The 217,679-nt window shown below is 50.0% G+C and overlaps 9 protein-coding genes across 16 annotated transcripts; 7 read left to right on the top strand and 2 right to left on the bottom strand.

The window, feature by feature from the left end:
- The first annotated feature begins 606 nt into the window (after window positions 1-606).
- On the top strand, window positions 607-35,979 carry FUBP3 (far upstream element binding protein 3). 7 transcript variants are annotated; one of them, XM_065737474.1, is made up of 20 exons: window positions 607-702; window positions 6,995-7,100; window positions 12,537-12,587; window positions 13,068-13,098; window positions 14,637-14,686; window positions 16,233-16,304; window positions 17,112-17,169; window positions 19,707-19,869; window positions 20,742-20,840; window positions 22,716-22,820; window positions 23,191-23,293; window positions 23,948-24,048; window positions 25,306-25,447; window positions 29,425-29,585; window positions 30,414-30,487; window positions 30,968-31,044; window positions 33,062-33,130; window positions 34,562-34,633; window positions 35,101-35,228; window positions 35,562-35,979. In XM_065737474.1, exons 1-20 carry the CDS (start codon window positions 616-618, stop codon window positions 35,568-35,570), a joined length of 1,758 nt encoding a protein of 585 aa, XP_065593546.1. In that variant the 5' UTR covers window positions 607-615; the 3' UTR covers window positions 35,571-35,979. The 7 variants fall into 7 exon arrangements, with proteins under 7 accessions (XP_065593546.1, XP_065593545.1, XP_065593547.1 ...); XM_065737473.1 differs by having other exon boundaries at window positions 13,065-13,098; XM_065737475.1 differs by lacking the exon at window positions 12,537-12,587 and having other exon boundaries at window positions 13,065-13,098.
- Window positions 35,980-44,282: 8,303 nt separating this feature from the next.
- On the top strand, window positions 44,283-49,738 carry PRDM12 (PR/SET domain 12). Its single transcript, XM_065737157.1, has 5 exons — window positions 44,283-44,496; window positions 45,184-45,374; window positions 45,995-46,150; window positions 48,503-48,614; window positions 49,356-49,738. Exons 1-5 carry the CDS (start codon window positions 44,283-44,285, stop codon window positions 49,736-49,738), a joined length of 1,056 nt encoding a protein of 351 aa, XP_065593229.1.
- A 1,963-nt stretch (window positions 49,739-51,701) lies between these two features.
- EXOSC2 (exosome component 2) lies at window positions 51,702-56,026 on the top strand. Its single transcript, XM_065737403.1, has 9 exons — window positions 51,702-51,841; window positions 51,911-52,012; window positions 52,093-52,138; window positions 52,670-52,759; window positions 52,966-53,031; window positions 53,171-53,239; window positions 54,331-54,507; window positions 54,699-54,827; window positions 55,241-56,026. The coding sequence occupies exons 1-9, from the start codon at window positions 51,717-51,719 to the stop codon at window positions 55,319-55,321; spliced, it is 885 nt and encodes a 294-aa protein (XP_065593475.1). The 5' UTR covers window positions 51,702-51,716; the 3' UTR covers window positions 55,322-56,026.
- A 3,380-nt stretch (window positions 56,027-59,406) lies between these two features.
- ABL1 (ABL proto-oncogene 1, non-receptor tyrosine kinase) lies at window positions 59,407-123,272 on the top strand. Of its 2 annotated transcripts, none has more exons than XM_065737442.1 (11): window positions 59,407-60,461; window positions 100,786-100,959; window positions 101,683-101,978; window positions 106,876-107,148; window positions 110,815-110,899; window positions 111,259-111,436; window positions 113,721-113,905; window positions 115,898-116,050; window positions 116,627-116,716; window positions 116,939-117,103; window positions 119,663-123,272. In XM_065737442.1, exons 1-11 carry the CDS (start codon window positions 60,326-60,328, stop codon window positions 121,360-121,362), a joined length of 3,435 nt encoding a protein of 1,144 aa, XP_065593514.1. In that variant the 5' UTR covers window positions 59,407-60,325; the 3' UTR covers window positions 121,363-123,272. The 2 variants fall into 2 exon arrangements, with proteins under 2 accessions (XP_065593514.1, XP_065593515.1); XM_065737443.1 differs by lacking the exon at window positions 59,407-60,461 and adding an exon at window positions 94,632-94,947.
- A 2,777-nt stretch (window positions 123,273-126,049) lies between these two features.
- On the bottom strand, window positions 126,050-126,500 carry QRFP (pyroglutamylated RFamide peptide). Its single transcript, XM_065737156.1, is given in 2 exon segments — window positions 126,050-126,418; window positions 126,420-126,500. Coding segments are annotated over 2 exon segments (447 nt in total). The 5' UTR covers window positions 126,498-126,500.
- Window positions 126,501-129,816: 3,316 nt separating this feature from the next.
- On the bottom strand, window positions 129,817-139,970 carry FIBCD1 (fibrinogen C domain containing 1). Its single transcript, XM_065737489.1, has 7 exons — window positions 139,899-139,970; window positions 135,517-135,993; window positions 134,596-134,755; window positions 133,806-133,942; window positions 130,752-130,848; window positions 130,308-130,487; window positions 129,817-130,115 (listed from the first exon to the last, which is right to left on the bottom strand). The coding sequence occupies exons 1-7, from the start codon at window positions 139,968-139,970 to the stop codon at window positions 129,856-129,858; spliced, it is 1,383 nt and encodes a 460-aa protein (XP_065593561.1). The 3' UTR covers window positions 129,817-129,855.
- Window positions 139,971-148,170: 8,200 nt separating this feature from the next.
- On the top strand, window positions 148,171-162,374 carry LAMC3 (laminin subunit gamma 3). The gene is made up of 29 exons (XM_065737402.1): window positions 148,171-148,549; window positions 151,093-151,226; window positions 151,432-151,602; window positions 151,728-151,858; window positions 152,355-152,521; window positions 153,031-153,219; window positions 153,473-153,590; window positions 153,668-153,766; window positions 153,897-154,033; window positions 155,223-155,336; window positions 155,462-155,660; window positions 155,813-155,925; window positions 156,068-156,286; window positions 157,265-157,453; window positions 157,524-157,769; window positions 157,951-158,104; window positions 158,185-158,327; window positions 158,410-158,588; window positions 158,668-158,806; window positions 159,170-159,375; window positions 159,467-159,543; window positions 159,701-159,835; window positions 160,058-160,202; window positions 160,317-160,478; window positions 160,646-160,748; window positions 160,829-161,028; window positions 161,115-161,261; window positions 161,428-161,527; window positions 162,024-162,374. The coding sequence occupies exons 1-29, from the start codon at window positions 148,186-148,188 to the stop codon at window positions 162,272-162,274; spliced, it is 4,731 nt and encodes a 1,576-aa protein (XP_065593474.1). The 5' UTR covers window positions 148,171-148,185; the 3' UTR covers window positions 162,275-162,374.
- A 1,285-nt stretch (window positions 162,375-163,659) lies between these two features.
- Window positions 163,660-174,192, top strand: AIF1L (allograft inflammatory factor 1 like). The gene is made up of 5 exons (XM_065737401.1): window positions 163,660-163,794; window positions 167,823-167,889; window positions 170,986-171,027; window positions 172,100-172,262; window positions 173,670-174,192. Exons 1-5 carry the CDS (start codon window positions 163,717-163,719, stop codon window positions 173,755-173,757), a joined length of 438 nt encoding a protein of 145 aa, XP_065593473.1. The 5' UTR covers window positions 163,660-163,716; the 3' UTR covers window positions 173,758-174,192.
- Window positions 174,193-176,752: 2,560 nt separating this feature from the next.
- Window positions 176,753-217,222, top strand: NUP214 (nucleoporin 214). Its single transcript, XM_065737400.1, has 36 exons — window positions 176,753-176,843; window positions 178,312-178,507; window positions 179,063-179,214; window positions 179,722-179,926; window positions 180,752-180,822; window positions 181,128-181,191; window positions 181,916-182,019; window positions 182,215-182,321; window positions 182,721-182,787; window positions 183,391-183,514; window positions 184,909-185,070; window positions 186,167-186,608; window positions 187,731-187,906; window positions 188,505-188,596; window positions 189,162-189,251; window positions 189,605-189,754; window positions 189,984-190,142; window positions 192,215-192,318; window positions 192,842-193,024; window positions 193,500-193,585; window positions 193,673-193,756; window positions 194,087-194,332; window positions 195,032-195,193; window positions 195,639-195,747; window positions 198,739-198,814; window positions 199,470-199,578; window positions 200,127-200,229; window positions 201,820-201,893; window positions 203,511-205,253; window positions 206,666-206,736; window positions 207,229-207,385; window positions 209,599-209,748; window positions 211,334-211,505; window positions 214,526-214,668; window positions 215,477-215,501; window positions 216,193-217,222. The coding sequence occupies exons 1-36, from the start codon at window positions 176,802-176,804 to the stop codon at window positions 216,224-216,226; spliced, it is 6,234 nt and encodes a 2,077-aa protein (XP_065593472.1). The 5' UTR covers window positions 176,753-176,801; the 3' UTR covers window positions 216,227-217,222.
- The last annotated feature ends 457 nt before the right edge of the window (window positions 217,223-217,679 follow it).

The raw sequence follows: 217,679 nt of genomic DNA, 5'->3' as shown, positions 1-217,679 counted from the left end.
GTGCTGGTGTGAGATGGGCAGTTAGTGCAGTGCTCACCTCTGGAGGCCACAGGCATGGAGCTCCCGGAGTGGGTGCAGGGGAGGGCAAGAGAATGCACAGAGGCCACGGTACCTCAGTGTGGGGACAGCGGAGAACTGGGGGCGCGCAGCCTGGAGACGGCTCTGGGGAGACCCCATCGCATCCTTCCAGTGCCCACAGGAAAGCAGGAGGGGACTCCTTAGCAGGGAATGCGACGAGGAACAACGATTTGAGGTTAGAAATTGTCCACTCAGAGGGCAACGAGGCCCTGCACTGCTGCCCAGAGCTGCGTGCGCCCCATCCCTGGAGATGCCCAAAACCGCACACGGGGCCGTGCGCAGCCTGAGCCGGAGGGGGTGAGGGGTGGGCTGCACCCACAGCGCCGGGCCCGACCCCACTCCTCACGTACACGCGTGGAAGCGTGTCACCCCCACGCCCCCTCCCACCGCCCCCCCCCAACCGGCCCGTCCTGCGCCCCGCCCCCCCGTCCCACTTCCGGCGGAAGTGGGGGGCTCTTTCCCTTTCCGGGTGCGGGTCCCCGGGCGGAGCGGCGGGACGGCGCGGCGGCGGCAGCGGGCGGGCGCGGGGCGCGTGTCATGGCGGAGCTGGCGCAGGGGCAGAGCGCGGCGCCCGTGGGGATCAAGCCCGAGGGCTTCGTCGATGCCCTGCACCGGGTCCGGCAGGTGAGCGCCGGGCAAGGCCGGGCCGGGGGGCGGGAGGAGGCCGCGGGGCGCCGCTAGGCCGCGGGGCCGCCCTGAGGGGCCGGGCCGCCGTCCCGCTGAGCGCTCTTCACAGCGCTGCTCAGGAGCCGCGGCCGGCGGCCCCGCTCGGGGCTCTGCAGCAGGGGTCGAGGCTCTAGGAGCTGCCTGGAGCCTGCAGTCTGACTTCAGTGAGGCCTTGGTTAGGTTGTAGCCGCAGCAGCAGCCCCGGTGTGTGGGAAATGTGCTTTCTCTCTTGGAATGGAGAGGGCGGGGTGTGAGCTGCTTCCCCAGAGATCGCTGGGTTCGTGCAGCGTGGGGATGGCAACTGTGGGCCTGCAGCTATCGCCACCTCCGTGCCCAAGGTGGGATGCCTGCTGCCTGTCTGTGTCTTGCTTTGTGGAAAGGGGCTTTAGGGATGAGTAGCTGTGGCTCTGCTGCATGGATGTCCTGAGGGTTCGCTGTGGTTTGTGCTCTGTTCTCCTCACACGTGCTGTCCCAGCTCTGACTGCGCTCCACCTGTGCTCAGTAACCGCACTGTAGCAAAGTGTAGCACAGCTAGATGCCAGGCCTGGTGCTGGAAGACTGACTTGACTCTTTCCGATGTTGCAGGCCAGGTGGCAAATATCTGCTGTTTCCCAGACTTGTGTTTCTCACTTAACTGAGAAACTTTGAAGAAACTAAGGCGGACTCTCTGACCTTTCAAGCAGTTGCTCTGGTGGGACTCGAGTGGCTTCCCATCGCTCGCGGCTCTCTTGTGAATCAGCGCGGCAGCAAATCCTGTTCTGCGCAGTCTGCAGCGAAGCGTACTGAGGCACTCGCTGTTCCAGAGGAACAACACCCTGCTCCTTCCCAGAAGAACTCCCAAGCCAGTTTGCCCTTCATCTGTTCATTTGCTTCTTAACAGTAGGCGAGTTGTGGTAGCTGCCTCCCAGGTGAGGCCAAGCGCGTCCCTCCTTTCAGTGGCTGACACAGCACTGTGGCTTTGACAGTGTGTGATATCTGAAAGCTTTCCTATTACCCTGACTTGGTGCAGTGAAGTTGAGGTGTATTTGTCTTGACCTGGTCGTCTATATCTAAAGGCCTCTTGCTGCATAAGTGTCACTGAATTTGGTAACACAATTGCCTGCTAGCAGTTGAATAATCTTTCAATAACTTGTTTGTGCTCAAGAAAATGATCAGTTACTTGCTGATCTATGATGGAAGTACCACAGCATGCACCACCAGGTTAAGTGTGACAGTGGGCTGTCTTGGGCTGTGTTAGACTAAAGCAGTGCTAGCCAAAAACTGAGTTGCACCTGTGTTGTGTGGCTGCTGTTGTCATGTTTGTAGGTTTGTATGCCTTGTGTTGACACGTGGAGAAGATAAGGAATTCTTTGATATTGTTTACTATAATTTTGCTGTTCTTAAGTTTATTATACTTGAAAGAATATTTTGGATTTTCATGAGCATGCAACCAAAGTTAGTCTGATCAGATCTGAAATTCTTAAAAATTCCCAAAGCTGTCAACTTCAGGTCAGGCACTGCAGTGCAGGAACATCTGTGCTGTCCTTCACTCTGGAAACAAGTGTGTCGAGAAAAGTGCTCTCTGCATGTGTTCTTGTACAGTGTGTTGTATGCTACCTGTTGAATGTTGTTGTTTTGTTTTGTTAGTATATATGGGATATAAAATGTTATTGGCAAGTGCTTAGCAGGTAGCTGTTTCCCCTACTGCCCTGGTAGTCTGCAGTGACACTTCCTGGCTGGGAATCAGATGTGATGTAGGAACAGTTGCAACTGACATTTCTCTGGAGGTGATGGCAGAGCTTTCACTGAATATATTCAGTGCAGCAGGTTGCCTGATGGTCCAGTGTGCAGATGTCAGCTTTTGTACTGCTTCTGGCCAGTGTCATAGCTTTTCAGAGTATTTCTTTTGCTCTAAGAAGGGATGGAACAGAGGAAAAAAATTCAGCTGTAGCTCTTGCTTCCTGGGTTGGACTGGCATTTCTGAAATAACACTTAAATTATTTCAAAGTTCAGGCTTGTGCTTAAGACTAGTAATGAATTCTACTAAATTCACTTCTCAAGAGAGCCATTACACTAAACCTGAGCTGTGGTACACTATGCTTAGTTATTAGTAACTAAATAATTCAGGACAGAGAAAGACTTTCATGATCAATCACAGTAACTGCTATCTCCACTGATGCTGGGATGTGAGCTGATGTGGCAGTAAGACATCTTCAGTATCTCTGAAAGAAATGACTGCTGTGTTGCTTTCCATGCTTGTGCTGGACTTGATTGGATTTTTTTTTGTATACTCTGAAGTACTTGAGATGTACTAAAGAAGACCTTCTCTAGTGAACACTAGAGCTTTAAGATGGGCTGTTCTGCGTCTTGCACGCCACGTCTCAAGTGAGTGGGTTAGTTTATGGGTCTTAGGTGGTGACTGGTGTGGATGTTGGAGAGTGAGAAAGGATGTTTGTTCCCCTCTTCAGTAATGGGATCACAAAAAAAAAAAAAAAAGAGCTGCCAGTACTTTGGATAAAAGTTGATTTCTTTTGGGCTGTCCTTGGGTCTAGTTCTCACTGACAGAACAGCCTCATGCTTAATACTTACCTTCTCTCTTTCTTGGCAATCTCATTTTCTGTACAAGGTGTGCATTAGTGATTCCCTCACTATACATATGTGTAGAGTTCTTGTTACCAGCCATATGTGCCCTGAATCTGAATTTCCAGGAAAGATGAAGAAGAAAGACTAGCAGCCTGCAGAGGCTGATTTTGGGCACCTTCTACATGAGTGAAGTGGCCTAAAGCTTACTGTGAGCCAACAGGCTGTACGTGTACATCCCTTTCTAGTCTCTGATTTCCTTGGAGGGAGATCATAAGACTTACTCTTCTTTGTCCTCTTTTGGAGTGCTTTTTCAGATCACCCTCAGTTGGATTTACATCTTTACAAGATGGTTTTCCTGAATATTCTTGCCACCTATGACCTGAAACTTAACTGAGTGTGGATGGCTTTGCTGCTTCCTGTGGAGCTTTGGGGGAATGGCTGTCACACAAGTGTTCTGTTTGAGTGGGAAGAGAGGCAGAAGCACTGGAACTGTGTGCAGGGCCAGATGACAGTGCCTCTTGTTCTATATCTTGCTCCTGTCTCGAACTGCTGATGTGATTGGTTGTTGCTGTTCTGCAGGGCAGCTGGGAGAGGTATTTCCTAGAAGCCAGGCCCTTTTTGAAAGCCAAATTCTGCAGGACCTGGTGGCTGAGTCTTGTACCTAGCAAAAAAGTTTCATATCGAAAGTGGACAGTAAACTTCTTTTTAAAGGGTTTTAAATGTACAGAAGGATGGAAATGCAAGATATTAGGAAAACGCACGCCTTGAGCAAGTCCTACTTATTTTTATTCTCTTGGCTTTACCATTGCAATCTTACAGCTCAGATTTATGCCCTGTCCTTTAAATTGTTTGTTGGGGAGCTTTATTTCGGGGGGGGGTTGTCCGTGTAGAAGCAGTCGTGTGCTAGTGATGCTTTTTCCAGTGTATTTCAGAGCTTATCAAAATGGATGTGCTGGGTTAAAAAAAAAAAAAAAGCCAGTGACATGTAGAGGGGCAAAAACAGTGAAGCAGCAGCTCGCAGTACATTACTCAAGGTCATTTATGCAGATAAGGGCTAGGTCTGCTTGCTTTTGCTGTGTTCTAACTTTGGTGCTTATCTTGTTGCTGAACCTGTCGTAAAAACTGAGGTTCCCATTGTAAGTTGAACACGAGAAGTTAAAATGTATTTTAACTGTTATATCTACTTGAAAAGCTTAACTCTTAATTTTGCGGGGTGTTTTTCCTACCGTAGTGAGATGGCATGTTGTCTACGTGTAATCCCAGGCAGCTGGGAGGCTTTGGAGATAAGGGTGTGAGTTTCAGTAAAGGAGGGAAGGGGAAAAAACAGAAGAAAATATCTCAAAAGCTGATAGTAGGAAAATTGCTTTGACTCTCCTGTTTGGCCCTACGTTTGAGGCTCATGTGCTGGGGTGATAGCTGTGTGCAGAGCACAGGTAGGGATTTTCAGTGCTTTCCTGCTCTAGGAGTTGGCAGCTGGGGTGCTGGGGATCTGCTTCTTCACACCTATGTGCTTCATGCTAGCTTTTGCAGGCCAATCTTTTTTCCCCTGTGCAAGTGTACTGTGTGATTTCAGTTCCTAACTATCAGCTAGCAGTTTCCATTACTTACAGATTTTTTTTTCTCCTCTGTATCTTCTAACAGAAAGAGATTTCACAAAGGGCACTTTAAATCCAGTGTTCTGCCAGGGTGTGTTATTCCTGACTACAGTTCAGTGGTGTAAGTTTTGATTGTAAGTTACGATGTTAAAGCTGTCAACGGATTATTATCAGACATATTTTTAAATGTGTTTTTCAGCATTGAAGTAGTCAGGAGGTATCTATGCTCTTTATACCTTCATTAAAGTCCTCTGCATCCCAGACAAGGGGGAAGCAGGTGAGTCAGGGGCTGGAAGCATGGATGTAGTACAGCATCCAGGAAGAGCAGGGCATCTCCTCGTGCTTCTTAGTGCAGAATGAATGAGGGCTTGTGTTCATTCCTTCAGAAGTATATTTCTCTGAGCTTACTGGTTCTCGGAGATGTTGATGCTCAGTGTGCCCTGTGTGGTCCCTGTGCTGGTCCCTGTGCTAGGTTATGGCTGAGCAGTGCTTCCTCTTTGGGGTCTAGATCAACCACACTGTGGGTTCAGTGGTGCACTGTTGCATTTCCAGTTGCTCGTCCTAAACTAGTTAAAATCCTGTTAAAGTAGGAAGGATTTATTCTCTAGCCCCTGGCACTTGATAAAACCAAGTTGTTGCCTTTCTAAAGGAGAACTGGTAGGAGTGGTCAGAATGTGAGAAAATGGTCAAAACATGAAGCCCTTTCCATGCAAGGCATCGAGAATATTTTCTGTTCTCTCAAAAAGCAGTGCCCTCAATCTGCCAAGGTTATTTCATATAGCATTTTTCACTACCTTATGGTTCTACGTCTCGTGTGGTTGTTTATTCTGCTGCAGCAGTTGATGGTGTCAACAGCCAGAATTACTGGAGATGTCTTTTTGTTGCAGTAAAACTTAATTTTAGAGACACCTTTAGTTATGTTTGTCATTTGCCCTTGCCTTCGTTTAAAGCCTATCTTTGTAAAATGCTCTTTTTTTCATCTATACCTTTTGCTGCTTCTCTGGTGATATGCCAGGTGTAATACAGCAGGATCATGCTGCTAGCAGAGATCCATTCAGTGATTTTCTTTTGGCTGGAAAAGAAAGTGATTGCTGTACAACACACAACGTGTTTGTTCTGCAGCTGTGCTCTGCACTATAGCAGGCTGCTTCATGTGGACAAGGAGTGCTGTGGGGCTGTGGTTTGCCTGTCCCTGAAGGGTGCATTAGTTGAGCTGCTAAAGCTGGTTGGCTCTCAGACTTGGCTTATGTTGGTTAGCCTGGAGAACAGGTCAGAGAGCTGGCCCCTGTAGCATCAGTCCATATAATTGTCTCCTGAATGTCAGAGATGAGTTTAATGTTTCACTTGTGTTAAGCAATGCCTCAGAGTGTCTCTCACTTATTTCATTTGCCTGAATGTCTCCTTCTCCCTCTAAGTATCCTCCTTGCCTCTCAGCTCACCCCAGAATGGCTGTTACTCCTCTGAGGGCTGGAAGCAGAGGCACAGGCAGCCTTAGCTATGCTCATGCAGCAGGAAATTGAAACTTATTCTGTGCTGATAGTTTGCCCACTGGCTTATTCTTCATACAGTAAACACAGACTGATCCAGTCCCTTTGACAAGGAGTCCCCAAACCTGTCCTTGTGCTCTGTATTTGCACATTCTTCTCCCTCCGCCGCCCCTCACCCCTTGCTGACGTACAGCTATGCATTTCTGTGCATCTGGATATGCATGAATGCAGCAGAAATATATGTCTTCCTACACAGCTATGATGGTGGCATCCTCTCCAGGACAAAGCTGGGGGACTAGATTTAGCTTGTCTGCTGAATGAATAAACAAATCTGAATGTAATGCTACAGGGAGTAAATGCGCACTCATGACCAGGAAGAGGAGCTGGGCGAATGCAGACTTAATTACACAAATGTCAAAAGCAAGTGGAAGCATGTTTACTTTACAAATAAAGCACTGCTTTCCTAGGACTTTTATAAAGCCATCTATGTAGAACATAGCAGCCAAGAGAATGTTGGATGGGGGTAAATGCTTTGTTGGAGGAAGGAACGTTTGGCTGTGGAGGCTGCAAATATGTTAATCAAGTTTTTATCATCTGTTTTTATAGATTGCTGCTAAAATTGGAGATATTCCTCACTTGAATAATTCTACAACACTTGTGGACCCGTCAGTTTACGGTTATGGAGTGCAGAAACGGCCCCTTGATGATGGAGGTAAGCTGGGTGTGATTAATCAGTCTTGTGAATTCACTCCTGAAATCCATCTGTGGTTCCAGTTGTCTTTTTTAAGGGCAGAAATCAATGCAACTTGTTGTGTATAGAATTTGTTTGCAGGATTCCCTGTGCTGTTGTATCTCGTGTAGCACTGGGCTCCTAGGCATCAGCAGTAGTAATGTGAAGCAATTCTTTTCTTAGTTCTTGAACTCTGAGGATTAGCAATCTAATTCTGTGGTTAGTCTTGTTCCATGATAGTCTGGGGAGGGCACTTCATGGAATCATGCTGGAGCCTGTGTGCACCGTACCAGGAATACGTGGACAAGATGTCCCTTGCTTTCTGAGCCTGCACAGGGTGTAGGGGCAACATTCCCTATTTCCACGAGTCACATCACAGCAGTTGAGTGGCTGTCACAGTCCATTTGCTTTGCCTTGCACGTGGATTTTAAGGAAAAGGGCTGTCGGTGCAAGTTGATCCAGTCTTGAAGGAAACTTCCTGTATTAAGTGTGATTTTCATGATTTTTCTTAAATCTCTGAAGCATTTAATGCTGCCTACAACCAATGAATAATTTACCAGGTAATTCTGGTAAACCTAATGAGTTGTTTGGTACATTGTAAAATAAGTAATTTGTTTCTTATCTTTGGGAAGAGGAAATGTTAGATGTTTTCTGTTATTACAAATCTGATGTGCACTGTTACGAGGATGATGTCTGCATTGTGCTACCTGCTGCTGCTTAGATGCAAAGAGCTCACTTTTTCCTGTGGCTGGTTATTGAAAAAGTGGCCATCTCTTTCTCTCCTAGTATTTCTACTGAGACAGCCCTGCAGGTTGGTTCTTTCCTCTGTATATACACTTAAGAGTACTGAATAGATATGTAGAGCTTCAGCTCAGCACTTCATTTTGAAAAGATTATTTTTTTCTGTTTGATATGAAGCTATGTAAAACAAGGGCTAAAAATACTGCCTGTCTGCCTCTCATGCTGAAAAGCGTGCTGGAGCACAGGAGGAGCTGCTTTCATGTGGAGCCTCTGGCTTGTGAACATATGCCACAACCCACTCTGCTCTCTGGCATTGGCTCTATTTGAGCAAGAGGTTGCTGCTTGTTCAGTTTGGTGCTTTGGGAAAGAGTGGGTTGGTAGGTGCGAGCTGGAGCATCACTGTGTTGTTGTTATGTGCTGGTTTCTGCATGGGAATGTGCTGGGCTGTCCAGCAGTGAGCTGTGAAGCCTGCTGGGTTTTTGGTTGATGCTGGCAATAAACTGCTGGCAGTTTTCAGCTTCAGCTCTGCTGAGGGCTGTTCTTGAGCAAATGTCTGATCATGGAGATTATTTCAAAGGATATCATCTGAAGGTGTTCCTTCTATTCCTGAAACGTTGGAGCTGGAGATGTGAATAGATTCTGTTTTGCCGTTGACTTCAGTAGTATTTAGTGTAAATTTGAAGATTGCTGAACTATGCTGAGCTGTCTGAATGGCTTGGATAAGTGGCTGTATGAGAGAAATCACACATAGTCCTTGAGGAACCAGCTACTCGGAGCATTGGTCCTACTATTTGTTTTCATTGATTCAGCAGAGTGAACGTGAGAAATCCAACCTCCTAAGGTGTCTTTAAATGCATTTTTTAATATCAGGAATAGCTGTAGTGCCTGATAACAGCCCAGGTTAGACTTTGTACTTAAACTTTTACCGGTGAGCACTATTACTTGCTGACCCATGTTTGTGTTGACACAAACCATGTCAGTGCTGCTGCAGGCTGTGCTGTAAGTGCACGTTACCTCTGGTTCCTCGTGCTGTGATAGGCAGCCCCACATAGCAGGGGTTGGCTCTGGGAAAGCTCTGCAGAGCAGCTGGACTCCTGAGCGTCCGCTTGGCTTCCTCACGTACATCTGTAGGTTCCACAGCTTCTAGACTGGGGAAGCACTTCTGTTATGGATGATCTTTTACTCCTCCAGCAGCTGCCAAGAGGGGGAATTGGGACTGCATGACCACACTTTGCTGCATCTCCTGCTCTGAGCTACAATTTGGGGATATTGTCATCAAGAGGCGAGGATTTCTGTCTTTAAGCATGCTTTGGATATGTTACGGTGTGGGGGATTGGATATGTTCTGCTACTGTGGATAGCTTGAAAGAAATGTGGTGGTAAATCTTGTTTGTTTACCTCTGTGTGCTTGTGGCTGCGTGCAGCTCTCACTGCTCCCTTAGCCCTATGTAGCTGTTAAAAAATTACTTCTGTTCCTAAGACTGCTGGAAAAATGGATTGAGAGAATATGAGAGTATTTAAGGTGACAAGAGAACTGTCTGGCTTTCAGGGATATCTAATTCTGCCTGTCCATTTTTGTAAACAGCTGCCGGCACGGCTGATTGATGTCAGCTTAGGAAGTGGTCTTAAGACAGGATGACAGTGTGCTGGTCAAAACAAATTCAGCTGCTTTTAGAGCATTTCCAGGAAAAATAGACTTGTCATAGTATTGGAGGCCAGACAGCGTGAGTTCCTTTTGCATTTCCCTTAAAGTAACATTCATCAAAAGCAAATAGCTGCCGGGGCTGACCCTGGTGACCGGGCCCATTGGTATTAGATAAAGTTGGAGAACTGTTATTTTTTTTTTCCTTGCTTCTTGAAAGATGTTTCCAGAGGAGGAAAAGAGGACCACTGAGGCCGGATCCCTCCAAGATCCGGTGGCATCTTGCCTGTGGCTTGCTGCTGAGGATACTTGCAGGTGCTTGCTGCACTCCTCTTCATGGCCAGCAGCAGCTCCTGGCCTCTGTCCAAATTAATGTGTCCATCTAGTTAGCGGCACAGTTTAATAGGTTTATTTAATGCTAAACCAGCCTTGCAGAAATGGAGCTCTTTGCCTCAAAAGGAAGCATGGGTCTTGTCTAGAAAGCCAGTGATTGCCAGAACCTCAGCCTTTATGTGCTCTGTTCTGGACTGCTCTGAAGACACTTCCAGTGATGTAGCTAGGGTTCAGTAGCAGTGCTGTAGCTGAATGCTGGAGCACCCTTTGAGTCTGAGGAAACAAAGACAAGACCTTGGAGGAGCCCCACACCACCTCCCCCCTGCCTTCCCCAAGCCTCTGTGCTACACCCAGATACAGTTTGTTCTAATAGAACCTGGCTGTGTTAAAGCCTAGGGGCTCAAACACACACGATCCTGTTGTATGTAAAACTTGCTGCTTAGATGCAGCATAGCTTGCATAGCTCCAGCATGTTTTCATGGGCACTGGGAAATCTTACTCCTGTCTTGCTAACAGAAGGTAGCAGGGATGCTCCTTGACACATCTGCATGAGCAGCAGGACCAGGAGAGAAATCCTCTTGGCAAAAGGCTTAGTGTGCTGCATGAAATGGCAGCTTCAAAACTGCACACATCTTTAATAAGGTAATGTAAAGGTGCATGTGTTCTCTGTGAAGATTCACAACAAAAGCAGGCAGGAAAATTGGTTTGGACAGTTAAATTAAATAGCCACCAGTATTTAAGGCTGAACAACTACAGTCATTGTTACCTTTCGTGCAGCTTCCTGAAATATATGGTGATCCAATTTTGGTCCTAAAGCACGAAATGCAGCCCTGTTCTACTGCTTTCCAGGAGCACTCTGGTTTTGTTCTAGCCACGAGGATATCCCTGATGACATTGTATATTCCTATCATGCTCGTTAATTTAGTGGGAGGCACTGCTCTGTTCTGTGGGGTGGAAAAAAAAATCTGCATTTGTTTTGAGTGTCTGTTGGGTAGAATTCAGTTAAAGGTGAAGCCTAAAGAAGAGTGCAGAGTTGTCAACCAGCAGGTGCCTTTAACAGGAAATTGTGCTTATTTTATTCAGTATTTTTCCTTATTTGCAATCAAATGACTGCAGTTACAGTTAAATTGTACTCAATAGATGTAAAAAGGGGGAACGTGTACGTGGCTTGTCAGAGTTCAGCCCTCCCCAGCAAGACAAGGGAGGTGGGGGAGCAGGACGTGTGCTGCCCCAGCCTTGCCTCTCTATTAGCTTCATCTTTCACAGCAAAGTGGGCATTTTAGGGAAGGAATTAAACTTTCAGATTGTTGGGACTAGGAGCCACGCAATCTCTTTTCCCTGCAAACAGAGAGAAATTGTATCTGACTTAAAGTAAGTTGCCTGCAGCTTTCTCTGCCTGCTCTGCTGCTCAGCTCCTGGGGGCTGTCTGTGTGCAGAGAGAATGGTCTCCTGCTTTAATTAATGGGGCTTCGTATGCTTTTATCTAATTGGTTCAATAAGTGGATGTAAAGTAGGCACGATATCTGTCTGCCGATTCAGCTTCCTGTGCTTGTACAGTTTTCCTCCAGGAAGTTGTCTTTTCCAAGTCTGGCGTGGTGTTACAAAATGATGGCTCTTCTGTTCCTTGCATGAACTTCAGGATTTGATTATAGGATGTGTATCCATCTCATAATTTGTGGGCAGCAACTGCAGTGTAAGAGATTGCAAAAGAGATCTGCTGAGGTGAATCCAAATGCAAAATGGCTATTTAAATACTGCTGTGCGTTAGGAGCACTCCTTCCCACATATGGGATGCCTGGTCCTGTCCTGCAGAGCTGCTGTTTGGGGCAGGATGGCAAGATTCTGGATTTGTTTGATCGTATTTGCTCAACTCTGCAGTGGCAGCTTATCAACAAGAGCAAATATCCCCCATTACATCACTCGCCTTTTTCAGCTGCAGCATTGGCACTTATCAAATTAGAGCTTTTTACATTCGGGGTGAGAATATGCAGAGACAAATCTAACAGGGTCAATAACGCAACAGTTGTCTTTTCGCTGAGCTGGAGAGAGTAATAAAATACATATGCTGTCAATATTTTGGTCCTGAACCATTATCGAGGTATCGACACACCACAGAAATACAGTATTGACTCTCTTTGTCCGTTTTATTGGAGCATTTGGCCACGAACTTTATGGCTTTCTTTCCTCCTGGATTCTGTGTGCATGGGATGCATCCGCTTCCGAACCCTGACAGCTGATTGCCAATTTATTTCAGGTCAAAGAACGTGCAGGTTGCTGCAAGGTAGTTTGAAACAGCATCTGTATTATTACAGCTCACGTGTTGTTGGCCAGTTCCATTTGTTTCGCTTCTCGTGCCCTCCAGGCATGCAATATAATCTTCAACTGGTTGTTAGGACCAAATGCTCTGGTTTTTAGCCAGTTTGCTGCAGGCAGAGTCCTGTAGGAAGCCCAGCAGGGCATGTGTTCCCACTTTGCATGAGTTGGTCTAATGATATTTTCCCCATTAACGTTTGGAAGAAAGATCGAATCTGCAGGGGCTGGGGGAGAAGTCTGTGAGGGCTGTCAGCTGGGAGATAGCTGCTAATGGTAACGGCCAGCTGACATCGCAGATATGCCTGGAATGTGTGCATTCAGTCGGATGCGTTGGGAAGAAGCATGGTTTGGGTGCCACGAGGGTTCTTAACAGACTTCTTCCTTTAACAGGTCTCCGTGTAAGTGGGCTCCATGGAGCACAGATAAGAGATACAGAGAGAAGTATGTGCGAGCAATCTTTCGTCTAGACTAAGTCTCCGAATCTGCTCAGCTGTTGTTTGTTTTTAATACGTACTGATCACTTGACGTGTCTTTTCTCCCCCCACAGTCTCACCTCTCCCCCTTTCTCTTTTTTTTTTTTCCTACTTTGGGTTTAAATCGGGAGGGAGGGAGGTTAGTTGTGGGGATTTGGATTTGGGCAGGCAGGATTTTCTCCCATGACTCTCAGCATGGGGAGACGCAGATCAATTCCCTATCCTGTGTTCAGCTGGACACTGGGTTATAGTGTGTGCTGATCAAGAAATCCCCTCCTGTTTTGTACCCCATAACGCATTCATTTCAGCCGCTGAACCTAAATTACTGTTTTGCTTTTCTTTCTTTTTTGATGAAATGGTAAGAACTCTTTTTCTATAGGGATGAAGTTAGTTTATCCGTGCTAATGCTTTGATTTTTTTTTCCTTTTTTCTCTCTCTGCCACAGTAGGTAACCAGTTAGGGGCCCTGGTACATCAAAGGTAAGCAGTGGGTTATGTTTTATTATTTATTGATCAATTCTAATTGTTTATTGATCCACCATCTGTAGTAGTGTTAGAAAGTCAGAGGTTGGGAATGTGGAGAAACTGTCAGCTTGGGTTTTCTCCAGGCTGAGGCTTCTGCTAACCCTTTAAAAGCTATTTGTTGTTAGGAGGAAAGAAGAGTTGAAGTGAAACTTGTATTTAATTCCTGTAGCTCTGCAGGACCGAGCAGAGTAAATTCTTTCCTCTTTCTCTTCTCCTGCCTGGTAGGGAAGAAAAGCATGAGAGGAAAAAAAGGCAAACTGGTGCTTTGATGGAGGTTGAAAATGTTAAACAAGCAGGTGGATTTATATATATAATTTTTTATTTGTTTTGTTAGTGTAATATGGATGACTCCTTTGATTGTCAGAGGTAGTCTGGGGAGACCAGAGCAACTGCAAATTGCACAGCATCTCTTAGCATCTAATACAAAAGTAAATTTCTCATTTTTTTTTTCTGATCCTGCTCTTAAGGAGTTGCCTGTCTGTGCAGGAGGAGAGCCTTTCTAAAGCTGGGTTCCCCTTCAGGCTGGTTGCAGTGCATTTCCATCCTGCTGTTTGCTGGCAGCCTCAGCAGACAGGGCAAGGAGCGTACTGTAGGACACTGAGCTTGTCATGGTGAGGTTAAAGCTGACATCCAGCTAGGGCTGCATGGAAATGGTGGGCAGCGTTGTCTGCTCTGCTGCTGCCTGCCCACCTCTGTTCTGCCAGGAGTGATGTTTGTGCAGGGAATTATGCACTGCTTTTGAAACTGCTGAATAAATTGTGTATAATGCATACGGCAACATACAGAGTTTGCAAGCTCTGTATCTGTTGTTGTGTTTTATATTAGATAGAAATAGCACACAGAAGTCCTGCAGGGAATTTCCTCTCTGCTTCACTGTCGTCAGGTCTTAGGAAATTGCTTTGGGTGCTATGTGTTGAGGCATAGACACACTGAAAAAGTCCAAAGAGCAATGGATGGGGATGTCTTAAGATGGTAAGGCTTCAAAGAGTGATCAGAGACAGCTGTTAAAAATTCCAAAGAAAAGAACCATAAGGACAGGCAGGCAAAAAAGAAAATCTGAATATCAGAAGGGTCATTCATATCAGTGTTGGCATTGGTTAGTGTCTTTTGGCAAGAGCATATCAAAAAGTAGCAGGCAAAGGTTACAGCTTGGAGGGGGCAAGTCTAAACATTGAAGCAGCTTTGCTGTTTTTCTCTTAAATCTGTCTGGAGCTGGAATGACAAAAAGAGGTTCTTCCATTGACGATAACAGATGGTAGAGTAGAAATATATCCAGTGTAGGAGAAATGAGGTGCCTTGTCTCTGCAGCCAGGGCAAGGAGCAGGGCTGAAAGGTCACTTCTGGAACAAACAGTTTTAATTGTGATGTAGTATTTAATTCTGTGTGTGCAAAAGCTTTATGCTGTGCCTGGTTTCCACAGCAGAACATCTTCTGTCGTCTTCTGAATTGTTTCTTGTAACTTCTTCAGTCTTTTTTCCCTCCTTTTCTTTCAGGGCTGTAATAACAGAAGATTTCAAAGTGCCTGATAAAATGGTTGGATTTAGTAAGTACCTTGCATGCTTTTGGTATGTTTTTTATGTGCAGGACTGCTGCATATTCTGATAGAGTAAGGCACGATCACAAGTTTTTGTGCTTGCTAGCCTTGAGTGAGCCTTGTGTGGTGATCTCTTTGTGGGGATCACATTGTCTGCATTTAAAATCCATGTGCAAACTGCATGGAAAAGCTTGGTGTCCCAGTAATAGGAACAAGTCTGTGTGGTACAGGTTACTGAGAACTTCAGAGGTTCTGTTCCTTAAATGTCAAACAACGTGCTATATAAATATGTCAAAAGTGAATTTATTTCCCCTCACTGAAGCATTTTACTTTTCAGTATGCAAAAGTGTGGGAGGTGAGGGAGGATAACATTATTTAAATGTTAAAACAAGACTTGACTCAAGGCAAGATGAGCAGAATTTTAAATCTTTCATACCTTTGCTGCAGGGAAACACAGCCAGTGTGCATTGCTCAGCTGAGGTTTTTTCCCTAGACTTGCATTCTTGGTGCTGTTCTCTTCTAAGCTTGATCTTAATTTCTCTCTTCCTTTTGATGATCATTATTCTTTCTTACAATGGCACCCTCCTGCTGTTGTGACTGCGGAGATTGCATTTACTCTTCCACTGTTAGGATATCTGTGCATCTCTTCCAATTTGATATATAGAGAGTAAAAAAGAAAATAACAGCCCAAGATAATTACCCTGTAGGGCAGCGTGAAGCTTTTTCCCTTCAAAACTGTAACTCTGGAATTCCCGAGAAGGAAGTCTGTCCTCCCATCAGTCCTTTATATTTATCTGTCCTGGTACCACACGTGTGGAGGAAGGGAGGTCAGTGGGGTTCTGAAGCTGGATGAGATGGGACCTGGCGTGTTGGTGCATCATCCGTGTGTTAAATTCAACCCTGGTTCAGCAGCAGCCAGAAGCAGGAGGGCTGGGAGGCTCTGCAGGAGCACCTTGAGCCAGGCTTACCTGTTTGACTTGACAGTTCTGCTCTTCTTCAGTCTGCAAAGGATACAAATGGCATTAGGCACACACTGTCCCTCATCAGTGTGTCTGTTTGTGGAACAGCTGTTTGCTGACCCTCAGTGTTAAGGGACATGTTTTCACTTACAGTTTGATAGAGCACTTTGGTGTGTAGCAGTTTTGAGTGCAAACCGGAGAAATAGCATGTCTTTTGAAAAGAGGTAGTAAAACATGAATTTTAAAGAAATAAAAGCCAAAGTCTTTAGCTCTTTTAGGTTCTCAAATAACTGGTTTATTTGTTCAGGCTGAAATACACCTAAATGACTCTTCCAGCAGCATTCAGACGTTCACCTTCTTTCTGACATACTATGTATTTCCATTCCAGTGCTGGACAGAGTTGGTTTTTCTTTGTGTATTTTTTTCCATGCTTGTTTTGGTTTGTTTTTGAAATTTTATCATACTGTTGATGCCTCTTCTGCAGTCCTGTAGTCAGACTGTGCCTTTATAGGGAGCTGCAGTGGAGTGCAAGGGGGGAAGTTGTGCAGTTTTTGGGGGAAAGCAGTGTGTTCTGATGGTTGTTGAACTCATTTCAGTAATCGGCAGGGGAGGTGAGCAGATCTCACGGATTCAGATCGAGTCTGGCTGCAAAATTCAAATTGCTCCAGGTAAGAGCCTCTTTTGTGGTGGGTGAACAGGTTTTAGCATTAAAGAATGCCATGTCCGTTGCATCAGGTGCCTTGCCTTGGTCATCATTTGTGAATGGTGGTAATGCATTATGTATTAGTTACGTATTAATGTGTTGGGAGGGCTGTTGTAGGACCAGGCTCCCTGAGGAAACAGGTTTATCAGGTGCTTTAGGGAACTGAATAGTTAAGGAACTGTCCTTAACCAGCAGATGGGTACAGTACAAATGGACAGTCCATGTTTTTTAATCAGAAATTACTTCTGCTTAGTTTACTCCTGGCAGTACTATTTAGCTCAGCTCATGCAAATTATTGCTGATTGGTCTGCTCTGCTTCAGCTCCTGGCAGAAAACATTTCAGGAGGGTGGCAGCACTTGTTCATACAGCTTGCCTTGCTTTGGAAAAATGGGAGTGTGCCATTTGCTGTGCTAGCACTGCAGCCTGATTGCTTTGAGCAAGGCTGTACTACAGGTGCTGTGCAGGAAACTGTTGATGAATGTAATCTAGGTATTAAGCCTCCCTTTAATTGGTGGGGAAGGTTTTAAAAGAATGCAGATACCCATTGAAGCTGGATGTCTCCTGCTCTGTGTGCAGAGAGGGAGCATTTTCATTAGTACTTGATAGCTACTGAAACTGCTGCCATTTCTTAGTTCTATATATGAACGTAGGATATTTTTTTAGCTTCTAGCCCATGCAAGGAGTCAGCACTTCTCTGCCTGCCTGAAAGTAGTTTGGGTGCTAAGAGTCGGGAAGTATCCTATCCCTGTTGTCTTCTTGTTTCCTTTGTAGACAGCGGTGGGATGCCTGAGAGGCCCTGTGTGCTCACCGGGACGCCAGAGAGCATTGAGTGAGTTCTGATTTTATTCTTCTCTTTTCTCCTTCTCTCTTCTCCCTAATGCTGTGCTCTGTCAGTGGTGCTACTTGATTAGCCACACCAGCATATGTTGGCCTAGAGAAACTTGAGGGTCCTGGAACACAGAGCCTCTTGGTCTGATACTTTGAACTGTGCACCTCAAAGGCTTTTTTCCAGTTTCTGTTTGAACCCTGTGTAGAAATGTCCATGGAATTCCCCTCTGCAGGGCAAGGTTGCTCCTAGGGCACCTAGAATGCAGTTTTTGAACTGCAGCTTTCCAGGATATTTAGCTAAGCTGTTGAAGGGCACTTCTCCCCTTCACTTCCCTCCTATTGAGCTGACATCCTTCCAGCTGAAGAAGGTCTGCATGAGGCCTCCAAAGCCTGTTGGTGCCACTCCAGAGTAACCTGGAGGTGTTGGTGTTGCTGCAGAGCAGCATGAGGCCCGTGGGTGTGCTTGCCTCTGCATTGCTGCCAACAAAGAAGCAAAGGACTGAACCAAAAATTCTTGAATTCTGATCCCTGCATGGTAGAGGCATATGGCTAGCCAGCAGGGGTTTCTACTCTTTAGGCCTATAGAAACTTTAGGGACAGTGTTTCCTCCCTCCCCCTTCCCAGGAGCTGAGTTTGAGACTCTCACAAACCAGTTGAGGACCTTCTGCTGGAACTGGATCCAGGATCCTCAGGCTTACAGGAACACACTTAACATATGGAGCTGCTCTTTCTCTCCCCAGCCTTTGGGTAGGTGGGTTTTTTAAAATCCATCTGGAAATCTTTGAGTTGCATTTGATAGTGAAAGTACATGGGCACAAAGGCTGTCTCTCTAAAGAGAAGACAACCATCATTCTTCTGTTCCTAAGAGATCTAAGGGTACTTAAATCTTCTTGCTCTACCATAATGATGCAAGCAGTGAGCCAGAATAAATATAGTTGGTAATCTCGTATTACAGGGCAGGTGATGTATTCTTGCCAATACTGAAGTATTTTTCTCCCTTTGCTGAAGGATGTTTCAGAACAAGAGCAAAATATTTAAAAAACTGGGATGCCCAATGAAATGCAGTTGGGGCAGAATGGGGGAGAGGTACAGTTAAGACCTCATTATTCAGAAATATGCAGTTAAATGTCTTTAAATCAAAATGAAAAAAAAAAGAAAAGGAAACGTGAGAACATGCAATATTTGAAGCAGAGCAAAGTGTTAAGAATGTGGAACTAGGTGAAATTTTATTTGCTTCTGTGCTGAAATTGTTGTCAAGTTAGTTGTTTGAACTATGTTTTCAGGTTATTCATGAAATGAGGAAACACTTCAGAAACATTAGATTTTTCTAGATTGGTTTTGTGTGAGGAGTATTTCTTTTAGTTACATCTGAAAGCAAACTAATAGAACTTATTTCCCAGTGATCCCTTCTCATCTGATATGCGTGCTGTATTGAATGTCGTAATCTCAGTTGTCACACTTCGTGCAAAATGTCAAAGTAGAGGAATAAAACCTTCTGGATCTTTCAGAATATTTGAATCGGGCTGCCAGACATTCCACCTTTTGCTTTGTTTTGTGAGGAAGTTGAGAGAGGGCAGCACTCTGATCTTTGTGCAGCCTCAGATCGCCATCCCTTGAGCTGTCTTGAGTGAATGCCTGCTTGCAACGAATGGTTTCATACCATTTCTTCAAGTTTTTAGAGAGGACTGTCCATGTATGGTGCCTGATGTGGCTGGGTGTGAAGTGGGGAGTGGGAAAGACTCTGCTTTAAGACTGAGCAGGGAACTGGTGGCTTTCTTCTACTTATTTGATAAGTGTTGTTGGAAAAGGGCAGGAAAGTTATATGTTGATGATAGCAGTCCTTGTGATGAAAGGAAGATGTCAGCTACTTCTGACGTGCTAAGAGAATGTCTTTGCTTTTTTCGTGTCTGTCATCTCTTTTCATGAGGAGTAGAAGAGCCCAGTCTTTCACTGGTTGCTGCTGCAGTGTCCTTGACTTGCTTCCTGGTGTAGCTTTAGCACCTGCTGCTTGGGGAAGTGTCTGTGTTAGAGCAGTGATCTGGTGCTGCTGGTAAGGGCAGGCAGAGCAAGGCATTGCCTGTGAGGGATCAGAGTGGTTCACCGGTGTGCTGTGTTAGTATTGAAACACCGTCTGTTTTTATCTTGATCAAGAAGGAGAACAGAGCCTGAGGTTGTTTTGTTTTGTTTTTTTACCAAATATCACATATACACGAGGGAAATAAGTTTAGAGGAATTCAGCATGTAGAGCATCTTTATTCAAATTGTGCACCCCAGATGTAACAGCTCCTTAACTTCCAAAGATGTCGGAGCATGCTGCTGCTCTTCCTTCTCTCTTCCCCTTACAAAAAAATCAAGCTGCTTGTGAGTAATCACGATAGGAGAAATTGGATACCACCCCCCAAAAAAAAGTTGTGCTAACTGGTTTCCTCCATCTTTTTCACTTCTCTCCCCGATTGCTTCACATTCCAATGGTTCCAAGTCTCTTGGTCACACGGAACAATGTTGTCTAATGGTTGTTTCCCTCGATTCTTTTCCAAGACAAGCAAAGCGGCTACTGGGGCAGATTGTAGATCGCTGTCGGAACGGACCTGGTTTTCACAACGATGTTGATGGCAACAGTACGATTCAGGAGATTTTGATCCCGGCATCCAAAGTGGGTCTAGTCATCGGCAAAGGAGGTGAAACAATAAAACAGTTGCAGGTGCGCAAGATGCATTTACTTTAGGGCTCTCTTCCCTACTGCAGCTTCTCTAGATCGACAAGAGCGTGCTGAAATGGAGAGCCTTTAAATGCTCTAACCTTCTACAGCAGGGACTACTCTTCTGCCTTCGGAAAGCTGGACTCAAATCCAACCTTGTGTTGCAAACAAAATCGGTTTAGCTACACATGCAGTGGAGTTTTCACAGAACTGTGAAAAAAACTCATGTGCTTTAGATAACATTTGGTGCGTGCTGCTCAGGATGGGATCCCCGTAGACAAGAAAAGTCTATCTCTAGTCTGCTGCTGCAATAGTGTTTAATGCCAGCCATGCTGTTGTAGAGTGCTCTGCTTCTCTTTTGTTGTTGATCTGTGATAAAGCTGGCATTTGTCTTCCTTTTTTTTCCTCATCGCACCCTTTCTAATTAAGTGTTTTGTTATATATAAATCCATGTTCATAGAGGTTCTTTATGCTGACATCCTGTACTAGCTTTTAAAGGATACAGGGTTCCAGAAAGGAACCTAGGTCAAAAATGCAGGTTTTTGGGTTGCCCTCTGTCATCCAGTAGTTTTAAGGCTGATCACGTAACTTCTGTGTGGACAGCTACAGATTTTGGAAAGGAAATCAGTTGCCAAGGTAGAGGAGTTGTATTTTTGCAAGAGATTCGGCTATTTAAGATCTTCAGGAGTAGCACACTTTCTGGCAGTCCTTTACACTCTAGGACTGTTACTGAATTTGTGCTCTAAGTACTTGTGAAGAGCTACGGTAGTGTTCTGCAAAGCTGCTAACATGACCTACCTAATGTCTAGTAACCAAAAGTAGTCCCTTGGTTTTAGGGACTCTGCTTAGCAAAGTGCTCTGTGCTTTTTCTTCAGGAGCGAACAGGTGTGAAAATGATTATGATCCAAGATGGTCCGATGCCCACTGGAGCAGATAAACCTCTCCGTATTACTGGAGATGCATTTAAAGTACAGGTATGTAATAAAAGGAAGCAGTTTCCCCAGAGTGTTGGGGGGAAGTTTAAGCATATTTGTGAACATCTAATGGAGTCAAATCCATTATGAATCCATCATAAATGCTGTGATCCCCGCTGGTTTTGTTTGTTCTGTAAAGTTAAGGTTTGACTAGAGCGAGTCAGACTAGCAAGTATTGGCCTGTTTAGTTTGACCTGGGGGCTCTCATTCTGTGTAGATATTAGGTGTGGGTAGAAGAGCTAAGCAGGAAGGTTTGGAGAAAGTAGAGTTGAAACACTTTCCAGTCCTGAAGCAAAAGTTACAGCTACGTGTTACTTAAGCAGTTGGGTTCACAGTGACTAAAGTTAGCAGGCATTTGAGAAAGTTTTATGGAAGGCTCAGTATCTCAGACAGCCAACTGACACAGGTAATTAAAAGTAGAAGAAAAAAAAACATGTAAAAACTACAACTCCTGAAACCAAGGGGTTTGCTTAATGTTGATATGTCATTCTGCTTGTGTCAGGGTTCCTCAGGCACAGTCCTGCTCTGCTTTCAAAGCAAAAACTCACGATCATCCGGAGCCTTGGAAGACTGCAGCATGATAGGGGCTCTTGATTTAAAGTTTAGGTGTGGCATGTTCCACTTCTTAGCAAGTGCCTTTCATGCCTTGCTAAATACTTAAATCTAGCTTAGCATTCCTGTCTCTAATAAAAATAGTTCTGTTTCATTGGATCTTCCTAATCACAAACTGCTATAGTATAATTGATGTTGGTCAGGTATGTCTGGGTAGCATTTTTCAAGCCACTTATGGTTAAATCTAAAAGCCCAATTGTATTAATTTCCACAATTCTTACACTTATTGCAAAGGTATAAATATGTAGAAAGTTTAATGAGATTCTTGCTGCTTTTAACCAAGTCATACTGTGAGTGCTGATGCTTTCCAGATGGTTTCTTCTCCCTTGCAACATTTGCTGTTGTCGCATCTTCTGTGCCATAAATCATGGCAAGCAATTATGAAGGCTTCATAAACTGGAAGATCTTTGGGGCACTTAAAGTTCAGCACACTGACAATGCACTGAAGAAGCTCATTGAGTCCTTGGTTTTGGTGGGAATCTCTGCATGCTGTAAAGTGCAGAGTTCTTAACTGTCTCATATCTCTGGGAGATATCTCCACTGCCCTTATTTCTGTCTTAGCATCTCTGAAACGTCTTGAGTTGTCCCCTTCTGTAATAAATGCCACAGGGAAATGGAAAATGCATAAGAGTAGGAGAGGAGGTTTGCCATTGTCCCTCAAACTTGCAGATAGAGCCCAAACGTCTACAGTGTGACAGGAAATGTATAGAAACAGAGATATAGCTTTTGATAGGCAGTCCTTTTCTTTTTTAATGGTGACTTACTGCAGGCTTATTTCCAAGGTATGCTTTTACTAGCTGGGCGTATATGCAAGTTTGTGAAAGGCCTGGGAGAGCTGCAAGTAGGTAGGAAGAATATTCATTTGTCTCCAAAAAATATAAATAAAACAGCTTTGCTGGATTGCTGCGGACTTGAGTGTAACTGAGTGTCAGTAAGCTCACTGCTGCTCACCTGCCTCTTACATATGCTGACTGCTGTGCTGCCAGAGCATCTGCTGTACTGCTGATTTCAGCTCTGTCTGGTAGGAGAGGATAAGTGGGGAAAAAAGTGATTGTTTTAAAAGCAAAAGCTCCCTCTTGAAAGACTGAAGTACGCAGTTGCACACAGGAAACTGCAGCCTCGCACACCTGGCAGCCTTTGACATCTTCCACATCTGATGAAAGCAGATCTCTGACGGTGGTGAATTAGCCACTATCGAGGCCCTAGCGCCGAGATGGCGAGCAGAATATTTTTAAGCTAACTGTAACTTCTTTCCCCATGTAGCAAGCAAGGGAAATGGTACTGGAGATCATCCGAGAGAAAGATCAGGCAGACTTCCGAGGCGTACGCAATGATTTCAGTTCTAGAATGGGAGGAGGCAGCATAGAGGTATGTTTTCTTCACAAGTACTCTGCTAACCTCCCTGTGGGACGGGCAGTGGGTGGAGCTCCTCAAGTTTCATGTGTAACCTGTAAGCTTATTTTTAAATGCATTGTTTTCTGTTGCCAGAAAAGTGAGTCTGGCTGCAAAGGGGAGTTCTCATGGACTCCCAGATGGCACTTCTCTAATTGTCTTTTGAAGTTGCATTCTTGTAGCGCAGAGTTCATTTAGTGGGGAAGGAATTTGTGGCCACGTGTTTGTTTTTCTTACAGAATATCATTGTGTAGCCTGGAGCTGCTCAACGTGGCCCACCTCCTTGTTAAATCGGACTAACTCAGTCTAGTTCTGAGCTTTCATACTGCTTTGCCTTTCCCATCAGGTCTCTGTGCCCAGGTTTGCTGTTGGAATTGTGATAGGAAGAAATGGAGAAATGATCAAAAAGATTCAGAATGATGCTGGAGTTAGGATTCAATTTAAACCAGGTTTGTGTGAGGATGGAGAGCCGTTACTTTCTGACCAGTGTTCCAGTTTGGGATCGCTGCAGTGATTCTGCTCTGAGGTTACAGCAGCTAGGCTTTCCTCATTTAAAGATGCATTGTCTCTTTCTGAAACCTGTTTAATGACATACTTCTTCCTCGTGCACTTTCTATTTTTCAGCAGTAAGATTATATACGTCTTACTTACAAACATTAGATGTCACAACAGTAATGGCTTGACTGGTAACTGTATGGACAAACAATATAACACTTCTGTTTCCTGTTAAGGAATTCTCCTTCAGGACATTAAAGCCTTTGGGGATCAGGAGTTGATTAATTCTAAGTAACTTTCTCTGGGTCCTTGGCTGTCTGATCACCTATCGAAGCTGCCTTTGTCCTCTTAAAATTATATCAATCTCTCTCATGACTTTTTGACGTTTGAAAGTGTTGTCTTTTAAATGCTGTCCCCTCTGCAATGGGATTTTGTCTCATTTTGTTTTCCAGTATGTGGAAGTGTGGCTGAAGGTGGAGGGGAGAGAGAGTTTGGGCTAGCTGTTCTATGTGAAAGTGCTGCTAGCAGTGGTGGTACTAGAAGGAAGCTTTTGTTTGTGGGTTGATGATTTCTTCTTTTAATTTAGTCTTTGCCACTTCTTTTCACAGATGATGGGATTAGTCCTGAAAGAGTCGCACAGGTCATGGGGCTTCCCGATAGGTGTCAGCATGCAGCACACATCATCAGCGAGCTTATTCTCACAGCACAGGTGGGTTCTGGAAGCTCCTGGGAGGAAAGTGCTTATAAGAGAATGTACTCTCTGCACACAGAGCTGTGTGGTTGAAGAACTTCAGTGTTAAATTTTTCCTCTCGTAGGCCACACATGCTGCTGCCATGGAGAGAGCTGCTGGGCTCGAGTTTTGCTTTGTTTTTAAAATGTGACCTGGGCTGATTCAGCTATGGGAGGGTTTCCTGTTTTGGGGCAGTATCACGAGGCCTTGTTGTAGTTCTGTGTTGAGTTGGTTTTCGAAGTTTCTTGAAAGCAGTGACCTCGTGGAACATAGCTCAGCATTCCGATGGGACAGAGGCTGGAGGCTGTGCTCAGAAGGGCTGGGTAGCACTCTGGGCAGCAGAGCATTCACAGTGCTCTACCCCCTCTGCCGCCTCTGCAGGCTCCAGTCCTCAGGTCTGATGGCCGTGGGAGGCAAAGGGAGGGCAACAGACTTTCACATATGCAGTTACTGTGTTTTCTTAGACACAAATGTACTGCATTGCCCTGGAGCAAGAAGAATGGAGATGAGCGAGGTAGTAAGGCAAGATCACGTGGAGAAAGTTGCACATTCCCTTTTTATTGGGACATAAATAGATGATGACTAATTATCAGGTCTGGAATGGTCTAATTTGTCCATTAAGGTTAGGTCTTGATTTCTCTTCTTGCCTTGAGCTTTGGTTTGAATACTTGTTTATGTCAGATTTTTAATATCTGTCCTGGTAGCCTTTAGCTGCCTATGACCTTTACTTCTGGAGAAGTTAGTTATCCAGAGTAGGCATGTCTTTAAAGTGTCTTTGCACTTAAAAGCTTCCTTTGGTATTTCTGGACATGGTGCATTTCAGCTGAGTAATTCCAGAAGTTCTTTAAAGTATGACACATGAAAGAGTTTGGATGCTAACTTGTGCGTATGTTGGTGCCAAGATCTATTATTGGTTGTTCTAAGCAGAGCCCCCATCACTGAATAAAAGTAGCTGACGCTTGTTTATAGGTTTATTTCAGCAGATACAAAGGCATGCATTTTAAAAAGTATTTTTATCTTCCTGAGTCAGGAATGCAGCCGTAACATACGTCACCAGCACTTCTTTAAATTGCTCAAAGTCTTGAACGTGGAAGTCCAAGAATATCTTAATTCGGTGCCATTGATTACAGTGCAGCTTAACTTACCTTGCTTTTTTTTCGTTTCTAATGTGCATCGAGGCAAGCAGGAAAAAAAACAAACAAAAAACCACTGATAGAAATTTTTTGCCTTCCAAGGAACGAGATGGCTTTGGAAGTTTGGCTGTCGCCCGGGGAAGAGGTCGTGGCCGCGGGGACTGGAATGTTGGAACACCTGGGGGCATGCAGGAAATAACCTACACCGTGCCAGCTGACAAGTGTGGTCTCGTTATAGGCAAAGGTAGGTCTGGTGACTCTCAAACATTCAAGCTTCTGATTTTTCTGTCTTAGGATGTTCACGTTCTTGCTGCCTGACAGTTCTTTGTAAGTGCAGGTATTTAGTGGCCAGTGAATACAGAGCAGGAGTAAGCTAGAAGCACTCTTTGTTGTTTACCTGGTGGTGTTCTCACTCATAAATGTACTCTGCAGGCCCTCCTTCACAATGTGTAAGAGAGGCTCTTCATGTGGAGCTGTCAGGCAAGCCCCTTACAACAAGCAGCTGCCTGAGAAAAGTCAGTTTCATTTGCAGATCCTTTTTTAGAGAACTCATTTAGGAGTCAGTTTATCAGAGACAAGCAGAACAGTCGTTCTGTCGTGCTGGATTTCTGTGAGTGCTGTGTGATAAAGTGAAAGATCTCCAAATGTGGTAGTGACTGTAGCTGCTTCCAGCCACGTCCCTGAGGTGTGTGATGAATAAAGCAGAGGAGCAGGTTTGTCTGCGTCACAGCTGACATCTGGGACTGGCACAGAGCAGCCTGGTGCCCTGCCTGATGTGCACCTCATCTTGTTCAGATGAGTGTATTTCACTGCCTCAGCCATTGAATCAATCCGTGCAAAGCACACAGACAAGGCACCTGGCCTTCCTGGCCTTCATCTTAAGAGCCAGCATGCTGCCAAGTCACTCATAAAACCAAAGCATCTGCAGCAGTTGTTGTAGAGCATCAGGTAATGCCAGTAATGAAATCAGAGCCAGGAATAGCTCTATTGCTCTGAATTGTTGCAATGCTTTTGAATTAGGACACTGACATATCAACAAAATTGTACTTAATTTTTTGTCTGCTTATTTCAGGAAGAATGACATATACCTAAACCAGCATTTAAGTAATCACAGTTGGCTTTTAGTGTCAGCAGAGGTGAGGTGCATAGAATAGGAACAGATTAGCTGCCACAGTAAAGGAGGGAAAGGCGTGAGGGCATTGTGCCATGTTTCAGTGGCACTTAGTTCCCTGCTGCCCTGTTGGGCAGGAGTGAGCTTGCAGTGAAACATGTCGTGGCCTTTCCCCTGATGCAGCCCTGCTGCACCTCACTTGCTCCCTTCCTGGCTCCCATGGCACCCTGACTGCTGCCTAAGTGGGTGGGTAGGGGCACAAGTATGTAATGCAGGCATGTCAGGTGTATTTCAGGTGTGTTTCTTTGCTGTAAACCTGTTCACAAGCCTGAAAACTTTTTCAGTATGACTCTCCTCATTATGCAGATATTGCAGAGTGATTGTACTTTATCTTAGTGAACAGTCCAGCTGGGCAAAGATCAAGCAAAGCAAATTTTAAGCCCACAAATGAGAGCTATATATATGGAAAAATGAAATTATAATGAAACTTTATTGCTGTATCCATTAGTCATCCTTAATAAAGGAACAGAAAAGGTCACTTGTTGTTCAGCAGTGCACTGAAGTGGAGTATTTGTGACTACAGAGAGCACTGTGCTGAAAAGATAAATGCAGGTAGTGGAGTTAGATGTCCCAGCATTCAAGTGCAAGGCCTGGCACGGGCTCGCTGTGAGGGTGATGGGTGGCTTTTTACCTTTGTTTCCACAACAGCAAAACAAGGATTCTTACCCAGCCAGATCAGAAGCTTTCTGGAGTGACTAATTACTAGTTGTATGGTGATTTGAATGCTTGTAGCTTTGTAATACCACCTTGCAATCAGTGCTCTTACAGTGCCTGTGCTCTTAAATACTGTTGCAGCATTCATTTTTTTGTCAAGTGAGTGATGGCTTTAGCATTGCCATTTGGGGTCTGGATGGAGATGGATGCACTGCAGTCTCCATTTGCTGAGGCAAGATGTTGTTGTCTGATTCTTCTTGAGTCTTCTCCCACTGCCTGTGGGGCCTCATAGGGGAATAGGGGACATGAATTTGGGGGTTTAAACGGTACCAATTACAAAACCTTTGCTCGCCCCTGTTTTACTTTCTGAGCAGCTTCTAGCTGTAGTGTGTTTGTTTTCCCTGTGGTACAGAGCTTGGCTGTTCATCCTCTGTGTGATCTGGCTGGGTTCTGTGGGCTTTGCCTCTGAGGTCAGCACCTGAGCAGTGGTTACCTTGTGCTCCTGGATGTAGGATATCAGGTGTGGCCAGGTAACTGCTGCTACGTTTCCAGCTCTGTGTCACCACTCCAGTAGCAGGGAGAAGAGGGAGATAGGGAAGTTTGCTGTAGCTTGGTCCCTACAGTGTGTGTGACAGAAGACCCAGGGCCCTTTTCCCATGGTTATTGCTTCTTTGCTTTGGAGTTTGAGCCTTTATGAGCTGATAAGAAGTTCCTGTCTCCCTGGAAATCCTGTATGTAGCTCTTTCCTCTAGAGGGTGGGTAGGTGCAGCTTTTCTTCTGTGAAAGACTCGAGGAAGGGTGGAGACGAGCAGCATACACATGTCAAGTGCTTTCTCTGTTTGGTGGTGCATGGAAACAAACCACAGCCTCTCTGGGCCCCCGCTGGATTTCCATGATAAATACAGCAATATTGACAGATAACGTGGCTGGCCTGGCACTTGTCAGCTCTGCCTTTTAGCAGGTTTGATTAATTGCTTTACAATTTCACGTCCAGCTGGGGGGCCACTCTTGCATCACTTCTGCCCCCCATCAGGTAGAAGAATGGAGTGGGGCTGTTGAATGCGGCTGCAGACAGCCACCATGTGCCGAGCGGCCGCTGCTCGAGGGGGCACATGAACTCCTTGCAGCATCGTGTTGGCTGCATCACTTTGTTTGCACGCTCTGCTGGAAATCAGGAAAGCTTGGGTGGGAGGGGGCACTTTGGCATGTAGCAGAATGGAGGGTGAGGAGGGGAAAGGCTCCGAATCCTGCACAGGAGCAGGATCCTGCAGCCTCCCACCAGACCTGGAGGACAAACTCATGGGATCCTTCCACATGGCCTAGGGGGGGACTGATGGAACAGCCCCAGCAGTGACCAGCTTGGTGCTGGATGCTGAGCAGGGAAATAACTTGAAATCTGCATCTTCTGGTCTTTCAATCTGGCTTTGGATTTCAGTCCACTTTTGGAAGGAAAAACTTAGTGTGCTGTGTGAACAGCAATCTATGTTTGTGCCTCTGTCCCAAGTATGAAAGTTGTCCCACTCCTTCAAAATCTAAAGTGTGTTTGGGTGCCACACTCCTGTGTGTTTATAAAGATGAAGTAATTGCCGAGGTGGATTTTGCCCTAATGTATGAGAACAAGGGCACGAGGACTCAATATGAGTCTGCATCTGACAGAAGCATAAAATAAAACGTCTTGCATTTGAAGCTCTATCTTGTGGCTTTCCCATTCTTGTCTGAGAGCAAGTGGCTTTGCTTTGGCTACACAGTACAATCCCTGTTGTCTGCCCAGGGATGTGACATGACTACCTTTTGTTAAATGCATCTTCTTAAATTCATTTAGAAAGAGTTAATTGCCCTTTGGCAACTTTTCCTCCTCCCTTCCCCAGAAAGGCTTTAAAATGTTAAAAAGGTCACGAGTCCATTACAATGAAATGAACAAGTGTCTGCAACATCCACAGTTTGTTTTTGAAGTTGTGGTGGATGTATAGAGATGGAAATGTGAGCAAAACCGAGGAGATTTTTACAGACTCTTTTTAATGAAAACGGACCAGAAATCTGTGTTACTTTGCTTTACCCCCTGCTTGCTGTGTGGCAGTTTTGATTTGTGATTTAAAAATTGTTAAGCTCTTTCCTTCCTGTCACCCTTTAATTTCTCCAGTTGAGTGGAGCTGGTCTGTAAGTTGTGTGAGCTTCCAAAGGAAGAATCGAGCCATTGTAGTATCACTGAAGCTTTTGTGAAGCAAATTTCATTAAGAGACTGGGACCTAGCAGGTCTTCAGGACATCAGCTCTGTGCTGGCTGACCCTGCACAGCCTGCACTGTTGTCTCTATGGTACACTGCGTGCCATAAACTTCGTTATGCTTTTATGGAAAGAGGTGCTGAGTATCCTCTGTCTTGATTTTCTTTTCTTTAGGTGGTGAGAACATCAAGAGCATAAATCAGCAGTCAGGAGCCCACGTGGAGCTCCAGAGAAACCCACCTCCAAACACAGACCCTGGTGTACGAATATTCACAATCAGAGGAGTTCCACAGCAAATTGAGCTCGCTAGGCATCTCATAGATGAGAAAGTTGGTGTAAGTTCCATCTCTGCTGATCTTGATCTGTCTCTTTCAGAAGTGGTGTTTTCACCTGTACGTTTGTGTAGACCTGGACTTATGGGATGGCACGGGATGTACACTCCTAACCTTCTTTAGCTTCAATACTGTTTGCCTGTTAGCAGCCGTCTTTAACTCTGGCGTTCGAGCATCCACTGGACTAACTTTTGCTGTGGTCCCAGGAGGATCTGGCTCCTGACATGATCAAGTGTAGTGTGCAACTATAATAAGGCATGAGAAGGCTGCCAAGTGGGATTTTGAAGGGAAGACCGTAGCATTACTGTGTGAAAATGACACAATCTTGGCATCGTCACCCTAAAAGTAACACTGAACTCCTTGCTCCAGTAAATCCAGGATGATGTTTATCTTCCACTTTATTCAGTGCTGTGGTATTGAAGCTTAACACTGTCAGACTGGAATACTGCTGAAGGGGGATACTTGGGTAAAAGAAAGTAAGGAATACTGAACTGGAGAACAGTAGGACTGAAAAGCAACCTTTGTGTTGAATTACCTGAGAGGAGAAGGTATGATACCAGCCTCAGGATCCAAGCTATTTGAAGGAGAACTTCCAGCTGTGCTGTAGTCCTTTTGCCCTCTCTGTGGCTGGCCAGAGTTGCTTTTGAAGCTGAGCTCCTGAAGTTTTGCTGACAGTCCTGAGAACTTTGTCCTTGGGAAATCAGTCTTTTCAGGTGCTGGGGGTTAATGGAACATATCCCAGGCTGTCTTCTCCCCTTTCTTACTGCCCCTATTAGCTATCTGCAACCTCTGCATCGAGCTGACATTAAATATTTCTGGATTCCATGACAGGGTACCAGCATGGGTGGACCTGGAGGATTTGGTCAGAGTCCATTCAACCAAGCACCCACTACACCTCATCAAAAGTAAGCTTTGCATGTCATCACAGATGGGTTGTGGGGAATGGCTGGGAGCTGTAAAAACGTTGAGAGAGGAGTGGTGGGCCTTGAAGGGGCAGTGTGCAAGTGCAGCCTTTTAAGGAGAAAGTGTTCAGAAGCAATAGGCAAGTGAGGTGAAACCTTTAAGATTGACTACAGGAGGGATTTCAGCTATGAAATTACAAACAAGGTAGGTATTCCTGTCTCTCATTCAGTGAGAGCATGGAAAGTAGCTGGAGCCTCATTTGCTAGGGTGCTCTTCAGTACCGTGTGTCCTTGACTTCAGTGACAGACAATAATCCATGCTGTTAGCAGTTGCACCTACACGTTTCCTTTTGTTCTGTGTTCACCTGTTTGCTCAGCAGTTGCTGACTAGAGGTAATAATGTTGTTTCTTTGGCTGACTTCATGTGTGTCACCTGTTTGCTATCTTATTGCCTGCTTCAGCATGCCTTTTTATCCTCTGCAGTGGTCCTCAGGCGTTCATGACGCAGGGTTGGGGCAGTACCTACCAGACGTGGCAGCAGCCTGGACAGCAAGTCCCAAGTAAGTGTTTAGGGCTTGGGTTTGGGAAGGGCTGGTGTACTCTTTGCCTCTAGACACAGGTTGATCTGTAAGACTGCTTGTGTGAGGTGGTGTTAGAGCTTGGAAGAAGCTGAAGTCCACCAAAACCAGTAATGCTTTTTGTGCAGTTAACTGCTTGTTTCTGCTTCCTTTGTGCAGAAAACTAGTTCTCAACATTTCTGCCATAAGCTTCCTCGTGTGAGGATTCTCCAGGCAAGCACTTGCTATTCCCACTTCTCCTTAACAGGCACTCTGTGTCTGTTAGTGAGCCCTCCCATCTCTCTACTCTTAAACTCATCAGTTCTTGATAATTCCTTTCTGTACGTATTCTTTATGAGCTCTTCTCAAATTCCCTCACTGATGGAAAGACTGGGAAGTAGATGCAGAAAACAGAGAAGATAAGTGTGGCTCCTCTCCTGCTCCATTCACAGTGACTGTAGTAGTGCTGTCTTATTTCCTTTTGAGAGCTGATAAGAACTGCTCAGCCTCCGCAGCACTGAAAGCATGGAATGTGACCAGCCAGATACTGGCATTAAGATAAAAATGGCAGTGCACAAATATCCTCAGTAATGAGTTCAGAAGCTGCACCCAGATCACCTCTGCTCCTGGTCTTTCTGCTTTGGGCCACTGATGCTGAATCAAGCTGGCTGTTATTCTTCTGGACTCAGAGCGTTCACTTTCTCACAGAACTGTTCAAAGTTCACCAGGTTGGAATGAGAGGTGCCCTGTTTCAGAGTAGCTGCAGTGGTGCTGTGGTGGTGATGTTGGTAATGGTGTTATCCTGTCTTCAGCAACCTGAGTGGTGGTTTGAGCAGGTTCCTGGTCTACCTGTTAATCTCAGAGCTCATGGGACAGGCTGGGATGCCTTTCATTGCTTTGGCTGGTTCAGCAATGAAGTAGATGAAGTTCAGTTTAAATTCCCTCCCTTTGTGGTACCTGAGATGGAGGAATAATTGACTTAACAATGCCAGCAACTGCATTTGTGATTCCCTGTGACACTAATCACATTCAATGTAAATGAAATGGTTCATATCTGAAATCTGGGAATCCCCTACAGTGTGGTGTTGACTTTGTGTACTTCTAGAAGTGGGTGTGGGGACTTTGTGTTAAACTTTGAGAAAGCATATTTGGAAGAGGGCTTCTGCTCTTGAAAAACTGCAGTTTAGAAATCATAACTCTTCTGTAGAGCTCTAGAGACAGGCAGAGCATAAGCAGCAGTTGTGCTTTCAGGATAGGTGGGCTTGGAAAGGATTTGTTTGTACAAAAGAGGAATAGCATGATGCTGAAGAGGAGAATTTTCCCACTAGGTTGTTTCAGAGGAAGAATTACTATTCACATCTTTTCTTGTGCTCTCCCAAGAGCACTGAATCTTCCTGAGAAGCAGAGCAGTCAGAGCAGCAGGGAAAGCTTTATAGGGGAAAAAAAAATCTAACTTTCAGCTTTAGATAAAGCCTTTGCTGAGTAAATGCTTATGAAGCATGCTTTGCTAATTGCTGTGAGAGATGCCTTTAGAAACTCAGCTTACAAATTTCCTTGCCTCCCTCAAGTGTCCTCCTGCCCATCCTACCAGACACTGCGGGGAAAAAATCTCCCCTTCTGTAACATCTGCGAGCTGTGTCTCATGCTCACAGCCCTTGGCCTTGGAGCCTGGTGGTGTCAGACATCCAGACCTCTTGAATTCCCGAGTTGCCAATAGTGTGGCTTGTCCTGCTGGGCTTTGCAATTTGTGAGGTTTCTGGTGGCTCCTGAAGCATACCACCTTGCAGTGATCAATCCCCTGTGTGGGATTAATGCCACAAAGGTGAGTTCTGGGGGCAAATATTTAATTTCTGCTGTTGTGTGATGGGAAATGTCAGTTCCCTGGTTTCATATCTGCTTAGGGTTCTCCGTATTCCTGTTTGTAGCCAGGCACACTGAAGGCAGCCTTGGTAAGAAGAGAGGACAGACAAGATCATGCTGTGCTTTCAGCAGGCCTCATTGCTTTCTTTTCCTGCTGCAGATCACAATGGTACCCAGTCAGGCCAGGTGGGGTTCACCAAGGCATGGGAGGAATATTATAAGAAACTAGGTAAATACCTGCTTTCACACTTCACTTAGAGAGCAGTCTGGTGGAGGGGCCCTGCCCTGCAGCCTCTGTCGGTGGCTCTGCTCATCCCCTGACTCCCAGGGACAGATCCCAGAGCGCCCTCGTTGTGGGAGGAGGGGCAGCCCCCACCCCTACACATGTATTCAGATTTTAATTACTTCCCCCATCTTCAATAAATTAACTGGCCAGAAAAAAACATTTTGCCGTGAAACGCATTTAGCTGCGTGTCCTTTCAGCCTGCTGCAGACTGTAGTTCTCCGAGAAGAAAAGGCATTGAAGGAGGTCCTTTGTTGGCATTAGCAGGTGGACAGTCGAGGCAGCCTTGACCTCTGCCAGGAAAGGTCCTGACTTGCAGCGTCGGTCAAGTCTTTTAACCTGCTTTTATGCCCCTGGACAGGACACTGCTGCCCTGTTCCCTCCACCCACTTCACACTCACAGTGCATTACGTTCCCCCTCTCCCCCCGCTTTCAGATCCCTCCTCCAGGCTGTGGTGCAGGGCTGGGATGGAGCCGAGGTGCTCAGCTGAGTGCTGCTCTGTAGTGTGCTGCCCTTGCCTGCAGGCCGTGCGTGCAGCAGCTTGTGCTTTTGCCGTGCCTGCCTTGCTCTGCAGTTTTCTGAGTGCTGTATTTTCTGTTCAGGGTTGGTTGGTTTTGCTGCGTGTCTGGCTGAGGGCTCTTTGCTCTCACTGTGGCTTCGGCAGCCGCAGGTTGGACTCTCCCCTGCAGCAACACTTAGACATGCTGGCTTCAATGCATGTTAGTGTTTGAAGGAGGGAGGTCAGTGCTAGGTGCACGCAGGCTTTGGGCTCCATGGTCTGTCCGTGCAGTGCCGTGCCAGTGTAAAGGGCCTCGTGGGTGCTGCTGCGTGGGGTGGTGCTGGGGCCTGCAGCTCACTGAGTGCTGACCACATTGTATGGGTGGGCATTGCCACCAGGACTCGTTGGGATGTGTCCCACTGCAGGAGCAGGGCATGCAGGCTGCAGGTAACTGCAGATGTGGCTGTTTCCACAGCAGCTCTGTGATGGGGCTGAGGTGACAGGGCTCTGCTGTCAGGGTTTGAGCCCTGGCTCCCTGCACTCGTTGTGAGCGGGGTGGAAGCCTCAGGTGCAGATGTGCAGACCTAGCAGCTCCCAGGCAGCGTGCCTGGCCCCGAGCAAGTCCTGACAGGGTGGAGGGGAGGGATGGAATTTGGCTTCGTGCCTTTCAGCAACACTCAGGTGAGACTGAATCAGGACCTTGAGCCTTTCCTTGGCGTTCCCCAGGTGGAGGATGCCCGACACTGTAGAAACGTGGAAGCTGAAGTGTGGCAACTGTGGTAGAGCCAGGGCCTGTCTAGTGGAGAGGTAGATGTCACTAGCTGGAAACTGTCACCTGTTCCATATTGACGTGCCCCTTATTGTCATCTTTGCACAGGCCAACAGAGCCAGCAGCAGAACAGCCATCCCGATTACAGCAAAGCATGGGAGGAGTATTACAAAAAACAGAGTGAGTGAAACAGGGTTGCTGGAGATTAAGGAAACTCTTGGCACAGAGTTCACTCTAACCCGATGCCTTGCGTCTCCGTCCCCTGCCACCGTTAGCTTCCAGCCCTCCGCAGTTCCCTCTGTCCCTCCAGTTGGTGGTGGTGCATGTAGTTCTTCCACTGGAAGCTGCCATGCTGCTGGGCCTCAGGAGGGCTGCTCCTGCTGAGCTTCAGCTCTCAGCACACCCCGTGCCCGTGCTGGGGAAGCATTACACACAGCGAGAACGGATGCTGACAAAACGAAACCCAGAGGGTTGAAGCTGGGTTGTCCCAAAGGTGGGCACGCTCTGCACACAGCTGTGTGGACAGTCGTGGCCCTGCCTTCCTCTGCTCCGTTTCGAGGCGTGTGGTGCCAGCTCCTGGATTTGCATTTGGCAGCCTGGGCTTCGTCTCACCCAGCTCTGCTCATCTCTCCCTTTCTCCCCTCCAGGTCACGCTGCCAGCGCTGCTTCTCAGGCGAGCTCCCAGCCGGACTACACGATGGCCTGGGCAGAGTATTACAGACAGCAGGCTGCCTACTATGGGCAGACACTAGGGCAGGCCCAGCCCCACAGCCAGGTCTGTACTCACGTCCCCTGAACCCCTGTGCTGCTGTGGGGTGAGCAGGGAGGGTTGTGGGGTTGCTTTCCTTCGGGATTGCTTTGCTCGTGATCCCCGAGCTGTTCTGTTGTGGCTGCTGAGGGGCTTTACATAAAGCAGTGAGGTAGAGCAGCACTGCTGTGTTGTGCAGAGTTTACATCTGTGAGCTCTGTGCTCGGGGAGGAGCACTTACCTGCCCTGAAAGGGGGGGAATCATGGAAGAAGCAGAACCTGTCCCCCCCACGCCCTGCGGGGACGGAGCGCGGTGGCAGTGCTGCACACGGTGACGTCCTCCTCTCCCTCTCTCCACAGGAGCAGTAGAACAAAGGTCCTCGTGGCAATTATTATTCCCCCCCCCCTCCTCGGAATCATTGTGGAAGAAAACCTTTTTGTAACAGAGGTTTCTAGATTTGCAACGTTTTGATGAAGACTTTTCTGTTTGTTTGTGGAACACTAGCTGTAGGATAATCCATACTGAACTTTTCTAAGAACCAGGAGCAGTGAGTAACGTACTAAACCCGCAGACACAGCATCCTTGGGTGTCTGAGTTTGTACAACAAAACCACACACACACACACACACACACAGACCCCCCCGGGGTCCCCTTCGGACGGAGCTGGGGACGCTGACATTTCAACGCGTGCGTTTGCGTTCGCTTCTCTCCGTGTGGGGTTTTGTTGGCTTTGGTTTTCCCTTTTCGTTTTTATTTTTGTTGTTGGATTTTTGTTTTTTTTTTTGTTGTTGTTGTTTTATTATTATTATTTTCTCTCCCCCCCTCCCCCTCCTTTCTCATTTCCAAACCTTTTCTGTTGCAGCACAAACTGTGGCTTGGATGTCTTAGGCGGTGCGGGACAGATCCTCACCGGAAAAAAAAATAATAATAATAATTAAAAAAAAAAGAAAAAGGAAAAAAAAAAAAGGAAAAAAAAAGGAAAAAAAAAAAGGATTTTAAACAGTATTTAAATATTCTTAAATATGTAAATGCATTAAATGTTTTACTGCTCGTTCCTCTCATCTTTCGGTCCTCGTCGCGTTTCTCTCGGCGCTGTGGGCTCTGAGGAGGGCTCACACAGGAACAGGAACGCACTCATTTGGTTTTTGAAGCAATGCCTTCCCCCCTCCCCCGCCCCCCATTGCCACCGTTGCGTTGATGGATCTAAGACCTCCAAGCTTGTTTAAAAAAAGAGAAAAAAAAATAATAATAATTAAAAAAAAAGAAAAAAAAGACCTTCCTCTATGCTCTGAGAAATATAAATGCTGTTATTTTTAATACGGAGATGGATCTGCTCTATGGGTACCTTGGGCGGACGCCGTGGGAGCGCGGCGCTGCTTTTTAATTCCAGGGTGGTTTCGTTTCGGCCCCGTTCCGTTTCCCGGCTTTTATTATTTTTGTTGTTGTTGTCGTTGTTCCTTTTAAATATTTTCTTACCTAATATTTGTCAGATTGCCTAGAGAGAGAAATGGATCTAGTATTAACCACAGTACGCGCTGAATAATGTTGATTTAATAAAAGAGATGATATGATTTCGGAGCTGCCGGCGCTGTTCCTTGCACGGATAGCGGTGCGTTGTCCGGGGAGAGCCCCCCCGGGACGTCCCCTCTTCACTGTGCTGCACTCACTGCTCCCAGCCTCCCTCCTCATCCTCCCCTCCACCCGAGGCACCCAGCTCCAAACCCAGCGCTGGGGAGCGTTGTGTCCCCGTTGGGAGCGGGCAGGAAACAAAACCAACCCGACCGATGTTCTTTTTCTTTGGCTGACAGCTGCCTTTTTCACTCTGTGCAATAAAACGTTGCCACGAGGCCGAGCTGGGGGAGAAGGAGTCCGAGCTCTGTGCTCCGGGGGAGCGCCGATCCCATCTGCAGAGCGGAGCGGCGCTGAGAGCCGGAAGAGGAGAGATGCAGAGTCTGTAAATATACCTCCAGAGAATCGAGGGAGACAGTGAACGATGGGATGGTAAAAGGCACTCGGAAAGAGGGGAGAGGGGGGAAAAAGGGCTGGAGGAGGGCGAGGGGCTGCTGATGGGAATTGGGAGCGGGCATTACCGAGAAGACTTCCTTCTAATTCATCTTCCAAGCTCCGTGCCAAAACAGCATTTGGCATGGTTCACAGGGAGCAATTGTGTGATAATGAACCCTAAGGTGTCCCTTAATTGAAGACTGAGTATTACAGATTGTGCCAATAGTCGTAAATGGGGCAGGATGGTGGGAGGATGCATTTTCTTAAATGTATCTGTAAGTACAGATTAGAGAGTCTCCCCAGTGAAATACCCATACTATAAATTATGGAAATATCTCTTTCTGATGCAACCTTTTATGGAGGGGGTGGGGCAGCGAAAGAAATAGTTTGCAGGCCTTTGAAATTTGGCCTGTCATTAAGATGGTGCCTGCGAAGCTGGGATTTCAGCTGCAGTCTGCTGTCCTGGCAGGCTAAAGAGCCTGAAACGTTCCCAACTTCAGCAATTTGTTTTCCATTACTGCTGCCCACGTGGGGCACAGGGACCACTGAGCCTCTGCTGGGCGAGGAACTGGAGCTGCTGCGTGCCCCATGGCCTCCATGGGGCCCAGGGCTGTGAGCACCGATCCTGGGCGTGATGGGAGAGCATCAGTGGGAGGACCTCACTGTGATGGGAGATCATCCGCGCCGTGCGAGAGCTGTGATGTGATGGGGGGATCCCAGTGTGGCAGGAGAGCCTCGTGGGAGAGAGGGTCAATGCAATGGGAGAGCCCCCGTTGATGTGAGAATCCAGATGGGATGGGAGAGCCTCTGTGGGGTCGTAGCTCCCCTGGTGTAATGGGGGCCCCTTGAAGCAGTGGGGGGGTCCCTCCTGTCACTGCCTGCTGCTCTGAGGGCCGTGGCGGAGCTGTGCCGTGCAGCCCAGGAGCTGCCCCGGTGCCTTCAGAGTTCCTCCAGGAGAGGGGCGGTCTCCTGCTCGGCTCTGTGCAGCTGTAATCCTGCGGGTGAAGTGGATTCGAGCCCTGGTGGGGTTCTCGGGGAGGAGGGTGTTCTGCCCCGTGCTGTGGGCAGAAGGTTTGGGAGCGGGAGGCACTGGGCAGAGCTCAGAGCTGTGGCTGCTGCTGAAGCACCCCCGTGTTGGGCACCCCATCGGGCGCGGGGCTGTTTGCAGAGCAGAGGGCACGTGCTTTCATGTGGCATGATGCTTTGCCTGAGCACTGCACAGAGCATCGATCGGAGGAGCTCGGGAAGGTGGGGGTGCTCCCGGCCGCACAGAGCCGCGTTTTGGGGCTCTGCACCCCAGAGGCGCGCGGTGCGGTGCAGGGGGGCAGGTACCGCGACCCCGGCGCATCTTCCCACCCTTATCACTTGAGGAAATCCTATTTCAAGGCCGCTCTAAAGCAGCCTCTGATCTCCGCGCTCCCCCTAATCCCGGCCGGGCCGGGTGCAGGTGCCACGGGACGGGGGATTAGCGGTGCCGTCCCTTTGTGCGAGCCGTCACTCAGCGCTCCGTGCCCGGGGCCGCTCCCGGTGCTGAGGCCGCTGGATGGGGGACGTGGAGCGGGTCCTGCAGCGAGCGGCAGCGGCCGTCGCTCTGTTTGTTTTGCAGAGAATGGGGACGACAAAGGCCGGGGGAGCTGATGTGGTCTTGTTGCCGTTGTCACCCATCCCTGCCTGCACTGCGTGGCCCCGCAGCCCGACCCCGCTCACAGCCAACCGTGGGCATGTGGTGGTGGGACGTGGTGAGGGGGGGTGAGGTGCAGAACACGGTGATGGGATGAAGAAGAGGTGGGGGGGGGATATGGGTGGGATGCAGGGGATGTTGATGGGGTGAAGGATGTGGTGGTGAGATGGAGGGGTGGGGGGTGGAGATGACACGCTGTGCAGTGCTGGTGAGACGATCGTGGTATGTGGGAGAGGCAGCGGTGGGACACGACTGCACTGTCCCCAGCTCGCGGATGGAGGGGAGGATGCAGGCAGAGATTTTGCCACATCTCCAGTCCCGAACTCTCGTTGCTCTCTCCTGTAACCTCTACCCATGAGGAGCACCCTCGGCACTCAGCCCTGGGATGGCGTTGGCTGCAGGGTCCCGATCTCAGCGCCGCGGGGCTGTGTTGTGCCACAATCATCCCTTGTTTGCAGCCACCTGAGCGCTGCTGAGTGCTGGGACAGAGCGGGGAGGGCATGGATGGGCTTTTCCCTTCCCTCTTTGCTTTTGTGTGCCGTGAGCTCCTCGACAAAATAATCCAGGAGTTACTAATTTAAGGAAAGAAGGAAAAAGAAGAAAGGCAAGAAATGAAGCGAGAGCAGAAGGGAGAGCTTTCATCACCTCCCTCCGCAGCTCCACTGCCTCCCGCAGAGTGAAATGGAGGCAAATAATGCCCTGAAGCTCCTTCAAACACTGTGATCAGCCCGGCTCCGGGGGCTGCGCTGGAGGATCTCCACACCCCAAGCCCCCCCAGACCCAACCGGTACTGCTCAGGGATGCCCCAAACCCACCCAGAGGGATGGTGGAGTGTGGGCACGGGGAGGGCTGCTCAGCTGCATCCCATGGCTGCAGCACTTTGGAGAGGGCCACTTCAGAGGTCCCCATGGGGGAAGAGAGCTGGGGGACGCAAGGGGCTGCCCAGCACAAGGTGTGCACCCCCAGGAGCAGCCCCCCCTGGACGGTCACACGGGCACAGGGACAGCACTGAGGGCTGTGTGTCCCCGTCCCCCTCCTGTCCCCATCCCCAGGCAATGCGGGCACGGGGAACATTTGGGTGCATTCCCATAACCGAGTGCTGCCAACTGCTGCCTCGCAGGGCCGGAGCCCCTCTCCAGCGCCGCTGTTTGCTTTGCAGCCCCCTTAGCCCCATTGAGGCTTTTCAGCCCCGGCCCCTTCAGGGGGTTGAAGTAGGTAAAACCTGAGGAAGAAGCTGTTTTCCTCCCTCCCTTTTGAGCCCTGCCTTGTGCCCAAAAGGCCCCCTTGTTTCACGCGTGCCAGTCACCTGGCTGGGCCCCCGGCCCCTTTCTCTCCCAGCCTCCCTTTTCTTTCTCCTTTCTCTCTTTTGACTTTTCCAGGAGCCCTCGATCTCCAAACGAGCTTCAGATTGGATCCAGATTGAGGTCCCTTTGTCTTTCAAGGGTTGTACTAAGCTAATTAAATGTGATCCCAACAAATAAACGCCGATCTCCCCATTACATTCAGGCCTGCCTTTCAGGCAGCACCGGGCGGCCCCTCGCCCCCGCCCGCTGCGCGCAGGGTCCCCCTCATTGAGTCCCGGCCATTGAAAGCACTGCCAGGATTTCTTTTGTGCCGGGGGTCTCCGAGCCCTTTTTCCATCAGAAAAGACCCCCAAACAGCAGCTCGGCCTTTGTGAGTTTGCAAGCAAACGCCAAAGAAAAGCCCCCTGAATGCTTTAATAAATGACACATTTAGCAACTTCGGAGGCGCCTGGCTCCTGCGGCAGCCGCAGGGGTGCGGTGATCCCTCCTGCCCCGGCTCCCGCAGGGTGCAATGATCCCCTGCTCCCCCTCCCCCCCCCCCCCGTCCCCTCCCTTTTCCCCCGGCTCCGGGGCACTTGCAGCGCGGGGAGGTGCAGGGAATGCGGCCGCTGCACCTGAGAAGTTCGTAGCCCCGCTCCCTCTGCCCGCGGCTCGGAGCGGACGATGGGGTCGGACGCACCGCGCCACGCCGGGCGCGGGCACCAGGGCGGCGGGCAGCGGGGAGGGCACTGCCTGGCTCTCGTCGTTGCGGAGCTTTTCAGCTCGGACCCCGCGTGTCCCTTCTACCGGTATTAGCGGTGGTAAATCCAAAATCGTCTTTAATGATTTTTCACCCTCCTTGCACCGGGTGGGGGGCCGCGCTGGACTTTTCTCAGCTCAACTAATATCTTTTTAATGACTTTGGGAGGGGGCAGAGCTCTGCCCTAGAGCCTGGATTGCTCCAAACAGATGTTGGGGCAGAGGGAGGGGGATGCTCTTCGCTGCCAGGGACTTTCTTCTTAGAGTTCAAACGAGAGGGGAGCTTTCAATCACCGCTAAAAATGTATTTCTCCCCATTGAACAATGGGCTCCTTTCTGCGCCCGGGGGGACTGCGCTGCGCTCGCGTTTCTGGTGCCGGAGAGGAGAAACCGGAGGTTTTAGGGCAGGCAGAAAAACTCCGCTCCGAGAAGGGCTTTTCGCTGCGCCGGTCATTTCGTAGCTCCTCATCCCGGTTGCGTTCACTCTAACCTTTAAAAAGAAAAAGACAAATAAATAAATCAATCAACATATATCTAATAACAGCGCTAATGAAGAAGCAGCGGCGATCCGGCCGCGCTCAGCCGCGGAGCGACGCGCGGATCCATCACCGCCGCAGCGCCGGGAGCGGCCGCGATCCCCCGACCCGCAGCCCCAGAGCGGCCGGCAGCCGCGGCCCCACAAGAGTTAAATTTTAAAGCAAATCAAATTCCCATTGGCCACTGTATATTATCTCAGCAGTCTTCATTTGATACCTCTTTAATACAGAAAGGAGCTTTTCAAACCCCTTTTCTCTCTTTTCTCCCCGCCACTCTTTAAGAGCAATAAATGTTCAACTGCAATAACTATAAATCAATCTCAGCTCTGTTCAAATCCTATTCATGCGGAGGGCTGGAAGAGGGGAGAGAGCTCCCCCCCTCCCCCCCACCCCCCAAAAAGCAGCTGCTGGGCTCTAATCTCCTTTCTTGCACTGTCATTCACCCTCATTTTTCCTCCATCACCCCATCCCTGCAATCTTTTCTTGTTTTGCTTTTCTTTTCTCCCTTTGCTGCATTATGATCCCATGTCTCCCCTCATCAGACCCCAACCTTGTCCAGATCCTGACCATCCCCTTGTAGGCTGTGAAAGAAAAGAAGAGTCCATGGATGTCAAATTGGTCTCAAAAAGACCATGAAAGATTGATTTGCTCCACTTTTCTTCTGCCTGACATTATTTCTGAGGGTCCTGAATGGGAAACCAGAAAGTCTGGGACTGGAATAAAGATGTTCTCTCTGTAAGGGGGAGACGGGGGGGAAAAATGCCCATTTACTCCTGGCCCATCAACCCTGCAAAACAGAGCAAAAGAAAAGAGGACTGTGGCTATTCAAAGTCAGACCAATATGTACACCTCCCAACAATATGCCAATATACTGAGGGCTTCTCTATTAACACCCATGAATATTAAAGTGCTCACTAAACGCTCAGAAGGAACTTTGGGAATATACACATGAAAATACAAGCGGCATTGTGCGGGGCTCGGAACAATGGGGCGGCGATAATGGCCCTTCTCTATTAACAGCCATGAATATTAAACTTGTTTCCTCTTAAATGTTAAAAAGGAGGGATAGCTGCGATATTAAAAAAGAGAAACGAGAAGGGGAGGGCGGCGGGGGGGGGGGGGGTGTTAAAGCACCTAAGGTGGGGAAAGAGGTTTGGGAAACAGCTGGGGATATTTAAAACCCAGCACAAAACGGGAGGATTTTTTTTTCTCTCTCTCTCCCACCTTTTTCCTTCCCCCCGCGCCCCCAACTCGAGGAGTGGGGCCGCGGGTTTGGGGGACGTGTTTTTGTCGCGGGACACGGGCGAGGGGCGATGCGGTGCGGGGACGGAGTGCGGGGACTGCGCGTCCGCGGCGGCGGAGCGGCTCCACCTGATGCGCTGTGCGCGGAGCTGCCGCTCTCTTCGGAGCCCAGAAACCCGAAACAACTCGTTGTTACGTGCATTAAGATCAGTCCCGAGCCCTGGCAGGATGCGAACTTTCCCGCCCCACGGGAGAGTTTTTCCTTTTTCCCGAGGAAACACATTCGGTAATCAACATTTGGGGAAGGTTCCTGACATTCGCACGCCTTCTTGGTGAGGTTGATGGGAAGAAGCGGTCGCACCTGGGCTGTAGGTAGCAGCGCTCCGAGTGCTGCCCCGCACCGAGAGAGCGAACCGCGGGCTCACCCCGCCCAAGCCGCCCGGGGCTGTAGGGTCCCGGTGAGTCTGGGGGCGGCCCCGGCTCTCTGCGGGGCTCGGAGTACCGGAGCCGGCTCTGCTGGGTGAATTTGGGGGCCCATCCTCTTCTCCCCCCGCCTCCCGGCCCTTTGCAGCCCCTCGCCCCCATGAAAATCAAAAGAACGGGGATGCGGAGAGGGCTCTAAGCTCCGACACAGCGGGATCGGGTTTAAATCCAAGGAAGGTTAACCCTTTGCTGAGCCGGCTCGGAGCCCCGGGGCAGGGATGTAGGGACCGCTCTGTCACTCCATGGGGACGGCGGTGGCTGCGGGGCGCCCGGGGCTCGGAGGGAGCGGGGATCGCTGTAGAAGACGGGAATAATTTGGGGTTCAGGTGTAGGGATATTGGGCACAGAGTTCCGGAGACGGGGACGCGGTTGCGTTCCGCACTGCCCCGCAAAACGCACCGGGGACGCGGGGCTGGGGACCCGCTTGTCGCAGCCGCGGGAGCCCGAGGCCGGTGCGGGGCTGCCGTCCGTCCGCGTTTAGGGAACGGCTCCCGGTGCTCGGGGTACCGGGCTGGCACCGGGCTCCGTGCGTCCCCCAGGGGCCGCTCCCCGGTACCGAGAGCGAAACCCGTTGGGGACGGCCGGAACCGGGTGGGTCCGGTCCGCCGGAGCTCTGCCCGTTACCGCGCGGCGTCGGGGACAGAAAGGCTCCGAGAAGCGGTGTGTGGCCGTTTCGGGGGACCGGATTTCGTTGTGGAGCTCCGCGGCCCCAAAGAGCAGCGTTTTATCCCCTGAACGAGCTCCGGGGCCGGGTGGGAGCTGCCGGGGGCGAAGCGGAGCGGTCGGAGCGAGCGATGCCCGACGGGGCGGGCGGGGGTGCGGAGCCGGTGCGTGTGTATATGTGTGCGTGTGTGTGGATGCGTGTGTGTGTGGCTGTGTGCGCCGTGTCCCTCCCTCCAGCCACCCCACCCCCGGGGAGGGGAGGGATGGAGGGGAGGGGGGCTCCGACGGCTCGCCTCGCTCCGGCAGCCCCAGTCGCTCCTCCAACGTCAGGGAGGTCATTAATAACCAATTAGGAGGGTCAATGAAGCTCATATATAGGCGGGCGGGAGCCGCCGAGCCGCACGGAGCCCGGCCGCCCGCCTCGCCCCCATGATGGGCTCGGTGCTGCCCGCAGAAGCCCTGGTGCTGAAGCCCGGGCTGAAGCCGCAGGGGCTCTCCCTGGCCGAGGTGATCACGTCCGACATCCTGCACAGCTTCCTCTACGGCCGCTGGAGGAACGTGCTGGGCGAGCAGCTCTTCGAGGAGAAGAGCAGCCCCAAGACCGCCTTCACGGCCGAAGTGCTGGCGCAGTCCTTCTCCGGAGGTGAGTTGCGGCCCCGCTCCCCCCCGGGCGCGTCACGGCGGCTGACGGCGAAAGAAGGGCTTTAAATTCATGTGGTTAACTTGGGCTTGACCTGAGAAAGTTCCCACTTAAACCGCGGGGGTGGGGGCCGGGGCTCCGTCCCCGCCGCATTCAGCCCCGCACAATGTCCCTTCTCGCGGCCCCGCTCCCTTTCCCCCCTCTCGGATTTCTGTTCCTCTCTTAATTTACCATGAAGGCTAATTCCATTTCCATTCACGATATGTCAACCATCTCATCTCCCCATTTTGTAAGAGGAATTCCTGGGCCCTTTTAAACAAGCCCTCGCGCCATTCAGCCGCAATGTACCGCTACAGCATTCCTAAAGGACTAATGAATTTAGAATTAGCAATTTCTTTCGAGTTGAGTTTAATGAATGCAGATCACTTTAACAGCGTGACAAATTGCTGGATGGGCCGAAATAGACACCATTTAACCCCCTTTCCCAGCCCCGCTCCCTCTCCCGGCCGGGGCTGCTGTTCCCAGGTACCGCTCCGCGCCCGAAGGGATCCGGGTACGGCTCCGATGGGGCCCGGACGGGCTCTGTAGGGCTCAGCCCGGGGCTGCGGGCACGGAGCAGCGCAATGTGGGTGCTCCGGGGGCTGGGGAGGGCTGGGGCGCCCCGTTCTGACCCCGCTCCCCGTGATGCAGAGGTGCAGAAGCTCTCCAGCCTGGTGCTGCCGTCGGAAGTGATCATCGCGCAGAGCTCCATCCCCGGGGAAGGGCTCGGCATCTTCTCCAAGACCTGGATCAAGGCCGGCACCGAGATGGGGCCGTTCACGGGCAGGGTGATCTCGCCGGAGCACGTGGACCTGTGCAAGAACAACAACCTGATGTGGGAGGTAATGGTCCCGCAGGTGACAGCACTTCGACCCGCGCTCCGTGAGCCCTTCCCCGTGCCTCAGTTTCCCCCGGCTCCCCGCAGGGCAGGAGCTCCCAGACCCCACTGCTCGTGTCGCCTCCTGCCCCGCCCTTCCCACGGAGCCGATTCTCGCGGGTGGGCGCTCCCGGCGGCACAAAGGCTCTGCCCCGTCCCCTGCTTTGTCCCGGCCCCGCGGTGGTGCTGTGGGTGTCGGGCACCGCTTCGCTCAGATTTCAGGCTCGCGCTTATCATCACCGCTTTATGCGCGATCAACCTGCCTCACTTTTTCCCCGGCCCCACAAAGCATCGTCCACTCCGGTGGGTGCCCTCCTCCTCCACGCGGGGACAGAACTCCCCTGGGCGATGCCGAGCTGCCCCTCCGGTTTGGGATGCAGGGAGCCGGGCTGTGCCCCCCCGGCCCCGCTGTGACCGTGAGGCTCCGGCACCTCCAGCCCGGCTCCCCCGGCTGCACGCAGCTCTCAGCCCCGAGGCCGTGCTGGCTTTGGGGACGTTATCTCCGAGCATCCCCTGGCACCGGGGCCGTGGGAAGGGTCGGCCAACTGCGGGCAGAGTCACTCCAGTGCTGTGCTCCCCTGGCAGGTGTTCAACGAGGACGGCACGGTGCGGTACTTCATCGATGCCAGCCAGGAGGACCACCGCAGCTGGATGACGTACATCAAGTGCGCCCGCAACGAGCAGGAGCAGAACCTGGAGGTGGTGCAGATCGGGAACAGCATCTTCTACAAAGCCATTGAGGTACGGGGGGTGCCGAGACCCCACCCTGCTGAGCCTCCCTTGTATGTGGGGCTGCTGCTGGACCAGCTGTGGGAGCGCCGGGCACGGGCTGTGGGGTGGAAACAAAGCTCCGCTGTCCTCTCTGTCGCCTCTCGGTGGGTGCACCGGTGTGTGCTGAGCAGAGGGAGAGCAGATGCTGCCCGGGCTCTCTTTGGAGCATAACATCTGAACAAGCCCTACAATCCTGGCTCAGCTGAGGCTCAAGAAATGGGATTCAGTGCAGAACCCCACCCCAAAACCAGCGGCCTCTGTGAAATCCGGGTGACAGCCGCGCTCTGCTCCTCAGCTTCCAGCTGGAGGTCACCAGCGGCTCCGGCCATAAATGTATCCTCACGAACCACTGCTACTGCAGTGGAGATGTCACCAAGAAGCCAAGTGGGCTTAGAGAGATGGGAAAGGGGACAGCTCCCTCATACCCCGATGCCATTGGGAGGGGGTCTTGGCCGGGCAGGAGCATGGGTGCCCACCTGTCCCATGGGCACAATGGACTCCCGAGAAGCAGCTGCTCTGTGGGGAGGACGCAGCACCCAGCAGGGACAGGGGTAGGAGCAGTGGGGTGAGGAGAAGTTGCTCCGAGCTGCTCTCCCCATCTGCACATCCCTCTGCAGGCTTTCGCCGCGCCCATCTTTGGGACCTGATGCTCCTGTGGGTGGCTGTGCCTGGCGTGGTGTTACAGCCATGAGCTTCATTGGTTTTGATTCTTACATCGTGCAAAGAAGCAAAATATTTCCAGGCAACACCGTGTGTGTCACCCCGCGCAGGGCTTTCCTGGCATGGGGTGGGACGGTCATCTGTGTGGTGCGAGCAGAGGCTTTGCATGGAGATAAGAGATCTGAGTGCCAGAGCACGTGCCTTTAATTCCCTGCACACAGACAGCGAAGCTGAGAGCTCTGAGCTCTGTGTGGGGGGGACGTGGGGACTGGAGGTGCTGCTGTGCTGCGGCTGCTGGCTCCAACTGCGTGGGGTTGGTGCACTGATGAGAGAAGGAAGAACAGGAGGGGTTTTCCTTCCGTAGCTCACTCTGCTCACTGAGCCCTTGGCCTCGGGTTGGAAAGCTGTGACAGCTGTGACATGCCCGGGGGTGATGGACACAGCTCTGTGTGTGCGGGTGGATGCCGTGCTGCACACGCGCTCCAGCCCCAGCAGAGCACACACACAGCCGTGCACACACCCCATGCACACGTGTGCACGCCTCTTAAAGTCTGTCTGGAGAGATTTAGTTCTGTTTGTGTTAAAAAGAATTCATTTTCCGTTATATGAAAATGACGGAGAGGAGCAGCGCTGGTTTGGGATGGGAAGCAATCGCTCAGGTCCTGTAACCACAAACTGATATCCACATGCTGAAATGCACAGAGCTGAACTGCCACTGCTTTTGGGTGCTTAACAGAACAGTGCTTTGGTGCCCTGACTTACAGCTGTGCTTCGTGGGGAAAATGCTTTTCCTGAACTCTGTGCGTGGAAAGGCAATGTCTGAAACTCGGTGTTCTCTTGCTTCTAAATTAGATTCGTATTGCTGAGGTCCTGCAAGGGGAAAAAAGGTGTATTTCTGTAGGGTGGTGCCTTACACGGTTGCTGTGGTGTGAGCACATCCGTCCTCCGGCCATGGCTGCGCTGCGGGGGCTGCTCACTGCAGTGTGGGACCAGAACCCCAACATGGGGGTGGGAGGAGCTGTCACCCCATAGGAACAGGAGCAGTGCTGATGGAAAAGCCCCTCCTGCCCTCTGCTTGGGCAGGCGTAGACCGCAGGGCTTTGGTGTAGGCAGCACCTCATGCCTGGGCCGCACTGTGCCGCAGCAGCCGCCGGGAGCTCAGCTGGTTCCCTGAGCTGGCCGAGCCCTTGGCTGCATCCACATTTCCACTGCAGAGGAATAACCCAGCTGGGGTGGGAGCTGCAGCAGGGAGCTCTGCGGGCTCTGTGCAGAGCACTGTGCATTGGCACCGAGTCCGATCTCTGCGTCGCCACTCCCTGCTTTGGTCTCTTGCAGCTTGCTGCAGTTCCTGGGTACACGATAGCTTAGTTCTCCATGTCTGTGCGGGTTTCCGTGCCTCCATCTCCTTGAGCTACAGGGATCCGCAGGGTCTGTGCCCCACTGCTGCTCCTTTTCCTGCTCCTGGACCTGGGGAAGGTCAGGGTGCAGCTCAGTGTGGCAGTGCATGGTGCTGAGCTGTCCCTGCCCCGTGTCCTGGGAACAGCCACAGTCCTGATGGCAGTGGGAGCTTGCAGGAGTCAGAAGCTACTGGCTGAGGATGCGGGTAGAGCTGCTCGGTGTACCATCCCAACACCCAACACTCATCTGTGTGTCCTTCTCCAGATGATTCCTCCGGATCAAGAGCTGCTGGTTTGGTACGGGAACTCACACAACACCTTCCTGGGCATCCCGGGCGTCCCTGGGCTGGAGGAGGAGCAGAAGAAGAACAAACATGGTAGGTGGCCGAGAAACAGCCGTGTCGTTCCCTGCTCAGCCCATCCCCAGCTCTGAGGCCGGGGTGGGCACAGGGCAGGGATGCCACAGCTTTCTGAGTGCAACCATACGGACCTCTGAGCAGTGCAGCACGTCCCATGCTGGGCACACAGCTCTCGGTATCCCCACGATCCCGCAGAGAGGAGCAGATCGACCTCACCTGTAAGACAGAGCCCAGCTCCCCCAAGGCAGCTCGGGCAGTGATTTGGGACCCCTCAGTGTCTGTGTGCCAGCAGCCACTGCCTGAGCCAGCGTGGAAGGAAGGAGCCCCAGCACACTGTGACGTGCTGGGATGCACTCACTTATTTCCCTGCTCTGCATTTTGCAGCACAAACCCTTCCTTCTCCAAATGGCCAGTGCAGGAGGCTTTTGCTCTCTGCCTGTCTCAGGCACGGGCAGGCAGCAGAGCTCCTGGGCCCTTTTGGGAGTGCTGTGCTCAGAGCCGAGTGTCCCCCCCCCTCTTCCCGGTGCTCCCTGCTCCGAGTGAGGCAGAGCCCAGCAGGGCACAGGGAGAAGCTGGAGCTGAAGCAGCTCTGTCACAGCCACCAGTCCCCGCTGACAGCTCCTTGCCACTCTCCTGTGCCACACTCCTCCATCACCGCTCCGAGCGGCCGTGGCGTGCAGCCGGGGCGCGGGGCGGCTATTTATGGGAAAGGGATGAGCCCAGAGGGCACTACCTGACCGCCCCCTCTGTTGCTCCCAGAGGACTTCCACGCGGTGGAGACGGGGGCCAGCACCACGGGGCGCATGCGCTGCGTCATCTGCCACCGGGGCTTCAACTCCCGCAGCAACCTGCGCTCCCACATGCGCATCCACACCCTGGACAAACCCTTCGTGTGCCGCTTCTGCAACCGCCGCTTCAGCCAGTCCTCCACCCTCCGCAACCACGTCCGCTTGCACACCGGCGAGCGGCCCTACAAGTGCCAGGTCTGCCAAAGTGCCTACTCCCAGCTCGCCGGGCTGCGGGCGCACCAGAAAAGCGCCCGTCATCGGCCCCCCAATGCTTCCCTGCAGGCTCACTCGCCCGCCCTGCCCGTGCCCCATCCCGCCTCCCTGGCCCATCACATCCCCACCATGGTGCTGTGAGCCCCGCTGCGGTGGCAGCACGCTTGGGGACGGCTGCTGCCTGCAAAGACTGAGGCACGCGAGGAACTGGGAGCCCATGGAAGAGCAGGGGGCAGAGGCAGGGCTGCTCTGCGTGCTCAGATTGCTTTGGGAATGTCAGCGTTTCTGTAGGGTTTGGTGGGAAGGGAGCATGGGAGGGCATGGAGGGACGTCCTGTGTGGGTCTGCCGGTGTGCTGGGGCTGCACACGGATGAGTCGTGGTTGGGTTTTTCAGATAATTTGATAGGAGGAAGAATTGCTCTCATTCCTTCCCCTATGTCTCAGTGAATGCCCAGCAGGGAGATGTGGCACAGTCATCAGCTTTGCCTATGGCTCTTCCCAAGAGGCAGCCTTCCCTCCCTGGTGGTCTCACTTCAGCCAACTTGGGTTTTCCTCCCCATCTGCATTCAGCCCCCGTCGCCCCGTCCCTCTAGCCCAAGCTGTGTCCTGGGGTCAGCCCAGTGTCTGCAGGTGGAGAGGGTGAGCAGAGCACAGCCGAAGGATGGAGCACCTGCCCTGCGAGGGAGGCTGAGAGCTGGGGCTGTGAGATGCCCGAGCTCAGGCTGGACGGGGCTCTGAGCTCTGACGGAGCTGTGGGTGTCCGTGTGCATTGCAGGGAGTGGAACCACACAGCCTTTAATTCCCCCTTCCAACTCAAACGGTACAAAGTCAGCACAGCGCAGTGCCCGGCCCCGGGCAGCTTTCAGGGCACCCTGATCAGCTCCGCTCCCCGCAGCCCTAAGGGAACTTGTGCTGCCCTCTGGGGACTGAACACCCGTCCCCAGGACAGCACGAGGCGCCCTCTGGAGTCCTGCACACATCGGAGCTGCTCTGTACCATAACGCTCGAAAGATGTTGTACTATTATTAATCATAAGGTGTATAAAGTTCTCGCAAACCGCGTTTTACTTCCAGGAGGAAAAAAAAAAGAAAGAAAGAAGGAAAAAAAAAGTCACTTTAACTTTGTAAATATTTATGTAAAACATTATTTACAAAACTTTGATATTATATATTATTTGATTGTACATGTACACAGTGTAAATACGTTTGTACCTCTCTCTTGTACTCTAAATAAAGGCGACGTGGGACATTTATCGTTCAGAAGATGGGCGGCTGTCGGGGCTTTGTTTCGCTGTGTGATGAGGGGAGGATGCAGAGGTTGGGATGAGCACGGACAGCGGGCACAGCATGGCGTGTCGGAGCAACCCATGCCAAGGGCCGGGCGGGCTGGGCTCAGGACGGGCAGGGTGCTGTTGGTGTGTGCCTGCACAGAGCGATGCTGGCTCATGGAGGTGCTGTTACGGCCTTGTGCCAGCTCTTGCTGGAAGGATCTCATCCAGCTTTGGTGCCGAGGCGGTGAAGTGCTCGCTGGAGGCCATCGCTGGGCTCTGCGTTGCACAGCAGCTCCAACTGCTGCTCGAATGGGATGAAGCGATGAAAGCTTCCTCGCAAAGGCGTTATTTACTGATGGGAAAGGATTTCTGAGGAAAGGGCGTAATTCGAAGCCCGTGGAGGATGGGAACCTTGCGATGTGATCACTCGGGTGCACTATAGGATCACTTGGGTGCACGTCCCCAGCCTGTGCAGACCGGGTTCCCCTCATCACTGAGGGGGCTGAGGGAGCTTCTCCAGACAACCCCTGGGATGCTGTGCTCTGCTTCCGGTTGCCCAAATCGTTGTCCCTTTCCATCTGGGGCCGTGCCTCCTGTCAGTCCGAAGCGCCTTCGTTTTCCCTGAGGAAGGGATGAAGATGCTCTGCCTGCATTACACGAGCCCCGCTCCTCCCTGCCAGGAACCAAAATGGCCGCCCCGCACACAGCCGATATTGCCTTTCACCGCGCGGCCCTCACTCAAGATGGCGGCGCCCACATTTCAGGCGCGCTTTTGCCCGCAGTCAACATGACGGCCGGAAGTCACGTGAAAGGGGGCGCCGGCGCCGCGCCGCGCCGCCCGCACTCAAGATGGCGGCAGTGGTCATGCGGCTGCCCGTGGCCCGCAAAGCGGTGGGGCCGAGCGGGTCGCGGGGCGGCGAGAAGCACCTGGTGGTGCCCGGGGACACTATCACCACGGACACGGGATACATGAGGTGGGGACAGCGGCAGCGGGGAGGCGGGGCCGGTCTTGGGCTCTCCTCATATGTCCGCTCTGTCTGCAGGGGCCACGGTACCTACGTGGTGGAGGAGAAGCTCGTCGCCTCGGTGGCCGGCGCCGTGGAGAGGGTGAACAAGTTGGTGTGCGTCACGCCGCTGAAGACCAGGTGAGCCCGGGGCTCGGCTGCCCGTGGGGGTCAGGGAAGGGATGTGTGTGTGTGTGTAACGCTGCACTCTGTCCCACCAGGTACAACGGCGAGGTCGGAGATATCGTGGTCGGGAGGATCACGGAGGTAAGGGCCTGGGGAGGAGGTCCAGCAAAGCCAAGAGCGAGGTCTTGCAGCCCAGAGAGCTGAGAGCAGCCTGCCAGCATCTAAAGGGGCTGTGGGAAAGAAGGGGACAGACTCTGTTGAGACAGGACAAGGGGAAACGGTTTCAAACTAAACAGGAGAGGTTTGCACTGGATATAAGGAAGATTAAGATCTATTACAGTAAGGATGGTGATGCACGAGATACTCAGGGTGGTGGTGTGTGCCCCATCCCTGCATACACCCAAATCAGAGCTGGACAGGACTCTGTGAACCTCGTGGAGCTGCAGGTGTCCCTGTTCATTGCAGGGAGTTGTGCCACGTGGCCTTTATGAGTCCCTTCCAGCTGAAATGGTTCTGTGAGTCTCTGACAGCCCTCGCTGCCCAGTCACGTCCTGTGTCTGTCATGGTGGAGCTGGCAGGTGCTTTGCTGTAGTCAGCTGCATGACTTCCCACTCTGCTGAAGAGATGTTATTCATTTTCTGAGTGTACATTAACATTGTTTTTCATCTCCAGGTTCAGCAGAAACGATGGAAAGTGGAAACCAATTCCAGGCTGGATTCAGTCCTGTTGTTGTCATCTGTGAATTTACCTGGTGGGGAACTGGTGAGTGCAGCTTGTGCAGAGAAGTGCTAGAGTGCTGCCTTCTGCTGCAAGGTTCTCACAGCACACAGGTGGTATTGATTTCCCATGGGTAACTAGGTTGTGTTTTGTACAGTATCCTAAGGAGATGATTTTCCCTTTGTGAAGCTGTTAATTAATGTTTTCTCATTTTACGTGATGCATAACTTTTCTTCTGTTGTCTTTTTCAGAGAAGGAGATCAGCAGAAGATGAGCTTGCAATGAGGGACTATCTGCAGGAAGGAGACCTCATCAGTGTATCCTTCCACTGCTTATACTTGGACAGAAGAGTTGAGAGCATGGGGGGGAACAGCCAGACCTCAGCCAGGCAGGGAGAGCTGTGCTGTTGGCACAGGACAGCAGGAGGAAGTCTGTTTCCTTAAGAAGCACTGACAGGCAGAGGTCCAGTCCGTATTTTCTGATGGAGCTGTATCTTTGCATACCAGGAGTCTGAAATACGGGAAGGTAAGTTGCTCAGAAAGCTAATTTTGTTCCAGTTGGATTGCATGAATGCCTAGCCCTGGTGCTCAGTAGTCTGTTAGAAGGTCAGGCCTTTGTTAAATACAGTGCAATTCTGTCCATGTCAGTAGACTTTCTTTGAATTCATACCAAGATAGCAGCAGGATTGGGTTTTTTTGGGGGGAGATCTTTAAGGAAAAAAGCTCTGGAGTAGAACATGATGTTATAACCCTTGTCAGCAGGTTAGGAAGAATCTTAGGTCCTATGTGGGAGCTCAGCAGAATTCCTCAGTGCAGACAGAATGCCCTTTGAACTGCTGCTATCCTTCTCCACAGTTCATAGGTTCATAAGGTTGGAAAGGACCTACAAGATCATCTAGTCCAACCATCCTCCTATCACTATCCCTACCCAACTACTAAATCAAATCCCTTAGCACCTCATCTAAACACTTCTTGAACAGTTACTGCATGAGTCTCTTTCTCCCATCAGTTGCTTGGAACTTGAGCACTGGGGAGAAAAATCACCTAGCTCAAACTTTATCACTCTTCTTCCACAGGTCATTGTCCCCATGGCTTGCTTCTCACTCCATTTTAGGATTTTAGGCTCCATTTTAGGCTTTATGCAGTTGGCATTTATCTCTGTTTTTGTGCATTGAAATAAGCCAGGGGGCCACTGGAGTGTAGGCTGCAGTTGGGAATTACTAGACCAAGGGTATTAGCACTTAAAAGATGAAAGCAAAATGTGCTTTTTGCACAAAGGGTGAAGGACAGCAACTGGATTAAGAGGAAGAGTGTTCTGCTAAATTGGGCCTCTCACTCCTCATTTTTTTGCAGGATGGTTGATGTCTAGTTACAATCGAGATATTATTAACATTTGTGCTAAGCACTGAGGGTATTTCTCATCTTCAAAGGACTGTGCAGGCATTAGCTAATCCTCCCAGCACTCCCAGAGGCAAGCAGGTTTTTATATTCACTGTTTCACAGGAAAAGATGTTAAATTGACTGGTTCCTAGACCAGGAGTGGAGTGCATGTCAGTGACTGGGTACTAGCTGTGGTAGCACACTGTCTCATGCTGAGTTTCATGGTCTCCTCTTCAGCTTGGCCAGGGTGTGCTTGTTCAGGTCTCGCCCTCCCTTGTGAAACGCCAGAAGACACACTTTCATGACTTGCCCTGTGGTGCATCTGTGATCCTTGGCAACAACGGTTTCATCTGGATCTACCCGACTCCAGAGCAGAAAGATGAAGAAGCAGGAGGCTTTACAACCAACTTAGAGGTGAGAAGACTGGGAAAATGATGAGCTTTGTTCTGCCAGTGACGTTTTGCTAGTTTTATGTGATCCAAGAGGCGTTTGAATCACTGAAGACATTTCATAAGTGGTATTGGATTTGTGGGAAAACATTTATTTTCCAGTAGGCTTGCATTATTTCCCTGTGTATTCATCTCTGTTCCTCTGTCCTTCTTCAGCCAGTTCCCCTGTCTGACCGGGAGGTGATCTCACGGCTCCGAAACTGCATTGTAGCTCTGGTTACTCAGAAGTTGATGCTGTTTGACACCAGCATCCTGTATTGCTATGAGGCATCCCTCTCTCATCAGGTACAGAAACCAGTGCTGTTTACTTTATTCCACAGTGTGGAAGGGATTGGGAAGGCTGAATCAGTTGCTGCTGAAGTCAGTGAGCTACACTGTAGGGCTTCCTCTAAGCTTTCCAAAAGATTCGTAGTGACAGTATGAACTTCTGCTCTCCTGCATGACCTAAATTGCCTTGGACACGTATGATGGGAGAATTGCCAACAACTGTCCTGGCAGAACTTAATCACAGAGAAAAGGTGTGCAGCATGAGCTCCAACTGAGGGAGCCCTCCTGTAAGTGCAGAATGGCCTGCAGTGAAGGTTAGGATTTGATTTCTCCTGGTCTTTATAAGAGTTCTTAGCCCTAACAAAGTCATCTTCAAGTGCAGTGCTAGTGGCTGCTCTTTGGTGCCAGTGTTACTTTTCTTTCTGATGCAGATCAAGGACATTCTCAAACCGGAGGTGATGGAGGAGATTGTTCTGGAAACCCGACAGAAGTTGCTGGATCTCGAGGGATAGTGCCAGAAGAGGTCATTTTCAAATCCCCACCATGGCAGCTTTCGATTCTCAGTACTGTTTTTTTAATGAGTGTTCCAGTCACCAACATTCATTCCACGCTTCAAAAACTACCACAGTTGTCATTTAAACTCCTCGAATATCTCCTGAGCCCTTTTAGGACAATAGTACTAAATAGTACAATAGCCTTTTAGTGCAGCAGCCTGGGAAATAGATACCTGACCTTTATGAAGACACAGATGCAGTTGGGACATATCTCATGACACTTGTTGCTGCACATAGTGCTCCTTAACTTCTAGAAAGTTAGGGAGGAGGGGATGTGTTTTGTGATTGGTTTCTTTCTCCCCAGAGACTTTTAAAATGGTTTTGATTTTCCTTTGCCATGATACAGATCTGCCAGTCTGTCCTTTGACTTTTTTTTTTTTGAGACTGCATGTCACAGGTGCAAGTCCTTAGACTATTTCTAACCACACTGTGTGTTTGCTGTTCATGGCTTCTGTGTCCCAAGGGCTTGAGATTGGACGTTGGTGTCCATGCGCATCAGGTAGCCATGGATGAGCAGTGCCTTCTCAGTCTGTGTGTATCCTGCTGGTCCCTTTTACATTTGTGATGTGGTGAGCTCTTCCTCTGAGGAGGCTCTGGTGTTTTCTATTAAATATTTTACATTTCAATAAATTTCTCATATTTGAGGTATTAATTCATTGGTGTGTGCATTGGCCCAAATTCCTCCCAAATTAATTTGGTCTAGCTCAGAGACTATAGCTGGCTTGTTTTCTTGTACCCAGAGATTAAAATGGTCGAAGTGTCCTCTTGCCTCCTCTTCAATAGTTGTTCAGCCTTTTCAACCAGTTCACCTCCTTCACTATGTTTTCCACGTGGGGTAAATAAGTAGATTGCCTGCTATTGTTCACAGCAGCTTTCTCTCAAGATTTCTTCTCTCCAAGATGCCATGGAAAGGTGTGTCATGCAGTTTTGTTGGAAAAGGGGAGCCCAGCAGACAAAGTGACCATGTCCTGAGGGCAGTGGCTAGATGGTTGCAGTCAATCACTTGCCTTCCCTGCCTAAAAGTGGATGTGATGCTTTTGTTCAGTATCCTTTCAGATCTCTGGTGATGTATTAGAGCTGTTTGTGTATGTATGTGGTGTGTGTGTGTATGTTTTTTAGAGCTACATGCAGCACGGTGTTGTAGTTGTTAAAAAGACTGAGAAAGCAAGAAGTCTGCCCTAATTATCTTTGAATCTAGTTAAAGTGTTGTGGAGTAAATAACTCTCAAGGATGGTACTCCACAAAGAAATAGTATAGGGGATGGTATATTTTAAGTAGTTCTATATAAACAGCATACAAATAATACAAAAGAGAAGATGGCTCACCTTCAGGATGTCAAGGCTTGCAGGGGACTCCACGTGGGAGGGATCTCCAAGAAGAGATCCTTCCCTGGTGGTGGTCAGCCCTTAAATGGGGTTTGGGAGAGGTGGAGCCAGGCTCCACCCCTTCCACTCACACAGGCATATCACCTTCACCTGTGGCCCCATGGCTGACTCGGTGCTCACCTCAGGTGATCAATCAGTGGTTCAGGCCGTGATTCAGCAGTTCCCATACAAGTGTTATAAATTTTCATGCTTGCCTCAGGCTAAAGAAATCTCACAATCTTTTCCTGGAAACTAGAAATACTCTTCCTTCTCATCTGCTTCAGACTGCTTTGCCTGTGGTTGAGAGTAAGCACTAGGTGGCACCTTCGGATCGTGTTTGTAGTAATCGTCAGCAGCTCTGCTTCATTTCCATCCAAAAAAACCAAGGGCTGGATGCCTGCCACCAGTGCTGCTGCCTAAATACTAGATCATTACGGAGCATAGTGGCTAAGGACAAGCAAGGACATGGTAGTCCGTTCTACTGCTGAAAAACTCAAACTTCACTCTGTGCTGCCTCTTAAAACAGCACTTAAATTCCTGAGGATTTTTTTTTTTGGTTGTTTATGCTCAGTAAATTAATATTCAACTTGAGAAACAATGAACTCAAGGCTTAGACTGCTTCAGCTGCTCGTTGCCTTGGGGATGTGGGTATGTGACTCATCCAGCTCTGGGCATTTTTGTTCTTTGACCTAAGAATTGGAGCAGCAGCAGGAAAGGTTTGCTTATCGATCATTTCTGATCTATTTCTGACGGCCCTGGTACTTCGGTACTTTTCTCTGTGGCCACGAGGGGTCGTGGCTGTTCTCTGCATATTCAGCCGGGGCTGTGCCAAGCCCAGAGCTAAATTCTCCGATAAGGCATTGGTGGCAGTTTCTGCAGCTCCATCTAGCGCAGCTTTGCAAACCAGCGGGTAACGGGAGATGGTAAGGACAAACTCGCTGGGGAGGGAGAAACTTCTTGAGCAGTTTGAAAGGTATCTAAGAAAAGCACCTGCCCACCATAAGTTTACTGTTAATTTGATTGAATCCCGGTGTTTTTTCTCTCAAACAGTGAGAGCTTCCAGTGCTTAAAGCAACTGGATGTGCTGCTGAAGCTCACAGTTTCTGTAGAGAGAGGCTTTATGAATTGGTTATGACCCATGATATAGCTAGTGGCTTTTCCACACTGCCCACCAGAGACGAATGAGGAGGTCTGCCAAGTGCAATTGGGGGAGCCAGGACCCCTCTCTCCATTGCAGGTTCACATAAGAGGGCAAGCACTGGTGAGTGCTGTCTGCAGAAACAAGAGCACAAAATCTGCAGAAATAAATGTCCTGTTTCGTGGTGCCAGTGTTTTATTCATGTGCTAATATGGAGAATAGCAACCCCTCCCTTTACTCCCAGTTAATAACCACTGGGATTTCAGATTTGTGCTAATGGATTGTTAATCCAGTTACTGCTGCTATTATGTTACTTCTGTATCATCTGCGTGCAGTTTTGCTGTTCCCATGAATGGTATAAATGCAAAGCCCTGGAAGATACTGAAATTCCACTGAGACAAAAGGCAGCCTTCAAATGGTTGTCTCAGGTTCCTGAGGACCAGCAATTAATGTGCTAAAGTTTGGCGTTCAGTAAGGAAGTTTAATATACTGTTATGGAGGGAATGGAGAGAACATCATAGCAGCTGTAAGGTATAACAACCCATGCACAATGGAAGTCAAACAGAGAACGTACTGGAATACCTTATGGAGTTCAGTCTGCTTCAGTCCTACTGCAGTACCTAATAGAGATTATCCAGGATGCTCCAGACACATCCAGAAAGAAATAACTTTTCCACTAAAGGATGGTGTTTTGGCTAAAACTGTGTTGCTACCTCTGTTTCATCAGTTTCACTCAGCCTGTGGGATCATATAGGGTCTGTGCTGGAGCGAGAAGCTGACCACCATTACTGAGATAAACCTGCAGAAAGGTGAAGAGACGTGGCCTTGGATTTGTCTCAGCACAGCGTGCTGGAACTTCTTTTTGCTGTGTGTAAACCACCCCAGTTACCTGCAGTCTGAGTCACTGGTGGGGAAATGCAATACGAATGGTTTGGGATCCATGCTGAGAATTAGCAGGCTGCCACAGCAGAGGGGCAGGATCCAGTAGGCCGGAATGAAGTCCTTCATTTCAAATGCTGTTGCTGAAAGGTAGAAAACATGTCTGCCACGGACCTTGAGCACAGTGTGGGAGCCGTGGAGGATGTCTGGATTTGTCACAAGGGAGGAGCTGCTATAAACAAGCCAGTCCGCGTCCAGGCGGCCAAACCTTGGGCAGCAGGCACAAACTCGTGCGTTCTCCTATTGTGGCCGGGAGCGGCAGCAGACCTCTGACCGGGACGCCCTGCCTCCAAACCGCCTCAGTCCGCCGCTGTTCTCAAGGTGAACGAGAGGACAGACGAGAAACACCTCCCGTGTCAGCCCGCGCTCCGCGCCACGGGGAGCACGCACCGAATGGGCCCGGCCCGGCGGGCTGAGCAATGCGGGGGTTTAATTTCACCTCGGTACGGCGGGCCGCCCTCCATCCCGTTCAGGTAACGCGGGACCCCTCGGCCCCGTATCGCCACGCCCCCGCTTTCCCGCCCCGCCGGTTCCCCTCGCGGCCGGGGCCGGGCGGAGGAGGGGCCGGAAGTGGTTTTCCCGCCCGCCCCGCCGGTCGGGGACGGGGCCGCGCCGCGGGTTCCGGGATCTCCCTCAGCGCTCCGCCGCCCCCCGCGGCCCTTTGTCCCCCTCCTCCCGCCCGGCCCCGCCCCGCCCCGCCCGCGGGGATGCCGCCGGCCCGGCCCCACCTCCAGCGGACGCGGAGCGGGATCGCTCCCCGCGGACGGCCTCGCGCCTCGCGCCCGGCGGCCCAAGGGCCCCTGTGAGGCGGCCGCCACCTGCTCGGGCCCAGCGCTGCTCGACGCCGTCATGGCTCCCCGCGGCACACCCGCCTGCTCGGGCCCGGCCCGGCCCCGGGAGAGGTAGCGGCGGGCGGGGCCTCGGGGACGGCGAGCTGCGGGCGGGCCTCGGGTCACCGCCGGGAGCTGCCCCTGCTCCGCCGCGGGTGCCGGGATGGTGCTGGCGGGCCCCGTCCGTACGTGAAGCCAGACCTGCGGCGCTTTGGCCTTTGCGAACCCAATGCTATGCAAAAGAAAAGGAGAAAGAAGAGAGAGAAAAAAAAGAAAAAAAGAAGGAAACCTCGACGCTGGTCGCGGTGGGAATGAGTGTTTCCTGCCCGGGGTGAGCCTGCGCCTGGCTTCGTGTCCGTGAGACGGACTGATCCTCCTTCGTGGAAGACACACCGCCTGTACGGGAAGGCGAAACTTCGGCGTCGCTCCTTAACCGCGTGGTTGGAACTTTTAACTTGTTTGTGTGTTTGTTTTTTCGTAAAGCCGCCTCGGGAGCTGTGCTGCTGCGTGTGCCCATCTCCAGTGACATCACTGCGCACAGGAGCACGGGACTGTAGGAGCTGGAAGGGCCCACTGGAGGTCATCGACTCTGAACGTTCTCCTTCAAAGCTCCTGCCCAACCTGGAGGATCGGGGATCACGGACTTCTGCAGAAGCTTCGTGTCCTGGGAGAGGCTGCCCAGAGTTGCTTTATGGGGCAGCAGCCTGGAAAAGTTCTTGGGGACCAAAGGAGGCCGAGTCTACCTGCCCTGCACTTCATCAAAGGAGCAGGGAAGAAGGACTCATCGAGGCATGGGGGCCCGCACTGCAATGTCTTTGTGGAACACGGTAAGAGATTTCAGTTGGTTTCACTTTTGGTTTGATTTTGGTTTGCTGAGTTGGATGTGATGAGGATTTCCTAAAGTGCATACTGCAGATGCAAACATACTATGCTTCTTGGAAGTTGTTTTCTCTCCCTTGCTTCCTAAGGTACAACTTCTGTTCTTGTTTGTTAATGCTTCACTTACATCAGGTCGCTTGGAACGTGGTAAGAGATGACGGCACAGCTAAATACAAAATACAAGGAGATAACTCTTTAACATCATATAATCTTCTCATTTCTGCCATGGATATGTTCTGCGTCAAGATCTGGAGAAGTGTTTCATCCTCTTGGAGTTGTTTGTTTCATAGGTACCACGCAGAGCCAGCTGAGGGTGATGCTATTGTGAGTGATGAGTGTTCTTAATTATCTTTACGAAAGGGGCTCAGCTACTTGGAAACAAAACTAGATTACTTTGGGGAAGTTTGTGGATGCTGCTGCTGTGACAACTGGTTGGAATAAAGTAGGTTCTTGTTAACTTGCTTAGTGTGCTTACAGCACTGTTGGTTTGTGGTTTCTCATAGCTAGTTAAACGAGTGCTGGAGTGGGTTTAAGTGTGAGAGCCTACAGGTGGCCAGGTCAGGTACCCTCTCACCTCTCTGCCCCAAATTAAGAGGAGGCAGAGAACCTCAGGAAGTAACAAAAAATCAAAAGCTCAGTAAACTGCATAATTCTTTTTTTTTTTCTTGATGAGATTTCAAACTGAAGGCATCTCTTTCTAAAGGCACAGGCAGAAATGCATTGTTTCAGTGACGCTTTTTGGAGCAGTGCTTGGTTTTGTTTTCTGGTGTTCCTTGGGAGGACGTGCACCAGGGCTGTGACCTCAGGCTGAAGAACAGGGTTTTTGTAAGGTTTCCTCAACAGTTCTGACCTCCCAAGAAAGTTTATTTGTGAACAGAAACAAAACTGGAGCTGTAGTCTTCATATAATTAAAAATGGAAGTATTTGCTGTGTGTGAGAACGTACTCCATTTGTAAGTGGACAAGCTTTGATTTTGTTTCCTTTGAGCTGGGCTTTCCTTTTGAACTTACTCTCTGTTTCTAGAGGGAACCAAGCAGTCCTGTGCAGTGTTCAGCAAAGACATTGTCAGAGGTGCTGTGTATGTATGCACTGCTGTTCTGAAATATTGTTTTGAGTTACTCTTACGTTATTTCTTCTGGCTTGTGCATGGTGTTTGTGCACTGGGAAATTGAAATTAATTATGGTGAGGTTAGGATATACAAGGGTTTATTGAACCCTTTGGTGAGAAGTTGCTGCTGGGTTTTTCCAAGCCGTGCTGCCAGCACTGTGAAACACCTCTGGCCTCAGTTTGGTCGCTGCTTTTACTGCTTTGGGTGGAGTTTCAAGGTCAGGGGAAATACAGAGAGTGCACAGTGCAAGCAGTGTGATACTGTCACAGCCTTTGCTGTTTTGGTGTAGCAGAAGAGCCAGGATTTCTCCTGTTTGATCATCTGACAGGAATAGGCAGATGGTAACTTTTTGCTGGTGTGACCTGAGGTCAGAAGATCCCAGCATATTTGCAAGGAAAAATAGCATCTACACTGTCCACGTACCATATGTCTGCGAGAGACCTCGGTGTCTTGATTTAGAAAAAAGTAAACTTGAAAGGGGACATCGAGGTCAGTACATCTGTTAGGAGAACTGCAAAAGATCACTCTCACTTATCCACACAAGGAGAAGTTTCTTCCTTTGAGTATGTGAAGTGGTTCTGCATGGTACAGGCAGCAGAAGGCTGCACCACGGCTTCTGTGTTGTCCATCTCTGTCTGGGCCTCCTCATAGCCTGGGAAATTGTACTCTTAATTACCTATAAAAAATGAAGAGGAAGGAAAGTCTGTTTTAGCAAGTTACTCTTCTTCCTTGATTTTTTTCTTTAATGGGTAACTTCATTTTGAAATGCACATGCAGCCTGACACATTGACCTTCTGACTACTTATAGTTAATGGACAGAACAGTATTTCATAGGGTGGCTTTCCTGTAATGGAAATGTCTTAAGGTAAAGCAGCTCAGAACCTGGGCTTGGTGGTTTCAATGTGAATCCTCCTTGCTGTGTCCTTCTGAGGCTGTTTTGATGCAGATTATTTCAGCTCTTGGCTTATGTGCAAGCTTGAAGTTGTGAGAAGGTATAAAGACAGTGTTTCCCTATGCTTTTCTCAGCTGAGCACTGAACTTGTAGTCACTGCTTTTTGGGGAATATCTAGCTGAGAACAGAAATTTGGCCAGTGTCAGATTGGTGGGAAAGACTTCGTAAATGCAGCTTGAATTTTGCCCAGTAGCATCTTGTGCCTTTCTGGGACGTCAGGTTCAACATAGCTCTGTGTCAGTGGCTGAGAAGGAGGGCCATCAGCCCATGTGGGGTTTGAGTGAGAGGTTTGGATTTAATAATGGGAACCTATGGTGGTTTGAAGCATAGGTCGTTCAGGTGGTGTGAAAGCTCCGATATACGTCTTTGTCTTTGCTATCATTAGCGTCAGTTCTGTGGTGGTAGTCAGAAATCGCTGATTTGGAAGGAGAGAAGAAACCTTCTGAAGAAATTTTGGGGATGAGGCTTTATTACAAGCTGCTTCCCATTGCATGTAATGGGTTGTTGATAGGTACAAAGCCAGTCAGATAACCTTCTCCTTGTTCTGTGTTAAGAATCGTAGCCATGTTCTTACTGCATTGCAGAAGGGTCAAAGTTTGTATGAACTTCACAGCCACACATACAAAGAGGAGGAACTTCCTTTTGAGTCTGTATTGTGCCTTTGTGCTGCCAGGCAGTGCTAGCTGCTCAGCTTTGAGCTGCATTTTCCCTTCTAGAAGAGAAAGTTCGAGAAAGTGATAAGGAAGCTTAAACAAAGATGTTTGTCTTGCTGAAAGGAGAAGGAGCCACGGGAGCCGGTACGTTCTCCCTGTACTTTGGGTGCTGAGTGCTTCAGTCAGCCTGCTGTAGAGACTTCTATGCCAGCTCTTCTTGTGAGTGCTGCAACCACAAAATTAATGATAGAAAATAAACTGACAGCATAAGCTTGCCCAGGTTGTCAGCTGGAGATCAGCCCTATGATACAAGGGAGGAGAGGGGAATAAATGATAAGTATCTTTGCCCATGTTGGTGATTTAAAAAATGTCTCTCTGAAGAGACTTTAGTTTTTAGTGAATTTTTTCATGTTGTTAAGTTGTACGTTTCGACTGTTTTGATTGTGAAAGCAAATGAAGTGCTTTGGTTTCTTCCTAAGGGCTCAGTGACTGACCCATGTATGCTCTATTATGGGCTGTTATAATTATTTGATACTGATTATTTGTGTGAAATGTTGAGATTTTTTCATACCGTGTGGGAAAATACATCATTCCAAGAGGAACTGGTGGTTCTGTTGTGAACAAAACACTGTCGGTAGCTTGAGGACTTTGGAGCACACTTTTGCCAGCCAGCTGCTCCAGGAGGACCTGTAGTGGTCAAGCTGTAATAAGTCTTTGTACACATTATCCTTTACCTTATGAGCGAGTGCAATACATCCGCTTCATACACAATATAAATTAATTAGGTAGCCAACTTCCTGTATGTGGAAGTCATTTAAATGGGATTCCTTCTGTAGTAGATCTCTTTTCTTTAGCACCTGGGTGGTTCCAGGCTTTGCCTTTGTGCCTTTGCATGGTTCCTGTGGGTGAATTACCTCTGCTGCAAACCCTGGGACGGGAAGGGGACTGTTGTACTCCTCCTGCTCTGGGCTCTTCCCCTGAAGCTGCATCATTAACATCAACCTAATGGAAGCCCCTTAGGAAATCCTCTCTTCAGTATCTGTGTTGGTGTTCCAAACTGACAAAACTTTTTTCATTGTTAGCTTAGAGATTTAGTGGCTCCCAAACTTTAATTTCCATCTCTATTAGGAGGGAATTATCCTCAGCTTTTGAGATCATTGCTATGTATCCATACTTTGATGTGCTTCAGTATTAATCTGGTTAATGCTGACATCTGCTCCACGCAGAATGCAGATTTGTGTACTGCCTCTGCCTGCATCCCTTTCCATCACACAAAGCTCTCACTGTAATTCCTGTTCAATTACCAACACCAGCAAGTCCCACTAAGAATCCCCTGTGCAGAATTTGATCTGGGGTTGGGATGTGTTAGGAAAGAGGCCTAAGACTTGCTAAACTGCTTTCCACACACTGAGGTGGAAGATGGGGCCAGGGAAAGGCTAATCCTTTGCCTGGGCAGGGGCAGCCCTGCTCTGTGTGCTGATCCCTGAGACCTTGCCGTGTGTAAGCAGCTCATCTCCTTTGTGATGAATAAGTGTTGTTGCTTGTATGCCAGAGCTCCATTAAGAGATTGTGCTGGTTCTGCATTTTTGTTATTTGCAAATTTCAGTAGGAATGGGACATGAGGAGATGAGGGCATGGAGGCAGGAGGAAGCTGGAGAGTATTAGGACAGAGATGGGGGCTCATCTCAGGATCATCATCTCAATCCATGCACTTCAACATCTGCCAACAAACCTGTGACCTGATCAGCTGCCCGCGGTCTCAGTTCCCAACGTGACTGCAGTGGGCTCCTGTGCAGTGACCCCAGGTCTTTCCACCTGGATTTTTGGGGAAGCCGAGCTGCCGTTGGGCATGCTGGCCACTAGGTGTCTGTTCTGAATCTTTCTCTTAGCTTGCTCTGGTTAGAGCATCCCCTGCAGTAAGGAGTGTCTGCGAAGTGAGAGCTGTGAATTTGGGAAATAGCACCTGTCAGATCTCTTTAGTTACTTGTAGAGCTGTGAACTCCCCGAGCTCGCTTTGTGATGGAAAGGGGCCGGCAGGTGATGTTTACTTTTGCACTTAATACGGAAATCATGTTCCCTCATCACCTCGAGCACCATTTCAGCTCATTCTTCATTTTCTACAACAGAGAATAGTTTTCAGTGCTGTCTTCCTTTTCCCTTGCCGCATGGATCTGATTTCCCCCACCCCTTTAGCTATGCCATGCAGACTCCTTATAATTGTGCACATCTTTTTATTCTTTTCCATGAAATGGTGTGGTCCTCTCGGTGTAAGAATTAATGTCATAAATCCTCTTGCTGCATTGTGTCCAGCATTTCTGAGCGGGAGCTTCTCTTGGCAGTGGTGTGCAGGGAATGGCAGAGAGCAGTGGTGTCCCAGTGCCAGAATTGCTATCACAAACCTAATTGTGGAGTTAAACTTTCATGAAGTCATAACAGCGCTAACAAAAGAGGAGCTGTAATCTAGTAATGCTCTGTTTTGCTCAAATCACTTTTGGTTGGAAGAATTTTATTGTAATTCAGAAGATTTAGTGTGTCAAGCAGAGTAGTTTCAGCTATAAATACCTGTGCTCGAATAGTTTATTATTTTTATTAGCTCTGCGCTCTTCGTATTCTCTGTGAATCTGACAACAGATAATGTTGGTTTAAAAGGTGCATCCTCATTTAGGCAGAATTATTGCAGCTGTTCTTAGAGCTGCTGTTGTCTGGTTACACATCCTGTTTGCAAATAGCTTCGCATAGCTTGAGTGAGAGGCACTCAATTAATGCCGAGCTATTATTCCTTTTTAAACATGTTCAATTTGATGGATTAGAAATGCATTTAAAATTACTCGCCGTCTAATCTTTACTTCTTGTAAGGCTGATGGATTCCACTAAATACGTTTGCTATCTCCATTTTCTCCAGACGTGTAGTTATTGAATGAACAATAGATGTCCCATAGTGGAAGCTAACTGTTTGGAGCCGAGCACACGGATGAATTAACATCAGTGTGGCTGGAGCTCTGGAGGCAGATGCTAGTTTAACTGCTGTGGTTGCTCTGGAGTTGCCCCTGCAGAGTGTGGCAGTGCCTGTGTTTGGTGCAGGTCCCTGCTAGTGCAGCTGCACATAAGATTGTGGGATTTCAGGAAAGTTAAATGAGAATAGCTGTCAGTGCTGCGCTGCTGATGAGGTCAGGATTCGCAGAGGTGAGATTCTGGAGGTGTTCTAGGACCGTGGGGATGTGGTACTGAGGGATGTGGGCGTGGGTTGGGGACCTCAGAGGTCTTTTCCAGCCTTAATGATACTGTGAACTGTAAATGCTATCATGAGAGATTTACATTCTGCTTATTAAAATAAGCAGCGTGAATCCAGTGAGGCACATGGGGTGTCTTTGGTCCAATTCCATAACTTATGTTACCCCTCCTCCGCAAAGTCGGTGCTACAGGGCCATGAGTAACACCCAGGTCAAGGTGAAAGATGCAGACACCAGCAGAGCAGATTCTTCCCCGCTTAGACATCGCTGCCACCCACGATTTTCCCAAATTAGGAAGCAGTGGGCTTCAGCACCCACACATCGGCAGCCCTGCTATGATGCGCTTTGATGCGCTGTCCCTGGGCTGAGCTCTGGGCCGGGGCTGCTGTCCCCCCACGGTGCTGAGTCAGCTGATAAGGGAGGTATAACTGGGAGGACATACTGCTTGATTTCACAGAGATCTCCTGATCATTTTGCTGTTAGCTTAAGGAGCTCCATGGATGTCCCTGGTTTCTAAATTCCAGATTTGGTAGGACAGCAGCTCGGCTGTGGCTGAGGCTCCATCTGCTGAAGCTGTGCTTCTGGAAGCTGACTTGCTGCTTGCAAAATGCTCCCCTAAGGCAATTCAGGCCCTTTGGGGAAGGAGGCTGAGGGCTGGAGCGAATCAGACAGGCATTTTATGTTTCCATTATTAATACAGTATGTTTTACGGTTCTCAAATTGGAATTGCTAGCAGCTGAATTTTAAAAATGCACTACTACTAAAAAATTTAGGAGTAAAAGTGACCCGGCACAAGTAACAGTGCTCTCTCCTGCATGGAAACTGTTGGGCATGGCCTCATACAGTCACTCTCGGGCTGAGCCTCTCCTCCCTGCCCTGCTGTGTGCTGTGCCTGGCTCCCAGCAGCAGTACTGCATCCCTGTAGTCCTTTGGAGGGGTCTGTGCCCACAGCAAGGTGTGTTATGAAGAGGTGTTGGGTGATTCCTGGCTTGTAAGGAGATTCTGATTTATTTAAAGTGAATGCAAGTATGCAGCAGTGCTGCAAGAATTACTGATTGTGGATACAAAGCTGGAAGTACTGAAAGATTACAGAGAGTAGATTGGATGCTTTCCCTTTTTCTTTTCCTCAAACATTTTACTGGTGAGGCAGAAAAAATACAATGAAATCTTCAAGCAAAGTGCAACTGGGAATAAGAAGGCCTCGGGAAGGCTGCGGGTGAGCATAGGGTGCACCTGAACCTGGACACTTCCTTGCTGTATGGCTGCCAGCAAAGCAGTGCCTGCACCAGTCCCTGCACACTGCAGCACCTCACCCAGGTCCCGTCCTGACTGCTGACTGCAGAGGTGAGCAAGCAGGCTGACATGCAGGCCTGCTGCTTTGATGTGAGGGTGACTTCTAGCCTGGGGTCAGACTTGAAGTGCTTGGGAGCAGGCTCCATTAAGGGCTGACCTTGCCAGGGGCTTGCTGGGGTTGCAAGGCAATAAAAGCAGATAAAGCAGGAGAGGAGGCGAGGGCTGAAACGTGCTTGGCTCCTGCAGGGCTCTTTGTGCCTCTTCCTGCTGCGTGGGCAGCTCGCACCAGCCTGCACCATGGCCCCTGGGATGCTGAAACACCGCCTGTGTGCCACAGGCAGTCTGCCCCACGGACCTTTGCTCCTGCTCTCCCGTCTGCCACCTACGCTTCTCCTCCCACCACTGGCACTTGCACGCAGGAGAACTGAAAACCACTGCTACCAAAAGCACACCAAACAGACCCCCAAAATAGAGCCCATCACGTGCAACCTTTTCTTTATGCCTGGCACCGGCTCATGTTATGTCTGAAAGGTTGGCTGAGCTTTTTTTTAAATCCCTTCCCCTCGGTACAGGGGTTGTCCTTGGGTGAAATGCCTGCTTTCATGTTTGGCCGTTGGGATCTGTGTATGTGTGACCAGTGCTGGGGCAAATGAACTGCCGTGTTCCTCCTTGCACCAGGGAGCAGTGGTGCACAGTACCTGCTTATGTGTGACTGGAAACAAAGCAGTGCTCTTGCTGTTCTGACTCAAATGATTCTATGAAGTTGCAACTTCTTGCTCCATTAGCCCACGTGAAGGAGGAAGACCGAGAGGTGATGGAGTGGCACAGCTGCCCTGGGGGTGCTGGGGTCACCATCCCAGTGGTGTCCCTAAGATGTGGCTCTGAGGGATGGGGGTGTGGTGGGCTGGGCTGGGCCTGGGCATCTCAGAGGCCTTCTCCAACCTTCATGATTCTGTGGTCTTGTGGGAGAGAGATCAAAAAAGGGAGTTGCCTGAAGGTGCTCAGGGATGGGATCGTTTGCTTTTGCTGTTTAAATCAGAAGCGCTGCAGATACACAGAACGATACAAGCATTCATTTTCCTTTCTCATTCAGGGGTGGGAAATAAAGCACACTCTTCTCTGTCAGCACCTTGTGGCAGATGCGTATCCTTCTGTCCTTTGTAAACCGGTGTGGAGTGCACAGTGACGTTCTGCACGCATCTTGTAGCTCCTCACCTTTTGTCATCCAGTGTGCTAAAGCTGTTGCTGTTTCTCTCGGAGGAGCAGCTCTCTGTCTTCACATTGGATTCTCTCTGCAGCTTGGCTGGTCGCTTTGTGTTCTGTCAGACTATGGAAATCCTGCTGTCGAGCTGAAGGAGCTGAAATCCTTGTTTAGGAAAGCAAATTGCAAATTGGTGCTGCCTGCTAGAAAAGCTGTTGGCCTGTGCGTGGAGGCGACCTGCCAAAGATTTAAAAAAGAAAAATTGGATTTGATCCTCTTTTTTTTCCTGTTTTTAAGATGGTCAAAGCTGGCATGAAGAATGGTAGTTTTCTAAGAGGGGTTTTGTCTGTCCTAAGTAGAAAAAAGAGCAAGCCTAATCCTGTTTTTCTTCTTGGGTCACCTTTTAAGCTCTGGGCTATATATGCTTGCTATTGAAAATAGTATTTCTTTCTTTCTGCCCTTCATGTACAAGGAAGTAGATGTCTTGCCCCCTCGATCTGCTGTTCTGACAGCTTCTTCCCGTAGTTCCATTGCTCCCTCCTCCTGTGCTTTGGGCAGGTGCTGCCTGGGTGCAGCTGTGCTGGGACTGCTGCTCAGCCAGGGGCACGGGGCTGTTCCTGCTGCACTACCACTGGGGCTGCTGGGCTGTGCCAGGAACCAGTGGCCTACAGGAACCAGTGGCCGTGGCCGTGCTGCTGCTGCAGTTAGCACACGAGTTTCCTCCGCGCTGGGAGGAAGTGGCAGCAGGATGGCGGCACGCTGGGAGCCGTGCGGAGGCCATCTTGCTCCTGCCATCCTTCGGGCTTTGAGATCTTGCTCTTCTTTTTTTTTACCTCATGTCTGGGGACATTTTATCATCCTACTCTTTCCCGTTCCGAGCAATTACCATTTATTTTATCTTCAAGCAGCAGCCTGTGGCAATAAATTTTAGGAAACTCCTTCCCGCCCTTTATTAAGCCCTACATAATGGCTTCCGCTACTCACTCACACGTTCATTAAGAAGAATTAAATGAGTGCTGGCGGCCGTTAGCAGAGCATTTAATAACCCCTCCAAGGGAAGGTGCAGCAGATCGGAATAAATGAATGGGAGTGAAAACAAATGAAATAACTATACAGAAAACGCTCAACTAATTTGCTCTTAAAAATAATAAAAAAGAGACTTATTTACATGAACGTAGCATTTTTACAAGTGCCACTTTGAGATGGTCCCCAGTGCTGAGCTCCGCAGGCAGTGACAGTGTGCCTTGGCTGTGGGGTCTCTGGGAGGGGCTCTTTTAGGGTGAGAAAGGGCATTTTGGTGTGTCCTGCTCTCTTCCTGAGCTCCTGGTCACAGTGAGGACACATGCCCAGCAGGAGTGGGGTGCACACCACGTCTCCTGTGCACCCTACCCTGTAAGGGCAGCACTGGGGCTGGTCGCCAGTCCTCACGTCAGCCCCTGCCAGCTTCCAGGTCCTGTTAGAAGGAGCCTGCCCTGCCAGCTGAAGCTTGGCTTAGTGGGGAGCAGAGGCCAAATACCCCAGATACAGATTTTCCACAGTGCAGGTAATTCAGCAGGTATCTCTGCAGGCAGTTGGCATGGAATAGCTCACCTTGTTGCGAAGCCAGCGCTGCAGATGGATGTGGGGCTGTGCCTTGCTGCAGGTGGGGGGGGCTGAGGTGTTCCCAGCTCCTCTGGGCCCTTCCACTGCCAGCGATGCTTTGATATCCCCGTGTGCAGCCTGATCCCGTGCAGGTGAAGGGAGGCAGCTGTGGATTCAAGTGCTCTCCAAATGATTCCTGAGGCTGCTTGGCAGGCCATGCCCTTCTTTGTGTCTCGATGGCAAACAACCAGAGGCTTAAGGTGGTGCCAGCTGCCGTTTCACCATTCCACTCGTGAAGGTGAACTATGGCAGCTGGGCACGTGAGCTTGGAAGAACACACAGTGTGCACAGGTGGGATTTCCCACGTGAGGATAAGTGCGCTCAGCCTTACTCAATACCCTTTAGGACTTGAGGACCTGGCCGTGCCACAGTGTCTGAGCACACTGCTCAGTTCTCAACCTCAGACTGATTGGTAGTTGAGAAACAGATTATATTAAACAGCAAGTATGAAAACTTTCCGTAGTAGTGCTTATGGCTGGTGTTTAGTAAAGGGAATGCTGCCAGCCTTATTGTCATTCCACAGTCCCCCATTTCGGAGGTGAAAATGTCTGTGTTCAGAAGTCACTCAGGTACTGAGGGTGATAAGTTTTTGTTGAGATCTTGTGGTTGTTTGTATGTTATTTTTGCTGCAGTCATTCCTGATGGCGTTTGAGGAGCTCAGCAGCTTGAGGACAATGACACAGTAATTACTGTTATTGAACTGAAGATGCAGTTTAAGAATTTTACCTGGATCACTACATTTGATTGATATTTTAATTTGCTTCTGGCAGGTGAAAGATAATGAGAATCAGCTTGTGATGGAGAATTCCTAATTTTTTTTGCTACCTATATAGGCTTCCTATTTTAAATTATTCATTATATTTAAAGAATCAACAGTATATGAGAAGAGCTAATCTGCCCAAATCCGATGCGCTGCTAACGCGCCCGGAATGTCTTACTCTAGCCTCTGTGCCAAGTAAGAATTCAGTTAATAGCTTTCAGGTGCATTGCAAATAACAGGAGGGAGGTGGTACGGATGTTTGTTTTGAATGAACAAGCGTGTATGTGAACGTGGATGTTTGCATTGCTTTTTAAATGGCCCGAATCCTCTTTCACGAAGGGAAGGAGGACTGGGAGAGGGTGGGTGTTGCTTGAGTGGATGGGTTTGGGATCTGTCTGCTGCTGTAGTACGTGGGCCACGAAGTGTTATTAGAGCAGCAGCCTGCAGCATAGCAGAGCGAGGCTGAAATGCTGGTGGTGAGCTAACATATTATTTGGGGTCGCTCCCCTGCTAGTAAGTAGCAGTGCTGGCAGTTCTCACTGTTTTCTTGTGTGCCTGCAGTATTTTGCGGGTGGGCCCTGGCTTCCGAATGCAGGCAATAAAAACTGCATTTTTAATAAAAAGGGATATTAAAACCAAATAAAGAACAGCCTTACTTCAGTATTTCCCTTTTTATTTTCCCCATAATTTTCACTGTGGCTTGAGCTGGAAGTACTAGAGCTGGTTTTGCTCCACTTCAGTTACGCTGGATGCTTTTGTCCCACGTTTGAGAAGCTTGGTTAAAGGGGACACTGTAAATTGCAAATGCTTGCCCTCATGCTAATAAAAGCTAAAAATTGTAATAATATCTTTATTGGTTTGAAACAATTCCCTGTCCCTTTCCTCCTCCTTGGTAATGTAAGCCATTCAGCATGCTGACATTTGATCTGGAGCCGAGGCAGCGTGGAGGCGAGCAGCAGCTTGCTAATGGATTTCTGATTGTTCTCCTGGTCCATTCCCATCTTGATGAATGGTGCAGTCGGCTCTTGCAGTCTGGGGAACTGATAAAAACACTTCACCCTCATGTTATTACGTTTCTCCAGGAGAGTAGAAAAGCAGATTTCCTTTGCTGTCCCGATGGCTTGCTATCCTGCTCAATTAGAGAGAGGTATAAAGAAGCAGCCTCCCTATTTGAAGCTGAAATTGGTTTTACGCCTTATATTAGGTCTGTCTTAAGTGGCTGGTGTGGGATCCCTGCTTGCTTAGCTTGCTAACACTGCTTCCCTCTGAACGCTGCTGATGTTTTATGGCTGCTGGTGTAGGGCTTCTTGTGGGTCACGGAGCATGTGTTTGGGAGCAGGGTGGCTGCCTCCCATCCAAAACCCCTTTTTGTGCCAGACTTCTACTTGTCAGGGTAACGTGGAGCTGTTATGCAAGGATCTGTTATTGCTCTGCAACTGTTAGTTTAGGAAATCATTTTTTACAGGTTTGGGATACCTGTGCCAGGACTTGTGGGGGCTGTTGGGAAGATCCAGGACCATCTTTTTGTTGCAGTTGTCAAAATGTTTGTTATCCCATAACATTAAAATAACAGTGTTGGAAAAAGCTTAATATAAGAACGGTTCATTAGAATGTTTTTAGTCAACTTAATAACAGCATTTGCACCCTGATCACTATCCATAACAACTTTATTCAGCCCTTCCATTCTCTTGATGAATTAACCTCATCCCCACGACGCTGTGAGCTGTGAAAGTGAATTTCAGGCTTTGCAATTAAGGTATCTTGAGTTCTTTCTGATTTGTCAACATGACTAATGAGAGGGGCTGCGTTGCAGCTCCCTCCATAGCAGCACTCCTGAAGGTGGAGGCATTTCAGGGGGAAGACCTCAAGCACCCTGATAGCTGTTGGAGGGATGACGTAGCAGGGCATAAGGGATCCAGGAGGTTCCTGGGTTGTGTTGGTGTGATTACTTCCTTCTCCATGTGATAAAGGAGCCAACAAAGAGAGGTGTTTTGCTGGACCTTGTACCAATGCTAAGGGGCTTGCTGGGAATGGGAAAGTTGGAGGCAGCCCCAGCTGCAGTAACCATGGGATGGTGAAGTTCAGGATCCTTAGGGCAGGGATACAGGTGACAGGCAAGCTCACAGACCTAGTGTCTCCAAGGATGTGCATGGAAGAGTCCTGTGGCATTATACCCCAGAGGGACTGGGAGCTCCTGAGAGATGGTCAGTGCTCAGGGATCACCTCCACCAAGCTCAGGAGTGGGCTATTCCTGCAAAGAAGTCAGGCAAAATGTGGTGAGAGGACGGGAAAGGAGCTGCTGATGGCAAAAAGGAGGTATACAAGGAAGGCAGGGAACCCGAGTGGAGCAGAGAGACATTGTCCAAGCACACAGCCGTAAGTTTTGTGGCTGAAAAGTTGAGGCTGTGCTTTTCTTTCCATCACAGTCTCATTATATTCTGCAGCTACCTCTGTTGGCCTTGTTCAGATAAACAGTATTAACTTGCATTAAACCCAAAGCCTGTATGCATAAACTGTGTTGTCTTTCTGTTGCACAGATAAATGGTATTGAGGTTGAGTCATCTCCATGCAGGCAGTTGCCTCCAGGGAGTGCCAACGTGCAGTGGAGGATCCCGCTGTGCTCGGTAGCAGTATTTATGGTGCTCATCTTCTCATGAGAAGAGCAGTGTTTACTCAGCAGACACTGCCTTTTGGTGGGGTTGGAAGGCATGCCCCTTTCACTGTAAGAACCTTTTAAGCAAGCTCTTCATCTCGCCCTAGAAAGGAGAAGGCCACTTTGTCTTCCCTTGCTGCTCGTCACTAGCTCTGATCAGGATTCTTGCTGTTCTCAGTTTTCCTGTTCTCACCATCTTTCTGACTCTGGTCACTTCGGAAAATGAGAGCCAGCATGAATTCCCCAAATCCAGGATGGCCAGTGGATCACTTCCAGAGGCCTCCAGTGTGGACTGCTATGTGCTCATCACACGATTGCTGGGTTGGGAGGCAGCATGTGACAGTGTGACAGTGCCCAGCTCGTCCCAGCTGGGGTCCTCTGTGCTCTTTTGTTTGACTCCTGACAACAGCCAGTTGAATTTTTTCAGCTGTTACTGTTATACCCCTGGCCTGAGGACAGGGTAATTCTAGATATCTCTATGGGCTTCCATTATATCTTCATTTATAGCACAAAAAATGTAAAGAAATGTCATTCTTTTTCCTGGACGTTCATAGCATGTGGCTTAGTAACTGCTTGTGAGCTTCGTCTGCTGTCTGAATTACAGCCACTTAGTTTTTGCCTTTATTTGAATGGGTGCCAGCAATACGGCATATTCAAATGCTTCCAAAGTTTCCCCATGACATCTTCTAGAGAAAATAAGCACTGTGCCTGAGCCACCAGGAATCCCTCTTCCCATCCGTGTTCTTTCCATTGCTTACAGCCTTGCAGAAAGGCAGTGTTCTTTCTGCAGGCACACGCAGAGGAGGCACACATCCCTCTGTGCTCCGTGGGACGGGCTGTCAGCGCTAGGCCTCCCGCAGTCCCGTTTATCCACACGTGCCTTTGCAGGGAGTGGGACACAGCAGGTCAGTTTCTGCCTTTGTTCACTGCTAAGCAATTAGAAAATGATTTATGTCTTTGTTTCTGCTTTCAAATCCCTTCAGAAAATGATGGTATGTTCTTAACCCAAGAGTTATGATATTGAGATGTTGGTGTAAGGCAGAAGCTGTTCCTCATCTGCGTCAGCGCTGTCTTTGGTACTGGGGCACTCTGCTGCTCGCTGGGCCCTGTGGCTGTTACTTAATTTTAAGTGAATAATGAATTTTCCCATTCAGCCAGAGCTAGGTAAGTGGTACAAGTGATGTACGTGCTAGATCCCTGCCTGGGAGCAGCGATGTGACTGAAAATCAAATGCGGTGCTCAGGCCATGGCCTCATTAATGCTGGAGGGCCCATCTGCCCCCTGCTAGCAGGTAGCTGGGATTCTATATAACCTCATCAACGTTGGTGTTGTGGGCATGGAATTAGTGCCTAGCTTTATTGATTAGTTAATAGCTTGGTCCTCTGCTGTTGTACCTGGTGGAGATTAATTAAAAAAAGGAATGGGTGACGCCGTGACCTTGTTGTTAATCTGAGTGTGACTGGGCAGAAGTAAGAAGTGCGTTGTGTGCTGACGTTGGTTTACTGCCTCTTCTAGATTCCCTTCCCTCTGCCCACTGGTCTATGCCTGGCATTTTTTCCCAGCTTGCCATAAATATTTGGCTAAGGCTAAAAGGATGAACAGAATTACATGCTATCAGCAGAATTAGAGGAAAAGAAGTTCTTCTGCCAATCACATTGTGCGCTGGGCACAGCAGAGACTTCGCCTTAATGCATCTCATTGTGCTTGGCGTATGCTAAGCAGGATGGAGATGAAGTGGGTGTGGGTCATCGCCCACTGCATGGTTCCCAGGCCCGGGGAGAGCCCTGGTGGGGCTGGAACCAGCTGCACGTGGTGGTGCTGGAGCTGCACCGTGACCCCAGCGCGTTCCTGGGCTCATTCCTGGCATAGCTCGGCTGTCCGCTGCCCCTGGCCTGCTGCTGCACGAAGGTGTTTGTCCTTGCAAGGGTACAGCAACCTCTTCCAAAGTAATTTAAGCTAAAGAGGAAAAGAAATCAATAATGCTGGAGTGAGTGTCAGATAATGGGTCCTGCGTCTCCGTGTGATGTTGGGGTTGCAGTGAAATGTTGAACGGGTGAGACCTTCTGCCATGGGTTTTCTTCCATGGCAGTGATCAGTCTGAGAACAGCTGTTTGCACGAGGTGTAATTAAAGTTTAATTGGGGATGTCCATTAGGAGGTTAGGACACCAGGAGAAAGTAAAAATGAAAACAAACATGAAGGTTTGAATAGGAGAATTTAAAGAAGAAGAAATGGAAGAAGTGAGAGCTGAGATAATGTGGGTGCGAGGCAGCAGCAGCAGGATGGCTGAGGATGTGCTCTGGAGGAGCCGAAGGGCATTGGGAGAGGTGGGCTTAGGGGGCTGGACCTTGGGAGTACAACAGCCTGAATTCCTCTAGGACAGGAGAGGAGCTGAGGAATATCAGGGCATCAATTTGAGGATCCAGGAAGGAAAAGGGAGAGGTTTTGGGGTGGGGGAGGTGTGCTGGGGTGAGGGGACCAGCAGTGTGCCGGAGAGCAGTGCTTGCAGGAAGCGTTAGCCCTCGTGGCCCCAGCAAGTGTCAGTGAGTGTTGGATTACAAAAATGCCTTTTCTCCAGAGTACCGTTGTTCATCTCTAAGTGTCAGCGCTGTGTTCACAGCGTTGGCTTTTGTCATGTCGGAGTTTCATAGGGCTTTATGTTGAGCACTCTCTTTGAACATGGTCTGTTGGTGAGAGCAAAACCCACCGACCCAGGCCTGCTCCAGTCAGTCCAAAGGTGCTCCTGAGCTCTGTTTTTCTGCTGGAACTGAAGGTTGGGGAATGCTCAGTGCTCCATCCCTTATCTTCCCTCTGTCTTCGCTGGAGAAATGCAGTGCCCTGTCCTTGGCTGCATAGGAAGTCCATGCTGGGGCTAATTGAAGGCTGGTGGTCATAGAGTCATTAAGGATGGAGAGTCGTTGCGGATTGCCTGCAATGTTTTACCCTACAGATTCTAGCCAAAAGGAAAATACTTCCTTAAACAAAATACATAGGCAGGATCTATTTAAACAATCCCTTTTTGAATGAAGCTTTTTGAATTGCATGCTGAAATATGTTTGAAATTTGCATGTTTCCACTGAGTTCTCTAATGGGTGAGCATGTGTGTTTTGTGCATTTGGGCTCGTCAGACTCTGAATGGAGGGAAGTGCCTTTTCCCACGAGCAGGTTTGGTATCCATGGATGGTGCCTGGAGCAGAGTCCTGGGAGCCGTGGACACACAGGGCTGTGTACTGGCAGAGCTGATGACTTTCCTCTCTGGGTGACCCTGGTGAGTCCTCAGACCTCTGCACATCACAGCCCAACTGGAGAGCCCAAGGCAGCAGCAGGAGCCTTGCTGGGAACCAGGAGCCTGCAGCCACTGAGTTATTCTAGGGAATGGGGAAACGAAGTAAGACATGAATTAGCATCAGGGAGAGAGCACGCGGATTGTTTTGATGGAATTATTTTCTCCTCAGATATCCCAGACTGCCTTAATTGGGCTTAGTTTGAATGGGTGAAGTGATTTGTGCCATCCTACCTTACAGCAAAGAAAAAAAAAATATATGTACTTGCAGTTTTCCTTTTTGTCAGACTGCTTACAGAGCCTATGGAAATTGAGTTAATCAATATTTCTATTAGACACGCACTTGGGCCCCGTGCCACAAGCACTCATTTTTAAACCCTTCAATCTTGTATCATTTATGGAGATTGTATTGTCAGAAATAGTGCCGTAAATAATTTATTTTGCTGCCAGAGCTTTTCTAAAGGTCTCTAGGCACGGCAAGAGATTTCCTCCAGGAGCTGTAAAGCTTCCAGCTCAGTTTGCTATGGCAAAGGGATTTTTTTTGAGAGCGACGAGGAGGCTGGTGGAAATGATTGGTTATTTCAGGAGTGGCTGGCAGCTGTTTCCTTCGCATTGCTATTGTAATCTAGAGCACAGCAATTAGTAAGTGAAATGATTCCCATGCTCCATGGTCTGTGCGGTACAAGCGGAGGTTCCCGGCGCACGCAGCTGCCTGCAGCCTGGGATGTGGTGGTGGGGGATGTGCCCTGTGCACTTGCTTGGGGCCAAAAGGCACCTGATCCAAAGGGATCCTGCTTCTCTGCAGGCACTGCCATAAGGGATGCCCTCTGGGGGCACCGTGGCTCCCCCATAGGTGACGTCCTTTGTGTTCACTTCCATAGGTGATGTCCTTCAGGGGCACTGACGGAGCTCCTCCCGTCGTGGCGTGCAGCTTCTCAGAGGCTGGCAACTTTGCTGATTGAGGAGAGAACCCTGTAGAGCTAAATAATCGCTGGCTCTGGACTGGGAGGCTGGCAAGAAAGCCACTATTTCCAACTGACTCCTGAAAGTTTCAGCTGGTCAGCAGCAGCCCTGACCCGCATGGATTGGCGGTGGCTGGCGTCGATCTTATTGATTCCTTGAAACATCCCTCCCCTTCAGTTACACATGGAGAAATCAACAGTGTCAAATGCTTTAAGACTATAAGCAATTGAAGAGAGAAACTCTGCAACAGCTCTGCTGCGGCACTGGGGATGGCTATTTCCAGGTGTGGGATGTAACCCACGGATCTGTGCTCCCTAAGGGGATGGGACTGCCCAGGGCAGCTGGGGTTGAAGTTTCCTCCTCGAAGGATGTTTTCCTTTGCTCGGTTTTGTTGCGCTGTGGATGCAGCGGCGGTTCATAGCGCTGCCACGTGGTGACAGCCTTACCAAGTAAACCGGTGCTGGCAGGAGGGCTGGGGCTCGCTGCCTGCACTGTGCTACCCTCTGCAAACCTCCGTGTGGGCTGGGAGTCGTTTCTAAGTGCTGTGCGTTTACCTTACAGCCGTAAATAGGTTCTTTTGCTTGTTTGCTCCGAGTGTCACATCGTCAGCTCCTCTTAAATCACATCGGGTGCTGGTGGAAGAACTGCTCTACGGAGCAATAAAAGGAGCTCGCTGACAGGTTCCTACTGCTGGAGCGTTGCTCAGAGGGGCTGTCACCTCGGGGGACACCTCCCCACAGGTTCTCAGCCTCCCACAGGCTGCTGCTGTTCCCTACTCCCTGCAGGGATGCACACAAAGGTGCTCCAGGTGTCAGGGAGGCTTCTGCTGATCTGGTTTTGGCAGCCAGCTCAAGAGCTGACTGTTTTCCAAATGAAGAAAATTCATTTTAAGCATGTTTCCTGTGTGCCACCTTTCTGTCCGTCAGACAGCTGCTCTGTACATAATGACTTGTGAGGGGCAGCAGCAGTAGCATCCCAGTTTCTCGTGTTGGCACAGCAGCTGGGCTTGGGCCGTCCCTGCCTGCTGTGCTGGGCTCTGTGCCTCTCCCATTCCCACTCCATATCTCCTTCCCTGCCATCCCCAGCCACTCATAAATCTCTTGCTGGGACATCAGAGCCTTCTGTTCACAGCCTGATTTCCGTTTCCTGGCATAGTGCTGAGCTGATATTCTCTGCATTCTCTATCTAAAGTTAAAGAACAAAAAGGATGAGAACTCTGTGCCTTTGTGAAATGCCGTGTTGGCCATTATCTGGGTTTCAAACTTGTTCCTAGTGAAGTACAGCAAATACAATTACTCTGTCAAAGACAGATTTCTGTCCGAGTTGTGGAGGTGCTGCAGTCCCACTCTGTAGTTCCATTTTTCCCTTTACCCCCTGTGATCAAGGGAAGCTGATGCTCATGTTTGAATAATGGCTCCAAGCTCTCAAAAGCTGCATCTCACAGTGCATCCATCACCTTGGAGAGCTTGCATTTTGAGAAGAGGATGACCACTGCCACGTTTGTGGTGGGATTTATTTTGGCCGTCAAAATTGTATACATTTATCTTCAACATGGCTTCTGTTTATTGCATGTTTAATCCTTTAATTCCACTGTATTTTATCTTCCATTTTCACTCAACTCCAGTAAAATTCTCCCAGAATGTCAGAGCAGAAGAAACAAAAATGAGCAGCTTGCTCTTTTCCGTGCTTCTGCACAGCAACACACTGGCTTTTGAAACATTTATGAATCCATCTAGTATTGAGTTGTTTTAGTGGATTTCGTGCTGCTGGTGCCAGGAGACCCTTTCTGGTAGATACAGTCCTGGAGCAAATTGTCAATCTCAGGAATTCAGGATCAATTTGCTGGTGTTCTGAAGTCTTGTGAGCTACAAACAGCGTGGTAATTTGTGTTATGTCCAATTCATTGCAGCGCTGCACAGCACACGATGAAGTCAAAACACTGCTGCTTTTTGTTTTTATAATATGCAGCAGTATCCCAGGGTTGTAGGGAGGACAAGAGCAATACCAAGTAAAGACAAGAGTTTCCTATGGAATCATCCAGCTGAATAGGTTTGTTGGAGACAACAGATGCTGATTTAGCCCCTGCTCATGTAAGACTTAAAATACCGAAGTTACACTGGCAGGTTTTCTGAGCCCATGTGGGGAAGGATAGCAGGATGCCATTTTTTGTTTGTTTTTTTTCTGCATTCTTCCTTTTTTTGCATTTCCTGAGACACTAACGAGCCAGTTTTGCAGTGGTGGGCTGTTCCCAGCTCCCTGTGGCCGTGCTGCTGACGTTGCCTGGCACGAGCAGCTGCCAGGTGAGTGAATGTCGAGCTGCAGTTGTGGAGGGAGTGGAAATAATGTGGCCTGAGACATGTGTATGTAATTTGTTCAGATGATTCAAGTGAGAGCCATGGCAACTGAGATAAACAGAGGAAAAGATACTGGAAAACCGGCAGCAGCTTCGTTTTAATGGCACAGCCCTCACTGCAGACAGCTCAGATGTTTACTATGAGAGCTCCGTCCTCCTGCGTCTTACTCCCACCGCCCCCATCGCTTTGCATGCACTGAGTCATGAGATCCGAAGGCTTCTTGGGTAAAAGCACTGCAGGCCAAATTCCACAGCTTCTACTGGAGCAAAAAACCATTGACTGTCCTCAGATCCGGGCTGCAGAATTCCTTTCCTTTTTTTCATGGATTGGAAGGGACCTTAAAAATCAGCCAACCACTCCTGGCAGAACCAGGCTGCCCAGGGGCCCCATCCAGCCTGGCCTTGGGCATCTCCAGGGGTGGGGCACCCACAGCTTCTCTGGGCAGCAGTGCCACGGCCTCACCACCCTCTGATTCACCTTAGATAAAATAATAGTAATAAAAACACACCTTATTTGGTTTTCTAATGGCTCAAGTGTACTTTCTGCAAGCATTACAGGTTTTTGGCTAGGTGGGAGCGCTGAGCACGGGACAAGCTTCTGCTTAAAGCTGTTGGGCAAGTGTCAAGGTTGTGTCTGAAATGGGAAGAGTAGAATGGGCAACACTGCTGCCACGCTTCAAATGCGAAGTTAGAGACTGGCTGTTGTATGGCTGCAAAATAACCAACACTTCTGCTCAGAGAGATGGTAGAGTCCCCATCCCCAGAGGAACTCTGGAACCATGGGGATGTGGCACTGGGGACGTGTTAGTGGGGTGGGCTGGGGTTGGACCTGGGGATCTGAGAGGTCTTTTCCATCGGGGTTGTGTAACGTGTGCAGTTGGGTGCGCTCATCCCGAATCCCACCCCCGGGGGGATGTGGTGGTGACTCACCTCCATGAGTCACAATTCCTGACACTTTGCTAATCGCTGTCCTCCCTGCGTCCTTGCTTCCTGGGCTGCAAACCCTGTCCAGTGGGAAGGAGTGTGCTTCCAAGCAGTCACAAAACTGGCCGCTTTCCTGCAGCGATGCGTTCAGCCTGCCCCAGGGCTGCATCTTCGTGGCCCCTTGCTTATCTTCTCTGATGCTTTAGAGGTGAACGACGAGATGGAGAAGTTTAGGAAAGGAAATGATTAGCTGTAGAAATAGGGTCCATACCCTGTGATTTGAAAAGCATGCTGTGTGTACAGTTTTCAGTTCACAGGTTAAAACTTCATTGAAGAAAATGTGCTCTTTTTTATCGTGAATTGGCTTCTCCATGCTGTCATTCCACGACGCTGCCAGTACCAATAAAAACCTAAATCTCAGTAGTTAATATATAATCATACATATAGCATAATAATAATAATCCACACAGAGTGTACTTACCCTCTGAATGCATTTTTTTACGTTTTATTCGGTACAAAACTCCCAGTGTCCATACAGAGAATGCTAAGAATGTGCTGTACGCGCTGTTTTAATTAATTTATTCATATGACTGACAGTAAGGATTAAAGCTCATTTTGCAGATAACCCCCACGTCATCATTGTGACCTCTTGGGTCACAAACCAGTGAAGCCTTCTTCTGTTGCTTCCTGTAAGGAGTGAGGAGCAAGCAGGTTTGTGTCCGATGTTGATCTTACTTCACCTGGCTCGAGGAGAGTTGGAAGGCAGCCTAGCAAGGACCCCTTCTTCTGGACGTTTTGGTTTGTGCTGATGACAAAACAAAGCATTCTTATCTGTCTCTGATTTTTTTATTCTCCACTTCATTGTTCAGTTTGACATCTTCTTGTCACTCCTAGCTCTCTTATTGCAGTGACATCTCACAGAGCAGATAGATGTGGGAGGCTACAAGCAGAAAAAAGGTTTCAGCTGCCGTTGCTATCAGGCAGTTCTGGATCAGGCAGTTCAGCAAAAGGAAGTCAGGAGCCCAGTGGTTTTCTTGCTGTTGTTACCATCTCTGTAAGGAGCACAGACACAGCACAATATACTGCAGATAGAGTATTTGATACAGACACTGTGGAGTACAGTACAAGGTCTATCTTCTGCTGTGCAGCCTGTGGAGGAGCAAGAAAAGCGGAGTGAAGGGATTCAGAAGGAAGAAGGAATTTAATCTCCAGGCGTGGAAGGCACCTTCCCTGGTCTCATGTTTTCCACTTTCCACTTGGTGACTGCTCAGGTCTTTGTGTAGGATCCATCCATTGGCACGAGCACTCCCAGAACATCTTTCCTCTTTACCTTCCCGGATCTGCTGCAGGTCGAACTGAGGAACTGGGAACAGATGTGGAGAAGCTGGGGCAGATGTTCTGTTGGTAGGGAGCTTTGAGAGGCTGCAGCCTGAAGGTGGAGGTGGATACCTAGTGGCACGAGGGGACGGCGATGTGACACAGGCCATGCTGAGCTGGCTGGGCTGCAGGAGAGGCGGGCCAGCCCTGCTGGGTGTGCAGTCAGCAGGGAACTATTTTCCACTGGATCTCAGGGTGGAAACTTGAGCATTCCTACAAGTATTCCCTGGGAATGACAGTACTGGTGATTAATACATTTCCAATGAGAAAAGAAACTGCAGTTTGTTCCCTGCTTCACAGGGGTGATGGCTGCGCAGTGAGAACACCTGATTTATAGGGATCTTTAGTGGCGAGTTGGTGACTGGAAACGCTTGGAGCCTGTTTTGAAGCTGTGCAGAAGAGCATGCTTGCGTCATCCTGAAAATGCAGTGAGTCAGTGGGGTCCTGAGGGAGCTGTAACGGCTCAAACAGAAACTTGGAAGAGGAAACAGGGACGGATTTAAAGTTGCAGCATTGGTGGTTGCTGCTTGGTTCGGGGATGTTCTGCGTGTGTGCAAGGCAGTGGTGGTGAAGGGGTTCGTGGAGGGCTTTGCTGCTGTAAATACAAGTGAAGCTTTATAGCAGCGATCCACCCGGGGCAGGGTGTGGAGCTGGAGGAGGGCGTACAGCTAGCTCTGCTTGCCATTATACTCAGGATTTTGGTATTCAGGGAATCTCCATGAATTCCTCATTGCTGTGCATGTTTTGGTGCGTTAACGAATAACTTATTGGGAGGGGCAGGAAGGAATGCAGGGGGCAGCCCCTGGATCAGCCACTGCTCACCACCACCACTCCTGACGTTCTCATTTGGGGGGTCCTGCTGTGCTGGGGCTGCCACGTGCCTGAGAGGAACCGATCCCAGGAAGAAACCCCACTGGGGAAGGTTGTGGGATGCAGGTGGTGGGAGTACTTGCTGCTCCTGGTGCCACCAGCACTGGAGGTTTTGCTGTTTGGGCCCCTCTCTGCTTCTCTTGCACATTGAGGCCCTGGACACTAAGAAGAGGAATGGAGCTGTGAAGGCTTTGGGGCACAAATCTGATGGAAGTGAACTAGGACAGCTCAGCGTGGAGAAGAGGCCGAGGGAAGACCTCATTGCCCCCTGCAGTCCCTGGCAGGAGGCTGTGGTGAGGTGGGATCATCCTCTGCTCCCCAGTAACAGCAATAGGATGTGAGAGGTGATGGCCTCACATTGTGCCTTCCAAGTGCTGGATACTGGGGAGCATTGCTTCTCTGAAAGAGCAGTGCTGCAGTGGCACAGCTGCCCAGTGAGTGGTGGAGTCACCATCCTGGGGATGTTCCGGACCCGAGGAGATGTGGCACTGAGGGATGTGTCAGTGGGCATGGTGGGGTGGGTTGGTGGTTGGAGTTGGTGATCTCAGAGGTCATTTCCAACTGTAATGGTTCTCTGATTCTGTCCTTGAAATGTTTTCTGATCCTCTTGCAGGTGAAACAACGTGGGTCTGTTGTGATGCTGTTGGTGTTTTGCTGGTTTGATTTCAAAACTTTGAGATGCTAACCACTGTGCTATTTGGGGGCCTCCAAACCACAGATGAGTTCATCTTTGTATTTCTGAAGGGGAAAAAAATATCCACAGAGGAACATAACAGTGAAGTTAAGATAAAGTTTTGGGCTTCATAAACTCTGCTGGATCCTTAATATATATGTTTCTTTTTTTTTTTTTTGGCTCATTCACAAAACATCTTGTTATACCAAACAGAGTGAGCCCATTCTTCCTAGAACAAATAGTAGAAAACACACACCAAAAAAAACCCAACAAAACAACAAATCCAACTTGAAGAAATATCCCCCAGGGACAGGGCCCACCGCTGACAGCACAGCTTTAGCTGCTGAGCTTCACCTCTGAGCAGCACTGAGGGAGGTGCATCAGAAGCAGCCGTCCCTGTTCTGCTCTGCAGAACTAAATGATCCCTCGTCCTGCTCCCAGTGCTTCCCTGTGGCTGTAGCTGCTCTCAAGCCCTGACAGTGTCTGCAGGGGTTTCCTCACCCAGTCGCTTCCCCTGCACCTGCCCCTGCACCCTGGGTACAGCTGGTCCTTGGGTGTGCTTCCACTGGGCAGCATGTTGGTCAGTGCATCCCTCGTGTCTGTGGGCTGTTTTGGCACATCATCATCAGGAACATAAAAACGTTTTGTGACTGTGATGTACACACTTTGGTGTTATGGTGTAGCTTTAGCTCTCTTGCTGTAGCTAATATTCAGACCGTGAGTGCTCCATCAGTTCGTTGTGATTGAAGGACAGTCTGCTTCTCAGCAATGCTTATGCAAATTAATGACTCATATCTTTAGAGCTGAATTTAAATATCTATAAAATTTTAGAGTTAGGCGAGTAATTGCATTACCATTTTGCAACTTGTGAAAGATTTGATTTTGTTTTTTTAACTCCTGAGGCGTATTTCAGACCTGTGACCTCATTCCCATAAAGCAAAGCTATTTCATTACATCATAGCTGGGCAATTTCACTTTTGATAGCTGGTGTTTGCATCTATGTTGAATCCATTAAATATTTGTCTGCTTAAAAAGCTGCCAGGCATGAAACATGTTGGCATGTAAATGCTTGAGAAAGTATTTAAAATAAAAAAGCAAATTTTTGGGGCCTTTTAGCTGGCAGTTCTGTTGAAAACAAGAGCCGTCATGTTCCCCTCCATCATCACCATCTGCTTGGTTTCTCAAAAAGAAATGATAAATGATTATTTTTTTTTGCCTTTGCAGCTGTAATATTTGATTGCAGTCTGACTTCACTAGTGATACATTCGGAAATATTTCTGCAGTTAATTGGAGTTCATCAAACCCACAGTGGATGACCAAGGCTGTACTCAGATGGGGCTGTTTTGCCGTGGGCAGGTTCCCCTGCATGGCACATTGCCCTCGTTGTGCACTGCCACCAGATCATGGTTCGCTGCCTGACTAAGTGAACAGCATCGTACCCAGGATCTCCTGACATTCCTTTTGCTCCAATTGAAGCAGACTGCAGATGAGCTGCATGAGGGCTGTGCGAACCCTTTGGGGTGGGAGGGGATCACTGCATGTTTGAAACAGTGCCAGGTGTCTGCAGACTTCGTGTAAATGTTGAGCACTTGAGCTGTGCCCCGCAGAATCACAGACCAGCTCTGGTTGGGAGGGAGCTGGAAGACCACCCAGTTCCAACCCCCTGCCATGAGCTGGTTGCCACCACGTTCTCATTTATTATCCTTAGCAATGGCCAACCGTCTTTGAATCCTCCTGTATTCCACTAACACCCCCTGCTGAAACAGGTTAAAACGTGCTTTTATCACTGTTACAACTTCCAGTCACCCTTTTCCATTCATTGGACCTTTTCTATCACCTCCTTCCTGCCAGCAATCCACATGGAAGAAGCATCCCTTGGGATCCCGTGCATCCGCCTGGCCGGCTCCGGGTGACGCAGCTGGAGAGGAGCTGCCCACAGCCCTGTGCCATGGGGCTTCCTTAGTGCACAGCTCTGTCTGCTGCCTTCTCCTGGCACCCGGAGATCTGGAGCTGCAGAGTTCATTCCTACCCCCCTGGTAACACCTCCGTGCAACTGATGAATCACACTGAAGAAAAACCACAGAGATAATTGCCCAAATACTGTAAAATGGCTAGTTTCATACCGACAGCCTCAGATGGCGTTTGACCCTTAATACAGATGGTTTCACTTAATGGATTTTGTTCAAACAATCGCTGTTCCTGGAAGTGGTTTCAGAATGGGCTGCTCCTCAGTGCTGTTCGTGTTTGCTTTTCCTTGCAATGCTACGAGTGGCTGGGGGAGGGCACCTCCAGAAAACGGCCACGATCGCTGCTAATGGGCACTGGTGGAAGCTTGTGCCTGCTCCTGTAACTCCTGCAGCTTTCTCCCTGAAGTGGTTTGGGGCACATTGTGCTGCAGAGCTCACAAAATTTCAGTTGTTCTGCTCCGCTGGAGAGCTGAGAGAATCCCAGCATGAGATCCCTGCTCCTCCTGTTTCCCCAGGGATGTGCTCCTGGGTGTTCTGACACTGGAAACCTTTCTTCTGGATGCCAGTGGAGCATCTCTTTGCAAGTTTGGGGAAACCTGACTGGGGTCTGAGCTCTGCTGCACAGTGGGTGGCTTGTCCTGAAGGCAGCTGGCACGAGGACCTTTGACACTTGGAGAAAGTGGAGGCACAAGCAGGGTGATAGCTTTGCCTGCAGTTACAGGGAAATCAGTGGGAGAGCTGGGAATACAGCTGTGGTGCGTCTGCTCCATGAGAGTATGTTTAAGCTGAATGGATAATTTCCCCCCTTTTTTTTTTCCTCCTAAAACATTTTTTCATCTTAAAAGCCAGATCAAGTGTGAAGGTTTGACACTAAGCAAAAGGGAACCGAGCTATTATCAGCTCTTTGTGGAACGTGAACCTGCTAATCCTCCCAGCGACGTGGTGACATCCTTTATCCAGCACTCCAGGTGTAATTACAGGATGAGAGCTCACATAATCTGGGGGGCTTTTCCTCTGCACAATTCTGGATCTGAGAACTGCAGCACTATGCAGCTGAGCATTCCCTGTGCAATGTGCTGTCTTGCACATGCTGTATGGACTCTGCCTTGACTTCGTCCTTTCTCAGCTCCAGAGCTGCTGCAGATTTCTTGTCTGTTTCCTTGCCCAAACCTCCTTCTGCTTTGAGATTAAGTTTAAGAGAGGCTCTGCTGGCACCCTAACTAACATGCACATCGCCAGAGGATTAGGGAACACTGCAGCTCTTTCACCCTCTGCAAATCCCCTGGCTGTGCTCCAGGAGCAGGGCTCACACAGGCTGAGCTGAAGTGAGTGGGGAGGAATTGGGGACATGTGTCCCACCAGAGCCCAGCTGGCCAGCTCCCCACCTTCCCACCTCTGGTTGGCTCAGGCGTAGCTTCCCCTGGTCCCAGAATCGCAGAGCCATTAAGGTTGGAAAAGACCTCTCAGATCCCCAAGTCCAACTCCAGCCCACCCCTTGTGCCCACTGCCTCAGTGCCACATCCCCACGGCTCTGGAGCACCTCCAGGGATGGTGACCCCACCACTTGCTGGTGGGTACTTGGTCTGGTATTTGGGCAGAAAGTGTATACAGTCCTTCTGTATGCCAGCAGCTGTACACCTCAGCCCATGTGTGATGCATCTGCTCTGTGAACAGCTCCAACGAGAGGCAGACAGGTAGGGGAAGGAGGGAGTGAACAGAAAGGAATTCTGTCTGGCTCAAAACGTGTGGGTAAGGCAGAATTTGTGGTTATGGCTGATCAGTAGCACAGATCTCATTCTTAAGCCGTCTTTCACTGTTTTCTTGCATAACTCTTGTACCTGGAAAAGCTGAGAACAGTAGTATTCCAGAATTGTGTGCCATTTTCTAACTCTAAATGTAACTATGACAAGTATTGCATCCTACACGCACTGAAACTCATTCTGAAAGGAATCAAATTAAACACTTCTGCGCTGATGAAGCCTGCATGGGGTCTTTGCTTTGTCTTCATGGTGCAGCCTGGAGGGACTGTTACCTCTCATTTCCAGAAAAAAAAAACAAACACAAAAAAACCAGAAAAACCCTCAAATTAAAATGCTTATTTGAGTATTGTTTTTTAATGTCTGAGGCTTAACAACAGCGTTTGAAACGGGTGTGAAGTCTGAGCAGCAGGCCTCATGCTGCACTGCACCCCGCGCACAAAAGTGGATGCTTCTCTTCCTGCACTTGGAGCAGGAGGTGTGTGCATGTCTGCGTTTGCTTTTCTCCATGGTGAGATAGCTCTGTCCTGGCTGCAGCTTGAGCGTGTTGGCCCCCACACTCAGCAGAGAACAGAACACTCTGCCTTTACGTCACGGTCCCAGCAGGGCGCTTCCAGCTCCTTATGTTGTATCCTGATAGCTCAGCTCAGTGCTGGGGTGTTTGGGGATCGCTGCCGTGGACACTGCTCATTAGCTGGAAGCTTTTCCTTCCTGGGAGCGGATATTTAATTTCTTAAGCTGGAAATAATTAGCACTGTGGAGCACTGGGCATTTCACCTGTAAACCTAAGGAGGGTCGAGGGTAGCTGGAAGTGGATGAGGACTAATTTAAGTCATTGTAGATGGGGGTGGTGGTTTTTCTGTTTTTTTTTTTAAGCACTTCTATTTTCTCAAAAATATATATGCTCCTCTGTGAACGAATCAGCTGCAACTTGAAGCCCTGACTGGAGGCACTGTCTTACTAAAATAATAATGACAATACTTAATAATGGCAATAAAAGTGATTACTCTCAGGAAGCATGTATTGTGAATCTGTAAGGGCTTTTATCAGTGTATATCGATGCCCTTCAGAACCTAACTGTTATCTCCAAACAGTGACAGGCACTTTGTTCCTGTGTGTGTTACATGAGATTTTCTCCATGTTTGCTGAATGCTGCCAGCAGCAGAGCAGAGCAGGGAGCCCAGGGCTTCTTCCAGGTGCTGCAGTCCTGCCTTGAAGTGGGGCTGAGAAGCAAGCCCTGCTTGGGGCCAGCTTGCTGCTGCGGGACCTTGTTACACATCAACGTTCAGGGCAATGGAGTTGGATTGATCCTGGGGCTGATGGATACGTCCCTGTGCGAGCTGTGCCCCGAGCTCTGTGCAGCACGATGGCGTGGTTGGGTGTGGTGAGAGGAGAGGTGCTTCATCAGCTCCAGTAACGCCCATTCAGCCCTGTTCCTCCCAACCAACACCGAGCTAATGTGTTCAGGGCAGCCTGTCTGAATGGCAGGTTCGGAGTCACAACAACACACGTGTGTCTGCGGTGCCTCTCACTGCCCCGAGACAGCGCAGGGGGAGTATTGCCTCCTCCCCATCCTCCTGGGCCTGCTGGGCCTAATACAGCACAGCGCTTGGAGGACTTGTTTTCTTTTCTTCCTCTCCCCTTCCACCCCCTCCTCACGTGTAACTTGATCTCCAAGGCCTGGTCTTCTGCCTTGGCAGATTTTTCAGCTCTTGAGTGGAAGAAGTTAACTGCTTAGGTGCTGTCAGAGCAGTGCAGGCTGTGCTGGTCCTACAGGCTGCTCTGGGCAGTGTGCTGGAGTTGCACAAGGTACTCGGGAAGTCAGCAACTTTGAACACCTTGGTCTAACCTCTGCTTTTATCTTTTTGTTTGCATTTTCATGTGTTTTTATTAAATAAATAAAAAGAAAAAAAACAAGGAAATGCTCCCACTCAAATTCTGAGTCAGAATTTGGCAAAGAAACTTCGCAAAAAGAAATTTGTTTTCTGATATTTTGCAAGTATGCATCTTTTCTGTCTCTTTGCTGGCTGTAAGCCCTCTGCTCTGGCCTGGTAGAAGATGCTGAACGTGGTTGGGTCGCTGAGCTGCTGTCCCCTGCCCTTGGCAGCAGCTCTCCCTGCCCACTCCCTCTCCCACATTTTCAATGAGCCAACCAAGTGATGAAAGTTCAGCAGTCACAGTAGGTGCTTTGTGTTGTTTGGTGTCCTTCAGGTAAACCTCTGCGTTTTCAGCTCTGGGAGGTGCAAGGTGCCTCCTTCTCTTTCACTGCCTGCAGATGTTTCAGAAAGCCTTTAGTGGAAGAGACAGAAAGCTTTCAGTGGTTTATAAAGAGCCCCTTTGGACTTGGTTTAACCTCATGGATTTCAAATGCCCATGACACAAGCAGCTTTCAGGGGAGCTCACAGCCCTTCTTGCATGGTCTCCCAAAGACAGCTAGCTCTGCAGGAATTCAGCAGTACCCTCTGCCTTGTTGCTACCTTAAAAAGGAGGATTCTGCCCTGCTGCTTGCAAGGAATTTCAAATAGCTGCACGTCTCTGTAATCCCACCACTTCGCAGCGAGTCCTCGGCCCTGAAGATTGCAAATAACAAACATCTGTTAAATCAAGGAGCAAAACCAACAAATGCACATGGTGCATTGAAAAACCTTTGTTGTCTCGTTGGTGCATGCAGCGTGCTTCTTGCAACCTGCTGGGTTTGTTTCTCCCCAGGTGCCAGAGGCACTGATGTCTCACTGTATGGGCAGAGAGCTTTGGGCTCTTGGCTCTCAGCTGCCTGTGTGGGTTCTGAGGGAGGAAGACTCTTCACGTTCGGGTGCTGACCTGTCCTTGTCTGATAGGTTTGTGAGGGAGGGCTGCTGGGGGAGTAGGGGAGGAAATAACTGCTCTAGGGAGATCATAGAGTGAAGCTTTTGGTTTAAATGTGCTGTTTTAACTAGCAGTGATATATGCTCTTGTAAACATGCCAGCTGAGCTTTGAGAAGAGCTTTAAATGGAGGTACAGTAGTGGCCCCCATAAGCATTCCAAACAGGGACTGAAGAAGGAAAGGCAGAGATGTTGGCACATAAAGCAGGAGAACAGCAGCAGCATCCGTGCAGTGGGACTGCAGCAGGGCACTGCTGGAGGGAGTCAGACCATGGAGGGCACAAAGGTTCATGGCACAGAGTAGAAGGCAGCCTGAGCCTGTCCTGGTGTAACCACTGGTAATGTCAGGGCCTGTCTGATTCCTCCTGATCCCCCAAAAAGCAGCAGCCAGAAATCCTTCAGCATCCTGGTTGCTCAGGTTACCTCCTCAGGTGTGTGAGCAAACGTGGGAAGTCTTAGTGAGCTCATGTAGTCACTCTGTGTGCTGTTCTCAGCCTCACCTGTGACGTGGCAGGTATTGCTAATGCAGCATGGGCGTCACTGCCTGTCTGCGCAGCGCTGTCAGTGCCGAGGGAGGGGTGGCTGTCCGGGTGCCTTGGGAGAAGACGTGTTGTCCCCTGGGTTTCTGTGTATCTAAGGGTAGATGGAGGATCTGAGGACCCAAAGGAAAATGGAGATCTGTCAGACAAAGTGAAGCACCCTCGGGGAAACAGGCAATATTGTATTTGCTGTCAGGTGAAAGCCCAGCTTTGGTACAGCTGGGTCTGCAGCACACACTGTGTCATTCAGGTATTTCAGCATTGGTTTCTTTGATCTTTTCCATATACTCATATTTATATAATCAGGTAATGGTGTTAGAATGTGTCATGCTGCCGTGGGAGACTTCATCAGAGTAGAGTGAGCCACGAATGCTCAAAATCCCGAGTAACCGTAGTACTGGATAAGAATAATGCATCTTAGAAATGACACGAGTCAATTATTTGTTGCTCTATACATCCACAGACAGCAAAGTGCTTTACAACCTATATTCAGTTCCTTTACACCTGTGGGGAAATTCTGCATTTACAGAAGAACACAGGTAACCCATAATGGTAAGGAGCATTGCTGTTTTCCTAGTACTCTCCTTTGCTTTGCCCACTGTTCTGGGCTCTTAATTCAAGTGACTTTGTCATCTTAAAACAGTTGAACACACCTATGAAAAGATCCCCAGCATTTGGGCCTTCCAGCTCCATCATCCTTCTGTGTTTCAGAAGAGGGCTTTAAAATGAAGCTCTGCTTTTAAATGGGTGACAAGCACTCAAGCTGTTTTTAATGGTATCCCAAGAAAATTTGCTCCAGCTGTTAGCAGGGTGGGAGCACGCCAAAACTCACTTTCTGCTCATGGAGCCCAGTCCTTTCACTGCTGCTGTCGTGTGTGTGGATGTGATCGCTCACTTGGAAGAAGCTGTCCTCAAATGTTGCATAGCTTTAAGAACAGGATGAGTAAAATATTCTCTCAGAAGAAGCTCAGATATTAAAGCAGTTTGCTAAAGAGGCTTATGCTCTTGTGTGAGCATGAACAATAAGGGCTAAGGGCGTGCTGGGTTGCATTAACAAGAACATAGCCAGCAGGTCAAAAGGAGCAATTATTTTCCTCTTTGGAGCTGGCAAAGCCACACCTGGAGGACTGTGTTTGGTTCCCTCCTCGAACCAGGAGATGTCAAAGCAGTGCAGATTGGGGCCTCCAGGCTGCCTGGGGACAGGTGATGCCCAGGGGACAGCTGCCTTTGCCCGAAGGGAATCAAAAGGAGAGGAAAGAGAAGGCATCTCACTCTGTATGGCAAAACAAAACTGTTGTGCCATTCTGTAACAGAGACCGAGTTGAAGATTGCATCAGTCACTCCATAGTCCAAAAGTCTGCACGCTTTTCATGACAGATTTCACCCTAAGATGTGTATACAACAAACATAAAAGGGATTAATAGATGTCAGCCCTAAAAGTAGCAGTGTTTGTGTGACGCTGCCAATGTGGCTTTTATTTCTGTATCGCCAGCTAATTTCATGGCATGCACTAAGTGAAGAGAGCGCTTGCTCTGAAGCATTTATGGTCTAGCTTGCCATGACACAAGTGAGGAAGCACAGAAGGATCAAGTTTGTAGCAGAGGGACCACACAAGTTTGTCTGCATGGAACAATAAAGGGAATTAATTTAAGGGTTTATCTGCAGAGGAAGTTGTCGCCAGATAGCTCTTTGTGCTCAGCTCCCTCAGTGGAAACATTGCTCCAGCAGCAAGGTTCATCTGCAAGTGGGTTAATTTAATTGGAAACGAGGCATTCTTCTTCTGGAATACGAACCCCAGGAGTTCAGCAGGAGTGTAACCCATCGTTGTGGCCGTGCTGTTGCAGGAGCCCTCACGGTGTTGGCTGGGTGCTGCCTCGTGCTTCCAGGGGAATTTTACAGGAATTCCGTGCTCCTACAGCTGCAGCTGAACTGGAGGCAGGAGGGGGATGCTCGTCACATGCAGACATTGCGTGCAAGATGCTGGCTCTGCTCTTCCAATGCTGCCTCACGCTGGTTCCCTGAGCATCACACTGGGCCTAAGCACAGGATGGCCAACGCAGCTTTCAGCTCCCTTTTTAGTTTTCTTTTTTCCCAGTTCTGCACCAGTTCTTTGTCTCAGTGCCTTCTGAACTTGAGTGGGCAGAGAGTGAGTGGAGGAGCATCAGTTCCCCTTCAGCCTCTCTTGCTCCCCTGGGATGGAAATCCTCCTCTAGAAGTGGAGGGAGGAAGAGAGGGGTCTGGGGACAGCATTGCGGTCGCAGTTGCACACGCAGCCATGTGGAGCTCCAGCTGCACCTCGACTCTTCCCATGGTTGTCAGAATTGCAGGGAGCTGAAATCCTCTTTCCTGGTTTGTCATAGGACTGTCCCTCGTGTCTTTGAGAAAAAGGAGGAAAGCACTTCAAACACCATGTTGGCCTTACCTTTCTGCTAGAAATGATGTGGCTATTGTTATTTAAACAAATGCTGTTATTCGGCATGGGCTAAGGATGGACCACTACTTTCTAAGCTGTTTTCCAAGTGTACTCCCCACGGGTCAGAAGACTGAAGCAGTGTCACGCTGCAGAGTGGTGGAAGTTAATGGCAGGATCCTCGGGTGCTGGAAGGCAGAAGAGCAGGAGGCAGCCAGGAGCCTCACCTCGGCCTTCCTTGGCCTTTCTGCTCACCTCGGCCTTCCTTGGCCTTTCTGCTCACCTCGGCCTTCCTTGGCCTTTCTGCTCACCTCGGCCTTCCTTGGCCTTTCTGCTCACCTCGGCCTTCCTTGGCCTTTCTGCTCACCTCGGCCTTCCTTGGCCTTTCTGCTCCAGGAGCACCCCGAGCTTTGAGAACGGGGATCGCGTAGCGCCAAAAAAAAAGCCCCACAGCTGCATTCACAACCAGTTCAGTCTCCTTTATTGACAGCTACCTCGAATATATATGCCGATGCACAACATACAGATGCTGAATGGCGTACCTCCCCGGCCGGCAGCTGCAGGGTTAAGGAGCGAGGGCGTAGCTTGCTGCCTGCCGTCAGGAGGCCGGCGCGGAGCTGAGGCGCGGAGGCTGAAGGGGGCCCTTTGTTGGCAACGCTCGGCCTCAGCACCCAGCACCGTGCCCTCCTGCTGCAGCGGCCGGCTGGGGAGGATGGCTGCAGCCCTGCCCGGGCCGGGGGACAGCCGGGCCCCGGGGGCTCCGTGCCTCTTGGGTGCGCCCTTTTAGTGGTGCGGGGAGAGCTTCTACCGGGTAAACTTTGAGCGAGAGGAGCCGAAGGGAGGAGAGGAGACCGCACAGCTGGGGCCAAACTCTAACAAATGAAAATGTTGGAGATTTGCTTGAAATTGGTGGGCTGCAAGTCGAAGAAGGGGCTCTCTTCCTCCTCCAGCTGCTATTTGGAAGGTGAGCGGGACGGGAGGCCCCGCTGGGGACACGGGGAGGCCCTTTGGAGGCACGGGGTCACTTTCTAGGATGTGGGGGGGCTTTTTTGGGGAGCTGGGAGCCCGCTGCCGTCCCAGGAGCTGCAGGGTTGTGTGTGCATGACTTCGGGACCAGGTGATTTTCATTAAGCGCAGCGTACAAAGGGAGCCCGGCTCTACCATTTATGGTTGTGAAATGTCAAGTGATCCCGCGGCCGATCCAGCAAACAAAGCCGTCCCCGTGGGCCCGGGTTCGGTTGTGCCCGGGGAAGGATCTCTCTTCTCTTGGAAGTGAAAGGAGTAAAGTTACTCTGGGCTAAGGAGGAGAATCTAGACGATAAGCCAGCTTGCTCCACGCAGCAAAGTACTTTCTGTGTGCGTTACTTGCAGTCTGTTGGCTCGTTTTGGCTGTCCTTCTCTGCTGGCATTTCCCAGACGGCCATACAGCCGAGTCTACTTGTGCGATTGCTTTGAAAAAGTGAATTTGTGACTGCGGGAATTGAAACGTGTTAGTTCAAACAGTTGGGGCGGGCTGGAGCTGTGTGCCCGGGGCTGTGCGAGGAGCCCAGCTCAGCCCATGACCCCGGAGCCGCGTCCCCTCGGCCGCGGCCTTGCTCCCCACGCTCCCGGCGCTTTGGCCGGGCCCCAGGAGGCCGCAGCCCGCTGTGCCGCGTCGGGGCGATGCATTCCTCGGCTTCTTTTGTGTCGCTGGATGGAACTTCGGTAAAAATAAGCTGCGTGCCAGGAGTACTTTGCTAACTCATCAAATCAGAGGGAAGAAATGCAGCCACCTGACCGCGCGCAGCCTATCGCCGGCGGCTCTTGCTCAACTCTCGAATATTCAGCGGAGAAATGTTCCTCAAATTCATAGTTCAGGAATCTCAAAAACTACAAATGGCTGCTGATGGCAAAGTGAGCTGGAGGGACCTCAGATCATGAGCCTGTGCTCAGCAGCAGCTCTGAATAACTTTCTGTTGTCAGGGGGCTTTTTTTTTCCCTTTCTCTCTGTCCTTTACAATCCTTTTTAAAAGTTTCACAGCCGGAGCGGTGGGTGGATGTGTGAATAGTGTTGATCTTCCCTACGTGACCAAACAATTCTGTGAGCTCTTAGGTGCATCAGACCTTCACTTGTGGCACTTTGCTGCAGCACTGCTGGCTCTGGGCCTCCTCCTTTGCAGCAGGAGAACGGGCAGAGCCAGGGACTGATGTTAACGGTGTCTTACCCGTGCTGTTCGTGCAAGTTTTCTCTTTTGTACGTTCTACAGCCTCTCCCCCTCCCCACTTTGTAAATGCAGCTGCATAATAGGATTAGAGTGCAGTTTGACTAGCTCCGTGTAGGCAGTATCGAATTAACAGCACGATCAGACGCAGTAAATGCTGTGGTATTTTCACCCTCAGCTTCTCTGAAACTGTGGCTGTGTATGCATTTTTTATAAAGGGATGAGAAATGAGCAGTGGGAGAACTTTAAAGCACACTGTTGGAGCAGCTCAGCCTCTTCTCAGCACAGCACGGGGCAGAACTGCAGCCAGCACCCACGGCTGTGTTAAAGCACCACAGCTGAGCAGGTCTTACTGCATTTTTCCTGCTGCTGTGACAGCTGCTCAGATGTGGGTAGTGCAGGACCCACCTGATGCACTGATGGTGGACCTCTCGGAAAGCAAAGCAGGAGGTGAAGGGAAAGCAAAGGAGGGTTTTCTGCTGTTTCTGCAGCTGAAGAGACTCCGCACGGGTTTCATATTCAGGTTGTGAGGTTGAAAGCCGTGCTGGGAGGACTGAGCAGAAGAGCAGTGGGAGCTTGTGGCAGTAAGGGCACAAGTGAAAGCTGTTTGCCTGCAGTGTGCTCCACGTAACGGGTTCTTACAGGTGGGGCTAATCGTGGTGGAAACCACTAAAGCTCACAGGCCTACAAAGGGCAGGCTGGCAGGCCCCTGGGAGGGGACAGGCTTGTGCTGAGGCCACCAGGCATGTCCCTGGGAGCTGTGTGCATGGCCAGGCTGCTCCGGGCTTCTGGAAAGATTAAGGAGATTATGGTGGTATCACTGGAGGATTTAATTCTGCTCTTGTCTTAGTTGTATGGCAAGCTGCTGCATGAGAGGAAAGCTGAGTTTCTTTACTATAGCAGACTGGGAAACTTTGGAGAGAGCGAACAGACTGTTGCTTACATGGCAAACTGATTGCAGCCAGGAGGATTGATGGAATTTTACCAAATTCAGTCCCTTCTTTTGTTTTTCATGCTTCAAAAATCCCAAGCATTACAGTATGTGATAGCTAGTGCGAGGCTCGGATAATCAGATTTGTTTGTAGTATGATAAAACAAACTTCTTGAAGGTATTGTCTTGAGGTTGGGGTCTAGAAAACCTCACAATGTGGCTGCTCCAGGGTTCCTGTGTGCAGATGCACCTACGTGTGGGTTAGCCAAGCAGTCCGAAATGTTTCTCTTCCTGGTGGTGCTCAGAATGATCCCTGTTAACCTGCAGGAAGGAGGATGGTTTGTGGCACCCCCTCGGTGGTGCTGGTGGTAGGTGCTGTGTGAGGAGGAGGAATTTGGTGCCAGGGAGTGCTGCGGTCACTGTCCCTGGAGGTGCTCCACATCAGTGGGCTGGGGTTGGGCCTGCGGATCAGAGAGAGCTTTTCCAACCTCTGTGTCCCATGGCAGGGCGCAGGCAGACTGCCCTGCATGCTGTGTGTTAGCACTTGGCTGAACTGAGACTTAGATCAAGTTAAGGCAATCTTCTAAAATAGATTTTAACTGGTTGTTTGATTACTGAGCTTCCACACTGATGTTTCAAGATGGCCTTTTTTTGCTCTCGCTTTTATTCCCTGTAGTAAATATTATTTTTAAATGTGAGATATCTGAACTTCTGTCATCTGCTTCCTCCTTTTTGCATTTGCCAAACTGAATAATTCCACCCTCCCTTCACACCAAGAAAGGGTAAAGAGTAGAAGGGACGAGGCACAGCAAGCACTGCTGCCAATCTGATCTGGAAAGCAGAACGTGTCCATGTCCCAAATAGGGGCTGAAATAGTCTCGCTGCCTTTTTGGGCTTGCTCTACCACTGAAAAGCAGAAACCTTGTTTAAAACCTGTCAGCATCCTCTCTAAAGCTGAAAACTGGTTTAGAGGCACTACTCGAGCTCTTTGTTTTCAAACTGAAACAATTTCTGCCCTGCCAGATGTCAAATTGCCCATATATCTTTTTTTTTCTTTCTTTCTTTTTTTTTCCAGCGTGTCTGGGATACTTAGCATTGTCAAGACAGAGCACTGCAATGGGCTGTGAGCACTCTTTGTGCATGGGCAGTGAGGCAGGAGCCAGAGGAACCATCTTCTGCGTGTGGGTGCTGGTCCTTTCTACGTGAATGTGACAGTGTCCCATCAGGAATAGGGAACGTTTCAGGACCAGGAAGAATATCAGTGGGACAGAGAGGCACAGGACTGGGAGTGCACCAAATCTGCAGTGATTCTGCCATTTACCCTAATTTCTTTTAGGTGAAAAGGAAGGAGGGGGGAAGGTAAGGAGAGGAAAAGCTTTAGACAGCATGTGCTTCGACTCCAAAGAGATTACTGAGCGTATTCTGTTCTCCCTTGCTTTGGAAACCTTGTGGAAAAAAATGCCAGCACAGTTTGTAAGAGCACAGGATGTTTGTTTTGCAGGGAGACAGGAGGTCTCCTCCTTCCCCCGGGACTGCCCTGCAGTCAGCTGTAGTGGAGCTGCTTGTCATGCTGTGCTTCTGCCTCTTTTCCAGCCCTTCACTTACATTTTTAAGGGAATTTGTTTGTGTTGGTCTGGACCAGTATTGTTCACATCAGAGAACTTCTTACACAGTCCCTAGCAGTGATTCATGGCTTTGCATAAACAGTAATTAGCAGGGGATAGCTATGCTTATGAAATCTTTTGGTGAACAAACATAAATATCTCCTGGTACAAACTTAATTCGCGGAAAAAAAAGACATCCTTCTGGCTGATGCCTCAGAATAAAATCTCTTCTTGTCTCATTTCCTAGTCTGCTATTGAAGAGCTGCTTTTAGCTGGTGAGTGGGGAGCTGAATGACTGCCCTGGGACTCCTCCCAGGCATCCAGGTGCCACCTGACCCCACTGTGATGATAGTAAGAAGCTGTGGCTTTGCACAGATGCAGCAGCAAGCTTTGTGGCTGCCTGGAGGGAATCTCAGCTTGGTGATAACTGGTGGAGCTCACCAATGGAGCTGGGCTCACTTCCTGCCCTGTCACCAAGTGAGGACACCGTCCTGTGGCACAGCAGCTGGGCTGTCTCATCCAGAGCATCCCAACCCATTGAGGGCCTCAAAGGTGGTGTGAAGCTGGAGATGAGACCAATGTAGGAGGTAAAGAAGCTGTAGTGTGTTGGAAAAGTCTCTTGATGTCATAAAAATCAAAGAACCATTTGAGTTGAAAGGGACCCCTAAAAGGCCATCAGGTCCCACTCCCTGCAGTGGGTGGGAACACTCAGAGCTCCACCAGAGCTCAGAGCCATCCCCTGACATCATGTGTCTGCAGGGATGGGGCACTGCCACCTCTCCAGGCAACAGTGTGAATGAGCTGCACTGTCCGATTGCTGCTCACGTCTGGGCAGATTTACCAGGGGATAACTCAGAGATGGATGCTGCTGACAGCTGGCTGTACAGGGCACCCAGATGGACCTGTCCTTTCTTGTTCTCTTGCACTGTGGATTTGTGTTCTGAATCTGCTTTTAGCCTCCTCTAGGGGCCCAGACCTTTAGCAGTGTGTGTTGTGACAGTCCATCGAGCTTCTTCCCCCTCATGCTGCTCCAGGCCGTGCACAGGCCTGGCTGTGCTGGAGGGGAGCCTGCCTTGGATTTCCGTCCTTCCTGTTGAATCAGGCCCCGTGGGGCAGGCGTTTTCCTGCAAGGCCTGCTTCACCCCGTGTTGGGCCCATTGCTGCTCACAGCCATCTGCTGGCCGTGTTTGCATGGCAAAGTGATGATAGCTTCGTTTTCTGAAAGGGGATCTCCTACTCTTGACAGCCCCTTCCCTACGGTATGGATGTTTGCTGCTGTGCAGTCACTCCTGGGGTACATTGGTACAGGGGGAGGTACCCCAAGCTGTCCCAACCTCCTGGTGACATCCTGCTGGCCTTCCCCATGGTTTGGAGGGAAGAATTGGCAGGAATGAGTGGAACTGATTTCCCCAACCTACTTGGATATGCCTGATACTGACTGTTACATACATAATGTGCCTCAGTGTGCACCTTTGAAGCTCAGGTTTTGGGAATCAAAAGTGTGGTGCTGTTTATGTTCTCATTGTGTGCTCGTTTTGAGAGCAGCAGGTGGCAGAGAGAGAACAAAAATGGCCCCACTTTTACTCGAATAAGAGATGATTAAAAAATAGTGTGAACTACAGAAGTAGCATCTAACTCTGTGTACACCACATCTTATAAATCTCATCCTGCCTGGCTTTCAGCATTTCAAGTTCTGATGGTTTCAAGTTCTGATGGCTTCATTTATAGGGTAGTTAAGGGATTTACCTTTTAAAGGTGTTTTCTGCTTTCAGGTCTAACCATCACAACACTTGAGCAAGACCAAAGGACTTACAGAGCAGCTGACCGGAGCAGCACTGCCTGCAGGCAGAGGGTTTCCTTCTGCTCTGCCAAGGCAGGCAGCTCCTGTGCTGGGAAGGGGGTGCTGTGTGCATGTGGCAGGAGGTCTGCTGTAAGGAACAGTCTGGGTTTGTCCTCTGATATGTGTGGAGCACAGATGTTGAGAAGAGAAAAATCATAGCACATGTACTAAGCAGATGGCTTACCAGCAAAAATGAACCTGCTTTTCCCCCTCTCTCTCCCTGCAGAAGCCCTCCAGAGGCCAGTGGTGTCAGATTTTGAGCCCCAGGGGCTGAGTGAAGCTGCCCGCTGGAACTCCAAGGAGAACCTCCTGTCCTGTCCCAGTGAAAATGACCCCCACCTCTTTGTTGCACTGTATGATTTTGTGGCAAGTGGGGACAACACTCTCAGCATAACTAAAGGTAAGAGAAATGTGCAGGGTGGTGTCGGGAAGCAGCGAGAAGCGTAGAAAGAAAAGCCACAGTGGAGCAACTGAGTTATATGCTAAACCCTATGGATTTTTTTTTTTTACTGTGGGAATTCTTCTTAAACAAATACAAATATTTCTGGAAGTCATAACCTTTTAAAAGGTTAAAACCGACTGAGGTTTTTTGCATTGGACAAGGCTGTGTCAGAGGAAGGTCTCTACTAAGAACAAGAATTTGAGCTGAGAAATTGAACTAAGGTGACTTCAGATGCAGGTCTCTGTCATTTTTATTGTTCTCCAAAATGCAGAACTCCTATGAAAAAATGACTGTACAGATGCAGTGTTTTCTTACTCAGTGCTCCCATTCCTTATGTGCACTTAAGTCTGCCTACTTGCTAATCAGAATGTATTTTTGCCATTTATCCACTCCTGATCTAGCCCCATCTAGCCAACTCGGCTCTAACAAAATTTGTTAGAATCTTTTTTTAAGGTCAGACAACATCAAAACTGCTGCAGAACCGCATGGGAATTTCACAGACCCTTGGAACATGCATGTCATTTTATTTGACTTCAGTGGTCCACTCAGGCTTAAAGAAAAGCACATGGTCCCTGCTCAGTCAGATACCTATTCTGATGATCTATGAGCCAGAAATAATCCATCTATTTTTCTCTATTGCTAGATTTGCCTCGTCTAAATATATTCTCTTGTTGTGCTTAGGTGAAAAGCTCCGTGTGCTGGGCTACAATCATAATGGTGAATGGTGTGAGGCCCAGACAAAGAATGGACAAGGCTGGGTACCCAGCAACTACATCACCCCAGTGAATAGTTTGGAGAAACATTCCTGGTACCATGGACCAGTGTCACGTAACGCTGCTGAGTACCTCCTGAGTAGTGGCATCAATGGCAGCTTTCTCGTGCGAGAGAGTGAAAGCAGTCCAGGACAGAGATCTATTTCACTGCGATACGAAGGAAGGGTGTACCACTACAGAATAAACACTGCATCTGATGGAAAGGTAGGCTGCGGGCTGTCCGTGCTGTGAAGGAAAACTTTGCTGGAGTGCTTTGTGTGATGACTGTTCAAGGTCAAGAAGTAATAATCGAAACATGCAGTTCTGAGCCCCGATCGCAGTGCTCAGCATCCATGGTTATAATGAAAGTGAAATTTTGAGCAGGCTGTGATGGAACATGCTTGTTCCTTTAGCCAGCAATGAGATGTAACACAGCTCAGCTGTGAAACGCCATCCTAGGGCTACATCAGAGCTGAGTGCAGTAGGTATCATCAGTAAGATGTTATCTCGCAATGGATCTTCATTACGTATGTTCAAAAGAACCTCTAAGACTGCCAAATCAGAGAAGTCTGTGTCTGTTGCTAATAACCCTGTAAGCTTATGACCAGAATAGCTTTTGAACTATTCAGCCTCATTTTAAACTACTGTTCTGATTTCAGTATTTCAGTGTGACCACTGAAAACAGGTAGGCATCTTCTAATTTGAATTGACCCCTTTTCTAGTGCCATCTTTCTTCTTTTCTGTCTTCGTGTGCTGCAGCAGTGCTGTGATGTCCTGTTTTGTGGATGCTGCAGAGAAATGTTAACATAAGAATGAGGTTTTCTGCAGATTTTTGTTGGAATTTAGTGGAAACCTTTCTGCTAGCATTGCATTTCAGAAATTTTTGTTCTTAATGAATTTATTTTAAGCAGTATCTCTTTAGATCCTGTACAGGAGTTGTAGCATGGGTCTGGAGTGTGGCTGCTGTGGCTCTTCTTGCCAGCATCTAGCAGCTGATAGTTACTGAAAGTGATGTATATCCAAGTTATGGCGCTTTTGTTCTTCCTTTTTCCTCCTTTATGGGCACTCTGTGGTCAAAATCAGTGCTGTGAGTTGCTGACACACTGCATGCTCAGAGGTGTGCATGGTGACCTGCAATATCCTTCCTCCTCCTGTCCCTGTAGTTGATTCCCCTTTGGCTCACACTGGTGCTGGCAGATGAGCAGTGTGCACATGTGAACGTTCTGAACCCAGTTCTCCCTCAGTTGGTATAAACAAGCACGTGCCCCTCATGCCATAGCACATTCTTCATTTTAACTGTAGGAGGTTTTGGCATATGAAGGCTTTAATCCCAGCAGAGCTGTTTCTATCCTCCCCAAAACAATAATTTGTTCAGGTCTGTATTGGCCAGGTCAACTGTTCATTTTCCACAAAGTTGCCTGAATTGGTGTTTTTTGATAAAATGTGCAGGTCAGCACAATGCACAAAAGCAGACCTGCAGTCAGTGGTGGTTGGAAATACAAAATGGAAAAGCAGCAGTGAGCGAGGGCTGCAAGCACTGGGCTTTGGGAGGAGGCAGCTGTGTGCCGAGGGAAGGGAATTGCATTGTGCCATGCTGCAATTAGCAGCCTGGCGTGTGAAGTCACATTTGTTTCCATTTGTGTTAACAAACTGGGCAGTGGCATGCTGCTCTGCTGCCCACCTCCAGCCTGCGCTGGGCTGGGGACACCCTGCTCTTCCTTTCACCTGCCAGAGTTTAGGGGCGAGGAATACAGACAGCCAATATCTCTGCTTTCCCCTTGTGAAATGGAGGCTGCTGGATCTCAGAGCTGCTGCTGTCATGCTCCATTACCCGTGTTGCAGCACAGCGTGGCTCTTCAGAAGGAAAGCTGCTACCTCCAGCTCCCTGGGCACCTGGGGCTGCCACAGCCTGCTGTATCGTTAGTCAGCCTGTCTGAGGAGTTCAGTGTCAGCAAGTGCTGCAGGAAGCGTGAATGGCTTTGGTGGATTGTGTCCTGCAACTGTGAGAGCAGCGCATTATGAGAGCAAAGAGGTTTTACAGGAACGTGCTGTGCATCACAGAGACCTGTGCAGCCTTTTTGCTGTAAGAAAAAGCAATAGGGAGGGAGGGGAGGTGTGCAGATCTCAGCTTTAGCATTGCTCATGCTGAATGCACTGAGGTTCAGCATCAGTTCCTCAGGGAATTTTTCCCATTTTAATGGGACTTATTCTTCCAGACCACCTCTTAATGTGTTTTTTTTTTTTTTTTTTTTTAAAGGAAAACATTCAAAATGACCTTTCTTGATTTGGCTGGCATGGTGCAGCTAGTCATTGGGTAAACCACTTCCGTGGAGCAGAGCACTTGGGTTTTCCTGGCTTGGTAGCACTTGAGGCAAAGCCTTTATTGAGTGACCACACTGAATGAACAGCATTGCCCAGCCAGTCTGTGAACTCCTGCTGTCCTCAGCGTTAGGGGCACAGGACGTGTTTTGCTTGAATCTCTTGGAGCTTCCAGTGGCTTAACTGGATGCAGGTTAAGTCCTTTACCATGGATTTCAATTGATTTTTCTTTTTGGTGCAGGCTTTTAAGGTTGTTGGTTAGTCTGATGGGAGAAGCTGTGGATAAACTGACTTCAGGTGTCAGTGGTAAGAGTTAGTCACTGAGAGAGGGGAGAACTGCCTCCAAAATGAGTATGTTTGGTGGGAGGGTGTGTTTTCTCATGTAGACAGAAACTTGGTGTGTATGAAGGCATAGAATGCTGTCCCAAGGCCTGGGCAAAGTGATCCTGAGTTCTCTCCCCCAACCTGCTGCAGGTTTCCTGTGGAACCTTTGGCCATCTATTCAATTTCCTTCTCCATCTGTAACAAGATCATATAGTCTGTCTCAAGACCAGAAACATTTCTAATTTCTGTGAGACTTTGAGGTCATGAGATGCCATCATAAAAGCAAGGGCAGCTTCCTCCCCCTGCTTCCCTAATAATTCCAAGTGGTCCAAGAGTTCAGCACAATTTTACACATCTATCCTCACTGTTGTGTGCATTTTATACATTTTATTCCTCAGTGTGACATGGGAACAGCTTGTACGACTGCTCACACTGCAAGTTGTTCCCAAATTGAAGTTGTTTTGCATTCTGGTTGTGCTGGCTAACGCTTGGTGATCTGAAGAACTGTTTGCTTCTTGCCATGCAGCTGTAAGAGGCTCTCTTAAATTGGCACCCTTCAGTTCTCAGAACATCTGTTTTTAAGGTGATTTCACCGCTGGCCATGACAGGTGTTGAGGTTTGATCTGGTTACTTCCTCAAAAAAACATTTGACTCAGTTTGGTTAGGAACTGAGCACTTGCTCCTCAGGAGAGTGCCTCTGTTTTCCAGAGCTTCCATAGGAGCTTTGCAATGAGCAAATACAGCAAAAGGAGAGTAAATGTGTTATTACCAGAGTAGTTAATTGTTCAGCAAGCAGGCAAAGTTTTTGTTCAAGCAATTTACAAAAGGGTTGGCCACTGTGCATCTTCTTCCAGTCCTGAGTGCAACCTCCACTTTAATGGAGGTTGTGATTCCTCAGCAGCAGCAGAAAGGTTGTCTCCTCAGTGTAGCTGCCTTTGTTGGGTAACATTTGTGTTCCAGGAACCTTATAGAGGGCATTGCTCTGTTGCAAAGGGCAAAGCTTGAAAGCCAGCAGCTGTCCTGCAGCTTGTAGCTGTCACCAACCAATCTGTAGGGTTGTGCACTTCTGTGTTTTGCCTTTTTTTGGGTTATACTGTGTGTCTGAGCTGAGCATTTTGTCTCTTGCATATCCATGACATACATAATTTAGCAATTCCTGCCAATTCTGTCATCCTCCATCCTTAAGCCTTTGCCTAATTTTCAGAAACTGAAGTGGGGAGTTAGGGAAGCAGGATGCTGAGAGGCCTCCTCTGTGTTGCTCTGACTGCCTTGGGTGATAAACAGCTGCTCTTTTCACCCACGTTTTCATTTTCTTTCTTTATTTGTAGTGCTCTTGTAACCTTCAGAACATTTGTTCTTCTCCAGTGCCTCTTATTCTCATTTTTACAGTAAATAGATGCCTGCAAAGGAGCATCCACACAAAATCTGCTGGTCTCCAGTTCAAAGGCTCTTCTCACGTTCAACCTTTTTTCTTCCTTCCCCACAAACATATTTTTCCCTCTGCAAATGCATCTCCATTTTTTGTTAGACACGTTCACATAGTGCTGGAGCTTCACAGATGTGTTTTCTCTTTCCATCCAAGCGTTCTGTCTGGGTGGAGGAAGTAGTGCTTGGCCGCAGGTCTGGGATTCTGGGATGATTGACATCCCTGTCAGCTTCCCCTCTCTGTGAAATGAGACAGATGGATACTGCACATGCACAGACTGAACTGTTCAGTGCATATCATGAGTCAGAAGGTTTCTCCCCCTCCTTCCAGTGCTACCAGCATCGCTTTGTTCTAACTGTATTTGTGGCTTTTGTCACCTTCTGCAGCAGAAGGTTGGTCTTGAGTGGGAAATTAGAAATTCAAAATTGTAGTATGGAATCACTTGTCCATTGCCCTTCGTATGCTTTTTGGCTCAAAATGGGACTTCTCTTTGGATGTTAAAAGGTAACAAACATGGGTTACTGTGCCTGTCAACAGATTCCCTCTCAGTGATAATGATTTTACTTCTGTTACCGATCTGTGCCCATCGTGAGGGTGGAACAGACCAGCTAACTTCCTTAGGCCAATAGCAGAGAAGATATCAGTTTATTAATGAAACTTCAAGAAGGTAAAATATAATCGTTGAAATTATAATAACGTGATCCAAACACCGAGGTAGGAAATCCCTGCTGTTCAGAAACATCCCACAGTCCTTACTGACCAGCCTTTAAAAAAATAAAACATTTCAAGCCACAGCATGCCAGCATAATGCTATTTGCAGTCATTCCTTCCATGCTGTTTCAGCAAAGAGAGTGTATTTTGCTCAGAACCTGTGCATTTCCCATGCACATGTTGATCTTTCTCAGCTCTGGGCTTCTGGAGACAGGTGGAGCTCATGGTGTTGCAGATTGAGTAGAAGTGATGCAGTGCTTCTTCTTTGTGACTTTACAAGGTAGTTTCTGCAGGGAATGTGAGTGATGTGACTGAGCTTTCTCTGTCTCCTTGCTCCCTTAGCTGTATGTCTCTTCAGAGAGCCGCTTCAACACCTTGGCAGAGTTGGTCCACCATCATTCAACAGTAGCAGATGGGCTCATCACCACTTTGCACTACCCGGCGCCCAAGCGCAACAAGCCCACTATTTATGGGGTGTCTCCAAACTACGACAAGTGGGAGATAGAGAGAACTGACATCACCATGAAGCACAAGCTTGGTGGCGGGCAGTATGGAGAGGTGTATGAAGGAGTCTGGAAGAAGTACAGCCTCACAGTGGCTGTGAAGACCCTGAAGGTAGGACCTGTGTCTCTGGGCAGTCCCATTTGTCTCCTTTTCAGCAGGGAGTTGAGGCTGGCTGCCTTCCTCCAGGCCCACGTGATCTTTGGGGTTGGTGATGGCTGTGCATTTCTGTACTTTGGCCTAGAATACTAGATAATAATAGATAACTTGATGAGATTTTGATTTTATGTGTAAACTAAGCAAAGGAGAATGTTAACAGTGCAATTTTTGCTTCATAACACATGAAACCTAAGAAAATTAAGTACTGCTGTGACATCCCTTGAATTCAGGAGGTGGAAAAGGTGTGCTGTTCACAGGCAGACATGGTAACACAAGCTGATGTATTAAGGAAGGTTGTGGACTGTGACTCAGCCAACATAAAATACAAAGGCTGTGTTTCAGGGAAACTCTTAATGCTTTGATTGTCTGTCTCATGTGGCATCTTTCCCAAAAGACAAGCTCCCTGTGTACCCAGTAGTCTTAGGCAATTGTTCACAGCTGTTTATTATCAGCAGATACAAGATGAGGAACAGGGGTATCTCAGCTAAAGTGTATTACAATTTGTAAGAGGGCTTAATGAGGGACTGGATCATCAGTTCTGTTCCTGGCTCTGCTCCCTTATTTCTGAGTCTTGGTTTCCTTGCCTCTTGAAATGCAAATAATGCTCTGAGTTCATAAGGTCATTGCTTAATTCATTTATGTTTATAAATGTGTCTTGAGATCTCCTGGCACCATCCACACGCATCGCGTTTGATTGCTTAATAGGAGTTTGATGCTAACTTGACACCATGTTTTCTCTCCTCGCATGGGGATGTGGTTTGGTCTTGCAGAAACAAACAGAAGAGGGTTTTTTATTTGTTTCTTTTTGGATTTTTTAAAAAAATCTTGCAGTGGATCTTTTGAAGTGGATAGAACTGTATAGACATGTTAGTGTCGGGGAGAAAACTGCCCCGATTTGGGGAAAATACTCCTTCCATCCTGACTGAGTGGTGGCAACCTCAGTGTTTCTGGGTTGCTATGGCCGCAGAAAGCATTTCCATTTTGACCTTCTGTGTATGGTTGGAGATTCCCGTTAGGGTTCCCCAGTGGAGAACTGAAGCAGCAGCTTAGGCAGGCAGCGGGTGACACCTAGTGTTAGGGCCACCGCAGGGTGAAGAGGCAGTCTGTACCACAAAGCAGAGGGACAGATTGCTTCCCAGAGCGTTCTGCTTGCTGCAGCTTCGTCTTTCTGCTTTCTGGCTGTGACATGAGGATCCCTGATGTCTCCTGTCCTGCATCTGTGCTGTAGTATCATTGTCCCTTTCCTCTAAAACCCATCAAGAAAGGCAAATGATGTGTTGTGCCATCAATCTCTGTTTGTGCACAGGAGGAACCTTAATACAGACCGTGACCGTTTCAAATATATCAAATAAATATTTAATGAAACATGACTGAAAGTGGTTCATAATGTAATATGGAACAGAGTGCGCCACTGGGGAATGCAAGAATAACCAAAAAGAGAATTAAGAAACACTTCAGTCTGCAATTATGCACACTAAAACCATCCTTAAAAGCAGATTTATACTCCACCTTCTTTAAGTCCATCAGTCTACTACCTGACAGGTGGGGTTATAGCTCCCTTCAAAGTATTGGGAAATATTTAAAAATCACATTTACATTCCAGTTCTACATGGGAAAACAAGCCCTCAGCAGCTTCTGCACAGGCGTTCAAGTGACTCGCTTCGTTTTCCTGCCAGAGAATATTTTTCAAAACTTCATAGGGTTCTTTTTGTTCCTTCCCCATCTATTCCAGAAGGTGGATGGAGGGGAGGGAGGGCTGAAGTCACCAAAAATCCTCACGGCTTCGTGTTGTCAAGCAGAGCTCAGGAGCACCATTTGTTGTTCAGTTTCTTGTCATGTCCAGATGACAAGGCAGCACAGAGCCTGGATTGCACGAGGAGACAGAAACAGCACACACAGTTTTTCAGTTGTGTGTAACTGGCAAGTGCTGGGCAACGTGTAATGGGCAGTGGATGCCATGGGGAATGCAGCGAGCAGCATTTCGGAGGGCTGCTGCCATGACATGGTGTGCTCTGTATGTGCTTTTTTGCACCTGATCCTGTTGGAAAGGGGCAGGACAGCTGCAGGGACAGGGCTGGAGCATCATGCCTCAGTGCCTTTGTCCCAAATTCAGTGCCCCAGGGCTTTTCAGGGGTTGAGCTGTTGGGAGCTGCCCAACTTTTTCTGTTTTTATGCTTTACCCCAGCTGATGGGGCTGCATGGAGTCCTGCTGTCCCTTAGTGAGGTTTTGTGCCAGTCCAAGGTGAGGCGTGGTCCCCTTCTGCTGGGAAAATACTGTGTTGCTGGAAGTGGTGTATTTATTCAGTGGCTTTGTACAGCGGAAGATGGAAACTGGTAAAATTCTGACATCAGATTTTCAGGGAGATTGTTGTTACTGTAATTCTCTGCGTGCATCCTTCCTATTAATTTGGTCAGTGAGAGGCAATAGATTTAAAACCACGGAGCAGCAATGCAGAGGAACAGCCTTGTGCAGCCTGCATAGCATACATAAGATAAGCGTGTGTTTAGGGTCATTTTGCAACCTGGATTATTAACCCTGTTTCCTTTGCCAAAGAAAATGGTTTACAGTTCTGTTCCCCAGGACCTTTGGGCGATTCGTTTTGACAGAGCGTGTTCAGAAAAACACAGCTGCCAATCAAGCTAATTGGCAACGAATAGTGAATGATGGATTGAAGCTGTTTGAAAGAGGCTCTCATCGCTAACTGCAGAGCAGAGTGCTGGCTGGATCTTACAGCAGCAGCCCACTGTTATCATTCTCACCAGCAGCAGTAAATCCTTTCCAATCCTTCCTTAAAACACTTCGTCCATGTAGGCTGTCAACATTAATCCACCAATGAAAAAAAAAAATATGGATTTAGAAAGAAACATTGCTTTAGGAATGGATCTGTATTTTTGCACCACTTTGAAATGACCTTCGGGCGTGGGGGTATATTTGCTTGAGAATATGTATCTTCTGAGCAAGATTGTATCTTCCTCAGCTTTCTGTTGTGCCAAGCAGCTTTATGGTGCTCAACAAATAGGCAGTGACACATCTGCCCGGACCCATTACGTCATGGGTCAGGCTCTAAATGCCAGGGATGAAATCTGTGAAACCTCAGGCTCTCGATTCCCCGCTGTCGGCCGTGCTTCCCTCTGGCAGTGGGGTTTTCTTGCTCAGACCCACTGAAATCAGAGGCTCAGCTTCGCAGACCTTTGCTTGGGTGTTGCCTTCCTTTTGGTTTTGTTCTTGTTTTGTTTCTTTCCGTGCTGTTGATTTTGTGCAGGGTTTTCTTTTTTTTCTTGTTAGGAACAGGCACGTTGAGCTTTTTCCTTTTCAACTCCTGAGTGGTCCTATGAGAGGCCCTTCACAAAAGGGATATGGATTTTCTTGCCCAAAAAAGCTCTCTTACAATAAGAATGATAAAAATATATTTTTAAAAAATCCTACAGAAAAAAAAAAGCCCCTACAAAACAAAAAATGTTCCTCACTCCCTGGCATTGTGATCTGGCTACAGGGAAAAACTACCTTGAAAGAGCCGTGGTTTATGCTGTCACTTTGCAGTTCTTTTTGTGTCCTCGTGCAAAACTCTGTTCCTCTTCTGTGCATGCTGTCCTTGCCAAAGCTTTGCTATTGTTCTGCAGGAGGATACCATGGAGGTGGAAGAGTTCTTGAAAGAAGCCGCAGTAATGAAGGAGATCAAGCATCCGAACTTGGTGCAATTATTAGGTAAGTGATAAATACCAAGCAGGGGGATTTGAACTAAACCCTTGTGCAGTGATATGGATGTTAAGGAGCAGATAAGCTGCTTACCATACCAAGGCTTTAAATACAAGCACTTAGTGTCTGGCAAAATTCACAGTTTGTACCGGTAATACATGATTTTTAATGATCTTGTCTCCCTAACGTTTTAAGTTGCCAGAGCCAGAAGCAGGAAATTAAAATCCTCTATTAACCAGTTCCAAGTGAAACTCATTCTCTTTGTGAGCCCCCTATTTACAGCCATTAGAGGTATTGCCTGAGACCACAGACTTGAAGAGTCCTTGGTACTCTCAGATGCTCCTAGTGAACTTTATCTTGGTCTGTAGGGGTGTGCACACGGGAACCTCCTTTCTACATCATTACGGAGTTCATGACGTATGGGAATCTGTTGGATTATCTGCGTGAGTGCAACCGGCAGGAGGTCAACGCAGTGGTGCTGCTGTACATGGCAACCCAGATCTCTTCAGCCATGGAGTACCTGGAGAAGAAAAACTTCATCCACAGGTACGAAGGGCACTGAGTGCTCCTGAATCTCAGGCACAAAACACCCCTCGATTTATTTTAAGGTTGTCACAGCCTTCACTTCAGCTGCAGCCCATGTCCTGTATTTAGTACCCTAATATGCTATGTTCTGACCTGTCTGTAGGATGGTCTTCTAATAATCTTTTCTTTTTTTTTTTCCTTTTTTGAAGCAGATGTAGGTTAAATACATATCAGTGTTTTTACAGTTTGGACAAATGGCTGAAATGTAAATGCTTCCTCAAGAAACAGGCTCTTAGAAGCTCACATAAGCCTCTTCTCCTTCGTTGATTTCAGCAGCCATTGCAGGCTGCTGCAGACAGGTGACTGCTGGGTGTGTGCAGGTGCTCACAGCAAAGCCACCCTCTTAATGCCACCTCCCTCAGTGTCTGCTCTTGTTTATTTTGCCTTTTTCATCCTCCATAGAGGTGATTGTCCACCATTGTCCAGATTGAGTATTTGACTTCAGTAAGTGCCTTTGCAGAGTCCCAAAGACTCTGACCTTTAAGTGTGCTGCAATTATGGCAGGAGCTTTGCATTCTTCGTCTGCAGGAGCGACCTCCTAGCAATATAATGACACATCCTGCGCGAGAGATGAGAGCTGCTGAGTTCAATACAAGATGTTCTCTGTGCCACAGCGTGACCTTTCCTGCCCAATTAGCTAGAATGTGGAATTAGCACATGTTTTTTATAGAGGCAAATATGAAGATCGTGTGTAAAGTTCTGGGTGTTCCTCTAAGACATGCGCTGCTTTTGCTGCCTGAAAGAGCTCTTTAAACGCTTCTGTCAGTCAGTGAAGCCAACGGTGATGCTGCAATTAAAATTTCCACCCTTTGAATTGCTCTGTTGAAAGTATTTCATCCCTTCAGCCCGTAGGAAGCGAGCTTGAAAAACCGCTTTGTATGAATCCCGTTTGTCTGCTCTCCTGTTCATTTCAATTCATTTTATTTCTGATGACCCATTTATCTAAAATAAATAGTAGCGTTTTTCCTTATCAGCCACCCCCACACCCACCTACCCAATTATTTTAAGAGTGTTGTCACAATTCACATCCGTGGATTCAAATGCTGGGCTGTGACCTCATTTAATGAATCAGGAAGGAGGAGGAATTTGATTATGAAGAGGAGCTTTTATTTAGACATACATTGTAGTAATCAGAATTGATAAGAAGATACATTGAAGAACATTGTGAAAACATAATGGGCACCTAGTAAGATGTACTTTTTTTTTTTTTCCTGATTTATTCCCATTGAGCAGAACAAGCAAAAGAAACAGCGGAGTCTGCCTTGTATCTAGAGAATATCTCACCTTTTCTGGTGGAATCAATTTTTAGTTCAACGTCACATAATCTGAAAAAGTGTTTTTAATGAAACCTGGTATTAGGAGAAATGTAATTCTGTGCTTTACATTTTTTATGCGTTGCTGAGGTTGCTGGCAGAGTGTTTGAGCCAGGGGGTGGTGAGTGCAGTGTGTGCATCTGTCACCTGCCAAGGTGAAAAAACACGAAGGGAAGGCTCGATCTTATTATTATCCAGTCTGTTGAAAACGTCAGTACTGATAGCACAAACCAGGGTAGTTTAAAAAGGGCAAAGCCTCTCCTGTTCAAAGATCAGGGCTGAAAGAGTAGGAGGAAACTGCTGTCCTGCAGCTGCCCATGCAGGCTTTGTTCTGCCCCCTTGCTAGGCAGCTGTGGTTGCTGCTTTTGAGGGTGGCTGTCGCTGAGTCGTCCATATGGTCACTGATGACTTTTTGGGGGGTATGGTACAAAAATGTTGTTGTACCTGGGACGGAGGGCACAGCTGGGAGTTATACCTAACAGGGGTTGAGCAGGGACTGGGAGAAGAGGGCTGGAGGGGGGAGCAGTGCTGTCTGGGTCGATGGGAGTGTTAGAGTGGTAGGCAAGAAGGGGTGGCACTGTGACTTCTTTAATTCAGTGCTCATCCTCAGCTATTGATAACATGAGCACTGACATTTCTTTACATTATTTTTATCCGGAGGGTGGCAGCTTTTATTGAAAGTGAGGGGGCTTCTTGGAGCTTTCGTTTTGCATTTAAAAAAAAAAAAAGTTGGAGTGACAGTCTTATAAAGCCAGAATGGAAAATAACTTTCCCTCTTATATGTGTGCGTAGAGCTGCATAATTTCTGTGTAATACCCTGATCAGAATAATCACATGCAGGCCCAGACTTCTTTGGGAACAGCAAATTTCCTTGCTCTTGCTGGAAGTGAGATGATAGACTTCTCACTGCCTGTTTTTGTTCTTGTTTTTAGGGACCTCGCTGCCAGAAACTGCCTTGTAGGGGAGAACCACTTGGTGAAGGTGGCAGACTTCGGCCTGAGCAGGCTGATGACAGGTGACACATACACTGCCCACGCTGGGGCAAAATTCCCGATCAAGTGGACAGCACCAGAGAGCCTGGCCTACAACAAGTTCTCCATTAAATCTGATGTCTGGGGTAAGAATTTGCATGTACAAATTAATTCAGATTATGGTCTTGTACAGCCTTCGTTTCCAGGGCTGTGAAACGAGGATGCTGTGAAACATTTCAGAAGGGAGAGTGCTCCCTGCTTGGAGCTGTGCTGTTGTATGAGCCTGTCAGAGTGCAGGAATTAATCTCTGCCAAGTCGGCCTTTGAGTGGAGAACAGACCTGGCTTTACGTGTTTGAGTCATTGACAAGTATGAAAACAAAGGACACCATAGTGTTTATAGAAATGTATGAAATGGGGCTGGAGGGCACCCGTGCTGCTGACTTGATGGAGCTCTGGCACGGAGCTGTGAAGCAATATATTGCATTATCGCCAGGAACTTTCAAACTGCTTTAAGGAGGAAAGTGAGGATCTAGTTCATTTTATGTTAAAAAATTATGTGTATATCTGTCTGTCTGGTGATAGCTCCGAGCTCGTCTTTCTGCATTTTAAAAGAATAATCTTTGGAATGAGATGAGCAGAAACAGAGAGAAAATTTGATGACAAATGGTTATTGAAGAGCCCCGAGGTGCTGGTGATAAGACTAGGCTTAGCTAAATGGAGCTAAATTCTATGAAATCTGACTGCAGAAAATCTCATTCTACTTTTTTATCAGCCTTCCTTTGGATTTTATATCTCTTCCATAGCTATTGGTCAAATTCTCCAAAGTGCCCAGTGACATACGATAGAAGTTCGCAGGACTCCGTCCCAGGGGCGCTCTGAAAACATTACCCCGAGCATCTTCTATGTATTTAAAAGATCAGACAGTAGTGAAGCAGCAGTGAAGTTCTCTGGAGTTTTGAGGAAACGGTGCAGAGGGAGGCTTTGTTTTGAAGGAACTCGTAGGGCATGGCTGATACAAAATGTTTCAGAGATGAGGGAGCTGAGCTAAGCGTTTCTTCTGCTCCAAGCTGGTGTGTGACGCTGCTGGCCGCGCTGGGAGGCTGCAGGGAGCCCTGTCATGCTTCAGTAGTGGAGTACTCTGGGAGGAAAGATCTGAAAAGAATATTGGGTATCTTTAATTAGGGTTGGTGTGACCTTGCAGAGTGACAGTCAGAGCGGCGGACTTAGGGGATCTGATCAGAGCAAGCTGGCTGTCCCCAGAGGTCACGGCTGCTGCTGGCCATGCCAGGGTTTAGATGCTTTTCACCTCAGTGCCTCAAGACAGAAATCAAAGAAAATTGTGCACAGAAATGTCTAATGTAAATTGCCCTTGGTGGTGTTACCATGTAATGTGATGTGATTTCCTTACTTATGCAGAATTGTAATCGCTTTCTCTTCAGTTTAAGACCAGAATAGGGTGACTGAACCAATTACATGCAGGTTGTTGAACTGGTGTTGAGTCTATTCTGCATGGCTGACTCCTGGGTTAGCTGCCTGACCCTGGTGCTGACCTGCATCCCTGCTGAGTTGAGGGACTTGAATGCCTCTCCTGTTTGAAGAACCTTTCTGTGCTCTCCCTCTTTCTGCTCAGCTTTCCCTGTGACCAAAATGTCTCACGCAGACTTGGTCTCGTTTGTAGCAACTGCTGAAAAGCTCCTCTCACCACTGGGCCCCTGTTTTCCCTTCCAGTCTGCAGCTAAACAAGGGCACCCCAAAAAAACACTGAGCTATTAAAACGTGCGAGTCCTCTAGGGAGAGTCTGCAGATGAGAGGAGCTGTCAAACTGAGAGAGACTGCAGTGCTGCAGTGAAACAGTTTCAGCTAATCCACTGTGAAGTCTCTTAATTGTGCCTTTAATAGGACTTGAAGGATCTCAAGGCGTTCAGGTTTGAGACAACTGATACATCCAAAATTAGTCTAATTCTATTCTGTCATATCGCGGGAGACTCGTCTGTGCTGACGAGAGGCTTGTTCCAGTGCTGAGCATGGAACCTGAGCCGCTCAGAGCCGCTTTAAATGACGACCCCCACTAAACATCTTCTCAAATTTAAGATGAAAGCAAAGTTGGTTGACTTTTTTTCTTTTCTTTCCACTGCAGCCTTTGGTGTTCTGCTGTGGGAAATCGCGACCTATGGCATGTCCCCTTACCCTGGGATCGACCTGTCTCAAGTCTATGAGCTGCTGGAGAAAGACTACCGCATGGAGCGGCCCGAAGGCTGTCCTGAGAAAGTGTATGAGCTCATGAGAGCATGTAAGTGTTCTTCAGCCCTGCAAATGCTGCTTTGTAGCTCTTCAGAAATGCAATGGAAGTGGCTGGGTCTGGTCACATCCAGCCAGACACGAGAAATCCTCTGTTGGTTCTAGTGAAGATGTAGTGCTTTGTGGAGGTGCTTGGGTAAAGCTGCTTTTCCCAGAGGATGGAAGCACTGTGAGCCAGCTGTTCTTCCCTGCTGGGAGCCCACAGGCCTTGGGGAGAGATTTGCTGTCAATTTCAGAGGTTTTTTTTTCTCCTTTTTCCTGACTGCTTGTAGAAAAGCTTCTGCTGCAAGGGTGAAGCAGGAGAATGGTAGGCTTCTTAAGGGAGTGGGTGGCCACTTGGTATGTGACATGTAATGTGGTATTCTTTTTCTTCCCAACGTGCTCAGCACCTTCTGTTACTTTGGCTCAGTGGTGGTTGCAGATGCCCAGCACCATTCACACCAAATTTCCACATTGGTGTTTTCTCTTGGCCATTTATAAAAAGGGAACTCTGATAGCTAGCACGTCCTGGCTGACGTAATGGGTGTATAATGCTGGTAGGAAGCTCTGAGTGCTGATGCTTTTGCAGGCTGGCAGTGGAGCCCCTCCGACAGGCCCTCCTTTGCAGAGATCCATCAGGCATTTGAGACCATGTTTCAGGAATCCAGCATATCTGATGGTAGGTCTGCGTCCCTCTCGGTCTGGCAGTTCAGGGACAAGGGGCACCTGTGCTCTGAACTCTGCACATGGTTCACAGGACCACAGTGTGTTAGTTGTGAAGAGCCAAATGGCTGACCAGCACTAAGGAACTCCCTCCTTGTGCTGTTTCATTTCTTTTGTGCAATTAACTCGGAGCATATTCTGTGTATTACAGTGATATTTTTTCTTCTGTGCATTGCAGAGGTGGAGAAGGAATTGGGAAAGAAGGGCATGAGGAGTGTAGTGAGCAATTTCCTTCAGGCCCCAGAGTTGCCAACCAAGACACGAACATCGAGGAGAGCTGCTGAAAGCAAAGATGTGAACGAGGGCTTGGAGACTGCACATGCTCGAGGCCAGGGGGAATGTGGTAGGTTTTAATTAAAGTCATTATTCCTTCAGGAAATAATGTAAAAACAAAATGCATGCCCGGGTCTTTGCCTAGGAAAATCCGTGTCTGAGAACAGGTGCCATCTTTGTGTATCAGCATTGTATTGCTGGGTGACAGGCTGCTGGGTTTGCTTTCTTGTGTTCAGAAATCCTTCTATTGTTTATTGCAGAAAGGCAGGCTGTTAATCTTGGGACCAGATACAAACATAGAGCATCTGGGAGTGTGAAACCTTAGCTGGCTGAGCAATTGGCACTATACCTGCAGTTGTTTAGAGGAGTCCTAGGAGTTCTTTTAACTTAATGGCAGTTGCATACAGCTCCCTACAGACCACAGCCTGAGCACAGCTCTCCGGTCACATTCTCTTCCCATTCCCTGCTAGGAGCTATCAGTGGGATCTCCCACTGCATCCTAGTGCTGGGTAATCTGCTATGTTCAAGCCTCTTTACACCACCATGCTGCATAATTTAAAGCAGCACGATTGCTCAGGTTTAGCAAGCCCCATAAGGGAGGTTTCTTCACTGTTTCATCGTACCAGTTTTGTGCTTGCAGCACTGAAGAGTATTACTCTTGGCAGGTACCAAATATAATTGTGGCAAGGGACAAAGAGGTATTTACAGAATCTTCCATGAAATTAAACTCTATTCAATCAGTTTCTCCAGGCATTTCCCTTCCGTTCTGAGGTAACAAACTCAGTGGTAAGACAATGAATTTATACAGCAGATTTGTATCCAGTTTGCTTGAAAATAACAAGATAAAAAACAAAGTGCAGTGTTTTTTCCTGTTTAAACATGCCTTATCTGACCATTCGTGTGACTGATCCTTTTTGGGTGATGACAAACTCACCTAGTAAGCAGTACATGTTTCGGTAGCAATTGTATGACTAGACAAAGAAAGCAAAAAAAAAAAGCCAAAACCAAAATATCACATAAGAGGGAATGTAAAATGTTGGAAAAAGAAAGTGTAAGTGACTTGAACTGAAAAGAGTTGTTTACAGAAGGGCTCGGGGACGTGCTGACTTATGAATTGAATTGTTTTCTAATGAAAATACGAAGAATCTTCTGGAAAAAAAAGTGAATATTGAGCAGAGTAAGCTCTATTTTTATTATAACTTAATTAATGCAATGTAGTGCTAAGACCAGTGGTGAATCCAGCCTGCCATATATAGGAAGTATAATTGCCTAGTTTTGTAAGCTTTGAAGTAAAATAACTTCATTTAAATAGTTAAGGACTTGGAGAAATTCAACTGCAGCTGGAATAGTATGATTTAAACACTATGTTGGCTATTATTTCACTCTTTATTGTGAAAAACACATTTCCCTTAGAAATTTCTTTGCAATTTCCTCTTCAGTTGTCAGTGTTCTCATAGACCAATGGCTGGAAGCTGGTCCTTAGTGAAAGCTGTTAGTTTTCCCTGGTTCTCCACAGATCCACTGTGTCTGGACACAGTACAGCCATGGCCTCCAAGTGCTATAGGAGTTCTTCTGGTTGTCAGGTCTACCTCAGTTTACTTAGGAATGGTTCAGCTGCACCTGGTCCTGTGAAAGCATACTCTATTTCCCAAAGTACACCACTGTTTTTCTTCTGACTCTCCCTCCTCAACCACAGTCTTACCCTCAGCATGATGTTCACCAGCACGTGACTAAGAAGCATCCTTCTTTTGATCTATGTGTCTGCTTCATCTCCCTTCTTACTACCTAGTTGAGCTCTAAATGTATATGCTGCCCTAAAGGCATTGACTCTCTTGAATTAGCATGCCATCTGAGTGCCTGGCCTGGAGTGAGACCCCCAGTCAGTCAAATACAGAGATGTGCAGGACTAAATATAAATTTATTATAAGCCACTATTCATTTTTAAATATCTCTTGTAAGTGGAGAAGGGGTCACCCCACCGTTTCCTTTGGAGAGATCCTGCTGAAGGAGGCTGTTACTCCCACTTTCCTCCACTGTTGTACTAAGCTGGTGATCTTCGTGGTGACGTGACCTGAGGCGTTCAGCTGCCAAGGGATGTCTTGGTTTCTGCTTGTGAAAGAGTTATTTCCATTCCCTATGAAGAATGACATCAGGGAGGGAGGTTAGGAGTATCAGAAGCTAAAAGAACAAGGCTGGATTACACAGATTTCTTATTAATTCAGAGGGTCAGCTGTTCTAAAGGCAGCAATCTCACAGGGACTAAAGAAGAAGCCTCATTATATTTATCTTCTTCGCAGTATGAAGTTTAGACAAATCTCCAGATGCAAGGATGGGAATCTGAACATAGGCAGTTTGTGTTTGTATGTTGCTGTTTAAATCAGAAGCCTACAGGGAGCGTAGTTTGGCAGCCAAGTCTGGCCACCTTAGAAGCGAGTGTATGGAGGATTAGGGATCACATACTGTCTGGGCTTCAGTGTAGCTGTACTTGTGTTACTCCTGGTCTGAAGGTGGTTTTCTTTTCAGAACCTGCGCCCTTTTGGAGGTGCTGAAATGGTTTAGATCCTGGAAGAAAGCAGCTTGTCCTGGCTGTTGAAGCAGAGCTCAGTAGTCTCTTTTCTTACCCTTGCAGACCCTCTGGACCATGAACCTGCAATTTCTCCTTTGCTGCCACGGAAAGAGAGAGTGGCCCTGGAGAGCAGTTTGAACGAAGATGAGAGGCTGCTTCCAAAAGACAAAAAGCCCAACCTCTTCAGTGCCCTTATCAAGAAGAAGAAGAAAACTGCCCCTACCCCTCCGAAACGGAGCAGCTCCTTCCGAGAGATGGACGGCCACTCGGACCGCAGGGTGGGTGGGGACGAGGAGTGCAGGGATGCTGGCAACGGAGCTTTCATTGCTCCACCCACAGAAGCAGCCGACCCCTCCAAGTTTCAGACCCCAAGCAACGGGGCCGGTGTCACCAACGGGGTTGTCACTGGGAACTCTGGGTTTTTGTCTCCCCACTTACGGAAGAAGTCCAGCACGATGAGCAGCAGTCGGGGGGTGTCTGGTGAGGAGGAGAGCAGCTCTAACTCCAGCAAGCGTTTTTTAAGGTCCTGCTCAGCCTCCTGTGTGCCCCACGGTGCAAAGGACACGGAGTGGAAATCTGTGACTCTGCCTCGGGATCTGCAGTCCACAGGACGCCAGTTTGATTCCTCCACTTTCGGGGGACACAAAAGTGAAAAGCCAGCACTGCCTCGAAAGCGGGCAAATGAGGCCAAGACTGACATTGCTGTCAGGGGGACGGTGACCCCCCCTCCACGGCTGCTTAAGAAAAACGAAGAGACCACCGATGATGTGTTCAAAGATGTGGAGTCGAGTCCTGGCTCCAGCCCTCCCACTCTGACTCCAAAGCTTGGCCGTAGGCAACCCGCCGCCCCCCCGTCCTCCAGCGTGCTGCACAAAGACGATGGAGTCAAATCCAGTGCCTTAGGTACCGCTGCGACAATGGACCAAGGTTCTGCTGCCAAACCCAGCTCTGCTGCCTTTGCAGGTGCCAGCAAGGCTTCTGTTGAGGAGCCGAGGCTGAGGAGGCTCAAGCAGACCTCCGAGTTGGCAGGGAAGGACAAAGGGAAGTTAGCGAAGCTGAAGCCAGCCCCACCAGTTCCACTGTCTTCATCCTCTGTTGGCAAGTCTGGAAAAGTATCTCACAGTCCCAGCCATGAAGCAGCAGCAGATGTGGTGTCTGGTCCTAAATCCAAACAGTTGACTCAGGTTGCAGATGCTGTGAGCAGCGAAGCTGTCAAGCCAAACCAGTCGGGGGAAGGTGTGAAAAAGCTAGGGATCCCTTCTGTACCAAAGCCACAGTCCTCTGCAAAGCTGCTGATGAGCGCAGCAACCCCAGCTGCCTCTTCCTCGTCTGTACCCTCTGCCCCAGGGGGGGACCAGCCATCATCTACGGCCTTCATCCCTCTCATATCCACCAGGGTCTCTCTGCGGAAGACCCGCCAGCCCCCAGAGAGGATCGCCAGCGGCACCATCACTAAGGGGGTGGTGCTGGAAAGCACCGAGGCCCTGCGGCTCGCCATTAGCAAGAACTCGGAGCAAATGGCAAGCCACAGCACTGTCTTGGAGGCAGGCAAGAACCTCTACACCTTCTGCGTGAGCTACGTGGACTCCATTCAGCAGATGAGGAACAAATTTGCCTTTCGGGAGGCCATCAATAAGCTGGAGAACAACCTGCGGGAGCTTCAGATCTGCCCAGCGACGGCGGGCAGCGGTTCTGCGGCCGCGCAGGACTTTAGCAAACTTCTCAGTTCCGTGAAAGAAATCAGTGACATTGTTCAGAGGTAGCAGAAGCCGGGTCGGAAAACAAAATAATAAATCACAGTGGGCCAAAGTCAACTGTGGAGAGAGTAACAGCGTGTGTGGACTGACAGAGGACTGGGGCGTTGGGTTTGGGATGTTCGAAAGGCGCAGACTGTTGCTGGATGCCCCAGCTCCAAAGAGCAGGGCTGTGTTCAAGAGGCACTTCCCACCCTCTTAGCCCAGATTCCCTGTGTTTCATATACCTGTAATCGTCTTATCTGTGGAGTTCCTGCCTTGTGGACTAGGAGTCTAAGTGCTGATGTCACGTCATGCCTTTCTATTAATATTTTATTGTTCTGGACAAAGCGTTAAGACTGAAGCCAGGCTGATGGACGCTGAGATGCCATCCTCCTCAGGAGGACTTCCTATTGTGTTTTTGTTCCCTGCCTCTGCCCCACTGTACACGAGGCTGAGTGTCTGAATAGCAATATACCTATAGCAGTTCCTGGGAGAGCTGCAGCATGTGTCCCTGGCCTGAGTCTGACATTTAACCTGGCATTAATGCAGCAGATTTGGAGCCTGGGAGAGGAGGGGGGTGAAGCTGTTAATGTAACTTTTAAAAATGATAGAATGCTACAAGTAATGTTTACTCACATTCTTCCTATGATTCCACCTGCTGCCCTTTGTATCTGTGTTTGCAGCGTTTCCTTGATGCTGTTGAGCCCAGCTGAGCTGCCTGGGTTCCAAGTGTTGTGGACATCACCCACGAACGCAGCGGCGTTGGCAGATGTCCCACGGCAGTGCTGGAGGACCAGCAGAGGGCTGAAGGAGGATGCTGCTGTCGTGCACTCGTGATAGCTGGAGTTATTCAGGCTGGTGCTCGGGGCCGGGGCTGGCAGAGCGGGTGTGGGAGCAGCAGGTTGGTGCTGAGCAAGGCATGGCTCCGTGGGTGACAGGGAGGGGCTGAGTTCAAAGATACCACTGTGCCTGCAGCAGTTGCTTCAGTTGCGGATGGGCAAGAGCTGCTGTTCCTCCAGGTGAATTTGCAGCCTTTTCTGTTCTGTGGGCCTGGATTCTGCACTCCTGGTGAGGCTGGTGCCCTGCCGTCACCATGCCAGTGCCAGCTCCCCGTGGAGAGCTCGGGTGCTGGTACTTTGGGGTTGGAACTGTCGTTGCCTTCATGGCTGCGTGGCTGCACCCGTCCTATGGGGTTCAGTGAGGGGACTGAACTGAACCCAACTGATGCAGCACGACTGGGGACTAACTGTGACCTGTGACAATAGTGAAAAAGCAAGGTTTAGGGCTATTAATGGTGCAATTTAACTCTTCTTAACAGCTGCAAACAAGAGGAAAAAATCAAACAAACCACGTTTTCTATGTCCTGTTTCCCCATAACTCTTGTGGCCCCTCTTGTGTATCTTATACACTGATTGCCTTCAATTGTATTTTATGCTGTTCTCTTTGGAACTGACGTTTTGTATATGACTTCCAGTAGTTCACTCTGTGTTCACGCCATTCCTCGCCCTCACAAAGAGCCATGACTTAACACATGACAAATGTTTAAAAGAAAATACACACTTCTGCCACAGGCTGCCTTTAAAAATGTAAGAAAAAAACAAACCACCTTGGACTGTCTCTTTCCTGGAGGTACTGTTTTTACTTTGATAACATATTGTGCCACTATATTATACATTTGTATCTCGTTATTACACACTTTTGTAGACTTGTCTTTTTTACAGTGTGTAAATAGCTCTGTCCTTCATCTCTGTGATGCTTCAGGGGGTTGTTTCCTCTTTAATTTGGTCCAGTACAGATTGTTTCTGTACACGACTTTCAATTCTGCCTCCTCTCTGTCTTTACTTTTCATTTTGGTTTTTGTTTTTTGTTTTTTGATTCATTTTTTATTCCGGTCTCTCTTGCGTAGTATATTTAAAAATAAATCAATGTTGAGGAAAGCCCGTGTTTGTTTGTTAACCAGTGTTCTCAAAGCCAGCTTCCTCTGCTATAGGGCACGTCTGGACAGAGGTGTCCAGGTGGAGAGGTTAGCACTGAGCACCAGGTGGTGTCTGAAATGAGATGCTCTGCCTTAATTAATGAAGATCACTGGGGCTGGAAAGACCACCGAGATCATCTAGTCCAACCATCAACGTGAGGTGCTGAGGAGCAGAGCAGGATGGGAAGGAGGAGAGGGCAGGTGAGCGCCGTGTGCCTGAAACCCCGCAGTTGCTCAGTGGTGGTTTTGGGCTCTGTCCTGGGCCGTCCCATTTCCGACCCCCTCGATGACTCCTGGTGCAGTGTGAGCCCCAGCACGGGCTGTGGGGGCTCAGCAGGAGCTCTGGCTGTGGTTGTGTGGGATCTGTGGGGCTGAAAGAAGATGGAGGAGCTCCTCCTGCCCCTAAATAGGATTGTTCTGGTGCTGTCCATCCCTGCTTGCTGTGGGGTGGGCTGGAGGCATGGGGATGCAGAGGTCAGTTGACCTGGCTGGGGAAAGCCCTGGGATCTGCGGCCTTGGGAGTGAAGGAGGGATTAAAGGCTAAATTTAGCTGAGTACAGTAGGAGTTGATTTAACAGATTGATGCATTTAACAGTTTGATTGCTCCAATTTTCAAGGCTATTGAGCTTGAAAGTGAGAGTGCTCTAGGGGAAAAATAGCTGTGTTTGTGTTTTTGTTTTGCTTTTTGTGTCTTCGAAATTACAACGTTCACTCTTTCAAGCTTTCCTTTAATGTCATCCTGCCTTGTCTTTTGAGAAGTTGCTTGTCATAAGATGCAAGACGTGGTCAGTGTTTTGTGCATAACTCTTTTTCCCCGTGATTACTGCCAGGCTGGTGCTGGAGATGTATGGGAGCACTGCCCACCCCAGCTCTGATGGGGGCAGCTCCCCCCTCCTTTGGCTGTGTGTTAATCCTTCCACCACCAGTGAAGGTCCTGTCCTTGCTCCTCGAGCTGCTGCTGATGCAGTGGACCCTGTTAGGAGTCCCCTGGCTGTACTTCAGTCTGAGCCAAGAACACTTTTGGGTTTGGGAGCTGTCCTGTGCCTGTGGTGTGCTGGCAGTGCAGAGGGATGAGGACAAACCTGGCTGTGGGGGTTCTGGGGGGGGGGGGCCCACTGTCCCCCAGTGCAGCCCCTTCCCCACCACCCCTTGCTCAGTGCATGGGGCCATCTCAGAGGAGAACTATGGGCACTGGTACAGCTCTGCCCTGGGTGAGCACTGTAGGAAGTGTTGGCTTTTGCTTAGAAATAGCACAGAGGAGGGGTCATAGTCAGAGCCTCGCTGGGCACGTGGCTTTGTCACACTGCTCTGACACCGTTCCTCTCCAGGATGACAAGCCTGCTCCCAAACCGTCCCCTTCCCCTCCTCCCCCCCTCCCATTCCAGCTCAGGGTGAAACTGATCACTGCATATTTACTGATGTTATGAACACTCAAAGGAAAGGAGGAAAAAAGAAATGTTGCCATAGAAACATCGATACAGCTTCCCATCCACAGCAGTGGGAGAGAGCGGTGCACCCACACCCCTGTGCCCCTGGGGGGGCTGATGGGGAGCAGGGGAGAGCTGAGAGTGTGTGTGCGTGTGTGTGGGGGGGGGGTGCTGAGCATGGTCCCCCAGCGCCAAACTCAGCACCACCTGCATCCCTGCAGACCCCAAATCCTACCTATCCCATGCACACACTCCCTGCTCCATCCGTCCTCCTGCAGCCCCTGACCCTCAGATGTGTCCCACCCCACCCAGTGCTCTGTCTGCGTGGTGGGTATTGCAGTGCACCTCTCGGAGGCAGATTATATATATTTATTTTTGTTTCCCCGACCGAGTCCTCGCACAGCCTTTGATTCTGAGGGTGCAATCTGGCGCTTGCAAGTGGTTGCCCTGCTGCACTTCTGTGCCTGTGATGAAACAGGAGCATCATTCTGTGCTGAATTTGCCCTGAGTGCAGCACACCGTGCAGCTGGAGCTGGGATTGCCAACACCTCGGCCTCACCAGGAGCAGTGTTGGTATTGGCAGTGCTAAATCTGCCCAAAGGAGAAGGCAGAATGGCTGTGGTGGGGGGGGCTCTTCCCCAGACTGCTGTGCTTTTGGCACCGGAGTGTGGGACAGGGGCACCCGAGGGCTGTTCCAGTGCTGTGCTGGATGGGAGGGTGTGGGTGAGGGCAGGAGGGGACAGGGATGCTGGAGGTCAGCCAGGGCCGTGCCACTCTCTGGGGTCGGCTGCATTGGGTTGCTGTGGGGCAGGTTTGTGTAATTTCGTGGGGGTGCCATAGGGATGAGATGTTCTCCAGCCCCGCTGCCGTGTCCGTGTTGGCACGCAGGAGCTCGCTCGTGCAAGTGGCAGTGTGACACTGAGCAGAATTTGCTGCTGGAGGGACTTTCTGTTAATAGGAAGGAGAGCGCAGAGCGCTGCTCCACGGCCGCGCTTGGGCTGTCCCCACGGGGACTGTCCCTGCAGCAGCACCCCGCTGCAGCCCCGCAGCACACCTCCCTCTGGCTCCAGCAGCAGTCCCAGCACGGCACACCCAGCTCCAGGACCCGGTCGGCACACCATGTCCCCAGGGCAGGGACTCGGGGCTCCCTCCTCTTCTTCCATCGCTGAGGTTGGGAGATGCAAGGCAGGGCTGAGTGCGAAGCAAACACGGTGCCCCCCCTCCCCAGGGCACCCCGGCAGCCGCCCCGCAGCGTGCTTTGCTCGGGGGTGAGGCATTGGGAGCCGTGGGGAAGCAGCTCGCCCCGCAGCCCTCACCTCCCGAAGCGGAAGGCGAAGCCGCCTTTCTTCCTGCTGTACCCGTTGAGCTCCTCGGCCAGGTCCCCCAGCGTGCTGCCACGCTTCTCCGAGCCCTCCTGCCGCCCCCGTGGGCCCCCTCCGTGCTGCTGCCCGTAGCCCTGCAGTGCCCGGGCCATGCCCAGCAGTGTGCCCAGCTCCTGACTTCGCCGCTGCATTGGGGCCGTCCACCTGCAGGGACCCACAGTCTCAGCCGCCATCCTTTGCCAGCGTGGCTCCAGCACATCCCCAGGGTGTCGGGGCTCGCGGTGCTCGTGGGGCGGGCAGCAGGTGCCCAGGCTCAGCAGGACGAGGCAGGATAGCGAGTAGGGTGCTCTCATCTGCAGGGTGGGGCACAGGGAGGGCGAGAGATGGCAAAATGCTCAGCATCCTTGGGGGCACCGAGGGCTTCCTTCCGTGGAGCATCCCCTCCACGTACCAGCATTGCTCCAGGGCAAACACCCACGCATGTGCAGCAGCGCCCTCAAAGCATCCAGATCCCCCCTACAACCCCACACCCATCTGCTCTCTGCATCTTTTCTCCTCCTGACCTCTCCATCCCTGCACCCCGCGCTCCTGCAGCCCCGCAGTCCCTCCCCTGGTCCTGTGCCAGGCCCGGCACGGTTCGGCTTGGCTGCGCGGGGCCGTTGGCGGGGCAGGCTGATGGCAGCAGCTGATGGAGCTGCAGCCGCGTGCTCCTCTTAGCGGCACTGCGGGGAGGACTTAAGTGCGTTCACCTGAGCAGTGCTCAGCTCCGAGCGAGCAGGTCCCACCCGCAGTGCCCCACTAATGCGTGCAGGGGAAGGAGCTCGCAGCTATCACTCTGCTTTATGGGGCTGAGCGGCGCCCGGGTGACCTTGGACAGCTCTGCAAAACTTCAGAGAGGGAGAATGGACTTTTAATTTGTAATTCTTTCTTTTTTTTTTTGGTAGGAGATGCTGCCTTAAAAATCACTGCTGCTGTTGGGGGTGGGGGTGCCTGCCCCATCCGGCTGCTCTGCTGTCCTGCAGTGGAGCCCAAAGCGCCGTGGGTCTCAGCTTCCCTCCTGCTGTGGGCTTTGCTTTGGGGTGCTCCGTGCCTCCGTCCCACTTCACCCCCATCCCACTTCACCCCCATCCTGACCTGGGCTCTCCCAGCACAATGTCAAACCTGCAGAGCACCTTGCAATGTGCCTGCCCCATCCCGGGCTGCCCCCCTCTCCTGCAGCCCAGGGATGTGTTTCTGCTGTCCCCATCACTCACCTCTCTGCCGCGGGTGGTGCCCAGACCTGGCCCTGCTCTGCACTGCCCTGTGTGCATCCGGGCTGAGCTGGCCATTAAATACCTGCGGGTGCTAATTGCCTCGTGCTGGAGGCTGGGCTGCTGCGGGGAGGTGGGGGTTGAACAGAGGGGATGGGGCTGGCCAAGCCGCTGCAGCAGGGTTAATGAGCTGCCTTCGTTTGTGGCTTCGTTTGGAGGAGAAGCTGAGCCACGCCCGTGGCTTGGAGCCAGCGGTGGTGACGCTGGTTGGGGACAAGAGCACTGCCACCTGCAGCCCTACGTGTGCCCATCGTTGCAGGCCCTGATGGGTGTGCAGACCCTGCAGGCCCTCCTGCACTCCCAAACCCACTCAGGACCGCATAGAGGAGCCCAACCATTCCCACCTTGCTTGGCCAGCACCCACAGCCACCGGCTGTTCCCAGCGCCCGGCGCTGAGCTGTCCCCTCCCACATCCTGGGATAGGGGTGAGCAGTGGGTGAAGGGATCCAGAGCCCCACTCGGTGCTGTGCTCATCCACACGTTGTGGCCTTCCCCCAGGTTTGGGGGCCCCATGGGGTTCCCAAAGGGCTGCCAGGTACTGCTGTCCTTCTGGTGGTGGCCCTGGGCCGTGACCAAGGAGGAAAACACACCAGTAATGATGAGTTCCTTTTATTAAGGAGTTCAGAAAGTCCACGTGGACAGCGCTGGACACCACTCACACACGATGGAGACCTCACGGCACAGCAACATGACACAACAAGGGACACAGCCCCTTGTGTCCCCAGCACCAGACTGCGGCCATGACAACCCCTGATGTCCCCATGGTCACCCCGGGGAGGTGGCACTGGCAGTGGGTTTGTCGCAGCCTGGGGTCGCCGTGAGCTCCCAGCACTCATCCTGGAAAATCCATCACCTCGGGTTGTATGGAGTACCTCTCGTGCAATACAAAACAAAACTCATTTGGGAGTCCTGGGTGGGACGGGCAGGACACAGGGAAGTGCTACCAACACACTACTACACCCCATTCCTGTCCCTGCAGAGCTCGGGACCGTGAGGACCCCACACGTGAGCTCTGGGTCCTTCTTCCCAAAGGCGAATGCCATATGAACCAGCCACGTCTGACCCACCAAAATCAAGGAGCCAACAGCAGAGGTGGGCATGGCCTTGCGGCCCCTCGGGGTGCAGCGGGGGCTGCTGCTCCGTGCGGGGTGTGGGGGTCCCCGAGGTGGGTTTGGTTGGAGCTGTGTCTCCGGCTCAGGGCGGTCGCAGCACGTCACTTGTCCCCGGTCCCCTTCGGGCAGAGGGATGGAGAATCGCCCGAAGGAGAAAACGCTCATCCGGTGCGGAAAGAGAGGAGGGGAAGGCTTAAAAAAAGGAGCACGTCGGGGAGCGCAGAGCTGCCGCTGCTGGAATGAGCCTTTGATCTCTCCGTGCTTCGGGACCGCGGGCAGCGCGGCACTGCGGCTCTCATCCCCTCCTCGGGGCTCTCCAGCAGTTCTCCGTGGGGTCGGGGTCTGCTGTGGGGCTGTGTCCTCGGTGCTGCGGGAAATGATGCAAAGGGTGCAGGGGGTCCCCGCTTCCCCTCCCCCCCACAGCGGCTTCAGTGCTTTTTTTGGACAAAAGCCCCCGTTGGAGCCCTTGCGGGGGCCTCTCCCGTGCCTACGGGGCCGGGGCTGCTGCACCCCTCGGCAGCGCGGTCCTGGTGGGCTGAGGCTGCAGCCCCGTTATCAGCGCCCTGCAGATGCTAAGTCCCACTCAGGGCTGCTTTTTGCAAAACCTTAATGGGATTTGAAGAAACGAAAGGCTTTGAATATCTGCAGGTGCAGAGCCAGAGCTGGAGCGTGGCTCATTGGGGATGGAAATGAATGCGGGTCGCCGGGCGGGGGCTCCGCGGGGGTGCTGCTGATGCAGAGGGCAAGGTCACAGCTTTTGGATGGTGAAAACCCATCGTGTGTCCGGGGCAGGAGCTGTGCAGGGAAGGCAGAGCTGTGCCAGGAGTGGTTGAGCCTTCCTTGCTTCCTCCTCTTCCTCCTGCTCTCTGCTTTCCAGATGCCACAGCTTCGTGCTGTATTTGGCTGTGGGCATCCATCCCTGCAGCACTGTGCCCGTATGCTGTGCTTGAGCAGGGGCAGTGAGGTCTGTAGGTGTCCCTTCCCCTCTCCAAGGATGGAGAGGAGAACGCAGGCAGAGGAGGAACCACTGGCACTCACATGAGCACCAACCCAGCAGTGCCCTCCCTGTCTCCAGTAGCACCGTAGGGGCTCTGTGCCCCAGAAGTGGCCACCAGCGCCTCAGCCCCCTCCCCTCCTTGTGCTCTGCTCCCCAGATCCCCACTGCACCGCGAGCACTGAGCGTGGTCCAGGGAGGGGACACCCATCCCTGTGGGGAGCAGAGGGCATGGGGTCAGGACAAAGCCGTCGTCCTCGGGGAGGGGGAGATGCTCCCACAGGACCCCAGGGCAGGACAGCGGCGTGGGGTGCACCAGGAGGAGGGGGACCATGGGGCAGTGGGAAGGGCAGGGGTCAGGGAGGGGCTCGGTCCATCCGCTAGTTCTCCTCCCGGACGGGCCGGATCTTCATCTCAGTGAACTTGAGGGAGTATTGCCAGCCAGTCCAGGAGGACCACTCGATGCCATCGGCGTAGGAGCTGTGGTGGCCCTTGAGGTACTGCCCGTTGAGGTTGGAGGTGTGGCAGTTGCGGTACCACCAGGCGCCGTGGTAGAACGCCGCGCAGTTGTTCTCCGAGTGGTCGTTGTCCAGGTCCTTGGTGGTGAACTTCATCCCGTTGTGCTTCAGGAAGGAGTCTCCTGCCACAGGTAAAGGAGCCATGAAGGGTCCTTCCCACCCCTCTCCCTGGGGCGGTTTCCAAAGCCCGGAGAACCCCACTGGAGCTCCTTGGTGCCATATGGGGCTCTCACCACTCAACCACAGCCCCCCTCTTGCTTCCAGCTCCCAGTGGATGCCACAGGGGTGTGATTTGGTCCCCTGTGGGGCCCTACCTGCTGTCCCCGAGTAGTCAGCGATGGAGATGGGGTACCCGTCCTCCTCAGGGTCAACAGAGAAGAGCCCCACACCGAAACTGCCGTAATGTGCGAAGGCCGTGCCGTTGTCAAAGTCCTCCAGGTCAACGCGCAGCTCATAACTGCCCTGCACCGTCAGCACGTGGATCCGCTTCAGCCCTGCATGGAGCGGGGTGAGCGGGGGTCCCCGGGGTGCAGCGATCCCCACTTCCAACCCCCGCTGCCCTGCCCAAGAACATGCATGCAGCAATGGCAGTACTGCTGCCCCTCCTAACCCAGCAGTTGCCCTGCTCTCGCTGTGGCTGCCTGGCCATGGCACACAGGACACGCGTGCTGGCTCAGCTGTTGGGGTGCACGGGGTTGGCCACTGGGAGCAACGGTCCCCCGGTTCAGTCACTCGCAGAGGACGCCCCACGCACGCACCTAACCAGTGCTCTCCCGTCAGCTTCCCGAAGCCGTCCCTGTAGGCTTCCCAACCTCGGAAGAAGTTCACGGAGCCGTCCTCCCTCCGCTGGAACACCTGGGGAGATGCAGGGGAAGCCAGGGCAGCTCCGGGCTCAGCCCTTCCCTTCCCCCCCCTCCCCACCTCTGTTCATCAGCATCTCACGCCCTGTGTGTTTTGCCCTCTTTTATCTTCAGTTTCGGGTTTGATTTATTGACAACGATCCAGAAAACGCTGCTCCCCGTCTGACCATTCGAACGTAATTAAGCCTCCGGCCCTGGATTAATTGCATTAAACTTGGCCTCTCCATCCTGCCCGCAGGGGAACGGAGCCTCTGAGACGGCCCCGGAGCGCCGCGATGCTCAGAGCTGGAGGAGAGGCACTGCCATGCCCACTGCCACCTCCCCGGGCTTCCCCTTGCCCTCGCAGCCACCCACGCGTGTGCTTTCCCCCGCAGCAGCCATTGCCCACCCACGGGAGGCCCGGCTGCTTTGGGGCCGGGTGTGATGGGGCCGGGCGCGGCTCCAGCGCCGATCCTGCTGTACTTACCTTCTAGAATTAGAGCCTTAATTTTAATCCCCGCTCTGAGCGCTTGAGAAGCTGCGGCTAAACCCATTTAAAGGGGCTTTCGGGGGGTGAGGGGGCGGCGGGGCTGGCTGGGAGCCCCGAGCTGATCTCCCCCCATACACCGCGCGGGGCAGGCAGCGGCGCCGATGCTGCCGTTTAATCGGCTTTGACCCGAGGTTGTAAATAGGCCAATTTTAGGCTCACGGGACGCGTCTTCACGAGCTGAGCCCCCACGCGGTCCCCGCTTTTGGCTGCACGAACCCCGTAGCGCCCCGCACCCCACGCTGGGAACGCTGCTCCCGTGGGCGGTCCGTCCTCGTGCGGGGAAGCGATGGGGGTCCGCAGGGGGGGGGGAATAGGGGCCGGGGCTGCAGGTGAGGGGTGCTGGGGTGCTGGGGTGCTGGGGAGCGGAGCCGGCTGTGCTCGCGGCACGGGCTGCCGGCTCCTTCCCTCCTCATGAAATATGCATCGCCCCCTCTTAAGCAAAAAGGATTTCGTTCCCCGCTTTAAAGCTTAGGCTGAAATATTCATCGCCCCTTCTCGCCGCCTGGCTGCTCACCGGAGCGGGGCAGGAGCTGGAAAGGGGACAAAATGAAGAAAAAAAAGAAAAGGAGTGCGGCCCTCCTTTGGGGTCACCGTCCCCACGGGCACTGCGAGGGGGGCACCGCCGCTCGCGGGGCGGAGATGCTGAGCCGCAGCCGCAGCGATGAAGCAGAGCAGTGTTTGCAAAGAGCCCGGCACGCGGAGCGGTGTCCTCAGGCGACGGGAGGGCCGTGCAGCCGCGCTCCGTCACACCGTTATTGCTTTAATAACGCGGGGGGGGAACAGCGGCGGGCAGCCCCGGGCACACCGCAATTAGCGGCAGCGCGGACGCTGCCGTGCGCTGGGGGCACGGAGCTGAGCTCGTGCGTGGGGATGGGTGTCCCCGCAGCCGGGGATGTGCCTGGCACCCCCTCCCATCTTCCCCTGCCACGGCTCTCGCAGCTGAAGGCTTAGCTCAGCAGCTCCCGAACCCAAATGGATTCAGTGCTTCCACCCACCTACCCACATGCAAATAAGCCCAAATGTCAGGAGTACAGCTCCAGAGGAGGAGGAGGAGGAGGGGAAGGAAATTTCACAGGCTCTACACCGCAGCATCCTTACCTGGAGCCCACCGTGTGCCCCAGCACCGTGACTGGGCGAGCCCCCCCACAGCCCGTGGGGACGTATGGGGCCGGGCCGGGCTGCCCCGTGGGGCAGGGGGATGGGTGGGCTCCGACCCTCAGCTCTGGGATGCAGCACGGGCTTTGTCCCTCTATCAAGGCAGGGGCTCACGGCGTGCAGTCCCTCCCTTCGCACCCTCCCGGCCCCGCTGGAGCCTTCCCAGCTGCAGCAGCTTTAAATAAACCTCTGAGTGTCTGGCTAATCACCTTGGGCTGCTCTTCAGGCAGCTCTTTGACTGCGTGGCTGGGGTAGGCTGCGCACGGGATTTGCGAGGACCCCCTATGCCCTGGGAACCGTGGTGTGTCCTCTTTGCCCTCTCCCACCCCCAGGATGTGGGGTCGCTGTGCTGTGCCTCAGTTTCCCCAGTGTGAACCCAATGTGCAGCTCTGCTGGGGTGGGCTCCGGGCGGACCGAGGCCGAAGGCTCATCAGCCCCTGGAAGGTGGTGGGGGGGGGAGGGGGGTGGGAGGGGTTTGCTAAGCTGCCTCCTGGCACCACTTAAAGCTGCTTAGGGGAAGCAGATCGCAGGGATTTATTTCCTAGAGCGCCCAGCTGGAGGGGTGCAGGGCTGTGTCCTCACGGAGAGGCCGCCTGTCTGCCCTGGTCACCACCCTGCAGTCCCCACTTTGTGCTCAGTATCCCCCCGCACTGGGGGCACCCAAAGGAATCCAGGGGGTGGGGGGGATGGCCGCATCCCCCTGCCGCCCACTGCTGCATTACTGTGATTATGGGGCTGTCGTGGCCGTGGCACAAAGCGAATCGGACAGGGCGAGTTAATCAGCGCCGCAGTGGAGCTGCCCCCGGGCGCCCCTTCGTTAGCGGTGCACAAACGAGCTGGGGTGGGTGATGCTGTGGGTGTGGGGGATGTGAGGGCACGGAGCTTTCCTTTGTGCTTCAAAAAAAAAAAAGGGTGAGGAAAGAGTTGATTAGCACCCAACAGTGCCCTCTGTGTTGGGGCCGGGGGATGCTGGGTGTGACGGAGGGCAGGGGGTGTTAGTGGCCCCCAGGCCATCATCTGGAGGTGCAGGGGTCCCCGTGTCCCCATTGCCACCACCGTGTGTGCTCAGCCCTGTGGAGAAGAACGAACTCCAACCATGGCACTGCTCTACAGCCCGACCCCAGCAGCACCCAACAGCCCAACCCCGAGCTCCAGCCTTCTGAACCCTCGCCAGGTCCCTGAGCACAGCCAAGCCCTGTCCCCATGACACATCCGAGTGACATCTCCCACCCACAGCCCCCACATCCCGGCCTGGGGACATCGCTCACCGTCCAGCCGCCCCCATCGGTCGTCATGTCGCAGTAGACCTGGAAGCCCGAGGGGTAATGTGTGGGGAAGATGGAGTAAATCCCATCCTCTTGCTGTCCGCTCACATAGATGTCAAAGCAGTCCCGGGGCCGGGAGCCTGCAGCATGACACAGGGATGGGGTGGGAAGAAGGGAAGGCTGGTTAATTAATGATCTCATTTCAAGGCTTGCCATTTCTTCAGGCTCCCAACCTCGCTGCTTCGCTCTTTCCCTCTCTTTCCCTCCAGGGATTGGGTCGAGTGGTGCTGGGAGGGATGGAGGGACTGTCCCCATGTCCCCATGTGGTGGTTGGGGCAGGACAGACCCCCTGGAGGTGGCCGTGGGCACAGAGCTGGCAGCTCCAGGGCAGCTTACTCAGCCCCATCTCAGTGCAGCAGCGATGAATGTGACCGCTCCCAGTGCTGCACGCTGTGTCTGCAGTGCTCGCACCAGAATAGAGGAGAAGGGCCACTTCAGGTTTTGCTCCTCCTGCATGGATGTGGGGAGCAGGTGAAAGTAAAGTGGATTTTGTGGTGGCTGTTCTGTGGAGGGCTGGGGGCTGTGTGGTAAGAGGCACATCTCCCTCCTACCTCTTCTCCCACTGCCATATCAAAAGTCTTTCCAGGCTGCTTTCCCCATCCCAATTGTCTTCTCCAACCCCCTCTTGGCAGGTAGAGGGCTGCTGGGAGATGCCCCATGGCATGTTCCCCCCCCATGGCAAATCCCTCCCCATGGCACAGTCCCACCCGGGGCCAGGGGGTTCAGCTCTCACCATTGGAGCAGCCGCGGGGCCGTGCTCCCCGTGCTGGGGCTCGCTGCAGGTCGGCCTTCAGCCGGGGCCGCACGCTGCCGCGCTCCTTCTGCAGCGTGTCCAGCACATCACTGACCGAGCTCACCAGCCTGGCCATGTTGGTTTGGCTCTCTGAGAGGAGCTGTAGGTGGGGGACATGTGATGGGGTGATGGGTTGGGGTTAAATGGAACTTCAGCCCCTTCTGCCTTCAGGGCGGTGGTAAATCCATCCCCGTGCATGCTCTGCCCTCTCCCACAATTCCCAAACACCTGGAGGAGCAACACTCCCAGCCAGGCTGCAAGCTGGGGACACAGAGCAGTGGCAGATCCCACATGGTGTTTTGGGTTGATGTTTTTTCCCCCGGATCTGCTCCCCTGTGATGCCCAGAGCATCAGTGCATGGGGAGTGAGAGCTTCTGAGCTCAGCCCGCGGGCAGCTGGGGACAAGGAGCAGCAGGGACACGGGGACTTTGGGAGGAGCTGCGTCCTGAGGCTCTGCCTTCCCCCGAGGTGACCCGGCTGGAAGAGCTCTGTGGGGTGAGGGCAGGCAGGAGCAGAGCAGTGGTGCTGGGAGTGGAGAAGGGATGGTGCGGAGCCCAGGGTCCAGTCGTGCTCTGGATCTTGCTGTGATGCCCAACAGAAACCCCCCAGCTTACCCAGGTAAGATTTTGGTGGCTTTCGGGTGGTGAATGAGGCAGAGGAGCTATTTGTGAACAGAGCTCCAGGGTGGGCAGGGAGGGGACATCCCCCCAGCATGATCCAGGGCACGGAGACCTCAAATAGCTCCAAACCCCCAAGCCCCTGCACATGGAGCTGAACTTGTGCTGCCTCCAAACCCCACCAACCCCCAATCAGAGCTTTTCCCTGCATAAAGAACAGGATCCACGCCTTGAGGACACCCACCTGGATGAGCCTGCCCTGCTCGCTCTGCAGGGCGCTGAGCTCCTGCCCCATAGCACTGTGCCCCTTCTTGAGGCCATCGCAGTCAGCCCGCAGCTGCACGGTGTGCGTCACCAGCTTGGTCACCTCGTCGGTCACCCCAAGCAGCAGGGCCTTCTGCTGGCCCTTGGTGGCCTTGGCCTCAGCATCGTGCTCAGCGAGGGCTCGCAGCAGGGAGCCCTGCAGCCCCTCCAGGCGCCCGACGCTGCCCGCGGGGTCGGGGCAGTTGGGGTCGATGAAGATGTTGATGCGGGAGCTGTCGGCTTTCTCGATGGTCACCAGAGCGTTGGCCTCCTCGGGGTTGGTGCTGATGACGGGGGGAGGCTCGGTGACGGGTGTGTGGTAGTGGTTCATGAAGAGGATGGCCCCCGTCACCGTCACCGCCAAGAGGACGGCCACCGAGAGCAGGACGGTGCACAGCACGTAGCCACAGCTCATCCTCTGGGGACACAGAGAGAGGGGACATCGGGATCCATCCATCCAGACAGACCCATCACCATGAAGGGTCATTGGGACCCATTAAGATGGACCCATCACTATAAGGGGCCACTGGGACCCTTTTGAGGTGCCATTGGGACCCATTAAGATGGACCCATCACTATAAGGGGCCACTGGGACCCTTTTGAGGTGCCATTGGGACCCATCCACACAGACCCATCCCAGTGCCCTTCCATCATGAGGTGGGTTGGGACCCTCATGGGGTCAGCCATGGTGATGGAACAGAGAAGTGGAGCTCGTCTCCAAAGGATTTCTGCCCAAGGGATGGGGCCATGAGAGATGGAAGCAGAGATGCCCATCACGAAAGCAGAGTGCTTGAGTTCCTACATAGAGCCTGGAGGGTGGCTTTGCCTTCATGCCCTCTTTTGAGGCAGACCCAAAGAACTACCCCAGAAACCAAACCTTGTGCCCAGGGGACACTGGAGGGGCTGGGATGTGGGCTTTCTGAGATAACATTCTGCATGGGTTAGATCTGCTCCAGCTCTGGCAAGGAGGGAGGTGACACTGCACCCTGGTGCGGTGCTGCAGGAGGGGATGTGGGGACAACAGGGCATGGGTGAGCTCGGCAAGCAAAGCTGCTGAGGCTGCCTGGGAACCACGGGTATGAAATAACAAAGAGGGTGAGCAGAGCAGCGTGCAGCCGTGCGTATGTTTTATTGAAGGCATGATGCTCAGCAGGAGCAGCCCCAGCCTGGGAACTGCACGCCGGCTCCCCACTGCCCTGGGAGTGTGGGAATGCAAGGGGAGAAAGGGAGAATCCTCTGCGCCCTGCAGTGAGGACAGCAGGGAAAGCAAAAGGAGAGAGAGGGGAGCACGGGGCATTCCCAGCGCTGTGGGGAGGCCGGAGCCACACTGAGCAGCAGTGGGGATGGCTCCCAGTGGGGCATCTCCCTGCACTGGGGTGATCTTGTCCCACTGTGACCCCACGGAGGAGCGGTTGCTCCCGGGCTCAGCCTGCAGGAGCTGCTCCGTTCTTGCAAAGGCATCAGAGCAGAGGGTGTGAGCTGCCATGCCGCCCCTTCCCATCCCACCTGCGGGACACGGGTGGTGATTTTCCCCTGACCCCGGTACAGCTGTCACAGGGAATCGCAGCACTGCCAGAAAGCCATCTATTTGGAGAGACAAAGACTACTTTCTCCAGGAATGAGGAGAAAATTGCTGCATCTGCAAAGATTTCCCAAGCCCTGTCCCCTCCCGTGCACATCTATCTGGAGTGACACCTTCCTTCAAGCACCCTTCATTCACGCTCCCGCAACCATTTGCATTAAGGTGACCACTGCTGCGGCAGCTGGAGGGGTGGGGGGGGTGGGCACGGCTGCCCCACACAGCCCCAGGGATGCTCTGTGTTTTTCCACATGGGGCTCAGCCCCAGAGCCATCCCCCCCCAAGGATGGGGCGGTGGGAGATGCAAGTGGAGATGCACATAGCTGACAGCCCTATGGGAACAGCTGGGACCCCACAAGCACAGATGCAGAAGGACAGGGCAGGACAGCTGCTGGGAAAAGGGGAATGTTGGGTTATTTGGGATCCAAGCAGGGAACGCTGCTGGTTTCCAGCCTTCCAGCCCCGACATTGCCACCTTCCTGCCACCGCTGGGTGCAGGAGTGAGGGGACGACCCCTCTGCCAACACGTACCTCTGCCTGCAGCCATGAGATGCTGAGCAGTACAGCCCTCCCCGTCCCCTGGCATTGTGCTGGCGGGTTGTGTTACCTGGCAACCTGCAGTGGGAGAGGAGGGAAACTCCTCCGGCGGCACCTGGAGCACTCTGAGCTGGGGTGGGGGTCCCCCAGTGCCCCCTGCTCGGCAGCACTGTGCTCAGTGCCCGGCACAGAGCCCTGCCAGCACCGAGTTCCTCGAAGCTCTGGGGCTTTCTGCTCTTGTACGGCCTTGAGCTCACAGATCATCTTGCTTTTGGGCAGACATAGGTCATCTCTCTGCTGACAAACCCTGATTATCAATGTCCTCCTTGCCAGCTGGCCTGTGTCCCCATGTTGCTTCCTTCCAAGGAGTGAGAGTTTTCCCTGCAAACCTGCTCGGGGTGCTGGGGGTGGGAAGGATGCAGCAGTGCAAAACCCAGCACAGGTCCTGTCCAGGCCACCAGAATTCTGGTGGCCTCCAATCTGACATCTGCTGGCAGGTTGGGGAGCAAAACCACTGCCTATTGCTGGGGCCAAGCCCAGCTCTCAGTGTGCACACAGAGCACAGAGACAGAGCTGGAACCACGGGTACTGCTCCTGCTCGGTGTCCCTACACCCAGGGAACCTGAGCTGTGTGCTGTGAGCTGCCCACAGGCAAGCATCCTGGGACTGGGGTGCCATCATCACCCCACCACGCATCCCCTCCTCCTTGGCCCCCGGGGACACGAGCAGCCATGTGGGTGCCGAAGCAGCAACTCCAGCATAGAGAGCCAGAGGGAGGAAGGCTGCTCGTCCCCGGGCAAGTGGAGCAGAGCCGGAGCCAAGAATGGAGAGCAGCGGTGGGAGAGGCTGCCCCGTGCCGAGGGGATGCTCCTCAAGGAGGAGGTGCCCTTTACTCCAGCCAAAGGCACCGCTCTTTGTCGCCAGGATAGCTCCGTGCCATGGGATGGGGCAGCCCCAGAGCTCTCCCCGTTCCTCTCTCCAGCCAGGAACAGAGCAGGACCCCGGCTGTGCTCCCTGCAGCCCAGCCATCCTCCCCTCCTGCCAGCTCCATCTGGCTCCAGAGGAGCCCAGCCCGAGGACCGCAAGGGACAGTCCATCCCACGGCTTGCTTAAGCAGCTCACTGCGCATCCCAGCTGCTCTGTCCCTCCTTCACTGGGCTGAAGCAGCTCTGCTCCAGCCTCTCTCCACCTGCTCTCCTGCTCAGCACTGCACCCTGCCCTTCCCAGCCCCTCTGCTCGTTCCCAGGCACGGACACGTCACAGCCGAGCTGCATCCCGCTGCCTTCTCTCCCCCGTGCTCGTACAGCCTGGCACAGAGGATAGGTTTCCATCGGAGCCTCCGGGAGCTGGAAGCAAACTCTGCTCTCTCCGCAAAGACGTGCAGGAGCAACCAGCTCCGTGCTGCGATGCCCAGCCCTGCACGCGCTTCCCTCATCAAAGGGAAGGGGGAAAACGAAACGATAGGCACGGGGATGAGCGAGCCCCCGGTGGGGACCCCCTGCCCCTCGCAGCGGGGTGCAGATGGAGCTGAGAGAAGGGAGACTCAATCCCTCAGCTCGCACGCTCGGCGGGGACCAGCTCCTTCTCCTTCTCCCACTGTTCCCACGCCTCTCGCTCCCACTCCGCGTCCCCCCACGAGGTGCGAGGCAGCCCCACGCCACAGCCACGCTCCCCTACCTGCCGCCTGCGGATCCACGCTCGGATGCCGCCCGCACCCCAACGGCTCCGGCTGCGGGAGATGGCACACGTGCAGCCGCCCCGCAAACAGGCTCCGGCACACGCACCGCGACGCCGGCCCCTGCCCAAAACCCAGCCGGCGTTCGGCTGTGACCGTGGGTGTCCAGGTTTGGGGGGGAGCGGAGGAGAGGGGAAGGCGGCTGGCCGCGGCTGCAGCGCGCTGCCAGGACTCGCAATCCCCTCTAAGAGGTGATTGAAGCGGTTGAAACGTGCGGCAGTCAATCCGAGCCGGGCGTGAGCGATCGCCCGCTGCGTGCCCAGCGCTCAGCTGCGCCGGAGGGGGATGCGGGAATCAACGCGGAGCCGGGGGATGCGGGAGGCGGCGGGGGGGGGGCTCGGAGCGGTGCCCGAGGGATGCTCCCGGTGCCGGGGGAGGGGGCTGCTCGCCCCCGTGTGGAAGTTACCGTGGAGTGTGTGTGTGTGTGTGTGTGGGGGGGGGGGTGACACGCGTGGGACCCCCCGGCCCGTACCTGCGGTTTCTCCTGCTGCCCGTCCTCAAGTTGCGAGGCTCCTCCCATGGTTTTCCAGCGCTCGTTCCCCATCGCGCCTCCAACTTCGACCCGAAGTCCCCGAGCCCCCGCCCCGGCGCACCCCGCACTCCGCGCAGGGAGGGAGGAACGGGCGGCGGCGGCGGAGGGAAAGGAGGGAGAGGAGGAGGAGGAGGAGGACACGGGCACGGACGCGGGGGTGGGCCCTCCCTCCCCGGCAGCCCCGCCCGCCCCGCTCCCCCCCCCCCCTCCGGCCGCGGGCAGGGGGCAGAGGGAGAGCAGAGTGTCGCCCCCAAACTTCCCCCAAAACCCTCGTCGGCTCCCTCCGTTCGTACACCCCACCCCACCCCCGGCAGCTCTATCCGCTCCGGATTCACTCCGGAATCACTCCGGTTTCACACCACTTTCACTCCGGATTCACTTGAGATCCAGATGTGCCGGCACAGCTGGAGGAGCCGCAGCAAGGTAAGGCGGTGTGGAGCGCGTGACGAGGCTGTTCTGGGGGGGTCTCATGGCCGCTCACCCCCTTTCCATGGTTACAATCCTGGGGGCAGCTCTCTGCTTTCATGGGGCTCAGCACCACAGATGGGTTTGCCCTTAGTGAGAGGAGGGGTCAGTGAAGGGCCGGGGCGGCACTGGGATCGGCCCCCCCCAACTGGGAAACACTGGCATCAGTGCTAAGGGTTAGCCAAAGCGCTGGGCTAAAAAACCAAACATAGTTCTGTCCCGTGGGGGCACCAGCAGGACCCCCACCATGGGGGTCTGCCCACCATTGGCACCGAGTGAGGCTTTGTGCCCAAATCCGCCTGATTTACGGCCACAGCTCTGCGCGGGGATGTGGTTTTGTTTCCCGTCCCTTTGCGGCACCTCCCTTAAATCTTTCATCCGCCGCATGTCTGACCTGCAGGCAGGAGCTGCTGAGAGGTTCAGAGAGCAGCGGTGGAGGGAGGATGGCGTCTCCCCCGCTGCCAAGAAACCCCTGGAGATCCCCCCAGGAGGGGGGACAGGGCAACGGAGCCCGATGGCTCAGGGTGCCCCGTACCCCGGTGTTGGCTGTCTGCTGGGCAGGTGCGCCTCCACCTTTGGCTCTGGTGGTGCTGTGTGGATGTAGCAGCTTGGGTGATGCTGATGGCCAGCAGCCCAGCTTCTTCCCTACAGATGAGACCGTCCAACTCATCACACCTGCAGCAGTCTGTGCCGTTCTGGCAGCACGAGGCCTCGGGCGCCAGGGGGATGCTTGAGTTGAACTCTGAACAATAAAAACTTATCATTAAAAAGAAATGTATCTTGGCTTCACGCGGCCTGGCAGCGCGGGGAGGGGTGATTCAGTGGCTTGTCAGCCCTCGGTGTTAGGCACGCCGAGCTGAGCAACTGGACTCTCTCCAAATCCAGCAACTCATTTTCTGCAGATGGAGCCAGGACCGCGAGGTTTAATTTGCAATCCAGCATACCTTGACATAACCCTCAGCATCATCACAGGTGCTGCCATGGGATGGGGTGAGACACTCAGGTTGGCCCAGGGTGCACCCCCCAGAGTGCCCGTTGGGGTGTGGGTGCAGGACCAGTGGCTCTCTGTGCTCTGGGGACCCCGAGTGATGCTCAGGGTGAGCCCTCCCCATGGACACTGCTTGGGCTCGTTGCTGACTCACACGGTGCTGTGTTGCCTCATGTCACCCACCATGAGGACGCAGGAGGGAGCACCCCTGGGTGGCTGAGCCCTGCTGGCAGCGTTGCTCCCAGGAGTGGCTTGTGCTGGGCATGGTGGCACGTGGGTTCGGGTGCCTGGGGAGCGGCCCAGGGCTGGGAGTGTGGTGGGATGGGGAGGGGGCTCCTCCCCGCAGCCCGACGCAAATCGATCCCTCAAGTATGGGATGATTCATGTCTCAGGCTGTGGCCTGAGGGCAAAAACGGAAGAAATGTTTGATGTGAGGCTGCGGGCCCTGTTGGGAGCTGCAGCTCTGCCCGCCCTGTACAGGCTCTGCCCTCATTGCTTGAGGGTGCTGGGCTGGGCCCGGGGCAAAAAATGACTAAAGCAACTTGGGGTTAGAGCTGTGCGCTGAAATACGGCATTTCAGCACCATGTTTGGATGCTGTCTTCTGTGCTGCGATTGGAGGCAGCGAGCAGAGCTGCACGCACTGCAGCTGGGATCGCGTCGGCCCCGTGCTTTACAGATGAGGACAGAGACCTGCGGGCAGGGGGCCACCCCAAGATGGTGCTGGGGCTGGGGTCTGCACCCCCCAGAACACCGCAGAGCAGGAGATGGGCATCTGCGTGCTCAAAGCCCGCAGGTTTCCAGCCGTTGGATGAGGGTTGGAGGGGCAGAAATCCCCATTCTCGCAGCGATTTCCCCATTGCTGAGCGGGGCTGGGGACCGGGGTTGGCTGCCAGGAGCCAAGTGCTGTGCTTGGACGTGTGCCATCAGCACCCGGGAGCCGTCGCTGCACACAGGCAGCATCAGACATCATCATAATATTAATAATGAAAGGGCAGCGCCTTCAAAGATCTTCGCCCCTGCGCCGCACGGCTGCTGAGCCCAGAATGCAAAGGAGCTGCGTGAGCCTCATCCCAAGCAGCTGTGGGGTGATGCCAATCCGGGTCACAAAAATGCACAGGGAGCCCCCAGGTGCTCCCCCTGTTTGGCTGTGGGGTCCCGGTCTCACATCCCCTATCCCCCTTGGCCCGGCGACTGTATGATTCTATGGTTTTCCTCCTTGCCAGGGTGCAGAGCACCCGCTGTCCACTCTAAACATGGGGATGTTAAGGGGTGGGAGAGCTGAGCATCTCCTGGGGGCAGAGAGGTGAACTGAGCTGCGCTGCAAATGGGGACTGAGACAGCCTACAGAGCCATGGTTGACCCTATAGCATCCCTGGGTGTCCCCAAAGCTCATCGCCCTGCAAGACATTTGGGCTTCAAATGTCCTTTCTTAATGCCCTATGTGTGCCCCCGAGGCCAGGCACTTCATGTGGGTCTCAGCATCATGGGGCCATGGGTGGCACATCTCCGTTCCTCTGCCCTGTGCCAGGAACCCTGGTCTGGGAATGAGGAAGCCAGACCCCTGTGCTGGGTGCAGAGAGTGCCTATCCCATGCCCACCCCATGCCCACCCCATAGCCACCCACACTTATCCCATGTCCATCCCGTGTCCACCCCTGCCTGCATCATACCCACTCTATAGCCACCCCATGCCCACATGCTTTGCACACACTTTGGGTCCCAGGGGGCTGTGCTCATACACCCCATTCACTGCAGCATCACCGGATCCCACTGTGCTCCCGGGCCGATCCTATTGTGCTCAGCCCTCCTTCAGCCTTTTTATCCCCCCTCCAACCACAATAAAACCCCCAAATCCTCCACGAGTGAGAAATCTCTTTTTGTTCCTTTATTTTTTCTCCGCTGCTGCAGAGGATCGATCAGAGCTGATTCTCCATAATCCGCCCTTTCTGTGGGAAGCTGGCATCCCAGAGCCCCTGGGGGTGGGGACGGATCCGGTGCAGGTCCCACTAAGGATGGCACCCAGCATCCCAAACCCCCATCTCCTAGCAACTTCCCTGCGCTGCCTCCCTGCGATTCAGGCTTTGAAGGGCAGAGCTTTGGTTCCTGGATGGGTTTGGGAGCGTTTTGTCCTCCCGGCAGCCGGCGCCTGGGGGATGCTGCAACACCTCCAGGCAAAGCTCGGCTGTTGGCAATGGGATGCTCCGCTGGGGATGGGATCCCAACCCCTGGGAGCTCAGCCTGGAAGCAGAGGGGGGAAAACAACGTGTTGGTTGAAAAACAACATTTGATCTGGGGAAAAACAAAACAAAAGGAAACAAAACAAGGTTCTGTTCTGCTTTGTTCTGCTGGTTAATGAACGCCTCGCTATTTGCAGGCTGGGAAATATGTCCACAGGTCGTGGAGTGCTGGGAGGGACAAATCGCTCCTTTGCTGTGCTTTATTAACGTACGGTGGTAAAAAGATGACCAAAATGCAATTCTAGAGGGGGAAGGGGGGTGGGATTTGTACAGGGAGGGTTTCCCATTTGCTCCCTTCACTACGGCAGGCAACGAGAGCAGCATCTCACCCGGCAGCCACGCTGCCACTGCTGCTCTGATGGGAATAGGTGGTGTGGGATTGCAGCGAGCACTGTGGGGCTGCCACGGGGATCCCCCCCCCCAGGAATCTGCAGTGATGGCAGAGAGCTCAGCTCGGAGCGATGCTCTGCCTGCCCGGAGCTCCCAGTTCCCACCAGTGCCTCCCAGTGCAGCCCAGCTGCTGTTGGGGTGAATCGCCATCAGAACAGCCCCAGCCCGAACCCTGGGTTTGTCCCTGCTCTGCAGCAGCTCAGAGTTGAGTTGCTCAGCTGCTGAGTGCTCCCAAATCTCTGTGGTAATTGGATCAGGGCGCTCTTTTCCATCAGAATATTAAATGGAGCCCCCGCCCCGGTCCGGGCGGCACGCTTTGGGATATAAAGACACGGTGAATCGTGTTATGGGGGTTATTTCTCCTGCTTTAAAGTCAGAGGTATCACAGCAGCTCCTGATTTGTCACAGAGCACCGTGGTCCAGCTCCTGTTGATGGCAGGCTTCAGGGGGAGGGGGGGGGGCGTCACCAGGCAAGCACTGAGATCACACAGCTCAGCACAGTGATGGCACCCAGGGGGCTTTGCTGTCCCCAGCTTGCTCCTGTCCCCCCATGGGACCAGCACAAAGTCTGGGGGGGTTCAATTAGCAAATGAGGGGGCTCCAGCATCCTGCTCTGGTTAATGGTTTAGCAGGGCCTCTGGTTGGGGTGACCATCTGGTGGCATCTGCTACTGCTCAGCTGCCACCGGTCTCCTGGAGAGGGGACACATGGAGCAGGCACCAAGGCACAGGGACAGGGCAGCTGTGCTGGGCACACCCACAGCTCTGCCACAGCAGGAAGGGTGAAGAGACAGATGAATGAATGGGCGGATGCATGGATGGATGGATCATAGCATTATTAAGGCTGGAAAAGCCCTCTCTGATCCCCAAGTCCAACCCCAACCCATCCCACCATGCCCACGGACACGTCCCTCAGTGCCACATCTCCATGGCTCTGGAACACCTCCAGGGACGGGGACTCCCCCACCTCCCTGGGCAGCAGTGCCAGCAGATGGATGGGTGGATGAATGGACAGACAGATGGATGGATAAGCTAGAAAAAGGAGGCAGAGCAGGACAGACAGATGAGCCTCCCTGGCAAATGAGGCGGCTTCAGGTGATGCTAACAAGCCCATTAATGGGGTTTATCAAGGGAGGCTGCTGACTTTATCCGAGATGCTGCTTTTGGGCTGGGAGAGCCTAAGCTCCTGCTCGTTAATTAGAAAGGCTGAGAGGAGGTTTGTAGCGGTTGGCCTCACTTGTGAGCAGCCATAATGTGATGAGCGATTAGGGACTCCGAAGCTCCTCTACTGGTGTCATTAAGCTACTGATGAGCTCAGGCAGGGAAAGGGCGTTTTTGGCTGTGCCTGGAAGTGGCTGATCTTGCACCACTGGGCTCATCCAGGGCTGTGAGATGAGGGAGGTATGTCCTGGGGACTAGCACAGCTCGGTGTCACCCCGTGTCCCTGGGTCAGGGCTGGTGACCCTCAGCTCGTGCAGGAGGTGAAGAGCTCATGGCATGAGGGAGGTGAGATGTTCCTGCTCACGTGTGATGAACAGAGAGAGAATCCGGGCATGGCCACCTTCAGAAAGGTGCTTCCAGGCTCTCCTACAACCACACGCACGGTGAGGTGGGGGAATAGCAGAAAGATCTGCTGTGCTTTGCCTCTGTCCTCCCTCATCTGCTGCCTTGGCAAAGTTTCCAACAACACTGCAGCATCCTGGCTGGCATTGCTCGGGCTGTATTTACGGCCGTGCTAATTAAATACTCTCTGCAATCAGTGCCATGCATGACCCCACTCTCCGAGCTGAGGCCGCTGTGTGCCATCACTGAACAGGAACACGACTCCCACCGTCCTGGGGAACTTCTAACAGCGATTTACTCATCCCAGGCCTCTCATTTCTCTGCTTTGTGACATTTTGCAAAGTTCAGGTTTACAAAATAAGCCGGCGCAACGAGGAGACGCTCCACGGTTATTTACACTGCACTGATGGGCAACGACTTCACCACGGACGGGATCCCAGCCCCGTGGGATGGGGCTGCTGAACCACCCCTGTGCCCGTGTCCCTGCCTTTGTATGGGGCCGTGGGAGGGTCGGGCCCGCAGCTCTCACACACCTCGCTGCAGCCCCGGTGCAGTGTTGTCAGCTCCGATCAGGAGCCGGATCACTCGGCCCCGCGCTCACTCTCTGGATTTAATTAACGGGGCCTTTCATCTCTCCCCTGAAGGAATCTGCTATCTTCTGTCTTCTTAATTAACGTTCATTAAGCAAATCAGAAGAACATTTGCTCCTCACCGCCTCTACCGCTCTTAACCCTTGCGAGGCGCCAGGTTGGTGTGGGGCAGTGCATGATCCCCATGTCCACACTGCACTCAGACCACAGCTCTGCGTGCACAGATTGTGTCCTGCTGCACTGGGGAGACCGGGACAAACACAAGCTCTGGTGGCTCTTTGGATTCTCTTGTTCCAGCTCTTTCATGTCCTGAAGAGTGGGGCATTCCCATCACCAACTTGAGCTGTTTTTGCTGAGGTGATGCTTGCCCATGGTGAGGTGACATGAGAGCTCTTGTTCAAACTCACTGTGCAGAATGGGAAGGAAAGATGCCTCCAGCATCTTGTTCTCTGAGAAAAGGGAGTGATTTGGGTCTGGATGCAAGAAATATTTGGATGTATTTGGACATATAAGAATACAGGAATGTGTGATGCCTTGTGTGATGGTCTCACAGACTGCCATGGGTCTGTTCTCAGATTCATGCATCCCAGGAGCTGACCCCAGCCGTGGCTGCACCATCACACTCCGTCCTATACCCCTCTGCAGGAGGGGATGGGTGACTGGGGAAATCATCTCCTGGGTGCCTGCAAAGCCCAAGGGTCCTCTTGGAGGTGGCCAACCTGTTAGTGCAAGGCAGCAAAACAGCCAACAATCCTCATCCACGCAGGACCCCACCTTGAAACTGGCCGCGGAGAATCTAGGGGTGAATACTGATCTGGAAACCCTCCTCTTTCCCCCCAAACCTTTGCCACTGGCTGCTGGCTCCCAGGCAGATGGAGCTCAGCTCTTGGCACTGGGAAATTGGCCGTTCCCAGTGGAGCTGATCAGGCTGTCAGTGCTGGGTCAATATATGGTAATGGGGCTTTGAAGCGGCGCTGCTGCGGGAGCCGCTGCCGAGGACCTCTGATTCACAGCTTCCCTCCGGTGCTTTCTCCCAGCACTGTGCACAGAAGAGAATAAAATAAATAAGAGGAGAAGGGAGAGGAAGGGAGTTTAAATTATAGATGAGGGCTAAGTTTTCTGGGTTTCTGTGGGCAGCACAGTTTAGTGGAGCATGGGGAGAAGTGGAGCTCCTCCATTCACCCAAATTCTGCAAAGACAACACTGCAGAGTGGGGCTGGTGGGAAGGATGAGGCATGGCACCACTCCCTTTGGTCCCTTTGCCATTGCTCTCCTGTCTGTGTGTGTCTGAGCACACAGCCTGAAGGGTGCCATGGTCCTGGCACAGACTGCCTGCCATGAGCATCCTCTGCTGAAGGGCTTTGAGGACCAAAAGGGGTACAGTTTCCCCACCCATGCAGACGCATTTTGGATCCCCATGGCAGATCAAGGATGGGATCCCCACTTGCGGGTGCTGGTGTAGAGGGTCATAGAGCTGTGTCCTGGGCAGGCTGGTGAAAGGGAAGAGCAGTGGGATCTATGGGATGGGAGGAGAAAAGGGCATTGGAGTGGTGCTTCAAATCTTTTCATTTTCTCCTTGCTTTTCAGGCTGTGAGAAAATCAGCAGCCCCCATGAATTTGAGGGAAAAACAAACAGGTGGGAAGGGAATCGGTATGTGCTCATCCCTGGTGCTGAGAAATAGAGATGCCCAGCAACCATAGACCCAACCCACCCATCCCTCAAGCGAGGGGACTGGGAGGCACCAGCTGGGGGGGTCACAGCCTGCCCAGCCCCACCCGTGGGGCTCAGAGTGGCCTTGTGGGGAGCTCCAGCCCTACTGTCAGCGCTGTGCACAGAGCGTTTGACATTCCCAGCAGCATCCAGCAGATGGACCTCAAAGCGAGAGGAGGTGCCGGGCTGGGGGCCTGTCCCATCCCATCCCATCCCATTGCATCGCATCCCATCGCACCGTGCCGGCTGGAGGAGGCTCAGTGCGCAGCGAGCCGAACCCCGCCATGGCTCGGCTCAGGATGCTGGCCCTGCTGGGACTAATGCTGGCCACCGTGGGCTCGTCCCCCTGCTACGACCCCCGGGGTCAGCCCCGCCGCTGCATGCCCGTCTTCGAGAACGCCGCTTTCGGCCGCGTCCCGCTGGCCACCAACACGTGTGGGTCTCCACCCGAGGACTACTGCCTGCAGATGGGTGCACGCGATGCCAGCCAGCTGTGCCAGCGCTGCGACGCTGCCGACCCGCTGCTGCACCACAACGCCTCTTCCCTCACCGACTTCCACAGCCAGGAGGACAGCACCTGGTGGCAGAGCCAGTCCATGGCCTTCGGCGTCCAGCACCCCAACTCCGTCAACATCACGCTCCACCTGGGTAGGTGTGGGTGAGGGGAGAGCTGGGTTCAAAGCGGGGTGCCTCGTGCCCCGGTGCAGGCTTTGGGGTGCAAGGAGGGAGGTGCTTTTTGTGGGAGCTCATTGCTAAGAGCATCTCCTGGTCCCGTTGTGAGGAGAGGGCAGCGGTGCACGAGCGCTGCGTGCTCCCCAGTTCCTCTTTGCAAAGCTGATGTGGGCTTGCAGAGCGGGCGCAGAGCCCATTCACCCCCACGCAGTGCTGAGGATGCCATGAACATTTGAGGGGACTCACAGCTCTGTAAATGCTGTGCAGCCCTGGCAGGGTTCCCCAGCTGCGAGCCGACCCTCTGTTTTAAATACTGTGCTTGCAGGGTGCGTAAACCCTGTGGGATCATGCCTAGCATGTTAAAAAGGGCCTTTCTTTTTTTTTTTCCCCCGCGTTTTGCTGCCATCTAAACTATCTTGGCTATTGGCCAGCACTATAAAACCTTGGTTCTCCGCTGTCTTCCGCCGTCGGTGTGCTGCAGGGGGGGCAGTGTGGGGCTGCGGCACAGGCAGGCAGTGGGTCAGTGTGTGCCCTGCGGGGTCACCGCGTTCCCAGCCCCCTGCGAGCGGGCGGACGTCTGCTCCGGGCTCCCCCTGCACACGAGAAGCGATGCTGGAGCAGTCCCATTCAAGGCTGTAATGTGGCACAGAGCTCCCTGCATCCCCTCCTGAGCCAGTGCATCCTTCTGCACGTGTACCCGGGCTTTCTTGTTCCTGTGTGCCCCATATATCTTGCAACACTAAAATGTGCCTGGCACGTCGCTGCCTGACCTTTTCCATCGCCTCTGGGCCCCGTTCTCAGCTCTGGCCGCAGACAATTTTTAAAGTTTTAATGCTCACACTCGGGTTATGGAGGAAAAACCCAAATGTTGGTGCTGAGCCCAATCCCACAGCCCCCTGAGACATGGCCCCAAATGAGTCCTTGCACCCACACCCGCAGTGATGGGTCTGTGACCCACATGTTGAGCCCCCATCATGAGACTGTGTAGGGGAGCAGCCTGGGAGCTTGTTAAATAGGTTGTTGGATGAGCTGGACAAGTCCTGTGCTCACCTGTATGCTGTTGATTGGCATTAATTAGATTATCCTCCATTGAATCTCACTTGTCCACAAGGCTTCAGCTGTGCATTGCTGTGTGTGGGACTCGGATAGGATCACTAATCCTGAGCACTGTTGCACCCAAAGTACACACACGTTTGCAAAGGCAAAAGGCACCGGAGATCCCTGGGGAGCTGGGAGTCTTGGTCACCATCACTGCCCACGTCCCTGTCCCATGGTGTCCCCACCCTGCAGTATGCCAGCCCTGCACCCTGCCAGGGAGACACCATGGGCTGTGCTTTGGGTTTCTTTGGAGGAAGAGAACGCAGCTTGGCTGACGAAAGGGTCTGTCTGGAAAAGAAGCACACACCACTCAGGATAACCGCAGCGTGCTTTCTCTGCCTGAGCTGCAGCCCCCGCGTGGGCCCCCTGCCCTCCTCCTTGCAGCAGGGTCCCCTGGGGTGGGGGCTGTTTATTGACACAGCTCCCGGCTCCAGCCCTCTCCTGACCCCTCTGCTTGGCCAAGGGTCCCCCGGGGCAGCACTGTCTGGGAACGGGCGCCTGCGGGGCTGGGACAAGGACATCCCACCAACATCGGTGCAGCCAGGTCCTGGGGGCTTTGGGGAGAGGTAACCCTGGAGCAGCCCTGCCGTGCTGTCACTGCACCTTCCCAGCCACGGTCACCTCAGCACGGTTGGCCCAGTCCCCACGTCCCCAGTGCCGGTAGCTGGGCTGGCTCAGCTCCCCTGCAGCAAAGTCGCGGCACATATGCGACAGTATTCATATGGGCCCAATTAAAGGCTTGTTTTCCTAGTCCCGGAATAACCCCTCAAACATTCCCAACTCATTATCTTTTCAAATAAAGCCAAAACCTCGCAGCTAATTGTTTTGCGCAGTCAGGAGCGGTGCTGCGATGGAGCAATCCGCTCTTTGAGCCGGTCCTTCATCTGTGGCAATTAGGCAGTTCTGATGTTCACTTTGGTGTAGTTTCCCTCTCTTTTTTTTGGCAATCCTTTCAAGCTATTTCAGAGCTGTGTTGGCCGCCCCAGGGATCGATGTCCTCTGTTTGTCTTCAGCCCAACAGAGGCAGCAGTAAGGCCGGGTCCTGGCGTGCAGCTCTCTGGAAAGGGACTGCCCTTGAACCACTGCCTCTCCATCCACCTCCCATTGCACGGGGGGATGATGATGAGCACCAAGACCTGATTGTTCCCAGCTGCTGCTCAGCCCCTGGCTTTGCACCAGCTCCTGGCCCATACGTTGCCTCCATGCAATGACCCTGATGATGCAGTGAAGAGCTGGTTTGGCACTGGGTAGGGTTTGAGGTGTAGTTTCCAGATGGATGGATGGCAAATTTGACCTACCCTGGTAAAACGGCAGCAGCCACGCAGGATGCCGCGCAGGGATGATTCTGTCCCCGGTGCTATTGTTGGCCATTGTCCCAACTGGAATGGGAGAAGAAGACATCATGGTGGCTGTGTCCACAGGAAAGTCCTACGAGATCACCTACGTGCGCCTGAAGTTCCACACCAGCCGCCCCGAGAGCTTCGCCATTTACAAGCGCAGCCACGCCGACGGCCCCTGGGTGCCCTTCCAGTTCTACAGCGCGTCCTGTGAGAAGGTTGGATATTAGGAAAAATTCCTTCTCTGAAAGAGCAGTCAGGAGTTGGTATGGGATGCCCAGGGAGTGGTGGAGTCACTGCCCCTGGGGGTGTTCCAGAACAACGGAGATGTGGTACTGAGGGCATGGTGGGATGGGTTGGGGTTGGACTTGAGGACCTTTGGGGTCTCCAACCTCAGTGATTCTATGACTCTTTGATTCTAAGACCTACAGGAAGCAGCAGAGGCAGTACCTGCGGCCAGGTGAGGATGAGCAGGTGGCCTTCTGCACCGATGAGTTCAGCGACATCTCCCCGCTGAGCGGTGGCAACGTGGCTTTCTCCACCCTCGAGGGCCGACCCAGTGCCTACAATTTTGACGGGAGTCCCAAGCTGCAGGTGCCAGTGGGGTGGGAGAGGGGTGGCAACATGGAGCCCTGGGACTGGAGGGAAGGGGCTGGGATAATAGGAATAAATTCTCCTCCAGAAGAGGAGGTTGGGCACATTCCCCACATCCCCTGCAGGAGTGGGTGACTGTCACCGACCTGCTCATCTCCCTGAACCGCCTCAATACCTTTGGGGATGACATCTTCAAGGACCCCAAGGTGCTGCAGTCATACTACTATGCCATCTCTGACTTCTCTGTTGGCGGCAGGTGAGGGCTGTAGGGAGGGTCCTGGGAACACGCGTGGGGCTTGGGACAGCTCCAGAGCTTGAATGGCATTTTGAGGGGCAAAGCACCCAAATGGGACACAAACGCTGGTGGTGGGGTCACCACAGCTGCAGCCCCAGAAGCAGCCCCCAGGTGAGGCTGAGAGCTGATGTGGGGCAGAGACGTCAGCAGTGCTGTTCTAGGGTTGTGCTACACCCTTCCCCAGGCAGGGAGATAGAAAACCAGCCACAAGACATTACACTCTGCCCCGCTGAGAGCTGCCTGCCTCTAGGCACAAGAGCTGGGTGTGCTCCAGAAACCCCCTTTGCTGTCTAACCCCCTGGGTGGGAGCAGCTGGAGCTGCTTAGCACTTTGCATGGGCCACCCTCAGCGTGTGACCTCCCAGATGGGATTGCCTCAGGGATGTGGCCACCCCAGCACAGCAACGTGGGCACCATCCCCACTCAGCAGCACTCAGAGCAGCCTGGGTTTCCTGCAGGTGTAAATGCAATGGTCACGCCAGTGAGTGCGCGCCAGATGAGGCAGGACAGCTGGTGTGTGTGTGCCAGCACAACACGGCTGGCACTGACTGCCAGTACTGCCAGCCCTTCTACCAGGACCGGCCCTGGGCACGTGGCACTGCTGAGGCTGCCAATGAGTGTCTCCGTGAGTAGCACCCGCTTTGGGGACGTGGTAGTGGTGAGCACATCCAGCAAGGCTGCTCCAGCTGGGGAGCACCCCATGATCCCCATCCCCAGCATCACCCCAAGGGCCCTCTGTAAGGTTAACAAAATGAATAATACTAAGTGGTATTGTTATCGGAGGTATTTTATAGATGGTGCAATGAGAAAGATTATTGAAATGGAAAAGGGACAATTGAAATTAAGAGAAGTACTCACCCATGTCCTAGACTCACACTAGGAAACTACAGAGGAGCAATCTCCAGAAATAGACCTTTCCCCAGTGTCAGTCAGCCCTTAAATGGAGTCTAGGAGAGGTGAAGTCAGACTCCACCCCTTCTGGTCACCCAGGTGCATTGCCTTCACCTGCACTCCTATGGCTGACTTGGTGCTCACCTCAGGTGATCGATCAGCAGTTCAGGCAACGATTCAGCAGTTCCCATACACCCTCCTCTGAGCCCCACAACCCCAACCAGCCCTCCTGCTTCCCCTTAGCTTGCAACTGCAGCGGCCGCTCAGAGGAATGCTTCTACGACGCGGAGCTGTTCCGCCGCACCGGGCACGGGGGGCACTGCCGCAGCTGCCGCGACGGCACGGCCGGGCCCCACTGCGAGCAGTGCCGGGAGAACCACTACCGCTGGGAGCAGCGGGCTGCCTGCCAGCCCTGCCACTGCCACCCCGCAGGTGTGTGGGGCGTGGGAGGGAGGGGAGGGCTTGCTCCCGTGTTCCCCAACCTCGGGTTGTGCTATCAGGCTCCTGCACCTTGCCAAGCTCTCCTTTTGGGATTTTGGAAAAGGTTCATATAGGGGGTTGGGTTCGCCATGCTTAGGGTGGGCTCCTCACCTTGGCACATTTTCTGGCTCTGGTCTTGAGCACAAGGTCCCCCTGTCGCCTGCTCCTTGGCTATGGGTGGCACAGGTTGGCCATGTCCCTGCAGGTTCCCTGCAGCCCCAGTGTGACAGCTCGGGGACCTGTACCTGCAAAGCCAACGTGACAGGCTGGAAGTGTGAGCGCTGCAAGGATGGGTACCACAGCCTGAGCGAGGGCGGCTGCAGGTGAGGGGGGCCCTGGCCATGGTGGGGCACGGGATGGGAACGGGGCTTATCCCATACCCACATCTTGTCCCGATCAGACCCTGCGACTGTGACCCTGTGGGCAGTGTGGGCTCCTGTGACCCCAACACGGGCCATTGCACCTGCAAGGAGAGGGTGGAGGGGCAGCTATGCAACAGGTAAGCATCGCAGGATGTCAGTGGGGCCATGGCTCCTTTCCAGCCCAGAATCAGTCCCTGGGATGCCACTGAGGTTTCCTGCAGCTGCACCTTCCCTATGCTATGTGCTCTTGTTTCATGCCCACACCAGGTGCCAGCCTGGATGGTTCAACCTGCAGCCCCACAACCCCACTGGCTGCACCAGCTGTTTTTGCTATGGCCACTCCTCTGTCTGCACGGCTGCAGATGGCTACGAGGTGACCCACATCCATTCTGACTTCAGGGAAGGTATGGAATTCCTGGCCCTGGGTGAGGTGGAAGATACGGGAGGAAACATGGGAGGTTAGGCAAGGCTGGGGCTGAGCATCTTCTGGTTGGGTCTGAGCACCCCTCCCACTTGGGGCTGAGCATGCCTCCACTTTGGGGCTGGGTACCTTGCTCTGGGAGTAGCTGGTGCTGATGGTTGGAAGGGAATTTATCTATCTTTTTTCTATTATGCTGTCAGATCTCTGTTTTTGTCCCCATGCCCAAGAGGGGCAGGCTCTTTATCAGGGCATCCCTCCCTCCTTCTGTGTTCTGTCTATGGTTTGGGTAGGACTGCAGGGTTGAGCACACCAAGGACTGCCAGAACACTACAAAAAAAAAGGGGTCAGAAAGTTACAAACGAAAAGGATGGAGGGAAATTCTCCCCCTTATCCCCTCCTCTTCCTACCTGTAGCCAGACTTGGGCTGGGCAGGAGGTGGGCTGGGGGATCTCCCCATTGGCATCCAAGGACATGTGTGGATGTGGGATGCTCCGGGAAAGCATGCCATCTGCCGTGCAGCAGGGGCATGGTACGGGCACCCACTGTGGGTACGGGCACCCATAGCCACGTGGGGTACCCATGTCTGGCTCTGCATTGCCTGCAAACAGGGATGCAGATGGAGCTGAATGCACTCAGCCAGCATTTATCCTGCTGGCATTTAAAGCCCTCTGCCAATTGCTGTCCTGTTTTGAGCAGCCTTGAAAGGAAACCAGGCTTCATGCAGTGTCTTTCCCCCTTCCTTCCTGTGGTCTCGCCAGTTTGGGACCGCTCCTTTAGGGAGGGCATGCAGGGCTGGAAGAAATAAATAACAGTTGAGAGCGGGGGAGAGTTTCACCAATTTCCAAAGGAAACCACCATAATGCAATTACACCCCGTCCCTTGCTGTGCTTCCTGCACATTCCAGCCCACGGTGCTGCAGCACAGGCAGGGGAGCAAAAGTTTAAAGATAACAACTTCCTCCAAATCTAAGAAAATAAACAGATGAGGAGGGGGTGAGGGAGGCAGCTCTCACTGTTGAGAGCACAGAGCTGGGTGAAGGGCGGTGCTGCAGAGTGCTGGCTCCTGGAAAGAGACCAGAGGGGCTCACAGACAGACATGGAGCCCCAAAAGCAGCACTGAGGGTGCTGGGAGCATGGGGGGGGCTCACTGCCCCCCTTTGTGCTGTCACATAGGGCTGGAGGACTGGGCTGCAGCTGTGGGGGCCGTGGCAGTGCCTCTGCACTGGGTTGATGGGGAGATCAGCGCTGAGTGGGACAAGGAAGAGCCACTGGACCTCCGTGCCCCGGGTATGTGCTGAGCTTCTGGGGTCTGCTCTGCAGTGGGTGACATCCCACTGCTAAACTGGGACCAGAGGCTCCAGAAGAGTTGTACCTCCACATCCTTTAGATTTTCTTCCCCTTTTCTTCTGCAGAGAAGTTTCTGCAGGACCAGCGTCTCAGCTACGGGCAAACCCTGTCCCTCCTGCTGGGAGCAGAGGGGAACGGAACCAGGGCAGAGAATGGGTTGTCTCTGCTTGGAGTCCAGCTGGTGCTAGAGGGTGAGGGGCTGGAGGTCACCATGTCCAGCTGCGAGAGCCAGGCACAGGATGGGAAGCAGGCTGTCACCTTCAGGTGTGCCGTGGTGCTCTTTGGAGTGATTTTGGGACACCAAAGCCCTGTGCCAGGGGTGCCATAGGTTGCACCGTGCACCCGGGACACTGTTGAGGAGCTGAACTGTTGTGTAGCTGAACTGAAGCCTTCCTCCCATCCTTCTCTCCCAACAGGCTGCATGAGGCAGAGGAGGGCACAGAGCCTTTGCTGTCAGCCTTCAGCTTCCAGCGCCTGCTCTCCAACCTCACCGCCCTTCGCCTCAGTGTGAGCCACGGCCCTGGGCCAGGTGGGTGGCTGCAGGCAGTGTCCCGTAGGGCTGGGGGCAGGGGAGCAGCAGTTAAACCTGTGCTTTATGGAGCATTTCCAGGCAGAAAGGAGCTGAGGCCACTGTGCAAGCCCATCCCCGCTGTGCTCTTCCCCTTTTGCAGGCAGGCTGTGGCTGAGCCAGGTGCAGCTCACATCAGCTCGCCGCGGTGCAGGCACACGGGCAGGATGGGTGGAGGAGTGCACATGCCCCCTCGGCTACACCGGGTCCTTCTGCCAGTCCTGTGCACCTGGCTTTAAGCGGGACGTCCCCTTCGGTGGTCCCTTTGTCACCTGCGTGCCCTGCGCCTGCAATCAGCATGGGGACTGCGAGCCGCTCTCAGGTGTGCACCCGGTCCCTCTGCTTGCCTGATCAGGGTGTGCATGGGGAGCACATCCATGTCTTTGCTTATTCTGAGGAATGCTGGAAGTCATCCTGGTCAGGGAACGCAGAGCAGAGACTTTGGAGTTTTTGCCTGGCTCCCCGTGCATCCCTGCAGCAAGCAACAGCACAGGCCGGGAGAAGAGATGGAGATGAGGTGATGCGTGAAGTACCCAGATGGGGCCCCTGGCCCGAGCATGTGGAAAGGAACAAAACTTTATGGGCAGGATGGGAAGGGCTGGAAGAAGCGTTTTGCTCAGTGTGTGCCTCTGCTCTGCCAGCAACATACAACACCGGGCTGCAGACAGCCTGCATCTCTCCAGGAGGGGCTGAGCCCTGGGAACTAGGACTGAGCTTTGATGTCCTGGCCCCTGCACTGTTTTCTTCCACTTTTTTATTTTTCCCTCCTTTCTGCCACCTGCTTTTCCTTTGCTTGCCATTGCCTGTCTCTGCCTAAATGTGGGGAAACACGCCCATTCCCCCCCCACACAACCTGCCTGCTTTCACCTGACCCCATCCTTCTCCCTCTCCATTCAGTGTCTGCGTGGAGGAGGGGGTCCTTGAGCATCCTTCCTCCTCCTCCAGCTCCCAGCTGACTGCGGGCAGCCGTGACTCACCAGCTCGGCTGGAGGAGACGCTCGCTCCCCGCTGGGTCACGGCCGCCCGCTTGTGTTTTCCATCCCAGGCTGAGAGCGTGGCAGCTCGGCGCTGGGAAATGTGTTGTCCATTACTGCAGGCGCCGGCAGACTTGGGGCACAGTGCCGGGGCTGCCTGCATCCACCTCACCCCTGCACAACGTCCTCCTCCTCCTCCAAGCAAGAGCTGGGCAAGGGGAGGGGGGAAGTGTGACTGGCTGCGTTGGGAACACGCAAACAGCGTCACACCTTGGCTGGAGCTGCATATCCCTCCTGGCTCCACATCTCTATTTCTCACCGTGCAGGGCACTGCCGCTGCTTGCACAACACAGAGGGTCCCTTCTGCGAGCGCTGCAGCCCCGGGTTTTATGGCAACCCCTTCACCGGGCACACTGATGACTGCAAGCCGTGCCCGTGCCCCGGCAGCTTGCCCTGCACCCAACTGCCCGGCACCGGGGAGGTGGTGTGCACCCACTGCCCCCTGGGGCAGAGAGGTGAGCTTGAGACGTGGGGAGGGGACTGCGATGCAGCTGGACCCCCCTGCACACGTTTTTTGCTTCGTAGGGAAGCGCTGCGAGCTGTGCGATGATGGGTTTTTTGGCGACCCCTTGGGGCAGAGGGGTCCCGTGCGTCCCTGCGTCCCCTGTCAGTGTCACGGGAACGTGGACCCCAATGCCGTGGGGAACTGTGACTCCGTATCTGGGCGCTGCTTGCGCTGCCTGCACAACACAACGGGAGAGCAGTGCCACCAGTGTCGGCCGGGGTTCTATGGGGATGCACTGGCCCCCAGCCCCACTGGGAAGTGTGCGCGTACGTATGACCAGGGCCGGCCCTGCTGCCCCCTCCCCAGCCCAGACCCTCCCATGGGGTGGGCAGAGGGGATGCCCGCTGGGTTTAAGGGCTGTGTTAGCCACGAGAGCTCAGCAATGGGCTTCTGTCCCCTCTCTGCACTGCTCCATGTTGGGATGCAAGCAGCATTCTGTCTCCATAGCATGCAACTGCAACCCTGACGGCTCAGCTCTGGGGCTGGAGGGCTGTGATCCGGGCACGGGGCAGTGCCACTGCCTCCCCCACGTGCTGGGCAGAACCTGTGGGCTGTGCCAACACGGCTACTACGGGCTGCAGCCTGCCGTGGGCTGCAAGAGGTGCGTGGGGCACGGTGGGCACGCTCTGTGCCTCGCTCCTTGGAGCCTGCTCATTGTGTTCTCTGCTCCTTGGTGCACAGCTGTGAGTGCCACCCCATGGGGTCCCGGGACAGTGGGTGCCACGCGGTGACGGGGCAGTGCTCCTGCCATCCAGGTGTCACAGGGCTGCGCTGCGACAGATGCGAGCACGGCTTCTTCGGCTTCTCAGCCAGGGGCTGCCGAGGTACTGGGGAGGACGGCTCGGCCCTAAGCACGGGGTTGGCAGCTGTGGTGTGACAACTTTTTGTGACAACTTACCATCGCAGCATGCAACTGCTCCCCGCTGGGCTCCACCAGTGCGCAGTGCCACGAGAACAGCACCTGCCTCTGCCGCCCCGGCTTTGTGGGCTACAAGTGCGACCAGTGCCAGGCCAACTTCTTCCCTGACCCACCGAGCTCCAGCTGCCAGCCGTGTCCCAGCTGCTATGGGCTGGTGAAGGATGGGGTATGCACCATGCCCTGCCGAGGTGGTGGGGAGCTCCAGCCCCATGCCGCGTTGCCATGCTCCCGTGTCTCGCCTGCAGGCGGAGCGGCTCAGGGTGAAGCTGCAGGAGGTGGAGGAATGGCTGCAAGCACCGGGCTGTGAGCTCCACCTGGGGCAGCCCCCTGTGATGGGAGATGCAAGCCGGGGAGATGGGCTGAGCACACAACACCTCCTGCAAGGTATGAGGCTTCCCCACTGGGGCTGGAGAACAGAAAGCCTCGTGTCACCCCTGCAGGGATGCTGGGTGCTGTGATGTGACTGGGTGGGCACAAGGGGGTCCTTGTCAGCAATGGGATGACCAAGATGGGGAGGATGGCCCGGGAGGGCAGTGGCACAGAGCACTGCAGGCTGCTGCAAGCCAATGACAGGTGCATGTTGGCACACTTTGGTGGGGAAGGATGAACACCACAGCTGTTTTGGGGCAGCTGGTGGTGGGCATCACCGTGGGCTGAATGTCCACCCCTTGGGCTCTGCAGCCCCAAGCATCCGTGGGGGCCAGCACAGCCAGGAGTTACACTAAGCAGCTGTTTGCATGCCCACAGGTGCCCATGCCACGCTCTCGGTGCACATGGGACAGCTGTCGGGGATGCTGAGCAGTGCAGGGAGCCGTCTCAGCAATGCCATCAGGGCTAGTGGCTGCTCCAGCCACGAACCCTCCAAGACCTGCACGCTGTTGTCAGAGATTGGGGCTGTTCTGCAGTCAGCACAGCGGGAGATCCTGCATGCTGCTGACACTCTGGCTGCCACGGTGCGGGCTCCCAACAGCAGTGGCTGTCTTGGGGCAGCAGGTTCACGTGGTTATGGCATTGGGGTCTCACTGCTGTTGTTTGCATTGCAAGGAGATTCCCCAGGAGATCCCCCTGCAGCCTACCAACTGGAGCCACTGGGCAATGGAGGCAAGGGTCCTGGCAGAGGGGTATGTTGGGCACCACAGGGACAACCGCTGTGCCGGGACCTTCCTGGCACACACTCACTCTTGTTGCTGGTGAAAATATGTTAGCCTGACCCTGTCCGATGCCAGCACATAGAGGCCAGACTCAGCAACACCTCCTCATGTCCCATTGTCCCTGCAGGCATAGGGATACTGCAGCACAAGTGGAGGTGATGGTGAAGAGAGCACTGGGTGCCTCCAACACCAGCCATGAGCTCCTGAGGATGCTGCTGGAGGGGAAAGTGGCACAGGAGGCACAGCAGGAGCTGGAGGCCAGGTGAGGAGCCAGCAGTGGAGTGGGCAGGGCAATGGATTCCCTCACCTCTGGCCTGAGGATATGACCAAGTCCTGACAAACCCATTGCACTGCAGCACTGCAAAGCAGAGACAGGGTGCTCCGTGCTGGGGGTGTTTCAGGCTCCTTCCATATGTTCAAAACTGTCATTTGTGCTTTGAAGCACTGCTTAGCCATGGGTGACCACGGTATCCTGTCCATGTAGGTATGAGGAAATCCATCAGGCATGGGAGGAACTGGGAGCTGGCATGGCAGATGTGGCAGCAGAGGCCAGGAGAGCTCTCACATCCCTCCAGGAGGCGAATGCAGGCATGGCCAAGAAGATTCAGCAGACAGCTGAACCGGGGCAGGTGAGCAGCATCCAGCTCCTGTTTGCATTCCATGCTGTACTCATCAGCACTGCTCTGCTCCCTCCTGTGATGGGGGGTGCCCCCCTGGAGCCGTTGGTAGCCCTCTCCCCACAGCAGGTACTGCTGGTGCAAGCTGGGGCCTTGGCACAGGAGGTGGCAGCACTGGAGCAGGCAGTGCAGATGCAGGAGCCAGCAGCTCAGCAGAGCATCGCAGCGTCCCGCAGCATGGTAGCTGGGCTGCTCCAGGACCTGCAGGGCACTCAAGGCTTTGTGCAGGTAATCACTGCTCAGCCACAAAACAGATGATGGGGAAGCCCTGTGCCAGCTGGAGCTGTGGGCACATTGGCTGCATCCTTCTTCTGCATCCCACACAAGGCACAGGGCTGGGGCTCCAGTGGCTCTTTGCCCTCTCCCCAGCCTCACTCCTGCCCTCCCATCCCCAGCTCCAGGGCCGGGCTGGCTCTGCTCATGACCTGTCCACCTCAGCAGTCTCACAGGGGAAAGCAGTACTCTCTGGTGCAGAGTCCATCCTGGGCAGCTTGGAAGGTAGAAGACTCCAGGCAGAACATTTCTGCTCACTGCTTGGGTGCCTGCACTGAGTGCCCAAAGATTGGGTGTCCCCACAGGCATGAAGAAGGTGCTGGGGCATCGAAAGGGCCGGGCTGCCCTGAGAAGAAGAATGGCACATGTGAGGGACAGGACGATGGTGGACGCCCAGAAGAAGATTAAACAGGCAGAGAAAATGCTGGGCAACTCCTTGTCTGTCTCCAGCGTGGCCAGGAGGAAGGCTGGAGAGGCTGAGCACATTGCTGGGGAGAGCAGTAAGGTCTGAGCAGAGGGATGGGGGTGCAGGGAGTAGGACCCCAGCTGGTCTCCCCTGGGGTGACTGTCCCCACCTCTGTCTGCTGGCAGAGGGCCCAGGCTGTGCTGCAGGGCAGCAAGCAGGCTCGCAAGCACACCAGGATGCTCTCTGTGCATGTCAACGAGACCCATCAGGAGCTGTCCCGGCAGCAGCACATGGCTGAGGAGCTCAGAGGGAGCCTGGAGGAGGCAGAGCAGGTGAGCCAGGTCCCCTTGTGTGGCTGTGTCCTGTCCGGGGGCTTTTTGCCTGCAGCAAAGATCATCAGGAGCAGCACAGAGTAGGAAATGCCCTGGTGCTGTTCCGTGTCTGATCCAGAGAAGGGTCACCGCCGTCCCTGATCCTGGTGTCTGTCTGTGTTGCAAGGTGGGGACGGAGGTGAGCAAGATGGCAAAAAGCCTGCAGGAAGCCCGGGGCTCACTGATGGCAGACATCGAGACCCTGAACGATCTGCTGCACAGCCTGGGTGAGAGCTGGGAGAGGGGCCGGGGCTGTGCCTCCAGGTAAGGGGCCCTGGGTGTGCCAGCGGGTTATAGGGTGAGGATGTGTCGGTGGGCATGAGATTAGCACTGTCCAGGCTCAACTGGAGGCCCTGCACCAGAGGTGGCTCTGGATCCCAACAAAGCTTCTGGTGGGACCGTGTGTCAGGGAAGGCCATTGTGTAGAATGAACTGGGGTGTGCAGAGCTTGTGTTCGTGCCTGGTGTGTGGACAGTGCTCTTCCCTGGCATCTGCAAGAGGAGCAGACTGAGTTAAGGGCTGGAAATCATCACCCACACGTAAGAGAAAGATGTGCCCAGGCCATGCCTGGAGCCACAGTCCCATTTGCTTGTCTGTGATCACTGCCCTGCCTCCACGCCGTGCTGCACCCACTTTCTCCCACTCACCTCGTGTTGATAGTCAGAGCATGGCCGCATCCTGCCCAGCTCTTGCCTCTCACCCTCACCCTCTCACCTCCCCCAGGTGGCCTGGAGCCGGGCATGGAGGCAGAGGCAGTGCTGGGTGCTGGGCAGCTGCAGCTGGAGCGGCTGCGGCTGCGGCTGAGCGCTCCAGGAGCCCTGGCCATGCAGCTGGGGCAGCTGCAGCAGGAGGCAGAGCAGCAGCAGGAGAGGATCCGGGCTTTTGAGAGCGACTTAGCTGAGATCCGAGCTGACAAGCAGAACCTGGAGGACATTTTGCAGAGCCTCCCTGAGGGCTGCTCCAAGTGGCAGTGATGGGTCCCTGGCTGCTGCCCCAGCACTGCCCTCAACATGGACTGGCAGAGTGAAGGACACCCACTTCACCAGCATCATCCTTCCCGCTGCTCCTTACATTGCCCTCCATACAATATTGCACTCAAGTCCTTACCCACACTGGTTCTGGTTCTCACTTAGCATCCCAAGTGCTTTCTGCCACCAGCTCTGTCCCTCAGGCCAGGAGACAAAGCAGCCACCAGGGACGGATGTGGTGGGGACGGAGCTGTCACTGCACTGGTTTCAGTGGGCAGAGAATGAAGGACTGTCACCAATCTCCTCCATACATGCCTTCCATCCCTCCTCCCCCACTGCAGCACAGAGGGACTTCACAAGCTGGAGCTCAGTTCACTCGTTAACCTGCTTTGCCTGCGCTCACAGTGCTAGGACTCAGGTTTGCAGAAGTCTGGTGTGATGATATTTGTAAAACTGTTGCTGCAGACCTTGGATTCCTCCAGCTCCACCTTCTGCTGGTCCAGAGGTCTGCAAAGGGCACAGCATTTTCCTGCCATGAGCAAAGCCATCTCCCCCTCTGCCCAAGGAGCAGAATGGCAGAGGCTCCCCTCTCGTGGCTGGGTGACAGCTCAGCAAAAGCAGAGCCATGCAGCAGTGAGAGCACGGTGTGATGCTGCTCGGCAGAGAGGCGGGGAGTCACAGACACTGCTGTCTCCCTGAGAAGACAATGACATGCCCCTGCTCAGCACACCAGCTTGCTGCTGTTACAGAAATGTCAAGCCCCTGCCTCGTGTGTGTGGCTGAAGACGTGGCTCATCCTCCCCCTGCTCTTCCTGGCACTCTGTGTTTTCTCAGCCGGTGACACTTGCCTACAGCTGTATCCATTAAAAATTCTTCATGTAACACGGAGCTGCCCGTCCACCCGGACGGGCCCACGCTGCACGTGTGCTGCTGCTGTTTGCAGGGGTGCCCCTGGGGTTCAAGGCAGCCCATCCTGCTGCCTCCTGCTAAGAAGCGAGGGGCTGAAGGACACCTCCTGTGTTAGATCCCGGCCGGGACACACATCGCTACGCTCCCGTGCGAGGTGCTACGCGCACCGACGTGCCCTGCACACCACGGCATCGATCCCAGATCGCAGCTCGGGCGGCTGCGGCCCCGGCACCCGCGGGCTGTGCGCTAGGGGGAGACCGTCCCCTTCTCGTCCCCATCCCGTCCCCATCCCGTCCTTTTCCCGTCTTCATCCCGACCCTCCGCGGCCACGTCCCGCCCGTCGAGGGATACCGCGAGCAGAGTGTGTGCCGCTGTGTTTTCTAACGTATTCCTTCTGGAAATCTATACTTCCCAGCGCTAACCGGGCACGCGTTCCCCGTAGAGCGGGGAAGGGGTTAACGTCGGGGGCGGGGGCCCTCCAGCCCGGCCCGGCCCGCCCCTACTTAAGGCGGTGGAGGGGGACGGAGCGGCTCCGTGCGATGGCGGCTCCGCGGCGGCCGAGCGGAGGGGGACTGCGGCGCGCCCCGCAGGATGGGCGGCTGGAGGAGATCAACAAGGTGCGGGCAGGGGGCTGCGGGGGGGTCGGGAGGAGGAGGATCCCCTCCAGCCCGCGGCAGGTGCCCCCTCGGTGTGGCTAGACGGGACGGGATGGGAGCGCTGCGTGCGCCTGGTTCTCCATCGGTTCTGGTTCTCCATCGGTTCTCCATCCTCTTTCTCCATCCTCTCTGTCTATGGGGTTGCTGTCCGAGGCGGCTCTTTCTCCATCCCGTGGGTGCTCTGTGCTGGGTGCTGTGGATTTCCCTTTGGGAAAACACCCCAGCGGCAATGGGAGCTGTTGTTCCTCAATCTGTCCTCTCTGCATGTGTTGCTTTTAGTTCCTCTCTTGGCTTTTTCTTCTCGGAAGAACTTCTGTAAGGGTCTTAACTCTTTAATCATGGTGAGGGAATGTGGAGCTGCTGGGTGACCTGCAGGCCTCAGGCAGTGGGAATGCAGCTCCTGGATCAGAGCAAAGTGTGCTGAGCTGTGTGCCTTGGGTGTCAGAGTCTGGTGGGTCCCCCTCCCTGTGCTGGGGGTTTGCCCCATCCCTTCCTTGGTATGGCTTATGGTATCCCTCCTGGCTGAGAGCCATTCTGAAGGTGAAAAGAAGATTTTAACCTTGAAACAGAATCACTTAGGGTCGCTTTTAAGTGAGGTTGGTGATTTCTTGCTGATACAGGCAGTGGCTTCTTTGTGTTAGAGGTGAAGAAATCAGAGCTGCACCAGCTGGGAGCTCAGAGGAGGCATTGGGCTTGCCTTGCTTTGCCCTTGTATTAACTGAGCAAGGAGAAGTGCCAGCATGTTCCTCTCGCCAGGGCTGAGAGCTGAGGTGGAGGTTATGTAGGTCACTACGTAAGGAGGGAATTAGGTGATTACAGCACAGGAGGTGCTGCAGGGTAATGGGAGCACTTGGCTAAAATAGAGCCTTTGGAGCAGACTTCTTGAAGGTGGGTGGGGTGCCCCACCAAGGGGGCAGGTGGTCTTCAATTGTTCCCATAGGAAACACTGTCCCCTTGGTTTGGGAGGAAGGCTGTTGCACTCATCACTGCAGTTCTGCTGTTTTGGGGCTGCCCCCCAGTGTGTGTGGGTATGGGATCCTCCTGCAGGCAGCAGCTGTGGGACTGAGCTGCAATGCTGTGCATGCTGCAGAATTATGTCCAATGCTGTGTCCTGGGGCTGGGGGCTGTTCTTCCCACGTAGGGCACAAGCTCTCAGCTCTCCTGGAGCAGCCATTGCTTCTGGTAGGCTGTTCCTCTGGGCCAGGTCTGGATGACAAGAATGAAACAAGCCACTTAAGTCCCCGCTCTTGGAGATGGGAGTGAGTTGCGTGTGTCCTTGCTGACCTGTGTGTTGGCTCGGTGCTGGGAGGGGGGGGATTGGAGCAGCTAGAGCTGCAGAGCAGCTGCCCTCGCCCCCTGAGCATTCATTGCAGTGCATCAGCTCTGGGTGATGAACCCCACAGTGATGCACTGTGCTTACTCTGCGTGGTGGAGGCTGCTGTGAGCAGCCACACAGGGAAGCAATTCCTGTTTCCCACCCTGTTGCAGTGCAGAGCTGGCTGGCTGTGTCTGGGAGGGGGCTTCCTAAGCCCTGACCTGCCCTAGGGCTGCAGACCAGAAAAGTTCCTCCTCATAAAAATGACTCCCACAGTCCACATTCCTATCAGGCATAATCTCATTGTTTCATCCCAACAACTAGCTCCTGCCCAGCCCTGTTTTCCTGGCTGATTCCTACCCTGGCACTCTCACTTGAATAAGGGTCTCTGGCAGGCAATGTCTGGAGTGCACACGTGCTGCTGAAAGCCAGCTGAGCCCAGCGTTGGATTCTTTCCTCCAGCCTCAAGAGCTCCTCTGGGATCCTTTCCTGGCTGTTCCCATCTTCCTGTGAATGGCAATCACATCGTTCTGCCTTGTGCATCAAGGTGGCAAGCCTAATCCAGCACAGATTAGTTTCAACCTGGTTTCACCTCCTAATGTACCGGGCTGTGGGGAGCTCAGCCTGGTGGGGAGCAGGTGCCTGCTGCTCATACCCAGGAAAGGCACGAGCATCCTTCAGCCCCTTCCTAGCTTCTGCAGACAGAACAGCCCTGGGAGAGCCTGGATTGCTGGCTGGAGCCTTTCTCAGGAGTGAGGAAGGATCTAACTTTGCTCAGATTGTTTTGCAAGTAGCTGAGACTTGTGTGGCTGGATGTCCTTGCCTGGAAATGTCTCTTTCTTCAAGAAAGAGCAGGAGCTGGGGAGTGGCTGGGCTTATTTTTAAGCAGTTCTTTATTAATAGAACAAGCCCCTTAAAATGGGAATATTAGCAAAGGGCTCTGGGACGAACTTCAGCCACTTGGGCTGTGACTGAGTCACTGGCCCTGGGGACCGAGTTCCCGTGCACTGTTGTGAGCTCTGGCCTTATTGCTGTCGTGGGACAGCTCGCATACAATGTGCAGGATGGAATGCCTTTGAAATATGCTGCTCCCTTTGGTCTGGGACAGCTGAAATTCCCCTGGGAGTGAAATGCATGAAGTCTGGGTGCCAGGTGTGAGCCCAGAGTCCTCCATCCCATTTCTGTATGCTGCTGTGAGACCCTGGGCATGCTTCCCTCAGCCACCCCGTGGGGATGCAGCTATCCTTCTGCCTCCCCCTACTCCCCTCTCCTATTCCCCATCCTGCCCATGTGCACAGCTCCTCCAGGGCAGGAGGGAGCCGTGACCTGGTGATGCTCTGGCTCGATTTCGGTTCTCAAGGAGCTTTGGCAATCCTTTCTTACAGAGGCTGTTCAGTGGGTAACACAACTCTGCTCTCTGGTGACTTCAGTAGGCTGAGTCCAGGTCTCAAAGCCCAATTGTCCCTTTGTGCTGGGCTGGCACATGATATCCCTGGGTAGAAATAGCTGAAATAAATAAAAGAAAGTTGGCTGAAGAGAATGAAAGGAGGAACTGGGAACATTGCTATTCCCTACAGCTTTCAGCTTGAGCTGATGCCCATGGTGTGGAATACAGCCTATGTCTCACGGGTTTAGCTACCAGGGTCCCTGCTGTCCCTCTGGGAGCCTGCAAGGTAGCAGACACATCTGTCCAGGTGGGCTTCCTAGGAAACCTTTGCTTGGCTGCACATAAAAACTTGCCTGAAGGAGGATGGAGTTGGGGTGCTCACATTAACCAGAAGTGGTGCTGTCCCAGTACTACCAGTGCTAGAGATCCTGTTGTCTCACAGGGACCCCATCCTTCCTCTGTGAACGTGGGTAACTGGTAAGTAACGTGCACAGTGCAGGGAACAACCTCAGCTCTTTCCACTTGAGCCTCTGGAGGGGTTCTGTGCTGGACAGGCTGTGCATGAGCTGTGCAGATGTTAATGACTTCTGCTCTGAAGAATGCAGTGTTGTTTCTGAACACAGATCGAGTCATTAAGTTGCTGGAGCAGGGCGGTGTGGGAGGGCAGGGGCAGGATCCTGATGCTGATGGGGCATGGTGGTGGGGCTGGCAGGGCATGCTCTGCTCTGCACTCACAGGCACCTGGAGAGTTTGGAGGTGGGGCTGGGGATGAGCAATCAGAGCTGACCTGGGGTTTCCTCTCTACACTGAGCAGTGTAATGGGAAAATGAGTAGACTGAGATAAAGGGAGCCCTGTTCCTCAGTTCCTGACCTCTCCTGCGTGCATGTTGTTCTGCAGACTTTGCATGTTCTGTCTGCTAGCCCTCAGAGTTGACCCAGGAGTTTAAAATCTGAGGTGAGTGCTTTTAGCAGGGAACAGGAGTCCTTGCCTGGAATAGGACCCCAATCCTTGTGCTCTGTGTGCTTTGAGCAGAGATGTTGGGAGCTGAGACCTTGGGTGAACATGAGGCAGAATGAGGAGTGTTATGCAGGTGGGAAGTCAGGGGCACTGGGGGCAGATAGTGGCAAGGTATGGAGGAGTTAGACTCATTTTTAACCCTCCTGGCACTGTTGCTCAGATGTGGCTGTCTGGGACTTGGGTAGGTCTTCTGAGCAGTGCTGTGTACATATGTGCCTCTGGGCTGTTTCCTTTCCTTAACCTTGGGGATACTCTTTTAACTGTTTTAGGAATTTCTCTGTGACCCCAAGTTCAGTGATGAGGAAGATCTGGAGGAGAAGTTGGCGGTGTTCAAAGGTGAGAACTGGTCTTCTTTTCTCCTGTTTGCTCTGAACAGATTCTTTTCGTCAGTGCTTCTCCCTTACCAGCCTGAGATTTCCTGCCAAATAACAGAAGGGACTGAACTGAGATGGAAACCTCCCCCATATCACTGGGACTCGGTGAAGCTCCCTGGAGGTGCTGCTCCCACCTGAGTCTTCGTGCTTCCCCCTCTTGCTCTCTCAGGGCAGGGACATGTCACTGTGCAGACATCCTGCCTGCAGGCGGCTGCTGCAGAACCTGCGGCGTGGGAGAGCCCCCAGAGGAAAGCTGCTGTCTCAATATTGAGTCAAGCTGGCTGCTGTCATGGATGAGGCAGTAGCTGGTGGGAGGACTTCTTCCCTGCTTCCTGAACGAGTGTTTTTCTCCCCTGAAGTTTCTTCCATCTGCTCCAGTCCTTTCCAAGCACCCAGTACTGGAGCTAACAGCACTAATGTCTCCAGTCCTACCCAAAGCGTGTCTAGCTCCGCTTTCAGCAAGTGTGGGGCTTAGGTTTGGATATTTACTGGGCTGGGGGCTAGAAGAGCAGCTCAAAAGCCTGGTTCTGCAGGGTGTCCTCTTCTGGAGTTTGTCTCCCAGAGTACTGAAAGGACAAAATCTGGCTGTTCGGAGTGCAGCCAGTTTATTCCCATGCAGTGGCTGAAGGCAGTTGTTTTCCCCCCACAGCCTCTGAGAAAACATGCCTTCTGTGTCAGTGCCCTCCAGGTTTGTCCTCAGCCTGGCTCCAGCCAGACCAAGCCTGACCTTGCTTCCATTTCAGGCGTTGTCTGCTATTTCCTTGTGAGTTTTGGCTAGAAGGTCTAGCATGGAGAAAGCTGGCTAGGGTTTTGTCTTGCCCTGCTTGGAACCTCCTGTGCTCTCCATCCTTTCTGTTGCCCTCTGTGTGGCTTTGGCTCTTGGCTGTGAGATGCTTCAGACTGCATCCACCTGCTGCACTACGGGTCCCTCCATGGGCTACACAAGGGGATCTGCTCTGTGTGGGCTGCAAGGGAACTGCCTGCTCCATTGTGGGCTCTCCCAGCTGCTGTTGCGCCACTTTTCCCCTTTCTTAAATGTACTTAGAGTGCAACCAGCATTACCTGTGGTTCAGCTCTGGCCCAGCAGTGTGTCCCTTACGGAGTTGGCTCTGATCTGACAAGAGCTGCCTCAGGTGGATGTGGCTCCTCAGCTACCAAGCCAGGCTGTGGCCCTGCTTTATTTTCCCCTTCACAACTAGGGCTCTTCAGACATTGCAGGCACAGAATTCCCTGTAACAAGAGCCCTTGGCATCTCCTCCTTCTGCCTCCTGAGTTTGCTTCTGTGGTTATCCTGCTCTGCAACACTGCCTCCATCTCCTCCAGCAATGGCTCATTGTGTGAAGGGGGAGCATTTCTCTGCCAGTCCTTTTGCTTCCCTCTCCAGCAGGAGCCCCTCTGCACTCTGTGTAAATGCAGTCGAGGGGGAGGGACTGCAACACAGCTTTGCCCCACCAAATCCCTTCAGCTGGGACAGGAGGGAAAAACAAATGTGTGAGCTGAGGCTTAACACATGGTGATGTAAAGCTGCCTCTGTTCTCTGTGTCTTTGGCTCAGTGTCAGCTGAGGAGAAAGAAAAACACATGCTGGGCACAGTGCAGGGGTTGTATCCCCAAGCACTGTCCCCTGCCTGGCTAGGTGGCAGTTCATTTGCACAAGGTCATTTTGGTGTGGAGAGAACATAAAGCATCACTTTGAACCCTGAGCCCCAGTTTCATCTAGAATGAGTTGCTTAGTGCTCAAAGAGGGGCACTTGATCCTGTCTGAAGCATGCAGTGCTTTGCTTAGTGCCTCTTCTATAGATGTGTTCTGTTGAGCCCGTGACAGCAGACCACTGTGTGAAGCTATGCCAAGCAGCTCCTCTGCCTCCTGCCTGGGGCTGCACACCAGCCTGGTTCACCCAGCACAAGTCCTGGGGCAGAGTCCAACGTGTGAAATATCCCTGCTTCCCTAAATGAGCCTGCCACTTCTCAGTTCACACTTATCTGCTTGCTGGTTGTCCGTGGAAAGGGATCCTTCCCCTTGGGGAGAGGAGCAGCCTGGGAGCGCTCAACTAATTTGAGTCCTTAGAGGCTCTTCTGGGGGCTGAGTGCTAACTGCGGGGCAAGTGGAGATCTTTCCAGCTGCGTGAGGATGGCAGCAGGCATCTTGCTCTTTTATTTAGCAGAACTGAGGTGATGGAGGCGAGGAGCCGTGCAGTGCAAGGAGCTACATGGTTTGTGAGATGGACAAATCCTTGCCTGAAAAGCTTACAGTCTAAATGGGGAACAGCTAGCAAGGAAGAGGAGGGGTAGGAAATGCAGGTGTGCCTCTGCAAGGATCAGAAGTAGCACAGGACTGAAATCCTGCTTTCCTGGCTCAGCTCAGTGCTTTGTCATGGCACGCAGTCTTTCTTCCTGCAGAGCTGTCCAGGCTGCTGTCTTCAGGCTCTGCGTTTCTCTGAGGACACTGGAGCTGCCTGGCGTGGGGAGGTTTGACACCAGCCTGAGGAGGCAAACAGGAGTTGCATTTCTCTGCTCCTAAGCACAATTTTGGCTTTGCCTTCTTCATGTGGTCCTTGAGCATCTCTCTGCTGGCAGATGCTGCTCCAGAGTGCAGCATGGCGTCGGAAGGGCTGTGCAGTTTGTCCCTTGCTATTGCAGGAAGCCACGTCACGTAATCCCTCCTAATCCGATCAAGCTTTGTCTTGGGAGTGCTCAGGGTTTTGCTTTTCTTGCTACTCCGCCTGGGAGGTTGTCCCGGAGCTTTGTTTTTTCTGGCTGGAAGTATTTTAAGGCTACCCATGGCTAGCTGATACCTTGTTCTCATGCCAGTGTTTTCTTCTAGCTCAAACAAAAGCGGCCACAATTAAAGAACACTTAACTCTTGAGCCCTGGACTTGAGATAAGAGTACTAAAACTGAGTCTTGAGATCATCCCCCTCTCTGTACTGTATCGGTCATATGCCCAAACCTGTTTTACCGCTGTAAGCAGGCAGTGCTCCAAAGCCCTGCTGCCCCATGCTCTGGATCTCCCTGCCAGAGCAGCTCTGACCCATTAATTTGCTTTTGTGTCTATTCCAGAGAAGTACATGGAGTTTGACCTGAACAACCAAGGGGAGATTGGTGAGTGACACAAGGACGCTGTTTCTGGGCTGGGAGAGCAGCAGCCTGCTGCTCCTCTTTGCAGTTGTGATTACGGGGAGGAAAATCATGGGCTGTTCTTGGGACCAGCCTTGCTCAGCTCCTGGTCCCCAGCTGGGGGATTTCTGGTTCTGCAGCCCCTTGGCTTTCTCAGTCTCTCAGCTACTTTGGGATCTCAGTTTTCTCAGTGTTGATCTCCTCCTGACTGCTTAACAACTCTGCTTCTCTCTGCTCTTAATGATTTATTCTTTTTCTCCACTCAGGCCGTTTCCTTTTCAATCCTCAGCATCTCTAGAGCGGAGAAGCTGCAGGGCTCATGCTATCCTGGGCCTTGCATGGTTGGAGGAGGAAGCTGTGTCAAACCACGAGCACTTGTGGTGTGGAGAAGCACTTGTTTGCTGGGAGGGAGGTGGAGGGAAGAAGGGGAACTGGGTATATGGCCTGGTAGAGAGGCACTGCTTTAGGGCTGGAAAGAAGAAGTGAAGATACAGGTTTCTCCAGGCCTGGAGCACGCACCTAAAGGCAAGCACTTGCATTTAGCCCTTGCAGGAGGCTTCAGCCTCACTCCCCTCCTCCACCCAGAGCCCATAGGCCCTGCTGTGCTGCCCTTCCTGGAGGGAAGGGGCTGCATGTCTCCGTAGCCTGCTAAGAGCAATGGAAGGAAATGGTCTGCAGTGCTGGGCAGGAGTGCTTGCTCCCAGAGCCTCTTTGTCTCCAGCTTTAACCTCAGTTGTTGCTTTCTCCCCTCTGCATCCTTGTGATTCTTGGCACTGCTTTCTGAGCTTGATAGCAGTGTCCCTACGTGCCTCTTGAGCACTGTTCTTCTGCAACAATATATTTTTCTTTTATTCTCAAGCTCTGTGAATAGGAAGCGCTGTTCTTTGCTGCCTGTATAGCGGTGGGGCTGCATGAGGGCTTCTCTGTGCTTTCAGCTGACAGCTCCATGCCATCAGCCCTGGTGAGGAGGTGAGCTGGGAGCTCCAGCCTGTGCCTCCAGGTTGGTCTGGGTGCAGTGCAGTTATTTTTGAATAGTGCTCTTGCCTCACTCTTGCAGACTTGATGTCCGTCAAAAGGATGATGGAGAAGATGGGTGCTCCGAAGACCCACCTAGAGCTGAAGAAGATGATTTCTGAGGTGACTGGAGGGGTTAGCGAGACCATCTCTTACCAGGACTTCGTTAATGTGATGCTTGGCAAACGCTCTGCTGTACTGAAACTGTGAGTGCCATCTAGGAAGGGATAGGGGATGTGCTGGGGGAGCTGGGAAGCTGAATCTCCCCTGCCTGGCAGAACTGGAGCTGCGCCTGTTGGGGGGTGTGGTGGGAGAGGAGGACCCTTGTGTAAGAGGAGGCAGGACTTGAGTGGTAAATGATGGTCTTGCGGGCTCCTGTAACCCACAGGATGCTCCCTTCCAGCCTGATTTCTTTGAAACATGGGAGTAGGTGGAGAGAGGACACCAGCTTGGGACAGCTGGCTTGTGCTGGGGGAGGTTTGCTCTGCTGCCAGCACTCGCCTCCCACGGCCTCCTCTGCCCTCTCAACAGGGCTCTCAAAGTCCTGCTGTAACAAATGGCTTCCCACTGCTTGCTTGGCTCCCTCTGGTAGCAGGGTGGGTTCTCTTGGCTCTGTCTCTGCCCCATTGAAGCCTGTCTTTTCCTTTCTCAGCCACAGAGGCTGATCCTGCTTTTGTCTGCAACCACCGTGAATAGGAGCCACTCCTCTCCGTGCCCCCTGCCCCTTTCTGAGGGCAGCTTTAGAAAGGCAGCCAGCTTTCTGGGCAGGTTGGGAGGAAGGATGTTGGAACAGGTTCCCTCTGTGCTGCTACGTTTTTGCTGGCAATCTCTTCTCTCCCCCCTCAGTGCCCTGTGTCTGCAGGTCAGGATGCTCCTTTTCCATCCACACGCTCTTCTGACAATTCTGCTCCTCTCTCCACTGAAGCAGGCTGAGCCTGCAGCCAGCCCCATATCGTCTATTCTTCCTCCCAACTGCAGCAGCTTTCACAGATGGGTCCCTTCTTTTGCTAACAAACAGATGCCCCATTGTGTGTTGAGCAGTGTTTAGAGCAGGAGCAGAAATGTAAAACTTGTCCCAAGAGCAGTGCACTCCTTTGATCCAGCGTGGCAGCTGGCATTCCCTGCGTAGCTGCAGTCCCCAGGGAGGAAGACAGTGCTGGTGGTTGCAAAATGCTTGGGATTCTTCTAGCTACTGCCTTGCTCCTTGTCTCTGCCCTCTTTCCTGGCCGTAATTGGTATTGCTTGGTTTGGCTTTTGAATGTTCTGCTGGATGGATATGCACAAGGTGGGCCAGGGATGGTGCTTGTTTTGATGCCTCAGGAGAACTTAGCATGCAGTGTGCACCCAGGGGATTTCGGAAGTGGCTGTCTAAATAAAACGTGCTGATCCTTTGGGCTCTGAGAGGAAAACCAGCAGAGGCTTTGGGAACACGCTCCCTGAAGCTGCTGGAAAAGTAAAGCTGCTGGCTGAGCTGGCAGCACTGCCCTCTGTTGGCTTCTGTCCTCTGTTAATTATCAGATGGCCGTTGCATTGAAGGTAAGATAATCCCGCTCTCAGTGATGAGTAAAGATGCACCTGCATTTTTAATATGTATTATCTATTGTGTTTTGCAGGGTCATGTTGTTTGAAGGAAAAGCCAATGAAAGCAACCCAAAACCTTCTGGTCCACCTCCGGAGAGAGATATAGCCAGCCTCCCTTGAAGAGGACAGGCTGGAAAATTGGCACTGTTTGCTTTTCTGGTCTGTAACAGAGGTTACCTGTGCTTTGTTACTCTTTACTGTGAACAGTCCTAGTTTTCAACTAACATGCCTTAGAGGAACAGCAAGGGAAGCTGGTAACCCCAGCTCACATCTTTCTGCAGCATCCCTTAGCTAACTTGATTTTCTAGACAGAAGCTGTAGCACCAAGTATAATGTGAGACCAAAAAAAAACCAAATCCTGAGGTCTTAGTTCTTTCCTCTGCCCTTCTTGGATTTCCCAGCTAAGAAGGAACTTTCCACCCAGCTGATGGATTCAGAGCTGTGCTTGTCACAACAGGTTCCCAAAGAGCCTTGCTATCAGATACAGAGTGCTTCTCTGGCAAAGCCCCTACAGCAGCTTCATGGGTGCAAATAAGTGCCTTCTGTTCTGTCCTATGCTTCCTGACTGGAGTCTAGATCCTAGTCCTGGATCTGTGTCCTCATCAGCCCCAGGAGCAAGTTCTACACAACCAGCGTGGGATGTCCCTGAAGTGCCTGTGTCCTCTACTTCTGGAAGACCTTTACCAGCTGTTGAGGCTGGGATGTTGTAAGGGAACACTTCTCACTGAACTTAGCAGCTAAAGGGCATTCATTGGGCTTCACCTTGAACCAAGTGCTTATCACAGGTGTTCAGATTTGCAGAACTCACCTCCTGAAGTCCCCACCTCCATGAAAGGCAGTAGGGTCATGGTGCCCTTTTGTTCTCGGGCCAGTTTACTGGGTTGTAGTTCCTTCCTCTGTCATTTGCCTTAGGACAGGATCAGAGTGAACCTGGCAGCAGGAACATGTTCTATGAGTAACCATGCAGCCAGTGTCCTGCTAACCCCTACTAGAAATCAGATTAGAAATCGTGTTAGTTGCTGGCTACAAGGCAAAGACAAGAACCCTCTATGGGATGCTGTAAATCAAATGCAGACAGACTCAAAGGTGTCTGTGCAACCCTGATGCATAAATCCAAGTGAGCCATGACTACAGGAATAAGTTCTGCAAAGTCAGTTTTCATCTGAGAAGAACCCACTGGCCCTATGCTGTTTTTAGCCTTAGATCCTTCCCCTTGCCCCTTCCTGTTTTGGGTTTGTTCTGCTTTTCCTTGGCCTTGTTGATCAGCTGCAGCAAAAGAGGCAAGCAGAAAGTAACAGCCCTGGTCTGCAAAGGGGCAAGCTGCAGTCCTGTCCTGGGGAGGGAGAAGTCTGACACCAGCAAGTGAGGATGATTAAAGCTACCTTGGGATCCCTTTCCTGATAAAACTACTGGGATCAGGCCAGGAGCATAACTGCTGAACGAGTGATCTGTCAGTCCAAGTGTAGAAACAAGCCCTGTGTTATGCCTTTGCAGTCCCTTGGAATGCTGTAGGGGAAATTGGAGCTTCAGTTGGAAGGAAGCTAGGTGACTGAACAGGGAGCCCTGCGAGCTTTTCCAAACCAGCTGTGGGTGATGATCTTTCTTCATGCAGCTGCTCTCTGACTTCGCAGGCCTCTCTGCATGTGTTTCAGCTTAGTCCCGTGGGACTACCAGACACACTTCCCTGATGTATAAACCCTAAAGCTTACCAACTAAGAATGGCTGTTAAGTGTGGACTAAGTGCAGGGACTGAGCTGTCCACACTCTGGTTCCTGCAGTGAATCTTGCTTTACGCACAACTTCTGGAATCCAGATGTTTGCTCTTTGTCCTTTCCCCATTTTTCTTAAATGTTCTTGGCAGCTTTGAACTTTTTAAAATCAGTTTAATTGTTTTTAAAGGAAAATACAGATGATTAACTTAACTAGGCTTATTGTTCCTGCCAAAGGCTGCACTTTTACAGAAAAGAAAAAAACATTCTCACTACTGTTTGCATGAAAACCAAAACTGTAATGGAGAGAGAAATTGTAAGAGCAGCACCAGTCTGCTTAAAAGATTGAAAATAAATCTCCTGAAGCCACACCGTGTCAGTGTATTGAGTTCAGTTTCTCTGAAGTTTGGTCCAAATGATTGGTTGCAGATTAGCTGAGCTGGTTTCCAAGTTGGTTAATATAAACCCCTCCAACAGATCCTGGAGGTAGGTTTGGGCTGCCTCCATCTGATTTTTATCAGTAAGAACTGACCCGATGCCTCTGTGTTCATGTTCTGTAATACAGAGGGCACCTCCTGAAAGCCAGCTTGACTTTCCATGAAGAAAACAGGTGGCAGTGCTTGCTCTGAGTGTTGATGGAGAGCAGATGCATGCAGTTCTTTTCTTGTGAGATTATTTTTTTCATCCTTTTTCATCCTCTTTGCTCTTGAAGCAATTGCCTGAGGTCCTTATCTGATGTGAGTTATCAAAATGGAGACCGGTTCTTCCTGGGGAAACAACCGGGTATGATTTATCCATGCATTCCTCAAAAGGACAGAGCTGCCCTTAGATCACAGCGTTGTTTGCTTTCTGCTGCCTGTGGGAATGCACCTGCTTTATCGGGCTAGCTGTGAAAGCAGTTGTTTGGTTAGAAGCGTAAAACAGGAGGGAATTCGGCTGTGTTTCACTCCCGTTCAGGTCACTGCTTTTCTATCTGTGGAAATCCACGTCCTTCCAGCCCTGAAAAAACGAGGTGCAAGCACCAGAGCTGGGGACCGCCCTCCTCTCCACGTCCCCGTGGGGTGCAGTGCTGGGCGCGGACACCCCGAGCATAGGGCAGGAGGAAGCGAGGCAGGCGAAGCTCCCTCGTTTCCAGCTCTGCTCGGGACGCGTGGGGACCTGGAGCGCAGGACTGTGCCCGCCCTGAGATGTTGCTCGGGGCCGCAGCGGTGCCAGAAGCAGCCGAGCCACTCCCCAACTCGGAACGCACGGAATAAAGGCCTTGTTATGCAGTGAGAACCGCTCGCCGCTGCTGCGGTCCGCCCATTGGAGGACTGTCGGCGCCTCGGGCCGCCGCCGACCATAGAGAGGAGGTGGCCAGAGAGGCCACGACGGAAGCGGAAGTGAGCGCGGCGCTGTGTGGGGTTCCGGGGTTGTGCGCCAGGCTGCGGGCCCTGGGGCTGCGGAGTCGCCGCCATGGGGGAGGACGGGGATTTGGTCCCCGAGCGGGAGATGAAGGTGGGTCCGGCTCTGAGGGGATGCCAGAGCGGCGGGGTTGGGCTTTAGTACGGCTCCGGCAGTGAGGGAGGTGACAGACCGCTGTGGGGCTGCGAGGGCCCTTAGGGGAGTGCGGTTCTTGCGTTTTGGTGTGGGCTACGCTTCTGGTAGGCCACGGGGAGGAGTGGGGCTTGATCGCAGGGGCCTAACGGGCTGGAGAGAGGTGTGTGCGTGGTTCGTGGCTTTGGGGGGAGCTTCTGCGCAGTTTGGAGAGCGCTTGAGAGCTTCTCAGCAGTGTCTGGGCAGGGCTATGGAGTGGAGGAGAGATGGGCTGGCTCAGAGTGCGGTGGGAAAGTGTCTTGGTAAAGTTGGGGTGTGTGGAGGGTGGCTTTGGGCTCTGCTTGCTTTCTGGAAACACAGAGAGCTGGTGGGGAGGGGTGGAAGGAGCTCACTTGGAGAGAAGAGTGATGTGTTTCAGAGCCCTCCTGGCTCTCCTCCTGTTGAGAACGGCAGACCTGAGCAGGTGTGGTTGTTTGCTGTCAGAAAGTAAATTGGAGTCTTGTTACTCTCTGCCAGCTGGCCCCATCCGTGTGTTTCCAGAGCATTCCTATGAGGCTGTGTGAGCAGGACAGGGCTATCAGCACATGTTCCTCCAGCTCTCTGAATCTCTGTGTGACTGTTTTCTGCTCAGATGCTTTCAAAAACAAAGAAGTTGGCTTGTTAGCTTTGCAGAAGATTCTGTGTTTCTGCAGCCCCCACAGATTGCAGAAATGCAATTTCCCTGTGCTTTGGCAAAATGAAACAAGAATCAGGTGCTTGGTTTGAGTTTGTCCTGTGGTCAGTGATTGGAGAAGAGAGGCTTGTTCCTGGTGTGAACGTAGTTTTACATAGTAATAGTGCAGCTGCCATTTCTTAATTCAGTTTGTGTGTTTGCAGTTGTATCTCTCACCTTGCTTTTCTTTTTCTCCTTTTACATAAAGAGTGAAAGTTATGAGATAACTGAATGCACAAAATAGGTCTGTACTGAGTAATTGCTGGTGGTGGGTGGACGGAATAATTGTATCTGTTCTGTGTATGATAAACTACAATAGCTAGCAAAGATGCAACTAAGTAGTTGTGTGCTTTGTAGCTTTTAGGCAACACTTTTTGGTCGTTTCTCTTTCTTCTCCCATATCCATTGGCTAGTTTCAGGTATGCTTCTGAGAGGAGTTAAATGTCTGAGGCAGATTCAGCTCCTATAAGTTTTATGAAAACAGGCTGCTGTATGGAAGAGTGCTTCAACCAGTGCTTCCAATAACAGCAGAACTATGATCTCAGTCTTTTGTAGGCAAGACAGAAAATGTGATAGGATGTCTATCGATGGCATGGGTGTGGGTGTTTTGCAGCTCTCATGGGGAGACTTTTCAGCTTGCTGTCTTAGAGAAACTGAAGCAAACAGTTTTATGTTCCCCAGCATATATGTAGTTACTTTTGAACTCTTTTCCTGTAGGATTTTCAGTTCAGAGCACTGAAGAAGATCCGCATCTTTGATCCTCCTGATGATCTTCCTAAAGAGCGATCCAACCTCCTTGTAGTGTCTAACAAATACGGCCTGGTCTTTGCTGGTGGAGGAACCAGCCTGCAGATCTTTCACACTAGAGATCTTCTCATACAAAATCAGCTTGGAGAAGATCCCAATAACATTGGTAAGATGCATTTATACCTCATGGTCTTTGCACACGCAAAGTAACCAGTCTCTTAATTGAGAACATAGATGTGTATCAGAGAAGTTTGGGGCAGGGTTCTAACCCCAAGCAAGCTTGGACTTGGACTGTGCTATAGGGGGGAAGCAATGACTGTTCTGCCACCTCATTACCTCGGTGCATTTAATGGCATAAAAACTTGGTGGCTATAAAAGCTGCTTGTTTTTCATTCTCTTGTTGTCACTGGTAACTCTACTGCTTGAACAATCACTGTGTATGTACCATGAGTAAAACCTGGAATGTGTCCACGTTTTTTCCCTCCAGGTTACTGAGGAAGGAAATTTGAGAAAATTGAATTTTAAGAAATTTGAGACTTTTAAGGATTCACTGCTAGAGATAAAGGGCTTTGGTTTTGCTCAGCGAATTTTTCTGCCTCAATTCTGACAGCTGCTGTTTATAACACTGCATGTGACTTTTGCATAAACTAACTGTATTGCTTTAAAAAATTTTGCTGTTTAAATCTGTACCATTCATCCTCTCTTTCTTTTGTGTTTTAAGTGGAGAATGTCCAGAGTACTTCAGTTCCCGTGAAGTTTCCAGTGCAGCACTTGGCACTAAGCTGTGATAATCTCACACTGTCTGTCTGTATGATGTCTGGTGACATTGGTTCCTTCATTGGCTTTTTTGATGTCCGCACATTCTTTAATCAGGTAAAGTTTACACCAAGGGTTTTGTATTACTCCCCCCTGACTCCATTAGGGGGATTGTCATGTCTTGGGTGATGTTTTCTGCCCCTGTGGGAGGTATCTTGTAAAGAAGTTTTTTTTTTTTTTTTAGTAAACTCAAAATCTGTTTCTTGGAATCCTAGAATGGTTTGAGGGTTGAGAGGGACCTTAAAGGTCACCTGGTTCCAGCCGTACCCTAGAGCAGACTCCTCACAGCCCCATCCAGGTTAGCCTTGAATGCTTCTAGGGGCATCCAACACTTCTTTTGTCAATCTGTTCCAGTACCTTACCACCCTCTAGATAAATGATTTCCTCCTAATATCTAATCTAAGTCTACCCTATTTAGTTTAAAGCCATTACCCCACTTATTTCTATCGGTTGTTGCTTTATAGGTAGGCCAAAACTGTTTTGAATTATGACTATAAGAAAATTATGACTATGAGTTTTTTGATCTCAGCTTGGACTGTCTCAAACAATTTTCTTTCCTAAAAGACAAAGCAGCAGAAGCGTATGTTTGCGTATCACAAGCTGGCCAAGGACTCAGGAAGTGCAGCAACAGTCAATGACCTGAAGTGGAACCCTGCTAGTCCCACCATGGTGGCTGTCTGCCTGTCCGATGGGAGCATCTCTGTCCTGCAGGTCACAGACTCTGTGAAAGTGTATGCCACGTTGCCTCCCTCTGTAGCTGTTACCTCTGGTGAGTTTGAGCCTTGGGGGAGGCACAGAATGTTGGACACTTAATAAGTGGAAAGACAGGTGTAAGAAGGCAAGCTTTTTGTCTCAGGAAGAAGTTTCTTAATAAAATAGATCATGAACAGAAGGATTTAAGCTCCCTGAGACTATGAAAATGTATTGCAATGCAACTGCTCTTTCCCAGTTGATTGGGGGAGCTGCATCTTGGGAGTTAGAATCACACCTGCCTCTTGTTTGCACAATCTCAGGCATGTCTGTTGTTTACAGGGAAGCATACAAATGAGTCCACGTTCATTGTATCTGTTGGATTTGTCCTGAGCAGTCTTGCTTTCTCTGGAACTGGATGGTTCCCACAGTGCCCTGCCCTGTCTTGTCCTGACCCTGAGCAGCCTTGGTGTGAAACTGAACTGCTAATATAATCACATCAATAATTACCACTGCCTGCATCCCTCTCACCCAAATTTAGCACAATCAGTGCATCTTTGTGGCAACTCTAATATAATTTTTAGGCCTCTGTCTATAGCGTAACTTGTCCCTGTGTGTTTGTGTCAACTGAAATGTGTGTGAAATGTAACTGAATATATTCCGCTGTAGGGCAATATAAAGCTGTACAGAGGCATATGGGAGTGAAGTTTAAATTTGTCTGCAGCTTAGTTAGTAAGAGGATTAAGAATTTCAGCTCTTGGAAATTGTGTTCAGATTCATAGGGTTTTGCAGGTGAAAAAAGTGCTGCTTTAATTTATTGGTCCTACTTCTAGAGGGCCTTGTAATTCTGTGTTTCCTTAATGCATTTCCTTATTGCTCATGAAGTTCTCTTTTCTTTGCTTAGTGTGTTGGAGCCCAAAGGGAAAACAACTGGCTGTAGGGAGGCAAAATGGCACTGTGGTACAGTATCTGCCTGTAAGTGTTGTTGCCACTGACACCCTCTCACTAGTTTGCAGTGTGCTTTAATTTTTTTTGCATCTCAGCGTGCAGAATTTGGGTTGGGTGGCGTGTGCTGTGAGCCATGCCCAAGCACTTCAGTAATATTAAAGTGTTGGGTTTAGTTTAGGATTTGCACCTGCCACTTAAGTGTAGTGTCTTCATAATGGCACGTGATGAGTGAGTCACTGCAAAACAATTCTTGGGAGTTTCTCCAAAACTTGCAGTTGAGTTGGTTTAGGGGCTTTTTTTGACTTAGTACTTAAGAGTATTTTTATTTACAGAATCTGCAAGAGAAGAAAGTAATCCCTTATCCTCCCTTTTATCAGGCAGACAATCCTGTTAAAGGTACATTTTTTTTGTTTATTTTTAGCTTGCTTCCTCTTTTAAAATACTTCTTCTCATTCACCTACTGTTACAGTTAGTTACATCGCATTCATAGTACCCTGGTTACATCATAACAGTATAATGCTTTTAATTATTTGGAAGAAGAATTACATGTTTTATCTCTGGGTCGCATAGAAAGGCTAACTGTAGGCCAAAGTCTTGGTCTGTTTCTAAAACATTGTAAAAATGCATTTTAAAAGTTAGTTTTGTGCTCGCTGATGTGGTAACACTGTGGTAGTAATATCTCCCTTTAACACAGAGATTTCTGGATATAAATCCACTCCAGTACTTGGCTTGAGTTTCATCTCTTCATCCTGACTCTTGTTACTGCTTTGAGTTCTTACTGTTCAGGAAGCAGAAGTGCTCCATTTGCATGTGTCAAACTGTGATCCATTTTTAAAAATACTTGGTGCTGTTTGGCCTGTAGTGTCATCAGACAAATCAAAGCCATGCTTTTGGTTTCTATTTGGAATTTCTGGGAATAAATAGTTTTCCACCGAGTATGACTGATGCTTTGTGGACAGATGATTAAAATTCTTCATCTTGGTAGTTTAGAAGTTAGTGTTTCCTTATCTGCTAGTAAAATGTCATTTTACTTTTGTGCACTACGCACAGTTAACATCACTCTACAAGGAAGTATTTTGAAGTGTTATCTGACTGAGGTATTTGTTTCCTTGCCTTTCAGTTCTGGATGTGCTGTGGATTGGCACATATGTCTTTGCTGTTGTATATGCAGCTGCTGATGGGACACTGGAAACACCTCCAGATGTGGTCATTGCAATATTGCCTGTACGTTACCAACAAGTCACAGCTACAGAGAAGTTTGTTGCTTGTTCTTTATATTTATGACATTGGCAAACTGCTTTTATTACGTATATTGGCATCATTTAGAATTTGAGTTTACTGTACCTTGATGAAGTCGTATTTATGAGATATTGCTTGATTTCTGCATTGGGCAGTAAGTTATTAATGTTGGCCTTACAGAAAAAGGAAGAGAAGCGACCGGAGAAGTTTGTGAACTTCATGGAGCCTTGTTATGGAAGCTGTGCTGAAAGACAACATCATTACTACCTCAAATATGTTGAGGAATGGTGGGTTGCAAGAATCATGACAAAGACTTTCCCTTGTACATTCCCTTCTACATAGTCTGTGCTTTTCCTTGTAGTGTTTTTCCCTTCTGTAAACTGTGAGATCTGAGTACAAGCCAAATGAAATTGCCACTTTGAAAATGCTTTCTGAAAGTACAGCTGACTTCTCCTTTATTTTCATAACAACATACTCCCTCTCTACTGACTAATTTTAAAAGAAAAAATGTAAACATTCTACATAGAATTGTGCCAATTGTGTTTCCTTCATCTTGGGAGGAGTAATTTGTTTCGTATCGTATTTTATTTTTTAGAATTTGGATAGATGATAATGATTTGCGGAGCTAGGGACTTTGCCACGGATTGTCATGCATCTTGTAACCCTACTTATGTCCATACTTGCAGGGATCTGATTTTGACAGCTTCAGCAGCTTCCACAGAAGTCAGCATTCTTGCCAGGCAAGGAGATCAGGTAACACTTTTGTTCCTGTTGCATTTATGTGTATGTACCTCCTTTATCTTGAAAGTCCAAGCATGTAAAACTTTTGTAAGACCCGCAACGTGACTTCAGGGTGTGCCTTTAAAAGCAAAACAAACACCAAAACCAAGTAAACAAAATCCAAATCATTAAGGTTGTGCAAAATATTAAGGTAAATGTAAACGATAGAAGAACAATAGATCCGAATGACACAAGGGATAAAAGGAAGGGATAGTATGTTGAACCAAGTACCACAACTCTTTATTTTTCATGATTTACTTGAAGTCTGGTAGTCTAAAAATGGGGTCAAATTCTCTGTAATGAAGTCACTTGCACGAGGTCATCAATTGAAGTAGAGCATGAAGAGTGTTATGTCCTTGTGTCTGACTTCAGATCTGACAGGCAGTGCTGTGGAGGAAATGACAGCCAATTCTGTGAAGAACCCTGGTGCTTCTGTTGTTTATTTATCTGACAAGTTCAGATAGCTATTCTTCAGATTTTTTGTCTCATCTTTTAGTTGTAGTAGACTAATGACCTGAAGGAGGCTAGGCACAGGAAAACAGTACTCAGAATAATATAGTTTTTTTTTTTTTGCAGAACTGGGAATCGTGGATTTTGGAGGACTCCAGCAGAGCAGAACTTCCCGTGACAGATAAAAGTGATGATACTTTGCCTGTTGGTGTTGCTGTAGACTACACCAATAACATGCCTATCCCAATCAGTAAGTAGTGTTGGTCACGTGAAATAGCCCAATAGTAGCAATACATGAGATAATCTTGAGAAGCAGTCCAGTGCTTTAGGGACCTGGGAAATTATCCTGAAAGCAGGGCTGAGACATAATTGGTCCTACATTTTTATAGGAAGCTCATAGCATGTGTAAAATTACATCTATGTAAGGATTCAAACCTTAAATTTGGTCCTTCCTGAGAGCTTGCAGCAGATTGGGATGCTACAGTAACAGACATGGAAGGGAAAGCCCCTCAGTTGAGTTTGCATTTCACAGAACTGGGGAAATAACGAGGTTAAAAGAGTCGTATTCTGATATTAGGGATTTCAGACTGCCAGCGTGGTTTTTGTGATGCTTGTCGCTTCTGTCATTTTGCAGAACTTATTTATTAAGTAAATTTGCAGTGGTCTAAAGAGGAAATGAAGGGTTGGTTACAAAGCCAGAAAAAGCAAGGATCGTTGAGGTGAATGTGTAGGTTTTAATTCTGCATTAAAGCACAGGGCCTGTACTAACTGAACCCTGCTGTGCTCTGCATCTGCCCGGTTACATTACTGGTGTACCTCCTGTGCTGCCTGGAGGCTCTTCAAAGCACATTGTCAGAGGCTGAAGCACGAGATACATCTGAGCTATTGTGCTGTACCTCAGTGAATTCTGAAAGCTCTCTTTTGCCACCCAGAGACATTAAAATAGAGATGCCTTCAGGCAGAGTGGAAGGTAGTGCAGTTGTTTGTGAAGAGCACAGGAGGGTGCCGATTAACTGGAAACTGCAGCAGCCTTTACCTGAATGACAACCTACAGTGGGGAATTGAGGTCAAACTTCAATGCAGAATTGAATTTGAAACATTTTCTCTGTTAACCTATACATTTATTGGCTTAAGGAATCTGTCTGAACAGCCTTGTTAAGCCCAGATTGTGCTGCCTTGGAGTTTTCAGAAAGGTTTTCAGAGAAGCTTTTTGATTACTCTGTGCTCTCACTGAGTGTAGTCAGTTCCTTTTTGACCACACATTATTTGACTTTACAGTTTGCAACAAGTTTGGATTGAAAAGAACCTGTATTTGTCCTGGAGCACACCCACATGGAGTTTTCCCTTCCCCAGCAGGAGCCAGTATTAGAGGAATATAGCCCTTCACTGCACCAACCAACAAAAAAATATATGTATTTAAACGATTATAGCAAAATTTCTTTTCATTCTTGATTTGCTTTTTTTTATATTAAGTAAAGTTTAATCTTAATATAAAATACTTAGGAATATCTGGACTGGTTTGGGGCCTTTAACTGTGCTAGAATACTTGAACTGGTGCAGACTCTTTCTCAAGAGGGTGCTGATGAGAGTGGGAACAGGACAGGAGACCTTGGTTGCTGGGCTTATGTTTGTGGTCTCTGGCAGGTGATGAGAAGACGCTTCCTCCAGCACCAGTTCTCATCTTGCTCTCTACGGATGGAGTGCTCTGCCCATTTTACATGATCAATCAAAACCCAGGGGTCAGATCACTTCTTGTGACCCCAGAGCCATTGCCAACAGCAGGGGAGAGAGCACCGAAATCACCAGGTAAGTAGGTTAAGGAAAGACTTGTATTTGTGGATCTTTGTTGTCTTCATCTGTGAGTTTGGTATTGAGAAAGATTTGCAGTCACAGAAAATGTTGTTTCTCTATTTATAATGATAAGAGGAACAGTTCTTGTGTGTTTTGTTCTCCTCAGTCAATTCTCCATCTCTTGTACATCCAGATGAAATAATGTAGTCCTATTCATCTTAGGGGATCTCAGACAGTTTTCAGACGGTGTGTTTAAACTCCTCTGTGCAGTCAACCTTTGGGGAGCAGGGACAGAGCAATTCTAGGAGGCTTTCTGCCCAGACTTGGGGTAGTAGGACTAGAACTGCAGCAGTGACTGTAGACTCCACTTGACTCAAATGCTGTGCAGACCTAGAGCAGGGTCTAAATGCTCCCAGATGGAGATGATTTTCCTCTGTGTTTTGCCAAGGAGGCCATGATATGAGCTAACATATTTGACAGCAGAAAGAGCTTACTTAAGTTACAACTTTCTTCAGCACTGTGAAAATAGTGTCAGGAGGTGAAAAGCAGTAGTTTTATGGCACCCAATATACAGTCAAATAAACAATGGAAAGTAGACAGTTTCTTATGCTAAAGTAGGCAGGTCAGTTGCTTGTTCTGCTTCTCTTTGTGCATGCAGTAATAATTGCAAGCCCACCATTTTCTTTCCTAAGCCTGCTTTTGGTTCTCCTTCTCCAAACAGTGCATCTGTTTGGCAGCCTGCCTCTCTGCAGAGCTATCTGATTTGTGTGTTGACAACCTGTTTTATGTGAGACAGCAGGAACCTCATTAAAAGCAGTGGAGAAAGGTGAAACCTTTTCACTGGAAATTCCAGGCAGTGTTAATCCAGTTAGATGCAAGTAAACTGCAGTATTGATCACAGCATGAACTTTGTGCACTGTTTTTTTTTTTTTTGCTGGATGTAGGGACTGGAAGTTCTCTTCCCTCCTCACTCTTCTTTGCTGTACTGTCCTCCTAGTGAAAGAGATACTATTTGATGGGACAGTCAGGTACTATTTGGCCTTGTGGTACCTTTTGCCATTATTGCAGCCAAACGAGTCTCTCTCTCCTTTACCTATTTGTGTTTCTGCAGGAAGTACTGTCACAGCTCCGTCTGCTCCACCAACTTGTTTAAAGTCTGATGCAGTACCAGCTGTTGCTCCTGCCCCAAGTCAGCCTCCTGCAGGAGATGGAGCAGCTGCTTTTTCCTTTATACCTTCAACTGCGAAGACACCTGGCTCCACAGCCAGTGAACCTCACTCCTTTACCAGTGATACCTCCAATCAAGTTCTGGCTCCAAGTCTGACAGGAGCAGCAACGTTCTCTTTCTCCTCCACTTCTCCCAAGGCATCCATAACACCTGCTCCTCCTGTGGGCACCACTGCAGCCACAGCCACCTCCTTCTCCTTTGGATCCATGAACTTGAAACCATCCTCAGAAAGTTCACCTGGGCTGCCACTCTCCGCAGAGCCTGCTGTGCAGAAGTCATCTTTTGCCCCTTCAGCTTCTTCAGTTAAAGTGAATCTCAGTGAGAAGTAAGTATAAAGATGCTGTAGTGCAGTGGCTGGTTAGTTAATTTAAATCAGTCCAGGTGTGGACAATGTGTGGTAGCTGTGAAGATCACACAATGGTTGAGGTGAATCATAGTTAAAGACTCTTGGGAAACACTGGGACTCGAACACTTGTACTTTTTTAGTGCAGTGGTGGTAGCATGAGTTCCTTTCACTGTTTGGTGAAGGTTCCTTATCTCCAACCTCAGGAGTAATGCACAGAGCTGGAGGAAGCTGTATCCGTAGGTGATGGATTCCTTTTCCACTGTGGAGGAAATGCCAGACCTCTTGTTTAGGTTCTTAACTGGATGCTTGCTCAGTGGCTGTAGGACCTGTAATCTTTGAATCTTATGCTGAGCTGTTCGTGGCAGCTGAAGGAGAACTGATGCTGTTTATTAACGAGGCAAAATAGGTTTGAATGGTGGATATTCTCAGTTTTCATGTACTCATTCTTCCCTTCAACTCCTATGACTTGATCCCTTTTCAGAAAAAGCAGTTTGAAACGCAGAGCTGTGTTGGAGTTGCTTTCCATGGAGAACAATTTTTGTGTAAATGTTTTTTAAGGAATTTCTGATCGTTCAGATGATTATTTTTTAATTAGAATAATCTTTGCTACACCAAGATCTGATGGTAGCTCTTAGAGCTTTTTAAATTTCATGTTTTGTGTATAAAGCAAATGATACGCTTGTGAATTGGCTGAATATTCAGCTCTGCTGCCTTCAGGGCCCAAGTGTGAAGATGAATGGAAATTCATATTTTCTTGCAGAATTTCTCTTTGAGCTTTGTTGCAAGGCTGGTGCTGAAGGGTGGCTCAGATTTGCTATAGTTGGTGCTTTTGTGCAAAATGAAGAGGTACATTTTGAAACAGGGTAGGACTTCTTGCTGGGATTTGGTTTTTCCTCTCTGGTGGTCTATGGTAGCAGACTTTATGGTTCCAAAATACCCCTGATGGTACCTTCCCACTATTTCCAGCTTGAAATTTCGGATCTGGAGCTTAACTTATTGCTGATCTCAGAGACTGTTTGTTAGAGCTTAATGTTTCTTTCAGATGGAGGGAAGCAGCTTGGACCAGTTCAGAGCTGTAAGTTGCTCTGCTTTCTTCTGCAGGTTCACAGCTGTCGACGCCTCATCTCCCACCACCAGCAGCTGTCCTGCCAGTTCCACCATGTTTTCATTCTCAACCACTTCAAAAACTGTTTCTGGAGGTCCTCTGAGTCAGCCCGTGACTCTCTCAGCCTCTCCTACCACACCCCTGAAGGCTTCAACCCCTGCACCTGCTGCAGGTAGGTTGCACCACTGATGTATGCTGTTGGAAATATGTATTACAAACCAACTTCTAAAAATGTTAGAAACCAAATCACTATGTCCGTCCATTCTTATTTTTCCTGTTGCTTATACTGCTGCAGCAGGTGTCCTCATCTGCCCACTGTAATACTGCTATGTACTTAGTACTGAAACTGTGAAGTTTTTCCATTTGTGTGGTTTGTTTCCCTGCAGAGACAACTCTCCATATTGAAATAATTGTTCAGATTTTTAAGCTTATCCAGGAATTCTGATGCTTCTTCTGTGATAGTGCTCTGATTACTGTTTCTGGGCAGTCATACAAATCAGTATTCTGTCTTATGCCTGGAGTGTCTGGAGTTCAAAATGTTCAGAAGTGAATTTAAATTAGATGGCATTCATTTGTTAACAGAATAATAGTCCACCTCTGAAATGACTGAGTGTCCAGGGGCCTTGGGATCCTTTATTTTTTTTCAGTGGGGCCTGTAACACCATTGCTGTTGGATTTACCACTGGTGACTGTAGTTATCTAATCAAAGCCTGTTTTCTTGTGCTGAATATAGATTCATAAATTACTGTTCCTCTATTTTTAAATTCCAGCGGCGCGTCCTGCTCAAAATATGCCTGCAGCATCTTTACTACAGAAGACAGCCAAAGTCACCCCTTCAGCAGCAAAACCAAGCTCTACTCCGGTAATGAGAACTTGAGTGGATTCCTCTTAGTGGGTGAATGCTTTCATAGCCTTTGAATTGCTTTGAGTTACTGATTGAATAATCTTAGGTCAAAGAACTGGCTCTCCTTAGACATAAACACAAATTGCAAGTCAGTGGGACCACAGCTGTGTTCCTTGCATGACTTTTGAAAAACGAAACTATGCAGTATATTGCCACAATCAGAGTTGCAGACACTGATTCTTACTGTTATGGAAATGAGCATTTAACAGCTTTCCTCTCTAATCAGCAGTCAAGAGCTGCTTTGATGATATCGCGAGGCACCAATTCTAGATAACAAAATCAAAACGTAATACAGAGCAGCACACAAAGATTTCCTTTGCTTTCACAAAGCTTTAGTCACATGTCTGGGGGTCTGCAGTATTACTTTGAATGTGCACTTATATTAGTTTGGAACAAATGTTTATGATTATTGCAGCTGTCTTTCTGGTGACTGGTGTCTGGAGTCTTTTAAATATTCAAAGCTCCCTTGTGCTAGTACTGCATAGTTAATATTGTGGGGGGGGTTGTTTGCTTATTCCTCCAGGGCAAATCAGCACTCTCTAGCACTGCTTTAGACAAACCTGTCCACCAGTGGAAGGATTCAGACCCTGTCATTGTGGGAATCAGAGAGGAGGTGAGATTTCTTTTTTCCAGGCAATTTTCTTCATTTTAGAAGCTGGAGGCATTTCTTTTCAACTTGCAAGGGTTCTGATGATGTCTTTCAGTAGTTTAGGAACCAGAATGGAAAATTTCCAGGTGGTGTGATAATCCTGTTTTGTACTTGCTGTTTGTATGTCCTGTTCAGTCATCTTTAATTTCAATCCCTGTGTTGGAAAAGTTGGGTATTCTTTCCTGTTACTTTGCAAGAAGAATTTCCTGCTTTGGTTATAAAGTGGCAGGTATTGGTGGCTTTGTAGCAACACTTAGTGACTTTCGTTCCAGAAAGTGGTATATTTTAGTGGCTGCATTTACTTCTTTACTTTGCAGATTGCACATTTTCAAAAGGAGATGGATGAGCTGAAGGCCAGGACTTCCAAAGCCTGTTTCCAAGTGGGTACCCCAGAGGAAATGAAAATGTTGCGAACTGAGTCAGATGATCTCCACACCTTCCTCTTGGAAATTAAAGAAACAACTGAGGTGAGAAGTGTGTGACTGAGTATCTTCAAACTGTTTAACTCCTCAACAATGACTTTTGTCACCTAGTGTTTCCACTCACCCTGCTAGCGTTGAGTAAATGTAGATTGAACCTCTTAAGTATGCAACATTTGCACTTATTGTTTCAGATGAATGTTGCAGAAGCTGTTGTGTTAGAGATGGCAGTGGAAGAATGTCCCTTTGAACCTTATCCTGTCTGCTTGGTTTGCAGTCACTGCATGGAGATATCAGTACTCTGAAGACAACCTTGCTGGAAGGATTTGCAGGGATAGAAGAGGCAAGAGAGCAGAATGAGCGAAATCGTAGCTTGGGGTATCTACACTTACTTTATAAGAAACCTTTGGATCCCAAGAGTGAATCACAACTTCAGGTATGAAGCATGGTAACCAGCTTAAAATCTAGAGCTTTAAATAAAATTAATAAAAAACCCCAAAGACTTGTGTGCAAGTTCCCAGTTGTTTTGTTCTGCCCTAGGTATTTGCTGTTTCCACATAGTATAGTGAAAGTGTAATTAGTTTTGTTTCCCTGGGTTTGCAGTGCATGCAATTAACAGTGATGAGTCAAAATTTCTGCTGAAGGGAAGAATTTCACCTCAGATCCAAATCTGTTCAAAGCTTAGAATGTAACTCTTGACTTACTGTTCCTTCTCAGTCTGTAGTGTTTGTTCCAAGGTTTCAGTTAAAAAAATATTTTTTTCAACACTTTGTAGAAGTGTTGTTGGGATTATTTTTATCTTCTGCAAATGCCTTATAGAGTAATTTGATGATTTATTATGACTTAACAGAACCGCGTTGTTATTTTTATGGATGTCTGAGCATTAATCTAAATGATACTCTAAAAGCTGGGGCACAAAGGAAAATAACCAGCAGTGTAAAAAGAGACTTTAAAAGAAAAAAGGGAAGGTCAAGGGTGAAGTACTCTTCATTCTCATCACCAGAGCTGTAACACTATGTAACCCTAAGTAAAATAGAATGAATGTGCCCTACAATTGTACACTTGTGTGCCCTGATAAATTCCCTTAAAGGTTTGATTGGCAGAGAGAGGCATAACTGAGTGTCATCTTGAGAGGCATAACTGAGTGTCATCTTAGTTGCAGTTGGTATCAAGAACGTGCATGCAGACAGTACTAGGAATCAACTGATCCAGAGTAACTTTTTAGGTCTCATCTATAATTTTCACCTGGATTTTGTAGATTGATTCACAGTCTGAATGTTATGCCTTCTTTGATGTCTTGTATTTCTCTGTGGAGAGTTTATGCTCGTGACTTCAGAGCGCTGATGAACTTGAAATGCATATTTCACTAATGCTGAAAGAGGATCATGTGAAAAGAATCACAAGAGTAGGAGAGAGGTGGATTGGTATGTAAGGAGAGAGCTTTCAGTTCAACTTCTGAAAGTGGACTAGAAAGCCAGCTTTACTCCGAGTTAGATTCTGTTCAGTTTGCTTCACCCATGTTCTCCCTGGTGAAAAATGCTCCCTTGGTTAGCTTCTTATACTAGTTTTAATGGCAACCCTGAGGCTTTTCTAATGTCCAGACATATTGATTTGCTGTTCAGAATTAACATTATATAATGCTTGTAATTGCTGGAGAGAAAATCAGTGTCTTGTTATGTTACATTAGAATTTCATGCTGTATCTTGAAAATGTTTGCAGTGGAATCCTTCCTAAACAACATTACTTGGCTGGTTCATCATTGTACTTAAGTGAACATTCTGTTGAGATGAGTTGAAACGAAATGTGGTTTTCATTTCCATTTTATGAAATGAAAATTAAAGGCGTGCTCATGCTGTGACAGGTTGGAGGGATGACAACTATGAGACAGAAAGCTGGGTTTGATCAGGAGCAGGTCTTGTAGCGAGAGATGTCTCACTTCATTGTGCTGGTTTTGCAACCACATGGTTATGGATATGTCACTTAAAAAAAAGTAAGGCACACGGAATTATTTCCAACCTTTAAAAATCAAGTTAATTATTTTTGTTAATGTGGGAGCTGCAAGTGGTTTGAATGCTGGTATTCCAGAGCTGTGTGAACAGCCCTCAAGGATGCCATCACCTACAGCTGTTAGATATTTCAGTGTCTTGAAGTGGGAACAGTTGAGTCATCTTCTGGAAGTGAAGTTTGAAATCAGATTTGTTTTGTACGATGCCTGATGTGTGTACCACCTCTTCTGAGGGGACCTGGCAGTGTCTTGCAAATGTTTTGCAAAGTCTTATGGTTCAGAGGTAGGAGAAAATGGCCAGGCCAAACCCCGCAAGTAGTCCACAAATTAATAACTAGATTTTCTCTGTGTTGCTTTCTATCATGCTGGATAAAATTTTCCACACAAAAATATGGGTAGGTTTCACACGGCTTGCACTGACTGAACCTGAAGGATCTTCAGCTTCTTGTATTGAAACTGAGGGCTCTGAAGTGAATTAGAATATGATGTATTTTGCGTGGCAGGAAATTCGACGCTTGCACCAGTATGTGAAGTTTGCTGTTCAGGATGTGAATGATGTTCTGGATTTGGAGTGGGATCGGCATCTGGAACAGGAGAGAAAGCAGAAGTAAGTAACTGAAACTGGAATGTAGAACAGTGAGGACCTTAGTGCCCCTCATCAACAGACAAAACCCTTTTTCTGTTTAACAGTGCAGTCTTCTTTTATGGGGTTAATGAATAAAGTTCAACAAAGACAAATAAGTAGAGAGCTGTGGGTTCAGTTTACTTGGCTGGGGAACTTTGATCCATGCTTGCTACATCCCCTTTCCTGGCAAAATAGTGCTTATAATAGAAAAAACTGTAAAATTAGCTTTATAGTGACTGAATGCACCCATTAGTGGGAGCTAATGAAACATTCCTAATAAATAATAGATCTGGTAAATAAGCTAAACAAATGAATGTACAGTGTGGCCACAGGAGAAATGTGTGTTTGAGACAAACAGAATTGCCTTAGCGTTTAAACCAATCTGTGTTTGACCTTGTGGAGTAGAACTATCTGGAACCACCAAGCCACTTTTTATATGCGTGCCTGCTTGTAGACAGAAATGTGGGACCATTCTCATCTGTGTTTCTTGGTCTGATGTCTTCAGGCGTCTGCTCGTTCCTGAGCGAGAGACTTTGTTTAACACCCTCGCTAATAACCGGGAAATAATCAATCAGCAGAAGAAGAGACTAAATCAGTTGGTGAACAGCCTGCAGCAGCTCCGGCTGTATAATCAGATATCTCAGTGGAGTGTTCCCAGTGATGCATCCTCTCTGAGCAGTGCTCAAAGGTATGTGACGTGCACGGTCCTGAGCGGTGTTGTCTCTGCTGTCTTGTCCCCACCTGTGTGTGTGTGTGTCCCCAAGAGTGATGCTTTGTGGACGTGGTATGTGAGAACAGTGTGTCCTAGAAATGATACAAAGCTATGCCCAGGTAATACAGAAGCTCATTGTTTATATTTGTGGGACCCACTGTTTGATGCTTATCAGAAACTTCCCTTGAAAGTTATATTTTTCTAATAGCCTGGTCAGGATAATTGGACCTCTGGGCAGAGATACTGCTGTTCTTGTCTGAATTCATGGTAAAAAGTGAACGACTCTTAGAAATTCCCAAAGTACATAAAGATATATGCAATTAAATAACACAGTATCTAGAGGAGCCATCTGTTCTTCCAGTTAAGTTAGTGGTTCTAGTGGTTCATTTTGGCCCTGTTTTTGTTCTTAATGCGGTTGATTTATTTCTGCTGATCATCTACTACATCACAGTTTTGACAGTGACCTTGAAAGCCTGCGCAATGCCTTGATGAAAACTACTTTGGAATCACGTGCCAAACCTCCACCTAAAGTACCTGGTAATGTATTCTTTCTTCCTGGTATTCATACACAAATGTTAACTTAATGCTTGGATATAGACTTCATAACTCTCTTATGTTTTCCAGCTAAATTATCCCCTGTGAAGCTGACACAGTTGAGGAATTTTCTAGCCAAGAGAAAGACTCCTCCGGTTAGGTCTACAGCTCCAGGTAAAGTTTTAGTTATCTTAAAAGTCTGGAATGCTTTCGATGAGAGTGAGTTACCTCCTGTGGGAACTGGTGCTGAAATTGGCTTATGGCAGCTACTCTCAGCCTCTGCCCTTACTTCACTGCTCCTCACCTGCCCTCAGTAAGAATCTACTTCAGTGACAATCTTACTGAAAGTTGCATTTGCTGACAGTTAAGAAGTCATATCCTAGTAATGTAGGATTAAAGCAAGGTGGTAGAAGAGCATCCTAAAATAGGATGTACATCTTAGCTGTACAGCTGGATCGTTCTCTCACCTTAGTATACAAGTGTTTTTTGTTTCTGTTGTTGTAGCAAGTTTGTCCCGATCTGCCTTCTTGTCCACAAGATACTACGAAGACTTGGATGAAGTTAGTTCAACATCCTCAGTTTCCCAGTCCCTGGAGAATGAGGATCCACAGGCAGCAGACCAGGAAGAGGAGGCTGCTCCTGTCCAAGTCCCTCGTCATGCCCCTGTGGTCCGCACTCCATCAGTCCAGCCTGGTTTGGTGGCTCAGCCTCCCTCCTTTGGGAAACAGCACCCCTCTTTGGGTACTCTGTGTGAGTTGTTTTGCAATGTTTCTGCTGCTCTGCATGTGTTCCTGTCACTGTCTTCAATCACTGTATCAATTGCCAGTGCTTCAGGTTCTGGAGAAATGAGATTGCAGCAGGGAGATTTATATTGCTAAGTTCCCAGAAGCAGCTAGCAGAGTGGCATTGTAATCTCATCCACGCACTGAAGTACCCAAATGCACTAAAGTACCTGACTCACTGACTGCATTTTGACAGCCTGTTACTTGTAGATCATGCTGGCCGTAGGTGGCACTGTCTTCCTTCAGTAATTTGCCTTATTTCTTAAAATACTGCCCCTCCAAACAGAAGGCTGAATTACTTCTGCATTTGGTGGGTGTGCACAAGGTTAGGCCTTCTGAGCTCAGAAACAGTAAGAAATAAGTTTGCATATACTCAGATTTTCTTGTCTGCAGTCAGAGAACATGACCACCCTGAAATGAAAAAGAAGCTGTTGGTAGAAGTGACTACAACAGCAAACTGAAAGTCATCTGATGCATTGAAATGACGAATACTGCAGTTTACTTGCTGAATTCACTGAGATACTTAAACTCCCTGTGCTAGGAAACTGTCAACTGTCTTATCAGAAGGAAGCTGTATAATCATAGGAATTGCAGTTTGCAAAGGCTTTCAGGTTTTCCAGATTTGAAAATATACAGTGAACTGTAATATTTTTTGTTTGCTGTTTAGTGCCTACATCTTCAAACAGAATCATACCACAGGGGGCAGACAGCACAATGCTTGCAACAAAGACTGTGAAACATGGGGCCCCTGCTCCCACCGTCACTGTTCCAGCACCACAAGCAGCTGCTGCTGCTGCTCTACGGAGGCAGATGGCTACACAGTCCCCAGGTAAAAGGATGGCTGATTGCCCAAGTCACTCCTGAGCATTTGAATGTGGACTTCACAGGAATTCAGTGCTCTCAAAGGAGAAGACTGTTGCAGTGCAACACATCTCTGTGTTGTGCTTATGAGATATCCAGTGGCTTGTACCAGTAGCTTACATTAAAAAGACAAAAGATGCCTGAGAAACTCCCACGTCACCTTTCTTTGTACCCTATCTTATCTGTGCAGTGGCAGAAGAGCCAATGACTTAGGAGACCTCAGCACAGCTGAAGAGTTGATTTATTGGTGTCCTTACCCGAAGGCTGAGATGGCCAACCATCTGGGCCAGATAATGCCACATACCTTCTAGTAGTTTGCATGGATTTCTTCTGGAGTTACACTCAGAGACACAACATTGATTGCAGTGTTTAATATGGGGAAGGTATTTACCACGTTTCTCTTTTTCTTAAAGCTGTGAGCACATCCTTGACTGAGTCAACTCTGAAGAATGTTCCCCAGGTAGTGAATGTACGAGAACTCAAGACTGGTGCATTGACTCCAGCTGTCTCAGCAGTAATAGGGTGAGTGGGATCTCCCTTTTTTCTGGTAGCCTTCATTATTGCTTTTGCAATAGAGCCCATCTACCAGTGTAGAGCAGTAGCCTGACTTAATGTGAAGTGGTGGGTGCATTTAGAAATGAGTCTTGAGTTTGTGGAATGAATGGAAAAAATATTTTCTTTCCAGCTCAGGACAAGCCAGTAGTAAAGTGTTGAATGAACAAACAAGACTGGTATTAACATCACCCTCCATTTGTCTTTGAAATGTATTTTAATACTTTCCCTCCTGCAGAAATCCAGTGGTTTCATTGTGAGCACTCACTTTGTGTCTGCTGTTTCCAGTCACTAATACTGTTTGGTCTCTTTCTTCAATGGAAGTTCACCTCTCTGTTGCTGAGTGTGGTCTGTGGACTTAAGCTGTCCAGATGCTGTTCCTTCTACTTCCTTGTCAATTACAGAGAAAAACTCTGGGGTTATGCCTCTCCCATCTGTTCCATGACTCACCCTCTGGGAGAGGTAGAATGGCACTCTTGCTTCTCTGAAAACTTGTCTTAAATTTCTTGACATCAGATTTTTGACTGAAGGGCTGGGTGTTGATCGCTTTGGAAGAATACAGAGCTGCAAAGCTGTCATAAGGAAACTATGAAGGTTGGCTTCTGGCATTTAACCTTGAATTTAAAATTTCTTCTGAGTTAGCTGTAACTCTTGGCTTTCCTTCTCTCTGCTGCCTAGAGACAACAGCCAGCTCAGCTCATTCCAGAGATTTGTCTTATCACCAGGCTCTGTCACCAGCTGCAGAACTAGTCCCTTTCTCTGTGCTGGTAACGACCTTGAAACTATATTTGCTTGATGTTCCTGCAAGTGCTTAAGACCAAGATAATGCACGGCCATTTCTGGGATGGGGAGGCAAGGGCATTACTGAAAAGTGTGAGCAAAGTTGAGGTTAATCACCACGTATGTCTGATTATAAGTCCCCATGGAGCTGCAAATTCTTTATCTGGATAAGTGTGCACTGTACAAGTAGTTCTTGGGACAATTGGTGTTACATTATTTCTGATTTTTCATACTTGTGTTTATACCCTTCACTATCAAAGAAGAAAGTAAAATTCCTTTAGTGTAGCTTTCAGAAAAGGGAGCAGTCTTACACTGGTGGAACTCAGCTGCTGACATTGAAAGCTAACCCAGAGATTCTTCTGCATTTTAACTGGGAAGAAGTTTGGGAGGTTTTTATTAATGTATTTTCTTCTAAATGGGTAAAATTTGCCAACAACTCTGCTTGGGAAATGTTGCTAAAAGCAGTGTTGTCAGGAAAGAGTTCTTCACCTGCTGTTAGTGGGTTATCTGTAAAATCAGTTTAAAGGGATCACCCATCTTCATCAAATCTGTAATAAAAACAGCAGAGTACTGGCAGTACGTAGATCAAGACATGAATGAGTGATATGTATCTGAGATTGGTGTTCACTTGAATTGTAGTTAAATACATGCTTTACTTTCAAATAGTTTTAGATGGGCAGGATAGATTGGACCTCTCTAATGTATAGAGCACCAGCTGGCTTGTTATCCTGAAGGCTTTTTACAGCCTTATTTTGACGTCATTAAAACATACTACCTAACAGTTCTACCTGGCTGAGCCTGCCAGCCAGATTGAGCACTAAAATAAAGAGCATTCACCAAGCAAAATTAATTCATCAGTTTTTGCTTCTTCGGAGGTACTGTCTTTTGCCAGCACAGCATGTTCTGCAGGTTGTTAAGCAGTGATGCTCTTGCAGTTGTTACCAGTTGTGCAGTGGCCTGTGACTAGGTGTGGTGGTGGTTCCAGCCCAGCTATTCGTATTTAGTTTTCAAACTGAAATCAAAACCAGCATTTTTGTTGTCAGAGGAGCTCTGGATCAAGTGGTCTTGTGACCTTTCTTGGAAAAAGGTCCCACCGTATCATGAATATCACAGGCTTTCCATTTCCTTCTTTGTCCAGGGTTTGTGTGAACTTAAAATATGTTGAAATGAATTGCGTGCGTCCTCTGCCTCTGTCATAGCTAATAGGAAACTCCTGTGAACTGGCGTGTAGCTGACCAAATAGTGCAGTTTGGGACTTCTCATGCTTTTAACTTTCAATGCTCAGATTCTCTTGCTGTCTGGAGTTTCCAGCGTTATCCCTTTCTATACTACAAAGGCTGCTTATTCTGTTAGGGAATAGATGGCCTGTGTCAAGATGAAAGGACTCCATTAGGGTAAGAGATGCAGTTAAGTGTTGAACTTGTTATGCTGCTGAAGGCTTCTGGCACTGACCATTTAAGCTGGTGAGCTGCTTACTTGAGATGCTGAAACTAGATGTATGTGTTCAAGCTACAGTGATGAGGTACATTTATGGCTCACAATGTGTAGGATGCTTCCCCTTGGAAGTAGCTGCCATTCTGCAGTAATTGTCTGTAGGCTCTATGTGCCATTTATATAGTGGTCGAAATTCCAAGCCTATTTTGGAGAGTATAGGTTAGCCTTATCACACTTCTTGTCATAACTTCATTAATTCTTATACTATACTTCAATGACATGGAACACCTTGATTTTTTTTTTTTCTCTCTGCAGCTTTGTCTCCTTGCTCAGCATTTCTGAGGGTTGCATGTACTTACATGCATTTGTCTGGGCTTTGCACTGTAAGAGAAGCTTCTTACTTTTCTTATCCACTAGGCATAAAATTGTAATCCCCTTACCTGCTGATTTTTTTCACTGGCTTCTTGTAAAGTAGAAAGCTTGACTCTCTTTGGAGACAAGAGTGTGTGAAGATGACTTGATCATTTAAGTCTAGAGCTTTAAGTGCATTTGCAGACTTCCTTTGTTGAATGTGGATGATTTGTTTAAGAGGTTTATTCCATAATCAGATTTGCTCATTTTGAGTTGTGCTTGGAATGTTTAATAACGGGGGTTATTCAAGTCTTCTGGAAGCTGGGCATTGTGAGGGACAAGCAAATCTACTTTTAGACTTGTCTTTCATTTAATATTTTAATATTTCTTTTTCAGGTCATCAGTTCCTCACTCTGCAGCCCAGGCAGTCCACCAAGTTCTGGCAACTGTTGCTACAAATCAGGCTAAGCAGGTATCTTGATACAGAACTTTTCCTTCGGTGTACCGTGCCTAGACATGTTAAGTACAGTTTGGGGTTTAGTTGTTGGTGAACAGGTCATTTAACAGTGTCATTTCACAGCTTGGCCTATATTCTTGGCAGTTGATTTATCTGTGACCTAGATTTATTTTTATGTCTTGCCTTTTCTCACTTTTGAAGATTCTTGCAGCTTTTCAGTGGCGACAGCCTTGCAGCAGTAAGGGTTGCAACTAACAACAAATTAAATGGTGTTAGGTGAACATACTTGAATGACACCTAAAAGAAGTGCTAGGCAGTCAAGGCAAAGATTTATTTGCCTGTCCTGTATTTCACTGGAAATATTTCTTATTGGTGGGCAAGCTGTTATGGCAGCTCAGTGGAAAACCATGCAGTGCTCTCTTTCCTTTGGAATCACTGAGCTGTTGCACGTGGACCCGTGCTGGCCTCTCCAAGAGACTTGTTGAAGAAATTGAGTACTGACCCAGCATTTAAATTTCAAGGTGTAGGGGGTCCAGAATTGGACTGCCGTGTACTTTGACCGCCTTCCTCTAGTTCATTATGCTTGAGTCTTGTAATTGACAAAGGTCCTTCTGATCTTGGTCTGGTATGTGCCAACTGCATTGACTTAAAGCATCTTTGTGTTTTTTAGACACCTCAAACGAGCTCTCTTAAGGGGCAGGCTCCACCTTCTTCTGTATCTGCATCTTGTCCTGTGGTGTCTACACCTGGTCCCACGTCATCTGGCAACAAAATCTCAGGTAAGCAGTCCATGGAGGAGTCAGAAAAAAGGTATGGATGTCACCTGTCAGTGTGACAGTCCAGAGAATAAGGACCTTGAGGAAAAAAGATCTGCCTCCATTGAGAGGCTGCTATGCTTATCTCAAGGCAGGAATCTGGACAGATAAAGTACAGAAGAACATGAGAGTGGTGTTGTGTGCAAGCCTGTGTTTTGCCTGTGTGCCTATGTTTGGAATTTGGTGATTCCTCTTTCAGAGTGAACTCTGAATATGTAACTTGTAACAGCACACATTAAAAACAGCTAAAAAAAAAAAGCATCTTTCCTTTGATCAGATATGTTGTTACCTTATGTCTTTGAAATGATTCATGTAGTCTGTGATGATGTAACAACAGCAGGAATGTTTCCTATGCACAAGTATCTGAAAAATTTAACTGGCAAAAAATCCTTTGTTTCCAACTGATAAAACTGTAGGCTGTGTCCACAAACTCTTCTGTTGTTTTTTGATAGTTAGATGATGTGAACTGTCTTTTTTTTTTTTTTTTTTGTAATGCTTCTTATAACTTACAGGACAAGGGACGGTGAAAACTGTTACAGCTGTGACCTCTACAGTGACATCAGTACCAGCAACGTCTGCACAGTTTAACAAGGCTTTCTCATTTTCATCTGTGGGGTCTGTATGAAGTTCAACGTTTCTCTGTAGTTGATGTTTGTATGAATGTATTGGCTGCTATAGGAAGTGTTACCTATAAGCTGCAGAGTGCTGTAAAAATGACACCATGGGTGGTTTTAAACTGTGCTCTTTATTTAGAGGAAAAAAGAGCAGTTGCAGGAAATCATCCCTAGTAAGTTGCACAGGGGCATGTGAGATAAGAATGAATTTAGACTTTACAGCAGCAAGTGAAAAGGTTGAACTTCAGAAGCTTCCACTTCCAGAAAAGAATGGGAAAGAAACTGAATATGGCCATATTAATATTTGCTTCAGAAGATTGTTTCCGAAGAGAGTCATGTTGTTTTTCCTATCCTGGGCATACCTATGCAGGTTTCCAGTGGTGGTAGAAGTTTGAAATGCAGAAGTGCTGAAATTTCCAAACAGGGCTTGAAATTTGTGCTGGTGGTCAAACTGGCTGAGTTACTTTTTTATTTTAAAACAACAGAAGAAATTCCATGTTGTGGCTTGGAAAGTACTCTGTGAAAGTGAGTAAAAAATCATCGTGCCATCTGGTGGTTTCTGTCATGTAACAGTAATACAAAGCAAGGCACACAGTATGAACGTGTAGTTATTCTGAAAGCTCTCTTATGGAGTGTTTTTTAAGGGATTGAAAAACCAATTTCATTGATACTGTATCTTTGAGGAAGAGGAGTTGCTGCTTACAAATAGTTGTTTGAAATTCACTGTATTTAGGTATCTGATATCAAAGTGAGTTTATGAAGTGGGTAATGCTAAGTAGTTCAGAACACGCTCAATACTTTCAAGTAACTGCTTTCATTCAGTCTTAAACATTTCTTTGTTGGATGTTATCTAAATGCCTTGCAGTACTCCTCAAAATGCTAAAATAGTTTTCTTGAAACACTGAAATTCAGATTCAAAAAGCAAACAAACCCTGCCTTTGTCCCAGGCTGCAGTGCTTCAGTCTATAAACCATGTGCTAAATACAGCACTGTTGTCTGTGATGTCTTAGTTCTGCAGCCTGATTATTATATCAGCAGCTGGTCCTTGAGAATCAGTGGACGAGGCAGTGAGAAAGCTTAAAAAGCCTCAGGGGATGAAGGTCTCTAGTGTGTACCCCATTGCTCATTTTGAAAGATCACAGCATTTTTGCAAGATGCAATTTTTTTAGTGTTCAGCAATCTTGGGAACTTTAATTTCTGTCTTGCTGTGAGTGATCTCCTTTTTTTTTTTTTTTTAGTGAGTTCTGGTCATTGCTATAGCCTCTGCTGTTGCCAGTCTCCCAGGAGTTTAATGGTTTGGTGTGTGGTGTTTGGCTGCTGAGCTGAATGGGGAAGAAACATATATCAGAAATGAAAGAATGTGGGAGGATGAGGGACAGTTTGAAGGGTTTTGAATTCTGACTCTCAGCAGCCCTCCTAGAAGTCTCGTCAGGGAGAAACAAATGTCTAGTTGGAGAAACTGTGCATGTGTGTCTGACCTAATACAGACTTGCACAGGAAATCTGAGTCTCAAGGTTGTGTTAATCATGGAGTTGGAAATTTCAGCACATTGAGCTGAAAGTCATTCTTTCCCTCTCCTCTCTCTTCCTAGGTCTGGGTTTAATTTTGGTGTTGTCACGTCAGCTGCTTCATCACCGGCGCTGCCCAGCCTCGCTGCCTCGCAAGGTTAGCTTGGAAGAGTGTGCAAACTGCATCTGTCCTCTGCTAAAAGAATGCTTACTCTACCTAATTCATGTGGTTCTTGTTTTATGTTGCACTTCTATTATTAAAATTGCAGTAGCTGCAATAACATTGTATACGTATGCTGGATTATGTCCTGTAAGGTAGGAGGATCTGGGCCACCTGCCTTTCAATTAAGAGGAAACAAAATATTTGATACTATGAACATTCAGGGGTATTTTTATGAGAAGGGTAATATCTGCAATCATTTCCTCCATCGTTGGTCTGTAGATATTAAAGTTGCCAAGGTAGTCTGATGTACAAAGCTGGCATTATGTGAAGTGGACATTTAATAATGGGAGGGGAGTAATAGGAGCAGCTTTGTGTTGCTTATAAAACTGACTTGACAGTATCAGTGTATAGGCTGCCTTTCCATTTCGTAGGTAGATCATATTCACCTGGTCTGATAAGAGGGGCCTGTTGTATCTGCTTTATGATTGTCTTGAACTTAACTGACTTGTTTCAGCCTTGAAAAAGAAACTGCATGCTCAGAAGTCTCCATCCTCCTCTCACTCCCTTGCAACATTGTTAGTTGCTCTAATACAACACCTCTTCATACAAATCTTAGCTTGTTTATGTCCTTAGATTATCACAGCCACAGAAATGCTACCAATATTCTGTTGACCTTAAGCAGAAACAACTAACTTGTCTTAAAACTTGAAGATCAAGGTAGTGTAAAAGTTTAGGTAAATAACACAGAATAAAGGAGTGGGAGGTGCTGGAAACAGAACTGTAAGACACTGCCTTAGCAAGGGCAGTTAACTTGCATTGCTCTGTGGAATGGCAGCATTTCTGCCTGTTAGATGATAATGGAAGAAGAAAAGGAATTTCAGTGTTCCAGGAGGAAACAAATGGTGCATTTTTCATTCAGTTATTAATGTAGGGTAAAAAAACAAGGATAATGCCTTAGTTGTGCTAAGAATCTTTGCTTGTTACTTGATCTCCATGCAGATTGCTGTCCCTTGTCCAGATCGATTAATAGTCCAAATAGCAACTCAGTATCATCAAGGCAGAATTTCAGATGTGCTCTGAAATGACAGTTGATCAGACAGAGCTGGCTCAGTCCCCCTTAAAACCTCAGCAGTTTCACACTGTTGGAGCAGCTTTGGCAATTATGTTTGGGAGCTTTTCTCTAGTATTTCAAAGCTGAAAACATCTGCATAGAAACAGCATTCAGTGTTCTATAAATGGTTGAATTTGTAAAGAAAGATTTGATTCTGGAGAAGATTTTTCAAGTGCCGAGAGGTATGACTTGAGTTCTGTTCTGACCGTTGGTTTACACAGAGGAGAAAAAAAAATGTTTAGTTGGAAGCTGGGGCGTGTGTATTTGACAGTGTTTGCCACCATTAATCTGTCCATAAAGGCTGCAGAAAATGTCACTGTTGTAGTACCCTGAATGCACATGAAAGCAGCAGTTTTTTGATGGTTAGGAGGCTTTACAGGTTTTAGGCAAAAGCACTCTCTTGCAATCTCTATAGCACTGAATCATGCTGTTGTTGTTTAAAAAGAAATAGAGCTTAGCATGTCATAATTCAATTTGTAACTTCTGTCTTTCATTTACAGCCCCTGCTAAGGAGTCTGCTCAACCTGATTCATTTTCTCTTGCTGGGGGTTCCAAATTTGGAGCAGCCCCTGAGAGCTCCTTTGCTTTTGGCTCCCTCAAACCAGCAAGTGCTTCAGGAGCTGTAGTAGCAAATAGCTCTTCAGCAGATGGCACTCAGTCAAGCAAACCTGCTGCAACAACATCTTCCACTCCCTCCACAGCCTCTGGCAAATTGGATGTCCCTCCAACTAAGCCAGGGGACACCTTGTTTCTGAGCAATATATCTGGGGAAACTCTCGGGAGCTTCTCAGGACTGCGTGTTGGTCAAGCAGATGATAATGCCAAAGCCACCACTAAAGCACCATCTACCAGTACTGCAGGAACACAGTCAACAAAAGCATCTACAGCACCTTCTGGGTTTGTCTTTGGTGCCCCCCTGGTATTAGGAAAAGCTGTAGAAGCTACTTCAACATCAGTCACATCAGCTGGCACGGCACCCACCTCCGTCAGCACCAGTACCACAGGCAGTCTGTTTGGCAGTGTTCAGATAACCAACACAGGGTCTCCTGGGATATTTAATCTTGGAGGCTCTACTGGTAACAAACTCACCTTTCCTTTTGGTATTCAGCAAGCAAGCAGCGTGAGCACATCCACCTCTGCCCCTTCTACTCTCCCTTCTTCAACGTCTCTCTCATTTGGGAATTTCTTGAGTTCATCACAAACTGCTGCCCCAGCTGCAACTTCTAATAAGGGTGGAGCGGATGCCAAATTGCAGTCTACTTCAGAAAAAACATTGGAAAGTGAAGTGCCTGAGTCTTCACCACCAACGACACAGGCTCCACAGCCACAGATACAGCTTTCAGAGCCTGCTAAAGAGCCCCCTGCATCCCAGACAGCAGCTGGGGATGCTGGTGCCATGGGCTCCAGTACTGCAGCAGTAGCACCTCCCCCTGATGCCATTGCTGCTCCTGCTTCCACAAGTGAATTGAAGGCACCAGTGCCTCCTGCTGCCTCAGCCTCTGTCCCACAGGATCAGAGCATCTCAGTGACGGCCTCTGCAACAACCATTGCCTCTCCTGCAGAAGCAACAAGCACGCAGGCTGCTGCTGATCTACCTACATGTGTTCAGAGCCCAACTGTCAGTGCCTCAGTGTTTGTCCCCACCTCTGCAGGCTCCTCAGTGTTCTCTCAGCCTCCAAATTCCAGCTCTTCTGGCTCAGCATTTACCCAGCCTGCTGGTGATACAACTGCTGCTCCTTCCACACCCTCTGTTTTTGGCCAGCTACCAACAGGTACCACAGCATCAGCTCCATTTGGACAACCCTCCACTGCCACCGTGACCACGCCGGCTGCCAGCACGGGGTTTGGTACTCCTGCATTTGGCACCACCACCACTGGGGGCTTTGGTCAGCCAGCCTTCGGCCAAGCACCGACCTTTGGGCAGCCAGCGAGCAGCTCTTCAAGTGGTTTTACCTTCAACCAGTCTGGATTTGGGACAGTGCCTACCTTTGGCCAGCCAGCAGCTTCCACTGCAGCCTCAAGCAGTGGCAATGTTTTTGGAGCACCTTCCAGCACCAACAGCGCGAGCTCCTTCTCCTTTGGACAGCCATCTGCCAGCACTGGGGGTGGGTTGTTTGGACAAAGCAGCACTCTGGTGTTTGGGCAAAGCAGCAGCTTTGGGCAAGGGGGTTCTGTCTTTGGTAGCACTGCTGCTGTTACTACCACTACATCATCTGCTGGGTTCAGCTTCTGCCAAGCCTCAGGTAAGAGCAAACTGCAGAGACACACAGTATTCCAGCAGTGCCTATCACTGGGAGAAATCAGACTTCTTTGAATGCTTCTCTTTCCCTCTAGCACTTTATTTTTCTCAATTAATGACAATAGGAGCTGCAGTGCATGTGGAGAAGTTAATGTTGGAGTCCAAAGAAGTTTTTGCTCTGCTTTGATCTCCATTGAACACCACTGAATGTAGGCTTTGCAATCTTGCATTCATCAGATTCCAAGTCTACCTTGGCTTTATTTTGAGCTACATGTTGTGCTGTCTGTTGCGGAAGAATTGGGCAGGATTCAGCACAGCCTATAAGATCTCAAACTATTATGTTGTAAATTGTTATAGTGAAGTACCAAGGTAGCTCTGAGGCCATAATCAGGGGTTTGAATGCAGATGCAATGCTTCATTCTGCACTGAGTCCGTGCTATGGTGGCTGCATAGCTGGGTCTGTTATTATATAATGCTCTGTCACAGCAAAAAAAAAATGTATTAAGTCCTCAAAATTATGGGTTAGTGAGGAACTAATCTGTTAAATCCACTTTTCTGTTTGGAAGTATCTCAAATTAAATATAGCAGTAACACGACCATCAGCTACCTGTCTATACAGTTGAATTGGACACTTGCCCAGGCCAAACCTTCCCTGTCAGTTTCCTTTCATTGTTCACATTCCTGCAGTACATTGGGTTTTCTTCCACAGTTTTGTCTGTCCAATCTTCAGAGAGCTTCCAGGGAAAAGTGAAACATACGTAGTAATATTAGAGAGCATGTATTTCCAAGGAAGGAAACCTAATTAGGCTCATTTAATTAAAAGTGATGGCACTGTAGGCAAAACTGCTTCATTATTTTAAGTTCATTTTAACTACAGTAACAGAGAATAGTTAAACTGGGGGGAATGAACTCTGCTTGAGAAAGGTGTTCCTAATTATAGAAGCTGCAAGTTTTATTACAAAATGCATGTTTAAGTGAACTGGGAAATGGAATGAGGAGTTCTTCTTTTAATCAAAACATTTCATTATCTATAAAAGGATCCTTTAGGTAACAAAGCACAGATCCTCTCTACACAGGGGAAATCAAAATGCTACAGTGCTTGTTCATGACTTGCAGCATTATTATAGCAATGCTAAGAGAAATTCAGTTCTCATAATGTTAACAACAATCTCACAAGTGAAAAGGCCTTTTATTTTGTTTTTAAATGGCTTTCAAATACATTGTCATTTGAATTTATTATTTGTTGGCACATTTGAAATTTTACCAGCCTGGATATGTTTGGTCACATCATTTGTATCCTGGTGTTTTGGCACAGGAGGTCTGTCCTTCCCTGCTCTGGACTTGTATCGCCTTCCTGACTTGTCTTTTATCCTTGTAATAGTTCTGGTGATTTACTGTCCTTTCTTTTCTTGGCAGGTTTTGGTTCTAGCAACACAGGTTCTGTGTTTGGGCAAGCAGCAAATACTGGAGGCATTGTCTTTGGGCAGGCAAGTATTCATTGCATTTGCAGAAATAAGGTACTGTTACATACAGTGGATTTGTTCAGGGTACTCTACCTATTTTGTGTAGAAAAGGTGGAATTTGAGGTGGTCAGTAAAAGTTGTCCCAGGCTGAAGGTATTTGCTAATGTAGGAGGCACCATATTTGCTCCTGCATAAATGCTTTCCAAGGGGTGTGCAGAAACAAGCAACTAATCCTGGGGGAGATAAGGTAGGGATGGAGTATAAATCTGCCTTTACTCCCTGATAAATGGGAAGTGGAGTATTCCTTTTTACTCACTTGGGTAATATAGGGCATTTTTCAAAGGCATACTTTGTTCTGTAGATGAGGTGTGAGACTTAAGTCAGATTTCATTGTGTTATGTGTTTGAAGAGTCTGCTGGTTCTTCAGCTCTTGGTACTCACAGAGGGATAGGAGAATCACCCCTGGGGGCATGTGCTGCTTTGATTTTTGTTTCAATCCGCCTTCTCGTGTCCTAGCAGTCATCATCTTCCACTGGAGGCCTGTTTGGATCTGGAAGTGGTGGGAGAAGTGGAGGCTTCTTCAGTGGTTTAGGAGGAAAGCCAAGTCAGGATGCAGCCAATAAGAATCCTTTTGGTTCCTCCAGTGGAGGATTTGGATCTGCAGCTTCCCAGAGTAAGTGAAGAAAACAAGAATACAAAATGTGCTCTCACTCCCATCTGCTTTGTGATCCCATCTGCTTTTCTGCTGTTCTTTGTCTTTGAGTGAATTCTGTGTTGACTTGAAAGGCTTGTAGGGGTAACAGAGGCAGACAGTATGTGTGATGTGTTCTTCTGTAGCTTTCCTTCTAGGTTTATGGAAAATAAGTAGGGCAGCAATTGCAACAAACGAGCAAAGATGAGAACTACGAAGAATATTTTTGTTCTTCATGGTATTCTGTGACTAAAGTGCTTCTTTAAAATCAAATACTCTTAAGTTCTTGTCATTGAATGTCTGCTTCCAACTTAGTTGGAAGTTAGGAAGGTTTAGTTATTTGTCATCTGCCCCAGCACTAAAAGAAGTCATTGCATCTCAAGCTGAAGTGAAACCAAGTCAGTGCATGTGATGGGCAGCAGTTTCTTCAGCTTTCTGTCCTTGACACAAGTGTCTTTATGCAACACATATAGCTTGGTGAAACTGGTTGAAACTTGCTGCATGGATAAGCTCTCAGTTATTGCTTAGGGTATGCAAATATATATTTTAGTGGTATATTTATTGTTAAGAAAAATAAATACACTCAGAAATTGTTTTGGGGATGTAGTCCCTTTTGGTAAGGAAGCAGAGCTGTAGAGTTCCTTTTATCAGTTCTTATCCACATTTGGTAAGCAGGGTGGCTCTGTCCCAGGGAGGTGGGTCTCTGCCCAGCTTTTTTGATACTTGTAGATATATTGTCTTAAAGTTTTCTTTAGGAGAAGGAGCTCAGTACTTGTCCTTCTTTTGCCCTGGTTTTCAGCAAGAAGGCATCACATCACATGGGTGTCGTAGCTAAATCCATCAGCATGAGAAGTGCCAAACCAATCCTCCCATGTGTTGCTTCTTACCCAGCCAACCAACATAACAAAAGGAGGCAGGGGAAGTAGTAAGAAAGCAGCAAGGTAACCCCAGGTTCCTTTGGAAGAGGGACTTCAAAAGGCCTATTAGAAATCCTTTCCTAGAAGCTCTGAACAGTTAACTGTTACTGCAAGAATCAATCATTGCCCACTGATTTATTTGTATTGCCAGACTTGGATTAAAAACACATTAGTCTTGGGATTTCCAGGCTAATAGGTCTTGGTAATACTCTGATTTGTGCTGAGGTGCATGTCTGCTATTTTCCACTCTAGCAATTAGTTCAAGGTTTGTTCGTCCCTTCAGTGCACAGCTTTTGCAGATCTTCTTTTGTTATCTGCATCTGTATGCCACAGAAACTGTTGATAACTATTTCTTAACTGTGGCTTTTGTTTCGTAGAGACTGCCCAGCTTTTCTTATTTCACCACTTGCAAATTGGATTTGACAGAAGGGGTGGAGTCCAGCAGCTAGAAAACACAAAGAGGGGAAAGCAGTGGCTGAGGTGTAAAAGTAGAGGAATGAAGAGAAGCTGTAGAATTAGCTGCAAGAGGCTGAAAGTAGCATATAAAGTATTGTGAGAGCAAATCCATTTCATTTATTGCCTCTAATGAGCCACTAAGATTAATGGTTGAGGTCAGTCCTCGATCCTTGTTAACTTAGTCCTCCTTTATTGCAGTATTGGGTTCTGTGGTGAAATAAAATGCATGGTTCACCAGGGAAAGGTTTCAGCTGTTCTCCATTGACTTGCTGGATGTGCAAATCTCTGTATCCTTGTCAAAGACAAAAGCTTGGGTCACCTCTGTGAGGTTGGCAAAGTGTGGTTCCTGCTTTAAGGCCCTGTAATTCCATCATGTTAAGGAATACTGGCCATTGCCATAAGAATGGAAAATCTCTAATGGTGGTGAATGGATGTTTGTGTTGTCAAAAAAAGCTGATTGTGGCTGCTCCAGTTTCTCATGGGAGTGACTGACTTCTACTGACTACAGTGTGGGCTGCAACAAAACAGATCATCTGTCACTGGGATGTGCTAGAAATCTCAGCATTATGACCTTCTTAGTATTAATTAAGGCTGCAACAATAAAGTGCTCTTAGTGGTCCATGAGATCCAGAGTGGCTTGGTGGAGCTACAGAGCCCTATCGAAATAGGAAAAACAACTTATCTCTGCAAAGTCTTTCTTCCTGTGCTTGGGGGCTGGGGAATTAAAAAGGTTCCCTTTTCTTCTGACCAAGCAATGGAAATGAAGTGTTGGTACAGAATGTTACATGTTACGAGCTTCACAAGTAACCTTCATCTCCCCAGATTCTTCTAACTTATTTGGGAACAGTGGAGCCAAGGCCTTTGGATTTGGCAGCTCATCTTTTGGAGACCAGAAGCCTACAGGCACTTTCAGCTCTGGCGGTGGCAGCGTGGCATCTCAAGGCTTTGGGTTCTCCAGTCCAACCAAAGCAGGTACTTTGTTAACCCTCCCTCTGTGAACACTCGTGTTTACATGTGAGCTATGTGGTAGAGCATTCAGCCACATATATATATCTGGGCTTGCTAAGTGTGCAGGAAATGTCTGTGGATGATTAATCAGGATGTGTTACTAGCATTGCTTTTTAAACAGTAAGTAACCTCCTAGTGTATTTTAGCTGGTGGATGCAGGACAGAGATTTACAATCTACTGTGCAGAAAAGCATCGAGTAAACTGCATTTTCAGTGGCTCATTCCAGAAATTCCCATTGTGGTGTAAAGGCAGAGAGCTGTGAGAGTTAGTGCTGCTCTCATTTAGCATGCAATGAAAAGTCCAGGCAATGGAATTGAGCAGTTTTTTCCTCTTGTAGATGCTTCCTCATATTACAAGCTTCAGTCTGGGTTTTGCAACCCTTTTTGTTCCCATTTTTTCACATGACTGAATGCACGGGTGGGATAGCTTCCTCCATAACATGGATATCAGGCATGCCTCAGTTCTCCCTCTTGGGAAATCATTCTGAGCTGTCATCACTGCTTTTCTCTCGAGTTGAGCTGTTGGTTCTATTGATTGAATTAATTCAAATCAAAATTAGGGGATTGATGATTAGTCTCTCTTTTTTTTATTTTTGTACTGTCACATGCTCCCCCACCCCCTGAGTTATGTTCTGCACTCAGTACTTGCATGTTTCACTTTTTTCTCCACTATTTCCACTATTTTGTAACATATGCTGTAAAAGAAAGTGTATCCCAAGCAAAGCTCCAGCCCCTCTGATAAATACTCTAACTTCCTAGAGCTGGGGATAATGAGATAGCTCATCAGTGTTTAAATAATTCAGGCCTAGCGTTTATTTTTTCCAGACCCTTTTTGTTTACAGCCAAACAGTATCCATTACCTTGACAGGGACTAGAATTTCACCCAGGGTATTAAAATGTGTGGTGCTATCCCAGACCTCAGCCCTAGTCAAACAAAAGAGCAGGTGTCCTTCACATTCCACAGTCTCAATTAGAAACAGGCCAATAATATCAGTAGATGAGCATAGAGCAGTGTAGAAGTCTGGAGCTCTGGAAGACAGTATCTTCTTTTTGTAACAATGAGAGCATCTCTGTTCCCTATTGTATGTATGATTACTGAAATTTAGTTACTGTGCATGCTTGCTGTCTCAATTAAGATTCTGGTCTTCATACACAAAGCAAGTAGAGATCGTGCCACACTATGCATGAGTGATACATTGCCACTTTACAGCACAGCTCTGGAGGATGAATTGATTTCATGTTTGCATGCTCAAGAGGCCCAGAATGTGATCTTCTGTGGGTAGTCCCTGAATTTGGTTAGAGTTTCTTACACCTATTCAGGCGCTTTTCTTATCCACCTGCTTTGTAACAAGTTATCCTGCAGCCTGGAAGCTTTGTAACAGAGAGATGTATTTATTTAGATCATGAACAAGAGGGACACTCCATAGTAGAGATTATTTACTTGGAAAATATAGTTTTCTTCTTTCTTTCTCCACTGTTGTTTACTTGAAATTCTTGTCCCTTTTTTTTCTTTTTCTTTTATTTCTTTTTTTGCCTCTGTTTTGCTCAGGTGGCTTCGGTGCTGCTCCAGTGTTTGGCAGCCCTCCCACTTTTGGGGGATCCCCTGGGTTTGGAGGGGTGCCAGCATTCGGTTCAGCCCCAACCTTTTCAAGCCCTCTGGGCTCGACGGGAGGCAAAGTGTTCGGCGAGGGTACAGCAGCAGCCAGCGCTGGAGGATTTGGGTAAGCCAACACGGGGCTGGGCTTTGGGAAAGTAAATGTCCTTGCCTTACAGCTCCTCCTGTGCTTCAGCAGGGTAAAGGCTCTAATTGGCATAAGGCAAAAGCCTTTGCCCCAGAGGAAGTAACGTATGACTTTATTTTAATGTTGGAACTACCCTGTTGAATCTTTAGCTGTAGAGGTTGGAGAAGGAGGGGAATGCCAGACCTCCTGCATGCATGTAGGTGGAGGCAGGAGCATGTTCTGTGTGCACACTTGGTGTGTTCAGTTGGAGACTGAACAATTTATGCCAAGCAGGGAAAGTAACAAATATCACCCATGACGCTGTCGAGCCACCTTATCCACCTGTGAGATCTGGGCTAGAGATATTCATGAGAATTCAGTCTGTTCCCTCACCTTTGGAGAGCAGGAGGAGGCACTGTAGCAGTCTGTGGTCCCAGAATGAGTTGTGTTTATCTCACACTGATTGTTTTTTTTGTGTTTCTCTACCTCTTATGCTTGTGCATGGCACCTGAGCAGGTAGTGCTTGATTCCTTCTTTAGCTCAGCAAATAGAGAGTTTCAGACCTTGCAAAGCAGCTTCTGCAGCAGGCAGCAAATCCACCTCTTCAGCATTGTGCCACCTGCAAGCAACCCACCTGCATGCCCTGTAATTATATCCACAATTATTTGACCCAATTAGAAAAAGTGATAAAAGGAAACTGGTCATCTTCCCAGTCTTAGTGCTTACACATTTCATGAGTGTCTGCCTTCAGTTTCAGGATGAACTGCCTCTATGTAGAACATCCTGCAGTGTATTTGTGAATTCCCCCATGAGGTTGGATAGATACCCATCTGCCAGGCACTGTCGAGCTGTGGGAGGCTTCAGCTAGGTTCTTCAGCAGCACCCTGAACTCTGGTGCAGCAGATTGGAAAGTCCCTTTGGAAAGGGTAAAAATAGCTTAATTAGATCCCTGCAAAGAAGGATGTGCTTCACATCAATTGGTACCTTCTTCCATCTTTCAGTCACTGTGCTGAAACCAAATGCACTCAAAATCCCCAGGCAACTTCACGAGTCCTGCCATAAAGCTTTAAGTGATAGTTCAGAGTGTGATTTAGTCCTGTGCAGGACTTCCTTTCCACTCTTCCTCCTTAAGAGAGAGTTTAAAAATGGCAAAGTGAAGTTACTTGCCAGTGCCTTCTAACTTAAATACATGATTCATTGTTCCTCCAGTTCTGAAGGATCTGCATCACTTGAAAAATGACTTGGGTATCAAAAATAGAAACCACTACACTGCTTTAAACAGTCTGAAATTCTGACTTGTTTGTGAGCAAATGAGGTTAGTTTGTGAAAGCAAGACCTGAAGTGCCTCTCAGTGCTGTTTTATGTCGGTGCTTCACAAAAGACCTGAACATCTGTGCAAGATGGGTTTGATTCAGTCATTCCCAGGCGATGAGTGGATCTCATGTCTTCTGTATGTTAAATAAATAAACAGAATCTCTCCACAACTTAACTGTTTTTCTGCCTGCTCGGCCTTTTTGAACAGGCATGCTCTTGTGCTTGCAGCTGGAAGAGGCACTTTGAACCACACTTCCTTGTCGCTGTTTTCACCACTGCTTCCTGTCAGACATGGTTGGTGTGTTTGGTTGGTTGGTTGGTTGGTGTCCCGAGGAGGCAGAGCACTGTAGAAACCTCTTCTTCTCCAGTGCATATCTTCACCTCTCTCCTTTTTTAAAACAACAACAAAACCTGTTCTGCCCTTGCTGGGAAGACCATATCTGTGGTTTTGAACTGATGCTGCCTGTAAGTTACATGGGCCAGGAGCCAGCCCAGGGCTGATGAATGAAGCCAGAGCTGCAAAGTCACCCAACTGCCCAGTGTGTAATGCAGCGTGGGGCAGTGTGCACAGTCAACTGTGTAGGCTGGGAGAGGTGGACTTCTCCAGAGAGGTTTTGATATTTTTGTTGCTTTTTTCTTTCCCATTTTTTTTATTCTCTACTAGATCTGGGTGGATGGAGAGATGGGTTAATGTGCTGTCGCTTCATATTTTAAGTCAGAAATGACAGGAGTGCATTTGAAGCACAGCCTCGCAGAGCTGGAACACTGTTTTACATGGCTGGCAGCCTGCTCAGGGGAGGGCTGCACTGGGTTGGTGTTAGCAGCACTCTGTGCTTGCACATACTTGTCATCTGAATATTTTGTGTCTGTATTTTGCCTGGTTTAAGACAGAAACACCTGAAACGTCTATTTGAGAGCTCCTCTAGCATTCAGGTTTGGAAGAAGTGCACGTGGGGGACAGAGAACCACAATGCATATCATGGTCTCATTAGTGTGTCATGCTGATAGCTCTACAATGCTTGGTTGCGTGGAGTGGGTGGAGAAAGGAGATCAATTTCCATATATAAAAACGTGTTTCTTATTTCAGTTCCCAAAAGCAGGCAGGGAAATAATCCAAAGGTGTGGTGGGGAAGTGCCAGGTAGGTGCAGATCCTCAGGGAAGCAGTGGAGCTTTGTGTGCTTCCAAATGGGCCGGGGAAGGATTTATCTGGGTGGTTTGTGTGGCAGTGGGTAAGGTCCTGTCTGAAAGCTGGGAGCCTGAGTTGTGCACCTGGGCTCTGCTGTGTGCTCTGACCATGAGCAGCCTGTAGCAAAGTGCTCTTTGCTGCACTTGACTGTGAAATACAACAACGCTGTACTTTTTGAGCTTTAAGGATGAATATTACACAGGGTGAATGAAGATCTTCCACTCGATGGCTGGTGTTGGCATTGCCAAGCACCTGAAAATGTTCTTTGTGTTAAGTATGAACACATCTGCCGGGTGGATGCTAGGGATGGGGGCAGAGCAGACAATCCCATGTACAGCTGTCCTTCCCAAATTGAGGAAATCCCTTTCCAGAATGAAGAATTAGAGTTATTTGTATCAAATGCTCTCGCTCTATTGATGTATCTGTGTTTAAGGAGTGTGCTGTTTTCACTGTGGGGACGGACTTCTGGTGTGAGTGAAGACGAGCTTGCAAACACAAATTTTCTCTTTCAAACTGCAGGTTTGGTGGTACCAGTAACAACACAGCATCATTTGGCACACTAGCAAACCAGAACACCCCAACATTTGGATCGCTGTCGCAGCAGGGTACTGGTTTTGGCACACAGGGAGGTGGATTCTCAGCTTTTGGCACAGGTGGAGGAGGTAGGAGAGCTCAAGTATAGTACGTCTAACAGGTCCCATGTCTCCAGGTTTCCCTGGAACTCAGTTCCCTGTTAAATATTGAGTGTGGTCCTTCTGTGTAGGTACTGTGGCCTGGAGAAGTGAGCTGCAGAGATGAATCTGACTTAATCTTGTGACTCCATTGCTTGCTGTTTTGCACGTGAATAAATTGCTCTTCTTCTGTATACTTCATCTGATTATTGCTTTTCACTCTTTTATGGAGTTGCTCTTCTCAAATGAAAATATTGAGGAGCAGTGAATATCTCTTCTGTGCCACGTGCATGGGTAGCTGTATGCAAGCAAAGAATGCATGCTGCCAGATTGAGCTAGAACACCAATAGCCAGGTTTCACACGTGCTGAAGCCCCGTGAAGTTGCAGCAGTTTACACAGGGCAGAGAGCAGAGCCTTTGAGAGAGCATACATGTGATCATTGATGATCTCCCTGCCACCACTGGCTTGCTCTAAGCACAGGCTCCATCCTCAGGCTCCTGCCTTCAGGAAACAGCCCTCTTATTTTCATGGCAAGGTGAATGGAGCAGGCTCATTGTATGCAGTTGCTGCTAATGAATGAAGCTAACAGATCAGCAGTGAAAGCACAGCCCTCCCAGGAGCTGAGCCAAGTCACTTTTCTTCTAGATGGAGATTTGACTTCCATTGTTTGGGCATCGCTTTCCCTGGCCTAAGGCAGGAAAGAAATGTTTTTCTATTGGTCTGTGGGAGGGAACATGTACTGCACATCTTAAGCATTCACTTTTAACCATGCTTTTTCTATTTTTGCATTTCTTTCAGGGTTTGTTTTTGGATCAGCTAACACGTAAGTACCATCTCATGTCTAATTCTTCTTTAAGAGTACAAATAGAGCCAGAATAAAACAGTTGAATGGTGTATGAGAACAAGTGTTGAAAGCAGCAGTAACGCACAAGTTCTCATTTCCTTTTTCATGGGCACAGGGCTAATAGTCCACACCCTGAATGTGTGCTTCCCAGTGAGGTAAATCACTCATAGAGGAGAAGGTTTTCAGTTAGGTGACACTCATCCCAGCCTCATCCCTCTGCCTCTCAAGTGCACGATGCGTGTGCTGAAGCTGTGCGTGTGAATTTGTCAGGTTGAAAGAGGGTGTGAAATAAATCAGTTCCTTTCTGGCTGAATTGAGGTGGTGATTTACAGCTGAAGAACTGAACTGAGAACTGAGGGTAATGCCTGTGATCCACTCTGGCACTGGCTCAATGGATTACCTTTAGCAAGACTCTTAAACCTTGTTTCCCTATCAAGTAGAGCATTTCTCTCTCCTGATGGTGAGCTTTAGAATGAGCAGTTATATCTAGCTAGTATGTATTGAGGCAGTGTGAAGTAAAAGCTGCTGGAAGTATCAGTAAGTTCCCATAATAAGCTTCTGATGCTCAGGACACTGAAGTCTCTTTGAGATCAGATCTGCTAAATTAATTCTGCCTGAGGGAAATTCCAGCACTCACTGCTGTGTTCTTTTTTTTTTTTCTGCTTCACAGATCTTCCTCTGGATTTAGTGGATGGAGAAGTTAAGAACATCCTGAGCTCTCCTGGAGAACTGTGCTGGAGCTCCTACGTTCATGAGTCACATATGCAATCGATATCCAAACAGCTTTTCTTTTCAATACAAACTGTCAGACTTTTTATTTTCCCCCTTAAGTATCCTTGTTTTTATGCAACAACTGTCCTCATTCTGTATTAAACGACTTCATTTGTCTTCATACTGCTCGTGTTGGAAGGGCTTATCTCCCTGGATGGTGGAGAAGGAAACTTGTGCAAGGTGTGGTTGCCAGCCCTGTGCTCACAGCTCACTGTTAGCTTTGCTTTTTGTTGTTGTTCCCTGTGCCCAGACAAGGGAGGAGGCAGCTCAAGTTGGTTTCTGATACAAACCAGCACACTTTTCATTGAAGTAAATGATTAATTATCCTTGGCTCTGAAGAAGGAGCTGAAGCTTGCCCTGCTAATTTTAAGTATAGGATGGGGCGCATGCTTATCTCACTGAAGTGCTAAATCTGAGTCATGTGTGAGCCAGAGGCTTAGCAGAGAAATAGGAAATTATCTGGGAAGAAATGCAGCGTGCAGAGCACGTTCCCATGGCAGTAGCATTCAGCAAAGAGGTGGGAAGTAAAAGCTTTCTTATTTTTACCTTCCTCTGAATTTGACAGAGCTCAGGAACTCGGGTTATGGGGAAAACTTGTGAGCCTTGAAGAAGTGTGACCTCATCCAGAGGCATCCGTGTTTCTGCAGCTCGTGGCTTTGGCTGCTGGTTTCTGCTGTCAGCTCTGTGTTGTTGTTCTCTAACGTGCATGAGATTGTACTTCTTCCCTGTAGCTCTTGGATTCAGGCAGTAACGTTGGAGAAATTCCCATATGTACTCAAACATACCGAGCAGATGTTACAGAGAATGCCCCGAAGGTGTTCTGGACAAATGCTTTTTCTGTTTGATGCATCTGACCTCCACAGAACCTCTAAATGGTGGGGTGGGGTTTTTGTTGCACTGTGAAAAAAGCGTGGGATGGAATGGCTGGTGTGTCAATACATGCAGGTTGGGTGGGGTTATCTTGTTGGTCCTAATAGGACGTTTTGGGGTACTTCTGCTTTTTTCCACTTTCAGCAGAATCATTCTGAGGTTTCCTTTTCTGAGTAGCACACAGTACGATAGCAAATGTCATTCTGGGGTTTGGTTGGGCATGCAGTCCTTTGGACCTGTAAATAGTTGGTAATTGCTTGTTTTCACATGTGTTATTATAAATCAAATACTTACACCTGTCAGCAGCTCCTGAAGAAGTCATTCTTTCCCAAGTCGACCTAAAATGTTTGTGCTCAGCTGAACTCCTGTCCTGGCTGTGGAGAGCATCCTTCATCTGCAGCTGGGGGTGATGTGAGTTGGGGTCCCTTTAAGGAGGACCCCTGAACTGTGGATGTCGTGCACAGGGTGGGCTTGTTTTCAGGCTTTGTAAGACTGCAGGCCGTGTAAGGCTTTCAC

The sequence above is a fragment of the Cyrtonyx montezumae genome, unplaced genomic scaffold (assembly GCF_038088225.1).
Source record: "Cyrtonyx montezumae isolate F1298 unplaced genomic scaffold, pur_monq_1.0 scaffold_20, whole genome shotgun sequence".
NCBI classification, from domain to species: Eukaryota; Metazoa; Chordata; class Aves; order Galliformes; family Odontophoridae; genus Cyrtonyx; species Cyrtonyx montezumae.
The sequence above is the reverse complement of the archived record's forward strand: the minus strand, read 5'-3'. Positions and strand labels throughout refer to the sequence as shown.

Excerpts from the sequence above, each read along its gene's own strand:
- FUBP3 (XM_065737473.1), top strand. The coding sequence starts at position 616 with ATGGCGGAGCTGGCGCAGGGGCAGAGCGCGGCGCCCGTGGGGATCAAG. Across the intron at positions 23,294-23,947 it reads TAGGATTCAATTTAAACCAG|ATGATGGGATTAGTCCTGAA; the intron begins GTTTGTGTGAGG and ends TTCTTTTCACAG. Across the intron at positions 30,488-30,967 it reads CCCACTACACCTCATCAAAA|TGGTCCTCAGGCGTTCATGA; the intron begins GTAAGCTTTGCA and ends TATCCTCTGCAG.
- PRDM12 (XM_065737157.1), top strand. The coding sequence starts at position 44,283 with ATGATGGGCTCGGTGCTGCCCGCAGAAGCCCTGGTGCTGAAGCCCGGG. Across the intron at positions 44,497-45,183 it reads GGCGCAGTCCTTCTCCGGAG|AGGTGCAGAAGCTCTCCAGC; the intron begins GTGAGTTGCGGC and ends CCCGTGATGCAG. Across the intron at positions 46,151-48,502 it reads TCTTCTACAAAGCCATTGAG|ATGATTCCTCCGGATCAAGA; the intron begins GTACGGGGGGTG and ends GTCCTTCTCCAG.
- EXOSC2 (XM_065737403.1), top strand. The coding sequence starts at position 51,717 with ATGGCGGCAGTGGTCATGCGGCTGCCCGTGGCCCGCAAAGCGGTGGGG. Across the intron at positions 52,013-52,092 it reads GTCACGCCGCTGAAGACCAG|GTACAACGGCGAGGTCGGAG; the intron begins GTGAGCCCGGGG and ends CTGTCCCACCAG. Across the intron at positions 53,240-54,330 it reads GGAGTCTGAAATACGGGAAG|CTTGGCCAGGGTGTGCTTGT; the intron begins GTAAGTTGCTCA and ends TCTCCTCTTCAG.
- ABL1 (XM_065737442.1), top strand. The coding sequence starts at position 60,326 with ATGGGGCAGCAGCCTGGAAAAGTTCTTGGGGACCAAAGGAGGCCGAGT. Across the intron at positions 60,462-100,785 it reads CAATGTCTTTGTGGAACACG|AAGCCCTCCAGAGGCCAGTG; the intron begins GTAAGAGATTTC and ends CTCTCCCTGCAG. Across the intron at positions 111,437-113,720 it reads AAGAAAAACTTCATCCACAG|GGACCTCGCTGCCAGAAACT; the intron begins GTACGAAGGGCA and ends TCTTGTTTTTAG.
- FIBCD1 (XM_065737489.1), bottom strand. The coding sequence starts at position 139,970 with ATGGGGAACGAGCGCTGGAAAACCATGGGAGGAGCCTCGCAACTTGAG. Across the intron at positions 133,943-134,595 it reads GCCCCGCGGCTGCTCCAATG|GCTCCCGGCCCCGGGACTGC; the intron begins GTGAGAGCTGAA and ends GTCATGCTGCAG. Across the intron at positions 130,488-130,751 it reads GACGGGAGAGCACTGGTTAG|GGCTGAAGCGGATCCACGTG; the intron begins GTGCGTGCGTGG and ends CGCTCCATGCAG.
- LAMC3 (XM_065737402.1), top strand. The coding sequence starts at position 148,186 with ATGGCTCGGCTCAGGATGCTGGCCCTGCTGGGACTAATGCTGGCCACC. Across the intron at positions 153,767-153,896 it reads GAGGGGCAGCTATGCAACAG|GTGCCAGCCTGGATGGTTCA; the intron begins GTAAGCATCGCA and ends TGCCCACACCAG. Across the intron at positions 159,544-159,700 it reads GCAAGGGTCCTGGCAGAGGG|GCATAGGGATACTGCAGCAC; the intron begins GTATGTTGGGCA and ends TTGTCCCTGCAG.
- AIF1L (XM_065737401.1), top strand. The coding sequence starts at position 163,717 with ATGGCGGCTCCGCGGCGGCCGAGCGGAGGGGGACTGCGGCGCGCCCCG. Across the intron at positions 171,028-172,099 it reads GAACAACCAAGGGGAGATTG|ACTTGATGTCCGTCAAAAGG; the intron begins GTGAGTGACACA and ends TCACTCTTGCAG. Across the intron at positions 172,263-173,669 it reads CGCTCTGCTGTACTGAAACT|GGTCATGTTGTTTGAAGGAA; the intron begins GTGAGTGCCATC and ends TGTGTTTTGCAG.
- NUP214 (XM_065737400.1), top strand. The coding sequence starts at position 176,802 with ATGGGGGAGGACGGGGATTTGGTCCCCGAGCGGGAGATGAAG. Across the intron at positions 182,788-183,390 it reads TTGCCAGGCAAGGAGATCAG|AACTGGGAATCGTGGATTTT; the intron begins GTAACACTTTTG and ends TTTTTTTTGCAG. Across the intron at positions 194,333-195,031 it reads CCCCTCTTTGGGTACTCTGT|TGCCTACATCTTCAAACAGA; the intron begins GTGAGTTGTTTT and ends TTTGCTGTTTAG.